This window comes from Lutra lutra, chromosome 10, assembly GCF_902655055.1.
Source record: "Lutra lutra chromosome 10, mLutLut1.2, whole genome shotgun sequence".
Lineage (NCBI taxonomy): Eukaryota > Metazoa > Chordata > Mammalia > Carnivora > Mustelidae > Lutra > Lutra lutra.
The window spans coordinates 1748560-2036917 of record NC_062287.1 but is presented as its reverse complement, the minus strand read 5'-3'; the positions used below and the strand labels follow the sequence as shown (position 1 = coordinate 2036917).

The following is a 288358-nucleotide window of genomic DNA, read 5'->3' as shown; positions in this document are numbered from 1 at the left end:
TGGACCTTGTGGAATCCCTAGGCTGTAGGTCTGTAACCAACATAAAACTGTGTGCCAACTATACTTTGCTAACAGAAGAGGAAACAAAGAATGCAGCGACAAGTGTGTGGGAATAATGTGCTGAAGAAGAAAAGAAAAAGGTCTATGGCAGGGCATTTTGATGAAGATGGCAGTATGATGATGATGGTGATGGCAACATGGTGGTGACGGTAATAATTACTATTATTATATTGTCCTGTTTTTCAGTATATTTTGCCCATAATTATACTCAGTGTCCTCATGACTTTCAAAAGTAAATTCAGCCTTTCAATGCCTCTTCTGCTTTTGTAATGCTGTGAAGTAGGGTCTTTTCAAACCAAACCAGCTAAGTAAAGGACAGAGAGAAATGTTGACATGAGCTCAGTACCGCACTCATAATGCATATTTAATATATAATTTGAATTAAGTTGAATTAATTTATTCTTAGTACTATCCTCTGGTTTTGCATTTTTCATTAATCATTCACTTGAAAGATATTAACTTTGAACAACTTATAGGTTTTTATCGAGCTAAATCATGTATATATTCTTATCCCTCCTGGAAGAACCTGTTTTGACAGCCTCATACTTTAGATGGGCCCATTTTGCATATATGTCTTTTGATCATTTTTTAAGGAACACCACTTAGAAATTAATTTTCTCCTGTTTAACCATAGGACAAAGATCGTCAGGCCTCACGATTCGAATATAAACAATGGCAGAGCCATGCAGATGTTTTATACTGGTTGCCCATTATTAATGAGTCACACGGCACTGAAACTAATTAGACGCAAAAGCAAAATAGCTCTGCATGCATTATCGGTATCTGGTACCTCTCATTACTATTATAAGCAACTTGCCTGGAACAAACAATAATGTGGCTTCCATGCTATTTATTTACATGCATGCATTTTCTGTTCAGCTTCCTTCTTCCTAAGACCAAGAAATAATTCTTAAGTAGAGAGTAGAGTGTATTTCTCTGACATATGGATGGGTTACTACATCTGATAATAACCAAACATATATAATTCTCATTTGTTAACAATTTCAAATGCACAGATACTGTTTCATGGGAAATATATGCAGAGAAAATATAGACCAATTCCGTGAAAAACAGTGGCTCACCAATGTTTATGTAACAGCTCTTGAGAGTTTCCACAACCCAGCTGTGCCCCATATCATTACTACAAAAATTCAAACTAGATAACAACCCAGAAGAAGAGCAGAGAAGAAGGAGCAGAAATGAGAAGTGGTGGGTCAGCCCTTCCTGTGCACCTGCAGCTCACCCCGGCTGCAAGCCCGGTGTTCCTTAGAGCAGAGCTTAATGCTCTCCTAAGGGCTAGCAAAGGCAGTCACTTGTTTTCACCTTCAAACTGGTGAGAGGCTGGTCAGAAAAATAAAGCCATTAAAAACCGACGAATAAATAAATTTCTCCTATTTAGCACACAGGTACCCAAATGGTAGCACATTTTTCTACCCAAACCATCCAAATTCTTAGCACATTGACCCTAAAATACCCTCGACAGCCAGGTCCACACCGTCCACTCTGAGGCAGAGAGCTCAGCCATGCTGGATGTCCAACACATGCGTTGATTTTCTTGTCCTTATCTCTCACTGTGCTGTAAACCTGGAGACTAAAATCTGTGTCTTGTTTGCTACTGTGCTGCTCCATCTCTAAGATCGCTCAAGTTCGAAATTATTGTACTTCCGGAATGAAGTTAATGCATTTAAAATAACTTATGTGTTTGTACAAAAAAAAAAAAAAAATGACAGAATTTTCCCTACATGAAGATCCCATCCTTATGAAGTCATACTAAAAGTTATTAAGATGCATTGAGGGATAATTACTTTATATTAAATATGATTGCAAAAATTGCAGTCATAGAAAAATATCAGATTGCTTCAAGAGTAGCGCAGGTCATTGCCTCCAAGTCTGTCCGCCCAAATGAGCTTCAATTTAAATCATTCTCCATGTATCCTCTTAGAAGGGAACAACCTTTTGTGGCAGCCCATTTATATTCTCAAACACATACAACATTTCTTTTATTTGGGCATTGCACATGAATGTGCCGGTATTAGGTAAGCACAGAGAAACATGTCCTCCATTTAGGTATTATGTATGAAGATGTCAGTGTTGCATATTCACTAATACTTTATGGCAAACAGTTTTGGGGTGCAAAATGTTATTTTCCAGGGACTTAGAAAAACGTTTTTACTAGGTCTTTACTTTTTCTCTGCCTGGATTTCACACAAATTCAGAGCTGACCTCACTGCACCCACAGTTATTAGCTCGGTTAAATAAAGTTTCAGTGCAGAAATGGGCCAGCATGTCCCTCATTAGCACTGTGTCTCTTTGACACGGAAATGCCGACGCCTTGATGACTGCTCTTCTGCCAAACTGACCTCAGACTCTAAAATATTTTCCTAAGGACAATTTTCACTTTTCTTAAAAACAACAAACTTTCTTCCCTTGATCGTGTTGTCTCTAAGGCCTTTCAAGCTTCTTTAGAAATGAATTAGAAGTGGGGGATCCCTGCCTGGGCTGTTTTGGCCTGGGTCGCCATACGGAGCCTCATGCCGGATGACGGCCAGGCGAGGGCAGGCTGAAGAAACGGCGCAGCAGAAATGCTCACCGAACGCCTGCCTGGGCCTGCGGGGCCAAGATGCCGTGACTCAGTAAGGCTGGGCATTTGGATGGGGGGACTGCCAGCCTCAGTCTCTCCGCCGTCCTTCCGGACCTTGTTCTGTTTGCAGCCACAGCTCTCCTTTCCCTGGGACCATGATGACTTGGCATCCTGCCCTCGGATGTCTCCTTCTCGGTGTTCTCTCACTCCGGCTCTACTGTTTGGACAACTGCCGCTTCCTGCCCCGAGAAACAGTGTGCCCGCAGGAAAGTCTCTCTCACAAGGCGCTCCGACTCTGTCCGGCACTGTTTGTCCGGCACTCCGCCCATGCCATGGTTCCCGGTACACACGCTGCAGCCTCTCCCCGGACCTCAGGTTTCGCCTCGCTGCGCGGCTCTGCTCTAGGCCTGCAGACCCCTGGCGTGGGGGATGCGGCTGGAATATTGTGCCAGGCAGGCACCCGGGCCATCGCTTTGCTGATTTACCAATGACTCCCTTTGTTGGAGGAGTTTGGGCTTCTTCCCAATGCCATGTTGCCCTAAAGACGGCCCATGTAAGTCTGTTCTCAAGAGATACTAAATTCAGACAGAAGGACAATGGAAGTTAAGAAAGTCTTGGGCCTCTAAGGGAAGCTGGCACTGTTATTACTGAAGCCTGAGGGTGAACTGAGGCAGATGAGTGGAGCTCTGCACAGGGTCTTCACTTTTATGGGAAACAGCAGAATGCTTTGGATATGAGCATTTGCTTTCGGTGGACCTAGCTTGAGCACAAGTTTAATCATATCCTAATATGATTATTAATATCCTAATAATAAAGACATCAGAGCTGCCTGAGCCTCAATATACTTCTTTGTAAAATGAGGTACGGGGCACCTGGGTGGCTCCATTGGTGAAGCGTCTGCTTTCGGCTCAGGTCATGATCCCAGAGTCCTGGGATGGAGTCCCGCACCCGGCTCCCTGCTCAGCGGGGACTCTGCTTCTCCCTCTCCCACAGCCCGTCCCCCTATACTCTCTCTCTCTCTCTCTCACTCTCTCCCTGTCAAATAAATACAATATTTTAAGAAAGGAAAATAAAATGAGATAGATAGTGGTATTTACCTCACCTAGCTGAGGTGACGATGACCATGTTCATGGACGTCAAGTCCTCTGGAGTGGGTCTGCACACAGAAAACACTACCAAAAGGTGGTCATTGTAATGATCTGGAGATGCTCCGTGTTCTAACCATCAGCTCTGCACTGAGCGCCCCTCAGTTCACAGCCGCACAGCCTCCGCTCAGTGATGCTGCTTGGACTGACAGGACAACGTCAAACAGGAGACGGCTCTGACACCAGGAATAAATGTGGTGCTTGAGCGTGCTCTGAAGGACGAGCATTCAGGGAAAGGGGGGAGCCCTCGCTACAGAAAGTTATTAGGCTTGGTCAGCAAATACCATTAAGCAAGCCCTTACCTGTCAATGAATAATTTAGGGGCAAAGGAGTTGCCTTTTATTAATTTTGAATGTACCTTGTGTGTTGGGGGGAAGGTTGTTTTGATATCAGAGTCTGTTTTCTTTCTTTTTTTTTTTTTTAAAGATTTTATTTATTTATCTGACAGAGAGAGATCACAAGCAGGCAGAGAGGCAGGCAGAGAGAGGAGGAAGCAGGCTCCCTGCCGAGCAGAGAGCCCGATGCGGGGCTCGATCCCAGGATCCTGAGATCATGACCTGAGCCGAAGGCAGCGGCTTAACCCACTGAGCCACCCAGGCGCCCCAGAGTCTGTTTTCCTAAAGTGCCAAACCTTCCAAGAAAACAGTCATTCACCCTAGACTTGTTTCTCAAGTGAAAGCACGGAACTTTTGAGGTAATAAGACTGCATTTGAGTCACACAAGTTTATTAGAATTATACCAGTTCCATTTAAATTCTGCTCTTCTCTGCCTCCCTGCCTTTGCTCGTGGGACTGTTTAGAAGACGCTGCCCTTCTGTCTGGGCATACAGTCCCGCACACCTTCCTGGTCCATACCCAATGCCTCGCCTTCTCAAAGTCCTTTCTGAACCCCCTCCCCGGACACACACACATCTCCAGCTGATGCCATCTCACTCTCCTCCACACTCTCACAGAGCTTGATACCTTTATGCCTAGACACAAACAACAATTTTGACTTCATGGGCCACTGATTCATATACTTGATTTTACTCCCTATCGTTTGTTATTTCTGAAGTGTTTATGTGTGTGGGTGTGGTAGGTTCGTTTCTAAGTTTCCACACTCATAGAAACAAACCTTGAATACTGCAGAAGTTCCATGCATATTCAATGAGCACCTGAATTTACCAGACCATCGATGCTCAGATTCCATTTTCCAGAACGGAAGAGAGTGTGCTAGTTTCCCCGATGACAGGACTTCCTATCGTGCAGCCACAAAGCAGGTGCTCCTAGACATTTAGCGGGTGAACAAACGGGGGGGACAGCCATGTCTCACTGGGATGTTTCAGTTAGAGGAGCCTCACTTGGATCTGGGGAGAAAGACAAGAAGCAGCTTCACCGCACTTCTTGGCAGGCTTTTAAGAACAGGAGAGTCAGCTACAAGCATCAGTGTACAGAAGCCACACTGAAACATAATGAAATGTGTAATAAAAATGTTTCTTCCTTAATTCAGCAGCATTTTATCTTGCCCCTTTGCTGATTAGGCATTTACCTTCTTAATAAACTTTTAATTTGTGTGCATATTAACCACCGAAATTTTAAATGAAAGTGATTATTCAAAATCATATTAAATTTTACATGCCTTAAAATGCACCATAAAAGTTTATAAGGCAGGGGCTGTCTCAGATTACACATATGAGATGTTTGCAAGTCAGACATAATTATGTAATGCTTAGTGTGCATGAGGTCCTTCAATAACTAAAAGAGAAATTATGGCAAGGCAAATGTGACATACATGCACAATAAAACAGCGATTTACTAGAATGCTCTCAAAATGTGTTCTCATTAACCGGATTACATGGGTAACTAAAAATTAAGCGGGAAACATTTGTTTTTCCCACTAGAATCATAGAGTGTTACGATAACTTCCTACATCAGCAGCCTCCTAACATGTCCACTTATCTTCTACCCCTCTGTCATCTACACTGATTGTTTTAAGATATAAGGTAGGTCATGCTACTTCCCATTGCATTACAGATAAAATTTAAGTTGTTACCATGGGAAATAACTAAGGGTGTGAAACGTAACTATAGGTCATAACCTAGGCTGCCTATTGTGATCACCAGTGAGAATCAAAGCATGCTGATTCTTGTGTGTCCACCTGAGATCTTGACTTAACTGCTCTGGATTGGGTCCAACACAAGCAACTGTCAATAGCTTCCCAAGTGATGCTCACGTGCCGCAATGTGCTAAAGAGTTCGGCCCTCATTTTGAGGGAGAATGAGCAATCACTGATAGGTTTTAACCAGCCAATCAAAAGTATCAGAATTAAATTAGAAAATGATAAAAACTTATAAATTTGCTCCTTATCATTTTTCTTTGTGAACATTTTTCTTTGTGGTGGCAAGTTCACCACCTCCTTTATTCATCCTTGAGTCATTTTAACAGCTCCTAATAAAGAATAGCAATTCATTGAGAATTCGTAAGATTAATGGAGTTTTTTTTAAAATAAGCATTTATCAATTATCACCGCATCCATGTCACTCGAACTCCACAGGACATTGCTGAGTACAGATAACCCTTTTATTTATCCAACAGCGTGCCTTGTATTTTTGCTATAACCCACACTATCCTTAACCTAAGAGACATGAAAATGAACAATCATAGTTCTACTTGTCAAGGTACTTTCTCTTCACTGGAAAGACAGACAAATGCACAACTAACTTAATGGTAGAGGAAGACATTCTCTAGGAGTAAATATAAGGCAGGAATAATCTACTGTTGAAATGGGAGGAGGGTCAGTCAGGGAAGCTTCAGAACAGCAGTAACTTTTGCCCTATGGCCTTAAAAGATGAATGGGGATTGGGGCACCTGGGTGGCTCAGTGGGTTAAGCCTCTGCCTTCGGCTCAGGTCATGATCTCAGGGTCCTGGGATCGAGTCCCACATCGGGCTCTCTGCTCCACAGGGAGCCTGCTTCCTCCTCTCTCTCTCTCTGCTTGCCTCTCTGCCCACTTGTGATCTCTCTCTGTCAAATTAAAAAAAAAAAAAAATCTTAAAAAAAAAAAAAAGATGAATGGGGATTGACCAAGCAGAGAGGAGAGCAGAGTCTTCAAATTTGAGGCAATGGCAATAGTGATGGGCTAGAGGAAGCAAAAGAAGACAAAGTCTGTTAAAGACTTACTCAGCAAACAAGGACATAGAGTGTACGATGTGCTAGAAGGGAAGGCACCCAATGAAAATAGAAAAGTACGTCCCATGAGCTCAATCTCTTAGGAGCTTTAGTTTTTTACAATAATTCCTTGATATTTCTAAAAAAGATTTTATTTATTGCGGGGGGGGGGGTAGCACAGAAGGAGAAGCAGAGCAGAGAGTCCAACATGGGGCTATATCCCAGGACCTTGGGTTCATGACCTGAAATGAAGGCAGACGCTTAACCAACTGAGGTACCCAGGTGTACCTAATTTCTTTATATTTAAAGAAGAAGACTTAACACGATTGGATTGAGAATGTTTCAAACCTAGAAACTGAGTCTAAAATTTCAGAGTTAAGATCTTTGGGTATAAAGTAGGGTGGCTCAGGGCTCAGGGCAACGGCTGTGGTGTGGGCTACAGCTCCTGTGTCCCTGGTCAGCAGTAAATCAAGATGGTAGATGCAGATAAAACATGTGGATAAAAGTTGTTATCATTCTTCATGAGGAGTGCCCCAAATACCAATGTGCCCTAACACATCCTGCATTGAACTAAAATTCCCATCTAATCTAGGCAATGGAAACTACTTCCTGGGAACCAAATTTGGCCCAGTCCCTGCTTTTGAAAATAAAGTTTTACTGAAACACAGTCATTGTCATTCATTTACGTATTGTTTATGGATCCTTTCACACAATAATGGTAGATTTGAGTCTTTGTGACAGAAGCCATACATCTGCAAACCTAAAATACTTACTTTGTGTCCTTTATAGAAAAAGAATTGCCAACCACTGATCTGACAGGTAAGACTTTTCCCCTATGAAGTCCCAATTAAAGAGAAAATCAGCTCAAGGGGCCAAAGCAAACTTGAGAAAGAAAAAGAAAGCTGGCGGCATTACACTTACTCGTCTCCAACAATACTACAAATTGACAGTAAATAAAACAGTATGGTATTGGCATAAAACAGACAAATAGACCTATGCAACAAAGTAGAGAGCCCAGAAATAAACCTACGCATATATGGCCAATTAATTTATGGTAATGAAGCAAGAATATACAATAAGGGAATGCACTGTTTCTTCAATAAATAGTGTTGGGAAAATTGGACAGCCATCTGCAAGAGAATGCAACTGGACCACTGACTTACACAATACACTAAAATCAACTCAAAATGAATTAAAGACTAAGCTATAAGACTTGAAACCACAGAACTCCCAGGAGAAAACATAGGCAGTAAGGCCCTTAACGGAGGTCTTGGTGATAATTTTTTGAATCAAAGGCAACAAAAGCAAAAGTGAGCAAATGGGACTACATAAAACTTTTAGCTTCTGAACAGTAAAGGAAACAACTGAAAAAATGGAAAGGCAACCTACTGAATGGGAAAATATATTTGCAAATTATATAGCTGATAAGTGGCTAAAATCCAAAATATGTAAAGAACTCATACAACTCAACAACAAAGAAACAAAAATAAAAACAAAATGATTGAAAATGGGCAGCATATCTGATTAGACATATTTCCAATAACAACATACAGATGGCCAACACCATTAATCATCGTGGAAAACGCAAATCAAAACCACAATGAGCCATCGCTGCACCTGTTAGGATGACTGGATCAAAAAGACAAGAACTAGCAAGTTTCTGAGGATTTGAGGAAAAAGAAGACTTGAGGACAATTAGTGGGAACGCAATCTGCTGCAGCCACTGTGGAAACTGTATGGAGGGTCTTCAAAAACTTAAAAATAAAACTGCCTTATGATCAAGAAATTCTACTTCTAGGTTTTTATCCCAAGAGAACAAAAATGTCAATTTGAAAAGATACATGCACCCCCATGTTCACTGCAACATTATTTGCAATAACCAAGATATGGAAACAACCCAGATATCCATTAGTAAATGAATGGATAAAGAAATCGTGGTGTCCATACAATGGAATATTATTTGGCCATAACAGTAATAAAATCTTGCCATGGGTGGACCTTGGGGGTGTTATGCTAAGTGAAATAAGCCAGACTGAAAAAGACAAGTAACAGGATCTTACATGCAGAATCTGAAAAACAACAACAACAACAACAACAACAACAAAAACCAAAACCACCAAACCAAGCTCACAGATAATGGGGAACAGACAGATGGTTGTAAAAGGCAGAGGTGGGAAGTGGAGGCATGGGTAAACTATCTTTTTTAGTCTGAATACATTTAATAAAAAATTTTTAAAAATATAGGAAGGAAATGTAAGTGGAATTAGCTGAATTCCAGCTCACCCTTGAATCAATGTGGTTTGAACTGTGTCAGCCCACTGGATACACTGAATTTATTCCATAAATACATTACAATACTGTAAATGTATATTTCTTATCCTTAGGATCTTCTTAACATTTTATTTTGTTTGGTTTACTTTACTTTCAGAATTATAATGCACATAATGGACAACAGTGATGTCGGGACACCTGGGTGTCGGTTGGTTAAGCATCTGACTCTTGGGTTTCAGCTCAGGTAGTGATCTCAGGATCATGAGATCCACATTTGGCAGGAAGTCAGCTTGAGATTCTCTCCCTCTACCCCTCCTCAGACTCTCTCTCTCTCTACAATAATGGATAAATCTTTAAAAAAATGTGTTAATTAACTGTTTGATGTTATTGGTAAGCCTCTTGGTCAACAGTAGCCAATTAGCAGTTTAGTTTGGGGGGAGTTGAAAGTTATACAAGGTTTTTACTGTTCAGGGCTGGTGCCCTAAACCCCACATTGTTCATGTTAACTACCATTGTGAATGGTAGTTAAAATAACGAATTTCAGTGTCAGTGTCAAATAAAGAGGTAGTGGAATAAATGAAGGTATGGTCTCTGCCAACATGGTGGCACATGGCTTGGCATGGTGAGTAAGAGCACAGACTGTGGAGCTGTCCCGGCCACAGTGGAATCCCAGCTCCACCACGTACTACCCATGCAAGTGACTTGAGAAGTTTGCTAACCTTTCCCAAGTCCTAGACGTGGCCATACAGCCCAGTTGTGAAGACCATTCATGACACAACTCCAGCACCCCCTTCCAGTCAATAGTCTATGTGATTGAAGGCCATGGAATTACACAGCGTGCAACCTATATGTCCCTGTGTGTTATACTCAACTTTTGGGTAGGCCAAATAGTCGCGGCTTTCTCACAGAAGAGTTGAGAAGAAGAGATTAGCTAACATAATAAGTCAGTTAAAACTTGGTTTAGCACAGAGTATGCATTCAATAAATAAGGTTACTGTGAAGATGGCTAGTTGCTTCACCAAATCCCCTTCTCACTTTTCTCCTTTCTAGTCAAGTTTTCCTTGGACACAGAACCATCTGATTAGGATCCATATTTCCTAAAATTCCTCGCAGACAGGTGTTTGTGGCTTTACGGTTAAATTTAGGAAAAGAAATATGAGTAGAAGGGATCAGTGCATCTTCCATATTACCTCAGATTTAAGATCACTCGCTCTCCCTGAAGCATGGCTTTTTCTCCCCATGAGGCATGTCAGAAGGCATAGCAGAAAACCAACTCTGAGCACACAGATGAGGGTAACATCCAAGGAAGATGAAGAAACAAAAAGATGGAGGGAATCTGGGTCCCTGAATGACCTGAGAAGTATAGAACTATGAATGACTACACAGAACAAACATACATACGAGAGAAATAAAGTGCCATCTTATTTAAGCCTCAATATTTGTAACAGATTTATTGACATATGACTGACATATAATAATCTGCACATATTTAAATTTTACAACCGGATATGCTTTGATTTATGGAAATGCCTGTGAAACCGTCACCACAATCACACTAACAAATAAATCCATCATCTCTCCATGTTTCCTGGTGCCCCTCCTCCCGGTCTCCCACCCATCACCAGTCAACCACTGTATTTTATAGCCTTTCTGTCAGAGCACCTTAACCTCTATCTAAACTAGTGCTGATATTATGACTTATTACCATGAGTTTTATGTCAGTTCCTGAAGAAGTTTTTGGCAAATGTTGTAGCTGATGGATACATTCTAATATTCTGGAGGAAGAGTGAGGTGAAGGGAGGGTGTGGTGAAGGGAAGAGTTAAAGCACAAAGCAGTGAAAACAACAACAACAACAAAAAAGCACAAAGCAGTGTTTTTGGGTGAGTGGTTTCCACCATCAGGGGCAACTGCTTGCTTGATTGTAAACTCATTTTAGGCAGAGCCTACATCTCATTTATCTCTAAATCCCCAGCATCTACCACAGTGTCCTAACTTCAGGACTCAACTCATGGTAAATTGGGGAGTGGATGAGGGTATGGTACCATGAAAGCAGAGAAAAACATGGCCAACAATTTAAATTATTTTATAATTACTCACTGAGCTTGGCATGGCCGTCAGAGCACAAGGAGGCCAAGATTAACAGCATATTTTTAGATAATTCTGCTTCAAAGCAAGCACAGAAGTAAAAAATATGTTTAGATATGGCAATTGTGGGAAAAATATCTTTGATCTTCTTCTAAAATATGTGGCAAAGGAGAACAAAAGTAAAAAAAAATATTCGATGTTATGAAAGCTCTTGTGAGAAGCATGTTTTTATTTGACATTTAAGAGCTATCTCTGTTTATATCTTTTTCAACTCCTGATCTCCAGCTTAAGAGCAAGTAACAAAAGCAGAATGATGAAGAATAAACAGAATGAGTAATGTGCCAGAGAAGAGGTGAGGGGCAAGAAGATGGTTGAACAGAAACCGAGAACCCCCACTCCACGCGCTGCCCAGTCTGATCCACAGGGTATCTGGACCCTGTGCTTTTTGCTCTTTGATGCTCTTTACAGACTCAAAGTGTAGTCATTCATTCACTCAGCCAACCACAGACTAGGTGCCAGGGTCTATGCTAGCAGTAAAAGATAAAAACAGCACTGTCGATGAGGATATTAATAGGAGAAAACAGTCACATAAAGAGATATATAAGTTAAAAATAGAAGGACCACACATTCCATTTTTTGCAGCACAGTCTTAATTTTAAACATATTGGATAATATAATTTTCCTAGCATCCTTTCACTTTCCAAGTGTCCCAGGTGGGACAATAAATGCAGTGTTATAATAGAAATCTGAATAGTGTCTCAAAGGATACAAGTGGTTAAGTCCATCTGAGGGAGTCTGGGAAGAGTTCACGCAGAAGAAACATTTGAAGGGAATATAATGGATAAGTAGCTATGAGCCAGGAAAGGGAGACTAGGGTTGGACACTTCAGGCAGATGGAGCACTGAGGGCCAAGCTTCAGGGTTACAAGCAAGCACAGCACTTCAGAAGAGAAGAGGATGGCAGAAAGGAGGAGGCTTAAAGAGGATGGAAATGCTTTTGTGTTAAAAGTGTATGGGTAATGGAATAGACTAGATTGAGGATGAATGAAACTGCTTCTGAGAATCCAGGTGGGTTGATGACCATGGCTCATTAGTGGGTTCCAGCTTCCCACCTGGCAATTTCTCTAACAACATCCGTGAGATCAGGTGTAAAAGCAAGATAAGGCAGGTGACATTGATTCAACATTTTATGAAAAGATAAAACAAAAGGACAAAACATTGAATGAATGCAGTGGCAAGAGAGTCTTTAGTACAATAAAATGCTTCTTCATAGCTGTGTAAATTGGGAAGTACAGTTAGACTGAATGGGGGAGAGGTAGGAAAAAAATAATGGAAGAAACTAAAAGACTAGATTAATGGATCTCAAATTACGGTGTATATAAGGTAGCTAAGTGTTTACTAAATTACATTCCCTGGTACTTTTCCACTCTCACTCCTAGATACAGAAAATCTGGTATGAGTCTCAAAAGTCATATCAAAGGGAAGAGTATGGTGGAAGTGAAGTGTAGTGAAGACTGAGTGTATGGAGAATTACTGAACTCCAGGCAAGAGATGCTCTGCTTCTCTCTAAGAATATGCTTACAGCAACTGCTGTGTTTAGTCCACTCCTTCATTCCTACAATTTCTCATTCATCCACTCATTCTAAAGCAGATTCCAGAGGTGCCTGGGTGGTTCAGTTGGTTAAGAGTCTGACTCTTGACCTCAGCTCAGGTCATGATCTCAGGGTCATGGGATCAAGCCTGGACTCTGCACTCAGTGTGGAGTCTGCTTGAGATTCTCTCTCTCTTTCTCTCTCTCCTCCTCTGCCTCTCTCCCTGCTTGCTCTCTCTTTCTCTTAAAATAAATCAAATAAAAGATTCAACTTAACCAAACAGGTGAAAGACCTGTACACTGAAAACTATAAAACACTGATGAAGGAAACTGAAGATGACACAAATTAATGGAAAGATATTCTACGCTTATGGAGTGGAAGAATTACTATTGCTAAAATGCACACACTACCCAAAGCAATCTATAGATTTAATGCAATCCCTATCAAAATTCTAATGGCATTTTTTGGTAGATTCCAGAAATAGAACAAACAACCTAAAATTTGTATGGGACCACAAAAGACCATGAATAGTCCAAGCAATCTTGAGAAAGAAGAACAAAGCTGGTAACATCAAATTTACTCATTTCAAACTGTATTACAAAGGCACAGTAATTAAAACAGTATAATATTGGCATAAAACAGACACATAGATCAGTGGAACAGTATGGAGAGCCTGGAAATAAACCCATACATATTATGGCCAATTAATTTATGATGAAGAAGTAAAAAATACACAACGGATAAAGGCCATGCTCTTCAACAAATGGTGCTGGAAACACTGGACAGCCACATATAAAAGAATGAAACTGGACCACTTTCTTAGACCACATGTGAAAATAAACTCAAAGTGAATTAAAGACTTGAAGGTAAGCCTTCAAGTGAGAAGGGTGAGTGAGAAGTGAGAAGAAAACAAAAGGTATGAACCCCTTGACTTCAATCTTGGCAATGATTTTTTTTGATTCTGACACCAAAAGCAAAGGCAACAAAAGCAAAACAATCAAATGAACTAATCAAACTTTTAGCTTCTGCTAAGGAAAAGACGCTATCAAAAATATGAAAAGACAGCCTACAGAATGGGAGAAGACACTTCCAAACCATATATCTAATAAGGTGATAACATCCAAAATACATAAAGAACACATACAACTCAATAGCAAAAACCGAAGACATCCAGGTGGCCAACAGACACATGAAAAGGTGCTCAACATCACTGATCATCAGGGAAATGCCAATCAGAACCACAAAGAGGTATCACTTCACCACTATTAGATGGCTATCTACTATCAAAAAGAGAAGAAATAACAAGGGTCAGCAAGGATGTGGACAAAAGGGAAACCTCATGCACTGTTGATGGGAATGTCTACCAGTGCAGCCACTGTGAAGAACAGTATGGAAAAAATTGCAAATAGAACTACCACATGATCCAACAATTCCACTTCTGGGAATATACGTAGAGGAAATAAAATCACTGTGTTGAAGAGATATCAGTATCCCCACATCCACTGTAGCATTATTTATAATTATCTCCACCCCCAAGTTCATTACAAATTTGCAATATCCAAGACCTGGAAACCATCTAAGTGTCCACCAATGGCTGGATGGATAAAGAAAATGTGGTGTGTGTGTATACATATATATATGTATACACACACACACAATGACATATTATTCATCCACCAAAAAGAAGGAAATTCTGGCATCTGTGAAATGGACAGACTTTGAGGGTATTATCCAAAGTGAAGTAAGTCAGACATTGAAAAACAAATACCATGAGCTCACTTACATGTAGAATCTAAAATAATAATGATGTAAAGCCTGGTAACTATAGTTAATAATACTGTATTATATATTTGAAAGTTTCTAAAAGAATAGACCAAAAAGTTCTCATCACAAGGAAAAGAATTTAGTAATAACTGGTGGTGATGGATATTAACTACAGTTACTGTGGTGATCATTTTACAATATACACATATAGGGAATCATGATGTGGTACACCTGAAACTAACAGAAGGCTATATGTCAATTATATTTCAATTTTAAAATAAAATAATTCGAAGGGTTTAATTCACCTTCCAGCATTGGCAAATGGGTTAATACATACCTCAGTTTCATCATCTGTAAAATGGGTATAAAATACCTATACCATAGGGATGGTGCATTAAATGGCAAAATATATGCAAGGGATCCTAGGTAGAGACTGAAATATCATAGTCACTTGAAAAGTACCAGTTCCTTTCGTTTGTTGAGTTCTGTGTTCTTATACATATCAACCCTTAGACAATTCCAGAAGACCACTCTTCAAGAGGACTTAGTCAGGTGCAGTTCTGTCTGTGTGCCTACAGTAGATTCCAGATGATCAGAAATCATTTAGAAACCCAGGAAGATCAGGGCAGAGTAGATGCTCTAAGTTTTTTTAGAGAATTCTTATATTCTAAGGAGAGCAAATTGTTCAACTCAGGGTCTATGTGACTGGTGTAGAATCACAAAATATTTAGAGGTCACCTAGTCTGAACATGTGATTTATTAATCAGGACATGGATGTGAAAGAAAGTCAAGTCATTAGCCAATTCATAGAAAACAGTGGTGGAAATGGACCTAGCACCCAGGAGCTCTGACTGCCACACCAGGGCTCGTGGGATTACTCCCTCATTGGTGCCTCAAACATTCACTAATTCATTTGTTCATTCACTTTACAAATTTTATTGAGTAGCTTGGATGTGCCAGGCCTTGTTCATGACACTGGATACTCACATAGCCAATAATCTGATACTATCAGCTGAAATTGGTTGAGGTCTTATGGTAGGTGAAATACTGTTTTTAATACTTTGCATATATTAATTCATTAATCTCTACCTTTTTACAGAATATTTTATGTTGGTATTTTTATGTGTTTCTGGTATTTGGAAAATAATTAGTCAATTCATATAGTCTAAATATTGAGAAATTAATATTCAAATAATGTGTTTGTCTGGGTTTTTAATAAACTGGGGGAAGTAGGTAAGTGGAAATTGTACTGGGCAAATGAGTAGTGAACTCCACATCGTTCTGCAACTCTTTTAACCTAAAACTGTCTATCTTAACACAATGTTGCTTTAACACAAGCAAGTGTTACTGCTTGTAAAGTTGCTGTTGCTTGAAAAAACCCAATTCTGTCACTTAAGTATGTTCTGTCCGTGTTGCTCACAGGTTTGAACATTAACTTATCCGTGCAAAAAATTATCTTCTTTGATTTTTAAAATGTTTGCAAAATGATGTATATGCAGATATCTTCCTCCTCTCTTGCTCATTTCAACCTTCATGCACATCACAGAATCATCCAAACTATTTCAATTTTAGTTTCAATTTTGATCCAAAATCTGAATCTTAAACAACGATAAACATTTAAACTTTGTTGGCACATCACACTAAAAGTATTTGTGTTATTTCATCATTTAATGACTAAATCTACTGTGTGAATTTGTAATTTCATGTCTTCATCGTAATGCTCTAATAAAAAAATGACCAAATTAGTACAGATTGTTAAAAAAAGATGGGGGGGATTTTTATTTTCCCCACTTTACAGGTGAAGGAACTGAAACCAGAAGAATTAAATATCTCTCCCCTAATTGTATGAGCAGTAGAAGTCATATTAGAACTGGACCTTGACCCCTACTCTTCACACTGTACTATCCCTTGGAGAGAAGGAACTGTAACAAAGTTGACCAATAATAAAACACACACCAGGAGTGACCGCACAGTAAAGAAAATAGAGTAAACCCAGAAGGTAGTAGTGAGGAGGAGGGTTGGAATCTGTCCAGACACTAGCAGGGAGATTTCCACATTGCAATAACACTAACATGGAAAAGACTGGAAACCACCTAAATAAAGAGTGGAGGGGACACCTGGGTGGCTCAGCAGGTTAAGCGTCTGCCTTCAGCATTCCTGCTTGGTGGGGAGCCTGCTTCTCCCTCTGTCTGCTGCTCCCATGCTTGTGCTCTCTCTTTCAGATAAATAAAATATTAAAAAAATAGTGAAGGAATAATTTCACACACAGGGATTATTAGCTTGTTAGAAGGCTCAGGTGTGTGAGGGGTGGTGGGACTCAAGTGTGGAGAGCAAGTGTGAGAATGAGAACAGCCACTATTGGAGAGCAAGGCAGGGTCCAGATGGTGGGTGCCTTGGGCCACATTAAGACATTCTGATGCCACTGTAAGTGCAAAAAGAAGGTTACTGAAGCATTTTAACCCGAGACCTTGATTTCTGGATCGTTTACACCTTCTCTTCCGTCTTACTCAACCAAGCGCGCTCTACATGTTGACTTGTGAATAAAGGTTCGAGTTAACTTGGCTGTCATTAAAATGACCAACAGAGAAGCCCCCCCACCATTTGATTGCTTCTTTATGGTTAAGAGGGGACACAAGCCACATAGAAATAATAAACAGTAATACAGAGCTAAATATATCTCAGAGCGTTCAGTTTTCATGCCAATAAAAATATTACCGTCCCACCCACACCACCATCCGCATATCTGAATAAGTAAGTAACAATGTGGCTATTTAAAATGAAAAGGTCAGCCATAGGTCCATATTTTTAGAAATCCCCAGCCTAAGTGAAATAAAGCATTCAGCTAGAATTTTTTCTCAGCCCACAGGTTCCCTGCTCATGTTTTACCAAAATGAATTACTTCTGCCATTAAAAGAAATATGCCCTTGAAAAAATATGTGTTGCTTCAGTGATCCATCCGAACCAGAAAATGGACACCAGAGCAAAAGCAAACATAGATTTGCCTCTGACATAGAAAACTGCCAAAAGCAGGAGAGGGATGGAATGGAGAGAAATATTTCCAGGAATTATTTTCATGACTCCATTAAATTAAAGTAGCTTAAAATAAACTTTGAAGAATACTTAAACTTATTAGAGCACACTGGTGTCTGGGTCCAGGATAAAGGAGGATAAAAATGACAATTTGGACCCAGTTCAAGGTTTACTTCCAAGGAGGCTAAGCTTTCCAGCAAAGGAAAACGAAGGGACCCCGATGAGGGAGGAAGAGTGTGCTCCCCGTGGCCTTCATCCATCTTGCAGAATAGCCCAGGCTCAGGGTTCGCGGCAGCCCTCACAGAGAGGATGTCCACCCCAGCAAAGGCAGGTGGAATCACACGCTTTCTGCCCTGTACACACCCAAGTCCCATTAGCACCGGACGCTATTTTTACTTAATGCATAAGACCCTAAATTTACACCTCAGCAACCTTGTCTCCAAAGGCAGAACATCCAAGTCATGGGTCTCAACCTTTTGCTGTGCAAGGACTGGGCAATCCCTCTTGGAAGTCTTCACTGCAGAATGTGGAAATCCCATGCAGGGGCTCTCACAGGCCAGCCAGGCACAGCCCACAAGAGCGACACGCACTAAGTTCCAAAAGGGATCGCACTAAGTTCCAAAAGGGATCGACTCCTCACGCCAGGCTCTGCGCGTTCTGTTGCTTGTGGAAGTGCATCTGGAACAAACTGATAAGAGCCTGAAGAATAGGTTACCATTTGTTTAGTCCCAAAGCCTGAATGAGATGCTAAAAAATGACGGAGGATGGTGTGTCACTGGTTGGGCTTCTGACTCTTGGTTTCATCTGGGTTGTGATCTCGGGGTTGTGGGATCAGCCCAACCCCATGTTGGGCTCCACAATTGGTACCGAGCTTGCTTGGGACTCTCTCCCCCACTCCTTCTGCCGCTCCCCCCCACCTGCACTCTCTCTCTCTGTCTCATAAATAAATATATCTTTTTAAAAAATAACCAACGATGGTTAACTCAACTCAATAAAATATGGAGAAAGAAACAGCATCAGGATAGAGATGTGATAGTCTCTAGAATTTAAGCGGGAAAGTGTTCTCCTCATCTTCTCATAATAATGTTTGACTTGTATGTAAGTATATTTCAGAAAAGCAGCAGTGTATTTGAATGCTGGAGGTTTCTGTGGAGACAAGATTAAATCTGGGCTGACCAAGCAAAGCCCTGTCTATTTAGCCATTCCCGGATCACACTGACCTAGTGAGGAACACTTTCACGTTTGAGAGCACAGTGGTAGACATCTTTTTTTTTCATTAATTGTTCTTTTTCTCACAAAACATTGTAGGAAGATTGCATCAGCTCTGAAAACTCCACCCAAATACATATTTTTAAATCCCTTCTGTCCAACAACACAAGATTCAATCCTGCAGTAAATGAGTAACACAAGTCGTAGGTGTAATTATACTATTCAATCCTTGAAGCGATCTTAACACAACACGGTGCCCATTTATAAATGGTCTCTACAAGAGCATGGAACTGAACGAGACGGTCCTTCTCATCACTGTCCCTTTACCTACATCTCGAAAGGCAATGAAGCGTTTTCTGTTTGGTAATGCTTTAGAGCTCACGAAGTGCTTAAACAGACACCAAATTATTTGATCCAACCTTTTAGAAACACAGAAACTGACACCCAGAACGGTCAACTGACTTGCTCAACACCATCCTGCTAACAAGTTAAAGAACAAAAGTTAAACCGAGGGGTTCTTTCCACAGCGTCCATATGAGTCCCCAGCGGCAAGCCTAAGACTCCGCACACAAGCACACCCGTATTTTAATCAGTATAGTCCTCTGACATTTTCTCAAAGCAACGTCGGTACATAATCTCAAATAAATAATGCACTCTCATACCTCGCGGGCTGACCTCATATGACCTATCCATCAACACGTATAAAATATACCACCATCCCATCTTTTCTTTCAAAACTAATGAGCACAGGAAGTAATCTCATCCTAGTTTTCAGACGGACACCTGTCAATCCTTGCGTTGTTTGTTTACATACTGGCAAATGCTAGGATGTCACGTGCCCAGCTCAGCATCCCACTCAATGAAAACTTTGGGAAAATGGTAATTTATCATTCCCTCTGAAAATGTGTTTATGGATATTGATTTGTCTTATAGCATCAATGACTATACCAAATAGAACATGAATTTAGATTTCTATTATGAAATGAAATACAAAGCAATGGCATAGTTGCAATGAGATGAAATGCTGAGTACATAATTTTGAAGTCTTTAAATTCAAAATGCCAGTTACTTCATCTGCCCTTATCTTCCTGAAATGACCCAGCCCACTGCCTCAGGTGAGATAACAACGGACTGACTGGATACAGTCACTCTCCCTGCCCCACACCCTCCTCCGGACCACACCCACCCTGAGTACTTCCCCCGCAGGGGATCAGACCAACCCAGGGCCTTTAGCAAATAAGGCTCCTCCCTACGGGCCCTGACCTATACCTTCAAGAGTTCCAGCTCCTGAAGTGCACCAAACACACTGTCCATCTGCTGTTGGAACCACAGATACCACAGGAAGACCTATGCAGTGATAAACACTTGCTCTGAAATGTTTATAGAACTGAGGCTATGGAGGCCATTCAAAGGCCCCAAACCTTTGAAAATTGTCCAAGAGGAGAATCTCAGGGGGAAGTGTTTTGGGGACAGATGAGGAGAAGCTGGATGCAGCAGGACCTTAGCAGCAGGAGGCGAGTGGCCTCTGTCGCCCACTTCCCAGGTCCCAGCCTCCACCTCAGGGAGGCCAAACGACACTTCACTCCCGAACTCGGATAGGTGTGGGACTCCCCACCAGCAAGCTTAAACGGGTCTCTATTACTTACACCTGGAAGAATATACCAACCAGGACATGAATATTACCTTGGCTTTGGGAATCTGGGTGTGTGGGCAGGCAAGGGAGTTTTCCTCTGGTTATCTTTTGCGTCCATGAACAAACACATAAGATAGGGAGAAAGGTTTTAATTTTTTCAAGTAAAAGTTCATCACTATTTCCAAAAGGGAGAAGGAAGAAGTGGAAGAGGCTCTTTACTGTCCTTTAAAATTTAAGGATCAGGAACAAATTTCCTACCAGAAAATCATGATCCTGCCAATCACGGAGAAACACAATACCCTAATATGTTAGCAGGAATGCTGCGGGCTAATCGCACGCACACACTCAGTTCGTATTTGGAATGATAAGTTAGGACGAGGTGTGCAGGAGAATGTGGGAGGGAGTTGCCCCAAGGTGGGCGTCTGCCTATATCTGGCCCCTCCCACCCTGGGACCACTGCATCATTACTGGCCTCTTGTTTGACACTCACTTCCAGGCAGCGGCGCCCCTCTTCAGCTGGGCAACATTCATGAGTGGAACTTGCTGCCCCACACGGGCCATACGGAAGCTTTTTCTTAGTTCTATCAGCATAGAATGAGATGAGGACATTTCTGAGAAAACAGCCACTTGTTAAGACACTGATTCTGGGGGCACCTGGGTGGCTCAGTCCGTTAAGCGTCCGCCTTTGGCTCAGAACATGATCCCAGTGTCCTGGGATGGAGCCCTATGCCAGGCTCCCTGCTTAGTGGGGAGTCTGCTTCTCCCTCTCCCTCTGCCCCTCCCCACACACCTTCTACCCCTGCATTCTGTCTCTAAAATAAATAAATCTTTTTAAAAAAAAAAGAGGAAGAAGTGTCTCTGACATGAATAGCAATTGCCAATCTTCATGCCTCACAACAGTAAATTCTGAGGACCACACGATCACCTCAGGGCAAAATGGTTGTGCTGCTTGTGTAAAGACATGGAAGTCTAGTAGAAAGCTCTGCAAGGTGCAAGGCTTTGAAGCCAATACACTTTCCCTCCACTAAGAAACTACCATTTTAAAGACAAAGCTCAAAGTTTGGAGACCCTGAAGTTAGGCATAAATAATTTATATTTATCTAGGTTGAATGCTTGCCTCTCTGGCATGCAAAGTGCTCCAATTATCTGGACCAGACAAGTACTTCATTTTCATTTTCTGGGGTGATATATTTATGGTCAAATATATCTGTGGATATTTCTGCATGATTACTTGCAATGGGCTTGTTCATTCCCCCACTTAAACTGGCTAGAAGTTGGTTTAATGTTTTGCTGTATTGAAATTTATATTAATCCTGAAGGGTCATACTGAATTATGTGAGTGTGTTTTATGATGGTTTTATCCTTAGTAGACTGTACAGAGGAGACTTGAGGTATTAAAGAAAGTCTATTTTCCATAATTAAGCACCTTCTGTTCCCTTTGTCCCTCTCACATTCAACTATAATTGTATTTATCTAACCACTAACACATTTCTTTTGAGAAGGAAAGATCTTAGCATAATGAAGTTGTTTTTGAAGGCAATAGCAAACCCATAGTTGCACAGGAAAAGGCAAGGATTCTAATTCTCAAGTGAGTTTTCTGGGACCTGAATGTTATTTTCTGCTGTTCCCCATTCAGAGCTATTTTCTTACTTTTACCAAATGGGGAACAGTATGGAAAATTTGCAGGAGGGAAAATCATGAGAACTGGTGGTTCTTTTTCCTCCTTTTGGTATTTCTTACTTATATATTCAGAAGAATTCTGTTTTTTCCTTCTCTGGCATGCAATTATCAAAAACAGGGTGGGTGGAGAACATTGTTTGCAGGTTTTGGATACTGTCAGAGGCATCATTTTGAAGATACTGAGAGCAAATCCAAGAATGCCTTCATTTTTACCTTCTTTATTTTTAACTTCAAAGAACTGATGGATTCCCACTCCACAGATCATGACACAGATGTCACTGTCTTTGGAAGTCCCTTCCTTTAGGGTTTATTTTTAAAACCTTCTTTATCCTCTGTAGCAACTTCACGATACCCCCAGTTCCCCACAGGAAGTAAAACGAGAAGAAAAATTAAACATTTGACCTCAGAAGCTTCCAAGCATCCTCAAAAGGTGAACGGAAAAATAAAGGGGGACAGAGAGAGGGCAATTATTCAGAAAGGAAAATGAATATTGAGTGAATCAGATCTTCATTTTTTGAAAAACGGCACTGATATGTAACTACCACTTAAAATTGACCTACAAACTCCAGCAGTCATCCTCAATTGATCTGCCCTTTCAGCTTTCATGTACACTCTAGGAGCAATGTCTCCACGATGCATACCTGTATCCTCTCAGTTAGCCCAGTCTCTAATGGCATCCTCCTGGTCCAGAACACCAAGGGCGTCTGACCTGGACCAGAGCCCAGTCCCATTCTGGTCTTCCTGCTCACACACATGCAAATACGTTTCTGCCACACTGGCCTTTTCCCTCCAATCTCAAGACCTGTGCATGGACTCTTTCCTCCGCCTGGAAAACCCCTCTTCCTAATTTAACTTCTTCTACTGTTTTACATCATTCAGTTTTCAGATCAACTATGGCCTCTGGAAAGATGATTTCTATGACCATCCTATGGAAAGTAGCCCTACTCAAGCCCAAGTTATTTTGCATTTTATCATTTGGTGTATTTTCTTTCTTTCTTTCTTTCTTTCTTTCTTTCTTTCTTTCTTTGCTAATTTCTATTGAAAAATTTCATGTCTGTTTATTTGCTTATTTTATATCTACCACTTCCCTTCTATAATTCCATAGAAGGTAAACTCCACAAAAAATACGGCTACTATCCTTCTTCGTGTTATAGAGAACAGGAGTCTGCCTGTGGGCAATTGATGAACGCTTCCTAAATGGGTGAAAGCACCAGGCATGCTACTGGGTGACACCATCCATCCATCCTAAGAGCGGATACACCATATTCTCATTATTGCTATTTTGTAGATGAGAAAACTGAAGTGTAGAGAGATTAGATAATCTGGCCAAGACTCCACGAATAAGAAATGGCATATCCGGAATCAACACCACTTGATTTGAAGTAATTTGTTCATGTTCCAAAGCCCTTGGTGTTCTTACTGAGCCTGTGATTTTTAAAGATGACTTCCTATGGGGTAGGTGTTTCCATCTCTGTTCTTATGGGTGAGGAAGTTGAGGCACAAGACAATCAATCCTTTTGCCCCAAATTGCGCAGGTGGAATCCGGTGGGGTCAGAATATGAATCACACTTTCTCTAGTGTAATCTCAGGCTTTTTCTATCCAGCATGCCACCTCATCTATCAAATCATAGTACTAACCTTAAGTTATTACAATAGAAGTTCTTAGGAACAAAAGAGGTTAAATATAAGCATACCATTTTTTTTTTTACATTAGACATCAAATTCTTGCCATCAGAGTACACCGTAAATGTGCATGAATAACCTCTCTAAGAACATGAGTCTTAACCTTACCACTATCTCTGTACAAAGCACTCGGTTCTGTAACCAACCCTGTAGGGACAGTCCATTTTTGCAGAGCAGCAAGTTCAATCATCTGGGAGAGGAGGAACCCAGATGTAGGCTTTGCAATAAAATCAGTTTCAGTTATAATTTTGTGGCAAAAAATATTGCCACTGGCCCCCAAATCCATGCTCTTCTCATCTTCTTGGGAACATGGCTGGAGGGCTGACCTCATTTCCGGCTCCATCTCATTATGTGTGCCCATGAGATTAAATTCCAGACAATGGAATGTGTGAGAGAAAGTAATAAGCAAGTCCTCAAAGGTTGGCCCAGGAAAACCTTTACAAAGGCTTCTCAGAGCGCTTTTTCTTCCTGACTGCTTGAAATGGAGATCACTCCAAGGTCACCTTGGAAGCATCCGTAAGTCTGGGTTCCTGAAAAACCAGATGGGGTAGGATATCTTGCCAATCTGTTCACTGGAAAAACACTGTGAAAGTTCTATTCAAGAACTTTCCAGTCTGTTCTACAACAGTTTCTACAGTAGATTAGCTCACATAAAATGTGTCACACGGGAAAATGGTTAGAATCTGACATGGGTGATGTGCCCTAATGTGTGATCTCCCCACGCATGCCCATGGTTTGTGCACACTGAAGCAACAGCTGAACAGGCTCAAAGCAGCACGGAGCTGCCGACTTCTGTACACTCCACGTTCACCCCACATTCCATCACTTGCTCTGTATCTCAGACTTCTCGTGGTCTCCTTGCCCTCGTCTCCACCACTCTGAAGCTCGAATATTCCTCATACTCTTCTGCCCTTATTCTCCCACTTTGTCAAAAGTACCTTCCGAGCATTCTCTTACTTATCAGAAGTTTAAGGCAAACATCAGAAATGAAGACCTGATTCACAGCAAAAGTGAGTGGAAAGAACCCGGATCAGATATGCGCCTGATCCCACCCTACCACTTACACAGACTCTGCCTGCTCTCAGTATCTCCATCAGAGTCATACTTTCGTCACCATCAATGAACAGACAATGGCACCTCATTATCGTTCCATAGTCCAGTTTACACAAGGGTTCACCCTTGCCATTCTGCCATTTTTGACGAAAGTATGATGATGTGTATCCACTACTGTGTTATCCTCCAAAACAGCTGAAAAGCTCTGTATTCCAACAGCTCATCTCTCCCTCCTCCCTACCTCAGGGAACCACCGATACCCCTACTCTTTCCATAGATTTGCCTTTTCAGGATGCCAGGTAGTTAGAAATATGTCTTCCTTAATATACTAGTATTTTTTTCTTGTTGTTTTTAGTGTTCTGTTTAGAACTTTAGAGTTACTAAGTTCCATAGGTTTCAAAGGGTCTTCCCCACCTCCATTTTTCCCAGAAGTGCTATTTTATAGAATGGGTGATCCTTTAGGAATGGACATATTAGGTTTTTACAGCACCTCACTTGAATTTGAGCCATTATAAACTTGGGGTCTCTGTGTTATAAGACTTAGCCGACTCTAGTCTATACAGGTCCTTCACTAAAGTCACTTTTACCCAAAGGAGTAGGGCATTTTGAGACAGTGCTGTTGGAAGCAGTGTAGTATGGTAGTTGCGTGGCCTCCAGCAAGTGTCCAAGTCTTAATCACCTTATCTATCGAATAGGTATTACAGGTTTTTGTGAGAATTCCACCAAAGAAGCTGTGGGATGGACTCCGTTCAGGAAGGTCTCTCATTCATGCGAACGTTTAGATTCCAAGTTTTATCACTGGCTTTGTTATCAGACATGCCGCAATTCTGCCACTTACTATCCGTACCATCTCAGGAATGTTTTTTAACCCCGTAAATCATCATTTTCTTCATCTGAAAAATCTGTGACAAGGAATGAATACTTTAACTCAGTAAGAGAGATCACGTACGCAAAACTAGTAGACATGTAAAGCACCACGTTCAAGCAGAAAAAATGACATTCAAATGCTTTCCCGGGAATAGCAGCCACATTTCAAAAAGCAGGTTTTCAGTGCTTTTCAAGTCATATCTTGTAGGTAATTGGCGTCCTTGCATACATATCAGAATGGCTCCAGGGGTCACCAGTGTGAGAAAGGAATATGCCTGTAATCAGCAGTGCACACACTAAGCTTAGGAAAAAGAAAATTTCTAACTGCAGCATTTTCATCTAATTCACCCAGGGACATATTCACAGAGGGAACTCTAGCTCAGTAAATAGTTTATTAAAATTCTTTCTGAGTTTCATTGTATCCAGTTTAAAAAAAGGAGATAAGACAAATGAGATACATCAAAATAAATCCCAGAATTTGAGAATTGAGCAACAAAAAAGAATAAAGAAACTGGAAGAAATAATATGTGAATATTTATCAGTTATTGGGCAACAGAGGGACTTTTTGAATATATTATAGAAGGGAACCATAAAATAAAAACTTAACCAATAAGACTTCCTAAAATTTTTTGTTTTTAACGTCTCAAGTTTTTATTTAAATTCTAGTTAGTTAAAACACAGGATATATTTTATGGTTCCCGTCTACAATATTATATTTAAAAAGTTCCTCTGCTGCCCAATAACTGATGGAACTCTTGATTTCAGCTCAGATCATGATCTCAGGGTCCTGGATAGAGCCCTCATGTTGTCAGGCTCCCTGCTCAGTGGGGAGTCTGCTTCTCCCTCTTCCTCTGCCCTTTCTCCCATGTGTTTTCTCTCTCAAATAAGTCTTCATATATATATAGATATAGATATAGATAGATAGATATATAGATATATATACACACACACACATATTCATATATAGATACATATATATGAATATATATATATATTTGGTAGAATTTACCCATGAAGCCATCTGGCCCTGGACTTTTGCTTATTAAAAGGTTTTGATTACTGATTCCATTTCTTTGCTGGTCATAGGTATGTTCAAATTCTCTATTTATTCCTGATTCAGTTTTGGTAGTTCGTACGTTTCTAGGAATTTATCCTTTTTTTCCAGGCTGCCCAAATTGTTGGTACATAATTTTGCATAACAGTCTCTTATAATTGTTTGCATTTCTGTGGTATCTATTGTGATTTCTTCTTTCTCATTCACAATTTCAGGTTTTTTAATTTATTTTCTTTCTTCTTTTTGGTAAGTATGGTTAGGTGTTCATCAGTTTTATTAATTCTTTCAAAGAACCATCTCCTAGTTTCATTGATCTGTTCTACTGAGGTTTTGGTTGCTGTTATTGTTGTTTCTATGTCATTTATTTCTGCTCTAATCTTTATTTCCCTTCCCCTGCCGACTTTAGGGTTCATTTGCTTTCCTTTTTCTAACTCATTTAGGTGTAAGGTTAGGTTGTGTAGTTGAGAGTTTTTTGCTTCTTGAGGCAGGCCTGTATTGCTAAAACTTCCCTCTTATGACTGCTTTTATTGCATCCCAAAGGTTTCAAACTGTCATATTTTCATTTTTATTTATGTGTATATATATTTTTTCTTTTCAGCATAACAGAATTCATTGTTTATGCACCACACCCAGTGCTCCAAGCAATATGTGCCCTCCATAATACCCACCACCTGGCTCCCCCAACCTCCCACCCCCCACCGCTTCAAACCCCTCAGATTGTTTTTCAGAGTCCATAGTCTCTCATGGTTCACCTCCCCTTCCAATTTCCCCCAACTCCCTTCTCCTAACTCCCCATGTCCTCCATGCTATTTGTGATGCTCCACAAATCAGTGAAACCATATAATTGACTCTCTCTGCTTGACTTATTTCACTCAGCATCATCTCTTCCAGTCCCGTCCATGTTGCTACAAAAGTTGGGTATTCATCCTTTCTGATGGAGGCATCATACTCCATAGTGTATATGGACCACATCTTCCTTATCCATTCGTCCGTTGAAGGGCATCTTGGTTCTTTCCACAGTTTGGCAACCGTGGCCACTGCCGCTATAAACATTGGGGTACAGATGGCCCTTCTTTTCACTACATCTGTATCTTTGGGGTAATAGTGTAATTGCACGGTCATAGGGAAGCTCTATTTTTAATTTCTTGAGGAATCTCCACACTGTTCTCCAAAGTGGCTGCACCAACTTGCATTCCCACCAACAGTGTAAGAGGGTTCCCCTTTCTCCACATCCTCTCCAACACACGTTGTTTCCTATCTTGCTAATTTTGGCCATTCTAACTGGTGTAAGGTGGTATGTTTTTTATTTCTTTTTTTAATCTCCTAATTAACCCATTCACTCTTTAGTAGGATGTTCTTTATCCTCCATACATTTGTGATCTTTCCAAATATTTTCTGGTGGTTGACTTCAAGTTTCATAGCATTGTGGGCTGAACATACACATTGTATGATCTCAGTCTTTTTGTATTTGAGGACTGATTTGTGACCCAGTATGTGATCTATTCTGGAGAATATCCCATGTGTATCTGACAATAATGTATATTCTGCTGCTTTAGGATGGAATGTTCTGAATAGGTCTGTGATGTCTACCTGGTCCAGTGTGTCATTCGAAGCCATTGTTTCCTTGTTGATTTTTTGCTTAGATGATCTGCCCCTTGATGTGAGTGGGATGTTAAAGCTCCTGGTCTCATTGTGTCATTATCAATGAATTTCTTTGTGTTTGTTATTAATTGTTTTACATATTTGGCTGCTCCCAAGTTGGGGGCATAGATATTTACAATTGTTAGATCTTGGTGGACAGATGCACGAATGAAGATATAGTGACCTTCTTCGTCTCTTGTTACAGTCTTTGGTTTAAAGTCTAGTTTGTCTTATATAAGTATGGCTACTCTAGCTCTCTTTTGATGTCCGTTAGCATAATAAATGGTTTTCCATCCTCCTGACTTTCAATCTGCAGGTGTCTTTAGGTCTCAGATGAGTCTCTCACAGGCAGCGCATAGATTGTTCTTGTATTTTTATCCATTCTGACACCCCGTGTCTTTAGATTGGAGTATTTGTCCATTTACATTCAGAGCGATTATTGGTATATAGGAACTTAGTGCCATTGTATGACCTGTTAAGTCATTGTTTCTGGAGATTTTGTCTGTTCCTTGTGTATCTGGTGTGCTCTGTGCACTCTGCTGCTGTGTTCTGGCTGCTCCTTCCCTCAGGTCAGTCCCCTGCACAGTGTCTCCTTGCCCGCAGTGGAATGTTTGGAGCTTGTTCAGAGTGTGGTGCGTTTTAAGTAGGTGTGCTCTGGTCTGCTTGTTTAAAAAGCCTTGATCCTATTTCCACCAGAGCTGAAGCTTTGCAGTACTCTCCAGTGAACAGACTTGGTGCATGCAGGGAATCTGTTCTGGGCTTCTGGGGGAGGGGGGCACTGCTCTGGTTTTCAGGCATACCTGCCCTAGTAAAGAAACACCTGCAGAGTGCAGGGGGTGGGGCTTGGAGGAAGGCTCAGGCCTCCACTGTTGGTGCTGTGTTCCTCACTGAAGTCAGTCCTTGCTGACGGGCAGGGGAGAAAAATGGCGCCAGTCCTCTCTCTCATCCCTGGAGAGGGGTGTTCACACCTGCCACTGTCTGGGAAGCCCTCACAGAAAAGCAAACAATCACCCCTTGTGTGTCCTAGGCACCCGTCAGATCCCTGCCTTCATCCAGTCTGTGTCCGGACGATCTGTCCACCCAGCAGCACAGTGCACCTGTGTTTTATCTCAGGCATGCCAGCTGAGTTTCCAACTCCAAACTTTAGGGATGTGGTGTGGTGAGGACCTACACAGATCGTCGAGGGGAGGGTCTCCTTGCACTGGGGCTAGTGCCAGCTCGTCCCAGAGGATCTGTCAAACCAATGCATAGGAGCTTGGAGGTCAGAGTAAAGTGCAGCAAAAAAGCCTGAGTCCAGGCTAACTGCCTTCAGTAGGTGGCTCTGTCCCCATGCTTAAGGGGCAGAGGAGTGCGAAGGTGCTGCAGGGTCTTTTGTCCCCTGAGAGGTAATGCCACCTCTTCCACATGCACTCTGAGAAGGGGGAAGCATCTCTCCCAGTGCAACCCAGGGGATCCTCAGATCATGCTGTCATCTCCTATGCCTCTGTCCTCCTTCTCCACGGAAGTGTGGCAGTGAACGCCAGGCTCCACACTGGCCATGGACCGCTAAAACTCCAGTCTTTGAGCTCCACTGGTTGTAATAACTCATAATAATCAGTCCTTCTTTTTTTCCCCCAGTTAATGGTTTTGAGGAAGTGTTTTTCTTGCGTGATCCCCTCTGCACTGCGCTCTCTCTCCCTCCCTGTCACTCTGTCTCCGCTCTCTCCATGATCAAGTCTCCCTCCCCTCTGCAGCATCTGTGATCCTTTTCTCCCCCAAATCACGTCCCCACACTTACTACCTTCCACAGCATGGGCTCTTCTCTCCCTCTAGCTGTACAGTTTGTCCTCTCAGCACTCAGATCGATTTCCTGGGTGTTCAGAATGATTTGATATTGATCTAGCTGTGTTCAAGAGACAAAGCGAGCATAGAGTTCCCCCTACACCACACCATCTTCTAATCCTCTGACTTCCTGAAAATTTTGAACTTCTGCACAAAAGTTTAATTCCCTCACTCATCACCCTAAAAAGGCAAACAACTAACCAGGAAAAAATATGGGTTATGGGATATATAAGATATATCTGGAGTAATGGGGAAACAGCATTTAAAGGATTAATAAGATTAGTGGTCTTATTCTATTGAAATACTCTCTATAAGGAAAAGATAAACATCCAAATAGAAAGATGGCACTTGGAACCGAATGTTTTTGTCTCCTAAAAATTCCTATGCTGAGATCCTAAGGCCCAATGTGATGGTATTAGGAGGCAGGGTCTCTGGGACATGCTCAGGGAGCCCTCACTAAGGCAGTATAACCCTTTTATAAAAGAGACCCCAGAATGCCCTCTCATCCCTCCTGTCATGATAGACAGGCTGAAGACAGCTGTATATGAACCAGGAAAGAACCTTCACCAGACACTGAATCTGCCAGTGCTTTGATCTGGGGCTTCCCAGACTCCAGAACTGTGAAAAATTAGTTTCTGTTATTTCCATTATAGCAGCCCAAACTGACTACAATAAATGGGTAAATGACAATTCCAAATAACTCACTGACAAAAGAATTTATTAAGTACCTGGTATATACTAGACAGAACTCTAGGTGGTGGGAATGAACACCAGAATGAAAAAGAGAGCCATGCTTCCTCTGCTCAGGAAGCTTGTCATCTAAGGGGAAGGTGGACAGTAAAAAAGTAAACAGGAGGCTGTGACATAAATAAACAGCATGATTTTAGGTGGCAAACAAATGTTTTACAAAAGCAGGGGAAGTAGATAAAGAACACAGGCAGAGAGGCTATTTTGGACTGCAGAGCCCTGGAGTGCTCCTATGAGAAGGTGACATTGAAGCAGAACTGAGTGGAGTCAAAGAGTGAGTCTAGTGAAGATCTGGAAGCAGGGACGTGCTGTGGCTAGAGAAAGCCCACAGCATGGTCAAGGTCTCTGAGAGAAACAAACTTGGCATAACACAACGGTAGTGAAAAGCATGTGGGGGCGCCTGGGTGGCTCAGTGGGTTAGGCCTCTGCCTTCGGCTCAGGTCATGATCTCAGGGAAATGGGATCAAACCCCGCATCAGGCTCTCTGCTCAGCGGGAAGCCTGCTTCCCCACCCATCTGCCTGCCTCTCTGCCTACTTGTGATCTCTCTGTCAAATAAATAAATAAAATCTTTAAAAAAAAGAAAGAAAGAAACAAACAAACAAAGAAACAAAAGCATGTGGCTACAGCAGAGTCAAACAGGAAAGGTGTCAAGAGAAAAGGAAGGTCCATCCCAGGTGGACAAATATTTATAATGCTTGACCAGTAATTCCCCTTCTAAAAATTTATGTCATTGATAAAGTCACTGCACACATACATGCACACAGATATTCATCCATTATAATTCAAAATAATGCAATATTGAAAATAAACCAATGTACAACCCTAGAGACTATGGCATTAGTATGGTATGACAAGAACTTCAACAGCTATGTAGAAATAAAATGATATTTTCAGACTACTTAGTAAGAGTAAATATTTGGGACAATACATTGAAGGGAAAAGAGCAGAATGCAAAAGAGAGAATGGCCTTAATTTTAGGGAGAAAACAAAAGAGAGAAGCAGGCAAGCAAGAACATTGAAATGTAAGCAGTGATTTTTACTGTGTTAAAAAATTATATGTGATTTCAATCTTCCTCTTTATATGCCCTGTGTTTTCCATTTTGTCCAGTGGCAATGTGTCACTCTTATACTTGGAAAGCCAGACAAAGGTTATTAAGAAAATTTAGTTCACACCCAAGAATGTCTTGCTTTTTATAAAGTGGCCTATGATGGGTTATTCCCACGGTGAATTGTTTGTCCACCTTGTTTGGCTATAGACAGAGCAAAGGCAAGGGAAACACACGGTTCTCTGGATGTATTTTTGAAAAGAATCATCACGGATTGATGGGACGTTAGACAGGGAAGGGATAGAAAGATAGTCAAAGCACTTTGCTTTGAAGATGAGGAAACCAGGACTCAGGAAAGGTTATGCAATCTGCCAAGGACCCAACAGCAGTTCACAGCAGGAATCAAACTAAAGCCTCCGTGTCCTGATCCTCAGTCCCTTATCCTATATCCCAGAACACCTTCTCTAGCCTAACACCAGCATTACTAATGTCGAGATCGGTCAGATCAGTCAGAACACGAGGGAACAGATGACTGGGGAAAAGCTCTAATGTGGAGAAAAAAATCTAGCCCTGGTGAAGGAGGGGTGAGGAGGACACTGAGACCTTCAGTTGGCCATGTAGCTGCTGGTGGACAGACTCAAGTACACAAAAGAAAGGAACAATTATTGACAGCTGAGGGACAGTGAACTGGCTAATAACCCTTCAGAGTCTCCATTTTCAGGAAAAAGGTTCAATCAGGAGAGATACTTGAAGCAGCAAACCAGTAAGCATCCATCCTTTGTAAGACCAAGTGACCTAGAGCCTGGAGGGAGGGGAGAGGTCAGATAGGATGCCTGGAGGCAGGAAGCTGGAGAATATCTCTCTGTAAGGATGCTGCTCTCAGTTCCCTGGGGTTTTGCATATTTGCACCCTAGACAATAGTAGGTAACTCCTGGACCTTAAGACTCTTTCAATTGATAGCTCACAGGGGTTATTCCTGCCATGACACACATCGTAGATACTCCCTGTGTGCTTGCCATGCAAGCGTCTGGATGCTATAACGCACCGTGATGCAGGATCTATAGGACCACTCAGCAATTCCAGGAGCAACGCTGAATTCCAGAAGAGCTCCAACGGCACAGTGGAACAAGAGAAGTCCCCATCTGACTGACCTTCCACAGAATCCTAATTTTGTTGCTTTTTAACTTTGGGTCAGTGAGCTTCAGCGTCTCCCATCTAGTCTACCTGAGAGTACCGCAAGGACGAGCTGAGACAATGGGTGTACATCACAGCGGACAGGGTGTGAAACAGAAAAAGCACAAGAGAAAGATCAGAGGCTCTTTCTACACTTCTGACTTTTGACCACACAAACTACCCCTTCACCTTCATCCCTTTCACGTTTTCCAAATACAATCAGAGTTCATGAACTAGAAATCTACATTTTTTTAAAGATTTTATTTATTCGTGAGAGAGAGAGAAGGAAAGAGAGAGAGGCAGAAAGAGAAGCAGGCTCCCCCCTAAGCAGGGAGCCTGATCCCAGGACCCCGGGATCATGACCCAAGCCGAAGGCAGATGCTTCACTGACCGAGTCACCCAGGCACCCCTCCATTATGGTGTTTAATGCTGCTTCTTCTCAAGTTAGAGCTGTACTTCTCACAGACACCCAATACTGGGTGATTGACGGTATTACCACTGAGGTCTCCCTAAAGATAAGGTAAAAGCCCACATGGGAGCAACTGAACTCACCCATGAAACGTGTTGGTTTTCCACACACCCGGCATGAGAATCTATCATGCTTTTTTGCAGATGCTTGTGGTGTATCCAGTGTGTGTGCATGCACACTATGTGTGTACACACGTGTTGTTCTTACGTAAAGCAAGGGGAATCCTTTCTGACATGCAAAATGACTGCATCGGTGGAACAATGAGCGACGCAGTGATGGTTCTACTGTACTCGCTGGCCTTAGAGGCAGAGGCCAGCCCCCAGGAGGCCTTGCAAATTTCAATTTCCAATTCCGCCCCCACAGAGCATGAAATGAAATGGAAAAAATAAATGTTGTCAATTTGAGTTTTCTAATATATTTGGTGGAAAAGGATATTAAGTTTGAAAGTAAAGCAGTCCATTTCTTCCCTGCCTGGCTGTGATCTAATCTTGTTCTTGGGTAAAAATAGAGAGCAGGAGTGTGGGAGCCAGAAACAGTGACCCCAGCTCCATACTCACCACCTACATTTGCGCACTTACATAGAACTCATTTCACTGTTCCTGGGAATCTACTTCCTGTCTTACATTTTCGTTAACCTTAGTCACCTGTGTAAGGGCCACCTGAAAAGACAAATTCTCGGTCTGCCATGAAAAACTAATTCAGGGACCTGCATGTGTGAATGAACATCTCAGGTGATGCTGGTGCGAACGGTCATCTCTACTCCACCTTGACAGACTGCTACTCTTCTGCTGCTCTTTCGGGTAAATTCCCTTCCAATGAGGCCTTCCCACTATTGTTCTCCACTGAGGAATATACTTCTTCCTTCAGTTTTTAAAAAACATTCTTACAGGTCTCAGATGTCTCTTTTTACTGGCTTTTTGCTTTTATAATCCATGTGCTAGTTAATACGAAACATCTTCACTTGGCTTCCAGAACACACATTTGTGTATTTTTCTCTCACCTTTTTGGCCACTTCTCAGTGCCCCTTATTGTTCCCTACTTATCTCCCCAACGTGTCCATGTTGGCGCTCCCAGGGCTTAGTCTTCAGCTATCTTCTGTTTCCCGTCAGAATCGCCCCCTAGGTCATCTTACCCATCTTGTGGCTTGTAGACCCAACTACTCAGCATCTCCACTTGGATGTCTACAAAGCATATCGACTTTGCGTGCCCCAACCTGGGGTCCTGATAATCCCTCCAAACCTCATTCTTCTGTGTCCTCCATCTTTCCAGTTCCCAATTCTTGGAATTATGTCTAACTCTTCCCTTTCTCTCATACCCTGCATGCCATCCATTAACAAGTCCCATTGGTTTTACCTAAAAATGTATTTATGATCTGAACAGCTCCAGTCACCCCCAACTCCACCCCCTTACCAACATTTCTCACTCACATTCACATTGACCTTCTTCCTCTCATGCCGACCTCCCTTTCTGAGCCATTCTTGCTTCAGCAGCTGGAATGAACTTATTAAAATATAAGTCAGAACATATCACTGCTCTAAACCCAAAGACTTCTCATCTCACTTGGAGTAAACACCTACTTTTGTACTGTGACCCCTGAAAGCCCTACAAACAATCTGGCCCCAGGGCTACTCTTGTCCCCTAACTCTCCCACTTAACTGCTTCTGCTCCAGCCCACTGGCCTCCTGACTGTTCTGGGAACATGGCGGTACCCTTCCGTCACAGGGTGTTTGCAACTGCTGTTTCCTCTCTAGAATGTGCTTCCCTCAGATATCTGCCAGCTTCGCTGTCTCACTTCCTCCAGCTTTTTACTTGAAAAGTCATTTTCTCAGAGAGACCTTTCCTGGGTAATGTGTCTAAAATTTCAACACTCCCATCCTCCGCCCTCAACCATTCTAAACTCTTGACACTTCATGAGTTTCCCATTTCCTGCTTCATTTTCTACTCTTAGCTCTTCTTCGAACCCAGTACGTGTTTTACCTCTACCAACTCTAGTTGACTAGTTCTGTGAGTGTTTAGTTTACTGCTGTGTCCCTAGCAACTAGAACATTGCCAGACACATAGCAGATACTCAATATATACTGGTTGAATGACTTAAAGAACAGACGTTTAATTCCTTGGGTCCAGCAATCCATTCGAGTTTACCTCTTATATTTTCTCTGGTTCTTTCCTTTGTATCTTCAATTTCTTTTTCCCATACGTAAACAAATGCCAACTACCTTTATGTGACCCCCGAAAAAGTGCTCTATTTTCTACCCTAATATTATCTGGACTGTTAACTTCTTTTCCTATAAAAATGGTAGCCTTTGCTTTTACACTTCTTCCCATGTGACAAGCACTAATATAATGCACCTCTAATATAATGCTGTTTTCCCATTTTACAGGTGAGGAAAATATCCACTGAGTGAGTAATCCGAACACGTTTGGTGAAGATCATTCTTTGATCCTCCTCATTCTGCCCCTAAACCTGGACTTTTTGCCATAAATCCCACTCAACTTTTTCATACCAAAGCCATATCATAGGGCTTCATATGTACTTGTCCCATCTTTGAAACATCCCCAGGTCTAATTATGATGCACTACCCTCCCATGATTTGCTTCATAGACATCCAACTATGTTCTTTCATTTGACATTTCTTAAAACTCATCCTCTCTCTCCATTTCTCCTAAAACTTTCCCGATCTATCTATGTAGTTTTATGTCACTTGTCTCTGAAAATCTCTCCCTCTTTCTCTCACCCTATATAGTCCCCTTCCTCAGGTCTCTCAACAGTTAAACCTCAGATTCCAACCCCACTTTTAAAATGTGTCATGCGAGGCAGTGTTAGTAGTGATAGCCAATGTCAGCAGAAAATTTGGAGAACTCACTGTTTCAAAATGGAATTACTGGCTCGTCAATCTGGCACAGTTATTTTATGTGTGAAAAAGTACCACTGTATGTGCCAAGCATCTCCCCTTAAATTTTTGTTGGGTAGATGCGTCCATAGGAATGATATAACAAAGACAAAATTTCAAGGCAATGCAGCTTTTGGAGGACAATGACATCTGCTTCACTATCATGATACCTTTGTCCTACTTTTAATCATAAAGACTAAAGATAAGCTATTTGACATTAATGGGAAAAACTGCCAGAAAAAAATGAAAAACTCAGGATAATTTAGTATTTTACAGATCCACCATGTTCTTCTTGCTGAGCGTAACTTAATTCAGACACTGCTCATGAACACAGCAGCACCTCCAGCAAGGTGAATATTTTAATGCTCTTGGTTCTCAAAATAAATGCCTTGCTTGCTTCATAATTCACCAAAAGTCTGGTGAGGTTATATTCCGTAAATCCCTATTTTCTTTAGAGCAGTCTTGAGCTTCTCAATGTTCTCTCTGCATTTTTATTAGAAAAATGGGGAGGGCAAAAGACTAGATTACGATGGCACTTACATGAATTCATTACCTTTCCTAGAGATGAAGACAGATTTTATAGTCCCATTGCACTGAAGCATAACTTTCTTAAAATAGGGTAGAATTTTCGTTTTTAATGACTCCCCGCTAAAAGGGAAAGGTTAAAGTAGCTGATTTACAAAAGAGGAAAATACATACAATAAATAAAATAGAATGTATGTATTTTTGAGATCGTAACTTTCCTACTACTGAATTTCGTATTTACTGAAGTGGAGGGAACGGCAGGCAGTGATGAGGAAGAACGACACAGTGAAAAGTCCGGAACGCAGCTTCAGTCGGTTAATGCTTCCGTGTAGACAAAAACCTCATCACAGGTTTCAGAAAGGAAACTCATGCATCAGATTTTCAGCCAAGAGCTTATCAGATAATTACAGGTTCCTATGGCTGTAATTCTTCAACTCCTTTTTTGTCAACTGTATTATTTTCACCATCATCCCTATCATGGGTCAACCAACACACTGGGAAAACAAAAATCAGCTGGACTGCAAATCATTCAGGCCAAGTATGGTCCTTGCAGCCACGTACAGACATCTTTCAATTTCTCTGATCACTTCTCTGCAATTGCTCAAAATGGTCAGTCTGAAAGCACATGTCTATCTGAAAATAAAACTAGTAAAAAAAGCATTGAATTCTTCTGAGAAATTTGATGGCAAGATAATTATTTTCAAATTCTAGCATCCTTTGGAGAATTAATACACTTAAACGTTGCCAAGATAAAGTCCAAAGATATGTCATTATTTTGTGTACCCTTGGGAAAGAAAAAAAAAACTGTCAATTAAACTCCTAATTTAACTAATCAAGGCTTTGTTCTCCTTAGAAATGTTATGCTTATTCAAAGAACTCCTTCATACATAATTTTCACATATAACTTATTCATACATAATTTTTTAAAATTGCTTCTGTGCATAAATAAAAATGAAAGTATTAGGAGAATACATTGGTTTAAGTATCCCTGAAACTTATTCCAATGCAGAATCCAACTCTGCTGAATAATTTTTTGGTTGAGAATTATTAAACTCTCTGTGTTTTTCCATATAGTGTTATTTTCTGGGTCATCAAGGATGTTCATGATCCAGCATTTGTTTACAACGTGCTCCACTACTGACTCTGAGCTTTTCTCCTACCCACTTACGCCATCCCACCAGATCTGATGCTCAGTGTTTCTTGATCTTACCAGAAGAGTCAGGTGATGTCAACCATGTTACCATGACTGCTGCTTGGCCAAGAGCGTCTGAGAGAAGCAAAGGGTTTATTCTGATTGTAGACCTGTTTAAAGGGAGAAAATGAAATGTATCTTAGAATTGATGATATACAGTACACTCTTTGCCAAATATGTCAAGGAGTTTTTGTCCTTCCTATCCAGGACAACAATTCTACGTATCAAAACTTATTTTTAAACAGATTCTACAGTGTCTTCTGTGTCAGTGACTCAGTATTCTCACCTTCCTCACTTTCCTGGTGGTCTTCTTAAATATCAAACTTAGTTTTTGATCAGTGTCCTCCAAATATTGACCATAAAATTCAATTGAAAGGTGAGTCCAAGTTGAGTTTTCTTGTAATTCAGTATTTCACAAATTTATGTCCAATATATTGGGGAAATGCCGGATTAAGCAAAAGTAAACAGGATGCTTCAATACAACTTTCTCAGAGCCTATAATATATTGATGTATATTGTGATAGTCTAAGAGTGGCAAATTATGGAACACTTTTGAAAATTATTTGATTATAGAATATTTTTAATAGAATATGTTATAAAATTTGTGCTTTGAGGAACAATATTATGGGTAGCTCATATTCTTTGTAGGGTTTCTTTGAAGTGTCTATTCTTTGCTATGTGGCATTCTAAATGACTAAAACTCTGGGCTTGCGTGTGATTTTAATACAGATAACTCCATATTTATCCAGTATTATCAAAGAATGAGATATAAATTTTAGGTGAGAGAATCGTATTTAGGCACAAAATTGTTTGCCTTCTATTGTACAGTGTGGTTACATAATTCTATAACATATGTTTGTTTTGTAAACTGACCTAATATGGACGTGAGGCAAATCCTAGGCTTTTGGGAAAATATGAACCATCTCTGGCAGCTAGAGTGGATGAAGGCTACATGTTCTCTCCCCCACAACTGTCCCAACAGTTACATCACAATAGAAGCCTACCTGCCAAACAGATAAATGCTCTTAGTAAACAAGTATAAAGCCAACGGCCGGTTCTTAAAGCTGCTCTGGGGACAGTCTAATTCTGCTCAGATACTCCAACCTTGCATGGCAGACTTACTCTGAGGTGAACACTGTGGTATGGTGGGCGCAGGACTAGCAGGCCTTGTAACTAGGTCAGGAGACAAGGAATTCTGTAAAGCAGGAAGATGTATGTCCAGTGGGGTCTGGTCAAGACTGTGCTGTGCACCAAACACATTCAGCTGCTAACCTTGCTGAATTCTTACACCTCATTCATTCAAGAAGAGAGTCTCACCAGTATTTCCTAACAAACCCAACCATGGGACACTGCTCACTTTACTAATGAAAAATCATTTCTAATATTGCTTATACAAATTAACAAAATCTGCATGTGTTTATGTGGATAAAGATATGTAGGCACTAAGCATTCAAATTCTGCAATGCTGATTTCTGACAAAGATTGTTTTTACAAATGCTAACCAATCACTGCTTTGGTTTAAAGTGGAGTTAACTTGTATACACATACCTATATGTTATAATATTAATATCTGATTTTTAAAAATAAATTTCCATTATATTGGTAATGTAAAAGCTTACCAGCTTAAACGGAATATAGCCAATGGAATTTATACGTATTTATGGTAACTAACCACCATTATTATATTTTTCAATTAATGGAACATCCCATTGATTTTTGTGAGCTCCAGAGAGCTGTATCAGATGTTGGCAAGCACAGTAAATAAAGAAAGGACTCCGTTCTGAATTTTACATTCTTCTTTTTGCACATTGTTTAGAAATCGTCTCTCATTCTCGATTGTACCATATTATTCTTGCAGTTCTGCCCTCCAGTCTGATACTTGATAGAGAAACCTCAGATTTGATCCAACTAAAATTACTTACAGAGGCGCCTGGGTGGCTTAGTCAGCTAAGCATCTGACTTCAGCTTAGGTCATGACCCCAGGGTCCTGGGACTGAGCCTCGTGTCGGGCTCCTTGCTCAGTGGGGAGTCTTCTTGGCCCTCTCCTTCTGTCCCTCATCCCTGCTCATGCTCTCTCTGTCTCAAACAATAACAATAAATAAACAATAAACGACTAAATAAAATCTTTAAAAAAATGTTTGAAATTATGCACAAAGTAGGACCAAGCCAGCTCTGTAGTAGGGCCTCAAGTTTTCCCAGAGAGAAGTACACAGACTTTCTAGAATGATCTTTGGAAGACCTAGCTTGGCTGTTCCGAGACTGCCCTTCAGTTTTATTATAATTTCTTCAAGTTGCTGAATAAGTTATTTTCAAAACAACGTGAAAATAAGTTATACCAGATTTTATTGGCCTTAATGTTTTCATATTTTCTGCAGTTATGTTTGGCTTCAAGAGTGAATTCAACAATGTTCCAAGCTTGGTAAAATTACTATTGTACTAGAAAAAACAATTACATCAACTTCAGTGCATTAGGGAAAAATATATTTGTGGTCATCGCACTCGTCAAGATGCTCATCAGATTGAGACAATCCATTTGCGTATTTTCTATTCTCAAAGTAATACCGTCCTGCCTGTGCCTTAGGACCATATTAAGAATGGAGCTGGGCTTCATGGGGGGTCTAGACAACACTCCTAATAACTGAAAATATTTTAAAATGACCTGAAATAGAACTATTAAAAATTCCCAGCTGTGCTGCATATAATAGGGTTATTGTTCAAAAACTAAATAATCTTGGGGGAGATATAACCATAAAAGTGCAATATCCTACAGGTGGGGAGAAAACTTTTAAGGCCTTTCAAAACTTCGTAGTGAAGTACCTTCATTTTTAATGCTCCTGTTGTCAACACAGTCCCCGCGATAATGTTTTTAGTAATTTAAACAACAACTTCTGTCCTAAGATACAACTCATTCTATTTTAAACAGGTCAAATTAGGGGGATTTTTTGTGTTTTTAAAATGGCATATTAATTGGAATGTCCCTAGTTCTACATGCTTTTTACAGCAGGAATGTTTTATTAACTCTTCCACATATTAATGGGTCTTCAAGTACATGCAGTTGATCTCTGTGTCTCTCTGCACCCCTCACCCCTACCTAGCTCTCCCTCCACTCCCACTCTCCTGCTTTTCACTTCACAATCATTAGGACAGGGTCCCTGCAGATAGACTCTACTGCTCTTGTGGCCTCATCAGTATGCATGTTAGTTTCTCTACACTGATACATGGCTCCCAGGCAGATTTTATTTTTTATTTATTTTTTTTTAAGATTTTATTTATTTATTTGACAGAGAGAAATCACAAGTAAGCAGAGAGGCAGGCAGAGAGAGAGGAGGAAGCAGGCTCCCCGCTGAGCAGAAAGCCCGATGTGGGGCTCGAACCCAGGACCTGGGATCATGACCTGAGCCGAAGGCAGCGGCTTAACCCACTGAGCCACCCAGGCGCCCCTCCCAGGCAGATTTTAAAGTCAAGCCACTGAAGTTAGAAATTTAAATTAGACAGATTTTTTTTTTTTTTTTTTTTTTGCCTTTGTTCCCTTGAAACAACCTGCTTCTTCCCTATGGTCTCCCACATCCTTTCTCAGTCAAGCTTTCATTGTGTTCCACTTCGTCCAGCCCATTCATGAGATGGCACCTCATGGGTTGTTCTACATTGAGTCAACAAGGTTGTGATTCCTTCAAACCTTCCTCAGAGGTTTGGAGGTTCAGCTCTGCCAACTCGAAAACAGAAATGGCCAACCAACAGCTTGAATGAGTGATGCCTTTTCATAGCTTTGAGAGCAGCCTAGGCTCCAACACTAAAAATATAATCATGAAAACATGCCACGACCTTGCAAACATACCACATTAGATTATACTTCAGGATTCTTTAATTACTTAATCAGAAGAAAATACTGAAAAAAATATTTGTAAAATTATGTTGATGACACTGACAGACAGTGGCTACCTCTTGTCAAACAGTCTCCACCTTGGTAGCAGTCTAAAATTTTCAAATGAGAGAGTCTCCCCATCTTCACTGGGGAAACAGATTCTTTATGGCCTCAAAAGAAAAAAAAAATCTAAGAGAAAAATCAGGGTCAGAGTCTAACGATGTGATTTATTTCTATGTCAGCTTATTAAAAGTAAACTGTGGGGTGCCTGGGTAGCTCAATTGGTTAAGCTTCTGAATCATGATTTTGGCTCAGGTCAGGATCTCAGGGTCCTGGGATCAAGCCCCCATGCTGGGCTCCATGCTCAGCGAGGAGTCTGCTTAAAATTCTCTCTCCCTCTGCCCCTTGCCCCACTCACGCGCTCTCTCTCTCTCTCAAAATTTAAAAAATAAATAAATAAATAAACTTTATTATACATTTTTTTGCAGAACTTTCAATATTTTTTTCTCTTCCATGGTGCCATTCTTCTCTTTTCTTTGGTAGAAAAGATGTAAGGGGGAAAGTCAGGAAGATAACCAAGACTTTAGAACACGAAAGATGGCCTCAGTCTCAAACCCTCAAAAGGCACTCCATGATGGAGAATTATACATCCAAATGGTGAACTTAGTTGGCTGAGAATAAAGAATCTGATCATTACTAAGGGTTAAATACTCAAGTTTTAAATACTGTCATTAATAAATTCAAAATGGGCCCCATGAAAAAGAATAAATGTGTAATATGGAATTCCAAGGGACATAAATATAGGGAAATATTTTCTTGATTGAATTAAAATCCTCACTCAAGGAAAGGGAACTGAATACCAATTTTTTGCTCAAGAAATGAGAACTCAAAGTGTGGCAGTTCACTGGATATAAGCCCATCTTATAAAGATAAAAGTGCAGCATTTTAAAGGAGGCTGGCAGACATCCCAGATCAATTAAGGAAGGAGTTCTGCAGTATCTGCAACATATTCATCTTTGAAACCTTAAATTTAGATAATGCAGCTTGAGAATGGATAAATGGAAATAAAACATATAACTAAGCTGAAGAAATATTACAGATACAGGGATTCTTTTCCATCAGAGACATATAACTCAATGACTCATTCTATTAAGGCGAATCACCGGTTTATTCTAGGGAGTAAAAGAAAACTAAAGGTTGACAGGACAGACTCCCTGACTGAGTGACTGGATCTGTTAGTAGTCAAAAAGTCAAGCTGAGGTCTCACCACAACCAGTTCTTAAAAATCAAATCTGGGAGTTCGTGCTCAAAATACGTCAGCACGTTAGCTCTCATATTTACATGTCAGATAATCTGACATTGCTGTAGAGGAATCCAGACAGTACGGAGTGATTGCATCTATGCATTACGTACAGAGGAAAGAGTGGGCCAAAACTTGCATACACCTGGACTTAGGTTTGTATAACCACACGTGTACAATAATTTTTTCCAAGTTAGGACCCAGGAAATAGAAATCGGTTTGCATTTGAGTTAATCAAATAGACCTAACAGTTGCATTTTTCTGCTATGCATTTAGTAGTGGCCATTGCAATTATAATTTTAAAGAAAAGTCCTTAACAAGAAGAAACTCGGAGCCATCGCCTCTTGAGGAAGGACCATGCTCAGAGCATGGGCCCCCTCACCAACAATTGAAAAGAGGAATAAATTAGTGCTATTTTGAAAGAAATTAAACAAATCAGTGAGTTTCAGTCCTCCTAAGAGCCATAATTTCAGTCATTTCCTCCCTTTTTAAACACAGAGAATGTGATACTTTTAAGAAAAGCTGCCTAAAAAAGTCTTTCTACATTATTTTACTGTTAATAATAATGGAGATAAAAGGACAGAGATGACACATGTAGCAAATGAATCCGTTAAAAATATGACAGAATGTAACAAAAGGAAAATTTAATTGTTAAAAGACAGTCATCGAATGGGTTAAAAGAATGATGTGCTTCTTGTCAATGACTCAACATAGTTTAATGGCATATTTTGCACATACTTGATATAAAATATTCTGTAACCATGTTGGTAATCTAGGTCTTTTGAATCATTTGGAACTACTTAGAAAATTTACCATGGTTCGTCATCTTGTGAATATTTAATTTCAGTTTTTGGCACCAACTATTCAAACATTATCTTTTATTCAATTACAAAAATCAACTGAGTTTAATCCAGTCTTTCTAAGCCAAATCATAGGTCAAAATCGTTTTGCTAACTGTCTTAAAGCACCAGAGTCCGTCTCTTTTCCGAATCTGTCACAATTTCAATCAACTGTCCTTAACCCCCTCAGTTATTCCCGCCACGAACCCACTCTCCCGCCCTCTCCATTTTCCTACACTAGCATCACTGACGTCTCTAAAGAAAACACAACTTTGAAAACAAAAGGAACTATTAGTAGTGGATGACAGGCCAACCTCTGAATCAGTTTGTCACAGCAGTGCCCAGTACCCCCCCACCCCCCGTTATCCACAAGGGATATGTTCCAAGACCCCAGGCAGTACCGAACCCTATAAATACTGTTTCTTCCTATACGTACGGACCTACCATAAAGTTCGGTTACCAAGGAGGCACAACGAGAGATTAACAACGACAATAATAACATAGAACTATGAGAACAGGAGACCGTAATAAAAGTTATGGGAACGTGGTCTCTCTCTCTGTCTCTTTCAAACCATCCCACTGGCCTCACCCGCCTCGGGAGCACAGGCGACGACACGGCGTCCGCACGCGGACTGACCGGAGGTGAGGGCAGAACGTCGCGCGGCGCGGGCGCAGTGACGTAGAGCTAGGCTACTATTGACCTTTGACAGATTCGTCAGAAGGACGAGCTCAGAGTCTCTGGACCTCGGTTAACCGCTGGGAATTGAAACGGCTGACGGGGAAACCACAGATAAGCAGGGGGAACTACCGTATATGTGTGTTACTGAAATTCCGAATGCCAGCTCATTCAAGTTTGTAGAAAACTTTCTTCTATGTTGCATTCTTGTATATACTTACAATTTCTAAAAACCACTTAAGTGCATTTGAACTTGATAAAGTTACATATGTGTAGACTGTGGTTTTAGAGGGAGAGAGAACGGGGTTTAACAAACTAAACAAAATAGATTTCCAAAAAGAAATCTTGAAGGCCATCTAGTGTAACACTCCCCTTTTACAGGAACAGATCTACGGCCCGTAGAAGAAGCTCAGTACTGCCCAAGATCAGTAGTCTATCTGGAGAGCAAAAATTAGGATTTATGTCAGTGTTCTGTTTCTTTCTGAGATCAGTGAGTGGAGCATGACTAACCCAGCGGTGTCCTCTTGGCAGAGAGCAGACTTCATAACATGATTACCATAGTCAAGAGAAAGGTCCTGCACTGAGTTATAAGTTAAAGGCTGGTAGATGTTTGGGGGGAAAAAAAAAGTTAAAAAAAAAAGTACCCGCTATGAGCCACATGCACAAACGAGACACGCCCCTTTTCATTCCTTTTCCACTGTGGCTTTTATGAATTCCTGAAAGAAGCCAAGCATATTTGAAAATGTAGTGGAAAACACCATTCTTGTGCTCTATTTATGTAAGGGAAAGAGTATATGATAAAAAATAACCTATCCTTTTAGCAAATCATTACTGCTAGAATATATGTGTTTGGGATAAATACCACTTTGCACAGACCTGTTATAAATTGCTCTCATATTTAAGAATGTTTTCTAAATAGTAGAAGTATCTTTTACAGTTATATGAATGTCATTGAACAATGTCTAAATATAGAATAGTTGACTTATCTTATTCTGAACAGTAATAAATATTTATACATCTGGTTTCCTTGTGTTGGCTCATGTTCCTCCAACTGGCCTATCAGCATTTTAAAAACATAGCGTCAAATTCAGTGTTTTGCTAAATTAGTTTAAGATACAGGTAAAAAAAAATTGAATCATCTTATCTTTACTCTTGATAGCAGACCTTCCTCAGTCTCTCAGTATATCTTTCTTAAGTGCCTATTCGGTGTAAAATGATACATTAGTTGGTGTAATCAACCTCATTTGTAAGAATTAATTATTAGGTAGTACTGAAAACCAGATTCAGAAGAGTTGATTAGGCACGGCTCCCTAGTTTTTTGGTTTTATCATTGGTTTGGGGTATTTACCTACGTTAAAGTTCAAGAAAATGCAGGTTCCGTGCAACATCCTTTACTGCTCTCAGCTAAAATATTTGACATTATGAATTACAAGGTCTTTACACAGCTCATAGTATTAGTATGTCGGACAACATGACTTTGAATACTTTAAATTCAGTATATTATATATTGTGATAAATTATCCTCTTTAGCATTTAATACTTTTACAACATAAGCCATTTGCACATTTTTTCATTGTTTCTATATTCTCATTTCAGAGGCTAGGTCTGAAATGTAATGAGCATTTTCAACCACTTTTTAAAAATGGTATAACATACTTTAATTAGTCCCAGTCCTATCTGATCTGTCTCTCACGCTTTTCTCTTATTAATATCTATCTACATAGATATTATCTATCTATCCATCTATCTCTACTTGTTTAGGATCACTTTCTTCCATTAGAAAGTAAGATTCAATGGATTAGAGACCTTATCTCTCATGATCAGTATTTTATTCCCTGGAGTTTTAAACTAGGGCATGGCAAAGGGAAAATCTATTGCTTTATTAATACTTGTTAAATGAGTAAATGATTGACTGAAAACCCAAATTTTATGTCTCTCCTTGGTGCCTCTTAAAGGGACTGATTATATTTTGAGACAATGTGATCAGCCTTCTTTCTGGTGATTTTCAATCTTTTTTGATCATGCCCCATAGAAATGCCTTTTATATTCTTATGGGTGTGTATTTGAACCAAAATATTCATAAAACAATGTTATTTTCTGCCATGAACTCTGATAATTAAATCTCAAAGCTATTGTAGTCCTTTCAATTTATGGAAAAAATAATGCTGAAGAACAGAGGATTTTTAGAGCAGTGAAAGCAGTCCATGCAACACCCTACGGATAAGTTACATGTCATCATATATTTGTCCAAAGCCACAGAATGTACAACACCAAGAATGAACCATAATGTAGCCTTCATATGTGCCCTATGTAATCAACTGTGTACCATACTTAAGCTTTGAGTGATTACAATGTGTCAATGTATGATCACAAGTTGTAACCAATACACCACTGTATTTGGCCCTGTTGATAATGGCAGAGGCTACCCCTGTGTCTGGGCAAAGTGTGTACAGGACAACTTTGTAGTTTCCATTCAGTTTTGCTGTGAACCTAAAAGTTCGCTGAAAAAATGAAGTCTTAATAGAAAAAAGTCATCATGCTGTTCTTGAAATTGACCTCACCGCCCACAAACCTGCAGTTTGTGAAACACTGTTCTAGACAAAAGGCCAGGAGATGAACCACATGAATCTTTGCACATATGGAAGGAACACCGGGAATCCTAGTCTGTGTTGGACTGAGTAATTGTCAAGTGTCTCTTTTCCTGAACTCCCTTCCCTTCTCAGTTGCTCCTGGCTCTGTTCATCTGGGTATCGCTGACTTCTCATACCCCATTCCTTCAGGGGCTGGAAGGCATAAAAGAGACTAGTAAATGTCTCTTCTAGGTCTCATCAGTGAGCAGCTGAGAAATTATGTAAATTGGGATCTTAATTCAGCTACAAAGCTAAATACTAAAATTATTTCACATAATTCTCGCCACAACCATACAGACTAAAAATCGCTACCCTTCTTTTCTAAGTAGAGACACTGGGGCTCAAGAGGTCCAGTGGTTTGCCCAAGGTGACAAGACTAGTAAGGTGCCCGGCCCAGACCCTCCTGTTCCGAATGTAGTTCCTTCCGGGGGAGAAAGAGGCGTGAAGCCAAAACTCCTAGAATCCAGAGTCCGTTCCTCTGGACCTCTGAGCTCCCAGATCCTGAGAAGAGGGAGGCCCAAAGGCCTGATGCTCCCTGCCTCTTGCTGTGGACCATGAAGAAAAAGAATGTGATGTTCTCATAACGTCACCTTGCCAGGGTGCCCCAGCTCGACCCCACCCTGACCTTTAGCCGCTTCTGTTGTGCAGGGGGTGGGGGTGGGCATTCAAGGGCACCCCTAACCATTTCTGATACCTTTCCTCACGTGGGGCCATCACAGCTAGAGCCCCATGAGATACGGAGCATCTCTGTTCCCCTCCCACCCTGGGCGAATCACCTTGACTCAGCTAAGTTCACGCCCGGAGCTCACAGGAAACTCAGCCAAGCTCCTCTACCTTGCGGTATCCCACTTTCTCACCGAGTGACACCCTGAGTAAGCAGAATCTGATTCTGGCCCAACTCCAGGCCTCATCCCCGACGCCCCCAGCACCAGGGCATGAGTTCTGCCTCCTGGGCAGGAACTAGCCGGCCACCCGGGGAGCAGGGCTGGGACTTGAACCCCTGCCCCTCCTCCCAGCCCCCTGGCTCCCGGTGTCCCGGCACTCGGGCGGGCGGACCCGGCCGGGCTGACCCCCGGCAGGTGGGGAGAGCCAGGTCCCCCCTCCCAGCACCGCACCGGGGCCTGCCGGGGGCGGGGCGCAGCGCGCGCCTCCGGGCTCGGGGGCCGCGGGGCCGGCGGAGGACGCGGCCGCCCTGCGCGCACGGGCGCCCGCCCGCCCGGGACGCCGCCCCCGCCGCCTGTGCTGCCGCCGCCGGCCGCCGGAGGGGGCGGACCAGCGTCAACCTGTTGTGGGTCCGGCCACCGTCCGTCGGCCTGCGGCTGCACAAGGAAGTGCGGCGCCCACACGCGCTCCGAAAGCTGGGCATGCAGGAAGTGCGCGCCCCGCGCGGCCACTAGCTCCGCGGCCCGGCCCTCGCGCGGGAGCGCAGGCGGCGACAGCGCGGCGTCCGGCCCGGCGGCCCCCGCTTTCTCCTGCGGCCACGCGGTCCCCGGCTCGCGGCTCCCAATGCGCCCGCTCGGCCTCGTCTACACTCTGGTCTGCGCCAACTTTTGCAGCTATCGGGACGCGTCTGCAGCCCCGCAGAGCGCATCCATCAAAGCTCTGCGCAACGCCAACCTCAGGCGAGATGGTGAGAGATTCACATTTCATTTTCTGTAGTTTTTGAAAAGAAATCCTGTTGTTGTTGTTGTCGTCGTCGTCACCGTTGCTTCTTTTAAGAAACTTTTTCCTCCGAAGCCTGCTGAAGGCGGCGCGGCGGCGGGGCGGGGCGGGGGGTGTCTCGTGCCTGCCCGCATTCCGGAGTGGGCCTGGGGGCTGCGGGACGCGGGCCGCCGGCGGGGGGACCACAAAGATCTGGCGGCTCCTTTGCTGCTCCCCGGAACACCCCTTCCTGCGCTGTAGTCCCTGACCCAGGGTCCCGGAGCTGCAGGAAGTTGCAGCCCGCGCCGCCCCTCGGGGGGACTCAGGGGTGGCTCTTTCTGGATGACCTATTTTATTTTTGTTGTATCAGTAGGAGGACAGGGAATGGTGTCCTTCAGTCCTGCAGCCCTATCTGGAACGGAGAATTTGTATCTTATTTATTTGGGGGAGATGGAGGAATGCAGCGTTCCCCCTTTAGTCCCCAAAGGGCATTTCCCACGAGGGTGCAGCTGGGGCTCAGAAGCTGAGTCTGGGAGACTGGGACAGCCGGGGTCTCTTCAGTACCACAGGGGGGTCCGGCTCCTGCCGCTAGTTTCCCCGCACGGAGGCTTTCCAACTGTTGCAAGGAGCAGGGCTGTTTAGTCCGTTAACCTCAGCAAGGTCCCAGGCAGGCTTGTTTGTTTTCCTTTGCTCTAGAGGACACCTGGGTCAGTGGGTCCCAGAGACTTGAAATGAGCTTATTTCGTTTCTGGGCTTCCACCAAGGTCCGAACTTGATTTATTCTTTTATTCTCAACTACAACTTTGACAGTAATTTGAAGCTGTTTCTAGCATCTACCTGAAGTGACCCATAGGTTTTTGTTTTTTTCCTTCATTGATACTATCTTCTTTCCATCTGCCTGCTGAGGGTTCTAACACATCCCCCAAAGAGCTCACCACTGCTCTGAATGGCTTCACTGAGTTGGCAAAATATGTCTTCTCGTATATTCATAGTAGCCATCTTATTCCCTTATCAGTTTCTCTCTTGGTGTGACCTTAATTTGGACTTTACTGCAAGGCTTTTGAACTTTGAAACAATCATAAAAGCCTACTATATTTTGTGATGACAAGTACGCTATGAATTTCAGTGTGCTCAGGTCCTGGGAGGTGGGGTAGGTGTGTGGAGAGGGCACAGGGAAGCCTCAGGGTCACTTCCGGGCCAAAAGATGTCCCTATGTTTCCAGAATTATTTTATCACAGTGTTTTTATGTAAAATATTCCAGCAGTGGCTTGCCCTCCGTCTTAGTTAAAGCACAGAATTTTCTTACTAAAACTTAAAAAAAGGTTCAGGCTCAAGACCAAAATTTTATAGTTTTGCTTTCCTCATTAATGTTTCCACCAGGGACGATCTTCTCCTAGTCGAGTTTTTAGATTTGTTAACGTTTGCACTCTGTATGCCCTCTTAGCTGTGTAGAATAAAATGCCATGTATAACTTGCATGACTTCATAGCCATAATTTTGTAATCCTCAGCCTCCCGAGTATCAGTTACAAGACATCAAGGACGGAAAGCAAAAAGTATGTAACCATTGCCTGGTAACCCAAGATTCCAACTAAAACCAAGTCATGCAGCTCATGTTTTTTTTTTGTTTTTTTTTTTTTTAAAGAATGCTCTCCTTTTAGTTTTCATTGTTAAAACTCTGTGCATCTATCTGGTCTATATGATAAAAGCTTTATTTTATCAGAATTTTGAAAACCACCCTGGATTGAATTATTCATATTTTAGTTAAAGCTGTTTTGCAGTTACTAATAGCACACACATGCACACACATTTTAATTAATTTGGATGACTCAACAATTTCCTCAATGTCACTCTAATTTTGCAAACAAAACTAGGAGTGGGGAAAGGTTAGATAAAGAAAGAATTGTCATGTACAGAAATGGAAAAAAATTGATACTCATAATGGGTTGTTCATTTGGGGAATTTTCAAAAGGCATCTTATTCTTAAGTGTTACAGAGCACGCATTCTTAAAGAGAGACAAAATTGCCCCAAAGTAGCAAAATCAGATCTTAGAGGGTGAAAAAAATCTTAAGTACTACAATGGGTTGTGATCCTCCAAAGGGCCAATATATTTAAAGAGGTAGACTGTATCTGTAGGGTGAACATCTCATAGGGAGGGGGCATGATTAGAAAAAAAGTCTAAACAGGCTCTTGAAGGGAGGATTGATGATAAAGAAAAAAAAAATTGAGAAACACTGCCGTAGGGTTTTGCTGAGAGAGTAAGAATAAAGGGTCTTTGGAAAAGTCTAGACATCATCTGGAAAATCTTCATCACAACAGTTGGGTTGTTGAGAGAAAGTACTAGTGTATTAAATTAAGACCCTTGTTCTGATTCCATACATTTTTAACTGGTTTCCCCAAAGTTCCTTTCTTAAGGAAGACAATAGTCTAGTTCTTTCGACTATCAGGTTAAGACAGGGTATAAGCCTGGAGAAGACATAGGCATAGACTGTAGTAAGGGGAAATTTAGAAGATAAAAGTTTCCAAACATTAACTTAGGGTCCTTAGAAGATCAGGCCCTTCAGTTACAAGTGGTAGGAAGTCACAATAAAAAATTAGCCATGACCCTTGGATGGAGTTTTAGGAACCAGTATCTAATGATGGAACTATCTTTATTCACAGTTAACTGCCATCAATTTGTTCCCACAGACCCTGTTAGCTGCCACCTAATGCTTGAGTCGAGATAAGGACTCACAGGACAGGCATCCTGTCATGGGCACGGGATGTGCTGGATCCTGTCCAGCCTGACACACGAAAAACTTGTTTTTATTCTCTCTTTACCTGAGAGCTCCCAGTAGCTGTAGTGCCTAGAAACCATACGAAAGTATTGGAGTGGATAGATGATAATCTCCTTACCCAGTATGGGGGGCTACTCTGCTGCTGTCTCCTGGCCTTCCAGAACTCTCTATCACAATATATTCCTATTGTAAAGGGGTATTTACAGACCCCTTCCCAGCACCTGCAGAAGGGCTCAAGGCGAGCCAATGGTGGGTGAATTTGGTCCCTGTCTCTAGGAGGAAACTAGGAAACTAAGAAGGATAAAAGCATTATATTTGCAAAAAAACCCAGAATATTTACACTTCCTTATATCATATTTACTTTTGATGCCCATTCCTGATCTGCCTCCCAGCACAGGAAAGTCTTACTTGAATAGTAGAATCCCCGTCTTCCCATTTCAGTGCCCGTGAAGTTGGTATTTTGTAATAACTAGCCGGAGCTGGTGTTGCTCAGAGTGTGGATCGAGAAATGTAAGGGTAGCAATTAACTGACAGTATTACTTACTTATTTTAAAATGGAACCAGACAGAACTTCCTGCTGTGGGGCGGGGGTTAAGGATACAGACACAGTCTCCATTTTCTTGGCCTTTTGTTGTGTTCTGTGTGGCTTTCTGGTGCTGTTGGGAAACGATTCTGAATTTAATGCTTCTTGGCCTCCTGTGCCAATACTTGAATTGTCTGTTACGTTATCATTACCTAGTGATAAGCCTGCAGGTTTACTAATGTGGTCTTAGATCTTTAAGGAGTCAAGCTTGTGTCTTAGATAATGTGGGTTTGTGTCATCAGTGATGACAAAGATTAGATCTTTTAGGGAAGGAGACAAAAGAGGACAATGGAAGCAAATAATGAGGGTTTGTTTTTTTGAAGTAGCCTTGACCTACATTATCTTCTCAAGACTCCCCTGCACATAGGATATGCATTCTGTCCACTGCAGCATTATTTGCAATAAACAAATTATCTTTAAAGTATCTGAAAGCTGAGAATCAGGTTAGTGTCAGATCTTGTGTTCTTCTGGGTTTATATTTTCTGTTCAACTCTAAGGGCATTAAAGTTTCATCATCTCATAGAGCATCCTGGGGATGGCATATTTTAAATGTAACGTGGCTTTGACGTGCTCCTGTGGCTTATGATATTTAATATAGGTTCTTCTCAAGATGGGAGTTTAAGCAAGTGGACGGACATACACACTGTAGGAGGAAATGCCACTAGGTTGTGAGTTACGGTAATGACATTGATTTTTGTCTATGGGATTTTCCCTTTCGGGGAATGAGAGCTAAACTTTTTTGTTTTGGAACAGTATGGCCAACCAATGGAACAATGTCCCCACAGTCATTGATCTCTGATGACCAGTGATAAGCAAGCTGTCACACGGGTCTCCTGAGCATGCCTGGTCTCATCCCCTTCATTCTGCGTCTGGAAGGGTGTGTGTGTATTCATGCCTCTGTCCTTGAGAGCTGAGTCATAACGCATATTGTCTCCCTTCTGGAACTACTCTTCAACTTTCCTTGCTGAATTGATCAGATTAGCTTAAAAAGGTGCTTCCTGGGCATCTTAATAAAATACTTCCTTGTATTAAAATAAGGATGTCTTCTAAGTGAGCCAGGTGTAGCTGCTCTTAGCTCATTTATGCCAAGTCCTTTAGGCAATGATTTGGTCCCTCACAAAGGAGTCGGATGACTTAAGGTGGAAGCCAAGCATGTTTGAGTTCTCTGTCCTTTCTTAAGGTTGTCTCTTTTTAGTTCGTTCCTTACTTGGTCTGGGCTGTCCTCTAAACATGAGAGGTTGACAATGAATGTGCAGATGGTTCTTTGTCCTAAGCTCTGCTGTTGGCCCCCACTGTAACTTACTCATCTCTACGCAATTATTTATTCTATCTCTAACCTTTGCCAGTTGCTATACTGGATGCATAGTTATCTAGCCCATTATGAATGAACCACATGCGTGGTTCCTGCCTCCTTCCAGCCTATGGCCTCCTGGACGATAGAGACAAATGCATACTTCGTGCCAGCGTATTACCATCGTGTTTCAGACGCATTTGGGCGAGTCCCAGGATTCTCCACCCTTCTTCAACAGAACTATCCCACACGCATCTCTGCCTTTCTGCTTCACATATTTGAATCCATCAGAAGATTTTTAGGTGAAAAGGATTTCTTTTGCAGTGAGAAAAGTGTGAAGGTGCAGTGGAGTGTGACAGTTGCTTTTATGGAGGAAATGCACAGGGGTATGGGAACTCACAAGGAGCACCTGATCTAGATTTGAGGCATTGGGGAAGGCTTCCTGGAGGAAGGAGTGACTGGGGAATGAAGGGTGAGTAGGAGTTAGAAGTTGGGGATGGTGAGGAAGGAGGGGAGAGTTTGCTAGTGGGAGAGAGCCCTTACCAAGGTTTGGAGATGAGAACACAGTCGTCATGTGTCCATTAAGCAAAGGTCTGGGAAGTAATGTTAGGGAGTCCGGCCATTATTCGTAAGGTGGTGAGAAGCCACTGAAGGAGTTAGTTTGGAGAAAGATAGGGCCGGTGCTAGTTTGAATACTGACTGCCCACATTCCTGAGAAGTCAACCAGGCCAGGGCTGTGATCGGGAACAGTCTCCCTATTCCTCCACTGCCTATGGGACATGAACACAGGACCACTTAATTTTCAGCATGGATCATGGTGGACGTGACTGGTTTTCCTAGCCCAAATTTTGTAGAGGTGAGGTGACAGTGTCCTGGGACATCACAGAAGTCCCCTCACCCTGGATGCCTCAGATTCTAGATTCTGCTCCCTGTACTTGAGGTCTCATTCTGTAGATAGGGAGAGCAGCCTGTCTGGTGTGTCTACATTTTAAGATATTCCATGCTTCTATATTTCAGAATTAATGCAATTTATTTTTTTAAGATTTTATTTATTTATTTGACAGAGAGAGATCACAAGTAGATGGAGAGGCAGGCAGAGAGAGAGAGAGAGAGGGAAGCAGGCTCCCTGCTGAGCAGAGAGCCCGATGTGGGACTCGATCCCAGGACCCTGAGATCATGACCTGAGCCGAAGGCAGCGGCTTAACCCACTAAGCCACCCAGGTGCCCAGAATTAATGCAATTTAAAAGAGAACATTTTTACCCTGACTTTTATGTGAAGGATGGTTTGGGCAGAAAGGTACAGGGGGATAATACATAATAGCCAAAAAGAAAGACTCTAAGACAGATACTGAGGCAAAAAAAAAAAAAAGTTCTCCCTCCCCACACAGTATTTCAGGACCAAGTATAAGTCATAAATAAAGGAATAAGCTCATGAGACACTAGAGTGCACGAGGACACATACAGGAAGAAATATTTTCTTCCAAGGATTTTTTTTTTTCAGAATAAGAATGAAGTATGCCTTGTTTTTACAAGCGTTGATGATGCAGATAATAATACATCTTTTCTCTGCTGTGTACCATGGTATGCTGACATCAGTAGATTAGCTTTGATGTTAATAGATTAGCAGTGTGCATTTGTGTGTGTGCCATGTGCAGGTTAGTGGGTATTTTGTGTAACTGGGAGACGGGGGTGTCTCTGGAAACACCCTGCTACAGGCATAGGAGTTGTCTTTGATAGGAGGAGGGATGCTTTCTGATTTTAGGTTTTTTTACTTGAGCACTTTTTTTGGTAGAGAGTTTACAATGATAGCTGTAGAGGCAGCACTTTGCCCACAAAAAGTGAGCCAGGTGTGATTTGGAGTCTTGGATCTTCAGATTCTTGACCTCTGGAATTTGGAGGCCAGCATGCCTTCTTGGGACTGAAGGAGCTCTGTGAAAGCCACCAGGTGTGCCGAATGATACACTGGGTGAATCTGGGACAAGTCATTTCAGACCCAACAGGTTCTGCCTTTCACTGAGACAGGCAATCAACACTGTAGCACCAGCCCACTTTCATTTTTTAAATATTTAATTTATTTACTTATTTAAGAGAGGGAGTACATTAGCAGGGGGAGGGGGGAGAGGGAGAGAGAGAGTCTTAAGATGGCTCCCTGCTGGGGCGCCTGGGTGGCTCAGTGGGTTAAAGCCTCTGCCTTCGGCTCAGGTCATGATCCCGGGGTCCTGGGATCGAGCCCCGCATCAGGCTCTCTGCTTGGCCGGGAGCCTGCTTCCCTTACTCTCTCTGTCTCTCTCTCTGCCTGTCTCTCTGCCTACTTGTGATCTCTGTCTGTCAAATAAATAAATAAAATTTAAAAAAAAAAAAAAAAGATGGCTCCCTGCTGACCTTGGAGCCTAACAAGGGGCTCAATCTTCTGACCCGAGATCATGACCCGAGTGGATTAGCATCCAATTCTAAACCAAATGAGCCCCCTCGCCCCAACCTGGCGCCCTGGCAATGGCCCACTTTTACAGACCTTAGCTATTCAGCATCCTCTGTATGTAAAATGCAGCCAATTGAGTTGGGTAAGTATGTAACAAATCCATTTAAAGCCAACATAGCATTGCAGAGAGTTTATAGTGAGTTTGCAAGTTCATGCAGTAGACACTAAAAGATGCTTTGCTTCTACTTTCCGCGTAATTCCAGCCCCCTTGTTTCGCTGGTTCTTACATCCACAGCAGAGAGAGCAGGTCTGGTTTGAGTCATGCACACTGTTGGTACAGAGAACTGACAGCTAGTAGTTTTTCTGCCCCTTTGTATTTCCACGCCTTGGAAAACAGTCATAAGATCTAATCAGGCATAGCTGGCTTTGGCTTCTATTGAACAAGGCCAAAAAAGTTCCAGCCTTCAAGGGACTGAATGTCTGTCCCCCCCAGAATTCGTTCATTGAAATTCTAGCTCCAATGTGATGACATTGGAGGTGGAGCCTTTGGGAGGTTATTAATGGCGTCAGCGCCCTTATACAAGGACTCTAGGGATGTGTCTCACCCTTTCTCCATGTGAGGGAACAGTAAAAGGATACAGGATCTGCCCAGGCCTCAGTCTTGGACTTCCTGGCCTCCAGAACTGTGAGAAATAAACTTCTATTGTTTAAAACCCGCTCGGTCTCTGGTATTTTGCTGCATAGTCTGAATAGGCCAAGAGGTGCCTCTCTTCACAGGAATTACTCTCCAGGGAATGACTGTATTACAGCCCAGGAATATTGCTGATTTTTAAAATCATGACCTTGGGGGCTCAGTCGGTTGAGCGTCTGACTGTCGGTTTTATGATCTCAGGGTCGTGAGATCAAGCCCCTTGTCTGGCTCTGCGCTTGGCAGGTCTGCTGGGCATTTTCTCTCTCTCCCTCTAGCCCTCCCCTCCCCACCCTCCTTATAAATGTTCTATCTCTCTCTCTTTTTCTCTTTAAAAAAATTAAGTAAATGAAATAAAATTATGTCCTTGAGTCATAAAGGAAAGTTTAGATGATGTGTTTCATGGGTTTACCGGGGTCCTAACAGGGGTATTAACATAGGTGTATATGGACCTCAACCAGAAAATGGGCATTTCTAGGACAACTTTGTGGAACAGAATGACTGTAACCTGCATGATACTAAATGCATTGTCATTCTTTTGGTAGTGACTAATAGATTTGTGTTGTCAAGAGGGAGATAAGGAGGGATTTTATTGGCACTTTGGATTAGACCATATTGGGGTCAGAATTCTTAATAACTTGAGTAAAGACATGGAAAACCCATCTGCTAAACTTGGGTATTTTAGCTGGAAACCATAGTTAGTGAGTTGGAGTAGTTGCAGAGTCAGGCTTTTGTTCATTCCAATCAAGCGTTATTTGCAGAAGCAGGCAGTGGGCCTACAGGCTGTCATTTGCTGAGGCTGAATGAGGAAATCCATGTGCTCTTTGGTGGAAATGATGGGATGATCCTATGAAATTCAACAGGAATAAGTGAAAAATCTCATTTTTTTGGCTAGAAAACAAGAACAGCTACATAATGACAGATCAGAACAACTTGGATTAACATCAGTTCATGCCTAGATGGATGATTGTATGGATAGATAGATAGATGGATAGATAGATGGATAGATAGATGGATAGATAGGTAGATGGCTGACTGGCTGGCTGTCTGGCTGGCTGGACAGATGGAAGGATGGATGGATAGGTGGATGGATGGATGGACAGGTAGATGGATGGATAGGTAGATGGATGTGTGGTTGGATAGATGGAAGGATGGGTTGGTAGGTGGATGGATGAATGGATGGATAGGTAGATGGATATACTTGTCTATATTTGTCTGTGTTGTCTAACTGGTTTAAATGAGTACAGCTTATGCTTCAACTAACAGCATAGTTGCTAACCAACAATCACTGTTTAAACCTGGTAACGGCATTAACACTATGTCAAGATCAGGGAGACAGCTGTGCTCTTTTAAGTAAGACTCTGTTCTGGTCCATCGTGTATGAGGGTTTGTGGTCAGGGTCTCTCTCCTGTGGGTGAATCTGCTGACTCCTTCAGTCCCATGACCTAAACCCACAGCTTACTACTCTTTCGTCTTTAAATATCCCCTTCTTACAGGCTCTGTCTCCTCAGCCACCATATGTGGTCAATTTTCCTTGCCCCCTCCCACAATGGACACAGGCTGTATTACCACTTTCCTGTTTTATCACCATATAAGCATCTTTGGTTTCACCATGACTCCCTGACTCCACCTCTTCTCCTCTTTGTCACTCACTGTGACCTGCAGTCACTCCCACGGCTGCCCTGAGCTGCTCTGGGTGACGTCACTATGATTTGTAGCCTCCTCTGTGATGGGCTGCTCTTATCTTGAAACATGGTCAGCCCTTGTCTTGACACTGCCTCTCCTTTGCCTTAACTGCTCCTAAGTGCCAGGTTTGAAATGGTGATAGATGTAAAGCCAGAACTAACACAGTACTTGTTTGAGGTTCCTTAGAGGAGCAAGCTTAGAGAAAGCCTCAAAAAGTGTATTTTCTGTGTTATTATCCCTGAAACCTTTATGAATAATGAAAGAAGTAGCAAAGACCTCTTAGAATGTAGTAGGGATTTTGTTAATATGGAAAGAGCACTCAAAGATTAAAAAAATATATATATTAAACCTAGTAAGCACTACAATTGCAATATTTTGGGGGAGAGAATGTATCTATGTGTATATATGTATTTGTATATATTTGTATATATATGTCTGTATATGTGTATGTATAAAAACTCAAAATGTTTTACACAGAAGAGTCTTTATGGAAATAATGACACTGGACACAGGCATAGATTTTGTATACTTATATCATTGAGCACTCTTTTATTTCTTTATTTTTTGTTTCCTCAGCTGGGTCTCCATCGGTCAGCCCTATAAACACTGGTATGTTTTTTTTTAAGGTTCTGACCTCAGCCTTATCGTCTCGCTTTTCTCACTGATAATCTCTGGAAGATCTTAGTTTTGTCCAAAGTGCCAATTGCTGCTTCTGTGTCAAAGACCTGTAAATATACATTTACTGCCTCTGCCTCTTTGCTGAGCTCTGAACTTAAGGGCTGCTCTGGGCGATCCCACTGGGGCTTCAAGTAAACTCTCCAATTTAGAGGCCTGAGAGTGAAATAATTAGTTTAGTTTTTTTTTTTTTTTTTTTAATGTTAGCTTATTCATCCAGTGGTGAGTGCCTTGGCAGTATTAACCCTTGCGGTTCTTTTGGACACAGCACAGCTCGGTTTGCGTGGACCGTGTGTGGGCGTATGGGCGGGGGACTGCGTCACTCTGTCACCTTTCTGGACCCCAGCACTCCCCAGGGAGACGGGCTGCTCCTTCATTTAGCCCACATTTCTGTCCTAAAGCCTCTAAGGGTACTTACTTATTTACATATCCGACAGTTTCTGATGTGAGCATGCTTGCTGTGTTTAGTACAGCCTCTTTTTCCGTTCCGTTGTCTCTCACAGGAGAAGCTCCGTGAGGTCAGGAATCAGTAAGTCATCCACAGCCAGTGTCTCCTTTTCGTGCCTGATCTTTGAACCACATGAGCCCTCCCACCAGCAGACTGTAAAGGAAAGGGAGAAGGGTGTTTAAACTTGAATCGAGGATGACAGGTTCCTGTTCCTTGTCTGGGGAGCTATTTATATCCTAGAACAGGCTAGGAGATGGGAGAGGAGGAGCAGGGAAGGGAAGGGCATGGACACAGGCAAGGTCAAGTTCCCGGAGATGGACCCTTCAGGCTTTGAGCGCATGTGCAGAGCCATGCAGATGGAATCTAGAGGCAGGGAGACTTGAGGAGAAACACTGTGTACATGAAATATGTGCACAGTGAACATGAGGAATCAACAGTGTGTTATGCTTTTCAAGTAAGCGATTGCACAGTTGTGGGCGTATGAGAATAAAACCTGGCATTTCTGGAGAACTTGCAACGTGGGGAAACTCTCCTAGCCTCATGGACAGCGATTGGTGTGAAGGGCTGAGTTATGTTTCCAGCAGACTTCGTGGATAATGCCCAGATGACACATATTTTTAGACTACTGCCTTAGATAGGCATAAGCATGACATTCGGGGGTTCACTTTGGACTAATAGCAATGAAGTGTGTGAAGAGTCCCCCCCCCCGAAAAAAAACACACATGTACTGAGTACAATGGCTCCCTTTGGGGATACCTTTCCTTTCCAGTATTAATATTTGAGTGCTTCTGCACGAAACTCCTGCTACTTAATAAAAGTTCAAAAGAAAGACATTAAGGGTCAGGAAACAAGTCTCCAGCTTCAATCTGGATGACCAAAGAACATCGAGAAAGATTAATGCATCTCGGTTCTATAGAGAACGCACGTTTAACCCATCTGTTATTTTGCTGAGGGTTAAACAAGAGAGTTGCCGCTGAATGGAATAAAAAATATACGTATTTCCTATAAAAACAAAAAGTTCATTGATGACACAGATATGGTATTGAAGGATTTTTGTAGAGTTGTTAATTAAAAAGCATGAAGTGAGAGCTAGTTGGAATCTCGTTTAAATATAGCACATTGGGAGGATTATTTAAATACCTCGAGAAGAACTGCTGTGGCTTTCTATTGTTTTCAGTCAATTCTGTAGATTAATGCTTTTCACCAAACCCCATTCCAGTAAACATGAGCGCTACTCATTCACTCTACAGATGTTTACTGAGGGCTGCCCACTCCCAGAACTCGGGATGACGCATTGAGGAAGGAACAGGGAAGCCCGAGGCACAGTCTCTATTAAAACTTATAAATATAAAAAATATAAAATAGATATAAAACGTCTCTGTAAATAAGCACAAGGGTTCTGCCATTCTGTGTCCTAGGCTTTGTGTCTGAAGAGTCCATCCTGTTGGCCTAATTGTAACCGTGCGTCGTCTCTCCTCATGCTTAGTTCGGGAGAGGAGGGTATCGGTCAAGATGCTTTTGAGCACAGGATTCTTCAAAGGTCGGGAAACGGTTCCCTCAAGGGTTATCACTATTCTATTCATTAAAATTCGAGCAGAAAAGAAACTTTTGATTGTAGAACGGGGAGTCGTTCTGTCTTGATTTTCTCTTTTGTGTGTTTAGATGTTAGCCTAAATATTCCTGAACCACAAGAGCAAAAGCCGTGGGCCCCCTTAGCAACCCACATTAACTTTTTAACGCTTATTTGCAGGCTATTCCACTGTGTAATGTGCAATACAATTATTTGACCACTGGATGGCAGTAGGGAAAAGACAGCTTTATGCCTCCTATTTTTTTTTTACTCCTCTCTTGGGAATGTGAGTTAAACTAGGGAAATTTCATACTTTTCAAATACATTGGGGAAAAAATGGACAATAATGGTCATCTGTCGTTCATATACAACCGCTCTCATGCATGTGATCTCAGTAAATTTTATATACTTTAAGAAGCTGAATCAGTTACAGGACTCTTATTTCTTGGCGCCATTCACACACCCAGTTTGCAGGCATCCCTAAAATTCGTGAAAGTAGAATTTGGAAACATTGATGAGTCGCACGTGATCTTCTGAACATCTGCACGTGCACAGCCCTCGGCTGACCAGGTTCCTCTGAGCACAGAACCAGCCAACCCACCACTCGAGACTCGCAGAAACTCCCTGGAGACTCCTCGTTGCCTGCTAGGCGTTGATCAGAAACGAGTTATTCAGGGGGACGAAAGCATGACGATCGTATTGGGAGTGAGAAGTCATCATCTCAGAATCCTAGCGAGCGTGAGATCCTGAGGAGACACGGGCAGCGCGGTGAGCACGTGAGAGCCCAGGAGTGTGAAACCTGCAGCTCCCTCCCACGGTGGGGACAGTAGGCATCATGGACGTGTAATAACTCGTCACTGCTGTATAAAGAAGTTTGGTTGCATCCATCCTGCTTTCATAGAGATTGCAAAGTGGTGTACAAAAATGACCACTTTTAGTGAATACCGTAGGGCCGATTGGGAAGCTACGTGTCGGAGTCTGTCTTCTGTGGACTCGTGGCCCTGAAAGGTTGCGTGCACTCATTCTGGCATCTCTAAATGATGCTTTGGGGCAAAGAATTTGCCAGTGTGATTTAGCTGAGGATCTTGGGATGCGGGGGATCAGCTGGGTTTTCCCAGTGGGCCTGATGCGATCACAAGTGTCCTTATAGGAGAGAGACTGAGGGAGCTCCGACCCAGAGAGGAGAGGACAGAGTGACCACAGAAGCAGAGACTGGAGCGATGTGGACACACACCACAGAATGCCAGCAATCAGCAGAAGATAGAAGAGGCAGGCAAGGGATTCTTCCCTAGAGCAACCAGAGGGAGCATGACCCTGTCAGCACCTTGATTTTGGATCATGGCACTGACCTCAGACGCCTGCCCTCTAGAATCGTAAGAGAATAAATGTGTGTTGTTTTAAGCGGGTCAGTCTGGGGCGATTTGTCACAGCACCTGTGGGAAACTGATAAAGGGTATGAAAGCTCTTTCGACATGAAGGATGAAGAGTTGAACTGCTTGTTGAGCTCGGTTATCTAATCATTTATACATTTCACTGGCCAGGAAATCTGTATTGACAGTTTAATGGTGCCTTTTGGACTCTGCCTTTGAGAATTCTCTAGGAAGACGAGCCTTACCGTAGTTCCATCTCAGAACGTCTTGAAAATCCTGGCTTCAACTCCTATCTGTTTTTCAGCTCAGATGAAATCCTGACACCATCAAAAGGGCCGGGCTCCTATTCCGTTATCGTTTCATTGATTCTTAAAAACTCTCCCTTAACCCGTCCTGTGTCATTTATGGCTTCATTGACTCACGTGTATTCGTTTGTTCATTCCACAGACTTTTGTTGTGGGGTCACTGCGTTAGTTTCTAGGCTGCATTCTGGGCAACGGTGTTGAAAGTGATACAATGATAACGACTTTGTTAATGAGCTGTGTGATATTGGCTACCATCCAGAGTACTTAACTCTTAGGGAGAGTACGCTGATGTGACGTACTATGTGTTAGGGCCATGGCGATATTGTATGCTAGGTGGTGGGACATTAAAGAGACGGAGCTCAATGAGATATTTGCAGGTGTTAGGGTGGATGGGCTTTTGGAGCTTAGGACAGAAGGAGAGAATTCTGGTTGAATATCTGAGCCCAGTTCCATTAGCTGGAATTACACCAACACTTACCGCTCTAGAGTATCATTGTCCAACAGAAGGATAATGCAATATACGCCATTTAAAAAATTGTAGCAGCCAGATAAAAAAATTAAAAAAGAAATGCATGAAATTAATTTTATTAATATATTTTATTTAAGCCAATCTATATCCAAATATTGTCATTTCAAGGGTCAATAAATCTTTTAAAATATTGAGATACCTCTTCATCTTCCTTTCATGACGCTGAGTGCTCAAAATGGGATATGCACTTTACGCTTACCACACACCCTATTTCAGACTAGACACATCACAGATACTCAGTATAAGATGTGGCTTGTCATTACCAACTGGAACAGCATGGTTCTGGGACAGTCACATCATTAATTTAGGCTAACCCACTTATCATCGGTCTTTTTTCAAAAATAAAAAGTAATTCATACACGCTATCTCTCTAGCTCTTTCCCTTCAGTGTGTGGAAGTTGACTGAGTCACTTGTTAGGGGCATTAATCATCTAACATCGGCACATTTTGTATGGCTTCTATTTTGCTTTCTTATTCTATCAACATGGATACATTTGATGTTTCTCTTTGCTTTCTTATATTCTCTTTTTTAAAAAAAAAGAACGTACAGTCAGCTAAAAGATATGCAGTCAGGCAGGCTCCTCATTTTTTTGTGGCAGGTGCAACATTTTTTGATACTTGAGAAGCTGCTTATGCAAACAGCAACTGGTACTTCATTTCTCAGTCACGGATGGAAAACCTGTGTTTAAGCAGCTTTGGTATCCTTTTTCATTTACAACTTAATTTGACTTCTGTAATGGTAATATTCTTTTTTTTTTTTTTAATCGCTTGGCTATTTTTAAAAATGACTCTTTCTGGCTGACCAGTGGAAGATTTGTGAAAAACACAGTCTTGCCATGTGCGGAGGGAGGCTTTAACCTATTGGAAATTTGATACGGCTTTTTATTAAATAACCCGTATCTCCCTGGATTTAGGGGCCTTGGGCAGCATCTGTTCGGAGGCTGCCTTTTTAAAGGAAAATGAAAGGTTATGAGCGCTGATGTTTCGCATTTTAAAGTCTCGGATCTACCAGTCACTCTCTGGTCCACAGTGAAAAGGTGATCGATGAAAGTGATCACAGAACTATAAATCATTCTTCCTTTTTGTTCAGTGAGTTATTTCTACCAAACGTTTGCTTGGCTGTGTGTCGGCATGGCATTTTAATTTGTTAATTATCTGGGCAAGCAAACACATTCTGTCGAGTGAATGCGGCTGGTAGGGGGGTCTTGGGTTACCGTAACTGACTTTGGAACCATCTCCTTGGATGCCATCCCTGCGAGAGGCTCATCTGTCGTGTATACCAGTGCCCTGTGCAACTTATGCTGTCGCCGAATGTGTTTCTTCTGGGGGTGGAGGGCTCCCGCCCCGCCGCCTGGGGTCTCAGGCGGAGGTCTCAGCCCGTGACGGACCTCAGTATGGTGCCCTTGGTGTTCGGGACCAACACCTGCGATGGAGAAGGTTCCAAGGAAGGAACGACTTCATAAGGCCTGAATTTCTTCACAGCCCTATGTATGTCAGGACACAGCATGACTACTTCTGCGAAAACATTTTGTTCACGAGGCACTTTTCATTTCCCGAGAAGTGGTTTTAAAAACAATGCCTGCTAAGCCTATCGCCACTCCCCTCTACCTGAAGTGATACTATTTATTGTTATTTGTGTATGTCTTATCTCCTTCCAGAGGAGGCTGTGAGGATGGACTCTTGGTCTCTTGTGTTCCCTGCTGTCCCCTTGGCTCTTGGCATAGCACCTGGTGTGGCGGGGCGCTCAGTAAATATTGGCTGGATGGTTGAGTGGATGTCTGCGGAGTGCAGGTCTGGGGAAGCTCACACTGGCAGCAAGAGGAAGGTCTCTGCGGGTGGCAGCGGGGGCCTGACTTGGGAGCTGAGAAGAGTTGAGCTGCAGGCCCCCTCCCTCACTGGGTCCCTGCCGAGGCCCTGTTACCTAAGTTGATATTTATAATCTGGTTTTCTTTCTCTTAAAGCGAGCATCTCAGATTGTAGAAGCATCATGTCCCACAAAATCTGGGTCCTTCCCGGGTATTCAGGCACGTTTCTCAGTCATGTGAGATTCGCTCTGCAGAAATAGGAAAGCATCCTCCAGCAGCTGGACAGACTAATGCCGCAGGAGCGCTTTTACCCCGAAAGGCGGACTGACCTCATGGTCTAGTGTTAATGGAAAACCTTTGACTGGTACCTGACGGAGGAGCGACAGCAGGGCTCGAAGCCAATCGCCAAGAAAGAATTCCTGAGCAGTCTTTGATGCAGAGATGTGGTTTTATTGAAGAACAGGGACAGGCCCTGTAGGCAGAAAAAGCGACTATGGCCCTTTCTGTACTTTCAAGTTGAGAGGGGGTTAGGGAGAGCTTAGTCCTAAGGAATTTTGGAAGCAAGGTTTTCAAAGCTTGAGGGGGCTGCATATTGTTAGGAATAGTCATTTATTACCGTCTAATAAAACCTTAGTCATGAGACCCTTCAGGTGTCTTTCGGAGGGTCCTATGCTTGCGGGGTGACTGCCAACACATATCTTGGGAGGGCGGGGGTACTTAGAGATAAAGGAGGAGTCCAAAAGAATTTTTATACGGTAAAGTAGGCTTATAGGATCCTGGGTTGTGGGGGAGGGTTGGGCTAGGGTTGCCTTTTGCCCTTAGCAAAGTGTCAACACCGAGGTAGTTGAGTTCCTAGAAGTTTGTCCCTCCACTGTTTCAAGGACTTGTCAGTGCGCTGCAGGGAATAAGGGAATTTAGTAATTTCTCTTCTGCCTTTGTTTCCCACATCAGTACCCGTGATTGTAGTGCTCGAGGTACTACCCTGAATGCATTTCAGCCTCACCGTTGAGATGAACACACCCCAAGGGTCCGTTATACTCATGAGCAAACATCTGTCTTCCAGTTGTACACACTGATACAATTACACAGTTCAGTTAAGTATTGTGTGGCACAACAAAACATGAGTGTAGTCAAGAGGGTTTATTTTTTGTTACAGTAAATATTTAATTGAAAATCCAAACTTTAATGGTGAGTTGCTTTAAAAAAAAATGTCATTGAGTTAGGTATCAGTGAGAAAACTCATCTGTTTCACAAAGAGTGTGAATAAATGAATCTGAAACGCCCGAAGGCTCCATGTATAAATGGCTTCGCATGTGTCTCTAGGTTTTTCTCTACTTTCAAGACAGAGAAATTAGAAATTATGGATATGTTATGGATGTGGCATATATAATAAAGATCAGAAAGAATTTTATCAGTATGAGACGTACTCGGAGAAAAGATCTTCGTACTTCACCAGAACCTGGTCACAGGAATGCACATTTATGTTTTAAGTTACAGTGTAAAACTCCCCACTTTAACAGGCATGTAAAACTCCCCACTTTAACAGGCATTTTATGTTGGTTAATCTAGGACTGTCTCAACTGTGTTGGGTAGGGTGGTTTCGAACATGTGTGTGTGGAAAAGAGTAATGTCTTAAAGGGACACGTGTACTATGTAATGGAGCATCCAGTTTATGCCAACAGAGGTCAATGAATTTATGTTAATGAAGGAAATCCAGAAATCTGGCTTATGGGAGGCTGTGTGGGAAATGATTAAGAGTAACAAGACCTCAGCTAAAATCCTGCCTCTACCGCTTGCTTAGCTAAGTATTTTGGGGAAAGTGCTCAATTCTCTCCCACCTGGGCACCTTGGATATTGAAAGCAAAAGACACACCAAAAAAAAAGAAAAACACTCTATAAGACAGTGATGTGAAGAGTCAGTAATTACCATATGTAAAGCTCTTAACATGATGTTGGGGAGACAACAGTTGATGAAAGATGGAGCATTTGGGTGTCTGCATTCAGTTGTTTGTCAGGTTTTTGGGTTTTTTTGTTTTAAGATTTTATTTATTTGGGAGGGAGAGGAAGAGAGACAGCAGCAGGGAACAGCAGAGGGGGAGGGAGAAGCAGGCTCCCCGCTGAACAAGGAGCCTGACGTGGGACTGGATTCCAGGACCCAGAAATCATGACCTGAGCTGAAGGCAGACACTTCACCCACGGAGGGCCCCCAGGTGCCCTCTATTTGTCAGGTTTTTATTTTTCTGGCTGGACATTTCCTTCAGAGGATACCTTCTGTGATAAAAGTCATAGCTCATACTGTGTCTATGGTGTGCTTCCGTGATGACTTTGTAGACTCGGGGAATTTTAGCCCTGGAACCTTTCTTCAGGGTAGTGCAGGCCATCTTCTCTGCTGTAGAGTTGATAAAACCATGACACAGAGAGGTAACCTGCCCAAAGTCACAGAGTGGATCACGCCAGGGTCAAGGTTCAAGGACACGTTGTCCAACTACTCATCTGTTGCTTTTTCTGCAGTAGTGCAGACGACTCCTGCCGGTAGGTCCGGCAAGTACCAGTCTCAGGGAAGGTGATGGCAGGAGGAGAGAGCGCCTTCATCAGGATCTCACCGGTCATCTCAGCAATATGCCTGCCTTTCTCTCCTCCCCGGCTGTGTTCCCTTTGGGCTTCATTATAGTAAATACAACGGCTGTATTGAACGTTTTGAACTAAAGAGTAATCATAACAATTGAGAACTTGTGGCTCTCTCTTTTTTGTTGTTGGTTTTATTTATAATCTAAACTTTCAGTGTTCAGTTTACTGCAGTGTGTCTGAGCCAAAGGCATAGATCAAGCCAGTCTCTTCAGGAGACACTGGGCTCCTCACAGTCTGCTTCGTGCGTGTAAAGACCTGAATCTCTATCAGGCTGGAAGTCAGGAAATCCATCTCTGAGTGCGTTTTCTTTAACGTCTTGAAGCGATACGTGTGCAAATACAAACTAATCTTGAGGAAAATGACAGAAGCCTAAGCTGCTTTTAAATAATCATCTCTAGATTTGACAAATCAGTTTTATAATGTAACCAAGGGAAATCGTATAAATCTAGCCCTCTGGGTGGGAGTTTTGTTTGATTCATCAGTCACTTGATGAGTCTTCTCTGTGCTGAGATCTTGGGCTGTTACAGGTCGTAAGAGACATGTGATTGTCCAACCGAGTAACCTGTTTGGTGGGGAGACCCTCGGGACCCATAGATTTCTGCCCCAGAGTGAAGGCTGTGAGTGAGCTCAACATGCCGAGGGCGTACCGAGGAGGGGCCTCTATCCTAGAACCACAGCGAGGCTGGGCCCCCAAGATCTCTTCTCTAGAGAACTTTGAGTGACCATAAAATGTAAATGATGCCTCCAAGGATAAAAGCAGAGTCAACCAAACCTTTACCATCTAATCAGTTGCCAGATTTTGTCTTTTCGTGGCAGCCAGAATCAAATAAGAATTCCAAGAATATGAGGATTTCTGCTTTTATTCAACAGCGTTAGTTTAAGAAGCCTTCTCACCCATGTTTGCTTCCCTCTAGCATATTCAGAAATGTGGACGCTACACATAGATATTTTAGTATTAATCTTACTATCAAACGAATAATTTTCTAAAATAGCCCCAGCAAACAATGCCTGATCTAGAGGAGTTCCTCATACCAAAGAGGAAGTTACAGGTTTCTATTAAAAAAAGGGGGGGGGGGGCTGGGTGGCTCAGTGGGTTAAGCCGCTGCCTTCGGCTCAGGTCATGATCTCAGGGTCCTGGGATCGAGTCCCACATCGGGCTCTCTGCTCAGCAAGAAGCCTGCTTCCCTCTCTCTCTCTGCCTGCCTCTCCGTCTACTTGTGATCTCTCTCTGTCAAATAAATAAAATCTTTAAAAAAAAAAAAAAGGGGGGGGTGCTGGGTGGCCCAGTGGTTTAAAGCTTCTGCCTTCGGCTCAAGTCATGATCTCAGGGTCCTGGGATCGAGCCCCACATCAGGCTCTCTGCTCAGCGGGGAGCCTGCTTCCCCCTCTCTTTCTGCCTGCCTCTCTGCTTGCTTGTGATCCCTGTCTCTCTGTCAAATAAATAAATAAAATCTTAAAAATCTTACAAATCTTAAAAAAAAAAAAGAATTACATGTAAAAATATAGCAGACATTTGGGGCACCTGGGCGGCTCAGTTGGTTAAGCGTCTGTCTTCTCTTACTAGGGAACCCACAGACAACTTGAAAACTCATTGATTTATTGGATGAATGTGTACTGGGCATCTGTTGTTATTAAAGAGCAATGCTGGGTAAATAAGATGGAGATTTGTATAAAACGACGGCATCGGCTAAGGATAGTTACATGACGTGTATACTGGTGCGTACCGACACATCCACGTGCGCGGTAACGGTTTACATACATATGTATATGCAATTACACAAGCTTGGGGGCGTCAAACAACAGAAATTTATTCTTCCGCAGTTCTGGAGGTCAGAAGTCTAAAATCAAGATGTTAGCAGGGCTGCATACCACAGCACCCACGGGCAAAGCTTTGGGCCCTCGCCATGTCTTAATACACAACACTCCCCGAACCAAGAAAGCAAAAGAAGTATCAGCATAGACAACTGCTCAGGCTGGTGTGAAAATTAAATCCTAATTAATCCATTTGAATATCAGAACAAATATAGCCCCAAATTGTAATGCCGATTAGCATTTTGTTTATCAGTCATTACCATAAAACAAAGAGCAGATATAACCACGTTATTTTAATAAGGTCATAATTAGGCTAAATTACGCTAGCAAAAAAAATGCAAAGACACAGCAAGATTCATAAACCAGTAGAGATGACATAAAGAGATTGAGCTCACTACAACCCATGAGTGCACCAAAAGTCCTGGAAATTCAATAATCCTCTGGCTTGAAACAGGGAAACACAGGAAGGTTAGTCCTCTTTTTCTTTCCTAACCTCCATGGAAGGAGTCTTCCAAGTCTGTAACACCTTGGACACGTTCTCTTCTTCACCATCTCTTTCTTCCCATTGGAGCCTCACCCTTCGGGGCGGAGAACTCCAACACCAGTGACTCTCTGCAGACCCAGTCGACACTCTAACTGGCTCCCCCTCTGCATATGGCAACTGAGACAACACAGCCAAACCCAAGCATTCCCACCCTCTAATCTCCCCAAGGTTGTTACTGTCCCAGCCCTTTCCCGGTTATCCAAGCATTTGGAATTCTTTTTTGTGGAACCGAACCCAGTGTGTTGCAAACTCTATTGACTGTATTGCTGAAATACCTCCTTTCCTGGGACACCTGGGTGGCTCAGTCGGTGAAGTCGGGGAGTGTTGTGTATTAAGACATGGCAAGGGCCCAAAGCTTTGCCCGTGGGTGCTGTGGTAATGCTTGCTTTTTAGGGAGGAGAGTTTGGAAAGGCACAGTTGATTCCAATTATGTGGTTGTATGAGAAGTTGTTTTAGGTGAAAACCACCGATTATCCTTTGTCCAAGCGAAAGGAGAGACTTTCACACTTAACGTTGCCTTTGGTCTTTAGTGTCTAGCGTTGGTGATTGGATGGTTGTCCTGGCAGCTGATTTCCGGTTCCGTTCGGACCCATACAAACTTGTTCTGTCAATACTTAACAGATAGTAATTTCTCCTGGGGCATCTGGGGCTCCCCTTCTCCTTGTTTTCGTCTGATTGGACTTCTCAGCCACGAGTGTTCCTAGTTACATTTCTTCTCTCCTCACTGTATGATGCGTGCTGAGGTCAGATCCCTGCAGGAGGAAGTAGCTGTCCTGTACTTGGTCACCAGCTCTCACTACTGGGTTATCTGCCAAGCTGGGAAGAGTACAATTCTCTAGTGGTGTTAGAGCAGGTCATGGAAAAATGGGTGGGGACCACGGGTATTTAAACGTATTCTGAAAAGATTCAAAGCAGGTTAAAAGACATGGCACAACTCTACAATGTGTTTCATACTATCACTATTTAGTTACTTTGTTTCCAAGTGACACACCCATACCACAGAGAAGGAAAGGCACATGAGCCCAAGTCCTGCTTCTTGGAGGGGGTTGTGGGTACGGACGGACACCGGTGGATCATGCTGAAAGGCAGGTGCTGCAGATTCAGGGTATCCCTAATCGAACAGAAGAATTTACAAGTATGTACATGTAAGTCTGTATCTCTTGTAGACCCAGATGCATTTTTTTAAAAGATTTTATTTATTTATTTGAGAGAGAGAGAGCAAGAAAGAGAGAGCACAAGCAGGGTGAAGAGCAGAGAGAGAAACAGACTCCCTCCTGAGCAGGAGCCCAACGCGGGGCTCGATCCCAGGACTCCAGGATCATGACCTGAGCGGAAGGCCGATGCTTCACCGACTGAGCCCCCCAGGGGCCTTGACCCAGACGCATTGTCAATAATACACATGGGGCTGGGAGGAAAACTAAAAACTTTTCTAACCCAATGAGAGACTCAAACCATCTGAAAAGCTGTAAGACCAAATTAGTTTAGGGATTTTGCTCTTTATTTACGATTTTTAGGATTTCGAGGTTTAGAAGAGCTTTATCGTGATGTCTCTTGTCACGCGAATCTCTATCTAAAATAACTGCTTTGTAAATGTGGGTTTCCTCATTGGGTTTTCCTAAAAGTAGATTTATTTTTTTAATTTAAAAAGTTAAGGTTTAAACTGGAATCTGTTGTCAATTTTTTCTCGATTCCATAAATACCATTTTAGGGGTAATGTGCCCCATTTCACTGTTTTCTTTAACACATTATCACAGGATTATCACAGTACATTAACTATCACGGGTATGGATTTGTACCCTTTGTTCTCAGTAAGATAAGGTTCATTTCCATAACACAGGCCAGCGTGTGGGCCTCCTGGGAGGGGAGGAATTGCAGACAGAGCTTCCCGATATCCTCCAGTAAGGGAGAAGGCCTGGTATGTGGAGGTATGTGGAAGATCACGGTCTACCATCAGGGAATTTGTGATGTGGAAGTCAGCCAGCATGTGTGGTCAAGGACCCTGTCAGCCAGGGACAGTTGGTGGTCTCCAGCAACTAAGTGACATCTTCCAAATCGGCTGGAACTTAATAAAAGATGGCATACTGAGGGGTTCAGTACTTCCGGGAGCATTCTAACTTTGTCTTGGACTAATGATAAAATTGACCAAGTAAGCCCTACTTGAACTCTCTAGAAAGAGTGCTGGAAACTTTGTATCTGGAGGCATATTTGTGATTTGAGGGCTTTGGAGAATCTTCCTGTTCCCGTGAAGTGTTGTAGCATCCATCACCATGCTTTCTTACACTTTTCCTCTGCTACAGAGCACGTGGACAGCTCAGCTTTCTTATTCACTGCTGTCATAAGGAAAGTTCTGAAGCATTGTGTGCATTTAGGATGGGATTCTGTATCAGTCCAGTGTTCAAAGATCCCTTTTTGTTACAGAAATCTTAACAACAGACAAATTTTTAAATGCTCTGAGTACTGACAATGGTGTCACTATTCTGAGCAGCCATTTGGTATAATGGACCTAATGTTCCATAGACCAGGGCTTGAGACATGTGGGATGAGTGGAACGAAGAATGGAAAGGTGGGACTCTGCATCCTTGTCTGACCTCTAGCAGGTCCTCTCATTCGAGGCTTCTTCTCCTGATCCCACATGAGGACGTTGGATTGTTTCCACTCAAAGCCCCTTCTTGTTCTACATTGTATGATGTGTCTAAGTGAAATACGAGTGTGAAGTCTTTTAGGGAGTTGGCCCAAATGTTTCTGAGTGTTTCTTAAAAGGACTTGGTCAGGAAGGCAGGATAATTCTCTCTATTTTATCCGCAATAAAGCATAAAAGTGGTGAAGGATAAGTGTTGGTGTGGGGTGAGCACGCCCGGCAGAGCACATATTGACATAGAGTTAGTAAGGCACGAGCGCACTTCTCGTGTTAGTTATTACCAGAAAAGGTGTATTTGTGAAAAGTTAAATGCAGCCTGAATCTCATTCTCATGGTGTTGATGTTGTAGTTCATAAAATGTGTATTTTTGCCCGAGTGATACGTGTCTGTAGTTGAAACCAGACAGATGTCTCTCTGGGTTTATAATAATGAACGGTGGTCCTTCCAGTCCTAAATCCCAGAGGACTCTGGTGTTTTGCTTTAATTGGCATTTGTTTTCTTTTATCTTTGCATCTCCTAGATCTGTCAGTTTTAGACATTGTTTTATTTTGACACTGGGAGGTGATTTTTGTGGGCTCTTTGAGGAAGGGAAGGTAAACATGCTTGCCCAATCCAACATCCTTCACTGGTGGCCTGTAAATGTGACTTTAGAGATGTTCTATTTTTGTTTCTACAGAATAGTAGCTCAGTCATTAAGTTACATATAACCTTGGCTCGCTTGGCTGTCCATTCTCTATAAAGACTGAATCATGAGACAATTCTAGGTCTTTCCCTGCGTACCGAAGAGCTCAGTGGTGCCAGTAACCTCCTTTCTCAGGTTCCAAAGACGAGGCTCACAGAGTTGCCTCTGCATTATGCTCCCCCTTTCATGGGGTGCCTCTCGTCCCTTCTGCACCCCATGGCACCGGTCTACTTGGAGACCTCCCTGCCTCCTGCTCCTTGCAACTCAAATCCAGTGTTACCTGACCTTCTGCCGAGAACCCTTCCCAGCCTTCCTTAGACCGATGCCTCCACGTCCGATTTCCCACAACTCTTGGGACATGTGGTTTATGTGTCTCCTCACTCTCCCTCCATCCATATCCCAGACCTCCCTCTTGAGCAAGATTCTTACCTTCATTTCCCTAAAGACACCTCATAGCTGTCTTGCAGGTGCCTCAAATTCATGGAGCACAGACCTAAACTCATCCCCCCCTTTTCTAAAGTAGCATTCTCTTGCAGTACTCTGGATGAATGGTGCCCGGAACACCTGTTGACTGAGATCCCCACTCCCATCCTGCTGTCAGTTAATCCTCAGTCGTCACAGTGCAAGGAGCAGGGGGATGTCACATGGGGTCCCTCCCTTTCTAACATTCTTTGGCACTGCCAAGCAGAGTGGCCTTCTGAGAGAGGTGCCGGTTCTGCCTTCAGCCTCCTCCCGCCTTCGCACACACATGCGCTCCAAGTTTCTGGTGCATTAAACCACTTGGAGTTTCTGGAAAGGCACGTTCTCTGTCTCTCCTCTGGGATTTTATACATGCTGTACCATATTGGAAAGCCTCTCCCCCGGCCTGCAACACACACTCTCTTCCTCACCTTGTAATTCCTCCTCCTCCCTCTTCTCCAGCTCAGCTCACAGGCCTTTCTGGGGCCCACACAGCCGAGGTGGGAGTTGCTGTACTGGGCTGCCCGTGGTCTCTGGGTTACCCTCCCCTAACACCTAATGCCATGGGATACAAAAAACAATGAAAAGTGTCACTGCTATTTATTTAGGACTTAATTGTTCAAGGGATTATACTGAGTGTTTTAGGGATATTATGCCACTTGAATGTGACTGTCTAGTTATTAATGGAAGAGACATTGTGGTTAGTTTTCCTCTTCACTCATGGCCCTTCCCTGGGAGATTAACCACAGTCCCTGCCAAGAGGCCCAGGCATCCCCTGTCTTGTCCCACTGGCCTCAGGACATTGGGCATGGACAGATGCTTGACTCAGCCTGGTCAACCAGACTCCTCCTTGCAGAAAGCTTGAATCTGGGCTCAAAGACTCTACTGAGATACGAGGTCATTGAATTCTCAACTGAGGAGTGATTGCTGCCTTTCCATGCATTCAGAAGTGCAGACAGCCAGTTGGGAAAGAGGATGGCGGCTGCAGCTGTGCAGCCCGTGGGGGCTGTGGACGCAGCGAGTGGACCTATTTCTGACGGTGAGTGACGGGTTTCATCCCCTCATGAGTTCTGAGTAAACATGCTGCTTTGGGTTTCAGGAGACTCTCTGTGTCTGCCGCAAGTTCCTCTTTTTACCAGAGCTACCTTGCCACTTAAAACCAAAGTATTCTTAATTAAGATATTGATCTTAACCAAAATAGTGACTGTGAGCTTCTTAAGGACACGGGAGGAGGGTTCTTGGAACTCAGCATGTGGCCTGGTACACTGGAGGGTCTTCAGAAATGGATGGAATCAGCCTGTCCTGGGGCCTGGGCGCCGTCAGACGGCCAAGGCCGTGGTGTGACTCCATAGCCAGTGTCCCTGGGGTTGGAGCCCTCAAATTAATTGGGCTTTTTATGAGGCTTTATTATCCCACTTTAGAATTGCATTTCAGATATGTGATAAATTCTCCAATCCAACACAATTATCCCTTTTAATAGTATACTTGGGATGTTCTAACTATGATAAATGGAATGTCTTTCCTTAGAGAGGCTTAGCATCTGAAAACAAAACCAAGGGGGCACCTGGGTGTCTCAGTCGGTTGAGTGTCTGACTTTGGCTCAAGTCGTGATCTTGGGGTTCTGGGGTCATGGGAAGTCCCATGTGGGGCTCCCTGCTTGACTCCGTCTGCTTGGGATTCTCTCATGCTCATTCTCTCTCTCTCTCTCTCTCAAATAAAAAAAATTAAAGAAAAAAAGAAAAAGAAAAACTAAGGCTAGTGTTTAATGTGTGTAAGCAGTGTGGATTTGACAGCAGTTGCCTGGTACCTAGTACTACAAAGATGAATTTGTGTGCGTATGAGCATATGCATGAGTGTTTGTGTGTGTGTGTGTAACCCCTGAACACACATTCATACACACACAGCTGGGTTCGTATTTGCAAAGGTCGGGAAAATGAAACTCTGAAAAAGTGTAATGGCTTCCTTGGTGCTTCCTATGTATTTCGCTCATGGGTGATGGGAGTGATGGGTGCTACATTGGTGCCTGTGGCCGTCAGATATCTATTAGGGGAACAGGAGTAAGCTCGGGAGCGATCTGGGCAGCTGTCTACCCTAACGCGGGGAATATTAGTATTTTAGCATATTAGCAAGAGACACCATTCTGGTGGCTGCTCGGTACCCTCAGTTTGACCCCATCATGTCCCTGGGGGATGATATGCGTAGACACTGGATGCTGGATGTACCAGGGCTCAGCTCTCTGTCGCACAAGAGGTCACACAGCCTCTTTGAGCCTCAGTTTTCCTGTTGTGGTTTCGGTTTATTTTTTAATCAGTAGAGCAGAACACATAACCCTGATCTTGCATTCATGCTTTATAGGACTTGTGTATATAGTCTCTTTTTTTTTTTTTTTTAAGATTTTATTTATTTATTTGACAGAGAGAAATCACAAGTAAGCAGAGAGGCAGGCAGAGAGAGAGGAGGAAGCAGGCTCCCTGCTGAGCAGAAAGCCCGATGTGGGGCTCGAACCCAGGACCTGGGATCATGACCTGAGCCGAAGGCAGCGGCTTAACCCACTGAGCCACCCAGGCGCCCCTAGTCTCTTAATCTAGTGCATTATATGACATAGTAGATCCCAGTAGATATTAGTGGTAATTATTGCTCTTTAAAACTCAAAGAGAAATAATTTTTTCCTGTGAATTAAAGGTAGGGCGCCCATGATGAAACGTGTTGGTAAGGTCCTAAATGAAGATGACATTTGCAGAGAGCTAGAGCACCTGTCCCAGATAACACTCCATGCCTGAATTGGCCAGAGCATCCCCACCATATCTGCTGGACAGCCCCAGCTGTGTACCTTGTTTGGGCATCCTTGTTGAAGTCTCTTCAGCATAGAAGCTGGAAGTGTAGTGAGAACTTTGAAACATCCTTTATCATTATGACTTTGAAGAAAGAGCCCCAAAGAAGTCCCACGACAGAAGTTTCTCCAGCTTTTAAAAAGTGCCCTAGCTTAGAAAGGGGAACCCTCCTACACTGTTGGTGGGAATGCCAGCTGGTGCAGCCACTCTGGAAAGCAGTATGGCGGTTCCTCAAAAAGTTGAAGATAGAGCTACCCTATGACCCAGCAATCACACTACTGGGTATTTACCCCAAAGATGCAAATGTAGTGATCCTAAAGGGCACATGCACCTGAATGTTTATGGCAGCAATGTCCACAGTAGCCAAACTATGGAAAGAACCTAGATATCCATCAACAGATATTTTATATATATATATATATATATAAAACACACACACACACACACACACACACACACACACACACAATGGAATACTATGCAGCCATCAGAGGAAATGAAATCTTGCCATTTGCAATGATATGGATGGAACTAGAGGGTATTATGCTGAGAGAAATAAGTCAATCAGAGAAAGACAATTCTCATATGATCTCCCTGATATGAGGAATTTGAGAGGCAGGGTGGAGGTCGTGGTGAGTAAGGAAGGAAAAAAATGAAACAAGATGGGACCAGGAGGGAGCCAAACCATAAGAGATTCTTAATCTCAGGAAACCAACTGGGGGTTGCTTGGGGGGGTGGTTTGTGGAGAGGGTGGTTGGTTTATGGACATTGGGGAGGGTGTGAGCTATGGTGAGTGCTGTGAATTGTGTAAGCCTAATGATTCACAGACCTGTACCCCTGAGGCAAATAATACATTATATGTTAATAAAAATAATTTTAAAAATTATCACAATTAATAATAAAATAAATAATAATTTATATTTATTAAATTAAAAAATGCCTTAGGTTGTAAAATCCTAATAAAATCTTGATGAAATCATTTAGAATTCCTATTTCATTCTTTATGATTTATAAAGACTCAGGATATTAGTCAAAACACCAAAAAAATTCCACCTTGGTGCCATTTTATTGGATTCTGGCCACCATTTAATCTTCCATCTGTTCAAAAAACAGCTGAGTCCTTATCACAGTGCTAGGCTGCGTTCAAGGTCCTGGGTATGTGGTAATGGCCAGGAAAGGCTAAGTCTCTATTATCGTGGAACCAGCTTCTTGGGAGGGGGGTTGGAGGGTAGAGAGGCAAAGGGCATGAATAAATAATCAGGACGGTCTCCAGAAGAGAGCTGTAACAGTGAGTCGGGTGGATAGGTGGTGGTATTAGGTGGGACTGTCGAGAAATAAACTCTCGGGACATTTGGAGTGAGACTGGCACGATGGCAAGGAATCGGCTTTGTGAAGGTTGGGAGAAGGAGCCTCCCAGGCAGTGGGAACAAAGCGCAAATACCCTGAGTCAGGAGAATAGGAAGATAAGCCAGTGTCCACCCAGAGCTAAGTCTTAATCTGGAAGATTTTCGAAGGTGTTGAGAGTCTTGAGCTAAGGGGGATTATTTTGAACCGTCAGAGTGGACTCTTACTGCCATCACAGGTGTTCTTGGAAGAGAGAGGCAGACAGAGATGAGACGCAGACAGAAGAGAAGCAGTGTGAAGAAGGAGGAAGAGATGGAGTGAGGCAACCATGAGCCAAAGAATGCTGGCAGCCCCAGAAGCTTCTAGAAGGAGCATGGCCCTGCCAACTCCTTGTTTTTGACTTTCTGGTCTCAGAAAAAACTGTGAGACAGAAATCCCTGTTGTTGTAAGCCCCAGAGTTTGAGGCCATGCATTACAGCAGCCTTGGTAAACCCATGCACATCGTGAGTGAGAACTAGATTAGAAGCAGAAGTGCAGATCTGGTTGGTTTTACAGGCGAAATTGGTTTTTTGTTTTGTTTTGTTTTGTTTTTTTCTAAATGCAGTGGGAAGGTCCTGTGTGACCTCTACTTTTAAGCAAATCAGTTTGGCTGTTCGGGAGGGAAATAGACTATGGTGGGGAGGGAAGAAGGATGGGGTAAGAGTGGAGAGAGGCTACTCATGGGTCAGTGGTAACCATCCAAGCAGGAAGTCATGGTGGCTTGGTTTCGGACAGAAGCCATAGAGATGGAGAGACATTGATAAATTCACATTATATTTTGGAGATTGAGCTGATAAAACTCACAAATAGATTGAACGTGAAATCTACCAACAAAGAGGTCTTGATCTGCATGTAAGTAAAATTATAAAACTAAGGGCAAAATATTTGTTTCTGCTCATCTTCTTGAAAAAAATACAATCTGACAAATTTTTACTATTTTTTTCTTACATTTTTCAATAAACTTAAATAAATTACCTTACTTCTAAGGGTGACTTTTAAGGGATTTTCCTAAGATACTTTAAGTATTTTCAGCTTACTTATAGTTATAAGGAGATGAGACTGTGTGTAAGACTGATGGGCAGAATAAACATCTCATCAAGGAGATTTATGGAAATGTTTTATAGAATGCTGCAAAATGTACCAATCTACATAGTCCTCCCTGGAAATTTTAGCACATCTCCTCATTTCGAGGTTCTTAGAAAGTCTGTGGTCACGTACAACTCCAAGTGTGTGCACTACAGACATTACAAGGACAGTTAAAGTAAAATTCCATTTTCACATTTTACCACTATTTGAGGGTAGCATGAGCATCATGATGAAAATGATAAAGAAAAGCGGTATTTATAAGCAGTTACTTTTTCCCTGTTGTAATTCACTGATAAATGGTAAAATCAGGCAACTTACATGTTTTGTTCATTTTTCAGTTAGGATGTGTTACCGATTTCAAGAAAATTCTTAGGCACCTGACTCCATTTTTACCACTTAGGAAAATATAAAATGACCAGAATTCAAAATTAACCCATGATGATTGTGGTAATGTTGGAGATGGTGGTAATAATAAATGCTAAAATTTAGATATTCTGTTACTGTAATAACAATGAATCAAAATGGTACTATTTAGATATAATACTAACATAGTAACTAAACCTCCTTGAATGTTACTACTAAAGGGAGACATAGGTTATGAGCTATTTCTTTATGGAGTCTTCATAACTAATTCTGGGTCATGGGCAGTCATTGAAGTGACCTTTCCCAATTCTGGGCAGAGGCAGGAGGCATCTGTATCTCTTGCACCTGCTTCTCCTACTACAGCAACCTTGGAGTTCCAGATGGCAAAGCTACCAGAGAGCCTCCCAGAGTGCTTTGGACTGTATGGGCATGAAAAACGGACTTGGAGTCGGGCAGCTGGGAGGTCAAGGTTGTTTTGTTACCGTGGCAACGATCTTACCCTGACTAGTAGCCTTACTGCATGATAGAGGATGCAGTCAGTTTGTTCACGTGGTTTATTTTGGGTCATCTTGGAAAGGTGGTGTTAGTATTTAAGGAAGTATGTTCGACTTGGACACATCAGTTCACTGTACTCTTATAAGTCTCCATGTAGGAATAATCATTGATTAGATGAGAAGACCATGGTCTCAACAAAAGCATCAATGCTTGACATAAAGAATTCTTTAAATTGATGTTGTGTGGGAGTGTATGATCCGTAGTAAGGAGTCACTAGACTCCTTTCCTTGTTGACTAGTTTATGAGCTGGCCATACTCATGTATGTATAGGAGAGCACCGGAGAACAGAAAAGATGACACAGCTAGTAGAGGCCAGGGAGAGATCACCAGCAGGGAGCGGCCCCTGTAAAAAGAGGTTTCAAAAGTGGCTCTGGGGAACCCAAATTGTAGACAGTGAGCATTTTCTGTCTAGCTGTAGGAAAGTAGCGAAGCATATTGTTTTCTCTTCATGCAAAGCAGAAGAAAAGAAACAAAACATTCTTAAAGTCATACCTTAGGTTCATTTGTTTATGCATGCCGAGATTGTGTTACTTGTGCAGCATTTCTGAAAAAAGGATATTTGTTTTTACTGAATTTTATTAGAACCCTGATCTGTTCAGTTTGAGCAAACTGCAGAGAGAGAACATCAAAGAAAACAAGAAGTTGCTGTAAGAATGAGTGATGTGAATTAAATCATGCAGGTGGATAAAAGGATGAGTTTTATTTAACCCTGCCTTGATGTCTGATACTTTCCTGTCCTTTGGCCTCCTTGCCATAGGCGGGGGATGTTCAGATCTCCAGATTTCTTGAACCTGAAGGTGATAATAGGTTTTTAAAGGAACCTTGGTGGTATGTTCATTGAAAGATTCATCCTGGTGCTGCTTGTCAATTTCTTCTTTGCTTTTCCTGGTTTCTGCAATGGAGAATTTCAGCCTGGAGGTTATCCCATCAGAAAGTAGATTTATGAGATGTTTTTACTGTTCATTGCAATCTCGGATACTTAGAGGAAAACACTAGGACAGTGTCCCTAAGTTTGGCATTTCTTCTCACTGGTGGCAGCAAATCTTTAAGGCACAGTTACTAAACCAGACCAGAAATGCCAGCTGCTGCAAAGTTGACAGAGAAACGGCTTTCATAGCTGTTACCCCCCATGCCATCATCACTCTGGATGGTAGTGTTAGCTCAGAGAGAGAATGCATCACATTCTTTGAATTAAACATGTTTGAAGTTACCTCCCATGTTCTAGACTATCAGGGTATATAGTCAAGGTTCTTGCTCTCCTAAATCTTATGCTTTCAAGATGGTATATGATCAATGAGCTTATTGTGCTGATTCTAATATACATGTTCTGTTTCACCTTTTAGCAGTTCTAAAGTCAGATGTAACTCACAGTTAAAGGTGTGTTTCCCACCGCAGACGAGTCAGCTGTCTGGTGTAGCAGTCATTTCCTGCTTCTGCCCAAACTTGTCAAAAGATGGCCATACTACGGCCAGTCGAGTTGCATTATGTGTCTATAGGTTGAGTTTAGTTGCCAATTAAAATCTTTTTGAGGCAATTACAGTATAATTTGACATTAAAGCAAAAAGTTATTGTTACTACAGGAAGACCAGGAACAGACCGAAGTTTGTGATAATGAAGGGAACATTCATTTTTGGCAGAATGACTGTGACATTGTATGTAACTGCAAAACAAGGAACAGCCTATCTCATTTATATCTTCCTGCTCATGTTTGTAAAATAGTGATATAAAATAAAAATCGGTGTCTCAGTAAATCTAAAAGAACATCTTTCCATTTAATATATAATAGGAATTCAAAATGTTAAGAAAAACATGTGTCGTGGTTTAATTGGAGGTACATTGCTTTGTTAGGAGCACAATAAATAATAGTATGTCTTGTACTTGGTGGCCCCTTGGATACAGGGCATACAGTTAATAAACCAAAAACCATCAGGCGATTGTAAGGTCTATGTAAGGTCTATGAAAATAACAAAATGGGATGAGGTGATTGACATTGGTTGGATCCAAGGCAGGGGAGGTCCTTTAAAGAGGTGGCCTGAGAAGGTCTCTCTGAGGTCGTTTGAACCCAGCTGAGATCTGATAACAAAAATGAGCCGTTCTCCAGGAAGAACGTTCCAAATGGGGGAGGGACAGCGCGGTCCGAGACCCTGATGGGGAACACGCCCAGCTTGTTCACCCAACACAGAAGGCCGGTGTAAGGTAAGTGCCTAGAAGGCCGGTGTAAGGTAAGTGCCTGGAAGGCCGGTGTAAGGATACTTGTATCTTCTGGTACTTGTTTCAGTGACCATTGATGTTAACTGGTGAAACTCAGACATTGCCTTTCCCCTAGAAGGTGAGGTCACCTCTCTGGACATTTGGAGCAAAGTGGGTTCATCTCATGCCCACCTTGAGTCCATTCTGCCGCTCCCCGGTGCTCCTCTGAGCCCAGCCACGGCCTTTGGGGCAGGTCAGCTCCCAGAGACACAGACAGCCGTGCGTCAGCAGCAGCTACAGTGTTGCTACGGTTTCTCCGTGATGCCCGGCCTTCCTTCCCAGCTCCAGCTTGCAAGGGTAGACGGTTGCCTTAGACCTCGCTCAGAGTTTCGGTGGAGAAAGGGGGAGCTGAGAAAGCACTTACAATATCGAGGGCCCTTCTGCCTCATCACATAGCCTTCATGAGCCTCCATGTCCCTGAATTTCTGCAGACTGCCTCCCATTGTGTTTTTTAGCCCCTCCCAGGCCCCCCATTCTCTGTCTTCCATGCTAGGGTACCACCTACAGGCCCCCCTTTAATTTTCTATGCTGAGTGGGTTAGCAGTTTCTTCCTTTTAGGGTCTCCTTTCAACTCTTGCCTCCATGCATCATTTTCTGCCTCCAAGAAGCTGATCGAGGTTAACTTGAAGTTTCTTCTTTAAGAGGAACTCCTGTACCCACTTCTAAGATGGTAAATTCCACACCTTAGGGCTTCAGGGAAGCATCTGAGGTTGGTGTGCAAGGCTCCCAGCAATCATGACGGCAACTTTATTCTACTCTTTTCTCCCCCTCTCCTCTTTATTATGAGAAAAAAGAAAAAGAGTGCGTTCCGAGAGACGTGACTGGGAAGAACTGTTTTCTTTCCATGCATCTGCTCACGGCTTGGGAGGATCATAGGAGGAAACGTTGCAGGTGAAGGGGAGAGTTGACAAGGAAAGCTGCATGGCTTTCAGGGTACAGAGGGAAGTGTGTCAGGCTTTCCTTCTCATTAAACCACTCCCCACGATGCCGGAATAGCAGCCACACAGTGCTACCTGGAAAGAGTAAAAAAAAAAAAAGTATTTTTTGAGGTTGCCAAAGGAGAAGGGAGAAACAAGAAAATGGTAGGCACAGGGTGAGCCCTTCGTTGCTGGGCAAATGGAGAGCTCAGACTGGAGGGGCTCTCTGCATGCGCTCCGCCGAGTCCCATGTGGTCTGCTGTGTCTCTTACATTTCTAAGACTCATGCAGGTTTCCAGTCTATTCCACAACTTTCAAGATGCCCCTGCAGAACGTTGGCGACGTGGACGACGAAACCAGTGGCCACGGCATTTATCAGCATTGATTTGGAGACTCCTCTGAATCGTGGGATGCTTGGACTTTGCATTTCTAGGTCGCCTTGAGGATAGTTTTGAATGCAGGATTGTAATTAAGAATTATGAGCAAGAGTGCTAGCAACAATAAAAGTAATCGGCATCCTTCATGGAGCATATCTCAGCGTGCTGGGACAATGCCAAGGGCTCCGTGCATGTTATCTGTGTGCGTTATCTCATTTAATCCTCCCTGGAAATCCTCCAAGCACATACGATCTTTGCTCTCGTTTTATAGTTCAATAAATTCGATTTCCCCAGAGAAGCCCAAATTGCAAAACATGTTTCTCTCATTGCAAAACAATTCTATATGGCCTCTCCTGAATCAGCACTTTCTTATAGTCAACGTCTCTCATTTATTGTTTATGGCAGGCTGACAAAACAAAAGAGAAATAGGTTCTCGGGCACAGAGTCAAGTGTATGTGCCAGCCTTTTCGTAGCTTGCAGGGATCAACGGGGGGTGACAGTGTTGTCCTGAAGGTGTTTAGAAACAGGAGGGGCATTTTGGTTGCCCTGGTGAGTGGAGAGACCGCTGGCATTTAGTGGACGTGCCAAGGAGAAGGGCATCTGCTCTTTGGGTTAGAGCTGTGTTTGGGCATTTGAGAATTCCTGGGATGGTGGGCCTTGAGGTAGGAAGGCTGTAGGAAGTCACTCAGAAATCCCACTGTCCCAAGACTGCTGGCCAACCTGGGGAGAAGCAAAATCATTCCCTTGAAAATGGGTCAGGCTTCGTTCATCCAAGAAGGGCTGGAGGACAGTGCAGAAGGACCATCCCATGATACTGGGGTGGGGGCACATTTTAAATTCCATTCTGCAGCACTTTTTCATAGATTAGTCCATTTCTTTGTAGACCATCGTTTATTGGTCTCCTCTCTTCTGTGTTCAGGATGTCATAGCCGTGGCTGAGGTGGGATCCCCCCACACAGTGTTTTCTCAGTGAGACATTCCTGTGTCTCTTAGACTCTCCTCCCCTTCTCAGGTGAGCAGGGTAGACTGCACGCCAAGCACGTGGTGGGGGATGAACTGGGGGTGGGGGTGTTGGAAGCCTGGAACCCACACAGATCAGCACTTCCCTGAGGACAGCTCCCGGCTGTGACCAGAGATCCACGGGTGTTCCTGTGCCCACACTCGGCGAGTAACCCTCTCCTCAGTGTTTGCAACCAGAGTGGAGTGAGGCCCAGGGACTACATGTATCAGAATACTAATACTAATACTAATGCTAAAACGGACTAAATGGCAGTGCTAGTGATGCGGAGAAAGTCTATGAGTTTTTGTGTTGAGGTTGTAAGAGCTTCTCTGGATCCTGTTCTTGGCACTGGTTCATTGTTCATATTCTTTTTCGTTTCTGAGCCACCTCTGATAAAGCTCTCTCTGATGTAGATAAAATCTACATGCATATAAATGTACACATACACACACATACATACACTTATATACATGAAATCTACATAGACACACAATCCATTTTTAACTGAGCCTTAATTATTTTCATTGCTTGGAAAACCAACCAACAAAACTTGGGTTGCTATACAAGAGTACCAGAGCTGGAATGTGACATTAAAATCTATTTTGGGTGGTCATCTCTGGATAAATTGTTTAGAATTTATATATATAAAAGATTTTATTTATTTGCTTTTGCAAGGGAGAGAGAGAGGGAGTGAGAAAAAGAGCACACAAGCCGGAGGAGGGGCAGAGGGAGAAGCAGGTTCCCCGCTGAGCAGGGAGCCCGATGTGGACTCAATCTCAGGGCCCTGGGATCATGACCTCAGCTAAAGGCAGATTCTTAACAGACTGAGCCCCTCAGGTACCCAGATAGTTTAGAATACACCACATACTTCATGTTAAATGCTTATTAGAACCATACCAGAATCTAGGCTTCCACACAACAAAATCTGACCTCTTTGAAAAATTAATCTGGTTTTGTCTCTTCCTTCCTATCTCATCTGTGTCATTGGCTGTGTCCCTTGCTGCATGTTGGAATCTCCTGGAAACTTGGAAAAAAATCTCCCAGTCCAGATCATAGTTGTACTAATTAAATCAGAAAGTCTGTGGGTGGGATCCGGGCATGACGTTTTCCGGAAGTGCCAGGGCAGTTCCGACGTGCAGCGGGATTGGGAGGCCATTGTGGGAAGGATGGTAGAACTCCTCGTCTGGTCTCCGTCTCCCCACCTCCTGCCTCTCTTCCTGCCTTAGCACTTGCAACCTCCCTTCTCCTGTGGAAATTCTTACATCATGTTCTTTTATCTTCTTCAACTGTCTTCATTTTCAGAACAACTAGTTTGTGGAATTACTGTGCGGAAAGTTGGAAAAAGCCGAGCTAGTGTGGTGGTGGGCATGGGTGCCTGCTGCTAGAGGGACCTGGGCTCCGGATGGTCTGTAAGAATCCCCCCGCCCCCAGCACCACCAACAACCCCCCAAAGACAGAGTTGAAGCTCTACCACCGTGGCACATTGACGTGCCATTGGCTTCCTGCACAGCTGGAGAACTCATAGGATTTGTTACTCCGAGTTTACAAATGATTTTCTTCAGAGTTCGAGTTCTTTCATAGTTATTCCTGCTCCCTTCACTGTACTGCAGGCTGCATTGCTGTGTGGGGGGAAGAGGGCTAGAGCTGTGCTGCCCGTATGTGAGCTGCCCTCACATGCGCTGTTGGCTGGGAACTGTGCATGTGATTGGCGTGAGCGTCACATGTAATGCACTTGCCACATTGCTGTGCTGTGTCTCTGGCCCACTCTTCCCAGAACTTAATATTCTAAAGAGCACACACTGCATTTCAGGTCTTTCTTCTGCTTTTGGCATAATGTCTGGCACATAGTAGGTGCTCAGCCAAAGTTGTTTTTCTCATTAGAAATCAAGTAAATAACACCAAACTGAGTTTAAAGAGACCTGATGAGTAGTATGTGCTTTCCGCACCTGGTGTCTGAAACCATTGTGAAGTAAGCCAAAAGATAAGGCAGATGATCCTAGTGCAGGTGGGACAGGGGGATGTCATTTCATGTGTGCATTTTCTTACTGCGGACGGAATCCCAGCCTCAGATCCCCGCACTGCCACGTGGAAGGGGGCCTTCCCATGTCCTCTGTTCAGGACAGTGAGGGTTACGCATGCCCCACTTTTCATTCCAAACTCACTGAGTGTCGACTCAGTTGCTCTTCTTGGAGTTTAAGCAAGGGAGTGGTGAGAGGCTGGGGATATGCTCATGGGCCTCTAACTACATGGGAGGAACCATCAGGAGTGGTGGGAAAGGATTCTTTCCCTGAACGCCCACCCCCACAGTGACCACACTCGGTCACTCAGTGGAGCTGTGCCCTGTGTGTTTGAGTTTGGGTCTTCATCGTATAATATGTATGAGATTAAGGATGTCTGCTCTCCATGATCATGTCATTGTTATTCTGGGCCCGAAATGAACACCCTGCACCTTGTCACTCTTTGTCGTAGTATGAACAACTTTACTCACTGCCTATGAGCATGAGGAGTACTCATGCCACCTGTTTGCTAATAGAAGGATAGGGAGTTTTATATTTTTGCAGGTAAAATTATTGGGATTTTTCATGCTTTCCTGAGAAGAGTCATTGATAAATATGCAATAGTGTAATAACATGCACTTGCATCCATAAGGTGCTCTTAAGAGTGAGATATTCTTGAGAACCTAGAAGCAGGAAGAGTTTTGGACTAATTTCATGTGGTTTTATTCAACTTGGGTCTGAAAATCTATCATCTGTAATTTCCATTTTAAAGTAAATATGTCCCTTATAACTTATACACGAACAAGTTTAAAATCTGAAACTGAGATCACTCAGAAAACATGTTAAGGTAGAAATCTCTCAGTATAAAGTAACAGTAATAATAATAAGAGCATGCTCGTGTTTTCTGTTATGTAAAGCCCTTTATATGTGTTATTTCACTTGATCCAGAAAACAACCCTGCGAGGTATATTTTTGTCCCTCTTATCAGATAAGGATATTTAGAGAGTTTGATTCACTTGGTTAAGGTCAAAGAGCTGCTAAGCAGGAAATTCAGACTCCAGGTCACATGCTTCTTGACATCATGCTGTGAAGGAGGCATGTTTCCTCACCATCCCTGAGACCTAACTGACCCTCTATGTTCATACCTATCCTTCTGTGCCATTACTACTTACAGGGTTCCAGTTCTTCCCCAAACTGAGCAGAACTGCCCTCAGATGAAGCTGGAATTCCTCAGGCAAGATCAAGAGTGTGATCACGAAGATGGGCACGATTGGAGAACGTCTTTGTCACAGCAGTTTTCATAGGACAGGCAGTTAGTCTAAAAATCAGCATTTCTGACTCATCTATTTAAAAGAAATGCCAGCTACATGATTGTTTAAATACACTCTTTGTTATTTGACAATGTCTAAAAAGATATTTTATAGACTCCTCTGGATTCTTTAAGATCCTTTATTTTAAATTCTTAAACAGTTTATGTGAACAGGAAAGTCCGAATGTAGAGTACAGCTTTTCTGGGGGAAGGGAGACCTCCTTTTGTAGGGTCTTTAGGAAAGGGGATGGTTTGGATCAGTACCAACACTGAGAAAGGTTCATTGCATTGTTAAAACACTCTACATTTGCCTTTCAAAACTTTGCTCCACTGTAAACTGGTAAAACAAAACAAAACTGAACTTCTTCTAGCCACTTTGATAAAATGAATCTTATGTGTCTGTTCTGAATGAATGAGAAACAAATGAACATAAGCATTTATAATAATTATCCGTAGCGAGGATGAGGGCCTTAAAGATGATCTGCTGGTCTTCTACTCAGAGACATATCCTCTGTGATGCAGTTATAGGATTTCTAGCAAGGGGGACTCACCACTGTACCGCATAGCCCTTTCGCGGCCACGGACTCAGTAGTAAGAAGGTTCTTTCATGCCTTGAAGTGGAGTCGGCCTCCTAGAAGAATCCCCACATGGCAATGACTTAACGGCTAAATGTACAGGATGACAGCAAGAGAGGGAACACAGCAGGGGGAGTGGGAAAGGAAGAAAAAGGCTTCCCACTGAGCAGGGAGCCCGAGGCGGGGCTCGATCCCAGGACCCGGGATCATGACCTGAGCCGAAGGCAAACATTTAATGACTGAGCCACCCAGGAACCCTGTCCTGAGAACTCTTAACATATATTGTATTTATTTTGCCCTTTACACTTGCTCTGTTTGTGCTGGAGGAGACGCACTAGCATGGAGGTTCTCTGGTGCTGAGACGGGAGGGGGGGAGCACGGGAAGGGCTTCGTTGGCTTGACCCCACAGACAACAGGGCTGGGCTGGAGCCGCATTTGGAGCCTGGTATGATACCCTTGTTGCACTGTTAGCAGAGCAGAGACAAAGGGTCGGTAAATGTAAGGTCACTGTCGTCCAGGGTTCCAAGTCCTGTTCTCTCCCCACTCTGCCTAGTTTCGCGGGGAGTGATCTCATCCGTGCTCCTTCCAGCAGCATGGCCGTGGTGGCTGCTGGTTCCTAAGTGCTCCTCCTCCGCCGGACTTCTGTATCTCACCACCTCCTGGGCGTCTCTTTTTGCATATTTTGCCGGTATTACAGAAATATCACCATGTGCCAATTCAACGTGACAAAAATCCAACCATTTTCCCTGCCAAATACATTCTTCCTCCCGTGGACCTTAATGAGCAGTGCTGCCATTTAGCTCCCCGCGCCCGGCGTGGAGAGCCGTCCTGCCGGCTTCCCTCTCTGGATCTTCTCTAGAAGCTGTTTCACCTCCTTCAGAGCGTGCACAGTTTTCTGTCCCCGTCCCCACGGCAGCCATCCCGTCTGTGCCCCGTGACCTGTAGCGTGCAGCCCCGTGAGTCCCGCAGCCTCCAGCCCCCGCCTCTGTTCTCCGGGACCGTCCCGCCGGCCGCCCGTGAGGCCTTCCACCCCTGCGGATACTCCCTGTTCATTTCCGACGTGGAGCTTTCATGCACACGTCCTTCGGCTGGAAGCCTCTGTCCTGTGTGTGCTTAGGAGACCCTTAACCCCGTTCCGCAACGGCAGCTGCTTCTTAGAAAAACAACCAAGCCATCCCAACTGTCAGTTCCGTGAGTTAAGGACAACCTTTTCACCGTTGTTTCCCCAGCAGGGAGGTTGAGATGGAGAAGACAGACAGTCAGTGACTCTCTGTGAATACAGAAGTGACCCTCCTCCAGACTAAGCCTTGCTACCCTGGTTTGGTCTTATCTGTGCAAAGAGGAGAGAAGACCACAGAGCTTAACGCAGAGACGAGCTGCAGAAGGGCTGTGCTAATTGGGGCTTTGCTAATTAGAAGCAAATTTTTAGTGGATTTTTATCGACTTTTCTTTATTACCTGCAGTCCATACCAATGACTACAGCAGTTACTAAAACAGGTAAAAGAGAAGGAAAAAGTCATATGAGAGAAATACCAATAGCCCCAGGAGGAAGAGAACACGAAGGAATACAGGTGTGTACAAAGCAAACGGCATTTGAAAAATCTTTCAAAGTCTGCATTAAAATTGCAAGCTTTGCTAACAAGTTATTTATTTTGCCTTTGAATTCATGAATTCCAAGTACAGACAAATGAATGCCACTTTAAACATATTTAATTAGTTGAATTCATGGCTTCCGGATGTTATTGACTCATAGTTTACTAGGCTTAAAAATTGATAGAAAGCTTATTAATAATAGATGTGTGTACTCCTTACTTAACAGTCATGAAGCAGCTCTAGTCTTCATCTTCATAGACAAATAAAGCAGTGGTTTGAGGCAATTAACTAGACATTTCAAGAACTTCTTACTTGAATTTTCTAGATAATTACCCTGGTGCCCTGTTTGCTTTTCATATACAGATAAAGAGGTAGAATATAAAGTTTTGTTTCTTAAAGGCCATTTGATAGAAGAAAAAGAGCTCCTTTTTCAAAATCAGCTCCTGGGCTGGTCATTAGGATCTGGGCATTACTTTTAATCACTTCTACGGTTAGAAGTTTTAAAAATGCAATGTAGCTAGTATTTTACTTATTTTGTGTTTGTATATGTTTATGTTTCTAGTTTTTTGGAAGATATAGTGAATTATTTGTCATATGGGATACCATATTTAATAGATAAGATATTTACTACCATGGGAGTTCCCAGGAAAACATTCTTTGGAAAAAAGAGAAAAATAGCAAAACTCCCCAAACTCCCCAGTGTTTTAATTTGTTGGGATTAATGTTAGTAGGGAAAAAATGTAAACACAGCTGTGTACAGTGTGCAGGAGACCCCAGCTCCTATCAACAACTGTTGTCATTACGTGCCCAGGCTTGGCTTCATAGTTTTTCGTTTTCCTATCAGGTTTTTCTCCATCTAATCTTACGTTCCATGTTCGTCTTATACACACACAATCAGCAAGATCAAGGTACAGTTCCAAGCTATACAAATTCCGAAACTAGTGCTCTGAAAATGGAAATGAAAGGCACATTTATGATCCCTTTCATGAGCCTTTTGATGAGCTGAAGAAAGGAACACACATTGATGGAAAGTTGTGTTTCAGGGGTCAGGTAGGACCAGAAGAAAGGTACTTGGATGTCTCTGGGCCTGTAACTATGTTCTCCGATGTGTCAGTTTATGGACATTAGTTTTTTCCAGCTGTTAAGTATAGTGTCTATCAAAAAGGATTTTCTGGAGACTAAAGAAATTATGGGAAGACTCTAGAGCAATTCTGGATATATAACCAATGCTCAAAAAAAATAGAAATTACTATGATTCTCACGTTGCTCTTCTGTAAAATAAGGAGACCTTATCAGTGCCACTCCAAGTGTGGTTTGGGAACTAGTAATGAGCAATGAATCAACTCACATATCCTGAATTATGTACAAAAATTGGAAGTATGCATTATACGTTTTACACAATTCGCTAGAATACTTTTATGTCTGCTGAATCTAATAATTAAACCACAGAACTTAAATACTCTATTTTTTATTATTTCATTTTTAAATAATTCATTTTTATTATGGTTTTCAAAATCACTAGTCAATGACAGATTGAACATTGGGAAAAAAAAAAAGCTGTCCTTCACCACAGGTGGTTTGAGCGCTGGACCAGGTGATCTCTGAGATATTCCTTCTAGCTCTCAATTTCTGTATTTCTGGATAAACTCTACAGTTTTCTTCAGGGAAGTGTGAAATGTACTTGCACCTGATACAGATGTTTTGAAAACATTTCATTTAGTGAGAATTGCCTCACTAAATTAAAATTCCAAATATGTGCCCCATAATATTTATTCATATTGTCACCTGTGTTAAAATGGGCGTTGTAAGTGCCTGAGGAAAAGAACGACAGGTCTGCATTGTTGACAGTCAAATTAAACTTCCTATTTGTTTTTTGAAACCAAATCGACTTGGATTTAGAGTTCTGTTTTTAATGAAAAGCAGCAGGGGGTACCCAAGACGGAGATGTGCATTGTCCCTCTGGGTCATCAGTTGCTTTCTTAGATTCAAAAAGGAAATTATTCACTTCTCACAAACACCGCTTCATAGAATTTAGGTTGGAATTAAGGTTGCTAATCTGCAGTCTTTGGGAGAGAGGGATATTTTTCCTGGAGGATCTGATGAGCCCAGTGTGGTCATCGGGTCCTCATAAGTGGGGAAAGGAGGCAGAAGTGAGAGTCCAAGCCACGAGCACGTGGAGGGAATCCAGGCAGACCTCGAAGGTGCTGGAAAGGGGCCAGGACCTCAGGGACGTAGGAGGGCCTCCAGGAGCTGGAAGAGGTTCCCCCATGATCACCCAAAGAACATCACACTGCGGCACCTTGATTTTAGCTCAGTGAGGCTCAGTTTGGACTTCGAACCTCAAGAACCGTGAGATGATGAATTTCTAGTCAGATACAAGGTTCAGGGCAACGCATAGAGCCATCGTGGAAAACTGATAGAGGCCGGCATGGACACAGCGGCTCTGTGGCTTCCCCCTCCCTGGCCTCCAGCCTGGCCACACGAGCCCCCCGGAGATGGACCCCCGACCCTGGGCTCAGGAATAATGCTCCCTTCCTAGAGTGGTCCTTAACTGATCTGTCATGGACGGAGAGCAGCAGGAAGGCACGGATCTCTCCCTGTCTCACACTGCTCTATGTCTGTGTATGAATTAACGATTGTTTTATAAATTACCTATCAGATTTTGTCATATGAAGTCATGGAGAGAGGTGACCCATAAATTGACCTGAGGGCAAGGAGTAATCCAAGTTTTATATGGGTGTAAGCATATACAATTTGGGGAAAAAGGACAAAATAGAAATTCAGGTATGACTGTGCCTATAGATTTAAGATGAGAGAATGAATAACAACAGATGACAGACAAAAATGTTAATAAGCACCACAGATATCCGAAAACTATAACTATGTATATTATGGCTCACATGTCTTTATAATGCTTTCTCTATATTTTTTGACTGCGTACTCTTGGATTGTTACCTCATAGGACCATGACGGCGTCATTTCATTTTCTGTAAAGAGAACAGAAAGCTCGTGCAAGCTTTCTGCTAGCTTGGCTAATCGATTTCTTTTCTTTTATTAATAGTTTGGAAAAGTTTCCAAACTGATTCCAGTATTTTCTTGAGATTGTTACCAGCCTCCATCGAGTGTCTTTCACATACGAGTGGGTAGATTTGGAAGGTTTTCCCCAGTCCGGCCACTGACTCCACACGTTTCAGACCTTGCTTCTCCTCCACTACCGTGTTCCTTGGTAACAGGCACCAGAGGACCCAGTCTTGTCTCTACAGAACCTCTGGCTTTGCAATCCCATGTCCTGGCAACAGGTGCGTGGGGAGTCAGCATGGTAGGAGGTAGGATATTTCTGGAAGACATTCCTGCCCCAGGACAGTAGTGAAGACTCGGCTTTACAAGGGCACGGCCAGGGCCTGAGAATGTTGCTCATTAAATGTGAACCGAGCTCAGAATCCGTTAGCAGGGCTCTCCATCACCATCTGATGCAAGGCTGGCCTGATGGAGCGTATAAAGAAGGAGACAGCGGTCTTTACTTGTGGCATTCAAAGTACCTTACTTTTGCAAAATTTACTAAACATATGATGTGGTAACCTCATTGCTGGGGTCTTTCCATGTACCTTGCAGGGAGCTCTTGGCAAGGGATGGACCCTAAAGCTTTGTCCGTTTCTCCAATAAAAACATCTCTGATAGGACATTATTTCATACACTGCAGGATTTTGTAATTCTTTTGTTTTTGAAGTTTTCCAACCCATGATTTTGAAATCCCAAATATGGAAGTAACCAAGAAACATGGATCATATGCTGTGGTCAAAACATTTATTCCCATAGGATGCCTTCCTTGACCTTGGAAGCCTTAGCTTTATAGAAGGATAAAATTTGCAGACCTGGTTGTTTGTTTGTTTGTTTTGTTTTCCCTGAAGAAGCTCTCTTGTATGCTTTCCTCTGGATTTAACCAACGTAGACATCCTCAAAACAGGTGTCTTTCTTCGCTTTGGGGGTGGTTTTTTTTGTTGTTGTTGTTGTTGTTGTTTGGGTTTTGTTTGGGTTTTTTTGGTCCATATTATTACAGCCATGGTTTGTTTAAAAAAGGTCATTTTGCACATTCGTACGCATCTGTCATTTAGCTAAACTGAAGCATCAGAACTTTCTTCCACTATGGAGGAAGAGTGGAGAACATTGTTACCTGGAATGAAAAGCAAAATCATGCAGCTGTATCGCTAATGAAAGCAGCAGGAATGAATCAGAGCTTTCGTGGAGCCATGGATGGAATGTTTCACAGCCCTGGTGACTCACTCGGCTGGGCGGTACCTTCAGGAACATCAGGAATGGTTCCTGCCTTTCCCTGCTAAGGGGGACAAGGCCCAGAGAAGAAAGTGCTCCATCATTTCTGAAGAGGTCTCCTTCCTCTGGGCTTACAGAGCTTTGTTCAGTATCTGAAAATGTTGTGTGTGTGTTTGTAGTATGTACAAGCCATCAACTAATTGGATTTTTAATTCCTGCAGATAGGATTTGCCAAATTTGGTGACAAGCTTTGGAAAGTTTTTTTTTTTTTTTTTTTAAAGATTTTATTTATTTATTTGACAGACGGAGATCACAAGTAGACAGAGAGGCAGGCAGAGAGAGAGGGAAGCAGGCTCCCTGCTGAGCAGAGAGCCCGATGCAGGACTCGATCCCAGGACCCTGAGATCATGACCTGAGCCGAAGGCAGTGGCTTAACCCACTGAGCCACCCAGGCGCCCCAAGGAAAGTTTTTTTTTTTTTTACTGGTGGATGGGTGATGTGGGGCAAGGGCACACCGCAGGAATATTTGGTAGTCTTTAGGGTACAGAATGTTGGGAGCCTCTAGATGAGAGCAAATGTGCAGTTATCACTTACACACAATTTCTCTAGACTCTGTTGCAGCTTCAGTGCAGAAACGGATTGGTTCTTGTCATGTCAAGAAGGCCCCTGGCCTCCTTCAGTAGGGCAAAGCAGCACGTGTTTGGAAATATGCTTAGTGAGAAACTGGTCTTAAGTGTGTATGTGGTGCCCGTTTGAGCTGAGAGCTTCCTCTGCTTTGGTAACGTCATGAGAGGACCCGGAGCAGCCCTGGGTTAGAATTCTCCTCGGCCCCCACATCGGCTGACCCAGGCAGCCTTGAAGGCTTGCTCGGCCCCTGTCCCTGTGCTCACCGACGACGTTCACTTCACTCAGAGCTCACTCCCGGCTCCTCCCGGGGTGGGACTTGCTCTTGGTTTTCTCTGGGCTTTTAAACTCCTGTTGTTTTGTGCATGATTCCTGTTAAAGACAAAATTGTTTGGTCAACCAGTGTCTTTGACTTAGCCTTTGTCATTCCTCCAAACTTTCCCAGTTCCACCGTCTGCGTGAATGTCACTTCCTTCTTAAGTCATTCCTGCTTTCCCCACTGGAATCCATACATAGCTCTGCTTTCCTCCCTTTCTCTTCCTCTCCCATTGTGCCTGCAGAGAACTCTCCTTGCTGTGTTCTGTCTGCCGTGTTTTATAAATGGCTCGGTTTCTCCTGACTGGCCTGTAACATATACAAGGATGGGAAGAATGATTTCCTGTACTTATTATTATTATTATTATTATTATTATTATTATTTTGCCTTATCCTTGGTGCTTGGCATAACTACAAGATATTAAGGGTTTTTTGTGTTGCATTCATTCTGCAAATACTGAGCCTGTTTTCCAGGCACTGTTCTAAGCATAGTGAACCAAACAGACAAAACTTTCTGCCCTAATAAAACATACACTAATCATGTTGAATTGTACTTCTATTTTATTCTTTAAAATGTATATATATTTTATTATATATATACACACACACATATATATATGTGTGTGTGTGTGTGTGCATATATATATATATATATATATATATATATATATATATATTAGAGGGGGGAGATGGGGAGGGGCAGAGGGAGAGACACTTAAACAGAATGTGTGCTGAATGCAGAGCCTGACTCTGGGTTTGACTTCACGACCCTGAGATCAGACCTGAGCCGGTTCCAAGTGTCAGATGCTCCGATGACGACAGCACCCAGGTGCCACACTCCTCTTTTATTCTTAAATCTCTGGTGTGCTTCTTGACTTATAAAAAATCAGTTTAAAAATCAGCGTTATTCATTAGTCTGACAACTCCTCACGTTAACGGTGATTCCTCCCAACTAACATTAGTAGGTATAGTGCTGCGAGCTTCATATGAACCAGTTTGGCCAAGATTTTTGTAGAATTGTTTTATTTTTTTTTTTTAAGATTTTATTTATTTATTTGTCAGAGAGAGAGAGGGAGAGAGAGCAAGCACAAGCAGACAGAATGGCAGGCAGAGGCAGAGGGAGAAGCAGGCTCCCTGATGAGCAAGGAGCCTGATGTGGGACTTGATCCCAGGACGCTGGGATCATAACCTGAGCCGAAGGCAGCTGCTTAACCAACTGAGCCACCCAGGCGTCCCTGTAGAATTGTTTTAAATTACACTCAAAGTTAAATCACTTAATGGTTTTGTTGACCAGTCTGTAGGAGTGCATGTAACTTAGTTACTTATGGGGTTTATTGTCTCCGCGGACGGGTCTTCCCCAATCCAGCTCCTTCCCAGTCACCCTGTGCTCCTCAAACTCATATCCTACGTCATTTTTCCATGTCCATATGTGTCACTTTATCTTAATCTCTTACCAGCTCTCCCTGTAAGGTGTAGGCTTTGTGTTGGCTTGGACATGGCTGCATTCCCAGGGCCCACTACAGTATCAAGTGAAAAAGAGGTGTTCGGTCAGTGTTCAGTCAGTGTTTTTGACGATTGCAAAGGAGCACTGGGTGTTGTGTAAGTCTGATGAGTCACAGACCTGTACTTTTGAAGCAAATAATACATTGTATGTTCATTAAAAAATAAATAAATAAAAAATTAAAGAGAAAAAAAAAAGAAAATGAGTTAGTAATACCTTCTTGATTTCTGAGGTACTTACAACCTTGGGTGTAAACAGTACCCCCTGACCCACAACCATGAAATTCGTTTTTAAAGTTGTTCTTACTTGTCCAACTGAATAGAGATCTCTTTCAGTTATGGGTCCTGTTCTTAATTTGTAAAAACACGCCATTGGGTTTCATCTTACTTATTCTGCTTTATAGTTTCTTTCATCCTTGAATTAATTAGAAAATGTAATAAACCACTTTGCATTTCTAGTTTTTGAAATGATGGCATCATGGAGATAACAAAAAATTTTAAAAATCTACATCGGTCTTACATTCTTATTTGGGACTGACATGTAATTAGGATATGAATGAAATCCTTAGCCCGAAGACCTGAAATTTATGGAAGCATATTTCTGTAGCAGGTTATACAGGTTACAGACTATCCTTTGGAGTAGGTTTAGATGTGGTGGTAATAGATGTTTAAACCTCTGAGTGTTTTACCATGACTTATAGCCGTACTTCCTTTTATAATTCCCAGTTAATTATGGATCTTATAGTTCCACATCTGTATTGAATCTGAATTTTTTTAGAAGTCACCATATTCTTTACTCTTCTTCCCCTGTGTCTCCTAAAAAGGGTAATTCGTTTACACTGTAGAATGAGCAGATGTCTAAAATTTGCCCTGTGCTCACCATCATCAGCGTTTCTTAGGTTTTCCCAGCCTGAGTTTCTTTCAAGAGAATATTGCTCAAAGATATCCAAAACCAAGAATGGTGCAGAATGGGAGTGAATCGTTCAAAAAGACATAACCAATAAACAGATCTTATTAAAGTATGGGTTTGTTAACAAATGCTGTTTGTGTATATGATTTTAGTTTTCCTGAATGGGAATTTTAAGAACTGGAGAAAAGTAGGAAATAAACATGCAGTCTATTAGGAATCCTGTTGTTTATGTGGTTATAGTCATTGTTTTTGTTGAGGCATTAATAAATACCTCAAATTCTTGTACTTTTAATAATAAATACCCTGGGAACATTTTCCTCCTGTAGAGTTTCACTCAATAAACAGAAGCTTTATTTTCCTTGAGTGAAAACTGTTTGCAGTAGGATAAAAAAGCATTTTGGGGGATGCAAAATGGCTTAGGAGGTTTCTTTTAGGTTTAGGAGAATTTCTTTTTTTTACAAAATTTTATACCTTCTTCCCTTCCAGTGGCTCTCAAAATGTTTTATCCTAAGATTTTAGTTATTCTTGGAATCTTTTCTAAAACTCTCCTAATCTTACCATTGAGAAGGGAGACAAAAATACAAATGCAATACTTAAGCTCCGAGATATTGCCGACACTCAGACGTGATCAGAGTTTTTTAACATCACCGCAGCGAATTCTGGTGTTGGTTTTTTTTTCAGCTTTTTTGAGATATATTTGACATTAAATCATTGTGTAAGTTTAAGGTGTACAGTGTGTCGATTTAAGAAACTGATCTATTGTAAAATGACTGCCACCACAGCGTTCACACATCACACATTTACTGTTTCTCTTTTGTGAGAACATTTAAGATTTACCATCTAAGCAAGTCTTATGTGAGTATATGATGCAGACTGTTCAGGTATATAATACAGTAGTACTAACTACAATCACCAGATATACATGGATCTTCAGAACTTACTCATCTGATCTCTAGAATTTTGTACTCTTGGACCAGCATCTCCTTATGCCCCCTCCACCCCATTCTACGTTCTGCGTTCCCTGTTTCAGATTCTAAATACAGATGACACGCAGCGTGGTCTTTCTCCGACTTATGGCTCTAAGGATGAATGCCCTCAAGGACCACATTGTTACAAATGCCAGGCTTTTCTTCTTTCTCACGGCTGAATATTTCACTCTATATACGTAAGTGTCCATAAACGGATAAATGGATAAAGAAAATGTTATACATATGTATATATACTTATTTTTTGCACGCACATATACATAAGTGCACATATATAAAACCACATACATACATACACATACCTATATATTATGTTATTTATACGCATGTATACTATATGTATATATGTATATTGTATATGTATATTATGTATTTTCTTTATCCATTCATTTATCCACTCATCTGTTGATGAACACTTTGGTTGTTTCCATATCTTGGCTGTTGCAAATAATGCTGCAGTGGATATGAAAAGGTAGGTATCTTTTTGTGATCCTGTTTTCATTCCCTTTGGTTAATATCCAGAAGTGGGATTGCTGGATCATAGGGTATTTCTATTTTTAATTTTTAGAGGCGCCTCCATACTGCTTTCCATAGTGACTCTACCAGTTTGCATCCCCAACAACAGTGCACAAGGATTCCCGTAGCTCCCCGTGCTGAACAGTCCTCGTTGTCTCTTCCCTTTTTTGACAAAGAAAGATCTGTGGATTATCTTATGGGGTGGGGGTTCCTTGTATGTAACAAGTTGGTTTTCTCTTGCTGCTTTTAACATTCTCTCCTTGTCTTTAACTTTCACTGATTTAATTATAATGTGTCTCATATGGGTCTCTTTGGGTCTGAATATATGTTTCTTTCCCCAGTTTAGGTAAGTTTTTAAACATTATTTCTTTGAATAATATTTCTGCCCCTTTCTCTGTCTCTTTTCCTTCTGGGACCTTATAATGTGTATAACGATGCACTTAATTGTGTCCCATACGTGGTCTCCACTCTTTTCCCCTCATATGAATTCCACTGCCTCATCTTTAACTTCACTCATCTTTTTTTCTGCTTGAGCTAGTCTGCTATTAAACCCTTATGCAAGGGGGCGCCTGGGTGGCTCAGTGGGTTGAGGCCTCTGCCTTCGGCTCAGGTCATGATCCCGGGGTCCTGGGATCGAGCCCCACATCGGGCTCTCTGCTCAGTGGGGAGCCTGCTTCCTCCTCTCTCTCTCTCTGCCTGCTTCTCTGCCTACTTGTGATCTCTGTCAGGTAAATGAATAAAATCTTTAAAAAAAAAAACACCCTTATGCAGATTTTTTTTTCAGTTTCATTATTATATTCTTTGGCCCCTGATTTCTGTTTGGTGCTTTGGGAATACTTTTTGTTGAAATTCTCACTTGGTTCCCGCGTTTTCTCCTGACCTCAGTGAATATCTTGAAGAGCATCCCTTGAACTCTCCGTCAGGTCCCTTACTCATCTCTGTTTCACTGGGCTCTTTGTCTGGACTTTTAACTCTTTCTCATGTTTGAAACCGATTTCTGTTTCTTCATTTTCCATGACTCTCAGCGTTGGCTTCTCTGTATTAGATCAAACCGCGCAGCCACCTCTCCCAGCCTTGACAGAGTGGGCTTGTGTGGAGGGTGGACCTTGTCACTCAACCCAGCCTGTGCTCCCGATCATCCTTTATGCTTCGTTGTATATTGTCCAACTGTCCAAACGTACTTCTTTGTTCTTAGTGGCTCCCAGTAGCTGGGGGTATGCCAAGACCCACTGGTGTTCCAAAGAGGGGGCTTGCATTTAGTACCTAGATGCAGCCGGGCTGAAGCCTGGACCCTCAGGCAGCAGCAGGGAAGTTTGCAGTTAGGACCCTTCCAGGGAGACGGTCATTTTTGCCTGCTCCTTCTTCCATGGGTCCCAGTGCATATCTGCGCAAGGGTGCTCCCTAGACTGTTTAGATCTTTTTTGTTTGCTGTGGTCCTCTGGGGCTCCTGAATGCCAGCCTTCGGGGGCTCCTCCCACAGGTAGCACCACAAAAGCTGGGGCCCCAGGCAGGTGTCCTCCCAAGGAAATCCTGGTGACTTGGAGAGGGCTAGAGTGAGGACAAGGGAGGTGTTGGCCAACCTCTCTGGTCTCAGTCACCCCTAGATTCATGCTAATGGAGAAGCCCGACCCTCAGACATCAGCTTCTCAAGTAAGGGTGTGAATGTTAGAGAGCAGCAGGTCAGGGCTTGGGGGAAAGACACAGCATGGGGCCTGTGGGTCATGCCATCCTGTGCCCACTAAAACGTGACGCATCTGTTGTAGAGTCCTTCCAAATGGTCACAAGCTTTCCTAAGCTTCTTGTCTCATGCCAGACTCCAGTTCCAGCACTGGATGTGTGTTTCTTCTCCAGCTCTGATGGTTCCCACTGAGGAGGCCCTGCCCTGGGCACGGTGAGGAAGATCATTCTGAAGGGCTCAGTAATTGTGTTTCCGTGAATAAATGATTAAAACATATTGCTGATGGTCAGATTCACAGTTGTCTGCAATTTCCATGAAGCCTTTCCCAATTCACTCACTCATTTCTTCATCCATTCATACCTTTCAGCCTGGGCTAGGCATCAGGTGCGCAGTGCATGACCCAGACATGTTTGCTGTCATGTCGTTAGCACTGCTGGGAAGAACAGCTATAGCAGTGGCCATAGCGGTCCCAGGATTTTATGGAGAGCTTCCTCTTTGGCAGGAGCCAGTTTCAGCATTAGACATGTTGTTCTCTCACTGAACCCGCACAAACTCTATGTATTATTCCCCATTTTGTAGGTGAGGAAACGGAGTTTGAGTCCCTTGCCAAAGGTCGCATAGCTATTAAGTAGCTCCAGACTGCCCTGCTATAAGTGCAGTGAATTTGGGGATTGGAAAAGAAAAACAAGATTTTATTCATTCTGGAATTCTGGAAATTTGCTTTTCAGGGCATATTTAATGCACACTGACTTACGTATTCATTTTGTTATTTCTGCAAAATAACCTCCAGTTTAGCTGATCAAAGGACACCCGTTCGTTGTCCAAAAGCATAGGCAGCTCAGGAGTCTGAATGTGGTCCGGCTGGGTCTTCTGCTCCAGCGCAGGTTAAGGTGTCAGCGAGGGCTGTGGTCTCATCTGGGGGCCAAGGTTCTCGTCCAAGCTCATGGTTAGTCAGCACAATTTGGCTCTTTCTGGTTGTCAGGTTGAGGTCTCCAGCAGCCAGGCCACCTGCCATTCCCAGCCGCATGACCTTCTCCCGAAAACAGCAGCTGGCTTTTTCAAGACCAACAAGAGAACACCCCTGCTGCTTCTCGTGTCGTAACTTCAAACCTTTTACAAAGGGCTCACCTGATGTAGTCTTTTAAGGGCTAATCTAAAGTGAGCTGATGAGGGACCTTCATACATCTGCAGAATTGTTTTAGCTTTATCCTCTTATCCCCGCATCTTCACTGGCCCTGCCCCCACTCATGGGAAGGGGGTCATACAAAGGCACGGGTCCTTGGAATTGTGGCTACCGTAAATTACAATAATGAGGAATTGTTTCATTTCTACCACTCTACCTTCAGCCTGAGAAAGGCCTAGAACTGTCTTTGTTGTTGTTTCTTTTAAAGTTTTGGTAATCTTTATGCCCTACGTGGGGCTCAAACTCATGACTCCAAGATCAAGAGTTGCATGCTCTGCCAGCTGACCTTTTTTTACCCTGCAGCGTGCAAGAGCTGGCCCTGCATGGAGTAGGTTATCAGTCTTAGCTGAATGGCCGACTGTGTGGGATTCTTATCTTCTATGAGTCAATCCTAGTATCTCACCCAGACTCCCCACTAGCACGTGATCTATAGTAATATAAATTATGCTTATTTTTAGAAACAAAAACAGTGGTCTCTGCTATCCCAGTGTGGACCGTATGCTAATGTGGAGGTAGTGATCTTGTCCTTGAAACAAACAAAAAGAGAAACAGTGTGTGCTGTGCTAGAGTATGGCTGTGCTCCCTGGTGTATGATAACATTCTTCAGGGATGAAAAATGAAAGCATATGCTATCAATTAGTGGGTTCATGAGGAACTTTGCGAATAAGCAGTGCCAAAGTGTTGAAAAATTGGAATTACTTCATCTTGTTTACAACTGGACTACTTGGAAATTTGAGATTACACAGTTTACTAAGGCATTCTGTCGGAAAGCTCTCAAGTCAGCTAGTTTTTTTTTCTGCTTCTCAGTGCAGAAATGTACATTTCTAATACATGTGTGATTTACTATACCCTCTGGTGCTGCCTTAGTTTTTTAAGTGGAGATTTAATAATACTTCCAAAGTTCTTCTGTTATAAATAGTATACTTTTTCCCGTGTGCAATCACTGTGTCGGGAATTTCAATGATCTATCCCATTCTGGACTTCCTTGTAGTCCCATCTCAAATTTAAGTTCTTTTCTGTAATTCCTAATGTTACAAACAGGTAACGAACTTAGAACCTCACTTTTCCTTTGAAGAAGAATGAAAGTTCTCCATCAAAGTTAAGCAAGAGTTTCCAGGAATACTTTCACGTGATAACTTTGTCCGTCATCCACTCTCCCTGTCCCTGTCCTTTATTTTCCTGTGACGTTCTTTTCCTGCTGTCATTTGGAAGCAGTGTTTGCGTGGCTGGATTCTATGAACCGTCACCTCTGTACAGACCATCACTGACTCCACGTAGAGAAAATGGCACGCAAAGCTGAATGAGCGCTTGGAAAATATGAGGACATTTACAACATGACAGCTTGAATAGTTGGAGCTACAAACACCACTTTTCTTTTACGAGAACAGTCTTCTGTGGGTTAGCTGGGTAACTGACCAAAGACTTTGGTTTACCCTGTAACCAGGGTGGATGTTTTCTTCTTCCTGTGGTGGGTTCTCAGCTCTGAACTCTTAGTCTATGTGGGTTGATTTCAACCAGATGTTTGATGTGTGCTGTGATTTGGTAGTTAGCTCAGGTAACTCGAGGAAACTAGTTGCTCACCAACAGAAGATGGTGGATAGGGGATCATAACGAGAACTGAGGTTTGTAAGCGTGATGTCTGCTTTTCCTTCTTGCTGTGGGTGCTTATGGGGGCTCAGACACCTGGGCTCCAACAGCAGCCCAGCCAAACTTGTGTAATGGCTGACGAATCATCGCATAGATGGTCTTCGTCTCTGCTTCCCTGTCTTGTAAAATGATCACCATGAAGTCCCCTTGTGGGGTTGCTGTATGGCTCAGATGAGTAATGCATGTGAAGTACTTCGCACATGACAGACACATAATACATTTCACTGACATCTTTACTCTTCTGGTAATTACATTTTATCTTGTATGCTACTGATATTTATGGCAAGCAGCAAAAAGGAGGTCCTTATTCGTGAAAAATAACAGTTTCCCTGTATAGTGTTGCTGTCTGTCTGTGTAGAGCTGTATATGGTGTAAGTGAGGGGACAAACAGCTGCTTCACATGGCCCTTATGAGTAAGACCACCTGTTCCTAGTGACGCACACGCTTAGAGACTTAGTGCCCTTCTTTGGGGAAGTGCTGCGTAGATGTGCGGTAAGTCGTTAGTGAGACGTTTTCATGATGTTAGATAGAGTCCTCCATATGCAAACACACAGTTTTCTATTTTTATTTGGATATTTTGGTTATTGAGAAAGGGAGAGAAATTGGTTCAGATGAAAGGTTTAAATACCAGTGGATGCTTACGAATGGGACTTGATCACCAGATTTACAGAGCAGACTAAAAAAATTAAACAAATAAACACACAGAAAAAAAAAAGAAAAAGAGATGGTTGTATTTATAAAGAAAAAGGGGTAATAATTTTACAGCCATGAAACTATGCCAGCGCTCATGCCAACACCTCCCATGTCCTTGTGAACTTCCTCTTCATCAAACAACCCTAGGAGGTGGACGATATTAATATCACCATTCTGCAAACAAGGAAACTAAGGCACAGAATAAAGTGACTTGTTTGTGGTCAAATGACTGATACGTGGGGAGCTGGGATTTGAAACCCTGCCGTGTGACTCTGGAACCTTTGCTTTTAGCCAACAGGCTAGTTCAAAATAAAAGTTCATTTCATAGATTTCAAAAAAGTACCACCTTAGATTGAAGCCAGAGAGACCCCCACCCTAGGACCTAGGACCCACATTTGGTTGGCCCTGCTAATCACACACACAGAAGCAAGGAGAAAACCAGGGGAACCCCTCCAGGAGCACGTGGTCCCTTGGGTGCTATCCTGGGTGCTGTCCAGGTGTGGCCTGCCGCCTGCTCAGCCCCAGGACCCCTCCGGGGCATTTCTTGTCCTGAGTCTCCAGCAAGGACGCTGCGTCTCCAGCATCAGAATGTCCCCAAGTGCATGGGCTGCCTGTGCTGGAGGGACTCGGCCTCTGAGGTTTAAGTGCCAGAAATGCTCAAGGATGGGAGGAGACTAATTCCCCTTTCAAACCCGTTTGCTCAAATGGCCGCGTGCGGCAGATTTTTGCATTGATAAAAGCTTTGTTCTCTGTCATTGGGAATATCCGTTTCCCTGATTCTCTTCATGCTCCCATCTTGTGGTTTGAAAGGTATTAAGCATCTAGAGTAATATTCAAAACATGCTAATTACCGGTTTGTAAAGTAATTCACGTTACTCTTAAAAATGTGCAGGTGAGTGCAGACCTAACATGCGGCAGACAAGACACCTACGTGGGCAGCTAGACAGACGTGAGGTACCAGATTTACAAATAGTCCTATTTTTATAATAATTATGGAAGATTTAATGATTTAATTAAAATTTCCAATATCCATAGAACAATTTAAGCTCTGTTTTCAAGGTAGAAAGATGAAATATGTCTCATTAAACAATGTGATTGCTCAATTTAGAAATTAAATATTTAGACATACTGTGTGTCAGCCCTCATTTATAGTCTTGCTGTGAGCAGAGGGTGGGGCTGGTTCAAATTTCTAAATATTTGACAGATGTGGAGCTTGAGCCACGGCATGATTTTCCCATTTTTTTGGTAATTTGTTTCTTTATGATAGAACTTGGAATGGAAAGAACACTCAGAAGGAAAATTTGACACCTTATAAAACCCACATTTCACTTTCTTTACCCCAGATGGTACCAAGAGTTATAATTTTTTTTGTCTGCATGTTTATTTATTCGTGTTTTTCAAGATTATGTATTTAAAGAAGCAAGGTGTGTCCCTCAGAAGTTGGTGGAGACCACAGGTCGGGGCAGCCCGGGTTCCCATGCTCTCACTGGCTGAGCGTCTGGGCTTGTTGGCGCGACACCCGTCCTCACACATCCACCTCCCACTCATTGTGAGAAATGGCTCTGAGAAGCCCCTATGGAAATTAGGTGTTATTATTTTACTCAACTTTCAGTGTCTTCAGCTGTTTTTATTAACATCATTTTAAGAAACCACTTGATAATTTATATGAGGGATTTCATCTGCTTTTTCAAAAATAAAACAAGGATCTCCAACAGATTTTATAATTTTTCATGGGGCTCACCCTTATCTGCGTCCCATACTCCTTTATCCTTTTTTTTCACATCTAGTCACTAGAATGAAGAAAAATAGAAGAAAAGTCTTTCCCCTGTAGATATACGCTTTGCAGCATTTTAGACTGCTTGGAATTGGCAAATGCTTCTCTAGGGGAAGGTCAAAGTGTAGATTAAAGGGAACAGCCTCCTCTACCAGACACACTCTGTTCTCTCTACACCACCCCCCTCTCTGGAAGGTCCAGATTCCTTCGCATCTCAGAGAGCTCCAGTCCAGCAGAGAGGCAGAGAATGGAGCAGGAATAGCCACCATGTTACTCTGCTTTTCTCTTGCCCGGCAAAACCTTTGCCCAAAGCCAACCGTGTAGCAGGACCAGGTGGGTATTTGTATCCTGACAAGTTCAAACCAATGATGTGTTTTCCAGTTGAAATTGGTGACCCATCTCAACGAGGATAAAAATACTTTCATGCAAAGTATTTTTGGGGCGTCGTTTTAAGGGGTAGATTCTCTTTTCTTACAGTCGACCTTGATCTTGATGTAGGAAGAAGGGCTTTTGGAGTGCAAGGTTGGAGTTCTCTAAGGCGACGGGCCCACCATGTTAATCATCTGAAACTTGCTGTACACGTGCCAGAGGCTCCACTTAGAAGTGGCTTGTGCTTGGGGGGAGGCACTGTGGTTAGGTTTAAAGTAAGAACTGGAGATTCAGGCCTGGTATGGGTGGAAGCCCCGTTGCTTACCTGTTGAGAGATTGCTGGTGTCCCAAGCCCCAGCCTCCTCGTATGTAAAATCAGGACAATGATAGAGTTGGCGTCGGCATTCTTAGAAAAATCTGCCTACAGCATTTAGCACAGTGGAAGGACACCATCACTGCTCTCCACGCGGTTATCCTTGTTCATGTTGTTACGAAAGCATCCAAGCAGTTTCTGTTTCGTGTAACACCAGGTCGTACAGGATCCCAGCCATTTGCTGACTCCCTCCTGCGTACCAGGCATTGTTCCAGAGGCTTCGTTCTTTCCCCGAGGACCCTGCCTGGTAGCTGCTGTTGTCTCCTCGTCACAGGTGAGCTGCAGGAGCAGGGAGGCAGCCTCTCCATTTTTGGTTCGTGTGAAAGTGTTCCTATCTGACCACTGAAGTTTAGAGGTTTGGAGATGCCTGTGTATGCGGCAGGTGATGATTCTCACAAGAATATGATACAATTTTCTTTGTAACTGCTGGGACATAAACAGTTCCATGTGCCAACACCGCGACAAAGCCCTTGATACACGCAGCGGGTTCGGTAGGGGTACTGGCCGGGTGTGCTCAACACGGGGAACCACATGAGTTTGTCATGTCAGCCTCGCGCAAAGGACCGGCAGCTCCGCTGAGCACGCTGCTCTTGCTGAGGTCTGGGGCAAACCTCTTGACCTCCCGGGCCCTCTCGTTTAAGAGCAGAGGAGTGATGACTTCCAGAAGCACTGTAAGGCCTGACATAATGAAGAACAAAACGATCAGTATGAAAAGCGGCGTTAAGATAAGAGGACATAAATAGTGCCTTCACTGAAGCCGGCTGGTGGCTATCCAAGACCTAACCGCCTCATTCATCTCCTCCTGAGCGGCCTGGTCACAGCCACCCCTTAGAGCAGTTAGAATTGTATGTGCTTCGGAGAAAGAGCTTCAGACCGCCGCACCTCATTGTACCCTGGCATCTCCTCTCATTTTACATCCTGTGCTGGTGCCATGTACACCATGTACACCTGGTGTACCCACGCTGGTTCGAATTGTTGTGCAAGATGTTAAATTTTGGCCTCACAAAGATGAGACCACTCAGTGAGCCCAGAAACCCTATGGAATGACACTTGTAGGACACTCACTTTCTCCCCCATCTCTCTTTTTAATTGCAGCAGAGTTGGCACGTAGGGTTCTGAGAGTCAGGTGTGCAGAACAGTGATTCACACCTGTGCCTCCAGTGCTGCGCTCACTGCAGGTGTCCTCCCGCCTGTCCCCATACGCTGCTGTCGCAGCCCCACTGACCGATGCCCTGTGCTGTACCTTTCCTCCCTGTGACGCACCCACCCATGGAAGCCTGGACCTTCTGGAGATGCTCTCTGAACAAGTGCTCAGCCAGTGAGCACATGGGAACCAGGCTGTCCCCACCTGTGGTCTTCACCAATTTCTGAAGGACATCTTGCTTCTTTATATACGTTCAGTGACACACATCGAATGAAGGGATCTGTGGATCTTCTGTTCCTCGTACTCTAAGCAGAGTCGAGTCCACAAAAATGTTCGCTGAGTGAAAAAACAGAGTTTGGGGACTATGGATGACCGTAATTTGTCCATTACTTCTTTTTTTCCTCCTTCTAGGATGAAATCGGGGGGTGAACAAATACACTATTCACATCTGTTGATCTTCACCAACATCTGGCTTTAAACTGCACAGTACATGCGGTGCTCTTCATGGCTGTTTTTCCACAATTCCTGATATTTTGACCAATACCTACATTCCACATTACGATAAGTATAAAGAAGAGACTTTTTTTTTTTTTGAAACCATGTAGCTATTTTTTTATCTTTGCAGGAAAGATGAGACAGTTATTGGACATTTGACTTCCTGAACAAGTGCTTAGAGAAATCTCAAATTGTGGCTTTTTTCATAAACTTCAATTCGTATTTTTAGATTGTAATTATTATCTTTTCAGGGAACACATTTCAGAAAATCCAGCTGTAATAACAGGAAACAGACCTGGTGTCCCACTCTCCGCGTGCCTCGGTGATTCTCTTGGGAATGTGTTTAGGCAGATCTGCAGATTACATTAATTCCTTCGTGCCAGTGGGGGGGCAGGGGGTTGAATGAGTTACTGTTTCAAAGTATGGGCTGTGGAATGAATACTCAGCTGCAGAACTAATAGAGCTAACCCACGTTTTTATTTCCTCGTATATCAGTAAGAGCGATTTCATTTCTGGTGTGAAAGAGACGAAGCGATAAATACGGTGCTAGAGTTTGTAGGATGCCCCCTTCTAAAGATGGAAGCTGTATATTTGGCCTTTGCAAACGTTAACAGTAATGGGGACCGCGTGTGTGAGTGTTCATTACAGAGATGATAGGCTTTTCTATGGAGCATGTTTTATAGACCAGATCTGAAAGGAGAATGGTGAGAATATTTCTTGCATATCCCGTGTGCTTCAGCTACAAATAGTAAATCTTTTTCTCCTTTCCCCCAGCTCTTTCTCCTGCTCCTCTCATTTTTCTGTCTTATGCAGTTAGGGATGCAGCAATGGAAAATAGATGTTATAATGGGGATTTTAGGCACGGACGGCAGAGTGTTCCTGTGGATGGAAATGGGAGCTTGTAACAACCCCTGCCCCCAGGCCCCCGACCTCCTATTTGCAGGGGCCATATCAGAGCTGAGAGGGCTGCTCTGTTCCATGGGAAGAGTGGTTTTTAATAGTCAAAATCTTTGCTGCTTATTAATGGACACATCATTCTTGAGTACCTCCTATGTGCACTGTTAGGAGAAATAAAGGTCTCGTTCCTGCCATCATGGGGATTATGATTTAGTTAGATTAGATGACATAAAACAAATCAAGACAGATCAATACATCGTGATAAGAGCACATTGTGTTCCTTTAGGTCCCGTGGGTGGTCAGAAAAGGCATCTGAGGAGGCACTACTTGAATGGGTACTTGAAGAATTAGTAGAGGTCCATGAGGCGAAGGGTGGAGGAAAGACATTTCCAGGCAGAGGAACCTGCGTAAAGGGAAATAGGGGGAAGAGAGGAGGGTTGGAAACTGAGGCAAGAGTCAGATCACACAAAGTTTTGTGGGCATGCTTAGGAGTTTTAATTTTATGTTCACTTTAGCAGAAAGCCATCGGAGAGCTTTGAAAAGGAGACTGCCATGACCTGATGTATATTTAGGAATATCTCTGGGCATGATAGGGAGGACGTGTGCGGGAGAGGCCAGCTAGGAGGTTATTGAGTTTGCCCATATAAGGGTTAATGTCCTGGCTAGAATTTTGGCAGTAGAGTTGGAGAAGAAAATCTGAAAGAAATGTGTGCACATAGTTTAGATAATAGAATGGACAGGGCTTGGCCGACGATTGGTTGAGGGTGGAGAGAGAGAGGATGATCTCAAGGCTGAACTGAGCAACTGGGCAGATGGTAATGTGGTAACGTGGACAGAAGGGTAAGCATTGAGGGGGGGAAGGTGAAGAGTTTAATTTAGGAAAAGTCAAGTCTGCGATGCTTGTTTCTCAAGGAGGTTTTGGATGTATGATTCTGGTCTTCAGATGTAAATGTTGGCATTCTTGGCACAGAAACGAGAGCGTACATAAGAGACGGCCTAAGGTGACTGTACGCAGAGAGAAAAGAAGAGAGGCCAGGACGGATTACCAAGGAATTCCAGCCTTTACCTTTGGTTAGAGGAGGAAGAGCCAGCAGATGCTGCTGAAGACAGTGGGGGAGAGTCCAGCAAGGCTGAACCAGATCAAGCTGGGCTGATCTAGAGACCAAGGAAGGATGGGATTGAGATGGAGGGGGTGGGAGACCGATGTCCCAAATGCCCAAATGCTGATGAGAGGCCTGGTCATTTAGGAATCAAAGCACACCTGATTTTTGTTTTTGTTTTTTTTTGTTGGGGTGGGGGGTTTGGAGAGAGAGCATGCAAGAAAGTATGCATGTGGTGGTGCTGGGGAGGGGCAGAGGGAGAGAGAGTATCTCAAGCAGGTGCCACACTCAGCATGGGGCTGGACTCGGGGCTCGATCTCATGACCTTGAGATCACAGCCCAACCTGGAATCAAGAGTCACATGCTCCACTGACTTGAGCCCCCCAGGCAGCCCTCACACCTGATTAACTCTAACCACAGACAGTCTGGGGTGTGTGAGAAGTGCTGGCCGGGGGTTGGGGGCTGATGCTGGACTGGAGTGAGGTGAAGGAGGGGCCGGGATGGCAGTGTCTCTGACAAAGAGGGGAGAAATTGGGCCATAGCTGGAAGAGATGGTGAGATTAAGAGGAATTTCTTTCTTTGGTGTGGGAGGTCCTGGCACTGGAAGAGCAGAGAACCAAAGTGGGAGGGCCTTGCCGGGAGCATTCGAGAGAGGGAGCACCATTGGTCTTTGCTGAAAAAAGAGCAGGAGGAGGTGGTAGAGCCCTGTCACATTCTGTAATTTACTGATGCAATTAGATGAGGGAGGAGAGCCCTCAAGGATTCCATCCTCTGGCCAAGAAGGAAGCAAAGTCACTGCTTAAGCAAGGAGGGGAGAGGGTTTGGGGCTTTGAGTGAGAGAAGATAGTCCATAGAACCTTCAGGTACAAATAGGTAGAAGAAGACCTGCTCTGTTGGAAGAAGAGAGAGGGACAGAGTTGTGTCTGGTCTGTTTTCTCCACACTCCTGGGCCAGGAGACCTTGGACCCCAAAGCACTTCATTTAAGAGCACCTGCACTGGGGAGAATGTCCCCAGTGTCCCATGGCTTTTCAGCAGGCGGAGCATCTAGGCTCTGACCATGTGGAGACGTGCACCTGGCCGCCAAGCCCTTCCAGGCCTGGCCCGTAAAGCACCAGTGAGGTGTCCCGTACCATCTCGCTTTTCCTGAAATCTTCAGCACTAAAACATATCTTTTCCTCTTGAAGGCATACTGAATTTCCAGTGAAAAATCACATTCTCCTTGAAGAGCTACTAGCTTGTGAAACTTGGAAGCATTTTGGTTTCAGCTGACCCAAGACAAGCCGAGTGTGTTTACCTGGGACTGGGGGGACCCCGCAGGGGAGCAGGGATGCTCCGAAAGCAGGAGGGGGAAAAGCCATAACAGCCTCCATTCGCTTTACAGATCTGTGCTTGATGGAACTTACTGTCCTAAGCTGCTGGTTAATGTCACAGGAAAATGTTGGATCTGGCGTGCTCTCAGCCCACCTGTGGAATGCCTCATTCTCTTCTGGGTCAGCCTTTAGAATATGAGGAGGAGTGAAAAATGCTGGACAAATTTTTAAAACCCCAAGATGAGCAGTTTCTGTTTTTTTTTTTTTTTTTTCCATATAATCACTATTGATTTTCTACTTTTCGCGTCATTTAGCACATTTTGCTCATGTCAGAAAAGCCAACAGCATTGGGTATACTTTTTTAGGAGGGGGTTTCTGTTTCTCAAAATTCTGATAATTACATGCTCATGTGTTGGTGATGTATCTGTATAATATGAAATTGTTTCCTTTAAGAAGATAAGAACTGCTCCATTTTTTTGGACGGAAGAGACATGTTTTAATCATAAAACAGGTCCTTTGGCAATGACATTTTCTTTTCTTTTTTTTTAGATTCATTTATTTATCTGAGAGAGAGTGAATGAGCTGTGGGGGGGCAGGCAGCGAGGGAGAGGGAACAAGAAACCCGTGGTGATTCTGCACTGAGCATGGTGCCTGACGTGGGGCTCGATCCCTTGACTCTGAGATCATGACCGAGCCAAAACCAAGGGCCGGATGCTTAACTGACTGAGTCACCCAGGTGCCCCTGGCAATGACATTTTCTAATCTTATTTGTTGGAATATCATTCTATTGACTCGAAAATGGTCGGAGTCCTGCATCAAATGCACAGGTGTTTTGTCCAGGACAGCATAGGGGCTGACGTAGGGCAATCTGCTGGACGTGATCATGGGCACCTCTCTTTACTCTTCTAGAAAATGTGCCCAATGAAATACCACCCTCCTGAGGTTGTTCCAGGGTTTTGGTAAGTAAAATTCTAAGAACACCACAACCTTTGCCTGGTTAGCAGGGGTCATAAACTCGTGTAAGCCTACGAAGAAGCTACAGACCTACTGGGGGCCATGTATTGTAGCCGAAAACGCATTGTCTCTGAGTCAGATTTATAGGGTTTCAAGTGCTGGCGCTGGCGTTTCCTGGGTGTGTGACCTTAGCAAGGCCACCTTGCTCTCTGAGTCTTGCGGGCTTGGAGAGGCCCCATTTTCTCCAGGCTTCACTTTCTTTGCCTTTGAGCTAGAAGTAGTCCTCTTTCCCCTGTAGGGCTGATATGAGTTACTTGGGATAATGTACAGAAAATACATGGAAGGTTCTGGGTAACAAGAGCTGGAGGCACTTACGCCACATCAGCCCGTCCTTCCCTGCCAGCCAGACTGGTTTCCAGTCCCGGCAGATAGGACTGAAGTTATTTCCATCAGCCTGGTGCGTTCTTATGGTCTGCTGCTCCTACAAGCCCCGAGGGTTAGATCCTTGTGGCAATGAGGAACGGATTTTGGAACCAGTCCCAAAATCAAGAGTGTGAAACCGTGGGTTATATAATGGCCATCGTTACTGTTTGTTACATAAACGGTGTAGGCTTTGCTCTGAGCACATCAAATCTGACTCCTAAGGAGTCAGCCTGAGCTCGCTTCTCCTCGAAACGCACCGTCGGGGAGCCCTGCGCGTCGTCGCACCGCGGTCCTGGCTCATCAGGGCAGCTGGTCAGCCCTTCCCCCGCCTGCGCACAATGCCGTCCCTCAGAGCACTGGTGCAGGAGGGAACAAACTGTGACTTGGTCTTCCGATAACCACTCCCGAGGCTGTGATCTGCATCAGAAGGGGTGACGTGTTTTCCTGGGACTAGCTCTGTCTGGGTCGCGCAAGAGCAGAGAGGGCTAAAATATGGAAATGTATGGAACAGAGGGAGCTTCTCCTCCTTAGACACCAACTAAGGACCGTAGGGTATCTCTCCCTTAAAATAAAAGGGTGTTTCCTGGTTGATTCTACAGTGCTAAGCAGTTCTCATCAAGAAAGGAAAAAATAAATAATCGCGATGATTTTGATGTTTAAATATGTTCAGCTTAGAAACTACTTATGAAACCATTTCTACTGCTCATATGCATATAAGCAAGCGTGGTTTTGGCTAAAGATGGTCAGAGACTCTAATTTGCAGTGCTCGGAAGGCATCAGCTCTAAATCTGCCAGTCATCGTGTCCGGTTGGCCTGGAGGCCCTGGGGCATGCATTAGGATTTCAGCGTTAGACCCGGTCTCTTGCCTGGGGGGCTTCTGTGAGAGGAGTTGCAGGCCACGTTCCTGCATCTGTCTGGTATCCACTGCGTCAGAGGCAGAGTGGCTGCTCCTGAGAGACACCGGGGAGATCAATAGTGCGGCAGGTTCCGGGCAGAGTTGGGGGAAGCACGTCCTTAGCTGCTGGGCTTGCCTGAGAAGCAGGACACAAACAGAAAAACAGAGTCATTATTCCATTTTGCTGTCTTTCTCCATTGTAGACCAAGGTTCCTTGAAACGCAGTCTTTGTGAAAATACTTCTGTGGCTGTTTCTTCTTTTCAGTGAATGCGGATTTTCCCACAGTGCCTTGCTCTGTAGGACCTCAAAGTTTCAGCATGGACTGAGGGCTAAGACTGATCTCCCCAATGCTGAATTTCAGGGGGAAATTCTGGGCAGATTGGGGAAGCCGCAAACCTCAATGTTAAAAATGGCGAATCGATTTCTGGAAGAGTCCTAGCTTTTTATTCTTGTTAATGTTATATATGGTTCCAAGGAAAGTGTTTTGAGGGAAAAAAAGAGAAGGAATATAATTAAAATTTCTTCTTTTCCTTCTGTCTTCCACTGCTGTCTTCGAAGGAAGAGATGACACTCCAGTCAGTGTTTTAAAACCCATTTTAGAGTCTTGATCGATAGGGACGTTCATAATTTTTCGTTGTTGATCTTAGTTAACTTGAGGGTGAGGAGCTGTATGTTCTGCTCTCTGCTGTCTGGGTCTGAGGCAAGTGAACCAAGTCTTCAACATCTGCGTCCACGGAGAGTGGGCAGCTGCAGTAGAAACTGGACAGTATGTGCTTCCTTTGCTGCCTTTGGCAGGCGTGTTACTGGTCAGTTATTAACTCTGTTATGACAGACGGGTTACGCTTCACACGGGAGACTTTTATTTAAAGCATTCTTGGTTTCACTTATTTGTGGAGCATAACAAATAGCATGGAGGACAAGGGGAGATGGAGAGGGAAATTGGAAGGGGAGGTGAACCATGAGAGACTATGGACTCTGAAAAACGATCTGAGGGTTTTGAAGGGGCAGGAGATGGGAGGTTGGGGGAACCAGGTGGTGGGTATTGGAGAGGGCACGGACTGCATGGAGCACTGGGTGTGGTGCAAAAACAATGAATACTGTTATGCTGAAAAAATAAAAAAAAATTAAAAAAAAATAAAGCATTCTTGGGTGAAGTCTTTCTTGAAGTCAAGAATTCTGCATCTTAGGACAGGATAGGACGACACACTCAAGTCCAGGAGCTCTCCTGGGCTGGCCAACCACAGACACACCTCTAACCTTGCCAAGACCCATGTCCTCGCCTGGAAAGTAGGGATGATAAGTTATCATGAGGGTTGGTGAAAATCAATTGATTTAATTCCTGCAGGAGGACTTAGTAATCTCAAACATCTAAGCTGATGTCCGTAAAGTTCTCTGTGATACTATTTTATTCTTACAGTTGAACTTCTACTTTGTATGAACTTGGGGTTTCTAATATTGAACACGTATAGAAAGGGCATAAACCTCTGTACCTAGGAAATAAAAAATGTTGGACCCATCTGTGAATTTTTGCTTTCCGGTGTTGCTTTGAACCATTCTGGCTTTGGTCGTGCGGTGACTGCCTCAATGGGCTTTGAGTTCTGTATGCCCCTTAGAGGAGAGAAGATACTCTGTAGACTCTTCGTTTTCCTAATTCCTGTGGTTTCAAATCCAGTGTAAACTAATTTTGTCTGACCCACAAGTGAGCCCTGATTTTGATCATCTGTTCAGTTGTCCTGATAGTGCAGGGTCATTTTCTGAACATAGCGTCTCCGTGAAATGTTCTCTGATGCTGCACAGTCATTTTCCCACCTCAAGTTGAAGACAGTCTTTGATTCATAACTTGCCAGTTGGCCATCTATGGACTCATACATTTATGGCCCTCAAATTAGCCGATTTGTTCTTTTCTTTGTGACTTGAGCTTTTGAAGTCCCTTAAAGACACAACTAGGATTTTATTGTTCTTTTCGTTCCCTTCCTCATGGATTTTTTTCTCTGTAGTTTTTTATCCCACTTTGAGGCTCACGCTTACGCAAAGGAGCTGATGCCCGGTCGCGTCTCTAGAGCTTTTCTGGTTGTAGAGGTGAGGATTTGGGATCAGTCCATTCTCAGAGCGCTTACCCAGCTGAGAGCCCTCTGGCCGCTGTGGGACAGGGCAGCCTCACGTGTCCTCTGCAGGTGGACGCGTCAGACCTGGCTGTCGGTCCGGGAAGGTCTCTTCTCTCTCCATCACTGTCTGCCTTTCTTTCTCCCAGAGAAAAATGTCTGATATGCAGCTTCTCCCAAGCTATAATACCCAGACACGGAGTCCAGACTCAAAAATTTTCATTTTTGAATGTTGTGTTTAGAAACTGCAGTATCCCTTTCAGAAGTCTTTTAGGTCGTGCTTCTGTGTGTGTATGCTTCTGCCCTTTGCATTGTTCTCGGTGATGAAGGTTCTCAGGGCTTAGAAGCAAATTATGAAACAGTTAGTAAATAAGTGATATATTGAGCCCCATGGGGTATGTGGTAGACCTGGTTTCTAGAATTCTCACCTCTGAAGACCTGTCTGTAAGGTGCAATAAATAGGTAAACTTGCAACTATGTATTTAACTGTCACTGTCACTCTGCAAAGTTTCCGGTGTGTGTTTTAGTAGAAAATGTTCTGAGCACCCACCACATAGAGGAGCTTGTCATAGCTGTAGGTGCCACAGAGATAAACTACACTTTGGGGACTGCCACAGAAAAGTCACTCTACTCACGTTACTCATTTGAATACAGTTGAAGGACAGTTATTAGTATGATGTCGTGAAAGCCCAGGAAAAAAAAATGGTTAATTCTACTGAGATGTCTTCACAGAAAACGTGAAGCTTCTGTCTCCTTTAGATGGACAAATACGATTTCATTGAGCAAGTGCAAGGGGTTGGTATTCAGCCACATCACGGACCCCTGTTCAAGTCCAGGCCTCTCCCCCCATTACTCCAAATGAAAATAGTGTAGGCTTTTTTCTTCCTTTTTTTTTTTTTAAAAAGATTTTATTTATTTATTTGACAGAGAGAAATCACAAGTAGGCAGAGAGGCAGGCAGAGAGAGAGGAGGAAGCAGGCTCCCTGTTGAGCAGAAAGCCCGATGTGGGGCCCGAACCCAGGACCTGGGATCATGACCTGAGCCGAAGGCAGCGGCTTAACCCACTGAGCCACCCAGGCGCCCCTTTTCTTCCTTTTTTTAAAAGATTTTATTTATTTATTTGACACAGAGAGAGCACAAGTAAGGAGAGCAGCAGGCAAAGGGAGAGAGAGAAGCAGGCTTTCTGCTAAACAGGGAGCCTGATGCGGGGCTCGATCCCAGGACCCTGGGATCATGACCTGAGCCAAAGGCAGAGGCTTTAACCCACTGAGCCACCCAGGCGCCCCTGCAGGCTTTTTTCTTAAGGGTCATTAATACCTACCTTTGTTCAGGAGGAAATAAGGAAGCCCCGAGGAACCAGGCATCTGTGTGGCTGGCCCTTGGAGTCTCTGCAGCTCTAAGGTAACAGGAAAAGATTTTGTTTTTTAATATTAGGTGTCAGTGACACTGACAAGATCAAGATGAGAAAGGAGGCCTAAGGGCTGAGAAAAAAAGAGGGTGTTCTCTCCCTCCGCGCCGTCTGAATCAACTCAGTGTGGGCACTGCGTTATAAACTGAAGACCACTAATTCTAGCCTTGTATCTCTGATTTATTCTTAAAGAACTTAGACACTGCGTCTCCTAAGACTTGGAATCTGTTACAAGAACATTACTTGGCACAAAGCGGACATTCTCATTATCTGTTCCCGATACTGAGGAATCTCTGTTTACATTTGGGCTAAACATGTGCCTTGTTCTTCACTCGAATACAGTAATTTTGTTTCTATAGTATCCTCTTAAAGAATAGAGCAAGATGAGTATCTGGGGAAAAAAGTGAATATTATTACAGTGTTTGGGTGATATGTTTACCTAAAGTTAATATTCTCTGGTCTGAACTCTGCTGTGTTTATTTCTAACTAAGATTCCAGCAACGTGGGGAGGCAAATGGAATCATTAAACATTTATGCATTCTTAGTTTTAAAAGTTGTTACAGAACTGTCTGTAAAAATCTATACTTCGGGGGCGCCTGGGTGGCTCAGTGGGTTAAGCCGCTGCCTTCAGCTCAGGTCATGATCCCAGGTCCTGGGTTCGAGCCCCACATCGGGCTTTCTGCTCAGCAGGGAGCCTGCTTCCTCCTCTCTCTCTGCCTGCCTCTCTGCCTACTTGTGATTTCTCTCTGTCAAATAAATAAATAAAATCTTTAAAAAAAAAAAAAAAAAAAAAATCTATACTTCGTTCTGGTCTGTGTTTGGACAGTAGTGGAAGCGAGAAGTGTAGCCCTTTAAATACAAGATGTCATTGGTTATAGGGGCAGTATCTGTATACAAACAGCTTGGGAAGAAGAAGAAAAAAGAACGGGAAAGAAAGGGAAGGAAGGAAGATTGGGAAGGGAGGAAGGGAGAAAGGGAGCGAGGGAGTGAGGAAGGAAGGAGGAAAGGAAGGGAGACGTCCCATTGCACACATACTTTTCTCTTTTGACAAATTCATCCTAAAATGTGCTGCTCCTCCCGACAGTATTCATACAGCAGTGCAGGTGTGGAATGTGTGAGAGACCCCTGCCTCCTTTCCTTCCCTCATTTCCCTGATCTGCTTCATCCCCAGGACCTGTAGACCCCCTCACCACAGGCACAGGCCAGTGTGTCTTCCTGCCGGCCCTCTGGTTCCAGCCTCCACAGTGTCCTCTCGGGGGAGCTCCTGGAGCCTCTGGGCAGTGTCTCCACTGCCACGTGGGCCTCCTGCCCCAATGTTGGCCATCACCAACCACCTTAGATGTTCATTAAGCTCATCAAAGCCAGAGGAGTGATGTTTCAGAAAGATAAAAATCAAATTATGTCACTCTCTTGGTTAAGACTCTATAGTGAACTCTCTTCTCTTAAAATCCAGTCCTTTATTGTCCAAAACACTCACTCCATGGTTCTTCAGGAGTTCAGGAAATCTTGGGAGCCCTGGAGATCTATTCAAGGGATCCACAAGGTCAAAAACATTTTTCCTCATCATGCTAAAATGTTCATTACTTTTCTCCCCTTATCTCCTCATGAATGTTTGGAGGAGGTTCTTGGAGGTCACATGACATGTGATATCACAGCTCAATGAAGGCAGAAGCAGGTGGGCGAATCCAGTCGTCTTCTGTTGAGATGGACTTTAAATATGTCTGCAAACATGCCACTCTTCTGATGTGCTTTTCTTTTGAAAAATACATTTTTTATCTATTTTTTTTTCAGTGTTCCAAGATTCATTGTTTATGCACCACACCCAGTGCTCCATGCAATACATGCCCTCCTTGATACCCACCACCAGGCTCACCCATCTCCCCACCCACCTTCCTTCAAAATCCTCAGTTTGTTTCTCAGAGTCCACAGTCTCTCATGGTTTGTCTCCCACTCCGATTTCCCCCATCTCACTTCTCCTATCCTTCTCCCCATGCCCTCCATGTTATTCTTTATGCTCCACAAGTAAGTGAAACCATATATTAATTGACTCTCTCTGCTTGACTTATTTCACTCAGCATAATCTCCTCCAGTCCCGTCCATGTTGATACAAAAGTTGGGGATTCATCCTTTCTGATGGAGGCATAATACTTCATTGTATACATGGACCACATCTTCTTTACCCATCCATCCATTGAAGGGCATCTTGGTTCTTTCCACAGTTTGGTGACCGTGGCCATTGCTGCTATGAACATTAGGGTACAGATGGCCCTTCTTTTCACTACATCTGTATCTTTGGGGTAAACACCCAGTAGTGCAATTGCAGGGTCATAGGGTAGCTCTATTTTTAATTTCTTATGGAATCTTCACACTGTTTTCCAGAGTGGCTGCACCAACTTGCATTCCCACCAACAGTGTAAGAGGGTTCCCCTTTCTCCATATCCTCTCCAACACTTGTTGTTTACGGTCTTGTTGATTTTGGCCATCCTAACTGGTACAAGGTGGTATCTCAATGTGAGATTTGAATCTCCCTGATGGCTAATGATGAACATTTTTTCATGTGTCTGTTAGCATTTTGCATGTCTTCTTTGGAGAAGTATCTGTTCATATCTTCTGCCCATTTTTGGACATAATTATCTGTTTGGTGTGTGTTGAGTTTGAGGAGTTCTTTATAGATCTTGGATATCAGCCCTTTGTCTATAGTGTCACTTGTGAATATCTTCTCCCATTCCATGGGTGGCCTCTTTGTTTTGTTGACTGTTTCCTTTGCTGTGCAGAAGCTTTGATCTTGATGAAGTCCCAAAAGTTCATTTTAGCTTTTGTTTCCTTTGCCTTTGCAGACATATCTTGAAAGAAGTTGCTGTGGCTGATGTCAAAGAGGTTACTGCCCATGTTCTCCTCTAGGATTCCGATAGATTCCTGCCTCACGTTGAGGTCTTTTATCCATTTCAAGTTTATCTTTTTCATAAAAGCAGGTTATTTCTGTGAACATACAATGGGTTTGTTATTGCTAGTTTTAAGTGATTTAACAAATAAATATTTTTAAATGCTTCCGATGGAATTCCCAATGTGGTACGTTTTCCACGTTTACAACACCTATAAACAAAAGCTGTTTGGAGTCTTCAGTAATTTTTAGGGATGTAAAGGTGACACAGACGGGCTCCAGTGAGCAAATGGGTAAAGAAACTGTGGTATATCCATTCATGGAGCACTGCTCAGCATTCAGAAGGGACACACTGTTGGAACATGGAGCCTTGTGAGTGGATCTCAGGGACATTGTGCTGAGTGAGATGAAACCCAATTTATATAAATTGATATAATATTCCCAGGGTGATAAATTATAGAAAACCTGTCAGTGGTTGCCCAGAGCTAAGGTTGCAGGAAGTATAATAATTAAGAGGTAAACGAGCAGTTTTCTTTGTGGTGATGGGACTTTTGTGGAATGGCAGTACTCATAGTTACACAAATTTACACACGTGATAAAGCTCAACAGAAATATATATCCCCAAAAGTGCAAACAGGTGGAATATGAATAAGTTCTGTATCCGAGTGAGTAGTATTCTACTAATATCAGCTTCCTTGTTTTGACATGTGCTCTGGTTATGTAAGTGATTGTCATCAATGAAAGCTGAGGGAAGGGGACCATATGTATATGAAATAGTGTATATATATGGAGATTATATATTAGTTATATATTATTATATTACTGTTATAGATTACATATATCTCATTTCTATATAATTAATGTATAATATAAAATATATTATTCACTTATTATATATAATATATTATATATATATATATAGTTTTTTTTTTTTTTAATGCACAGAGGAGCTTTAGAACAAAATGTTTGAGAAGGTTTGCCGTAAATGATCTGACCCCCAGCCTCCTTTCAGACCTTTCCCCCTCTGCTTGTTCCATCTCACCTGCACTCCTCTTCCTTCTCTTCCTTCATTATACGGAGCTCAGGGCTTGGGTACCAGCCCTTTCTCCTTCCTGGAAATCTTCCAGGATGGAGTGTTCTGTCCTTCATTCTCAGCTGAAGCCTCATTTTCTCAGAGCTTCCCTGACCATGCAGCATGAGGTAGTTTCCCGGTCACACTCTGTGTTCTCTACTCCTTGGTCTTTGCCCGAACAGCTCCCACCACATGACCTGTCTTGCTTGCAAATGTGTCTGCTGTCTGCGAGTTCCGTGTGGGCCCTGTGGGCATGGGCATCTCCTCTGAGCATCCGCCACTGCTCTTCCCCATGCGCACTTGGACTAGCGTGGGAACTCAGGCCACACTTGGTGAGTGGATGTGCTAAGACAGGTGTGTTCTTCTTCACTAGCATCTCAGAGTTCAAGGTCAGGCTTTCTCCACGTGGAGCTTTATGTCTGCCGGGGTCAGTAGATCAGCTCGAAGTGACCCGGCCCGGGGAATGAGATCTTGACCTCTTTCACGCCGTCAAAACTGACAGTGTCCTTTGGAAGCACATCGAAGAATTCTGAAGCCTTATTAGCATTTCTTCTCTTGTAAAACCAAGAACTACAAACCCAAATTCCTGTGGGACGCAGGCAGTCTGTGTTAACTGAGAGGACGTCAGGGTTGGGCGCAGAAGAGCCGGGTTAGAGCCCCATGTGGAAATGATTGTTAGTGCTCGCTTCAGCAGCACATGTACTAGTATTGGAAGTGACTGTCAATGGCCAGATCATACATTGGGCCCAATAATCTAGAATTCTGTTGAAGTCTATCAAGTTAAGTATATTGCCAATTAATTTATATTTTTGGAAAAGACTGTGCAGGGGAAGATAACATGTATCTGTGGGTCAGGTTCTGTAGGTGTCCAGATTAGGATCCCGGATTAGATGTGTGGGTTTTGTTGTCTGTATTGTAACTGTAATTAAATATGCCTGGCAGAAAACACAATTACTTTGAAAATAATCTGTAAAGTTTTGATTAAAAAAGAAGTCTGGGGGCACCTGGGTGGCTGAGTGGGTTAAGCCTCTGCCTTCAGCTCAGGTCATGATCTCAAGGTCCCAGGATCGAGCTCCACATCAGGGTTTCTGCTCAGCAGGGAGCCTGCTTCCCTCTCTCTCTCTCTGCCTGCCTCACTTCCTACCTGTGATCTCTGTCTGTCAAATAAATAAATAAAAATCTTAAAAAAAAAAAGAAGTCTGGTGGTTGAATAATACATCTTTTCTTTGATCTATAAATTATTCAGACCTATTCCTTCTAGTTTTCAGATTCCACTAATTCTGCAAGATTTGACATGTTCTGTTGCTTTTAATGGGCTTGTCTTTTATTTCTGTGCTAGATTAGAGAGTAATTTATTTGAATATATTATACAGTAATTAAAGATCTTAATTTAAGTTATGTGACACTCCAAGTGGAAATAATTTAGCAGTCTCTGTGCAGCAATAAATTCACCCAGCTAGGTTCACACCTGTCAGTCTCAGCCAGGTCACAACTCACCCTTATACCTGGTGTCACTTAAGTTTCTTTCAGGGTTGATTATGATAGACACCACGACATTGAAAACATTAAATTTTGAGACAAAGCATCTTTTAAAATGGTTCCAGTGTAGTCATTGTTAAATGAGTCATGCATACCGAGAGGTAAGTTTGCAAGATTTGGCAAATAAAAATACAGACCATGTTCTCCAGAGAAATAGATCCAACAGATTATCTATACATATATGGAGATTTATTTATTTACTTTTTTTAAAAGATTTTATTTATTTATTTGTCAGAGAGAGAGAGAGGGAGAGAGAGCAAGCACAGGCAGACAGAATGGCAGGCAGAGGCAGAGGGAGAAGCAGGCTCCCTGATGAGCAAGGAGCCCGATGTGGGACTCGATCCCAGGACGCTGGGATCATGACCTGAGCCGAAGGCAGCTGCTTAACCAGCTGAGCCACCCAGGCGCCCCATATATATGGAGATTTATTATAAGGATTGGCTCACGTGATTATGAAGGCTGAGTCCCAAGATCTGCAGTCAGGAAGCTTTAAGACCTAGGAGAGCCAGTGGTGTAATTCCTGTCTGAATCCAAAGGCCTGGGATCCAAGAAGAGTTTATGTTTCAGTTTGAGTCTGAAGGCAAGCAAACACCAGTGCCTTCAGCCAGAAGACTAGTGCCTTCTCCTGCGACACCAGTGGAGACCAGCACCTTCAGCTGGATGACCTGTGAAGACCAGTGCCTTCAGCTACATGACCAGTGCAGATCTGTGCCTTCAGCTACATGACCATTGCAGACCAGTGCAGACCAGTGCCTTCAGCTGGATGACCAGTGCCTTCAGCTACATGACCAATGAAGACCAGTGCCTTCAGCTGGATGACCAGTGAAGACCAGTGTCTTCAGCTGGAAGACAGTCAGACAGGAACATCTCCCTCTTACCAGCTGGAATGTCTGCCTTTTTATGTTCTATGACAGCCTTCTGCTGATTGGATGCGGGCCTCCTATGTTAGGAAGAACAATCTGCTTTGCTCAAGCAACAGATTCAGCTGTAATGTCACCCCAAAACACTCTCACAGACATACTTAAAATAAGTATGGGTCGAGCTGACACATAAAATCAACGATCACATGGACTAATTTAAATTTCACATCAACAGTAATTTTTAGTATAAATATGTCCCATGCAATATTTGGAACATACTTAAACATACTTAATTGCTTATTGCTTCTCTGAAGTTAAAATTTAACTGTCCTGTTTTGTATCTAACAGCACTACCCAGAGGACAGTTTACTTTATGCTCACTCTTCTCCAAGTGAGATGCACTGACGTGCGTGAGTGGCAGGCAGTATGAAACTCAAAACCATATGATGCTTCTTAGTGCACTCTAAATGCTTTATTAGAAGTTGAGGATATGTTTTTGTTTGTTTGTTTCAAGTTTTTCTTAAATTCTAGTTCATTAACATGTAGTGTAATATCAGTTTCAGGAGTAGCATTCAGTGGTTCATCACTTAACACACAGTGCCCTGCGCTCATCCCAACAAGCAGTCTCCCGAGAGTTTGTCATGTGCATTACATCAGTGTAATCCAATTTTTCTTTGTTGGAACAATGTCATATTTTATTTAATTTTAATTTTAATTTTTGTTTGAAAACCTAGAGAATAGACATATTTTCTGTGTAACTAAGAGATTGGAGAATTTGATACTTTTGTGTTGTCAGGTAATCTAGTGGTCTTAACACAAGCTATAGAGTAAAGGTGGTCAGAGCTCAGGAAAATAAAAGATAATGGGACTTGTGTTCATTATGGAATGCTCCATTTCTTACACTGCCCTCAAAAACCTCAAAGACAACTTTGAATTATGTTTGTTTCTTACATGCCAGGTACTTCAAAATTTCTGTTAAAAATACTGCTCTCACACATCATTTCAGCTTTTCCCCATCTTTGGCCAAAAGATGTATTTTGTATGAAAACCATCATCTATTTTTTTCCACTTTTCCCTGCAGTTGGTTAACAAATAACCAAGATACCAAGATATTTTTATAAATTTTATACCATTCTTTATTTAAATCTTAACAATTTAGTGGATTTCATTTTCTACTAGAATGCAAATATGAAGTCAATATATTATGAAACCATTACATCATATGGACAACTTATACCAACCTGAAATATACAGGGTCATGACCAACAAGAAGAGGACCCCAAAGAGGTTTGCAGTTGGACACCAATAGTGTATTTATATTAAGAGACAATGATAGGATGTTCTTAGAACTTAAATTTAATGTGTTTTAATTAGGTGTGATGGCACCTAATTAAACCTTAGTGATTTGAACTGATCTTTAAAATAGATGAACCAAAAATTTAAGCACATGAATTTTGAACAAGCATCACTAGTGTTTTTGGTAAGTAAAATGAAAAAAAAATCGTAAGTATAATCTATATGGTAAAAAATACAACCCAACCCAGAAAATAATATTTTTCTTGGAATTTCCTTTAAGACTAATTTTAGAAAGACCTTTGAAAGTGAGATTTACATAATGGAGGAATGTTGTGAAAGTTTGCCATGGATAAGACTGACAGTTTTCTGGGTCACTAAGAGGTAGCCACTTAGAAAAGCATCATTCTCTGACACCATCAGAGATTGTGTCCCTAAACAGCTGCTTGAGAGGTTGACTTCTCGCCCATATAATGATACAGTTTTAGAACTATTAAAATTAACCCTTATATGAACTTTTGTTCATATATGTAATGTCATCAGCAACAACACATTAAACTTTATATTGCCTGATCGGCCAGCTACTGGGACAAAGTTTAGCAATAATTGACATTTCTATGAAAAGCAAAACATTGGGAAGTCAATAAACTCTATCCAGGCCATTGTTACATTTATTAAGAATTGACTCATTGACTCATGACTTTGGCCCTTGGCTCTCTTTCTTTTTTCAATGGGATTATTAAAAAATACTATTTTAGAAAATCAAGTATCAAATAGCTATCATTTTAAATAAATTTATGGTGAATTGAAAGATGAATTCAAAATCTTATTCTCTGAATATATATTTCAAGATGAGCAAGGTTGTTAAAGTGCTCAAACTTGGCTCTGGAAAACAGTATGGAGGTTTTCAAAAAGTTGAAAATAGAGCTACCCTATGACCCAGCAATCACACTACTGGGTATTTACCCTAAAGATACAAATGTAGTGATCCGAAGGGGCACATGCACCTGAATGTTTATAGCAGCAATGTCTACAATAGTCAAACTATGGAAAGAGCCTAGATGTCCATCAACAGATGAATGGATAAAGAAGATGTGGTATATGTACACAATGGAATACTATGCAGCCATAAAAAGAAATGAAATCTTGCCATTTGCAATGACATGGATGGAACTAGAGGGTATTATGCTGAGTGAAATAAGTCAATCAGAGAAAGACAACTTTCATATGATCTCCCTGATATGAGGAATTTGAGAGGCAGGGCTGGGGTCGTGGGGGAAAGGAGGGAAAAAAATGAAACCGGGAGGGAGACAAACCATAAGCGACTCCTAGTCTCAGGAAACAAACTGAGGGTTGCTGCAGGGGAGAAGGATAAGTTGGCTGGGTGATGGACACTGGGGAAGGTATGTGATATGGTGAGTGCTGTGAAGTGTGTAATCCTGATGATTCACAGACTTGTACCCCTGGGGCAAATAATACATTATATGTTAATTTTAAAAATGAAAAAAAAAGTGCTCAAACTTGGGTTTGAATTGTGTGTTTTTTTTCCCCAAAGGGAAAATATGAGCATCATGACAAAAGGCAAAGAACTGAATCAGTGACTGATCTTGTTCTCATAAATTTGGTTTATTTTGCAAATTTTTGTAGCTGAATATTACTATCAACAACTGCAATTGCAAAACAGGTTTTTTTTTTTACTGTTTCTATCAACATTGGTATAATCAAAGTGAAATTTTATAGTTGGATGAAGAAATTTGATCATATGGACGACATGTTCTTTGTGGCTCTTGCTTTATTTGGATTTGACAGAAATTATAGGTTTTGTGGTGAAAGAAAAATAGCTTTTGATGATTTATTTTTCCAAGGCATTAAAAAAACAAAGTGAATAGTGATTCAGAGAATATTTCAATCTGTCACATAAAAGAAGCAAAGTTACCTCTTACCAAAAAGATTAACTCAATGACTTTTCTGTCAATAGAATCTTGAAATTAGACTGCATCAGCTTATTGCTAGGCTGCACGAACTTCTTTTCAGGTAATGCCTTGATATAGTGTCATGAAGAAGTAAAATAATTTGCCATCTGTATCCACTTGTGTATTATTTTTCTGTTGTGTATAACAAAATATCCCAAAACTCGGTGGCTTAAAAAAACAAGAAACACATATTATCTCCTGGAGTTTTTGTTAAGTCAAGAATTTGGAATGGCTTAGGGACACCTGAGTGGCTCGGTCGGTTACGCATCCGACTCTTGATGCTGGCTCAGGTCATGATCTCACAGTCATGGGATTGAGCCCTGCATTGGGCTCTGCACTGAGTTTGGAGCCTGCTTGGGGTTCTGTCTCTTCCTCTGCCCTCCCCTCCCCTCACACACACATGGGTGCTCTCTCTCTTATAAACATTTTCTTTTTGGAATGGTTTCTCTGGGCATTTCTAACTCTGATTCTTTTATGAAACCACAGTGAAAACACTACCCAGGCTGTAATCCTGGAAATCCACGGAAAGCCATGAGGCTGTCTTCACATCCACTGACTTGCGTAACTGGCAAGTTGGTGCTGGTTAGTGACTGGAGACCTCAGATTTTCCCCATGTGGGGGTTCTCCACAAGGTTGTGTCAGACGCCTCATGACATGGCAGCTGCCCTCCCCCCTGCCCCCAGAGTGAACAATCCCAGAGGCCCGTATAGGAGCTGGGGTGTCTTTGATGGCATCTCCTCAGAAGTCGCACACCATCACTTCCTCGACATGTGTGGGTCCTACAGGTCACCCTCATTCAGTGTGTGAGGGTACTAGCAAGAGGGGAGCAGAGATCATGGCCATATCAGAGGCTACTTTAACACACGTCACAGTATGTTCATGAAGTATTGTGATGCCACTGTGGCAACAAGAGATGGTCGAGGTGCTGAAAGTAGGAGGTAGTGAATGTGAGATCTCTTTAGTTCAGCCCAGTTCCCAGCTCAGTGTGAAGTTGTTATCTTGCATATTTTTTTTTTAAGATTTTATTTTTTTGTCAGAGAGAATGGAGAGCGAGCGAGCACAGGCAGACAGAATGGCAGGCAGAGGCAGAGGGAGAAGCAGGCTCCCCGCCAAGCAAGGAGCCCGATGTGGGACTCGATCCCAGGACGCTGGGATCATGACCTGAGCCGAAGGCAGCTGCTTAACTAACTGAGCCACCCAGGCGTCCCGTTATCTTGCATATTAACCAAAATGATGTCACAATGTCTATTTCTTTTCCAGGAGGTATTTAAGCCATGACTTTGATATTAGGACAGAATTGATGAGATTATGCTGAGTGAAATAAGTCAAGCAGAGAGAGTCAATTATCATATGGTTTCACTTATTTGTGGAGCATAACAAATAGCATGGAGGACAAGGGGAGTTGGGAGAAGGGAGTTGGGGGAAATTGGAAGGGGAGGTGAACCATGAGAGACTATGGACTCTGAAAAACAATCTGAAGGGTTTGAAAAGGTGGGGGGGGTGGGAGGTTGGGGGAACCAGGTGGTGGATATTGGAGAGGGCACAGATTGCATGGAGCACTGGGTGTGGTACAAAAACCATGAATACTGTTATGCTGAAAATAAATTTTAAAAATTATTAAAATAAATAAATAAATAAATAAAAACTAAAAAAAAAGTCATTTAAAATATTGTCAAAAATAAAAAATAATTTGCCATTAAAAAAAAAAAGAATTGATGTAGTATGGAGTCAAATTTAAATTTTAAATGAGATTTCCAGGAGACTTTGAAAAAGGGCCAGATTTAGGTCAGGCTTCCTGGACATCTTGCCTCTCCCTTCCATGGCTCTTGGTAGGAAGTTTGAGAAGTCTCTTCCTTCAGGAAACATCCCGTACACACCTCATCCTAAATATCAGAATTAAAAAGCTTCAGCATCAGACCTTTTCTTGTTATGTTTCAGTCCTACATATGCTCCCTCTGCATCTTGAGGTTTTGGGGTTTGGCGCTTCTATATGCCCAGTTTCTTAGCATTCACTTCCTGTCTACTCATGCGCAGCTACCTCCGTATTTCAAAACTATGATTAAAAGCTTTGTTTTCCACAAAGCCTTTCCATCTGGCCTCCATAACCCCTTTTTGCCTAGCAATTCCTGTCCCCTCTGCATGGTGTGGGGACCATAGGTTTGAATAGGGTTGGGAAAGAGAAGGAGGTTGATGATTAGTTAGAAATAACAGCGAGCTTGTCAGAGGCCTGTCCTGTAGCTTTTCTGTGGTCCCTTCCACATGCGTTCCTAATACCCACGTTACCGTGTTAGAGTCACGCACCAGATGGTCAGAGATGGGTTGTGGAATGAATGGGAAGACATAATTCTCTGCTCGGTCCATAAGGTAAGGTTGATTTTTACCTTACTGGTGAGCGATCTTGGTACGAAAGTCAGGCATTTCATGTCCCTGCTTCTGCGAGTTCTCTTTCCGGAAGAGAAAACTCACGAATTAAAAAGTTCAACTCTGCCGTTTGTCTTTCATTGATCTTAGTTTAGAGTGTAATGGGTTTTAATATGTTTCAGGTTTGCTGCCCAGTTCTTCATCCTCCAGGAATCCTGGGCATTATGGCTTTCATTGACAGAAGTGTGAGTCATGCTGTTGGACTTCGGAGAAAAGAACAGCAGTGATGACTCTCTGTTATTTGTTGTAGAACTTCATGCTTCAACCACCCGTCTAACAGTTACATTGAATATATGCCTTGAATAGTTCTTGGTTTCCTAATTAAACAATAAAATATTATGAGACAAAGTTATTCTTTAGACTTCCTGAAGCAACAAATACAGTACATTGTAGTTTTGAACTTCCAAAATAGTTTATTCCCCTTGCTAAAGGCTTGCTTCTGTTTTGCTTAAATGGCTTCATGCAGATCAGCTCCTCTCCCGGCTCTCTCTCCCCCTCCCTCCACCTCTGCCTCCCATCCTTATGTCAGGGGAATAATTTGGAGTCACAGCTGGCCCTCAGTGGTGTAGAACTTGCTTCAGTTTTGGAAACACACGAGTCTGTAAGTGTCTTCAGGACAAGTGCTAGACTTTTGTTCAGTATATACACTCTCATGATCTCTCATACAGTGTCTGAATAAAGCAAATATTTATAAGTATTTGTCCGATGAATGAACGAATGAGATAGCTCGTACACAATGGTTGAATTACCGAATGTCATGTGTGATTTCATTTTACTATTATCATTTTGCCATGTGTGATTTTCAAGTACTCGTATTTCTGACCCGCAGTTCAAATCTGGTGATGGTTGATATTACTTGAGGGGTCTTTTTTTTCTCTTTTTTTTGGCTTACGCATTAGTTACTTCCTGTTGAGAAGCACACGTGTCATAATTTATTCCCTTGTCGGTAACGGTAAAGGGTGATGGTGTTAAAAGATCAAAGATGTGGTGAATCTCAGTCTTTGGAAATCTCAGAAGAGGGTAGTGCTAAGGACAGATTTTAATGATTCAGACATAAAAAGTGCTTGCCTTTCTCTTGGTAGAGAACACACTGTACCAATCCTCTTTTCACTTCATTTAATCCCACATACGGTAGAATTAGTGGGGAAAATGAAGAGTAAATCATCGAGCTTCTCAGTCCACTTTTGTATGCATCGATGGTGATGTTGTCAGCGCCATTATTTTTTAATCCAAAGAGTGTGACATATACTTCAAAGTATGTACAAAATGTATAAATTTTTAGAGGTTCACTGCTCGGCTCAGGAATGTGCATATACTTTTTTATACTATGCATACATTCCATTAAATTATATTTTCAGCCTTTTTCTCTATATCCTTGCTATTTATAATTCATTCATGGATGTGGTAATATATGATATTTAGGTAAAGATGAACTTTTTAGATTACAGCTAGTCTGTTCCTGTACATGTGTTGGAAAACCTAGAGAAAGCACTCATAAAGGGAATTGTCAACAGTGTTTGAAAGTGGCCCTTTGTCTAGAATTAGCATATCCGTTCAAGAATTCATGGTATACCAACCTGATAATTTTAGCAAAAGAGTGAGGTGACAAATAGGGTTACTGCAATGCCATAGATCTTTCTTCAATAAATGCTATCACCTACACATTGTGCCAAGGTAATTAAAGATAGGAAGATCCTAGGGAAGACTGTTTATTCTCTTTGCTTGGATATGGAGTCTGACTTATTCAGCTAATGCATCTATGTTGTCTTTAATTCAGTAGGTGAGGTTTTTTTTCAGATTTTTGATCTGTGCTTGATATTGTCAGAACTGAGAAAAGTGAAATAATGCTATCTACTAAAGTAAAAATAGCAATTCAACCAATTATTTTAGAGTCTGCCACGTAAAACTTGAGAAGCATCACATGGAAAAAAAAAAAAAGCATTGCTTAGGGTTCCAATTGCTAAGTGAAAGCTTTCTTAAAGGACAAGCAAGCCCAGACAATGTTAAATCTCATGTTTATTTAGGAAACATAAAGTATATAAAGTGAATAAATGAAACGACTTTTTATAATATTTCTGTTCTTGTTGGTAAAGAGCTGATTGCCTAAATATTGAATATATTAAGGGCATAATTATTTTAAAGGTCTTTTTGGGGGTCAAAATATAATCATCTTACTAAAATGAAATAATATTTTGGTGGGCCACTTCCAAAGTCAACATGAATTATACTGATCAGTCCACATTAACGCACTGAAAAGCATTTTGGTTGAGATTTTATTGGACTTTCAGGTTGAGGAGCTACACCACATGGAATGTGTCATTAAGTGACCCAGCAGAAGAGAAATAAGAAAGATACTTCCAAAATAGAGAGTAGTGGTCCAGATTGAGAGCAGGTGCTCACAAAAATGCCAGGACCAGGAAGGCATGTTGCATCTCTCCCACATGTGAGCAACAGAGGGGCCTGGACGAAAGAAGCCCATGTGCCATGATCAAACCCTGTGGGAAGTGCCGTGTCCCCCTCTGCGTGCAGTCACGTGTGGAGCTCCAGCAGCCCAGTGAGTCATGTCCTCCTTCCCTGGCCCCCCAGACACCACGGGAGGCAGTAGAAATAAATCACCTTTGAAATCTACCACATCTTGTTTTATTTCTGAAACTTTTGCTCTGAAGAAGTGGAGACTTCCATAACCATGGCGCATCCCCCTTTGCATCCCCCTTTCTTCATCCATCAGTTGAAGATTCAAATGCTCGCCTTACGAAGTGGTTGTGGGACGATATGGGTATTTTAGATGTTTGCAATACCTCCCAGGCTCTCTCCCTCAATGGGCAAGTTACTTTGTGCACCTGTCCCCCATGCACAATGTGACCCTAGGGAGTGAGGAGGGAAAACACCACCTGGGGAAGGAGGAATATATGGGGAGCCCCTCCAAGACACAGGGGGAGGTCAAAGAAAGTCTGAGTCAGGGAGAGTGGGAGAAAGGGGTGGGGTGAGGGAGTGAGTGAGAGAGAAGAGGTGGGGGAGACTGTCCACTTAGAAACAGCCAGCCTAGGAAAGGAGGAATCTGGGAGTTGGGTACTTAGTGACTGGTTTCCTGGGCACAGTGTTGGGATGCATCAGTCTTTGGAGGGACCATAACATCTCAAAAGCCATAGTCAAGCCCTTAGCACGGGCTTCCGGAAAAGTACGCAGCGAAGTGTGCCGCAGAACCTTCATGGATTCCTGCCAGAAGGGGGCGAACTGAGTCTAATCGGGAAGAAACCATAGCCGACTCAGCTGATGGCGTCCAGCTAATTGGCCTTCCTCTTCGGAGATGTCACTGTCTTGCAAGAGAAGACTCGGGTACTGTTTCCCATCAGAAGGGCTGCAGGTGGTGGGTATTGGAGAGGGCATGGATTGCATGGAGCACTGGGTGTGGTGCAAAAATAATGAATACTGTTACGCTGAAAAAATAAAAAATTAAAAAAATAAAAAAGAAGGGCTGAAGAGGCAAGGCGGCAAAGCCCTGCATTATCTTGGGTTTTCATTTGCTCTTGACATTATTGGGGCGATTTAGAAATTGAATAAGGCCGTATCTGTAGATCAGATAACAGTGCTGGATCAGTGTCCGCTTCCGGATTCTGACAATTGCACAAAAATTCTTTGCTCTTAGGAAATACACATTGAAATAGTAGTTCATCGTGTCCGCAAAGTACTCTCACAGAGTTTGGGGGGAAATACACACATGCATGTAAGGTAAAAAGGGGAAAGAAAGAAAAAAGAGTAAATCGACTGTCATGAACATGTTAAAAATCTCTGCGAAGGATATTCATAAATTCTTTGTACTGTTGCCATTTTCAAGTTATGGCCAAAGATTTTAAAAAGTGACCCACGAATATCTCAAAAGATGATTTTCCATTTCTCATAAACGCATTTAGTGAATTAACCAGTGTTGATCAAGCCCCGTTTACACCTAATAACATGAGAAAACTGTATAACAGATGTGAAATCTATTTACTAATTGCCAGTGATATTAAACGAAAGAGTGGGATTTTGATTGGGCCAATCTCGGTAGTATTCTGGGTCTTGGCCTTTTTGAGTGAAGAGACTTTGTGTAAGTACGTAAGGTAGATCTTTCCCTAGATCCTGTATCTGCTGAAGCCATATGTTTTTGTTGGTTTTGTTTTGTTTTTTTTCTTTTGGGTGGGGGGGTTGGCCAGAAGCATCCAGTGGGATTAGCGGCCGTCTGCCTTTGTTAAGTCATCAATCACTAGACGATTTTTGCAGATCCTACACTTTAGTGAAGAATAATCTGAGTATAGTTAATGCCTTATCTGTAAATATCCTAAGATTTTTATTTTATTGTTGTACTGGGAACTTCAGAGGGATATTTAAAATTGTACTCTGGATCTATCCCCGCATTGGAAACAAGAGCAGAGCTATAGATGTTGGGGTCCGTTATCAAAGGAACGAGGCTGAGGCAAAGGGAAAGTTATATAGAGCTTTATTCTATGCCAAGCATTAGAAGTCAGACTGACCGGCCAGGGCCGCTTCCCAAGAAAGCGACCCCCTCCCGATCTCACAGGCTGGTTTTATAGGACATAACCGCAGACCCAAGGTACATGGCTTCTGTTGTTAAGGCGTTTACTCCCAGAATCGATACCCAGAGCCATACCAGGAACTACGGGGGCGTTTATTCCCGGAATGAAGTCCGTGGATATAAACAACAATATGGCTACCTGGGCAATATGGAGTCGCTCTGGCTAAGCAGGCCATAATAGTTAGACAGGTTTTAACATTAAATTGGCCCTAACACATACACAATGAAGTCCTGAGACTTTTTTTTTAATCCTCTGGAGCCAAACAGATCTGGGTTCAAATCCTCCTCCTGTACTTGGCTCTTAAACGCAGGCTTTGATCTCTAGCGCAGGGGGCGTGGGTGTGGTTCAGCAAGGCCACCTACCCACGCACAGCATTGCCATGATCGTCACCGGTCAGTTTTCTAGATGCAAAGTGATACAATCAAACCAGTTGCTTTCTGATCTCACATGTTAAAGACAATTACTTAGGAAAGAAGCATATTCTTTGACGTGTTAGCATTTACGTGTGTGATCGTACATGATTCTCCATCAACTGAAATTTTCTTGTCAGTTTCGCACATATAATTCACTCTCCCCTGTAATCTTATTAGCATTATTCCCATGGACCAACCACAGAAATAAAGCAAAAGCATTTTAATTAACTCGGGTTTAATATGTTTTCCTTATCTGCCATTGCTATAGATTCCAGATGAGCAGAACTGCTCTAGATATGCAGAATCTTTTCATTGATCAGAGAAAGGAGACCGCAGGAAATTCAAAGCTAGAAATTAATTTAGTTCTGTGTAGGCCACAGACATGAGTAAAGGCCATTTATCCTTCATCAGATCTTAAAATTTCTGTTTTTCTACTTGAATCTAATATTCTTTAGAATTGTCTTGGCTTGCTAATGGAGACAGTGCGCCTGGCTGACCTCCCTGTTCCCTCCATCTCCCATCCTACCAATGGGAAACAGGAGACATCGTACGATAGATCGCCAATACCTTGAATAGAATTGAAAAGTACATGCCTGTATGTGTGTGTATGTAATCTGGCTGAATTCCAGTAAAAAAAGATTTTAAATTTGGAAGTACCTTTGCTCCTTAATACATGTGAAACAAGGAAAATTGCTTGGTCCCCTTTTCAACTGGCTGTTTTAATATTGTGAGAGTAATTATTCAAGCCATGAAGACACAATGAGCAGGTATTTCCTATTTGAAAAGAAATGATTTTCAAAGTGTAATTGAGAGCACTATAAGTCTTTTTTGATCTTCCCTCAAAAAAAGAAAAAAAACAACAACTATTACACTTCCTGGAATGTCTACATGGAGAAATATCTCCCTTAATCGCAAGGAATTTTTTTTTTTTTAATTTCTGGAGGAATGTTTGAACGTGCGTATATAATCGCGGGAGCCGGCGTGACCCCAACACACACATTTCTTTCACAGTCTAGAGATATATTAGGCACATAGACTTGCCCACCAGAACTGAGCACAGTGCCTGGGCGTTATTTTGTCCTCAGCAACTATGCGAAGAATTAGAATATGCAGCTTCGGTGGAGAGCAAGCCTTCGGAGATGGGCAAGCAAACTCCCCTGGAATTCAGGAGTCCAGGTGCTTCCCCTTCCAGACTTCAAGAAAGGGGGATAGCGCAGCAAATCCTCCAAGACCGAGCGGGATTTGATCCTAGGAGTTATGTAAATACCATCTGGGATCAATCAGCAATGCGGGTGTATATTTTTAAATATTTTATAGTTTTACAGGGTGACAGCAGATGGTTTTATCTTACTTCCTTCTGAGATATGCTTAAAACTGTGCTCCCACTGGAAGAGATTATGCTGAGTGAAATAAGTCAAGCAGAGAGAGTCAATTATCATATGGTTTCACTTATTTGTGGAGCATAACAAATAGCATGGAGGACAAGAGGAGATGGAGAGGAGAAGGGAGTTGAGGGAAATTGGAAGGGGAGGTAAACCATGAGAGACTATCGACTCTGAAAAACGATCTGAGAATTTTGAAGGGGTGGGGGGTGGGAGGTTGGGGGCACCAGGTGGTGGGTATTATAGAGGGCACGGATTGCATGGAGCACTGGGTGTGGTGCAAAAATAATGAATACTGTTATGCTGAAAAAAATAAAAAAAAAAAAAAAAAAAAAAAAAAAAAAAAAAACCTGTGCTCCCAGTAGCCCCAACATTCCTCTCTAAACTCTGAAGCATCTAGCAGGTCTGACTGTATCCAGGTGTGCTCTTTATAGCATGTTAGCTCTGACTGTCGGTTCACAGAGTTTATTGGCTACGGTGGCTGGTGTGGTTCTCTCTCCTTGTCTGTGAGCTCTGACCCAGTATTTCCGTCACCTCCCTCAGAGGTTGGACTGAGTGCCTGTTCTTTAGGTTTTACAGGAATAAGACCTGACCCAGCACAGATTCCTGAAAGAAAAACGTTGTTAACGCTTTTTATTGACAGAAGTATCTGATCATTCATAAACTCTGAGATTGTATATGACAGAACATTTTATCCAATTCAGTCCAACTGGGTTCTTTTATTTTCAGTGGGTTGTTTTTTTTTAAAGATTTTATTTACTTATTTGATGGACAGAGATCACAAGTAGGCAGAGAGGCAGGCAGAGAGAAAGAGGGGGAAGCAGACTCCCTGCTGAGCAGATGTGGGGCTTGATCCCAGGACCCTGAGACCATGACCTGAGCCGAAGGCAGAGGCTTTAACCCACTGAGCCACCCAGGCGCCCTTATTTTCAGTGGTTTTAAAATGTATTTTATCGTTGTGGTAGAGAGCCCTGGAGAAAGGATTTTTGGTGATTTTTAACAAACATGTTTTCACATTCCTCGGGATATAGTAGATGGGGAGGGTACAGCATTCCTGTACAAATATCAGTCATTCCCCTCACCCACTTAAAATAGGCATGCTGCTACTGCTTTATGTTTCAATAACAAACACACTTTCAACTTTATATCTGTAAAAATGTATATATAGGGGCGCCTGGGTGGCTCAGCCAGTTAAGCATCTGCCTTCAGCTCAGCTGTTCTTGTTTTATTTCTATTTTTTTGCCAATTCTTAGACCAGTTCTTTATAAGAACGAAATGTTTATAAGTAATTTAAAATCCTCTCCACATGATGAGAATTGTTTAATGCTAAACACCTTCTAAAAATCTAAACCTTTACCAAGGCATGAGTCTGGAAGGATAGTTTGTTGAAGCTGAATAAGGTAAAGAAATGCACATTTGCGATCTAACCGCAGTGCCCCAGTGATTATATTTTATGTCAACTTCAGGTTCCATTCATCTGCAGCGTAAATAATTATATGTGGTAAATGTGTAATATGCCTCCGTTTGAAGTGAAAATCAGAATGTACAATGTACGGAGAGGCAGCATTGACAGGAGTGGCTGTGACACCGTGGGAGACAGGGTCATGGCCGTTGCTCTCAAGTGGCGGCCGTTGTCTTACTTCCTTCCCTTCCTCCATTCACTTCTCTTTTACCTGGTTCTTTTTTTCTTTGCATCTTTTATTTTATGAATACAGTATTCTAAGCTCATCAAAATCCAAAATACTTCCTTGGAGAAATTAAACCTCAGTTGTAGAAGGCTCCGTGCCTGTTTCATCCAGATACTGTGTGGACATTTTGATGGCATGTCCCTGTCTGTTAAGGTATTAAGAATGTGTCTATCCTCCTTGCGTGGCGACTAGTTCCACCCTGGTCCCCGTTTCCTGCTCAAGGGCATCGGGCGTCTGTCTGCAGAAGGCTCAGAAGTGTAATTCGTGCTGTATATTCAACAGCACTTCTGCTGGGTGGCCTCGAACCCCAGTCAAGGTGTTTATCACATGGTGATTTAATGAGTAAATCCACCACATCAGCACTAGGTCCGCACTAGGTGAGGGGTGCTCCACGGGAAGGCACACGTGGTAAAGTCGGCGCTGTTCTGTCTTCCAAACACGTGGCACACTCATCCAGGAAGGGCATATTTTGGTTGTTAAGAATGTACTTGTGCTCCCATTCACTGACGTTGTGTTGGGAATCCCAAAGTCATGGCGTGCATGGGGCAGGTCTGGATTGAAGGCTTTGAAACCCAGCGACCGATACCTCAAGTCCAGGCTCCACTGGTTCTGAACCGCTTCTTCCTCTGTCCCTCTCCTTCTCTGCATTGGTCCTCCCTGTCCTCCTCCTCTGCCCTTTGAGACAATGGAATCTGCCATGGGGCCAGGCTTAGCAATATATGTATTTATATCCCTCCTCCCTCTGTCTCTTCCCCCATCACCCCCATCACATGCGTGCACACACATATGCACACAAACACACCTGCACACACACATCTAAAACAGCACGACTTAAGGACACGTCATTAAAAGACCTGCTGAGAGGTGTCCTATCTTACGTAATGTTGTTGATGATGCTGGAGTCTCTGTCCTAGTCCATGCATTTATGGAAAGCCCTCACAATCTTTCACTGTAGGACAAACAGCCCGCCCCCCCACTGTTCATCTTTGTTCTCTAATATTTGGTGGCATAATTGATTGGATGTCTGTTAGTCCTTCTCAGAGTGTGGAGCCTGGGGCCACTGCCCTAGTTTGCTGGATCTCTGCAGAAGCTCCTCATACAGTATCTACATAACCCAGACACACAGAGGTTGGAAATTAGAGGGGTTTTGTCTTTTTTTGTTGTCATTGTTGTGCAAGGCTGTTGGATGTTCACAAAGTTTTGTGGGAATGGGGGGAGATCAATTTAATAGCACTTCTAGATACTCTCTATTTGTATCTCCAGAGAAGTACGCATATCAGATGAGCAAACTCATTAGCTATCTGTTGTGGATAATGGTAATTAATTGGATTGAAGACATTTTTGTTTTTTCCCCTTAATATGAATTTTCAAATATGCCCCTTTGTGCCCAGGAAGTAGGTTTGTATTTACTTTTTTTTTTTTTTTAATCGTACCATTTAGAGGATGTTTGTAGTAACATAATAACGCATTCTCTTTGTATGTCAATTCTCAGCTGGTTCGTGCTGCAGTAAATGGAAGACTTAAGTGGGTGGATAAGCGTATTTGATTAATCTCGGTAATTATTTCTAAGCTATTCCAAGGTGCTGAGCTGCCACCTGGTTATTTTTGCAATGGAACCAAAATAATAATGATGATGATGATAATGACAATAGTAATAGCTATTCTTATCATTATTATTCAAAATCCAAATGGGCCTTTTCATAGCAAGTGGATACATTGATTATGCATTTTGTCATACTTTACTTGAAGTTGGAAAAGTCTTTTTTATTGGATGGAGTCAGGGGGAAGGACATGCAGAGCCAGATCGGACGACAGATGAGGCCAGAAGAGATGGAGGAGTTTGCCTTTTCTGAGGCCAAGCAGAACGGGGATGAGGATCCCCGGGAGAACTGGCCAAGGTTCTAACTGGAGCGCTGGTGCAGGTGTCGGGTTTCCGGGTGACGGAGAGCAGCACCGGAGCTGCGGGGAGCGAGCAGGCCGTCCTGTCGAGGATGGAGCCAGCAGGTGCCAGCCCTCACTCCCCAGGTCCAGACAGAACGTCATGGGAAAGTTTCTTATTTCCCCTTCTCTCACTTAGCTTTGATGAAAGGGGATGGTGTCTCCGTCAGTAGTTATTCTGGGACACGTGACAAGGTATGAATGGAACCTAGAGGCATGCAGAACCCTAAGCCATGCGAAGATCGGAGACGTCTGGACCTGCCTGAACTCTGGTATGTCAACATTCAGGTTGTAACTACTTGAAGCAAGAAAAATACCAGAGAAACTTAATGTAAAACATACCAAAAATACATACCCAAGCATTCCATCTGGGATATGTGGTTCCTGAAACAGGCCTGGCGCATAGTAGGTTTGTTGATTCATCTAATAAATATGAAGCGTTTATTACTCTGTTAATAAGCAGAACTTGCAGGAATGTGTATAGAATTCTCTGCTGAGCAGCCGTCAGATTCCCCCTCAGCCGTGGACCTCTGCAGACGTGAAGCCTGAGCAGTGCACGCAGGTCAGAATCAGCGGCCCACAGGCAGTCCTTCCGCCCTTCCCAGCCCTGCACTGGGAGCGAGTGGTGATCCGACTTGATGCTCCTACTACCCACATGGTATCCAGACTCCATATGCATGAGACTGTCTTCTCCAGACTTGTGAGCCAGCCATCAGCTCAGAGAACCATGCCCACCTAGTCTACAAGAGGTGACGAGCTCCCACCCAGGCAGGAAGAAGCCCTGTGGGTCAGAATTCAGACCCCCCCCCCCACCTGGGGAGGATCTGAAACCTCCAGCTGCAGCCACACTCACGTGGACCCCTGGAGCCTCTCCGGGATGCTGATCTGGGCACAGCCCCACTGCAGGCGCGGAGACTGGTCCAAGACACAGTCAAATCTGAGCTTTAAAACACAGTGGATGTGTATAGTGTTTGCCCCTGGAACTCTGCACATTTCTGGAGTGACCCCATTAGTCTGTCATTGGGGATGACACAGTGCCTGGATGAAAATACCCAAGTGGAAGGCAAGCGAAACCAAACAAGGCTGAGTCTACTGTCCTTCAGAAATGCCATTTCACTCTAACGTCTCTCCTGGGGCTGCCCCCCACCCATTCAGACCCACCTGCCACAGGGGCGAAGTCTTGCATTCAGAGAAATGAGAGCTGATGTTGAAGATGATTTGTTTCCGTAGCCTTCTTGTATTTCATGCCGTGTAGATGTGAGGCACTTCGCCAAGAGTTGGGCCAGCAATGCTCCATAAGCTAAATTCCCTGTCCCCATTGTAGTTGGAGACAAATGTGAATCCGAGGGGCGCCATCCTAGAAATGAATTAGACGCTCCTGGGTACAGGGGAGAGATTGGTGCATCCACACAACACAGCAGCAGAGTCTCCAGGGAAGCAGCCTGCCGGCTGTTCCGAAGAATGAGTTGTATTTCCTTAGGCAGATGAGGTCTCAGAGGGGGAAAAAAAACACATATCATACAGGAAACTGTGCTGAAGTGGGAACTTTGATGATATAAATTGGAAAATCTCAGTCAATTAGAGAACTAGATTTGAGTTAACTGATCTTAGAATAATAACCACACAGCAACAATATAAAGACAAAGTTTATGGGCTCTTTTCACCTGTCCGGGAGAGGGGGGTTCACTTGTAAAGAAGTTCTTTGGTCCGTCGTTGTTCAAAACAATGGACAAGGAAGGATGTTTAAGAATCGTGTAGTAATGACAATGATACTGCTGACAGTTACATTTATGAAATGTTTTGGGGGAGGCACCTGGGTGGCCTGGTTGGTTAAGCGTCGGATCTCAGGGTTGTGGGATCAAGCCCCACGTCAGGCTCTTCGGGGGAGTCCTCTTGTGATTCTCTTTCCTGCTGCCCTCTGCACACATGCTCCTTCTCTCTCTCAAATAAATAAATCTTTTAAAAAGTGTTTCATTTTTAGCATGAGATACATACAAAAATTAGATTTGTTGAGGGGTGTTCAGGATCTATATTTGCTTGGCGATGTCAGGCTTTTGAAGAAGACATCTGGCTTAATCAAACTTCAGAAACACAAACGTGACTCTGAATCCCTCTACCTCCAAATCCTCCATTCTACCATTGAAATATTTTTTTAGGCGGGTGTGTTAAGGTATAACGTACACGGGGTAAAATTTTGACAGATGTCAGCAGTTATGTAACCATGAGGGCCATCATGGCCTCATGTAAACAGGAGGGCAATGTTTTCGTCGCCTGAAGACGTTCCCTGGAGTTTCTCTGGAGTTGGTCCCTCTTCCTCCTGCATGTTCTGGAGACCCTTGCCATGCCTCTGTCTTTGTACTTGTACCTTCTAACGAATATCCTATAGATGGGTTGATGCAGTGGGTAGCCTGTGGGTCTGGACTCTCTCATCTAGCAGGTGCTTTCCAGACCTCTCCCTGCTGTCACATGTGTCTATCATTTGTTCTTTCTTATTGCCGAGTGCTTTTCCATTGTATGGAAATTTTGTAATTTGCTTCTCCATTCAAGTGCTTGTGGACTCTTATGGGAAAAAACACTCTGAACTTTGAGGAGTTGCATACGTCTCTGTGGTGTCATCCCTTTGGTACGAATGCCTACAAGTGTGGTAAGTATCTGTTTATATGAAACTTCCAAACCATCATTTTCCAAGATGGCCTCTCCTTTGTGCACACCTGCCAGCAGTGTGTGAGTTCTAGGTGCCCCACATCTTTGCCAGCGCCCAGTGCTGTCGGTCGCTCATGGTGTAGAATTTAAGCCACTCTCATACATGTGTCTTGATATCTCACTGTGGTTTTATTTGCATTTCCCTAGTAACTAATAACGTTGACCATCTTTTCATACTTCCTCTTTAGGAAACTGTCTCCTCACATTTTGCCCATCTTGTATTGAGTTTCCTTATCATTCAATTATGAAAGTTATATATGTGTATATTTATATACACATATATGTCTATATGTAATAATACTATATATGTGTATATGTATCAGATACATTTTGAAAATAATTTCTCTCAGTCTGAGGTTTATCATTTCTGTTTCTTTTTTTTTTTAATTTTTTTTTTCAGCATAACAGTATTCCTTGTTTATTTCTGTTTCTTGAAGTGCTTTTCAGAGGGTTTTTAATTTTGGTGAGGTCCAAGTTGTCAGTTTTTTTTCTTTTATGGTTCATGCTTTTTGTGTTCTATCTAAGAAGCCTTTACTTAATCTCTATCATGAACATTTTCTCCTATGTTTTCTTCCAGAAGTTGTATAGGCTTTATATTTAGGTCTGTGATCTATTTTGAGTTCGTTTTGCTTTTGTGTTTTGTTTTGTTTTGTTTTTAATGTATGGATGCCTTTTGGTTCCAGTACCACTTGTTGAAAAGACACATCTCTTTTCATTGGATTATTTTGACCATATAGGGATAGGTTGAAAATCAACTGGCCATATATGTATGGGTCTATTTCCAGACTCTTTATTGCTGTCTATAGGTGTATAGGGCTGTTTATATGCTAATGCCAAATTATCTTGATTCCTGCGGCTTGGTCTTGAAATCCAGTATTATGGAACTTCCAGCTTTTTTTCCACAACGCAGAGTACTAACCACTATACGATCACGGCCCAGCTTTTTTTCCAAATTATTTTAGATTTTCTAGGCCCTTTATATAGAATCATATCGTCGGGTTTAAAAAATATATATTTATTTATTTGAGAGAGAGGGAGAACAGGGGGAGGGACAAAGGGAGAGAATCCTCAGGTAGACTCCCTGCTCAGCGCAGAGCCCAGAATGGGGCTCCAACTCACCACCCCAAGATTATGACCTGAGCCGAAATCAAGAGTCACACATTTAATGGAGTGAGCCCCCTAGGTGCCACCATATTGCATATTGTCAGTTTTAATTAAAAAAAAAAATGCTGCTGAGCTTTGATTGGAATTACATTGATTCTACCTATGGAATTATGAGGAACTGACCTTTTCACAGTATTGAGTTCCTTATTTTTGTTATCAGTGTTGTGTAGTTTTCTGTGTCCAAGTCTTATACATATTTCATTAGATTCAGTTTGTAAGAACTTTGTATTTTTTGATGATGTGGAAAGTTTTAAAATTTAATTTCCAGATGTTTATGCTAGTACATTAAAAATGCGGTTGTTTCTTGTATGAAATAATTGTTTTAAACTTACTAAAATATAAATACAGAAAGAAAATGTTGCCCTAAAATGCAGTTTTTGATGAGTCTACTTAGAAGCGACTGTCATGCTACCAAAGAGTGTTTACCCCTCAACAAAAATATTTTTCACTCGAATCCATAATGAATCAGAACTAGTGTTCTCTTGGGATCTGAGAGCCGTGATAATGTTAGAGAACATCCCTTCTCTTATCCTGACATTCTTCCCTGTCAAAGGGAGCATCTTCCCCCCAAGGTTAGTGAGATTAAATGTGATTAAACGCAGAGCAGTTAGTGCTTCGACAAGTTTCCTGTTCTTCACCCACTTTTCCTGTTCAGTGCTGAGTTGGCTTCCTGGGTCTGCTGGAACATATCCCCACAAACGTGGTAGTCTAAATCCACCATGAAACGTGTGCACACACACTTATGGAGGCCAGGGGTTCAAAGTCAGAATGTTGGCGAGGTTGGTTCCTTTCAGAAGCTCAGAGAGAATTCCTTTCCAGAACTGTCTCCCGGCTCCTGGTGGCTCCTGACCATCCCGGGCATTCCCCAGCTTGTAGCTGCTCTACTCCAGTGTCCGCCTGTCTTCCCTTGGCCTTCCTCTCTGCGTCTCTGTGTCCCAGATCTTTCTCTCCTTTCTCGTACACCCTGAATCCAGGAGGACCTAATCCCAAGACCCTTAACTTAATTACATCTGCTAAGACCCTCTCTTAAATAAAGTCACATTCATGGTTACAGAGAGTTAGGACGTGAAGGGACCTCTTCCAGGACACTCCACAACCCACCACGGATGTCCAGACAAAGACGTGTACAAATAAGGGCACGCTTCATAGTAAATACCCTGTCGTATACAACACGGGTAAAGAATAGAGAAGAGTCCCCACTGGGACGTTCGGTGGTTTTACGTCTGCAGATAATCTGGCACGTGTATGGATAACTCGCTGTATCCTATTCTACGTTTTTAGAACCTTTGTTGTTTAGCAGGTTTTATGTGGGTAAAACTTGGGATCAGCTTTAGGGTACCAGAGTTTTTTCCCATTTTATATCCATGTCATAGGTTCATCTTTCGGATTTGAGGTGGGGAGGAATATCGGCCTTTCACTTGTTGATTTTATGTTTTATGAGGCATGTTATTTTCAAAGGTAAAAAAAGAATAATTTAAGCAAGAAATAGAAATTGCTTTCAGCGTTTTATTTGCGTGAGTGTTTCTTCTTACTCTCACGCCCAAACGGAGAGTGCAAACTGGAGAAATACCGTTTCTATGGCAACGGTTCTAGCACGATGATGCTTCCGTAGTCACTTCTGTAGCACGTCGGACCAGCATAGCTGGCGCCTTCAGAGGACGCACACGGGCCAAATAACACATTGATATCTATCAGATCCCTTCAGGAAAAACTCTGCAAATGTTTCTCCAAGTGAAAACTGTTTTAAACTGATCACACTAAAGGTGAATTTCAGATTTTAAGAAAAATTAAGGTCTGATTTATTGGGCCTTCCTCTAAATTCTTCTAATAGTTATAGTTATCTTTGCTTTACTTTCACTGTGAATGGTTGGTATGTACCACATGGCTCCCACTGAGGGCCAGACACTGTATTGCCACATGAATCTGTTCTTTCTGTTCCTTCCAACACACTTGTGTTGGGAGGATTATTAGTTCCACCTACAGATAAGGGACCTGCATCTCAATAAACTTGACTCATTTATCCTTTCTGCAAATATTTATTAAGCCAGACACTATTCCAAATGTCAGATATGCAGCAGTGAATAAGAATGTGCTAGAAACTGTGGCGCCTGGGGGGCTCAGTCATTTAAGTGTCCCACTCTTGGTTTCAGCTCAGGTCATGGCCTCAGGTCCTGGGATCGAGTCCCATGTCAGGCTCTGTGCTCAGTGGAGAGTCTGCTTGAGATTCTCTCTTTCCCTCTCCCTTTGCCTCTCCCCCCAGCACCTGTGTTTGTGCACGCTCTCTCTCTCTCTCAAAAATAAATCCATTAAAACAAATGAAAACAAAACAAAAAGAATGAACGAGAAACAGGGAAGGGCTGGGATCCAAAGCCATGCGTCTGTTCATGCTAAAATCTGCATTCTTTCTGATAAAAACCTACCTCGGAAACCAACCCTACTTGCCAGACCCTTGCTGTGTGGCGTTAAACTTGAATGGATGTGTTATTTATATGTTAAACAGTATGTGATAGATATGTTAATTCCTTATTGTGAATTCTTTGAAATTAATCCCCGGGTTGTGTTACCGTGGAGTAGGGCACCCTCTTCCTGTCAGCAATTTGCTTTTGAACAGACATGACATAAGCATAAAAATTCAGAAGAAGTAGCAAGAGTGTTTGTATCAAAAATTGTAAATTACATAAACTTTTGGGGCACCTGGGTGACTCAGTAGGTTAAGCGTCTGCCTTCCACTCAGGTCATGGTCCCAGTGTCCTGGGAATCGAGCCCCGCGTCGGGCTCTCTGCTCTGCGGAAAGCCTGCTTCCCCCTCCCACTTCCCCTGCTTGTGTTGTTTCTCTCGCTGTTTCTCTCTCTGTCAAATAGATAAATATAATCTTTAAATACAAATAAACTTTTATAGTCTAGATGCTATTGGCATAACGTTTTCTAAGAGATTCCTGTTGTGGTTCTGAGTTTAAGAATGAGAAATGGGCTGTGGGCACGGTAAGGTCCTTGCTGCACCTGAGGCCCTGCCCTCCCCTTACCAGACCCACCTGCCGCCTCCTGGGCCTTCTCCAACACCTGCTCCTCTCCAGGATTCGTCCTCTGCTGCCACTTCCTTCCTGTGTGTCTCTAACGTCTGCTGGTGGCTTCCTTCACATTTGAATGTCTTCAGATATCTCCCAAGTGAAACCCTATGAGCTCCTGCTGTGCCTTTGCCCCCACCCCTGATAGCACCGTGTGTCTCTTCCTCTGAAACGTCTTCCTTGGAAGACATTCTCCACCCTCCCTGTCCTTGCTTTCCCCTCTCCTGTGTATCCGTCACCACCTGAACCCCCTTCTCTCCAATTCCACTCCAAGTGCTTTATCCAAGGACTTGGCCAGGCCCCTGTTTCCACTGATAATTCATTGCCCATGTGTTTATTTCATTTCTAATGCAACTGAACACTAGTTCACATTTCTGACTCCTTTCTCATCTGTCTTTGTGTTCCCTGCTCGAGACTTGGGCCTACTTTCTTGTTATGGTTAACCCATTTCTCTTAAATGCTTTAGTGGGGAAAGTAGATGATTTCCTCACTTTCTGACCAGCGTCCAGTAGAACTAAGAACTGGAAACACCACATTGCTAAAGGTCAACAGTGAATGTGAGGACAGCACTGAACCAGCAAAGGATAGAGGATGTTGTGCAAAAATGTAGCTGCCATTTCACCAGAACCATATTTCCCAGCAACAGGAGATTTTCTTCCTCCTTTCTGGTTATCACTGCCCAACAGTAAAACTCCACTGGTGAGGTAACATGCCATCTGTGTGTGGTGGTGTCTGTCATGAAGCCCCCTGAGGACAGCTGTCTGGCTCCCACTACTGGACCACCAGGGGCTGTGGTCTCCTAGCGAGTGGAGCTCATGAAAAGCATCTTGCGTCCTTTTTGGCTGGCCTCTTGCATCTTCCAGGATTCATGAGTCTTTTTCCTGCATAAATGTCTCTGTTCCTCCTCTCGCTGCTGTCAATCTGTTTTATCTCTGTCATGTGGCAGAGTGTCTTCACAACCGAGACTGCCCTGCCGTGCGGAGGCCTCCGGAATCGGGGCCATTGTGTCGCGCAGTTCTCCGGATTCGTGAGATTTTGCACTGAGCATGTGCCGTTTTGTGTCTCAGCACCGCAGCTTGCTTGATTGCTCTGGACTCTGCAAGTGTTTATAAAATCCCACCTTGTTCGACTGGACATGCTTCTTGTTCTGTACCTTCCATTGCAAACTAGAGAACTGATTTGGCACCAAAAAGAAAAAGTTTATTTTTATGTGGATGCAATTTAATTTTATAGATGACTACGATTCTGTTGAAAGGTATAAATAATCGATCTTCAATTTGTGGCTATTATGGCTCTTTAACACATTTTCATAGGAATGGTAGCCCAATCGGGAGTATTTTTGGAATAAGCTAATTGCCTTCTAAAAGCTCTTTGGGCAACGATTAGTTTCTGCAAGAATGAATTGCCATCTCATTTAAATTAACTGAGTAAATAAAATGACCCCAAACTTTAAGATACACATTTATGAAAAAAACAGACACAGCAAAAAGTTATATTTCAGTTATTTTGCATACTGTTGTTGTTGTTGTTTTTAGAGATTTTATTTATTTGTCAGAGAGAGAGAGAGAGAGAGAGCACAAATAGGCAGAGAGGCAGGCAGATGAAAGAGGGAGAAGCAGGCTCCCCACTGAGCAGAGAGCCGGATGCGGGATTAGATCCCAGGACCCTGAGATCATGACCGGAGCCGAAGGCAGATGCTTAACCCACTGAGCCACCCATGTGCCTCTTTGCGTAGTGTTTTTACCCAACTATCTAAAATACAAGAGAGAACAAAAAAATGTCTCCTTGGAGGAAAATGTATACCTTGTAAATGGGATCTCAGCTTCTTAGTATTCTTTCTGAAAACTCTTGCAGTATAAAAAGGGCCCGTTTTTTTCTCCTTGAGGGTATCATTAGGAAATCAAGGTAGACTGCTGTCCCACTTCAGTTCAACTAACTGAGGTCCGTAAGAGAAGCTTGCCATTCCCAGTTTCATAGTAAGAAAGTATCTGGTCAATTAAATCATAAGCCTATAAACCAACTAATAGAAGAAAGTAGGACTTAAAATCATAGCCTGGAAAATTACAGTTAAGAGCAGTGTTCTGTTTCATAAATTACGTCACTGTGTTTCTGCCAGTGAATAAAAACACAGAAATTCTGTGCCAGACATAGAATACAGCTCCCGCAGAATGGAGATGTCGATCAAAACAGCAGAAAGGAAGGTCTTTTCTTTTCCTTGACTTTTTTCTACAGACTACTGAGGACAGTTTGTAGAAGGCCCACCTGCTCCCCGATCCCTGATGTGGGGCAGTTACCAGTTTCAGAAGCAGATTCATGAAAATTCTGACAGTCCGCATGGTTGATCCCAGAAAGAGATACAACTCCACCTGCCATGCCGCCCATATTGCATTATCTCGAGATGGGACGAAAAATAAATAAATAAATAAATAAAATAAAATAAAATAAAATAAAATAAAATAAAATAAACAAAACCAAAGTTCCCTCTATTGCTACTGCAGTTCACTCTGCAGAAATTTACGAGCACCCTCGGTAGTCTGGCTAAGAATTCCGAAGTCTCCAGCTCAGCAGGGATTAGTGGAGATCTGGTGTCTCCTTAGAAAAGATCGAAATGTCACTTAAGTTAAGAAGAGGTTCTCCAGCAGTGGCGTGTGCAGTTTCATGAATGATTCCTTAGAGGACGATGACCAGAATAGCTCTTTCCCGCTCTTCTCCCGGTTAAGTGCCGTCGTTAATCTGAACAGGTGGGGCTTCGCTGGGTGTCTGCTGGGTTCTGCGAGCTGGTGTCCCTCGGAACTGGGAGGGAGGTCCGTGCCATGCTCGCAAGCTCATAGCATCGTTCAAAAGCACGTTGGCTTTGGGCACAGAAAGGAATGAGGTGCTGATCCGTGGTTCCGAACGTTATGCTAAGAGAACGAAGCCGGACATGCGCGGCCACATATTGTGTGATTCTGTTTAGGCGAACTATGCAGAATTCTTAGATCCATAAAGACAAAACACAGGTGGGGGTCGCCCGCAGCTGGGAGGATGATGGGGGGGTGGCGCACAGAGCACCTGCCTCGTGTGTACATGGTTTTCTTTTGGGGTGACAACGTTTTAAGGCTACGTACAAGTGGTGGTAGCACCACATTATAACTTTATTTATTTTCATTTTTTTTATTATGTTAGTCACCATACAGTACTTCATTAGTTTTTTTTTTTTTTTCAACATCATGTTCTTATTTCTTGATGTCAGAGATTGGCACATCATTATTACATAGTAACAAGAATATCAACAAAAGCACACAGATATAATACCAACCAAACATTTATGGAGGGTAATAATTAAATCATGCATTTATATGTATAATGCTTGTTTACCAATGTTTACATCTTTATGTAAAATGTATAAACAGTATTTAAAACGAATAAAAAGTTTATATTATGAAGTAGGTAGGAACAATTTATATGATTAGGTTACGAGGAGACAAAGAACTGGTTTTTAACAATTTCTAATTTGCTCCATTTTTCCTATGTAAATAATCAATGCCATATTTAGAACTGCCTGTCATCATTCGTTTCTGATGTCGTGTTCCATGATTCACTGTTTGCGTATAACCCCCAGTGCTCCGTGCAATCCATGCCCTCCTTAATACCCACCACCAGGCTCACCTATCCCCCCACACCCCTCCCCTCTAAAACCCTCAGTTTGTTTCTACACTACGGAGTCCATAGTCTCTCATGGTTCGTCTCCCACTCCAATTTCTTCCCCTTCATTTTTCCCTTCCTTCTCATGTCTAATGTCCTCCGTGTTATTTCTTATGCTCCACAAATAAGTGAAACCATATGATAATTGACTCTCTCTGCTCGACTTATCTCACTCAGCATAATCTCCTCCAGTCCCATCCATGTTGATGCAAAAGTTGGGTATTCACCCTTTCTGATGGCTGAGTAATACTCTATTATGTCTATGAACCACATCTTCTTTATCCCTTCATCTGTCAAAGGGCATCTGAGCTCCTTCCACAGTTTGGCTATTGTGGATATTTCAGTTATGAACATTGGGGACTTTATTAATGTCCACTGAATTGTTCACTTCAAAATAGTTAATTTTATGTTACATGAATTTTACCCCAATTGAAAATGTACACCAGAAAATGTTGTTTAAATTTTTTGAGAAAAAAAAAAAGCATATGGCTCTTTGTATACTTGTTCTATACTTGGATACATGCTGCAGACACAACAGTAGTGTTCATAATATCTGGCAGGTATTTTTATTCAATAAATATCTGTAATAAAACTGTCTGGGAATTGGGTAATCATTGAGGTTCCCCCCACCCACAAATCACCATTGTAGGGGAGGAATTTTTTTCCCATTTCCCCTTCTAGGTTCTTTGACTGATCTAATAATTAGATATAAGACAGATTAATGAGAAAAGCTAATTAATTTGCTGTGTATGGAAGCCCATAAAAATATGAGACTCAAAGAAGTGACCAAAGCAGGCAGCTTTGATACCTTTTTGATAAGAAAATAATAAATTTGTGAAGATTTGGCAAGACAAAGAAGTTTGGGCATGGGGTAGCAAATTAATAAAGAAGTAACAAGGCTTATTTATACTTAGTTCTCAGCCCTGAGTTCCCGGTCTCCAGCGGTAGGGATGCCTTCTACCCTGCCTGCAGAAGGAGGGTGCCTTTAATGTGGGAGATTTTGTTCCTGCTTTCAGAACAGGAGGGTGAAGTAGGGTCAGAGCGTTTTCCTCACCTTTGGTCTTTTGTAAGTAATAATCAGTGTGTCAAAGTGACAGATTTGGGGGTGCCATAGTCTGCTACTGTCCCCATCCTACGACTGAAGATTTTCCACCGAGAACTTTACCATCTCTCTGGGTTATCTTCCTGTATAATTTGCCTGTCTGGAATTTTGCATCTTCCCAAGAGCCTTTGTATTCTTTTCTACTCCGGTTATTACTGTGATGTTGGAAGCTTGCATTCGGAATTAACTCCTATGGTAGAATCATTTCTGAAAATCCATTCCCATGTTGGCTCTGCTCTTAGACACCGTTAATGAAGGTGTCAACTAGAAAGGTCACCAATAGCAGCACCCACGGCCCCCCACGGGTCACCTGAATCGAATTTGATATATGGCCTTTAATAATTGCCCTGTCCTTGTCAACGAATTCTCAGTTCATGTTGGAGGCCTTATGGTCAATAGAATTAACATTAATTTTTCTCATTTTATGGCCCTGAGAGGCTCTTCTGTACCATACTGGCTGCCTAGACACGAAATTTTTTTTTTTTTTTTTTTTTTTTTGCTACAACTGGGCATGCACTTCTGTGTAATGACTATGGGAGTTAACGACTGTGGTTCCGTAATAATGGAGAACTGGTCCTTCACTTCTGGATCTCGCTGGGTTAGATTTTCCTTTTCCTGGCTTGAATCTGCACCCTGTTCAGCTGCTTGTTTGTAGCTCTAAGGCCCGAGGAGATAGCGAGGACGGCTTCTGCTCACTTGGCCTGGCTCGCGGCCTGATTTCAGCCTGGAAACTGCATGGCGGGGGGTGGTGGCAGGGGATTCCGTGGATGCGTGCTGGGTCCATCCGTGAGAGCGTCCCCTGAGAGAGTGACACCTGAAGCTACAGGGACAGTCTCAGAGTCAGGGACCCTCTGGTGCGACCCTCAGCCCCGTTTTTCCCATCGAAGCAGAGCTAGTTTTATTTAAAACACTGAAGCTGGACTCTTCAGTAGACCATCAGGACTGGTCTGTGGTTCAGTCCCTCCCGGACTCAGCCCTGTCTTTCTGGCTCCAGAATGATCTCTCATTCTCAGTCATCGGGCCCTCCCTCGGCTCGTGGGGCGCTGTCCCCCGCGCTGCCCCCGTGGGACCGGGACGAAGAGCCCACCGGCTGTCTTCCCGCCGTCCGCTCCGCAGCCCGCCTGCGTTTGCCTCCGTGTGCGGCCCGACTTCCAGCCCCGGGCCGTGAGGTCTTGCTCCCGAGACCCCGTGATCCCTCATGCAGGGCTGTGTTTCCGGAGTTACCTTCTCTCTAGTTTCTTCGCTTTCTTCCTCCCACGCGATGATGTCCATCAACACACACACACTCGGTGGCTTCCCCATAAGTCAGACGCACTCTCGGCCCCTCCACCGATGAAGGTGCTTTCCCCTTCCCTGGCAGCTTTCTGTCCTGCGAGAGCTGTGAGTCCTACTTCTCCTCGTCTTCCCTCCAGCAGAGCCCTTGACCTCCTCAGACTAACCTCACTGTCTCTACCCGACCCTCAACGTTGTTCTGCCAGTGACCACCGCCGTCTTGCCAAATCGAGCCACAAATTCTTAACCGTCTTCCTGACCTCTCCGCAGTGTGGGCCCCACTGTTCTTCAGGAACATCTGATTCAGTTGGCTTCTAAAACGAAACACGATTTCTTTGTTTGTCTCCCCACAGTACCCATCGGTTTTCATCGAACGGTCCTCTACACACGAGTCCAGGAGGCGGTAGTCGACTCACAAATGTGTACAGTGTGATTCGTTTGTATCACGGGAGATTGAAAGAAGTCAGTGCTTCTCAGTCGCTGTCAAAGATAATAGCGGGGGCGCCCGGGTGGCTCCGTGGGTTAAAGCCTCTGCTTTCTGCTCAGGTCATGATCCCAGGGTCCGGGCTCTCTGCTCAGCAGGGAGCCTGCTTCCTCCCCCTCTCTCTCCGCCTGCCTCTCTGCCTGCTTGTGATCTCTGTCTGTCAAATAAAAAAATTAAAAAAAAAAAAGATAATAGCAGATTTCCTGTAGCTACGGACTAGCAAGTCATGCTGGCCACCGGTTCACAAACATAATACATTGCATCTGACTGGTCACCCTCACTTAGTCTTCGTGACGTTTCCACGAAAGGATGCTGAACCGTTCACCTCTTCTCTGAACTTCCCACTGGACTGCTTAGGTGGTTACCTGATTTTTTAGACCTTCACAAAACCATCGAAAGTGACCGTGCAAATGGGAATTTGGAACTTCCCCGTGCACCTTTCTAGTATCAGGGATAACCTGAAAGATGCTTAGAATGTTTCTAGAAAACTAAAGCATCTAACAGTACAGCCTCACTCTTCTTTCAGGGTTTTTGCAAAATGGCTTTTGAAAGGCAGTTTCCCTGGAATCACTGCGAAGCGTGGGGTGCCTGGAAATGCTTTTGCATTTTTCATAAAGCTTTGTTACTGAACACTTAGAGGAAAAGAGCAGGAACTGTTTCAGTTTCTTTGAATTAATGAAGAGACTCTGAGGCCAGACACCTAAGAGTCGTTATACAACGAGGCTCTGACTGTGGAGACCTTGCCATATGGGACAGAAACTCCGAGAGCTTCTGGAATAGCAGTGAGATGGGTCTCTGTCGATTACAGCTCGGGATACAAGTGATGGCAGTTGGCGGTGTTTGAACAGAGAATGTCTTTGTTTCTGTTCTACTCCGACGGCCCATCTGGTGCTTTAACGTCAGGCCGTTGTTTCTGATGGAATAATGCTGGAAGCACTGGCTCCAGTATATTTCTATACAATTTTTCTTAATATCAGTTCCTTCTACATTTTTGAGGAGATGAGCTCGAAGGGAAGTTACAAGCCAGCGGACTGAAGAACTGGCTGGCTGGGTAGGAAAAGTTGGCTTGTGTACGTGTTTCTGGTTCCACCGACGCCCTCCATGTCCCTCCTTCAATCCTCTGAAAGCCACTCTGGTCTCAGGCTTTCTTGTCCTTCTGGGGGCGAAGGTGAAATTCTCACTTGGCCATTCGGTACTCTGGAGGTTAGTGGCTGACCTGTTTTCCTTAGAACCTTCCCAGACCTCAGCTTCCACGGCAATGTTATTGTCAGGCCTTACGCCCGCTCCTGGCCTCGCAGCCCCCAACCCTGTACAGCTTTCTTCCGCATCGGGGGTCCTCCCTGCCTCTTCCCCTCCTCAACCACATACTCAGTCGAGCCGCTGCTTGTTGGCAACACTGCCGTCCGTGAGCTCCTCTTCTCAGAAACCCACTTGTCTCCTGCTTCCCGGCGGGCAGACCTGCCTTCAGCTCTCGTCCTTGCGCCTTGCGCTTTCTCAGAGCCCCACAGCAACTCCCAATAAATGCAAGGGGGACGTCATTCTTCTTCTTTCTTCCTTTCTGACGTCTCTGCTCCTCTGTCCAGAAGAGCCCCTTCAAGTGCCAAACCTGGGATTCACTTTGAGACTTCAATCCAGTCCATCCCGAGTGTAAACACGGGCGTGATTTTGTCTTGTTGCTGCTTCTTCGGGATGATCCGAGTTCATCGGTATTTGACCTGTTTGTTTTGAGCACCCCATGCTCCCGTTTTCAGACATCAGTTCCCACTCTTCATTTTCATATTGTATAGTCTCAGTGTATACCTGCTTCTAAGAAGCCTTCACAATTAAAGCAGCTTTGTCAATTTCAGAGATATTGTGGATTTTCTTGAAAAAAAGAAAATGTACAGGGCACTTCGACTAAATTCTTCTAGTACTTCTTTCAGGATGTGGCTTTGTTACGACTTTTAAAACGATCAACTCTCCAGTGCACACATGTGGGAGGAATGCGTGTCAATGAGGTTGTGTCTCCCGTGCTACTAGGCAAGGACGTTCTTCATCCAGCAAGTGTTAGGACGTCTGCTGGCAACACGGGTCATCGATCCTTCCGTCCTGTGAATCCTGCAGCTCGTTTGGAGGTTCCCACGGCATGTTTGTGTGCCTTAAACTAAAGACCCCTTCCAGCATTTGTAGGGCGATGGACTGCTCCAGTCTGCCCAGGACTGGCGGAATTTCTAGGAGGCTAGATGGTTGGTTTTCAAACCAGAGTGATTTGGCCCCGGCAAATACTAGCTAAATTGTCCTTAGAGTAGAGCAGTTGGCAACTTGACCAGATAAAAAGCACTTGAGGATTGATTTCTTGGATCACTTACGTTGAAATCTGTGCATGTAAATACCAACCATGTTATTAACCCAACACATGTTTATTCTAATGATACAAAGATGATCTGTCTCTATATATAATTTAGTTATACCTTCCATACTTTTACATCAAAAAAATTAAATAAAAAGTCACACTTTCTCTACATCAGCTTGTTAATAAATGTGGGGCTTCTCCGTGTATTCGTTCTTTGAATCTAGATTTGTTAAGCGGGTACTGTTGGCCTCATACAAAATGCCAAGGACGAGAGACATAGTTATGAACCAGGTTATTGTCACTTTAGGAAGTTCCAATGCTTACTAGATTTTTCTTGGTAATTTGGGCCCCATCCCAGGCTTTCAAAATCCCCAAACATTTAGATAAGGTGCCATCTGGTTGGTTTCTCATTGGCCGTGAGAACCCCAGTTCTGGTTCCCTGGAGTTCGAGTGTGTGACAAATGTTCCCTTAAATTGACTCATCTCGGTAGTTAATTTCTCCTGCCTGTGTTGCTGGTTGTTCAGGCATTGTGTGAGCCCTAAGCCTTTCCATTAGCTCGGGAGAAAAGTATTTGTTTGCAATTGTCAAACCTTGCTCCAAGACGAAGCCCGTCACAGGAAGGAGGTTGAGCACAGTGTCACTGTGGATCAAGGCAGGAATAGACCACAGACTTCACCTTGAAACTTGCCCTGAGACTCTGCCACAGGCTAGCTGGCTCAGTTGGCTGGGTCACCTCAAAGCAGCCCTGAATGACCCATCTTTGAGGAAGGGCAGATTCTCCCATTTGCCTGGCCATAGCTTAAAAGCACCAGATGGACACCCGAAAATTGTTGCTGCAAGCCCAGCACCTGAATAGTGCCTGGTATACAGTAGGTGCTCAATAAGATCTCACCCAAAAGATCCTGCCATATGCAGTTAGCACCCCAGGATACAGGAGATCATCCACTGAACTCATCCAGTATTTCATGATTCAGCACTGAATGCAATATTATTTTGCAACCCTTTACTTGGCATTTTTTTTCTAGTTCCTCTAATTTCTAACTTTTAAAAGCGAAGACTGTAACTTATTTTTACTTGTCTCTCAGCATGACACAGGACAGTGATTGGGCTCTTAAAAAGGTATATTGAATTTTTAGTAGTGTCGATGAATGTAAAACTTTGATACTTTCTGACAGATAGACTAATTAAATCCCTAGACATGACATGGGTTTGAAGGGAGACTATGTGAATTAATGTAATTTTAAATTAATTTTCCTCTTCATGTCAACTTCCTTGTATTGAGGTGCTAGTAGAAGAAGATTTTAGAATAGTGATTGATGTTGTAGGGTGAGGATTTGATGGTGTTAAGTGATTATTTTACCTGGGATATACTTGTGTTGGTAATCAGTGTCTATTCTATTGGGACACAGCATCAATATGTCCATTAACAGTAGGAAACTAGACACTTGTCTCCCACCTGGAGGACAGCCCATGTTGTCTCACCCAGACTTTAACACAGGAGCAAATTATCTTGTGATTTTTCTGATGATGTCCTTAAAATAAGCCTTACTGAAATAGAAAAGCTGGATTTACCATAAAAATCTTTCCTTGGGGGGGAACAAAAAAGGAAGAAGAAAGAAACCATTAGAAAACATTCAGGGCAGTCATAAAAGACAAAATCGCACAGGTGCACTCATCTCCACAGCCTGTTAAACGGATCCTTGAAGAAACCCACAGCAGGACCACAGACCCCGTTTATCTGATCCCAGACTCCTAGAAATTCTGAGATTCAAACCTGTGCATCCAGACACGCAAACAAGGCAGGGTTCAAAACATGTTGGACTCAGGCTGGAGTGTGAAACCATGTTCATTTTGGGTAACTGGCCAAGGACGGGTGAGTCTTATGGCTTTAAGAGCTAACCCTTAATCTCAGCTCAGTCCCCACCCCCCCTTATGAGACTGCAGTTAAACCAAGAGAGAATTTGTTTGAAGAGCAGCATGGATTTTTCGGGGTTTTTAAAATCTCCTCTTCCTTCTCTACTTTACCATTGTTACTTTACCAATGTTACTTCACCATTGTTCCCCTCTGGTTCTCGAGGCTCTTGTTAACCTCAAAGAACCTCTATGAATGTTAGCATTGATTACTATCTTCCCCAGCCGTCTCCCCCTGGTGTGAATCCCAGATTACTCTCCCACCATTCACTCCCATTTTTCTTCATGGAATGTTGGAGGTCAGCAATGGCCTCTGAAACAAAGGCAGTGTTCAGGAGTGCCCGAGTTTCTCAGTTGGCTAAGGGTCTGCCTTCGGCTCAGGTCATTGATCTCAGGGTCCTGGGAAGGAGTTCCGCTCAGCAGGGAGTCTCCTTTCCCCGCTCCCCCTGCCCCACCCCCACCCCACTAGTGCTCTCTCTCTTGATTCTCTCTCTCAATTTTTTTTTAAAGATTTTTATTTATTTATTTGAGAGAGAGACAGTGAGAGAGAGCATGAGTGAGAAGGTCAGAGGGAGAAGCAAACTCCCCATGGAGCTGGGAGCCCGATGCGGGACTCGATCCCGGAACTCCGGGATCATGACCTGAGCCGAAGGCAGTCGTCCAACCAACTGAGCCACCCAGGCGTCCCTCAATTTTTTTTTTTAAAGGCAACATTTAGTGCCTGCAGTGAAGGTGAATTCATATATGGAGACATCCATTTCTTTCTCTTTGTGGGGGAAATGGGTTCCCCCTAGGAACAGGAGAGACTTTATGGCCTGCTATTATTGTAAGAAGTTGAGTCTACATGTTCTACAAATCTCGAACATTGGTCTCCTGGTTTAACGGTGGCACAATGGGTTACTGCAGTCTTGGAATGCATGCTTATCTACAGTCTGATTTCCTTTTAGGTGAGATGGGCATTTAAATGGACATCAGAAGAAACCAAGAGATTAATGGGTGTTTTTTTTTTTGTTTTTTTTTTTTAAACTTTTTTTTTTTTTTTTTAAGATTTTATTTCTTTATTTGACAGAGAGATCACAAGCAGACAGAGAGGCAGGCAGAGAGAGAGGAGGAAGCAGGCTCCCTGCTGAGCAGAGAGCCCGATGCGGGGCTCGATCCCAGGACTCCGAGATCATGACCTGAGCCGAAGGCAGCGGCTTAACCCACTGAGCCACCCAGGCGCCCCTAATGGGTGTTTTTTAAAGGGCTTGCAGTCTTTATCAGGGTTAGGTTGGTTTCGTGTGGTGCGCTTTATCCTGATTTCTCACGGAAGACGGAAAACGAAGATTTGTTCATCATTGTAAAGGTAGTGAACTCCCAGGAGTAGATAGTCCCCCACAATGTTGCAAGTTGGATATTAGCAACCTGAACTTTAGGAGGAGAGCATGTTTGTCTTGTGGTCCAGCATTAGCGACGGTCGTTCTGCTTCCTTCACAGGAGTTCAACAAATAATTGTCACAAGAGCCCCGTGGGCTGCTTCTCTGGAGTCGTCTTCGCTGGTGGTGTTTGGTCAATTTCCACAGGTGTTTGTTGTTTCACTTAGAGAGCAGCGGGTGTGTACCGGCGTCCGTCTCAGCGGAGGAGGGCCCCTGAACACTGGAGTCTTGCCCCTTTTATGAAAATTTCTGTACACAGTCTCATCGCATACAGTTGCGAGAATCCGCGTTAGTGATGTTTTCTAACATTTTTTGCTGGTAGCTAAGACTCAAATGTGACAGATAAAGAAGGTTGAGTAGTGGAGAGAACATGGCGTTTCTCAAACCAGAAAACCCGAAACTCAGTAATGCGGTGAGTCCAGTTTTTTTCCAAATTGTGGGTCAGGATACATTGGTGGGATACAATGAGTGGGACGCGCCTAATATGTTTTCTTAATAGAAATATAGTTGTTCAGAGTAGTAGACTGGGGAAGGATAAAACATGTTTTTTCAAGAATCTTTTTGTTTCAGAGATATAGACTGGTTTGTGTATGTGTGTACATGCATGTGCAAATGTGTGTTCATGTGTGCACATCCACATGTGTGCACGTGCGTGTTTGTGTGTGCATGTGCCCATGTGCATATGTGTGCACCCACATGTATGCATGTGCGTGTTTGTGCATGTGTCCACGTGTCTGCATGTGTGTTCGTGTGCAGAAGTGTGTGCGTGTGCACGTGCTCCTGTGCATGTGCATGTATGTCCACATGTGCATTGCGCTCGTGTCTACACATGTGTGCATGCGTGCTCATGTGTACATGTGTGTGCTCCTGTGCATGTGCACCTATGCCCATGTGTGTCCATGTGTATGCACCTGTTCGTGTGCACATGTGTGCATATGTGTGTTAACATGTCTGTGCATGTGAATATGTGCCCGTGTGTGTGAGCATGTGTGTGCATGTGTGCATGTGCCCACATGTGCATTTCTACTTGTCTGCATGTGTGTGCATTCTGTGTGCATGTGCGTATATGCATCTGTGTCCATTTGTACGCGTGTGTGTGGGTGTGTGTGTGAGAGAGAGATGTGAAACTGGGTCACAATCTAAAATCTATATTGTCACCAACAAAGCTTTGGGTATTTCAGTGTTTCATCATTCTGAGTTCTGAGTTTCTCATCTGTTAAATGAGATTAATAGTGATTATTTTGAGGGTTTATTCTGAGGATCGATGGCAGCAACACATGCAAAGTACCTTGCATGGCACCTAATTTACATGAAAGACATACAAAAGATGTTACCTTTTACTAAAACTAATCCATTTAAAATTTAATTGATTAGAATCTATTCAAGTGTACACAGGATTGAGTCAAGATTTAAATCCATAAAACTAATTTTTAAAATATTTTCTGATTTGAAAGACAATGATGTTAAAAATTAATCAGGAAGGACATTGCTTAATTCACTCTGTTTATTGATTTTTTTCTTTGAGATCATTGCTTTTCAGTTCAATAAAGTATTTTTAATTTAACAACCCATTTACTCGAGTAATATTTCCAGAAGCTGGAATATGTCCAAAGCAACATGACAGAAATTCTTATGTGACTCCAAACTTATGCTATGAGAAATAGTTACATAATCTGGTGACAGCTTACAAAAGAGAATACTCAAATGACATTGATTTCATATACTAAAAGGATTATTTCATGCCAGAGAAATTATATTAATTAAATAAGCCTTGGAAGAAGAAGAGTGAAGACAAATTTATTCGAACTTATGGAAAAATAGAGTTCAGCTCAAAACCAGAACCAGAGACTGGTTCTGAGCCACCAGAGCTACCTCTGAGAAGGGAGGATGGGCATGTTTGGATTTGATGGGGTGCAAATCATCTTTTAGCTTAAAGACCTGATGATTGTTTCGATCGGCTTTTATGGGTTAGATATCCTGATGGGCTCTATATCAAACTGTTTTTTTTTTTAAGATTTTATTTGACAGACAGAGAGAGCACGACAGGGTGCAGCAGGCAGAGGGAGAGGGAGAGGCAGGCTCCCCAATGAATAGGGAGTCCAACGCGGGGCTCTGTCCCCAGACCCCGGGATCATGACCTGAGCTGAAGGTAGCTGCTTAACCGACTGAGCCACCCAGGCGCCCCATATCAAACTTTCATGTTGAACAGTTCCACAGGGCATATGCATGTGGGACGTGCATTTTCCATAAATGGGCCTGGATACACAGTCTGGTGGAAACTGCTGGGGAACATGCACGCTTTCATTTGTGAAGGAATCCTTGTGTTTATCGGGTCTGTTTTCATATAGTGACAGGCATTAGGTGCTCACCCCTGGCTTTACTCTGGATTTCTTCCTTCATTTAGTTAGTTACATTTGCTGACTACTTAGAAGCAAAAGTAGAAAAGAAGCGTGTCCATTCCTCGTTTTTAGCAGTTTAGTGGGCATAATAAGCCTTGGTATGAATGCAGACAAGGTTGGGGCTCATGAGCATGGTAGCATCTGTACTGAGGAAGAACACGAGGGGTAAACTAATGTCAGCTGGAGGGGGAGAGGGGACGCTAGAGAAATACGATGGTTCGTCTCTCCAAGAAGCAGACCAAGAAAGGCATGATAGGGAAAGGTGATTGTCGGGAAAGGTGATAGTAGGGAAGGACTCTTTTTTTTTTTTTTCCCTATAGCCTTTAAGGAGTGCTTTGAGTGGCTTTTGATTTTGTTGGGAAAAGAGAATAACTTAAAAGATGCCCGCGATCATAACGTAGTCTTGGTACCTGACAATGACTCTCTCCTCCAAAGTAATTTACAGAAGAGAAATCAGGAGTTGTGTAAAAAGGGACCTGACTTGCCCAAGTACTCCAGAGCTAGAATCAGAACATGTGTTTCTTGACTTCGCACCGTTCTGATACCAGTCTTGATGGGTTCCTGCCCTGAAGTGTCCTCCAAATCTTGCGGGCCTCAGGCAGCTGGACCTGCGTGTCAGGGGTTTTAGCTACGGATGTAACGGGTCCGGGATCTTCCAGGAGTAACGCGGGGTGGGTTGTTTGAATGGATCACGCAGCTGAGTGAGGGTTCATGCGTCTTCTCATTCAAGGTTTTCAGATGTTACTTTAACAGGAAAACCCTCTATTCACATTATATTTCTGTAGCAGCTTAATGTGTAAGCAGAGCTTTGTTTTTTGTTTTGTTTTGTTTTGTTTTGTTTTTAAACAAAGATGATTTAGTTGAAATGAGTATTAGGGATCTGGACCGCTGCCTGCTCCTACTTCCCACTGGCCCACCGTGACAACCACGAGGCTTCCAAGATGTATCATAATTAAAAAAAAAAAAAAGTCTACTTGCTGGCCTTCATTTTATGACCAGGCTTTCTTTGAATGCAGGGGAAAGAGGACATTATTTCAGACTTCCTGGAGAAAAATCCGTTTTCTCCAGGGGCAGATTTCAAGGGAGAGTGACTCTGGGGGAGTCCAGTGGAAGGGAAGACATGAAAATTGGAAAAAACAGGAAATTGACCTCTGGACTGTCCAAAACAGGCGTTGTGGGAGGACTAATCAGCTCATGTGTAACTGACTCACCGTGTCTAAGCTCTTTCCCAAAGAAAACGAAATTTGGGGAAATAGGCATATTTCTCTAACTATAAATGGTGGTTCATGCTGATTTGAAGTCGTTTTGTGCAGATGTCTGGTAGGGTCTGCAGTGATGGCTCTTTCTAGGGAATCTGCAGAATAGTATCTGGTTTGGACCACCCTGTAACCTGGTGGGACAGAGACCTGTGTCCTTCCGTGGGTTCTCGGGGAATCACGCGGAGCCTCCAGAGCCTTCCCAGGATGAGGCCCCGAGATCTCTGGATAAGGGAAAGGAGGAGAGGCCAAGATCCCGCAATCATGAGTCACATAGGGGCAGATCGCACAAGGTAGTCCCCGAGCCAGGTTCGGTTGTTACTGATGTGTTTAATGATTACACTGCCAGGGAGCCCGTGTCTTAGAATCTCCTGGGACCTGGGGCTCCCTCAAGACGGTGGCATATTCATAACCCATTTCAACGCGTTTTCCGTCCTAAGTCCTTGACTGAATGCTTAACAGTACCCGCAGCTTCCCTGTCCGGAGGCTCTTCTTCCCCAGCCGCGCACGCCAGCTTGGCGCACGGCGGCAGCTCCCCCTCGGGAAGGAAGTGCGTCTGTGTGCCCGTCGTGCCAATCACCAGCACGTTTTTCTTCAGGTCGAGGGAACACTGGTGTCTCCTGAGCATGTCTAGGCCTAGCAGCATGTCCATGGGCTGGTCCTCCAGGATGGAGAATGAGCACTGGAGGAAGTCGCCTTCGATCTGGATCTGGGCGAGGTGCACCCGGCCCATGATTCTCTGCGTGCCCACGCCCTTGGCGATGCCAGCCCAGCGGCGGTCCACCAGCCGGATGATGTTGCACCTCTCGGCGCACGCCTGGCTCATGATGGTCATCTGGGCCCCGGAGTCCACGAAGGCCTTCAGAGGGTGTCCGTTCACCTTGCAGTTGATGTAGAGCATGGTCACTTGCCCGAAGCTCTCCGGAGCCTCCTCCATCGCGATGCTCATGTTCTCCTCGATGTTGCGCTGCCGGATTTCTTCCTCGATTTTGGCCTGAGCCTCCGGGTCGAACGGGTCGGCCGTGAAGAGGCGCAGCCGCTCCTGCTCCCGCAGGGCCCGCTCCCTCTGCTGCTCCAGGAGGACGCGGGAGAAGGCGTCCAGGTTCCCGCTGAGCAGGGCTTCGGCCAGGGCCGGGTTGCGCTCCTTGAGCAGCGACAGGTCGTGCGGGTTGGACAGCAGCAGGCTGCGGATCAGGGCGGGGCTGTCCAGACCCTGCGCGCGCGTCATCTTCTCCCCGGAGCCCAGGCCGTGGGACGGCTGCCGGGCGCGGGGCGGCTGCGGGGCGCGGGGCGGCTGCGGAGCGCGGGGCGGCGGGGGCGGCACGGGCGGCGGGCGGCAGCTGGACGTGCCGGGCACCGCTACGCCGGCGGGGTCGGGTCGCTCCAGGCTGGACGTGCGTCCGGGCGGCCGCGGGCCCGCGCCCTCCTTCTGCAGCAGCACCACCACGTCACCGTCCCGGAGGCCGTAGGAGCCCAGGGAGCGCTGGTCGTCAGCCAGGAGCCGCTCCAGGAAGACGATCTGGGTCTCGGCGGCGGGGATGCCGGACTCGAGCTCGCAGAGCAGGCGGAAGTTGTAGAGCTCGAAGTCAGGGCTGACCTGGAGGGAGAAGGTCGCCTCGGACAGGTCCCTCCGCACGCAGTACACGGTGACCAGCATGGCATGGGCCCGGATGGGCCCGGCGGGCACCGGGCATCGGGGTGTCCTCCGGCTGGCTGGGGCGGTCCCGCCGGTGGTGCGGCTGCTCCCCACTCGCGCGGCCTGGGCTCGGGGCCACCCACTTCTGCGCGAGGCCCAGCCGCTCCCCAGCCTCCCTGCCGGCTGTTCGGCCGCTCCGAACGCGGAGGAGGCCGCGTGCGTTCCACACTCATTTGTGTGCAGCCGCGTGGAACTCGGAACCCCGTTCCCTCGGAGGAGCCCGACGCCCGGCCGCGGCCCCGGCCCCCCTGCCAACCCTGCTGCATCCCGGACCGCAAAGAGACGATTCAGCTCTTCCTAGAGCTGGGCCCATTCCAGCGTGCTCACTGGAGAGCGGAGTTCCCTGGGCTCTTCCGTGGGCCCCGGGCAGGGAGGGAGTGCGGGTTTCCCAGGGGCCGGCAGCATACCGGGCGCTGGGCAAGAAAGAGGGGTCGGCCCTGGCCCCTGATCGCGGGGACCTCACCCTCTGGGGGAACTGGTGGTCAGCGGTGACTCAGAATACCCAGGCTGAGAGAGTGGCACTCCAGGCAAGAATAACAGGAGCCCGAATTCATGACCAGGCCTGCGTTCTCCAGAGAAAAGGGTTTGTGTCCGTGATTTTAAAGGGCAGGGTATGAAGCTGAAAAGAAAATGATCAGCAGGGGTTTATAGAGTTCTACGTGAATCCGAGGCCTGTAAGCAGTATCCATAAGCAAAAAAACTCCCCCAAAAATATAAAACGGGAGGGAGGGAAAAGAGAAAAATGAGAAGGGGAATGGGAAGGATTCAAAGCAGGTGTTTGTGATGGTTTCTTGTTTGTTTCTTGTGTGTGTGTGTGTTTTCATTTAATTTAAGGAAGTGGTTTCTCACGACCCGCGAAGGACACTTGGTGGCAGGACTGCCAGGTAGACGCTTCCTTGTTGGCTCAGAGAGGACACTGTTGCTAGGAGCTGAAAATATGAGGACCAAAACCAATGACCATGAGTGTGGTCCTTGAGTAGAACAGACGGGCCCCTGTCAGCCACTGGATGTGGGGAGCATAAAGGAACACATGGTGTGGGTAACATAGAGGGTCTCTGAAATGCAAGCCCCTTCTCAGCGGGCATGTGAGATGAACTTGTGAGGAGACTGGTTTGACTTGGATTCTGGAGTAAGATGGGTCACGGATGCCTCTCCGGGGACTGTCTGTGGCTCTGGCTCGGACGCAGGGCTCACTGCCCCCCCAGAACCGAATGGAGGCTCACAGGGCTCAGTGGAGAGGTCCTTCCGGCCAGGTGGCGGCGGGTAGAAACCTTTGAGCACCACTTGTCTTTCTCTGTATTTCTCTAAGTGTTTATGAGGAACTCCTCTTCCCTGGCTTGGCCTTCCCACAGGTGTCAGTCAACACCCTCGGCTCTGCCCCACCCCCTCTTTATTTCTGGTTTTGTCAGAAGACTGGCACTGTGAGAGGTTGCATCAGCTGTGAGGACTGTCTTAGCTTCTCATTCTCGTGTGCTTGTCTCAGAGAAAAGATAGCATCTCACTCCGTGCTCTCATTATCATTATATTTCCATACTCGTATTCATTCACATTGGAAACGTTGGCTAAATGCCCAGTGTGTGTGGAGCGTGTGCTACATTCCAGGGATGCACGCACAAATTGTGTTAAGTGCAGGCTGTGCTCGTAGAAAAGCCACAATCTGAAAGAGGACACGTGCACGTGTGCACATATGCACACACACACAGACACACACACAAATACATGTACCCGCACACACATGCACACATGCAGACACAAAGGCCTATATCTGCACGTGCACACACGCACACATGCACACACATGTACACACACATGCATCACATACACAAATGCATATGCCCACATATACACATATATGCGTACACCGAGACACACGTGCACACACATACCCATACACGTATACACGTGCACATGTACATGCATATGGACACACATACACACACACTTTGGGTGGTTAAAAAAAATACCAGAAAAGTCAGTACACCACAGGAGAAATGGATAATATCTGGAAAACTAATGCAGACTATGGAAGGGGGTCAGGCAGGGAAGGCTTCCTGAAAGTGCTGGGCTTGGAGAGAGGGTGAGAAGTCAGCCAGGGTGGGTAGACACAGCAGGCCGAGAAGCGCCGTCCCCAGCTCCACATAACCAGTAAGGCAGCAGCACTGCAGGAGAAGGAGGATTTTTTAACATTTAAGGGGGGGGGATCTAGCATAATTTTCCTGGAGAAAATTATGAATTATTTAGAGCAGGTTTTTGCTATTTGCGGAGATGGATGGTGCTTTGACTCAAAATATTAAGTTAATAAATTTCCTCTGTAATTCTTGGCATCCCGGTGAGACCCTCAGAGACCAGCCGTGGTGCCTCTGAGCTTGAGAGCAGCTGCGCGCTGAGACCTGTCGCGTCCAGACGACTCTGCCAGAAGCCAGCAAGGCTTCCAGTCCCCGTCCCTTTTCCCTTCCTGACAACCAGCTTTGCACAGTTCACTTTTAAAATCTTAGTAAGTTAGAGAGATAATGCAGGGTTTTTTTTTTTCTTAAACAGTGGATGCAATTATTTTTGTAGAGTAAGATTTTCCTCTTTTTAGGGGACAAAGCAAGAATCTGGGGTTCGCATCAAAAGAAGCTAACATCTTTTTTTTTCCATATTACCATGGCTTTGATACGGAACGTAATTAAGCTTTATGCAGTCTGTTTTATTATCTTGCTGTAATTCTGTTGTTGGCATTTTGCATTTATGCGCCTTTTATTGTTTTCACCATTTTCTGAGAACACACAGTGGAAAGCAAGAAGCCTGACGGTCTGGCCAATAAGTGCCCTCCCTCCCTGGAAGGATCACACAGGCCCTCAGGATTAGTGGGGAGCTGAGTGTTCTCTAGTCCACCCACCACGCAGGCCTTACATCTCTGTAGCGTTCCGGAATCCGAAACGCTAACCACAGCCTCTGGGGCTCTCTATATTGTAGGATTCCTTCATTCTCCTCAGCACTGTGGGTGATTCAGATACCAGATGTGTAATTATCTTACCTCACAATTGTAATTAAAAACTTGCTCTGATTATGTAATAAACTCAGGGATCGTTGGGAGCATGTATAAATACTCCTAAAAGTGAAACGTCCGAACACCATAAGTTCCCGCTGCACAGGCTCTTGGGAAACGGGCTGTCTGACTTACCTAGACGTGCAGACCCAGGCAGCTGGAGGTTGTTATAACTTCTGAGGGGTCGCAGTGAAGTATGTTCTCCTGCTTTTTCTTCCTTGGTAAGTGTAATATGGGAACATAATCAATCCTTTCTTTGGTAAGTGAGACCCCTGCAAGGTCTCGTGGCTATCGCTCAGAAAATCAATTCTCATTGTTCAGCTTAAATACCCAGAAAATAGAAAAGATGACACTGATTTCATGCCAGCCAAGTAAACAGCCCTGAAGTTATTTTTTGGAATAAATAATGCCCTTTATAATTTGCCTCTTTATAAAACCTTAATGCCACACAAAATCCAGATAATTGATGGTTTCACTTAGCACAGTCAGCTGACAGTTTAAAGTTCCATGTCTTGCTTTGCAAAACAAATAGATGTCTTTTCCGTGAAAAAGGAGTGGTGGCATAAATGTCTGTATGTAGCATCTATAATGATCAGATTACATTAAGTGAATGTATTAACTTGCTGTGTTTGAAAGATTGCTTGAATCTTTCAAGGACGATTCCTTCCTTGAAATGTGTGGCTGCTCTTTAAAAATAAAGCGTAATCGAGACATTCAGACAGAGTAATCTTCACCTGAAATTCTCAAAGCAACTTGGGAAAGATGCAGTATTTTCAAAGCTGATCTAGAGGTTAAACTATGAATTCTTCCTCCTGTTCTCCCATTTGCTTTATAATAATACAATAATTGTGCCTCCTCTGTTGCAAATGAGCAACATTTATTTCCTTGGATAATTATTTAATAGACCATTGACGATACTCTGATGAAAGTTCAAGCTTTTATTTGTATGTTTGAGGGTTTCCCATTGGAGAGGTTTAATGTTGCCCATCTTTGAGACTTTTTTTTTTTAAAGATTTTATTTATTTGACAGAGAGAAATCACAAGTAAGCAGAGAGGCAGGCAGAGAGAGAGGAGGGAAGCAGGCTCCCTGCTGAGCAGAAAGCCCGATGTGGGGCTCGAACCCAGGACCTGGGATCATGACCTGAGCCGAAGGCAGCGGCTTAACCCACCTAGCCACCCCAGGCGCCCCTCCATCTTTGAGACTTAAACACCATAATAAAACCTGTTACATAAATGTATAAACAGTCATGTAATTGAAGAAACTCATGAGACCTGACAATTTAGTCTGTGACAACCCGTGGGCAACCCAGCTAGTGAGTTTTTCTCTATTATAAGGAGACAGAATATGGACAGAAGACACACACACACACATGCACACACAAATATACATGTGTTGGGGGAGAAAAGGTCAGAAAATGCACACTCAGTCTGGGCATGTTTTCAATCACTTTAAATGTGCAGTTGAAAGATGATGTCATTTTCCAGCAGGGAGCACTTTTAGGAAACATTGTATTTATTATTTTATTTTACAGATTACTGTTTTAACATTTTATCATGAAAAGGGATGCATTTTAAGTTATATATTGTGTGTTGAAAATAATATCTCTTGGGGTGCCTGGGTGACTCAGTGGGTTAAAGCCTCTGCCTTCGGCTCAGGTCATGATCCCAGGGTCCTGGGATTGAGCCCCGCATCGGGCTCTCTGCTCAGTGGGGAGCCTGCTTCCTCCTCTCTCTCTGCCTGCCTCTCTGCCTACTTGTGATCTCTGTCAAATAAAAGTAAATAAATAAATAATTAATTAAAAAAAAAAAGAATATCTCTTGATAGCTTTTGGCTTTATAGAATTTTGGCTTTGGCTTTACTTTCCAAGTCTAGATATACATGTGTGTGTATTTACTTATTTTTAGGAAAATTTGCTGCTACAGTTTTGTGCCTTATGGCCTCTTCCAGTGTCTATATCATATAAGAATTACTCGGGTGTAGGACACACACCTTATTACTGAAGATTTGTAGATTACTTATAATTTGTGAAAGAAATACTTAGATTAGATAACCTTAATGTAATAAAGACACGCTAAAAACAATTTATGGGGACATCTGGGTGGCTCAGTTGGTTAAGCAATCTGACACTTGGTTTCGGCTCAGGTCATGATCTCGGGGTCCTGGGATCAAGCCTCACATCTGGCTCCATGCTCAGTGGGGAGTCTGCTTCTCCATCTCTCTCTGCCCCTCCCCTCCACTTGTTCTCTCCCTCTCTCTCTCAAATAAATAAATATAATCTTTCCAAAAATATGATTTCCTGGGCTTATTGTTTTTTCTTCACTTCCAATGTGCCTTAACAAAAGAATGTTTCCATTTTTAAAAATTTTTGCTCTTTGGAGAATAACCATGTAACAAAATAGTAAAAGTAATGATAATGGGGACTTAAGATGTTTTGAATTCAGCTGTGATTGAGGAAAGCCATTCAAACCATTTTTTTAAAGATTTTATTTGAGAGAGAGAGAGAACATGAGAAGGGAGAGGGTCAGAGGGAGAAACAGACTCCCCGCCAAGCAGGGAGCCCGATGCGGGACTTGATCCCGGGACTCCAGGATCATGACCTGAGCCGAAGGCAGTCGCTCAACCAACTGAGCTACCCAGGCGCCCCAAACCATTTTTTTAATGTTTACTCTTTTGTAGGAAACTTATAATCAACACATTTCAAAGACATTGTCACTATAGTTTAGAAATATCAGTGTGACCTCTCCATAAGTTCAAATACACTTTAATAACTTCAACATAAACTTTCTTTGTCAGAATATTAACACTAATATCATTAATTCCTCATTACATTTAGGTAATTATGTGTTATCCTGAAAATGAGAAAATTATCTGGTTCCCTCTTGTGAGGTATTAATATTCAATCAGCAAAGTATTCCTTTACTTCTAAGAACAATGATGTATATTTGAGTAAAGCATCAAACTAGAAGATAATGGAAATGGTTTTGCAAGTTAGCAGCTTTCTATTTATTATATTTTTATTTTAAAAATTACAGTTTTATCTCATTAAAACTACGGTGTGATGTGTTTCCTACCTTAGGTTTTTAGGGGTTTTTCTGATATAAGATATATTATTCAAACTTGAAGCCTACAAAGTTCCTAACAAAGGGCGTTGATCATGATGTACAAGCAGAAGTGTTGGCATGACTGGGAAAGTAGCCACAGCCTTATAGAGGACAGAAGTCCCCGTCAAAGTGTCACTAACATCCTAGATCTTAATGAGTCCTTTCTTACTGCTGCTAAGGTCTGAAGCCACTGTTCGTGTTTGTTTTTTATTTTATTCTAACTTACTTGTGATTTCTCTGCTCTTCCTCTTCTTCGTACACAGTCGTTCTTGGTGGGACATCGGGGGAGGACAGTGCTGTTCTTTGGAAGTGCCTTGAATTGACCCCAATAATTGTCCAGAAGAATATGTATTTGGAAAATCATAGACGCGTTTGCCATTTACAGACTTAGTTAAGCTTTGCCCCATGTGGAGAAGAGCTGAGAAACATGTTAATAATTTCTCTTAGTGAAGATTTAATGACAGCACCGTATAAGCAAGTCACTGGACTAGTAGATTCCAGGACAGAAGAAGGAGGACTCGGACACGCTTTCCTCTTCCAAAGAACAAAATACCTATGAGGAGAGCTAAGACTCACATACTTTGAATTATTGTTCATAAGAGAAGTTAATAAGAGTCATGATAGGTGTGTAAGTAAAACGCCATGTTTGCAGAAGAGATAAAGTTCCTTGTTGGGGTCATTCAGGGCATGGTCAGGACGCTGCGGATGGCTCACTGCTTGTGGCACTGTTGCGTTGGGCCCAGAAGGATTTTGTCATGGTGCAGTCTTACCTGCCTGGGTTTGAGGAGTAGCTCTTTCCTTTATCATACCACGCACTTGACTCCTTTCTCCTCACACACACATACGTCTTACTGTTCACTGTCCTTGTAAACGCTGGAGCCGAACGGGTGCTGTAGGATGGTAGGACGGGTGCAGTCTCCCTGACCCCAGCAATCACACGGGCACCCACACAGGCACACACAGAAGAGACGCCCATGTTTCCTTTGGGTCAAAGCCTCACTGGTGGAGGGTCAGTCTTAGCTCCATGAGGAGCCCTATGTGGTGCCCGGATGGAACTCTGCACGGTCTTTTCCTCAGTTCGCCTTCTCCTGCTTTATGAGTGGAAGATTCCTTCAAGACGTTGGCATCACGTCGCCTGACTTAGCTTGGGTTCCTCTCTGGTCTGTGCAGAGAATATTCATCAGAGAATGGGTGGAAGCTACCTCAGGAATATCCACAAGTCCTTGTGGTTGCTTTTAGTATAACTGTGCATTATTAGTGGCTGTCGCGCTTTAAAAGTGTTGACGGGACAACGCACGTATCTATGAGATGATGCAAGACTTCATGAAATTAACCACGAACGCCTTCACCCCTGACCCATGAGACCTCCAGCTACAGAGCACAGAATAATAGCGTGCGGTCCCCTCGGATGTGAAGGATCAGAGACCTCTAGCCCCCGGCCGTGCCACCTCCAAAGCTAGTGACGAGGCAAGTCACTGTGTTTAAGCTGACACCTGGGGTCCACCTATCTCTGCAGCATGGAGCTCTGCTAGTTTCCTGGCAGGACAAAGATAGAGTGAGAAGGGCTCCAGTCAATACAAAAGCCCCTCGTGCCATGGTCTCCTGGATAGTTCATGAATTATATGCACGATAGGTGATGTTTCTACAATGGTCCCAGGAAAAACAGAATTTCCAGATTGTTGTGTATGTAGCTTTCTCTCTTCTAAACAGGCAGCCGACTTAATTGATTGCCATGGTAATTAGCACGGCTAAAGCCATCTGTCAGTAGGATTTCATTGTATTCCAGCCATGAAAATGAAAAACAAAGCCTGATAAACAAATCTTCATTTAAAAAAAAAAAAAAAAGAGCCAGAGAAGAGAAATCCACTCACCTTCTGTTTCTCTCAGAAAAATTAAATTCAGCAGCCCAGGTACAAGGATTCTTTCTTAGACCATCTTTTTTTTTTTTTTTTAAAGATTTTATTTATTTATTTGTCAGAGAGAGAGAGGGAGAGAGAGCAAGCACAGGCAGACAGAATGGCAGGCAGAGGCAGAGGGAGAAGCAGGCTCCCTGATGAGCAAGGAGCCCGATGCGGGACTCGATCCCAGGACGCTGGGATCATGACCTGAGCGGAAGGCAGCTGCTTAACCAACTGAGCCAGCCAGGCGTCCCTTTCTTAGACCATCTTAATGGCATCCCACACAGAGCATTTTCCTGCCTGTTATTAGAAAGGTCTGGAGGTGTGAGTGTCTCTGTGGGCTGTCTCTGTTCTGAGACGTGAATCTCCCACGCCAGTCCTGCGCCATTATCATTCCCATTCAACTGACGAATATTCTGTTTCCTTCAGCTCATAAAGTGTGCTTAACGGCTGATAGGCTCTTGTTTCCTCATGCATTGGTGAAGTATCCCAGTGCCGCTTATGCACAGAACGGAAGTCGTCCCTCCTGGAGACCTTTTCCTGGAGAACTAATCAGAGACCCAATTTCTGATGTTGAAGAGAAAGAAGGTAGGATCAATTTATTGTTTTATTTACAAACTGTAAAGGAAATGCAACATCGAGGTCTCAGGCAACCCTAACAAAACTCTTTTTGAGTCTTTCATTTTTCCGCATTTCCTTATTTTTCTTCAAGAAAACTTAAGACACTATGAATTTTGCCCAAAGCCTTGGTTTCGTCTTAGGTTCTTACTGCAGTGTTTTTCATCTCAAAGGGCAAGTCGTGCTGGACCCTTCGTGCCTGTGGCTGAGACCCGGGACCAGATGTTCTGAGGATAACTTGTAAATTACCACTTATGCAACATGAAATAAACTGGCGTTCCATTAAAATAACGATGTGGAGTCCTGCTGTAGCCGTCGTCTCTGATATTCAAGTTGGGCTCTTCAGACTATTTCGTTACAGAAAAGTTTAGAGCAAATAGGATCATCCGTTCTTGAATTTGCAGCAGAACAGCTTAAAAACAAAGCGCCACAGCCACAAAGAAAACCAGTGGCCACTTCCTGCTTGAGGTGAAATGTGTGTGGTTGGATGTGAGGCCCACCTGTCCTGCAAATGGCCTCAGGTCTTCCAAACTTCTCCTTCGCAGTCCTAGGTGAGACCATTCCTTTATGGTCTGGAACTGTTCACCTACAATAACGAGGACCATCCTAGATACAAGACAACTCAATTAGGGGGAAAAAAGTCATGCTACGCTTTTCATAGGCTCTAAGTGAATCACTTCTTAAAAAGAAAGCTGTGTGTTCTGTTCCTTGAAAACCGTTGACTTCTGCTGTCTCTTTGACCAACAGGGAGGTCAGCAAACACGGGCATCTTCAGAAACTAGAATCGAAAAATGAATCAAGATGTGTTATTCTATCCTTACATGAAACAACAGTGTTCTGTAACTGCAGTTCTGGAAAAACAGTCTCTCTCTCCTCTCTCCATCTCTCTCTCTCTCTGTCCCCTTGTCTCTCTGTCTCACTCTCACTCTCTCACTTTCTCACACATGCACACATATGAACTGGTTAAGATATACAGACCAGTGAGATAGAAAGCCTCTTGTTGCTTTAAAGTCATAAAAATAGGGTTTAAGTTCCCTGAATTTGTCACTTATTATCTGAATGCCCTTGGACAAAGCACTAATTTCTCTGAGCTTCATTATCCTCTTATGTAAAATGGGGATGAGGACAATAATCTCTTTTCCATGGGATTTCCATGTAGACTTAACGGATCATTTAAATTTCACTTGTAAATAGAAAAACACCCTACCGAAGTCCGTTCCTGTTTCCTCATATGAGTAGACACAGTAATTAGCAACCTGGGAAGTAGGAAGAGAGGATGGGATTTACAAATCCTGAAGGAAATCTGCAGGTTGATTTTTTAACCACCTCTAGACTTGGATTGAGTGTTCTTGCGTCTTTAGAGCTGTCCCTGCCCCCTTCCACCTTGTACTCTGCACTGCCCAAAACAGGAGCAAGACCTATCACCAAAACTGTCTCAAAACCAAGAAGTAGTCTTCAAGGGTTGACTAAGCAGATCCTTTCATAAGACATTATGTCAACAGCTTATTCAAGGTCATTTTTTTTTAAAGATTTTATTTATTTATTTGACAGAGAGAGATCACAAGTAGACAGAGAGGCAGGCAGAGAGAGAGGGGGCAAAGCAGGCTCCCCGCTGAGCAGAGAGCCCGGTGCGGGGCTCGATCCCAGGACCCTGGGATCATGACCTGAGCTAAGACAGAGGCTTAACTCACTGAGCCACCCAGGTGCCCCTCAAGGTCGTTTTTAACCATCACAACCTGCAAGGTGTTCTTGTAGGTCCCAGAAAGGAAACAGCGAGGCCCGTGCTCGTAAGGTGCTTCTAGGGTGGTTAAGCAGACAGAACACAGTGTAAAGACTGTCCATTCACCATAAGTAAGTGTGGAAAAGTGTTGCAGAGTGAATCAGGTTAGTAATGCTTGCATTGTATGCGGCCAGACCGTCGAGGTGGATACCAAGAATGTAAGAATCATCCTTCCCATAAACTATAATTTAGAATCCCTGGGACCATTAAGTATTAGATGGGACAGTGAGAGGGCCTCATTCCATAGGGCACTTTCCTTAAAGGCCTTTTGAAAGAAAAAACAAAAAGCAAATAACAGAGCTGAGGAAAGCAGACCCTCACAGTGGATACCCAGAGGCATTCGGATGGTGAGTGTGACCGTGAGACCCCGAGGTTGCAAGCATGGAGGACTTCCCGGCGCCGTGGAGAGCAGCCATCTAAGAGTTCCCCGCAAGAACTGGTCTGTTAACAGAGGTCAGTGGTCCTGGGGCTACGGACAACAGATCTGACCTCTTTCCTGGCAGGGCCTTCAAACCTTTTTAGTGATGCATCTCATTACTTAAAAAAAAGTCCACTCACGCACTCTATGATTATATTTATAAACCTCTTTAATGGGGCACCTGGGGGGTTCTGTTGGTTAAACGTCTGACTCTTGATTTTGGCTCAGGTGTGATCTCAGGGTCATGAGATCAAGCTCCGTGTCGAGCTCTGTGCTCAGCAGGGAGTCTGCTCAAGATTCTCTCTCTCTCTTGCCCTCTGCCCCTCACCCCCCCCAAATAAATAAGTAAATCTTTCAACAAAATAAACTAAATGGAGCAGTTACAGTACATACAAATAGAATTTCTGTTCTTTCCCACCCTCACTGATGGGTGTGGAGGTGTGAGCACGGCGCTCTGATCCTGCTAGAAGACGACTCCGTGTCGGACGCTCTGGCTGAGTGGCTGGGGCAGCTTCCTCTAGGACAGCATAGTTAGGATCAGAGTAGGAGGACGGGGTCCAGGGAAAGGCCGGCCTTGCGCGCCTTGCGGAGAAGCTCGGGGGAAGGCCACGCTTGCGGCCGAGGCCTTTCCTAACACAGCATGTCCAGCGGGGGCGTGTCCAGCGTGTCCAGCCCTGGAGAGCAGGGCAGCTCCAGGCACAGAGTGGGGAGCCACGGCGGTGAGGGCAGGCCAGCGGGAGCGCCCCCTCGCCACTCCCCCCCCCCGCCAAGGTACTGGCCTATGGGGCAGGCAAGCCCAGGATGTCGCCGACCTCATCAGGGGTCTCAGGGAGACCTGATGGGCGGTGGTAAGGATGGTAAGGATGGCTGCAAGGGAAGATGGGCAAAGAAGCCAGCACATTCTGAAAGTCCCCCGTGCTTCCTAGTGGCTGGGAATGTCGCTCCAGGCCTCACAGCTCTGCTGGATGAACGCAGCTGGGATGCTGGGGTGCTCGTGCTTGGGGAGCCGACACCGTTGCTTGCCCCACCACTCCTCCCACGTTTGTGTTCCTGCACGTGCCAGCGCTCCTGTGACTCGGTTTCCCCACACCAGGGAGCTTGCTCAGTGCTCCTCAACCCGGAAGTACAGAGACAACTCCTACACAGCGAAGGATGAGATTCGGGGATGAACACCCCGGCGTCTCCCTCTTTCTGTGGCGGCTCTCAAGTCTCTTCTCTGTGGCTCCCCAGAGGGGTTGAACTGGAGGTGCTCCCAGCGACACTGGGCTCCGCCCTCTTGCTCTGCCTCAGTTTACCCACCTCCTCACCGGTGCTCCCTGGAACGAGCTCCCGATAACGACGGCCCACACCCTCATCAGGGTCTCCGTGTCAGCGCCTGAAGAGAAACCATAAGTGAATTCACGGGTGGGGGGGGGGGAACCATGTTCGTTATTGTGTTATGAATATTCTTCCTCAAATGATTTCTTGTGGAGTCTCAAATAATTCCTGTTGATGTTACAAAAAGCTGATGAACTCAGACTTCACACCGTCCGGTCAAAATCTTGGTACTGGCTCGGGGTTCAGGGTGAGCAGCGTTTGTATTAACCCTACACATTCTGTAACAGGATTCTCACCTGTTGCTCGAAACTGGCTCATTCAGATCCCCGAGGGCCCTGTGAGTAAATCTCACCATTGTATGTATTTGGTAATTACCACATGTAATAAAATGTATCCGACAGATGGTTTGGCGTAAGTCTTTTTTTTTTTTTTAAACATTTTATTTATTTATTTGACAGAGAGATCACAAGCAGGCAGAGAGGCAGGCAGAGAGAGAGGAGGAAGCAGGCTCCCTGCTGAGCAGAGAGCCCGATGCGGGGCTCGATCCCAGGACTCTGAGATCATGACCCGAGCCGAAGGCAGCAGCTTAACCCACTGAGCCACCCAGGCGCCCCTTGGCATAAGTCTTAAGGCATGGAACTTCTGAGTTCAGTTCTCTACTTTGAAACTGTTCGTGCTGTGTATCCATTTCTTTCTTTGTAAAGGAGGCTCTGGACGGTAATATCCTGCGGCCCGAGCAATCCCCCTGGCATTGATCTGGGGCTTACTTTAGAGCAGCCCTCACGTTACCGTCCTCAGAAAAAGATCTGATGCACATTCTGCCCACAACTTCTTGATCCATTCTTCAGGAGCGATGATACGGATTTGACACTTACACGTGCAAATAGGTAATTTGTATGCACACTGTTTGACAGGGGCCTTCTGTGTATCTCTCATTGTTTTGACAATATTAGCAAAACATTAGACACTGACTTTAGGATCAGTTATTTGTATGCAATTCAGTCAGCTTATTGTGGTTCTTTGAAGAAAATGTGTATTCTGTGGCCAATTTGTTCTACATGTGATGTATGAATAGAGAAACAGCATGAAAAGTCAGTGTTCCATTTTTCCTTGCATGATACCGCCATGTGGAACTGTATTTTTAGGAGCATAGCTGGAGATTTTAATCCTCTCAATTCACCTCTGTTTATCCTCCAAAGGTATAGCACAAGGTGAAAGGTACTTCTTGACCCTAATTGCCAAACTCTGTGTTTTGTGAGACTTTCTCGTTCACTAGGGTCCCAAAGGAAAGCCCCTCTTCATGCGTATGTGATAACGTTTTCCCTCACAGCCTGAGTTAATATGGGGTATGTTTAAGTTTCTAAGAGCTGGTAGAAAGCAAAGATACTGAAGACGCCCTTGAGATCATATTAACACCAGCCAAAGTGACCCAGCTTTGTAAAGCACCGTTTTTCCTTAGCTTAGCGATCGATGTTTGCGTATTAAAATCTGGCTAATGTTAGAGACTCAGGTTGTGGGAATTTCACTGTGAATTTGACTTGTAGATGTAACAGGGAAATAGTTTGTAAGAGAATGTCTGCGGCAAATGTGAAAGTTGTAATAGGCGTTTTGCCAACCTATGAAATTCCACTTGCGAGTTCACACCGGCTGCTATACCAGCTCCGTGTTGGAAGAGACAGGCTGAGCGTCTGTGTGGCCAGCCTCAGGCTACATTTACTTAACCTATTCTGCGGCTGCATAATTTGTCTCATGGAACACTTAGGTGACATTTCTTAACAGTGAATTGCTTTTACATGATAATAAGATGAGACGTTAGGAGAAATTACAAACAATTTCTAAGAAATTCTAAATTACTAAGAATGGATCAAATGGCGTCCTTTTTTCATGAAAAGGCAAGAACTATTGATAAGAAAATAGTCAATACCATCTTTTTTTCCCCTTGTACTTAAAATCAACACTTCTGAAACGTCGCTCAGTAGGTAGGAGCATTTCTAGAACGATTATGAGTCTGTCTTTGGTGAATTGAGTGAGATGAAAGGAACTTTGCCTTAATTGCAGAAGGAAGCTTGAATCTTCTGAGACCAAGAGCTTCCTGAAACAAAACAAAACAAAACAAAACAAAACAAAACAAAACAAAACAAAACACAGAATGGTCGGCGTTCTATCCGACACGCACCGGAGCAGAGAAGTTTGCAGTTCAGAAAGATGTGAATAAGACGCTGCTCAGAAGACGTATTTTTGTCGCTCGTCATGCAGCTGTTACTTGCTAGAGAGGCTGGTTATCTAATTATACCTCATTCCAGAAGACATTCAAGGTCCCACTTGTGGCAGATTTCTGATTATATACGAAGCTGTCCAAAGTGGAACATTTCACCCTGGGGAGCCCCCCAGAATGGCTGTAGCCAGTTTATTAAGGAAGCTGCCACAGAGCTTGGCTCTGGTTGTTAAATCAAAGGTCTGTGTGTATGTGTTGTTACTTCAGGCTGCAACTGTTCTGTAGTTTTCATTTTTGACCAACCGGAAGTGCGAACCAGTGGACCTTGGAAAAAATAAAAGCAGTTTTTGCATTTTTATATGGTTATTACCCAAAGAGTATCCAGGAAACTTTAACAGAACAACAGTCCTGTAAAGTTAGGGTGTGTGCACATACCTAAATTTAACTACCAGTTTCTTAAGGTTCAACTACGTACACTGCATTTTACCTTTCTGCCCTGTGAAAGCAGAAACCAGCGTAAAATATTGTATCACTTTCAATGTTATAAATTTTAAGGTCAGATTTTTTTTTTCCTTCTTCATTGTGTGGTTGGCACTGGAACTGGAGAAAAGCATTTTGGAAGTTGACATAGGAAGTTGGAGGGGTAAGAGGCGTTCTTCGTTAGTGCTGTAGAAAGTGTGTGTTATTGTAAAGTCACACTGTAAATATTAATTATGAAAGCATTATTCTGTTACAACAGTTAACTGCAGCAATCTGTCTGAGGTGGCGAGTCCAAATATCCAGTCTTGAACACTCTCCTGATGGGATCTGTTAAGTCCTAACTTGATGGGAAAATACAAAGGAGAGCAGGAAATCAGTTGGGTCCACACTGTGGAGTGAGAACTCTACTCTGACGGGGCTCTGACTCTTTTAAGGAGAAAAACTGAGCAGTGCGGTGTTATTCCTGCCAGCCTCCATGTACTCTCCGATCAGCAGAAGGTTCCTTCTCTTTTGTAAATGGTGAAAATCTATTCTATCTCAGCTTAAAACTTTCCTCTTTCACTAACAAGTTCTGGTCTCTGTGTAATCCATTCTGGTTTTGTCTTTTGCTTCACTAACTGGGGAAGAAAATAAGGAAGGATGGTCTTTGCCTCGTATCAGAGCCCTGGCTGAGACTCTCTGTACTCTGTCCTCAGACTACTCACAGACCTAGTTACAGACTCCTGGTCCACCACGCCCAGAGCCAGCATGTGAGTATAGCTTCTCCCACACCATCCCTCTCAGCAGCCCTCCTCTCCTTGACTCTTGCAAGGTTCCCTGCTATGTGTGTTAGTTAGCTATTTGAAGAAAAAGCTGTGTAACAACCATCCCCTATCTAAAGTGTCTTAAAGCAAGAATTACTTATTCTCATTCATGTGTCTGAGGTCAAATGGAGTGTGATAGACCTAGACCAGGCTTGTATGGTGTAGCCTTCTACATTTGGTTGGATCCACATCTGATGATGCCTGTGTCTCTCCTCTTTGTTTTAACAGGCTACCCAATCCATGTGCTTCTCATGGCAACTGCAGAAGCACAGGAAGTTTGAATAGAAACATAGGATGACTTCTAAGGTCTAGGCTCAGAATTGGTCATCAGTTCTTCCTCCTTTCTGTTGTCTCCATCAAATCTGATTCCCAAGCCCAGCATCAGTAGAGCAGGAAAATGAAGGGATTGACTCTAGAGGGACTCCAAGAAAGTCATATGGCAAATCATGATGACATTGTGGGAGAATGAGTAAGTGGGATGATATGAGCAGTAATGAAACCAACTGTAGTATGACCTCAAGACTTGATCCCAGTGCCTTTTCTCTCTCAAAGCGATGCTGTGCAAGGATTTTGTAGAGTATTCTAGTATTGATAAGTATTGTGATTCAGTAGGTCAGACTGAGGAGAATCAGTCCATTTCTAGTTTTCCCTCGACCACCGCCATTCATATGTAATCCATGGACTGCCGTCAGTCCCAGAAATCCTTCGGTATTAGTCCAGAGTAAGATAAGGAACTTGTACCAAATGTAGATTAACTATGACCCTGAGTGCACTATTTACTAAAATTGTATATTGTAGCAAGAAATTTTTGGTGATGGAAGCTGTATTTTAATTTTCAAACTGGCCCCAGCTCTTCATTTCATGGCCAACAGGCACTTTAAGAAGCATTACCCTGGAACTGGTCAAGAAAAATGGAACCCTTAATCCAATATTTCAACCCTTTCCCTAATTCTAGATGATACATCAATCCTCGGAACTAAGTTAAAATATAATGAATTCAGTACCTTTATATTACATTACCAGTCCTGTCTGTTGAAATGGTTCCATTAGTAGGACAGGTTCGTGCAGGGAATAATGTAATGTTAGGATGGATAGGAAACTTGGCACTTGTGTTAAGGCCTAGGAAGAAAGAAGTACAAAATTGGACCATATCCTGCCCCATACTCTTAAAATATAGTCATTTCCTTAGATTTAAATAGAAAAATGTGTTTTCCGTTGCCTTTTCAGCATACTTTAGAAATAATTTATTGTGTTCCCTGATGTGTACAAGGTACCTATCAAATTACAGCTGTGATAGAATAGAATAATTATTTCTGTTATTAATACCTGCTTTGGTCTTCATATTATCTCATTCTTGTTAGATTGGAACATTTTCCATTTTTTATTTTCACTTAGGAGCTATCAATAAATTATCTGTAATGTCTTTGGCACATTGAGTGGATAAAATCAGGTCACACATTATGGGGTTTATGTTTTCAGTGTTTTATGTCGACAGTCACAGTCATGTCAAACTTATTAGGAAAAAAATTAATGAAATAGCTCCGGGGCCTAACATTTCTAGAACTAGTCCAGGAAAGCCAAATATAAAACATTAAGTGTATGTCTACGTCTCTACATTTTATTACATAGGTTACTTCTACTCTCTGAAGCAATAAATCGGGCTAAGAAATTGCCCCGCATTCTCTGAACTCCTAAAATGTTTGCCGTGAGAATGCATTGTTAATTTACTCCTTTGTGTTATTTTTCTGCATGTCTGCCTAATTAAGTGACATTCCTCTTATTTCTGCTTTAGATTTTGTAAAGAATTTCCCCTTTTTCTGAGGCGGGGGCCCTTTTCACCATCCCACAGGGAAGTCAATCTTATCACTGTTTTGCAGATTAAGAAAATGCCTCCTACATTACCTGATTTTCCTCAAAGACACATAGGAAGTAACACCAACCATTCCATTCAAATGCACCTTTTTTTAAAAAAAGCTCATGCCTCTTAGTCCTGTTCCAGTGGGGGTGGCAGATGGGTATATTGCTGTCTATCCCTGCTCCGTGCTCAGGGCTGGTATTAATTACACCTGGAGCTCTTTCCCCAGAGCACCTGTGCAGTCTCAGAAACGGTCCCAGGGCACTGCTCCGGGGAACGTCACATGTGTTTGGAGCTGGCATTCACGATTAAATGGGTTTGATTTTCCATCTCTGTACCTTGCTTTATTAGGATTTATGTTTTGTTTTGTTTTGATTTTTGTAATTATGCCCCATAGCATCTATCGCTGTACAAAATAATAAATGCTAAGTAAGTTTTCATGGTTTACGGTTAAATAGGTACAAGTCATAATGTGGTAGAATTTGGTTGATGACAAGGAAGAGTTTTTCTTTCATTATCATTGAATCCTTTATTTCTTATGGATTTCTGGGTCTCATCTTGTGCTACACATTGGAGGCCCAAGTTCAAATTCATTCACCAGGCAGAAAAGGGAGGCAGAGAAGGGTACAGCTGAACAGACAGATGCACGAGGGCTGGGGGCCCCCAGGATCTGGTATAGACGTTGCTGTCTGTATGTCACCGCTGAGGAACAGGAGCCACCTGGGCACCCCCTGGATTGCTGTTCAGGGAGAACAGGGTGTCATGAGAGTTGGGCAGAAACCGCCCCCCCCACACACAGCCCAGCAGGGGCACATGTCAGGGGTTGCCTGCAGGGTTTGTGAATGCTGGTTTCCAAACCGCACATGAGGGGTGCCTGGGTGGCTCAGTCCGTTCAGCATCCAACTCTTGATCTAAGCTCGGGTCTTGATCCAGGGTCATGAGTTCAAGCCCCATGTTGGGTTCCATTCTGGGTATGGAACCTACTTAAAAAGAAAAAAAGAAAAGAAAAAACTGCAAGTGAACTAACTTAGTCAACAAACGGACTAATTGCTTGACCTCTCCTGTGCTGCCTGCTTCTGTGACTGTCCATAGAATTAGCTTGTGCTGAGAATATTCTGAATTTCATTCCTTTGTCCCATGTATACTGAAAGCCTTTTAGTATCTCCCACTGGGTTCTGCAACAGCAGTGAATGAGACCCAGTCTTTATTTTCCAGAATCTTCTGGTCTGGAAAATGGAGGACAGGAAGAGAGTGAGTGTTTCAGGCAAAGTCAATAAAAAGACATGTGTTAAGTTTTCTGTCACAATATCTGACCCAAGAAGTGTTACCCCCCCCCACTTACTATATACCATCATAAGGTACTCTTGATTGTTTTTTAATTACAAAACCCTTCTGTACCACAGTTATTCACCAGGGAGAACAGCAGTCATCACTGTGCTAGTTTTTAAGTCTTTCTAGAGGTATAAATGTCAGTGACACACAAAAGGGCCTGTCGAGCCAACCCCAATGATCCTACCCATAACACTTACACCAAATATGGTACACTTCCCTTCTGGGAGGCACTCACGGGTACAGCCATAGTAGCCAGCTCTTCCTCACAGAAATTAGTGTCCTGGTCTACGTACGAAGGTAAAGATGGAGGTAGTATCTGCTGAGTCAGTGTTTGTGAGGCACACGTCAGGAACCCACAGAGAACCCCACGGATGAGAGAAAATACCAAGACTTCCACACTTTATTTTTTTATTAAATCAGTGTTAGTCCACACGTAGAGGTCAGATCTTCCTATCTGAGTCTCCGGCATTTGTCTGTGTCTGCTGGAAGCTTGACAGGAAGAAGCCCAAAGAGATGATAACAAGTACTTCTAATGACACAGAGACATCTGGGGGTTGAAAAAGAGAACTTCCCCTCACCAAATTCTAATATGACCGATAGTTCCTAAGTGCCACTGCATGCCAACTGTGGAAGGAGAGATTTTCCTGCCAACCTCCCTTCACCCCAGACAGCTGACAACACCCTTTCCAGAGGAAGAACGATGCCATGTCCATCCTTTCAATCCAGCAGAGGTCATGGGGCCCTATCCGTGTTGAGGTAGTGTGTACTCAGGAGACGTTGGCTGGGTATGTATCTCACGCAGCCTTTTAAACCTCGGTAAAAACACAAGCACACTTGTGAACTCACTGCCTGTGGTGGCCACTCTGCTTTCCTCCCTGCATGTTTTTTCTTCCTCACAGAACCCTGGTAGGTGGACATGAGGTTGGGGAGAGGCCCAGCCTCCCCCGGCCCAGCAGTGTGTGGTGTGTGTCTGAGGGAGAGCCTGCCTGCTGGAGGGTGTGAGGTTCCAGAGCAGTTTCTCTCTCTTAGGATGAGATTCGTGTAGAAGAAGGCTGTTTCTTGGCCTCTGCATCCGACCTATGAGGAGGAAATGGCTGGAGCTTTGGAGAACCTCTGTCAGATTTTGAGACAAGCCCGCATGCCCGGGCTGGCAGAGGGGAAAGGTGGGCGCCCGTGATGACATCTCAGTGTCTTGAGTGAACCCACCCTTCCAATCCAAGATGACACATTGTCTTTATGGTCCAGCCGTTTGCTCGCTCATCTGTTACGCGCGGCCTGCGTGAGCTTCTGAGGTCCATGACTTGATCACAACTCGTGACGCCTGCAAATAAAACAAAGGGTCTCTCCCGTGGGCAGAATTTCAGAAGGGTTCTGTCAGCAGATATTTCTTGAGAGCTCTCTGCTCTTCAAAATTTGATGAGTTGGGAGAGAATGTATTTCTGTAGAGATTTCTGGACTCTGCAGGACACACATGGAATGGATAGAAAGAACCAGCCGGCATTCAGTGTAGTTTCCGTGTGAGCGCTCTGCGTGCATGACGGCATGGCCTTTGGGTCTCTGCGATGAATCAAACGTGAAAATAGAGACAGAAGATCACATGCAAAACATACGTGGTCTCATAAGTTGGTGAAACATGACATTTGGAGTAGTCTAACATATTAATACACTGGTGCTTTTTTAAAGGACTTTATTTATTTATTTTAGGGAGAGTGTGTATTTGTGGCTGGGAGGGGCAGAGGGAGAGGGAGAGAGGGAATCTCAAGCAGACTCCCTGCTGAGTGCAGAGCTGGACTCGGGGCTCAATCTCACGACCCTGAGATCATGACCTGAGCTGAAATCAGGAGTCTTAATCTCCTGAACCACCCAGGTGCCCCAATGCACTGGTAATTTTTCCATTTATTTGGATGTCTCACTTCCTAAAACCCTATTTTGTTCTCTCTCTCTCTCTCTCTCTCTCCCCATGTGTGTGTATATATCTATATATCTTTAGGTCTAATGTAGAGACAGTATGATACTAGTTAGAAAACTGTCTTATTTAAGGAAAATGCTAAATATATAATTTTCCTTTGTGCACAGGTGCTTTAAAATGCTTTTTTTTTTTTTAGATTTCATTTATTTGTTTGACAGAGAGAGTGAGAGAGAGAGAGATCACAAGTAGGCAGAGAGGCAGGCAGAGAGAGAGGAAGGGAAGCAGGCTCCCTGCTGAGCAGAGAGCCCGATGCGGGGCTCAATTCCAGGACCCTGGGACCATGACCTGAGCTGAAGGCAGGGGCTTAACCCACTGAGCCACACAGTCATCCCTTAAAATGCTTTTTAAAAAAATATTCCAGATGCAAAGGCAGTGCCATCTTTTCTTTTTTATTTGAAGTACCAAAAGAAATTGCCTGTAGTAGTTCTTCCCTCTGAAACTGCTATTTTTCTAAGATTAACCTTAAAAAATGCAGCTTCGTTCACACCTGAGACCCCCTGAGAATAAACAAAATCCTCATTTCTTTTTCAGGCAGTAGCCTGTCAATCCAAGAAGCAAACAGAGCTGTGTTTTAGCGGCCGGCTTCTCCTGCCATCTGGTTTCTGCGGCAGTCAGTCTCACAGAGGATTAGTCACTGTAGCTCAATTTGAAAGTTATAATTTTATTATGTTTCAGAAGGAAATCTAGTAAAGTTTAAAAGCAATTATGCATGGTTTATGAATGACATAAAAAATATCATTATAAGAGTTCAGAGCAACAGATCCATGGCAATATTCTTGAAGCCTTAAGCTGATGGGAATAGAAAGTTCTATTTTTCTTCTCCTTTGCAAAAACAATTGTAATGGAGGAACCTGGAACTGGCAGCTTCTACCACATTGTCTTGGACTTGGAGTGAGCACATAAAGCCCACACGCTGTCTGAAGGTGACCCCTGATTCCTACCAGGCGCTCCTGGAGATCTGAGTAAACGCTTAAGGAGTGATGGCCCACTTTGGATCTTGTCCCAGAAAATAGCTTCAGATTCTTTCCTGCTAGTCGTGTATGAGATTCTATTATTAATATATGCGATCCCAAGGAAGCCAGACAGATTGCCGGGATGTATCTATCACTCTTCATCTTTTCCAAGTCGTCTTCCAGTTTTCTAGGGTGAAGCATGCCTCTTTGAGTTCCTAGGTAGGTTCCTTTTAACTGTGTATAGACACACCATTAGCATTCTCGGTACTCCGTAAATGCTGGTATGAATTGTCCTTTACGAAAGGCCACCCCCTTTTCTCTATGTCATCAGAAAAAGTGATTCTAGATGACCGCAGGAGTGGTCCAGCACGAGAGCGAGCTTGCCTTCCGGTGACACACGTTTCATATACCCACGCTGTGTTCCAAGTGCCTTCATAATCATGAAGGACACTATGGGTTGGGGTATGTACAGGTTTCTAGTTTGGCAGTCCGACTCTATCACAGTCCGACTCTGTCACAGTCCGACTCTGTCACAGTCCGACTCTGTCACAGATACATAGATAGACAGTCTCCAGATACATGACCGTATCTCAGTTATTTCCCTTAGTTTTTCCTATCAAAAATACTGTTGTTTGCTATAAAATTTTTGTGTTAAAATGAAAGTTACAGAGAGTAAGCAGGATAATCTTATTTGAGATGAAAAACGGTCTCTTCCATCATCTGTCACTCATGAAATTCTCTTATTTGTTCATTCATTTACTCTTGTAATGGACGCTCAGTTACTATCCGCCAGGTCCTGGTACTGTGCCTGGTGCTAAGCTCCGTGGGGGAGCTTGTGGGTATGTGGTGAGCGGCACTAGACTGACGGGGTGTGTAATCGCTTCTCGGCCTTTTGGCTAAGATCAAGTGTAGACTGACGGGGTGTGTAAAGCGTGGAGATGAGGAGCGGAATAAAACCCAAAGTATTAGCTCATCTGTCCAGGTCTCCCCTCTCCGTCTGCAGAACTGGTTACAGAAATCTGAGGTCTACTGTTTAGAAATGGTTGATGCGGGGCGCCTGGGTGGCTCAGTGGGTTAAAGCCTCTGCCTTCTGCTCAGGTCGTGGTCTCAGGGTCCTGGGATCGAGCCCCACATCGGGCTGTCTGCTCAGCAGGGAGCCTGCTTCCTCCTCTCTCTCTCTCTCTGCCTACTTGTGATCTCTCTCTCTGTGTCAAATAAATAAATAAAAATCTTTAGAAATGGTTGATGCAACAAAAATGAGTCAACAAAGAACAGAGCAAAATTTTCTGTCCTGCGTTTAAGGGATTTTCTGCTTTTGAATGTGTAGTAATAATGAAGACCAATGAACTAGGTTCCTTCGTGTTCTAAACAGACCATAGGCACTAAGCACCTTGTAGTACTTGAGACATATCTAGCAGAATATTAGCTTTTTGTGAAAATTACTCTTTAATCTAACATTTACAGATATCCTGAAGAACATGTAAATAAGGTTCTACACAGATTTAATTTGCCCAGAGATTTCTTTGTCCTAAATAGGAAAACCACCCAATCTTTCTGTTACTTCCAAGCAAAGATTCATCAAGCAAGTTATCGGTTGGGTACCCACTGTGAATAACACACCTACCTAGCAGTTTGTAATCTTGTCGAACAGGTAAGAGGAAACCTATATGTGGAATAATGAGGAGACCTAGAGTATGAGTCAGTGGGAAAGTGAGTGATGCAAACAGGGGTTGTTTCTGGGCCCACAACAGACCTAGATGCTCATTTCCACTTCCCCCACTTAAAACAGATGTAGGCTCAGAATCCTAAGTTAATATCACAGGAGGTCATCACCACTCACGTTCACCCACTCGGTAAATAAAACCCATTTGCTGTCTCTAACAAGACAAGTCTGAAGACGGTCAAGCTCCCTTACTCAAATGTATTTTTCTGGCAACTCACCAACATCTTTCTTCCTCCGTGGTCCTCAGGGGTTCATCTATGAATTCTCTGCCCCTATCGGTTTCTCTCCCCAACATCTCTCCCACCACCTCTGCAAAGATTTATTGCAAAAGAACAGTGGATGCTATCCAGAGCGTGGATAGTTTCTGCTACTGATCGCAAAACAAAGACACGAGTCAAGCCCTCACTTCAGTGTGGGGGACGCAAGCAGAGCCCTGTGGTCATCACTAGAGCTGCTTGTCACTTCCAGGAGGCTGCCCTGCTGGAAATTGGATCTAGCCACACGATGAGCTTTGGCCAGGGCTCTGCAAACAGAAGCATTTAGAAAACCGGTGGGTCCCTGAGTGGGAAAGCAGGAAGCAGAGCCCCCCCGACCCAAGTAGATGGACATGCAGTGTGAGCAACAATGAAAACTTTGTTGTGAAAAGAAGTGAGATTTAGGCCGGTACCATCCAGCCCCTCCTGTGTGACCACAACAGGACAAGGTGGAGAGGGCTCACCAGGTCAGGCCACCATGCTGGAGAGACCTGTTGGCAGGAGACCGGTGAGCAGACATGAGTTTGGCTCCATTCTGAAGCACTGTCCACTACAAAACCCAACATGGCCCCAGCATAGCTTTGGAATAGTTTATGTGGGGAAACGCATCTGTTTTGAGAACACACAAAACTCTTTTTTTATAACATGGTAATAACATGAATTCATCCATAAAAATTTAACTCTTCTATTTCATTATCCCAGTGGAAGTCCAAGTTCAAGCCTTTTTTGAGTTGAGCCTCAAAAGCCTTATTTATTTCTGTCCTTCAGTGTGGAGACATAGTGCCAAGGTAACATGACCTTTTTCATGACCTCTGTGTGTGTGTGTGCATGCACGTGTGTTCTTGGTTTGCTGAGCTTAGCACTTTTGGGCCTCAAAATATTTTTAAGAAAGATTGAGGAGTACTGGGAATCCATCTGCATTTTCTGTTTAATTAATTGCAGTATAATTCTTGGCTTATGGGAGTTAGAATCAGTGCATCGGACAGCGGATTCTCCCAGAAGCTACCAGCTATTGACAGATAGAAGTTTATCACACCACACTGTGTGAATTATTTGCATTAATATCTCTGAGCTTTGATAGTTCTTTGACCTGTTCTGAGATATATAGTAATTTCTTCTGCCTTTATTTTAATGTCTGAGGTAAGAAGGGAATTTGTTTACTTAAAGCTCAACGACAAGTCAAAATTCAGCTTTCTGTGCTTGTATGTCTCTTCTCAGCTTCAGTCCTGTAAAGCACTGGATAATTTCTTCACAAGAGAACATGGAAAGGATATCATTTCTCCGGGGTGCTTTTTTTTGGTCTATTTATATTTTTCATTTGTTTGCACACTCATTTATATGCCTAGAGACATTTTCATTTTTGTGCTCCATTTTAATGCAGACTTGGAAAGGCACTTTACATTACAGTTAGATATCCAAATATAAATTATAATTCATCCATGTATAATGCTACCCGTGAACATACCCGAGTTTGAAGTTTGAGATGAATTGTTATCTCTTAAGCATGACTAAATTTGGACAGACAAAACTCTGCCCTCACTTGCTCTATTTCCTGACAGCTGGACCCTTACCTTTAACAGTAATCATACAATATTTCCCTATTTTGAAATCTGAATATGCGAAAAATTCTGGAATTCACGGACATTCAGTATTGAAAAACGACTCACTCTACAAAGAGCACCGAGGCCGTGTAGCTTAATAAACATGTGAGTGTAATTATAGGTACCCGTGATGTGCTCATGTCTATTACACGAGAGATAATTAATGTACATAGCAAATAGGGATACACAGATCACAAATTAGAAAGCCGATATGAACCCCCAGTTAGTTTTCTCTTGCATTTGATGAATCTTTAGTCAAACGTGATTGGGAAAATATTCTGTCTTCATCACGTGAATCAAGTTCTTAATCAGGGGATAGTTCAGAATCGTCTTCTTCGTTCCACACTGTCCTGATCCCATAGCAGTTTTGCTGGGCTGATGACTGCTTCCTGAAACTTACTCCACAAACTAACTTGAGAAAATTCTCACCCTCCGTGAAGACTCAAAGTTCATACTTTTTCGTCTTCCTTGACGTTGTTTGTAAGAATATTAATTTTCATATAATCAGTGCTTCCTAGGGAGAAGGGAAGATCTCATTTTTCTTGGACATGACTTTTCCTGCTATTTTGCCTCTTATCTTTCTGTATCTCTGAGCTGTGTTCGCAGTGATTAAAGTAGATCTTTTTGTCATTATAATTGTCTTGTTTTCTAGGTGTTAAGTTAGTATAATTGAAAAGGTCTCTCTCTTTGATTCTGTAATATTTCCTGTCATCCCACTCAGCACTGCCCCTCCCCGTCTGCCACAGTTCTGCATATGATTGATTCACTCTTTTCCTGTCTTCCTCATGTAAGCAACAGCACAACACAGAAAGATTACAGTAAAAGAAAAGAGGCTTATTAGAGAGTTAATGAATAGGAATTATCCTAATGAGATAAAATTCAGCGTAGATTCTTGGGGCTATTTTTATTTTCACCCCTCTTAAATCTTCTAAATATAGGCCAAAGCTAATTTTCATTTTAATAGAATTTTGCAATCATTTTAGAGTATACCTATAAAATAGAAGCTATTTTGAAGGAAAGCATATGTATTAGTCTCCTACCCCCTGTTTGTGATTTTACTTTCCCCGATGTCATTTGCCCTGGGTCATCGATGGTCTGGAAGCAGGTGATCTTCCTTCTGATGTATAGTCGAAGGGTCAGGATTGGCCTCCTGCCACGTCACCACGCCCATGTGGTTTGTCACCTCCCATCATCCCCAGAGGGACGAGTACAGTTGGGAGAGCCCACAGTCACAGGACTGTCATCACCGTATATTGTCACAGTTGCTGTGGGTCAGTCTTAGCTACTATTGCTGATCCCTCACTGTGCCTAAATTAAGCTCTCTCGGAGGTGTGCGTGTTCCCAGAAAACATAGCGTATACAGCAGTCAGTGGTGCAGGCATGCACAGGGGTCTTGGAGCGATCATCCCGTGGGTGGGAGCAGCTCCTATAATTCCTAAGTGTTGTGCCATAACACAACAAAACCTTGTGCATTAAGAGATCCGCTGAGGGAAGGAGTAGAAACTATCAGTCCAGTGCTTTGGGCATCACGGCATTCCTGGTGACTGTTTCTGGCCAACATCCAAAAAGAATTGAGGGTACTTTTTTCTTTTTCTATTTTGATAGACTCAAATTCTTAAAGAAGAATCATTTTTGAGCTCAGGGAATGATCAAGTGATTATCCTCCAAAAACACACTCCAAATGGTTACTCTGAGGAAGTTTGTTTATAAAACAGTAACACTTTGGTTTGTGCCAAAAGGAACTGTAATTTAAAATAATAATAATAATAATAATAATACATAACTGGCAGGCAACCATTTCCCTCCTCCCTGAATCTTCATGAAGGGAAAGGTTCTTGTATGACGACTGGAGTCCTTAGAAAAATCTCTGCTGGAGAATTCTAAATAAATGTCTGATGTTTAATCAGCTTTGCTCTCAAGGTGCTTAGAAGCGGAATGAGCACAGGTGACTTGTTTGAGAGCTGACAGGGGATTTGGGAAGAACCAGTGTTCACTAGGAAAACATGCCAGGTGTTAACCAAAATTTCTTTAATGAAGATGTCCCCACCAACAGTCCCGGGAAGAATTTAGTTCATTGATTGCAAGCTTTGGTGCCTTGGGAAACACGGAGGGGGGAAAATGTCGAAAATGCTCTCACACTGATTTTTAAACGAACATTTTTAACGAGGTCTAATTTTCACCTTTAGCAGTTCACATGGTGAGACTCCAACCCTGTGCTTTTTAAGTTAGATAATTTCCCATAAATTATCTCCTAATTAAATTCAATTTCATCCCAGTTGTGTGTTTTAGGATCTGTTCTACAAATTGACCTATTCGTTTTAAAATTAGAGACTCCCTGCCCTACCCTCTTTTATATTCTCCACATCTCCCTGCTTCTTGTTTGTCTCTTCAACAAGGCGCCGAGCTGTGGAGCTGTGGAGCTGCGTCTTACTAATGAGGCGCTATTCTGTAGCCTAGGAAGGTTTTCTACACTGTGTTGTTAGCCACGGACGAAGGGTGCAAAGATAATCTGCCTTCACTTTGTAGCAATACTGAGGATGACACGTTAGGCAAGGCACAGACCTGACCCCTGATTAGTCTTGCTAAGCTTACTATTCTAAACTAGAGCCTTGCACCCGGTGGGAACCTCCACTCAGTCCCCTGACTCTGTATGGTGCTCGACAGATCTGAGCATGGCCCCACTCACAATGGCAACCCTCCCTCCCCCCGCTTTTATGTCAGGGTTCTTCTTGTCTTTCTTGGTCCCAGGTTTTCCAAGTGTGGTACAGACTGGCTGTCGTGAACTTGGTGGTAACAGAGTTGGATGGAAATAGCACAGAAGAGGAGGTGGGATCATTCCGGTGGAATTCTCCCCCAAATAATCCTTTAATGTTGATGCCAAATGTATCCCCCACGATGTCAGGCCCACTGGCTACATCAGAATCACATTTCTTAGAAATAAAACATTTGGGGGACACCTGGGTGGCTCATTTGGTTGAGCATCTGACTCTTGGTTTCAGCTCAGGTCGTGATCTCAGGGTCCTGAGATCGAGCCCCGTGTCAGGCTCTGTGCTCAGCGGGGATTCTGCTTGAGGTTCTCTCTCTCCCTCTGCTTTCTGCTCTTTCCCCCCACCCCCGGCTTTCTCTCCCTCTCAAAATAAATAAATAGATAAATCTTTAAAAAAAAAAAAAAGAAAATATTTTGGTGCTGGAGTTACAAGGCATAGTCCTTTCCCTGAAGAATGTAATACTCTGCATATTTTCTTTTTACTTTCCTGTGAGACTTTCAACGAAATAATGAAGCACCTTTGAGTATCTTCAGTTCTTATTTCCTGTCCCTAACCAGCCCCGCTTAGCTTTAAAACCTGCTAAACAGAGAATATATTGTTCCCACATTAGATTTATTTAAATTCTTCTACAATGTGTTCAGCACAAATCTGTGGGCAAAGCAGTGAGCTGTGAGCCCGGGATACTTTTCTAGTTTATAAGAAGTGAAGATTTTCCTAAGTGTGTGTTTGAACAACTTGTTGAAATTGTCCATTCACACTCTTCTTTTAGACGACAGAGTATGACTCTGTATAACTTCTTTGTTAGACGGAAGAGTGTCTGTCCCATTGGAGATTGGGCATTTCAGATTCTGTTGTCCCATCTTTGCCTCACTCTTGACCACTTAGTCTTGGTCAACCCACTGGCACCCCCATCCCCTTGCAAGAAAATTGGGTGAGGTGTCATGTCCCTTGGACCTGAACAGAATCTTGAGTGTCACGTGATGTGGCCCCCTTAAGTATCAGTTTAAGAAACAGAAGCCAAAAGGATGACATGGTGGGTCCAGTGCTCTTGTGTGTGGTCATGAGGGAAAGCCATCGGGACCAGAACTTGGCAAAGCTGGATTCAAGACTCTTACACACACCAGCCTACATTCCTGTGGCTTGCAACACATCCCTTTAACTTCTCGGGGCTGGTTTCATTACCTGTTCAAGGAACAAAACAATTTAATTTCAAAGAAAAAAAACAGGGAGCCTGGGTGGCTCAGTAGGTTAAGCCTCTTCCTTCAGCTCAGGTCATGATCTCAGGGTCCTGGGATCGAGCCCCCGATCGGGCTCTCTGCTCAGCAGGGAGTCTGCTTCCCCCTCTCTCTCCCTGCCTGCCTCTCTGCCTACTTGTGATCTCTCTCTCTGTGTCAAATAAATAAATAAAATAAAATAAAATAAAAGAGAAGGAGAGCAATGATATTTACTACCTCCTTGTTTGTTACATAAACTTGTATTGACGATGGACTTACAGAATTGGATTCTTATCAACTGCATTGCTCCCTTCCCAGATTAAGTAGTCTTGCTGTGGTGGGTTAGCAGCAGAAGCGGGGCTCCTTGGTTTATATATCATTCAGGTGTAGTCCTGGCAAATGTTGTTTCTGTGATATATATGGTGCAGCCATTTTGCAAATTATATTTTGTAATATATCCCTTTGCACGTTAGGAATTTTCTGAGTCCAGTGACCATTCTTTGGTTCTCTTTCAGTCATGCTGCTGGCTCCCAGATGTCTTATGGAGACAGTGGGGCAAATGCGTATGCCTGTCCTGTCCCACTGCATTTGTGCGGTGGCACAGTCTGTAATGGGATCATCGTTTGCTCCTGTGGGCCAAGTATTTCAATCCTATTTAACTGTTCAGCGTCTGGGCTTTGCCTTTTATGTTGTCATAGGTAATATCATGATCTGAGAATAAATAAGAATATTGCCATTATCCGTGATTCCATTCCCTCTTAAGCATCGTGTTATGTGACAGAGGATTACCACAGGTATCTGTCGGGACCAGGAACTATTCTGTTCCATGACACAGAGGAAGCTAGATGGGGGCGGGGGACACCCAGGTGCTCTGTGTCAAAGTCAGTAAGACAGGTAGCCTCTCGCCTTAGGGTCACTGGGCACCAGAAAGGATGACTTGGAGGAGGTTCCAAGGTCAAAGACAGGAAAGTGAGCCCAAGACAGGTCATCAGCTGGAGAGGTAAGATGAAATATTGAACTTGAGGTGTAGAGTCCCAATAAGGACATGGAAGAACCAGGTCAGTCGGGAAGAGCAAGGAAGATGACGGGACCTGTGAGGTGGTCAGCCGGGTGGGCAGTTCTCCCCCAGGCAGCAGAGTAATCCCCGGGAGGGCTCTCTTAAAACAAGCAGCGCTCTTCTCCACCCCCAGCTCTCTTGCCTCAGTGGGTCTCGGGTGGGTCCCGGTCATCTGCATTTCTGACAAGCTCTGCGGTGATGTTAATGAGTCTGATCTGGGGAACACACCTGGAGAGCCGCGGTTCTAGGTGAATCCCCGAGATGAGTGCTGGGGCCTGAGGTGCTGTTCCTCGAGCTCCTTGGATACTTGGGTGGATGAGCTGAGTTTGTTTAAAGGTTTGGGGACAGAACAGACAAATACAACATGTGGCTTTGTTTTTTTCTTTTCATTTTAATTGGCTTTAAAGAAAAGATCAAATGCATAACTCAGAGTTTATGAGGATGTAAACTTCCTTCTGAATTTGATTGTGCAATAAAGAACTTACATTCTTGCCATATAAGCGTACTTGGGGTATGCTGCTGAGCGAAGTAAGTCCATCAGAGAAAGACAGTTATCACATGACTTCATTCCTATGCGGAATTTAGGAAACAAAACAGAGGATCATAGGGGAAGGGAGGAAAAACTGAGAAGAAATCAGAGAGGGAGACAAGCCATAAGAGACTCTTAACCCTAGGAAACAAACTGAGGGTTGCTGGAGGGGGAGGTGGGGGGATGGGATCACTGGGGGATGGGCATGACGGAGGGCACGTGATGTGATGAGCACTGGGTGTGACACGTGCAGCTGATGAATCACTGACCTCCACCTCTGAAGCCAATAATACACACTATGTTAAGTAATTGAATTTAAATTTTAGAAAAGGAAAAAAAGAAATTATTCTCTATGAACAATGACGTATTTCATAGTTCTATAGTTTAGCAACTAGAACAGCACTCTGGTTACAGGCACGTGCTCCGAGGACAGACTGTCTCGGGTCAGACCGCGATCCCGCCACCAGCTCTGTGTCATGAGGTCCCAGGTCCCCTAGATTCGCTGAGCTCCCTGTGTTCTGTGTCCACTTCTGCGGAGGGCAGGGACCTCTGCCTGGCTGTCATCAGTGTCTGTCGGTTACCTGTAAAGCCCACAGGTGCCCCCACCTGCCCTGGGTCCCACCGGGGCCCGTTTGGACTCTGCTCCAGATCCGGTTGTTTGCAGACGTCTTCGAGCGACCCGGTATACACACCTCGTATTCCGCCCAGCCCCGTAGCTCTCTGGGCTCCGAGCAACCACGGCCCTGGCCTCAGCGCTTCCCCTCTCCACACGTGGCTCACGGAGGTGTGCAAGGTGTGCCTGGGCTTTGCTTCTCAGGTGCAAGACACTTGACTGTTCTCTAAGCATTCTGAAACTAGAGCCAAACGTCACCTAGCGTCTGGAATGTTAAAAGCGCCCAAACACTGATGACGACCCCCGAAAGAGACCAGACGGAAATGTGCCGCTCAGACTCCTTATTCGACAAATAAGCGATGTGAACACCTCAGTGCCTGTTTTTAAATGCAATCGCTGTATCTTTAGGGTTACGGGTACCTTCTGTTCATGGCCAGTGGTTATCTAGTTGTTATTTACACTGATACAAAGTTTCGTTTTACAATAGATTTGCTTTTGATTAAAAATACTCACTTAGAGGGGCACCTGGGTGGCTCAGTCAGTTAAGCCTCCAACTCTTGATTTCGGCTCCTGATTTCTTGATCTCGGGGCTTGAGATCGAGCCCTACATCAGGTTCCACTCAGCGGGGTTCTGCTGGGGATTCTCTCCCTCCCTTTCCCTCTGTCCCTTCCTCCCACCCACTTGTGCATGCATGTTCTCTCTCTCTCTAAAAAAAATTAATTTAGAGAAATCTTAAGCAAATGATAGTACTCAAGGTAAGGAAATAGGGCAGCAATTGTAAAGGTAAAAACTCCGGTGATAAAAGGGTTAACAACACTGCAAAACATTATGTTTTATAGTCTGCACCTAATAAAGGATTGTTGATTGACTGGCTGATAGTTCATTCTCTCTTCCTGGCAAACAGCTCTCCCTCATTTCCTGTAAGCCCCTTATAACAAAGCGAGCAGACAGGCAATTCTCATGGCTCCGTTTCAGCATAAGGTCCAGGAAGAGAGGAGGGAAGGGTCAGTTAGGAGAGACGTTCGCTGGCACCTGGGAGGCTAGAGGAAGCCGCAGAGCCAGAGCTGTCCCTCCTGTCCTGGTTTCCAGAGACCAGCTCCTGTCAGCCCCTGGGCTCCTCGAGCACTCTCTCTCCCACACAGAGTCAAACTGGGCAAGTGCAACACGTTGAACACTGAACAAGTTAAAAACTCCATAATATGGAGTTTTTATGTTCCTGTGTGCAGGAACATTTGTGAAAAGGAGAGAAGCTTTTGAGTGTCACGTGCTTTCCCCCTCTTCCTTCCTCCGCTGTTTGGGAAGCTTTGCCTGCCACCCCGGGCAGCCCCACCTCCCGGTGGTTTCCACCAGCAATTTAAGCCTCCCTGACCAGGCTCACTGAATTATAGGGCCTCAGAGTAAACGGTCTGTGGGAGAACGCAAGGAGACGGGGGCAGGAGGCCCACTAATGGCAGGGTCTGAGCAGCCAAAGTCTAGAATGCAAAGAGCTCTGGATATTGGGGAAGATGTAAAGGCAGACCTACAGAGAGGAGGTCAGAGTCCACAGGCGAAGGGCACGGCACCCACGAGACTACACTTCAGACACCAACTGGAGATGGGGGAACCCGTCAGCCCACACTTCTTACTAGCGGGCTGCAGATTCAGGACCCCATAAACCCATCGGGTTTGATTAATTTGTGAGAACGACGTGCAGAACTCAAGAAAGCACTGTCATTATAATCACAGTTTTACTATTAAGTTTCATGGTGCAGACTACAAATCGGGGCCGGCCAGATGAAGACACATATGGGACGAGGTCTGGGAAGGTCCCAGGCAGGAAGCTTTCATGTCCCCAGGACACGTCCCTCCTAGCCCCTCTGTGTGTACGCTGCCCAGGAGGTTGACCCAAGCCCCTGGGACCGGAGAGCCTCTCGGGCTTTCATTCTGCAGGTGTGATGGGTAGGATCACTAACTGTGTGACTGGACCCAGTCCCTGGTGCCCATTTCCTCCAGGGAGGGTGGGAGGTCAGGCTGATGTCAGGGCTCCAAGCCCTAGCCCTCTAACCACAGGGCTGGTCTTATGGCCCAGCCAGCCACCATCCTGAAACTGTTTAGGGACCCACGGTTGGCTAATGACCTCATTTGTGTAAACTCTGGTGTGGTCCCCAGGGTCCACCATGAATAACAAAGACCCTTCTGTCACCTGGGAAATTCTAAGGGGTTAGGAGTTCCCTCTCAGGAACCCTGGACAAGGACCAGACAAGTTCTTTATGATAAAACAGAAACTAGAATAACGATCAGGCCTTTAAGAGCTCCTGGGTGGCTCAGTCATTGAAGCATCTGCCTTCGGCTCAGGTCATGATCCCGGGGTCCTGGGATCGAGGCCCGCATGGGGCTCCCTGCTCCGTGGGGAGCCTGCTTCTCCCTCTCCCCCTCCCTTCGCTCGTGCTCACTCTCTGTCTCAAATAAATAAAATCTTAAAAAAAAAAAATCAGATCTTTAAGTCACCAAAAACTAAGGCAAAGAAATAATGATTTTTATGATGGAGACACCACTGGAAAGTGTTGTTTGAATTACAAATAAGTGGTCACTAAGCCCCATGAAATTCTTTTCTGTATTTCGCTCTCTTGTTTGTTCATGTGACAATGTTTATTGAGTCTGACCTGTGCTCCTCACTGAAGCTATGTCGTCGCACTGCCAGCATATAGGGAAAAAGAAAAAAAAAATTTAATGACATGGAAGAAGGGAAAGAAACACTATTTGAAATCATTTACTTATTTTCCTATTGATCTAAATGAACCCGCATTCTAAGATAATTCTTCATTTTTCTTTTCCCAAATTATGCTAAAGGAGCTCCCAAAGTACAAAATATTTCATGTGGGCCTGCGGGAGCCTGGGAGGTGGGGGTCGGAGAAGGAGTGCGGGTGTCACTTGTTTAACCCGAGGGCTGCCGTCTGGCCTTCTGCTCTTCCATAAAACCAGGACACGCTTTAACATGTGATGTTTTTAAACTGTCTTTGTTTGCTTTCCTGTAATTGGAGCAACATACTAATTTCTACCAGTTGTGACTACTAACAGACAGCAATCACCTCACAGACTTGTACCGAAGAGACGAGACCATCCAGGTGATGGGAAACGGCCACGTGCAGAGTCCTCGCTTCCCCAACAGCTACCCCAGGAACCTGCTGCTGACGTGGCGGCTCCGGTCGCGGGACAAGACGAGGATACAGCTCGCCTTTGACCAGCAGTTTGGGCTCGAGGAAGCCGAAAATGAGATCTGCAGGTGAGCGGGGAGGAAACCCTTTCAGGGGCACACTTCCAAGGTGAAGGCAAGGCAGTTCAAGGTGTCCCACCAGACTTCCCTCAGGGGCCCTGGGGACCTGCTCGAGGTGTGTCGTCCCCCTTCCTTTCCGAAGAGCCGTAGGGTCCATCCTGGCAGATGGAACATGGGAGCGCGGACCGCCTGTGCAAAGGGCCTGCTTACCTGGGGCCTCACAGAGAAACACGGGCCCACGACGGCCCGTGAAGGCCGGGCCCCGAGCCGCCTTTGTGAGCAGGTAGACGCATCGGGTGTCCACGACAGCCCCCTTCCCAGGGTGGTTCTGGGACCCACCTGCCATGGGCTTACGGAGGATCCTGCCCTGCTGGGCTCCAGGACCTCAGCCAGGCTGCTGTGACCAATGCATGGCCTGATCTCCCCCCGCCTGGGAGAGGGTGGTGGCCAGGACCGTGTCAGGGCCCTACCCTGAAATCACAGGCCTCAGATCCGTGTGAGAAAGAACCGTGAGCCCCCGGGTCTGGAAGCAACTCAGACGGGCTGTCTCGTGTCCTTCCTGCACCAGTAGTCGACGAAAACCATGCTCCATAATCTCCCTTCCAAGCGAATTTATCAGAGAAAGCCCCGGCTATTCCTTGAATTGTCTGCTCCCAGCATCAGAGTCATTTAATTAGCATGTATGAGGCGGGGAAGGGTTTTGTTTCCCTCCCGCACCTAACCCCACGCGCTCCTTCTCCATTGCCGTTGAGCCGCCGAAGAAATCCTTTCAGCAGCTTTATTTCCCTCCGACGCATGAAAAGAGGCTGCCTCAAATCTGGCTGTCCTTTGTGGCATGTTTATGAGGCCGACAGCTTTTATCACGTGGCTGTTGTTTTCTTTCAAGAATAGCAGCAGTGATGATATCTTTCTAGGACCACAGAGGGTAATGTAAGCCAAAAGCAGAGACAAATACAGTCCAAAGAGCCGGTTAATATTTATTTATTTTTTGTTTTAAGATTTTATTTATTTATTTGACAGAGATCACAAGTAGGCAGAGAGGCAGGCAGACAGAGAGGAAGGGAAGCAGGCTCCCTGCTGAGCAGAGAGCCCGATGTGGGGCTCGATCCCAGGACCCTGAGATCATGACCTGAGCCGAAGGCAGCGGCTTAACCCACTGAGCCACCCAGGCGCCCCCGGTTAATATTTATTTACAGAGAGAACTCACTCCAGCAGATCTCGGGTCTGTGCAACCTGGAAAGGGAGAACTCATTTTCTGGGCTGGAAAAAGAGATGGTGGGAGACACTTTTTTTTTTTTTGGAGACTCTAGAGGGTGGTGATGACCCGGACAGGAAAGCAGGTCCCGACAGCTGAGCTGGGATTTCGACCCTGGCCTTGAAAATAGAAGATGCCAGGGTGCTTTCCTTTCTGGACCCCTCATCAAAATCAGGTTGCGTCTCCAAATTTATGGAGGCAGGTAGAGGAGTAGGTGTGGAAAGGGGAAAGGAAGATGGGAGAGAGACAGGTCAGAGCCTCAGAGCCTCAGACCCTCCCAAAGAATTGAAGTGAAGCTCTCTTGACTTCATCCACAGTAAAAATCACACTGCTGTTGTTTTCACACACACACACACACACAAAAAAAAGGAAAGTGACCTATGGTGTTATTAACAAAGTTTCAAGTATACTCATGCTTTGTGCAGTAACTATGATTTACATATATTGTATATAAAATGTAATGCAATTGATTTCCTACCATCTGTTCCAAAGCCTCCTTGATGTTTACACTGTAATATTTTATTGCTTGAATAATGATTCTTTGTGAGTGCTTTTCACCTTCCAAGCACTGTATAAACATTAAGTAATTAATTTACACAGCACCCAAGAGATATCCAGCCAGGAAATTTGTATAAACTCTTATTTGGCTCATAAGGAAACTGAGGCAAAGGACTTAAGGACCTTGCAAGTCACTTCAATGAAAAGTAGTCATGATGCCAATATTGGATAAGTGGGATGGGTGACAAGTTGGGTAAGTGGGTGATAAGTTACCCCGCTCCTGTGATTATCCTGCCGGATCCAGGATTTTCTTCACATTCACCTGTGATGTTTCTCACGCTGATTCCTTTTGGCAGTCGGAATGGAAAAACCACAGTGTGTTGAGACAGCGGCCACTGCTCACCCTGAGTGCTCGTCCTCTGCCTTGTGACGTTAGCAGCCCATGTCATCCGGGGGGAGGGAGAGACGGATGCCCAGATGAAAGTCAGGTAGTTCAGCTCACCAAGTAGACTGTCCCAAGATTTGCAGTGTCTGAAAATCAGGGAGATGATCACTAGAAGATGTACACTCTGTCCCTAAAGACATTTTACCACGTGATGGAAAGGTTATATGGAACATTCAGAGGGGACTGCCCTCTGTTCTTAACCTTGGCATTCGGTGACTCTCTGCCCAGCGTCAGAGTTGAAACTGTGATCTTCTGCTCATTCACACGCTGGTTTAACCAGGCCAGTTAGTTCCAGTAGTGGCTAGGACAGCTCCCTCCCCGAAGTCTTAATGCTTTTCACTATGGTAACTGTCCTGTTTTATTATATGATCCTTCCAAAAGACAGCTTCCAAAAAGAGTAAATAGAGGTTTATTTTATTTCACCAGGTATCTTCTATAATGGGATGATGTAATGTAATGCTAATTCTATATGCTTTATAGATACAGGTCATTTCTTAAGGAAGCCCTGAATGTGGTGAATTAATTCAAAGTGGGAATTTGTTTGAAAACTTCATATAGTAAATATTTGGACATAGAATTAGAGCTATATCTAAAAAATAGGACAAAAGATGACAATAGATTATAGTTACTGGTTTTCCTAGGAAACACTTATGAGCCCCTTGCTCAAACAGTGGCCCATTTTCATTACTGATGATTTGGGCATACTCATGGCTAAACGTCCATGAGGGTTCTTTTGGATTATTGAAGTTTGAATTTAGAAAATTTCACCCAAAAAACTAGGTTTCCCTTCAAAATTTCAATGGGCTTTAGTTTTCATTTTAGCACATAGGTCATGAGAAGGCACATATGTAATTTTCATTTCCGAGTGGAAGTACAAATTTCGTAGTCTACTCTAACCAAAATATGTTTATTTGTCAAATTGAAACCAGGTATGATTTTGTGGAAGTCGAAGATGTATCTGAAACCAGTACCATAATTAGAGGACGGTGGTGTGGACACAAGGAAGTTCCTCCAAGGATAACATCAAGAACAAACCAAATAAAAATAACATTCAAGTCCGATGACTACTTCGTGGCTAAACCTGGATTCAAGATTTATTATTCCATTGTGGTAAGTAGCCAAAACCACTCTGTGATTAAAAGCAGACACTGGTTTCATAAAGTATAGAGATATTTTCTGTGATTAAATGCAGCGGTATGAGGGTGAACTTTTGTTAATTCTCAGTGGTATGCTGTGTGCCTACTTCATGGCCAACACGGTAAAGCTCTCTTCGGTAAGGAACACTATTCGGGATCGATTAAGTCAACCCTTGGGTCTACACCTTTTGAACGGAATCCTGGTAATTAGAAAAAGTAAAATAGTTGAGAAGAAAGCAGTATTACCTTTGATCCAGCTGATGTGGGATAAATGTATAGCCCAAAAAAAGGCATTTGGAAAGTTGACCATCTTCCATTCAAAAAGTTGTCTGTGTCCTTCCAGCCACAGAGAAGTGTGTGAATGATTTTAGTTTAAATTCTGATCCAAACTGGGGAAAGGTCTATGTCATGATCATAGAGCTTCAGAGTTAGCAAGCCTCTTGAGGATCATAAAGCCTGAGCCCGGACCCCGGAGTTGCATACTGTTTGCTACAGTCACGCTTCTCTGTGTCCTCACCTCTCCTTCCACACACCAGCCGCCATTCCCAACTCTACGTCGTTCTGACCAGTGGAAATTGCTCAGCCTCTTACTGAGTCAAAATCTCTATCATCATTAATTCTGGCTCTTGGGTCACATGCCGCCATGTGTCTGCTTTACTCACGCGGTCATTCATAGGACACTGGAAGGTTCCTGCTCATTGTCAGACGTTCTGCTAGGTGTCATGGCCACAGAGGTGGGCAGGACAGATGGGTTTCTTGAGCCCCTGAAGTTTGTAATCTGGTAGGGATGACAATCAGTTACAAAGCCATGGGGAGTGGGAACAATGAGTAATGACACAGAAGTGCTAGGCTCTATGGGTTAAGCTCAGAGAGACACCGGGATGGCTTTACCTGTTCGCTCTATTAGACTACCCGTGACCCCTTCGTGTTCGTAGCATGATGCCTTTTGTTTTCCCACAAACACCGTTTATTCCCATTCAGCTTGACTCTGTCCCTTTTCAAAGGCCGGATACCAAAATAGAACACGGCACTATGAATGGAGTCAATTTGTGGTCTTGCTCCCCTCTTGTGTTAAATTGAGAATGGGGGAAAAAAACTTGCTTTTTATATCTGATGTGGGTGGTTTTTTGTTTTGTTTTTTTTTATTTTTGCATTATCGTGAGTTATTAAACACTAAGTGAATTCTACACCAGAATAAATGGGAAAAGAGCGTGAGGTGTGTCTGGTTCCAGTTTTGATTTGAAAATAATCCATCAAGCAAGATTTACATTTTTGCAAACAACCGTGCTGCTCAGCATGCAAACTGAAGTGTGAACCTTTGGTTTCCACCTTTCTTTCTTTCCACGTGTCCACTGGTGCATCCATTCTCTGCTGTTCATGGATGAGCAGGCTTGGCATGTTGGAATGCAGGTGGATAGGCTTAGGGAAGGACTTTTTTTCCCTTAAAATACCAAGCACTATCCCGGATGATGGAGATACTTTTTGTAGAACTTTGGTCATGACTAAATTGAACGGTCCACAGTCAGTTAGAAATACCCCTAACCCTCATACAGGGACACTCTAAGGCGAAATAATGCCTTTTTGTTTTTGTAGAACAGAGAGTACAGATATGGATTTAGGGAAGAGCTACTTCTCCTGTTGGAGGTTTTTGGGGTTTTGGTTCAGGCTCATCACTCCCTCACTAGCCGGTGGCAAGTGGCATATGGGACAGCCTCTAGAGGGGCACAGAGACTGGCGTCCCCCCACTCCCTTACTCATTCACCTGCACCAGGACTCCACTGTGGGTTTGGGGGATGATGACAGTTATCACTTCTCTGTGTACTTCCCTGCCAACCCCTTGGTCTGCATTCATTGGGAATAGCTCCAGGCTCCCTTTTCTGCTCCTAAAGTCTTCTGGCACTAAGTGTGATCCCTGGGAGACAAAGTGCTTTGGTGGCTGAATCCCAACAGGTGGGAGGAGCTTCCCCTCCAGGTGTGTACAGACTGTAGATCTGTGTGGCTGCGGATAAAACGTCCATTTGATTCTTGCTCAACGGGGATAGAAGATCGCTATGGCTCGAGCCGTGTATTGGGAAGACCATGTCATTTGTGTTTAAGTTGTACCTGCAGAGACTTCAAAGCAGCATTTATAAAGTCAGACTCCACCGAGACCAGGCTTAAAGCCTACAGTTGGCCAACTATGAGCTAATATGGAGACAGGGGATTAAAATTGGCAACCCCACTTAAGTGTTATCTAAATTATTATTTTTACAGTGTTACGCAGTCCCGCAAAACTTCTAAGGGTTGGAGGCAGCTATTCTGCAAACCCTACCTTCAGGCGTGTTAGGTTCTAGGGACGTTTGAGCCTGAGAATATTTTCTGAGGAGTCAGAGTGCTCTGGGAAGATGGCAAGTAGCCATCTTGATAGGATATGACCACCTTCCTTCCGTCTCTCCCTTTTTACGTTTCTGCTTCCCATGAAACATCTCTCTTCCTCATACCTCAGTGACTCTCCAGGTGTACAGGGATGTTCTCTGGGGCTGGAAGTAACAGGTGCCCAGGACCATCAGAGCCCCATGCTCGGGAATCAGATCTGCATGGTCTCGGCTCATAACGTGTGCGGGATACCAAGTCCAGTACACATCTTGGGCAATTTTTCATTCCAGCTAAGTGTGGGAGGTGAATGGTTTAACATCAGGGCCACTTATTTTTGGTTAGGACTGGTTCATGTATTACAATCTTGTTTGCTATGCTTGGAATTTGATCCACCTTTTTCTACAGCACCTGTCCCAATCTCTCTTAGAGCAAGGCAGTGCAGTCTCATGGGGCCAGTTTTGCTGTAAAGCTCCCTTTGTGTTGAATAATGTTTCCTTCCTTACTAATGGTCTGATATTTAACAAGTCTCTTACCCTTTGCTCTTACATCTATAAAAGGAGGGTAGTAATTGGATTCAGCATGTGGATTTTAGATGATAACACACACTTAGGGGTCAATCATCATGGCACCAATGATCCTACCTTTACCATCACTAATTGTGTGTATATCTGTCTCTTCCAGATTAATGGTGTTAAAAATAATTCAACTGAGTAAATTTTACAGATTTTGTTGGCTTTATTTAATGATTCACTCATCAGGCAAGATCCAATCTATCAGACAGGACGTGGCTCCAAGGAGCTGTGCAAATAGAAAGACGTTTATAGGCAGAAGAGAGCATGAACAAGGAGGTTATACTAGGCAAAAAAAAAAACCGAGTTCATTACCGCAAAGTTATGTTTCCTTGGAAGACAGCAGGAGTCCATCAGGCAGATTGTATAACTAGTGTTAATCAGGAGATTCCTGATTGACTGCTTTAAGATTCTGTTCTGGGGAAAACCAACACTATAATTAAGTCTCTGTTTGGTAACGTGGCCTTAGCATGAGTGACTCCATTTTAAGCCTATTGTCTTAATTTCCACAATGGTATTGAACTATTCAAGGGTAGGACAATTGTATTTCTGTGTGTATGCTGCATGTGCCTTCTACATGGCTAGCGAGTGAATTTGTTGAGTTGACTCTGTCCTGATAAAATATGATTCAACAGAACTTCCTAGTTTCATTTTTTGCTTTCTGCTCAGTCTTCTTTCCCTAATTTTTACTCTGTGGAGGAGAATAGGTAGATTTCAGAGGGCATCATTGTTTTCAGATACTTGTTAGCAAGATGGGATTGTGTAAATAAATGAGGATCTCCCACCTCAATTCCAGTTTGTGGGGGAATGGATGGATGGGTTGTCAGGAATCTGCTTTTGAAGACCATTAAGTAGGTTATTGGAAAGTTATCTAAATACAAGGCTGCCAGTGGATGGTTTTCAGAGAAGTCAGCAACCATGGGTGTGAATTTCAGCTCTGTGGCTCACTGTAGTTTTTCATCTGTCAAATGAAGGTAATACTGCCCAACATTAAGTAGTTGCAGGCATTAAACTAGAGAATTTTGTAAACTCCCTAGAACTTAATAACTATTTATGTATCTGCTGTTCTTATTATCATTGGTATTATTATTAATAAAACAGGTGACAGGTGCACTCCTCAGCCCTCTTCAAACAGCCCAGGTGTCAGTAAGGGCCATACACCTGTATAGACACCTCTAACCATCATCCTTTCCCTCCATCCAAGGTAGAAACATTTTACTGCACATCGTAACAAACATAAAAACTTCTATTTGTGTGTGTGTGTGCACTTGTGTTTAACGTAAGGTACATTTTTTTTAAATTCATAAAAACAGTAAGTCATTTTTAAGCTATTCAAAAACTTTCTTTTTTATTAACAAATTGCAAGTCATTTCAAAACTTGAAATTTGCTAGTACCTCTTATAAACAATTAAAAAGCAATTTTATCAGACCAGTTGCTTAACTACGTATCTCTATAGTTTGAATTAATTTCAAGTGGTGTAGTTAAGATTTCCATTGAAATTGAAGCTGCATGAATCGTGGTTTCTTATTATAAATAATGTAATTATATTATAAATAATATAATTATAAATAATTATTTCGAGAAGAAAAGGGAGAAGGGAAAGAAGAAGAGGAGGAGGAGGAGAAGAAAAAGGAGGAATAAAATGAAGGAATTGAATAAGATGGGATTCTCAGTTACAACTTTTGCAGATTCCACTTTCATTCAACTAAAACCTTCCAGCTGGTTGAACAAAAACAAATGAACGGTGTGGGTAGTTCATGCTTATTCCCTGAAGTGGAATTCTCAGACAAAGCTGGAGAGTGAAGAACCCCATTTACTTTCTTCGTAAAATGTGTAGCATGTCTTCATTTGCACAGTCAGATGAAAATCGTGGGACATTGTGAACACATCCTGGGGCCCCGGCCACACGGCCAGACCGTGTGTAGAGCCAGGAACAGTCGAGGTCAGGAGGGTGATCACACTGTCACTGTCTCCATCAGTTTCATCCTTACAGATAGATCCTACTGGAGCTTTGGGAGCCGTAAAGCCTGCGCAAGAGAGCTCGCTCTTTCTGTCTCCCAGATAAATAAACAGGAGGGGAGCAGAGCAGGAGGGATGGGTGCAGGCTCTGAAAGCCACAGGCAACTGTCCCTGCAGTAGGCTGCCAGGCTGGGAAGCCCCCCAGCCGCTTCAGCGCCTGTGGGTTGAAACTCAGCATCTTATGGACAGAGTCTCGTTGTGGCGCCATTTTACAGGCACGGGTAGACAAATGTTCTCATCTAAGTGTTCCAAATGTCCTAGAATCCCACTAACTCCATAGCCTATTTTGAAGTGAATTCATTATTTTAATCAGATCGCTTTCCTAAAACCTGAGCACATAGTGAAAACCTTAATAGAATTCATGAGAGACTGAAGAGCAAAGTTTCATATCATCTTGGAGCAGAGGATACTTTCTCAAAGGTATGGTGAGGTTCACCAGCAAACTGCAGGTGTCAAGGGTTAGGGTGGGGGTGGGGAGCAGAAGAGGAGCAGGTAGATAAATTAAAAAAAAAAAAGACTAAGGAAACAGGAGGAGACAAAAAGGGAGGTGAATGCGGCCCCATGATAACACGGTCCGGCCCTGCCGAATTCCGGGCATTTGTGCTGGTCATGCCTGGGCCTCAGTGCATCACTCAGCAAGCTTTTCGCAAGCTTTTCGCTGAGCACTTACAATGTGCCTAGCACTATGGCACGTCTGGACTGAGTTCCTGCCCCCCTGGGACTGATAATTGGGCACAGATGAGGAGGAGGAGGAGAAGGAGAGCACCCATCCCCTCCCGTTACTGTGATGATTAAATGCATGAGATATTTAATTCAGGAAGTGACTACCCTGCTGCTACCAACCCACGCACTGCAGGAAGACTGGTTTCAGGAAGAATGTAGAATAGAGTTGCAGAACCTTCGAGATCCAGTGCCTAGGACAACCCTCATTTTACAAATGAGGCAGGGAACAGAGAGAGGTTACGAGTTGGCCTGCGGTCACAGAGCTCACCCATAGGTGCTCTCCACAAGATGGGGAAACTGTGGGCCCTCCAGGGAAAAAGGCATACATCTAACACCGTCCGTAAAATCTCGGGGAACATCCACGTTCCCACCACGCGGTCCTGTGGGTCCGTCGATGCAGCTCAGAGCCCCACATGTACTGTCTGCGGGTGCTACCCAACTTTGGGAGTGTTTTTGTCCATGTTGACTTGTCAGTTCCAACACAGTATTCGAAATAATATTTTACGCCTGTAATTAATTTTTCTCCTAAGCCCCATATACTAACCACATGAGCAGACGACTCCCCACGTGTTGAGTAAACACATCTCCAGCTTCAAGGGGGAGCGAGTTTAATGACACTCGGGCAGTCCAGCATCCTGTTTATCTAGGGCGTAAATTCACAGCCATACTACAAGTAAACTTTCGTCCTTGAGATCCGGGAAGTTGTAGTGACTCTAGGTGACTGTGTCTCTTTATAGACCCATAACTTTCTCTCTATAACCATGCTCTTTGATGCACTAATACTTGGTAGCTGGAGAAAAAGAGAAAAATGAAGGAGAAACCATTCAACTATATTAGAAAAGGCTTGCATACTTAAGATATGCCTCAAACAGAGCACTGTTTCTTTCTTAGAAAGCCAAGATGTGAACCTCAGTAAAAATACCTCTACCTAGTATTCGCTTGTAAATTCCACAAATATTTCTGAGAACTTACGGTGGATCATAAGAAGAAAATGATGGTCCTGAGTGGAAGAAAGGACATGATTATAAACCACTGGGCATCGCAGGGACAGAATGTGTGGGACCTCTGGGGGCCCACGGGGAGGGCGGCACTGACCTTCATGCAGGCAGCGACGGCTGGTGTAGGAGAAGGAAGGCTGTTTTCCCCCCTGTGCTCCCAGGCCCTCTGTCTGGGGCCCTGCAGACGAGACCAACAAAAGACGGACAAGAGAAACACGAGTGTATGAACACAAACATCTCACACGCACAGGAGGGCACTCAGTGGTGAGTCACTCCAGGAGGGCGGTTAGAACTGGAGTTCACAGTCCGTCTTAACAAAAGAACAGAATCTTCGGGGAAGGGACAAGACAAAGGAAAGGGACTTGGAGTTTGCCGGCAGCACACTCTGGGATGGTAAATATGGGGTGGGGGGAGCTAATAGAAGCCAAGGGCCAGTGAGTCAGGTGTGTTCTGTAGGTTCCTCTGGTGCCTCCAGGCTGGTAAGGGTCTAGCGTTTTCTCTGATTAACTTCTGCCCTTCCTGGTGGAGAGGGGAGTGGGGACCCGTTTATAAATTTATATCCTGCTTCTAGGCAGATGGGGAGGGCAGAGAGCTTGCCCCGTGTCTCTTCTTTTCAATTGCTTTTAGCTCAAAAGACTCTTTATGCCAAAGTGACATACCCTGGGGTCCCATAGTCTGTCCCCTCCACTGGACTGATGAGAGGGAAACACCCCGGGAAGAGGGGATTGCCTAAGTAAAGGCCCAAAAGGCAACGCATTTCAGAATATCCCGAGCGGTTCAGTCAGAGCCGTAGAGATGGAGGTTATTAACTGCATTCCACACTTTCTTCGTTCTAGCCAGCAGAAGAGAGAGACACGAAGCCAAAAAGTCAGCAGAATAGCAGCTTCCTTCATGGTGTTCTGAGAAATGCCAAAGCTCGGGACCCTTCTGTAAAACTAGGGAACCGTCAGGGGCCCAACCTGAGGGGAGCGTGCCTCTCCTGAGATGCAAATTCACACCCAGAGGTTCTTTTGAGGAGTCTGGGGTCCAGAGAAGAGGCTGGGGTGCACTTACATGCCCCTCGTTGTGCATGGAAGATTGTAGGTCTGGGCCCAAATAGTCACAAACAGGCAGGACAGCCGATAAGGTCGGCAGACTGTGCACCGCAGATGGGCCAGGAAATGGAGGGGAGCCGAGACCCTTCCCGGTGGTTGGCGTCCAACGCAGGCGGCCCAAGGGAGACATGGAGAAAAGGGATGTGGTGGAGGAAGCATAGCAAGATAGACGTGATGAAGGGAAGGCGTTTGTGATGAAAGAGACCAGAAATGTTTGTTGATGTCTCCGTATCTGTGAACAGTGGCAGGAACACAGACAGAAGCGTTTCCCCCTCCGGAAGCGCCAACAGAGAGCTCCGCGAAGGGTCTGAGCCCACAGTGACTTACGCTTGTGCTTTTCAACCAGTCGTCTTGGTCACAGTCCTTGGGAACTCAACCCCACCCAGCTCTGGTTCCAAGGAGAGCTGGTTGACCTGCTCCCTCTCGGTAGGCATCGGCTACCCAGGGAAGTTGAAAGTCCTTGGAACTTCAGGGCAGTGCCGGTCTCCTCTCCCAGCTGAACAAAGGAATTAGAAATTAATCATATAGATAGGACTCATCTAGTCTTGAAAACACCTGCCCTTAATGTCCCCTTGATCAGTGGGAAGGTGACCCATTAAGGCTGACCTCCATTCAGCATTGCTTCTGACTCCTGTGAAAATACTGAGCTACAGATTCAAAGTGAATCTTTCTTTATTTTGCAATTGAAAATTGGAGTCAGGCAGGCAAAAAAAAAAAAAAATCAAAAAGAGATTAAAAAGGTATGGAGCCATCTCTGGAAGAGAGGAACACATGAATAAGTAATCAAGTAATCATTGCTGTTGGGCTGGGTCCTGCTGATGGCTTCCTGATTGGTCTCTCTACCTCCTGTCTCCCTTCCCTTCCGTCTGTCCAGAACACAACTGCCTGCTAAAGGAAAGCTGTGATCACATCATTTTCCAGCTGAAAACTTGTGAATGACTTCCAATTTCCTGTGAATCTCATGTCCAAACACCTCACTCTGGTCCTGAGAGTCTTCCGCATCCTGATCCCAAGCTCACATTCTAGCCAGTTCTCTCTTCTCCGTACGCATTCTTCATTCCAGACAAACAGCGTTATTCCCTGATGACCCAGCTATCTCAGGATTTTCCGCCTCTCATCCCTGCTATTTTATTTTCGTATCTGTGTCTATACCTCTCCTCAAAAACCCAAGCCCTCCGCAGTCAAAGCATATTCAATGTCAAAGCTACTACCCGTCCTTAGCTCATTTCCCTCCATTAGGCACTCAGATTGTCAGTCTTTATCAACACTGTGGTTGAAATTTTCAAGGAAAAAGTAATGAACACACATCCCAGATACTTTGTGAACTATATAGAATAGTAATGAAGAAAAAAGAAAAGAAAAATACCAGTAGTTCCCATCACCAAATATAACCTCTATGAATATTTTGATGTCTTTCTTTCCAGTCTTTTTTTTTAATTGATAAAAATCTTTGCACACATGTCACTGTCTCTCCTGGAGGGTAGGGAGCAGCTTATTCCTGAAGGTCTATCAAAGGTATTGTTGTAAGTATGTCTGTCTCAAGAGGTTTAATGGAGCTGAGCCAACACATATTCACTGAGTTCCCATGATGCATCTCAGTTTGGAGTAAAAACAGTAAAAAGCAATCCCCAGAGATGCACAAAGACAAGATGTACTAACAGCCCATTGCCTGGGTGTTTCCAGACTTAGGGTCTGAGAGAGCTGCAGTCATACCAATGGGCCTGAGCTGTTTTGGTCCAGGACTGAATGGGCGTTGGAGGAGCGGTCGTGAGGATGGAATGGTGGGAGCCGTTGTTGGGGTCAGAGGTCAGGGGACTGTGGACTGGAAGCCGGCATTTTCATTGTGAAGTCTGTCTTTTCAGCCTCAAGGAGCATAGGGTTGCCTCAGTAACAGCCCGAACTTAACAGTTCTTCTGTTGAACCAGGTAACTGTGACATGGTTTGGATCCTCCATTTCTCGTGAGGAAAGTTTGCAGCTTGGAAAGCCTCGGGGCTTCCTCCTAAGAGCAAAAAGGTCTTTGGGGTCCTGACATTCTAACACTCTCAGGATCTTTCCCAAGTCTCTAGAGCTTTCCAGGTTTTGAAGACACTCCAAAGCCATACCTTTGATTGTTTGAGGTTTTCTGTACAGGACAGAAGAGCTATGAATGAGAAACACTCAAGTTCACATCTGTGAGACTAGGACGCACATTTAAACCGCCCAAGCTGCTGTTTCTTCATGTGCAAAGTGGGAAAGACCCACCTGTATCCCAGAGCTGCTCAAGGATTACCTGTAGGGTGTCTGGGTTTGAGGACCAGTTTGCATACGGCAGACGGAACTGTTATGAGGACTGTTAGCATTACAGTGTCTTTGGAGGGTTAGGATGAAATTAAGTGGTCCAAGGTTGAGAGGTGTTGTGCCTTAGTCCATCTGCACTGCTATAACAGAATACCATAGCCTGGATGACTTTTTAAAAAGTGATTTTTCAGTCTCGGAAGTTAGGAAGCCCTCTGAGAGGACTCATTTCCTGGTTCATGGCTGCTGTCTTTTGCTATAACCTCACATGGCAGAAGGGGTGAGGGAGCTCTTAGGAAGCCTTTGATAAGGCATGAAACCTGTACGTGACCGAATCGTCTCCCAGAGGCCCCAGGACCATCACATTGATGCGCTAATAGTAAGGTCAGGCCTAGGAGCAGTTCTGTAACTTGACTCCGCTACCTCCCTGGAAACCTACACACACACTGATGCAGATTTGGGACAGTAACCCAAAAACCCTTAATGACTCTTTTTCATTATGCAACTTAGGCCCATGCCTTAGTCCCTTTGAACTGTCCATGAAAATATCTTGAAATATACCTTCAGGATAATAATTCTAATTTTAGTAGTATGTTTGGATTTGAAAAGTTCCTGATGGCACTGCTGTAAGAAGACATTCATTCCTCACGTAGTTCTACAAAACACTGCAAATTGCCCCTAGTATATTCCTTTGGCTCAAAGATAAGTTGTATCTCCAGAGCTATAGCCGTTCGAGGCCACAAGGACAAGTGTGAGCTTCCTGCATTTTTTCCCCCTGAAATGCTCAAACTGGCTATTTTTATGAAGAGAAAAAGTCTGTAAGCCTCTTAGTATTTTCATCTCTACAATAAATATCTCTAGAACAGACAAGAAAGATATGAATTCGTAAGAGAAACTTACTTCATTTAATCATGAAGATAACCTCAATAGGAAAGCTTTTTTTTTAAATTGTTACAAAATATTTATAAATGCAAAGTCTTGACCAAAAAAATCATTTCTGAAGGAAAATCACGGTCATAAAGGCAGAGCTCTAAATTCAAATTTCAGGCCAGTACCTAATTTTTTATTGAATGAGTTACAAAAAACAACTATAAAAGATCCATTTTCTTCTGTGCCTTTTATAAGAGCCTCCCTGTGTAACAAAAACATACGCTATCATCAATATGAAAATAAAATGGTTATTTCAAAACCCACGTTGCAGGCAGAATGACAAAGATGTTGTTTCCTGTGCCCCCCGGTGTCCTTTTGGAATCATCCACTACCCTGACTCCCACCTGTCTCACCGCTGCCCAGAAGGTTCCTTCCTCACAAACGAAAACCACTAGCGGATCTCTCATGCAGGCCAGGCTTAAATTCTCTGATTAATTCGGTCACTCATTTATTCTACATGCATTCTTGCTGCTCTCCATCTCTGTATCAGGTTCCAAGCAAGGTCCTGGGGGTGCAAATAAGCTGGGAACCCTGCCCTCACGACTGCAAAGTTGAGTAGACACGATGAGATAAGCAATGACTGAAATGCAGAACCAGAGGCCCTGGGAGGGGAGAACAGGGAAAGTAACTGTGTGTTTGGGGAGAGGAAGGGATCAGGAAATGAGTCACACGGGACCTGTAGGAACTCAAGGAAGAGGTGGGGAATCCTTCAATCCAAGCAGAGGGAACAAAATGAGTCACTGACTGATAACAGCTTAAAGCCTTACCCTTAGCAAGTTATTTGCATTTAAAAGAGATAAATCCTAAAGCTAAAAGAAAGAAAGTCAACCAAAGGCATTTTATTTATTTATTTTTTTAACATTTACGAACCACTTTTTTTTTTAATTTTTTAAACTTATTTTCAGCGTAACAGTATTCATTGTTTTTGCACCACACCCAGTGCTCCATGCAGTCCGTGCCCTCTCCACTACCCACCACCTGGTTCCCCCAACCTCCCACCCCCGCCCCTTCAAAACCCTCAGGTTGTTTTTAAGAGTCCATAGTCTTTCATGGTTCACCTTCCCGTCCAATTTCCCTCAACTCCCTTCTCCTCTCCATCTCCCCATGTCCTCCATGCTATTTGTTATGCTCCACAAATAAGTGAAACCATATGATAATTGACTCTCTCTGCTTCACTTATTTCACTCAGCATAATCTCCTCCAGTCCCGTCCATGTTGCTACAAAAGTTGGGGATTCATCCTTTCTGATGGAGGCATCATACTCCATAGTGTATATGGACCACATCTTCCTTATCCATTCGTCAGTTGAAGGGCATCTTGGTTCTTTCCACAGTTTGGCGACCGTGGCCATTGCTGCTATAAACATTGGGGTACAGATGGCCCTTCTTTTCACTACATCTGTATCTTTGCGGTAAATACCCAGTAGTGCAATGGCAGGGTCATAGGGAAGCTCTATTTTTAATTTCTTGAGGAATCTCCACACTGTTCTCTAAAGTGGCTGCACCAACTTGCATTCCCACCAACAGTGTAAGAGGGTTCCCCTTTCTCCACATCCTCTCCAACACATGTTGTTTCCTGTCTTGCTAATTTTGGCCATTCTAAGTGGTGTAAGGTGGTATCTCAATGTGGTTTTAATTTGAATCTCCCTGATGGCTAGTGATGATGAACATTTTTTCATGTGTCTGATAGCCATTTGTATGGCTTCATTGGAGAAGTATCTGTTCATATCTTCTGCCCATTTTTTGATATGATTGTCTGTTTTGTGTGTGTTGAGTTTGAGGAGTTTTTTATAGATCCTGGATATCAACCTTTTGTCTGTACTGTCATTTGCAAATACCTTCTCCCATTCCGTGGGTTGCCTCTTTGTTTTATTGACTGTTTCCTTTGCTGCGCAGAAGCTTTTGATTTTGATGAAGTCCCAAAAGTTCATTTTCGCTTTGTTTCCTTTGCCTTTGGAGACATATCTTGAAAGAAGTTGCTGTGGCTGATATCGAAGAGGTTACTGCCTATATTCTCCTCTAGGATTCTGATGGATTCCTGTCTCACGTTGAGGTCTTTTATCCATTTCGAGTTTATTTTTGTGTACGGTGTAAGAGAATGGTCGAGTTTCATTCTTCTACATATAGCTGTCCAGTTTTCCCAGCACCATTTATTGAAGAGACTGTCTTTTTTCCACTGTATGTTTTTTCCTGTTTTGTTGAAGATTATTTGACCATAGAGTTGAGGGTCCATATCTGGGCTCTCTACTATGTTCCACTGGTCTATGTGTCTGTTTTTATGCCAGTACCATGCTGTCTTGGTGATCACAGCTTTGTAGTAAAGCTTGAAATCAGGTAACGTGATGCCGCCAGTTTTATTTTTGTTTTTCAACATTTCCTTAATGATTCGGGGTCTCTTCTGATTCCATACAAATTTTAGGATTATTTGCTCCAGCTCTTTGAGAAATACCGGTGGAATTTTGATCGGAATGGCATTAAAAGTATAGATTGCTCTAGGCAGTATAGACATTTTAACAATGTTTATTCTTCCGATCCAAGAGCATGGAATGGTCTTCCATCTTTTTGTGTCTTCTTCAATTTCTTTCATGAGTGTTCTGTAGTTCCTTGAGTACAGATCCTTTACCTCTTTGGTTAGGTTTATTCCCAGGTATCTTATGGTTCTTGGTGCTATAGTAAATGGAATCAATTCTCTAATTTCCCTTTCTGCATTTTCATTGTTAGTGTATAAGAAAGCCACTGATTTCTGTACATTGACTTTGTATCCTGCCACATTGCTGAATTGTTGTATGAGTTCTAGTAGTTTTGGGGTGGAGTCTTTTGGGTTTTCCATATAAAGAATCATGTCATCTGTGAAGAGAGAGAGTTTGACTTCCTCATTGCCAATTTGGATACCTTTTATTTCTCTTTGTTGTCTGATTGCTGTTGCTAGGACTTCTAATACTATGTTGAACAAGAGTGGTGAGAGTGGGCATCCTTGTCGTGTTCCTCATCTCAACGGGAAGGCTGCAAGCTTTTTCCCATTGAGGATGATATTTGCTGTGGGTCTTTCATAGATAGATTTTATGAAGTTCAGGAATGTTCCCTCTATCCCTATACTTTGAAGCATTTTAATCAGGAACGGATGCTGGATTTTGTCAAATGCTTTCTCAGCATCAATTGAGAGGACCATGTGGTTCTTCTCTCTTTTCTTATTAATTTGTTCTATCACATTGATTGATTTGTGAATGTTGAACCATCCTTGTAGCCCAGGAATGAATCCCACCTGGTCATGGTGGATAATCTTTTTAATGTGCTGTTGGATCCTGTTTGCTAGGATCTTGTTGAGAATCTTAGCATCCATATTCACCAGTGATATTGGTCTGAAATTCTCCTTTTTGGTAGGGTCTTTGCCTGGTTTGGCGATCAAGGTAATGCTGGCTTCATAGAAAGAGTCTGGAAATTTTCCTTCTGCTTCAATTTTTTGAAACAGCTTCAGGAGAATAGGTGTTATTTCTTCTTTGAAAGTTTGGTAGAATTCCCCAGGGAATCCGTCAGGTCCTGGGCTCTTGTTTTTTGGGAGGTTTTTGATCACTGCTTCAATCTCATTACTAGATATTGGTCTATTCAGGTTGTCAGTTTCTTCCTGGTTCAATTTTGGGAGTTTATAGTTTTCCAGGAATGCATCCATTTCATCTAGGTTGCTTAGCTTATTGGCATCTAACTGTTGACAATAACTTCTGATGATTGTTTCTACTTCCTTGGTGTTAGTTGTGATCTCTCCCTTTTCATTCATAATTTTATGAATTTGGGCTTTCTCTCTTTTCTTTTGGATTAGTGTAGCCAATGGTTTATCGATCTTATTGATTCTTTCAAAAAACCAGCTTCTAGTTTCATTGATACGTTCTACTGTATCTCTGGTTTCTACCTCATTGATCTCAGCTCTAATCTTGGTTATTTCCCTTCTTATGTGTGGAGTTGGTTTGATTTGTTGTTGATTCTCCAGTTCTTTAAGGTGTAGAGACAGCTGCTGTGCTCTGGATTTTTCAGTTTTTTGAGGGAGGCTTGGATGGCTATGTATTTCCCCCTTAGGACCACCTTAACCAAAGGCATTTTAGACTTAAACCCACAGAGCATCATCTAGACCTCATGAAGCCTCCCAGTTCGAAGAAAATGATTCTTAATCAAGCATTTGTGTTAGAAACACCTAAGGAATTTTTTTTTTTTTTTAAATATAGGTGCTCAGAACTTCCCCTAGACTTGCCGAATCAGAGTCTCAGGGAAAGGGTGGGCAAAACTCTTATTTATAAAAGCTCCTCAGCGGATGTGGATGTGCTGCCCTGTGAAGAACTATTTCCTTTGATAAGAATGCTTAATCTCTCAGCCGCACGGCAGAATGTGCACTGTTGTCTGAGATGCCTCCCTAACTTCACGTGGGCTGCTCGTCGCACCCTCCGTAGCACTGATTCTCCAGAGCTGCTCTTCACAGCACTCATGTCGGGGGCTGACGGTTCTTGTTAGCGGGAGACAGAAACGCTCAAAGACAATGACAAGCCTTCATCGTATTCTGTCTGCTATCCTGCATCACTTATGGGAACAGCATGCGTTCGTGAACGTCCCAGAATGAATTAATGTTCAGGAAGTTCCTGGAACAGCCTAGGGACACCTGCTGTGCACATAGTCGGATGAGCTGAGGTGAGGTGTGGCAGGGCACTTTGTAAAATGTGATACACCAGGAAGTTTCACGACATCGTATCAAACCACGGAGCCTGCTTCTTAATTCTGTTAAGCAGCTCAGTAGGCTCTGGTGTTCCTACCCTTGAAGTCACACTTTGCATGAAGGTCAATATATTTAAGCCCCATGAAAAGAGACCTCTTGATTAATTAGTTTTCTTAATTCCACACTACCTACTAATCAAACAGCCCCCGAGTTCGTATCTTCCATTAGTTAATGTTCTGTGTGGAGGCCTTAGGAGAGGGGCCCCTTTAAAAGACAGTATTCAAGTTGTGACACGTTCATGAGAAGGAGAACAAAGCCAGCTCCCTTGCCTCACAGACACCATCCCCACTCACTGCCCCTCTCCTCCGTCAGTAAACCAGATTTCCTTCTGAAGACACCACTGTTCTGAACTTCAGTTAAGGGAACATTTCTTCTGTTTTGCTGTTTAAAACCGTTGTTGTTATGACAGAGAAAACAGACTTCACAGTGCCTTGTTTGCTCAGGTGTTAGCAATGAGAATGAGACATTTTATGATAATATTTTGGGAAGGCACCTGCAGCAGCCCACCCCCCCCCGGGGGGAGTGCTGGCAGTTTGCTGTTGTTCATGTATGTAGTACTGGCTCTCTTTCTCCCTGTTCTCATGGTTATATAACGTCTGTTGTAATTTCTGTAAATCTGGCTTCTTGACACATTTCAGGTGTGAACGGCTCCTTCCTCCTGTCATTTAGATGGTGGTCCCACCTGTTTAAAGGAAAAGGAGAATCTCTGTACAGAATAGATCTCATTATCAGATACGGAGTAAGTGACCATTGGTCCTCCCGGGCCTGCTCTGATCGTCTAGGTGTTGGAGGCCTGCCCCCGAGCTTCGTTTCGAGATGTGGGGTATTGGATGGAAGTGTCAGAACGCAGGGAGGTGATGCCACGCTGCCGGTGCGGCTCTGTGTGCTCAGATACTCCAGCTGCTAAGGGGGTTTGCAGGGGCCGATGCCACGGATAATCGTGGACGACCCGCCGTGCGCTGGGGACGTCGGAGGGTGCCGGGGACCGGGTCCAGCTTCCACAGAGAAACTGAAACCACGGGAGAGTGTCATCGGTGAGGGCGGAAGGCAGATTGTGAGGGACATGCTGACAAGTGCTGTGCGGTCCCCCCAGGGTGGATGGCACCCCCTCTGCCGCTAGAGGCGGCCGCACCCCAGGGGAGGGGAGCACCTCTCCCAGAACTCTCGTGTCCCGCCGTTTGGAGTCCCCCTTCCATCCTGGTGAGGTCAGCCAGCAGAAGAAAACACTGGGAATGAGAGAACAGGCATTGTCTTTTCTCTTCATATTTGGAAAAGTGCTACTCCCTTTTTAACTTCCTCACTCCTTAATCTCTTCCTCTATAAGCTCCCTCCCCCGCCCACCTTTTTCTTCTCTTTCCCTATCACTCGGCCTGCAGCTACCACAATCTCTTCCCCAGGCAACACCCAAGAATCTCTTCCCTTCCTTGTTTCTCAGCCTGTGGGACTGTCACTGAGCCCCTCCTTTCTTCCCCACATAAGAGAGCTTTCTGGGTCTCATATCCAAATCAATGAGCCTCTTCTCTTCTTCAAACCTTTCCATGGTTTCCCGGGATCTGTGACCGCATCCAGACAGACAACAGAGCGTTTCCCGTTTCCTAGCTTTAGCCGGGCAGCTCTCTCCCTGGCTCTCCGGCCGTTCTGATGCTCCAGTATTTCCAAGAACCGCTCTGGTGTGCGCCCAGCCTCTGCAGGTTAATGGAGGCTTCTTCTGCTTCAAGAAGGCTCTGGAGTGTGAATGCAGAGTCTGCGGCTGCTCAGGGTAGGGCTGGCCGCGAGAGTTCCTGCTCTCCAAGCCTGAACTTGTCATGGAGGGCACAGAGTGAGGGTCAGAGCCCTTGTCCACACTGTAGCTGGTGTGTGCTGGCGCGGAGGCTGACCCACGTCGGGTGTGCAGGATTCTCACGGCTTTGGATCTTTCAAAACTCCCTCCGAGAGCCACATCTTTGGCTGGGCCTCCTGTACCTCCCCCGCCGGCTGCGACCCCTTCCTCCTGCCTACCCAAGACTTCCCTTCCGTATTCTTCCAAAGACTCTCCCAAGACTATATTCTTCCAATGAGCAGCGACAGCCATTCCCAACACTTGTTGAGGGGTTCATCTAACCCTGTAACTTCACAAAGGCCAGGGTCCCCTTTTATTGATGTCTGTATGCCAGCCCCTTGGCTAAGCCCCGTGCACATTGTTGACACTCATGGTGTAGATTCCAGTGAACGGATTGTTCCTGCCAGACTTTGGCGATCGTTTCTTTTGTCGTTGGCCAGTTTGTTGAAGCCACACAGACAGGAACTGGAAGCAGTCGTTCGAAGTCTCCGTACAGCGTCCCCGTGTCACGTGTGGCCCATGAAATAAGTGAGATAGGCCCACATTTACACTGCTAGGTCGTGGACTTTTCCCTCTAAATGTGTGTGTCTTAACCTGTTGGAACATTTGCTCCATCTCGTTTCACCTGCTGTCACTGGTTCAGAGAATCAGATGAACCTGTCACGAGGACGTTCTCAGAAATGGGGGTGTAGAGTGCCTCTCCCTGGGGAGGCTGTGCACGAGCCTATCTATACCTGCTGTTGAGTTTTCACAAAACTGAGCCTCACAGTCTCATTCCCTAAGCCCAGGCGGTCTGGATATGGACAGCTCGTGTTTGGGATAACCAGTCCCAGCCCAGTCTTCTGGCAGTGGTCTTCTCCACCGAACCCTGCAGGTGTCAAGGAGAAGAACCAAAAGATGAGTTCATCCAGAGGTTCCTCCCAACCTTGCCCACCTTGCTTTAGCAGTGGTTCTCAACCAAGGATGATCTCTCCTTCCTCCCCAACCCCAAGACAATATCTTCTTGGTTGTCAGAACTGCCAGGGCAGTGGGGGGAATCCACTGGCATCTAGTAGGTGGAGACCAGGAACGCTGGTCAATATTCTGCAATGTACAGGTCACCTCCTTTCCAGACCCCAGCCAAAAATTATCCAGCTCAAAGTGTCAATAGTGCTGAGTTTAAGGAATTCTACTTTAAGCCTTTTCTACACATTTTCCTGCCCAAAGTTACCCTTGTGATTTCCTGGAGTATTTTAGAGACAAGACTGTGAGGAAAAAGGGAACAGCAGGGGACCTGTTATGACTTAAACAAAAAGGCAGGAAGAGGGGGTGTGTGATGTGAGAGGAAGTCAAGGAGATTTTCACAAACCACAACCTCCTTTCACCATTTCTTCATTTATATGACCCTCTTGAGTGTGAGCATGCTTTATGCCCTGTTTTCACACCATGAATATCCCCAAAGTGGACAGTACACCTGAAACTGATGTAGCTAAGAACCCAGATGTGTGGTAAGCATTACAACTCGTGTTCTTTATTGCTCTAATATTTATGAAGTAAGAAACAGTTTTACTGTGGGAGAATGCCTTAATAGAGTTAAATGGATCTTACACTTGAGATGGAATATTGACACAAAGATAATGTGCTAGGTTCTCATTCCTTTGGCAAATATTTGAAATTTACAATAAATTTTTACCTAGCCAAGGATCTTTTGAGAGGTAAATATGTATGTAATATAACTGAGATTAGCGTAAACGATTAAGTAGCTATTTTCAATGTGTCAAAGGTACCAGATACCTCTTCTTTCTAATCCATTGCCTATCCATTCCCCATAAATTTTCATGTAAGAGAAGATTAGATAATAAAAGCCCATAAGCAAAAGGATTAGGGTTTAATAAAACATGGAAAAGTGTCATATTCGTAAATGGCTAAAGGAGAAGATACTACTACCAGATTGACATCAATAAATAAAATAAGAATATTCCTTTCTGCTCTCTCATCGGCTTTCAGAGGCAATGAGTTTATGACTAGATGTATGCACGTCCAAGTGCATTGTAAAGTGGATTAAAATTCCATCTGGTTTATTGCTTTTTCCTCCGAGCGGTTTCCTTATAGAGAGCTCAGGATATTAAGGTATAAGTGTAATTTTCATAAAATACAATCCAAGCAAACCAAAGGGTTTACAAACTAGAGGCCTTTTAGAAAAATAAAATCAAAGGCAATTGAAATCATAAACATAAAATGAAAGCTGGGACAGAAATATATTCACAACAGAAGACAGATGCTCGGCGCAAGACACATAACACTTCTAGAAGCACAAACAGGAAGCCCGAGTGGGTCATTCCTTGTACCGTCTGTCACGGCGGTCGGGGGATTTCTTTCCAAAGGTGTATCTTTGAATACTTTGTCCACTCTGGTGTGAAATGACTTACAGGGTGGCTTTTCCACTATTTCCACTGTGAGGCCATTCCACAATTTAATAGATATCACTACTGGGAAAACTTTGTAGATAGGGAGCCTACATTTTCTGTTATTCGATTTCATGCCCTGGCTTCTAGTTATTGCCCCCAGGGAACACTGTAAACACTCTTTCCCTTCATGGTGATGCATTTTGAGTTCTTGGGAATTTGTATCGTATCCCCCTAAGTGACACTCTGAAAAATTTTATACATAGTGTACATCAAGTACTTAATTCCTTTGTCGATGAAAAATATATTTAGTTTTTATAATCTTGTCTCACAAATCATTTTCCTCAGTCTGTTAATCAATCTGCTCTTCCCTGAATTCCCACGTTTGTCAGCATCTTATATTAAACTACTCACAAAATGATCTGGTAACCCGATTCCTGTCTTATCAATGCACTGCGCACATCCAGCCATTGATTCCTAGTTTCAAACAGCAACGCTCCTGTGTTTTGGCCCCTTTGAAATAGCTCAACGGTTCCCTCCATAGCTTTGTCTCACTTGCTGTTTTTCACAGTGGAAGTCTCTCCTTTGAAATTTCAGAGAAAGTAGTTACAATTCTAGATTCAGTGATACCAAAAAAGTCTTAACTACTTTTTATAAAGACTCATTTATTCCGTATTCCATACAATAGTGACATGGCATCCGGGATCGATATCTACAGGTGATTTCACTAGTGTCTGTGTTCTTCCAAGTTTTAGATGTTCTATATTGAATGTAATAGTAACATTTCTGTATCAAAATGTCTGAAGGACGCTGTTAACTCTTCCCCCTACGAGGAACCTGTCCATGTACATGATACAAGTTAACAAAGTTACTGAAGGACTTTTGTCAGGTAAACAGACATTTTTATTCTGTTTCTTTCAAATTGATTAAGCATGATCATCTATGATAGGGAAACTCCCCTTTTAAATTCTTAAGACTTTTTTACTTTTTAACACCAATGTTTCCTCTTTTGTGAGATGATCTTGCCTTTTGGCAATATTTCAATTTTAGAGTTCTCAAGTTCCAGAATTAACATTGTTTTGAGAAGCAGTCGTTGTTTTTCCTCTCTATTTTATTGCTACCTGAATCTATATATTTTTTTGCCCTAAAAGAAACCAATGATGTGTAGTGAATAAATTTTCAAAAAGACCTTGCCCCAGAGTTAAATCTGTGAAAACCTTTGCAATATCTTGAATTTCAATCCTAAAAGCTCCTGAAGGAGTAGCTCTAATATCCAAGGACAGAAATAGAGAGAAAATATTTTCACATGGCCTTAAAGTAATTGAATTAGTCACCTGCTACCCCGCCTTCAGAGTGTTCATGTTAAGGGCAATACCTCAATAGTGTACTAAGAAGAAAAACATTTTTGGAGATAAACTAAATGCCAACAGTTGTCTCCCTGCCAGGAAAGTGACTTTGGAGAACCTTTACTTGTCTCACATTTAGAAATGCTTATGAACAGAAATAATTATTAACCCATAAGCCAACATCTAACTTTAAACCACCTTTATGAATAAAAATAGCTTGAAAGTGAGTTGGCCACTTGCAAATATGATCTTTAAACTTACTAACCAAATTCCCATCTCATTGATAATGGATCTTCATGAAGGATTTGTAGAAGGACAAGTGTCGTATCATGCCTTTGGAACTCAGGTATTTTTCAAGTCTTTATGGAGAGCCTGATATGTTCCAGGAACTGTATTAGCTCCTGTGGATGCGTGAAAGTTCATGAAAAGCACACTGTAGGTCTTTGTATACTCTGGGAACACAGAGGAGGCATCCTCTACGAATCAGACCCAATAGGGCTTCTCAAAAGAAGTGATTTCATTTGTGTTCTAAACAGTAAGGCAGAGTTTACTAAAGGGAAAGGGTTGGGAGAACTTTCCAAGCAAAGAGAGTGGCCTCTGCAGTTTTACAAGGGTGGAAAAAGCATGAGATAATTCTGAGAGCCCAGAGAAATATGAGTGACTCCCTGGAAATCATGGAGGAGAGTAAGAGGGAACCAGAGACTGAGGTTTGGATGTCCTCATCAAAGGACGTTCGACGAGCTACTGAGAACCTCTGAGGGATTTGGGGCTTGGAGCTTGCGTGGGTGGAGGAGCGCTTTTTGTTTTGATTTTGCTTTTGGAGACCAATATGACAGACCAGTGGAGGTTAGATTATAGTCAGACACAAATAGACAAGAGCTATTTAGGGAGATACCACAGAAATCCACATGAGATTTGATGAAATTCTGGCTTAAAATTTAGGGTGGAAGACATGGTTTTGAAGGATTAAGAAATTACAATCTGAGGAATTTAGTGACTAACTGGAGCATGTCTCAGCGGACACTGCAGTATATAGTGTACAACAGGTGAAGGTGATTGTGGTTTTCTAGGAAAGGGGGCACAGGACAATGAACAGGTTTTGTGGGAACGTTGATGAGTGCCATTTTGGACATGATGAGTTTGAAGAGCATATGGGACATCTGCTGGAGTGGTGGCTAGAGAGAATGTGGCAGAATGATCTAATTCTCAGCAAAGATTTCTTGGCCTGATATAGGGAGTTAGGCAAATTCATGTATATATTAGTGCTGATGCCAGGAAATTCAGTGAGTTTACCCAGGTACCAAGCATCAAGTATCAGAATCCTGGAAAACACTGAAATTTAAAAAGACATTAAAAGACAGGGATCCAGAGAAGTACTACATGGAGAAGTAAAAGGAGAGCACCAGAACGTCATACCACGAATGCCAAGGGCAGCGATGATTACAGAGGGCAGCTTCAACAACGCTGAATGTTAGAAAGGTTTCAGGTAAAACAAAGGCTGTAGAAAGGGTTCATTGGTTTTGGAAACTCAAAAACTATTAAAACTATTAACAAGACTGTTTTCATTGGAACAAGAACCAGGCTGGCATGGGATGAAGGGCGGACCGAAACTGCAGGCACACCCAGTGCAAACTATTATTTCAAAAAGCTTGAGTGTGAAGGGATGTGAATTTCAACAAATGATACCTAGAGAGGAGGTTTGAATCAGGAAGATACTTTTAAGATAGTAAAGCAACTTGAGCATTTTTTATAGGTTAGAGGGACAGATAACTAGAGGAAAGAGGTGTGGAGATATAAGAAAGAAAGGCAACCCAGGGTGCTGGGTGTGTAATTGTCCTCCAGCAGAAATCCAGATCAAAGTGTCCGGATGTTGAGGAATGGTGGGATTGTTCCAGAGGAGGCCTTGGCAGCGTGGGGCCCTGGGACAGTTCAGTGGTGGGGGGTGTACTGATAAGAGAGGATGGGAAGTGATGGACCATGTGGCTTCTAAGATCACAGAAGGCTGATAACTTGGGTGGATGTGGAGGTACTGAGTGTCTAGAGGGCTCACTGAGGTTAAAGACAGAGGGACAGCAGCAAGAACTCAAGAGCGTATGAGATTACGGAGCTCATGGCGAGAGTGCACGGTGCCTTTAAGATTTTGGATGTAGAAGGGGCTGCTGGAGTGGAGGCACCAAAGACATGAGTCAAAGGACTGCAGATCAAGGGTATTTGCCATGCTGTCCGCATGGACTCTGGCATCATCCTGGTGATGGCAGCAAGAGGTGAGGACAAATACTGAAATGCAGATGCCACCATACTTGGCGAATGTGGGGAAGTGCCCACGACTTCAGGAGAAGGAACGTCATAGCAAAAGCTGAGAAGAAGATTAATATATTATTATTTTTTAAGATTCTATTTATTTATATGACACAGAGAGAGATCACAAGTAGGCAGAGAGGCCGCAGAGAGAGGGGGAAGCAGGCTCCCCGCTGAGCAGAGAGCTCGATGCGGGGCTCAATCCCAGGACCCTGAGATCATGACCTGAGCCGAAGGCAGAGGCTTAACCCACTGAGCCACCCAGGTGCCCCGAAGATTAGTATATTATTAACAATAGCTGTGTGTCCTGAGTCTCAGAGGAGGTGACTGTGTACGTGTCCTTGTATGTGCCCTCAGTGTCTTTTGAAGAATGTGGTAGAACCAGTAGTGTGGATGGCCTCCGATGGGCATTCTCTAACGGAGATGTGGGGCCTTGGGAATATGTTGTATGAAAAATATCAACGATTTGGAAGTATCAGAATGGAGGCCAACGAAAGGTGGCCACATTTCCCAGCCTGGCAGGCATTTCAGAGCCGCCGCTCTCCTGTCAGCCCAGAGGGAACGCAGTCTTCAGAGGGAAGCAAGAGAGCGATCCGTGAAGACGGCTGGGGCACTGGGGTGTTGGTCCACACATGCTGCCCATAGCCTCTCAGAAGTCATCTCCTGCCGACGGGCGCCATTTTGAAATTAATCTACTCAGTAGTTTCTAGACCGAAAACACTCCGCCAGTGTCAGAAATCCAATTTAAAGCTTCCTTTTTATTTGGGAAGAGAAGGTGAAGCCCAGGTTAAAACAGCTCCCAGAAGCGATGTTCTGTCCTGGGTACCATAAGTCATCAGCTTTCCGTGCCATCCGTACACTTGGTAAGAAGTTGGTAGAGGACTACATGGTGCTCTCTTGAGGGCAAAGGTTCTTGTTAACTTGTATTCCTATTTTCTACAAAAGTTACAGCTTTTGGGTTGTTGCTCCTACTGCTCTTAAAAGAATAGTGTCTTCCACTTCACGGGAGGGTGAAGGGTGTTGTCGTTGCTGTTTATTCTGATGAAATCTAAGATACAGCTCGGCTGAGCAGCGAGGGGCTGAGGGAGAAGGACGGGAGCAGTGGAAGGCCGCAGAGCAAACAGGCAGCTTCCTGCCCGCAGCTGTGTCTGGCGCTGTGCTTAAAGAGGCTGTTATGGTGCCTCGAACAGTCTGTCTTGCCTCCTCTCTCCCTCCCCCGTCTGTCCCCCAGACCGCAGTAGGAAACATCCTACACAGACCTGAGAATACAGTGATTCTCACTGCATGCCTTTCGCCCGACCCAAATCGTTTTTGGCTTCTGCATATCACCTACTGTCACATAGTTCTTTCTCCGCATCATAAGGAAATAGGTGGCATCTCCCCTCACTATCCTGTTCTGAGAAGAGCCAAGTGCTAAAGGCAGGAGCTGGCATCACTGCCCGCACTGCCCGCACTGCCCGCACTGTCCGCATGCCCGCACTGCCCACACTGTCCGCACTGTCCACACTGCCCTCACTGTCCGCACTGTCCACACTGTCCGCACTGTCCGCACTGTCCACACTGTCCACACTGCCCTCACTGTCCGCACTGTCCACACTGTCCTCACTGTCCACACTGCCCACACTGTCCGCACTGTCCACACTGTCCTCACTGCCCACACTGTCCGCATGCCCACACTGCCCACACTGTCCGCACTGTCCACACTGTCCGCACTGTCCACACTGCCCACACTGTCCGCACTGTCCACACTGTCCTCACTGTCCACACTGCCCACACTGTCCGCACTGTCCACACTGTCCTCACTGCCCACACTGTCCGCATGCCCACACTGCCCACACTGTCCGCACTGTCCGCACTGTCCACACTGTCCGCACTGCCCGCACTGTCCGCATGCCCACACTGCCCGCACTGTCCGCATGCCCGCACTGCCCGCACTGTCCGCACTGTCCGCACTGTCCACACTGTCCGCACTGCCCGCACTGTCCGCATGCCCACACTGCCCGCACTGTCCGCATGCCCGCACTCCCCACACTGTCCGCACTGTCCGCACTGTCCACACTGTCCGCACTGCCCGCACTGTCCGCATGCCCACACTGCCCGCACTGTCCGCATGCCCGCACTGCCCACACTGTCCGCACTGTCCGCACTGTCCACACTGTCCGCACTGTCCACACTGTCCGCACTGTCCGCACTGTCCACACTGTCCTCACTGTCCGCACTGTCCACACTGCCCACACTGTCCGCACTGTCCACACTGTCCTCACTGCCCGCACTGTCCGTATGCCCGCACTGTCCGCACTATCCACACTGTCCGCACTGCCCGCACTGTCCGCATGCCCGCACTGCCCGCACTGCCCGCACTGCCCACACTGTCCGCACTGTCCACACTGTCCTCACTGTCCGCACTGTCCACACTGTCCTCACTGCCCGCACTGTCCGCATGCCCGCACTGCCCGCACTGTCCGCACTGTCCGCATGCCCACACTGCCCGCACTGTCCGCATGCCCGCACTGCCCGCACTGTCCGCACTGTCCGCACTGTCCACACTGTCCGCACTGCCCGCACTGTCCGCATGCCCACACTGCCCGCACTGTCCGCATGCCCGCATTGCCCACACTGTCCGCACTGTCCGCACTGTCCACACTGTCCGCACTGCCCGCACTGTCCGCATGCCCACACTGCCCGCACTGTCCGCATGCCCGCACTGCCCACACTGTCCGCACTGTCCGCACTGTCCACACTGTCCGCACTGTCCACACTGTCCGCACTGTCCGCACTGTCCACACTGTCCTCACTGTCCGCACTGTCCACACTGCCCACACTGTCCGCACTGTCCACACTGTCCTCACTGCCCGCACTGTCCGTATGCCCGCACTGTCCGCACTATCCACACTGTCCGCACTGCCCGCACTGTCCGCATGCCCGCACTGCCCGCACTGCCCGCACTGCCCACACTGTCCGCACTGTCCACACTGTCCTCACTGTCCGCACTGTCCACACTGCCCACACTGTCCGCACTGTCCACACTGTCCTCACTGCCCGCACTGTCCGCATGCCCGCACTGCCCGCACTGTCCGCACTGTCCGCATGCCCGCACTGCCCGCACTGTCCGCATGCCCGCACTGTCCGCATGCCCGCACTGCCCGCACTGTCCGCATGCCCGCACTGTCCGCATGCCCGCACTGCCCACACTGTCCGCACTGTCCACACTGTCCTCACTGTCCGCACTGTCCGCATGCCCGCACTGTCCGCATGCCCACACTGCCCGCACTGCCCGCACTGTCCGCATGCCCGCACTGCCCGCACTGTCCGCATGCCCGCACTGCCCGCACTGCCCGCACTGTCCGCACTGTCCGCATGCCCGCACTGTCCTCACTGTCCACACTGTCCTCACTGTCCGCACTGTCCACATGCCCGCACTGTCCGCACTGCCCTCACTGTCCGCACTGCCCGCACTGCCCGATCAGGGCCTGGGGGAGATTCCCGGCGGGGGGGGGGGGTGGAAGAGTGTCGGGGCCACAGTGGGGGGGATGCTTTCTCTCCTCCAGCCAGAGTATCAAGAAGCTGTGAAATGTCAGGATTCTCGTGTTCTTCCCTAGGGTGAGGAGGACTCCTTTAAACCTGTCTGTCAGGATGACAGGAGGTCACCAAAGACTTCTTGAAAGGGCAGTGAATTTCACATTAGGGTTGAGACTACTATGGTCAGCATTTGGATACGGTAGATGGTGTGAGCGGGATCATGAGCTCAACCCAGCTCCCCTTCTACCGCCCCCCATCCTGCCATGGGTACCAGGCTCTTCTCCGCCCAAAGACAGGGGCTTTGGGTTTCAGTGACATTATTTCTACCCATAAGCATTCCATTAACGTAGCAGGTGTACACAACAGCTGTGCAAAACTTTGCATCCAATTCGAATAAAATCTGAGGGGGATTTTGCAAGTATTGGATTTTGTTTTTGTTTTTGTTTTGTTTTTTGGATTTTTGTTTTGTTTTTTTGGGGATTTGTTTTTTGTTTTTTTGTTTTTTTTTTTGTTTTTTTTTTAAGATTTTATTTATTTATTTGACAGAGGGAAATCACAAGTAGGCAGAGAGGCAGGCAGAGAGAGAGGAGGAAGCAGGCTCCCTGCTGAGCAGAAAGCCCAATGTGGGGCTTGAACCCAGGACCTGGGATCATGACCTGAGCCGAAGGCAGCGGCTTAACCCACTGAGCCACCCAGGCGCCCATTTTTTGATTTGTTTTAAAGTAGTGCTTCCATAGCCAGAAATAAAGGCTGTCATTTTTGATGATTAAAAAATAGTTGTTGCATTTTGCAGGACTATGAACTATGACCCCTGATGTCCTTCCTAACTTGATGCTTTACATGAAAGGAGAGCTAATGCGCTTACATAGTATGTGTCTCCTGTGTATTCAAAAGCTGGCTTTTATACACAGTTGTTAGAGTCATCCTAAATGACAAAAAGTTTCTTCTGGCTTCTTCCACGTCAGCTGCAGAGAGAGCAGAGTAAATGCAGTTCCGTGTCTGTGTATCAAGACTTGTGTATCATTTCATATAAAATAGGTTTTCTTTTACAGATGATTTATTTTAAATGCCAGTGATTTTTCCTGGAGGGAACTGATATTGGGACAAGAAATAGTGTTTTGCAAACACATCTAGTATGAGATTACTTCTCTCTTCATTCCTCTGCTCTGTGGACTATTTCTACCTTTTTGAAATATAAATATAAATATTACTGAGATAATACCAGGGGACGTGTTACGAGAAGTGAACACTGGACTGCACTATCTTTTGGAGCAGAACACAGGCTGGGATGAACTTGGAGGTAGCACCCAGATTCAGGGTGAACACACACCTCACTCCCGCCCTGGACCAGGAGTACCGCTGCGTCCGGCTGTCTTCCGAGTGGGGTCCACCGACTCCCTATGTGCATCACAGGGGACAACCACTGACCCTTCCAGGGCGGCCAGTTGCCTCTGAAAGCAAGATGATTTTCCTTCGCTTCTCCAGCACTGACAGAATTGGGCCAGACTTCAGCGGCTATTGGAAGGGTACCCTAGAGGAGGGCCACTGGTGAATTTGGGGAAGAAGACAATGAGAGACCAGAAATCACTCCGGATGTCTGCGGAGCTATTTAGAGAAGGTGTCTCATTTCTAAAAGCTTGTGCTAGACTGGGAAACAGCTTTGACGAGGCACCAGGAGACGCTGGCTCTTGTTCTGGCTTTCTCAGGAGTTTGGGGTGCCCCCATGAGAAAACAATTGCTTTGGACACTTACTCCTGAGATAGTCAGGGTTTGCCGAGTTACACCGCACTAACAACAAATGACTAACACTGAAATGGCAGTGGCTTACAAAAACAAAGGTTGGCTTCCCAGTCACGTTTCGTGTAAGTTCCTAATCCCCAGCCACAGGCTCCTTGCAGCCTCCCCATCTGGGAGACGTCCCCGTCAGGGACGCACGGCAGAGGGAAAAGAGCGATGGCAGAACCACACAATGTGTTTCAAAGCTTCTCCTCCCCTTCAGCTGGCGAAAGCAAGCCGCATGGCCAAGCCGGCCTTCAAGGGAGCAGGAAATATGCCGTCCCCATGAGGAGGGTAACGGCAGAAGCCCTGAGAAGATGAACCCGGTAGACGGGGCACCTCCGTGCCTAGAAGCCGAAGGCATTGGGCGGTGGTTTGCAAAGTTATGAGTTACAAGTTATTAATTTGTAAGTTACAAATAGCAATAATCAGTTTGGACATAGAGGGGGTTTTTACCTTTTTATTTATTTGAGAGAAAGAAAGAGAGAGCATGAGCAGGGGGAGCAGCAAAGGGAGAAGCAGGCTCCCACTGAGCAGGGAGCTGGACAAGGGGCCCAATCCCAGGACCTTGATATCGATCGTGACCTGAGCTGAAGGCAGACGCCTAACCAGCTAAGCCATCCAGGCACCCCGTGGACCTAGAGAGGTTTCACCAGAAGATAGGAGATGGTATGAATTAGTGGTCTGCATATGCATGTCTAGTTTTTGTCTTTAAATTCCTTCAACTGTTTTAAAACAAGTTCTTGCCCTTTTGAAATGTTTTGTTTGCTAATGTGCAGAATGCATGAATAACAGTCCTTTGCATGTGGGTAGTGACTTAGAGTGGGGAAAATACTTATGCATACCTGTGTTCCTGGGTCCTCTGGTCTCACGTGACCAAACTGACCATGTTTGGTTTGTTGGCTCTGTTTTTCCAGTGCCTAGAACAGTCTAGCACTCAGTAATTTCCTGGAGGGTGGGGTAGAACTCCTTTTGTAGGGAGACTATTGGAGTTAGTTAAGGGGCCAGGAGGAGTGTTCCATCCTGTAGGAAAAAGTCCAAGAAGACACAGCCCCCTGCCCAGTGGTTGCAGAAAAGCCCGATCAGGAAATCTCCCCTGAGAAGATGCAAACTGTTACTTTATCGAACGTATCGCGCCCATACCCAGCCCACCGGGTGGTGGAAAGAGATTGAAATGAGATGAGGAATGTTAAGTCTTCCTGAAAATTTCAAAATCTCTGTGCCCACCTTAGGTGAAGAAAGGCCAGGCCGCTGTAGTCTGGATGGATCAACGTTTTTTCAGTGTTTTTCCAAGAAAAGGAATATGCAAATGTGTGATGTCTTAGCCTTTCTAGAACAGCATTCCATATGATGATCTCTTAAATATCCAGAACATTCCTTTAAGATAGAAATTACTGGTACGTCCATGCTTGGATAAGAATATTGAGGCACAGAGAACCTAAGTCCTTGGTTTTCTCCAGCGGGTCCGTGGTGGCGTTCACAAGGGAGCCCGACAGCCCCTCTCGGAACTTGGAACATCTTTGCAGAAGGGTTAAAGGAACGTAGCCATTTTTTCAGCAGAAAGGTAACACATTGGAAAGACCATACTAGTTTTGGAAGGAATGCAGTGAATGTCTGCGTGGGCTAGTTAGTTTCACATGAGTTATCTGATTTAATGCTCAGCTACCCCTGTGGGGAATAAAAAGGGTATTTTGTCCCCATTTTACAAATCAGGACTCTCAAGTGTGGAGCATTTACCTTGCCCAAGGTCACACAGCCGGTGTTCCATGTGGAATTCGATTCTGAGTGCTCGGTCTCCAAAGCCACTGTGTATGAATCTCCTCTAACCAGCCAAAAATGTTGCCATCCTTTTCCGGCAAGGGGAATAGCAAAGGAAGCTCAGAGCTCCCCAGGTTTCATTTAAAGGCACGGGGTCTGCTTTTATTTTGTTTGCTCTTAGAGATCCTCTGATGGGAACCCTCGAGGGCTATTTGTATCCTAGATCTTTACGGTCCCTGCTGGGTGGAGAGATAGCTTTCAGTAATCCCACCAAATCAGTCCCCCACTGACCGACCTCGGGGGTCATCATAAAGTGCTTAAGGATTTCTCATCTGTCGAATCTTCTCATCAGGCAAACATTCAAACTTTTCTTCGAAGAAGAAAGGTAATTTTGTACCCTGCTGAGAAATGAGATAGAACTCAATTGTATTTGAGGATGCTATAATCATTTTAGGGATTTAATTACCAGAATAAAGGAAGGACTCTTAATTCTAAGGTTGCCTTAGAAGATTATGGACATTCCAGAAAGGGTTCCAAACCAACAGCACTGAATTTCTTGGTTTCAGTTTTTTCAACTGCTCTCATCTCTCAGAAGAGTGAAGCGTTGTTTACTGTGTGTTTTCTAGGGACTCTGTGATGCTGCTTAAGACCACAGAATGCACGCGGATGAGACACTTTCTCTTTTTCCTTGCATTTGCACACACAGAAAGGGAGGTGTGGGAGGGCAAGAGAGAGGCGGCTCCCTGTGGGGTAGCACACACTGTGTCCAGAGACCTGGACCCCAGACACAAGCTGGGCCAGTGATACTGACGCTTGACCTTTCGGGAGCTCGGTTTCCTTGTGCTGCAGACAAAGTGTGGTCAGAATGGAAGCCCCCTGAGAGCAGCAACCTTAGTGTTCTTTTCTGTATCTCCAGCACTATGAACTGTTAGAAATAGTGGAGTTCTTGGAATGCCTGGTGAACGAATGATTAAATACCACAGTCTCCTCCCGCCAAATGCTCAGTGTGTCATCCACAACTCTCTGATCTGTCCTGCTCCTTCCTTTTCAGCTTCCTTTCTGTCCAGTGCTTTGGGTGCTGTGCTTAGTAGGTCCCAGCTCATGCCACTCTCTGCCTTTGAGCGCGCTGTCCCCTGACCTGTCCTCTCTCCCAACTGTCTAAAGCCCTGATTCTCAGTGAGGGCCAACTCCAGGGCCTCTTCTTCTGAGACCTTTCCCCAGCCCCCAGATGGACTTCAGGCATCCCTCCCTGTGGAGACCTGCGGGACTTTGTGAATGGCACTGGTGGAGCGTTCGCTCCTGAAGGTCTTGTACCCCTGTTGACTTATCCCACAGACGTCGATTCACACTCAGACGCACACCGGCCAGTAGGCTCAGGTTTATGGCCAGTCTCGTCACTCGTGGCTCACACAACCCCGTGGCTGTTCGTGCTTTCATTTCACTAGTACTTACCCGATGCCTGTTCATTAACAGATGCTGTCGCAGGTACAGGGGCTGAGCTCTGTCAAAGCTACAAGTCCATGAGACCAGTTCACCTGATGGGGAGCCCCTAAGAAAAAGTAAATAATGTTCATGTAAGTTGCTGACATGAAAGGGAGAGAAGAGAGTAGGGAATTAGAACTGATCTGGACGAGGGAGCCCCTCGGGGCTGTTGGACATGTTGCCTGTCTGTGCCTTGCCCGGGGCTTAACACAGTGAGCTCTACCCTGTGGTCATTCAAAAGTCTTGGTCACAGCATGACCAGAACTTTGAACCTAGAGATCTGTTAGCGCTCTTCTGTCTCCAAACTGTGCTGCTGAGATTTAAATGGATATAAGGTGCGTAAGATATCAGGCGTGCTAAAATAAATCCAGACGCAGCGAATGCCTGGGCCAGTCCTCGGGCCTGAGCAGCAAGGCGGTCGGCTCTGATGTCTCCCAGTCCTGTGGAGCAGAGCACCCAGTCACCCAACCCCTCGAGTATTTTCCCTTTGACTGTGGAATGCGTTCTTCTTTTAATTTTTCTGGCCGTGAAAATTACCTTTATAATTATATTTGGCTTAGATGACTGCAGCCACGAATTTGCATTCTCTCAGTACACAGCATAGGATAATACAAAAAAAAAAAAAAAAAAAGACAGCAAGAAGCTGAGGAGAGCCAACTAGGATTAAAATTTTGCTGTTGCAAAGCCTCGGGCTCTCACGAACGCTGCTGGTGAATATTGCTAATGTAATCACAGGCAAAAGTAGAAGATGCTGCTAACGGATGATAACCACACGTCCAGAGGAACTGTAAAGGCCCATAAACATGAACGGCAAGGACTCAGATTGCGGGGTCTCTCACTTAAACCCCCCTTGCCCTTTTCGGAAGCGATTTTCCCAGCCACGAGGAACACGAGGAAAAAACTGTGTGGATTGTTGACTCCGGGGTCTGGATGAAGTTAAGTGGACAGAGGAGAGCATCAGTTCCCCGGAGGTCTCTTTCCCTGGTTTCACCACGGAGCCTGGTCACCGGATCGAGTTTTTCTTTGTGCAAAGCTTTCCCAGCTGACCAGAATGAATCCCACGACCTGGGGACCTGGGATTCAGCGCCAGCACGCTCCGCTGATGGGCTCGGACAGCAAGCCTGCTTTGGGGATCTGAACCCAGCGACCTGCTTTGATGAGCTGCTAGAGGCACAAGGAGTGGCAGGAGGAACTGTGAGGTCAAGAATGTGCTCGCCTCACCTTCTGTCAAGAGCGATGTGCAGGGAGAGGGGTGCACTCTTGTTTCAGACTTTACATTCACCAACCTGCGGGTTCCACCCCGGAACTGTGCCCAGAAATCCTTACAGTTAGGCCAAGAGAAAGGCTGGGTTTTGAATTAACAGTTAGTTCATGTCCACAGCCCCACGATATTCATGTGGCTATTGAATATGCATAGGGACAAAAGGTAATTACGATGGGCGGTCACTCTGTTCCAGCGTAGGGCTGAGGATGTCTAGGGAAAATGTGTTACCAATACACAAAGCCACCTCCCTAGGCAATATGCATAGTTATTTTCGTTTTTCAGTTTCTCATTTTTCATTTCATTCATTTTTAAAAGAAGGAACAGCTTTCTCAATGCTTTTGACTGACTTGTCCCTGATTCTCCCCTAAGATGTCCCTCTTTACCTAATAACCCTGTCATTTGCTGGATAACATTTCATGAGCCTTTTCTCCTGGCAGAGTGACAAGTTGTGTTAACTTTGGCTTTGTCTCTTAGACTTCAAATGGCATTTTCTCCTTAAAGTTAGGTCTTACTTAGAAGTTTTAATTATTAGTGGAATCATTTGAGTTCATAAAGGGAATGACTTTAGCATAGGGATTTTGGGGATATGGCCTTCATCTTCATAGTGTTCATAATTTCCAGATTTTCTAATATTTGTCATAATATAACTAGCTTTTAGCCAGGATGGAGGTAACCCATTTATATAACACCATCCGAATACAGAGAAACTCAGCAGTTTCTAGGAGTGTGCCTTTCAGCTCCATCATCCAATCAAAATGAAGTGATCTGTTGAATTTGGAGGGTGAGATAGTATTTCCTCCCTCAGCAATAGGAAGCAAACAGAAAGCAAAGAGAGTGATCACTCTGTACCAGGAAGTATGCTAAGTGTAAGGAAATGAAAATATGAATAATTCAGGTCAACCCTTCTTCTTTTCATTTCAAACTTGTAATTTTTCTAAGGTAGCAAACTCATCTCCTCAGCCATCCATTTTGTCTGGAGAGTGCAAATATCTTGAAGATTAGCTTAGCAGTATCTAAAGTACCATCTTTAATAATATTCAGGCTGCTGGTGAACCAAACCAAGTGTTCTTTTTTGAAACGCTCTTAAGAAATGTCTGAAAACCTTGTACTTAGCACAAATCAAGGGTGTGTGTTTGGCTTATCTAAGGACTCTTGGTGAATGAAAGGATGAGTCATTGTAGCAGCCAGGAAAGCGTGTGCAGATTCAGCCTCAAGTTCAGGTACCTGCAGAACGTCTTGATGACCGGCTCGCTTCCATGGGCAGGTTCCTCCCATATCCTCCAAGCTGCAGAAATGGATAAGAGCTGGAAGGCTTTCATGCAGTGCCTGGCAAGTCCTCTGTGCTCCCTGAAAGGCAGCTCTTGCTACAAAGTAATTAATCATAGAGTTTTCTTAATCCTAAACAATGTTATTGTGTTTATAAGAGCTCTTAACAACATTTAAACCTCCACCTAGGTTTCCAGCAACTCGATGAATAAAGACCACTGGCAATACTTTCTAGTTGAAAATTAAATGTTCATTTATCATTTGGTCCTTATGGAGCACAGCAGAAGCTACTAGCACAGTTGTATTTGTCAATTTGTAAATTTCTGTGCAGCCCCTCACTAAGATGTCCTTGTTTGGCTAACACAGAGTTAATTTAATCAGACTTCATGACCGTCTGTCTCTCCTCTCCAGGATCATTGCAGTTTCCTCAGGCTGTCGTCCGCAAATAATAATGGCAGTGGATCATCCTTTTCCTAACTAGACTCACTCTGTCTACAAACACACCTTGAACTCTAGCTCTGGGCTATGGCCCTCATGACGCCCTCTTTGAGTCGATGACCTCTTCTCTGCCTGCTGAAGGAACTTTCTTCCTTACCTGTTGGACTGGTATTTGCACTAATCTTTGCTTATCTTTTCTAACAACTTCCCAGACTAAGTTGGGTCTAAAGAAATTAGAAACTAACAAGTACAAGAAGTTCCTTATCTTATAACTTAAGAGGAAAAATGAACTTTCAAAAAAAAAAAAAACCAACTTTGCTTTAGCTTCAAGATTTCATGGGTGATTAGTGGATGAATCCTAGAAGATCTAAATTAAAACATTGTACTTTATAGTCAGTGATGGCTTAAAAAGTTGTGAAACGACCTCTTAAATCAGTGGAAATCTGCAAGTAGGTCTTACCTGTGGGGGCTATTTACAGTTAAAGGTATATTTATTTTATTAATATTTTATTTCCAGTCATAGTTGACTCATGTTCAGGGCTTCTTAGAGCTCTCAGAATATATGTTACTAATTTCGCAGGCAAATTCTCTGCCTTTGAAAGATGCTCTTTGAAAAAAAAAGAAAAGGAAAGAAAGAGGCTCTTTGATTCTTGTTCATTATCGATTTTGGAACTCTTGATATCCTTGTACTAAACATTGTTGCCAATAAAAGCTGACCTCCAGCCATGGCCTGTCCCATATTCCTTGTTATAGATCTGATTGGATGATGAGCATGTAATGAAATATACTTGTAAAGGCTTGGTTGGATCACAGAGTTTGATGGAACCAAAGGGTTTTCAATTTTGGCATTATTCCGTAGACACCGAGCCATCGGTGTATCATTATTTGCATGTGCATTGGTTGGACTGCATGTCAGAAGTGCAGGTACTAGAGTACCAGGAGTCTTTGCTCTGAAGGATCTCCCCCATAGAGTGATCTCAGGGCCCAGGTCTACAAGGTCAGCATCATCTGAGTTTTCCTCTGTGGGTCATGAACGGAGTGTCTGGACAAACGAAGACTCACTTAGGGGACGAACGTTGACACGGCATTTGTTTGTTATCGTTTTACGAATCTGGACAAACCCCTCTGTGTCTTTCACATTTCTGTTTTTTTTTTTTTTTTATTTTACATTTAATTTTTTTATTTTTTCAGCATAACAGTATTCATTATTTTTGCACCACACCCAGTGCTCCATGCAATCCGTGCCCTCTACAATACCCACCACCTGGTGCCCCCAACCTCCCACCCCCCACCCCTTCAAAATTCTCAGATCGTTTTTCAGAGTCCATAGTCTCTCATGGTTCACCTCCCCTTCCAATTTCCCTCAACTCCCTTCTCCTCTCCATCTCCCCTTGTCCTCCATGCTATTTGTTATGCTCCACAAATAAGTGAAACCATATGATAATTGACTCTCTCTGCTTGACTTATTTCACTCAGCATAATCTCTTCCAGTCCCGTCCATGTTGCTACAAAACTTGGTCTTTCACATTTCTGAAGGAACACCTCGAAGCCTTCACTTAATCAAGAAGCCCAGCTCGACGTAGGAGCGGACTTCATTATTTTATTACCTGCCTCTGAAGAATGGACAAAAAACATCAAACAGAAGCAGAGTTTTCAAAGTGAAGGAAAATGCTCTGATAAAAGTCCCTCCAAACGTCACCCCACTAAGTCATTCTTGGTCAGTTAGACATTGTGTTGGGCAAAGCTTTTTAAAAATCTGTAAGTAAGTGCATACATTTTGTTTGAAGAGATGGACGGGCACATCCCTCTGAGCAAGAAGACTTTAAGGCTCATCTCCTCACATACCGCACAGTCACCTCGGATGGAGATGAACAGCCCTCCTCCGGGAGATCAGGGAACAATGATCCTAAATGTTGGGAACGGCGGCCTGGACAGCTGTCTCCAAGACTCCAAAGACAGTTGCTCCCAGCTCCACTGACGGGGCTCGGAGAGGGATTCACGCAGACACCCAGCGCCAGCACCCGGTGACTGACCGCCAATCAGCTTGCCGTGGCAGGGGCGTGAGTGGCTCATTGACCTGTTAGCGTGTTGTGTACTACCTCCCTCCGCAGTGGCCCCCAGGCGACTGACGACCAGGAAGGGTTATCTGGCCACAGCCTGTCTGCACGTGAAATCCCCAGTCAAGTCTGTCTTTCATAGTGAAGATTATTATGGAGAATTTTCATGAGCGATAGCGGCATCGTATCCGCAGCTCGATTTTCTTTCAGACTGTGAGTCTGTCCTCACATGAGGCAGGCACATGCCTATCGGATGCCGAGCTGATGGGTAACGGCATGTTTTCTTTTAAGACATCAGAAGTTGGTGTTGCCTTAACCGTGTTTTCGGTGGAGCCTAATGTGATGATTCTAGAACAATTCTTCATTGTCCCATCTTTGAACAATTCTCTCTAGTAATTCGTGAGAATTATTTCTACAAAAATGCTTTTATTTTCCATGGAATTTCCAGGGAATACATGGGTGACAACATGTCAGTCTAAGGATATAATGTAAGTCTTTAGGGGTAGGTGCTCCACACACTCCAGTCCATTTCTCTTTTCCATTTTTGTTTTAGAAATCATATGGTTTCACTCCTATGAAGGAATAGCGCAGGGGATCATAGGGGAAGAGGGAAAACTGGGAAGAATTCAGAGACGGAGACAAACCGTGAGAGACTCTGGACCAGGAAACAAACTGAGGGCTACAGGAGGAAGGGGGGTTGGGAGGGATGGGGTACAGGGTGATGGACATGAAGGAGGGCACGTGATGTGAGGGCACATGAGCCCTGCGCATTATACGCAACTATTGAATCATTAAACACTACATCAAAAACTGATGATGTACTATATGTCTAACTAAATAGAATTAAAAAAAGAAATTTATCAATTTCTTATTAACACTCGGTATGTATTATAAAAAGTCAAGGCCCTGTGAATAGACAAAGGGAAGAGAATGAAAGTGTGCGTCGTTCCATGTAGCAATGTGGTAAACGTAGTTTCAGTCTTGCTTCAGTCAGACATATGTACATTTTTCTAGTAGAATTAGGTGATTGAAACATACTCGTATAACCTTTTCGTGTGTAAGGTTTTATTTTAAGGATATTAACTGTTTATTATGTCTGTTACAAGTATAATTGTGCACTTATCTTTATGCTTTTAATTTTGTCTTAGTATTTGTTTTGGAATCATGCAACACTTAGTGTATATGAGGGGTGTCCATGTTGGTGCTCCCTGACTTGGCTAGCATGACTGACATAGCTAGCATGAGTGACGTAGCTAGCATGAGCACTGATGGTACTCTTTCTCCCGCACTTCAGTTACACAGGTACCATGTGTGTTTTCAGATGCTCTTAAGATGCTCTTTTTCCAGCTCCCCAACCTCCTAGTGAATAACTTTCCTCTCCCACAGATCAGACTTCCAGAACTAAGCTATTTAAAAAGCACAGATCTCAGAATCACATTTGTGTTTTCAAAATTAATTCAGATAGAGTGTAAGGGAGTGGGTTTTATTTCAAAATGCCAAATAATGAGTTTCACCACCAAAATATGATTATGGAGTGTTATAACATGAGGACATAAACTAAGAATAAAGTATTTTTAATGATGGAAATGAATTCTTACTAGACTAAGGCAGTGCTGACGATGATGCCTGTAATTAAAGGGTGACGTGTGCCATGGCTCCGTAGGCTGGAAACCATGCAACCAAGAGAGAACACTAGCTTCTTGGACTCCAGTCCTGACTCCAGTCATAATTAGTTCAGAGATGCTGGGCAGTCTCTCTGGCTCTCAGCCCCAGAGCATGCTCTCCTCTCAAGGGATGGCTTGGACCCTGAGATACGGTCCTAGTAATTCACCCACAGCTCCAAAGTGCAGCCCCTGCAGGAAGTGAGGGAATAGCAGCCTCTTTCCTTCAGGATGAAACAGGCTGCTGGGTAGACACAGGAGGTAAGGAAACAAAGCACGGATTGGTACCCGCTTCTTGGAGCTCACACATACTTCTCTCTCCTCGGAAGAATGGGACATAGCTCTTAAAGCACTTGATGGAGTTTGTTGTAATGAAACACAGAAATGTGTTTTTGTTAGATGGACTGTTTCAGTTTATGTTAAATGATTATTCAACGTTCTGTTTTAGCATTTAAGTCATGCTAAGGGCACTGCTCTGTGAAAAACACCCACAGTAACAGAGTCTGACTTTGAAAAAGCAAGTTGTCTACCCAGGATGATTCTAAAACTGTGCAGCGAGCTGTCTGACACCGGCCCCAACTGATCAGAACGAGCTCTGACTCTAGGGGGATGTGGATGAACGTCATCCCCGATAGTGCTCACTGAACCAGTGAGATCAGAGTGTGTACTCAAAACTCCAATGAGAATTTGGGGTAAAACATGTAAGAAATAAACAAGCACCCTGTATTCTAGGGCAAGCATTCTAAATGGGGAAGGAGATCATGAACAGTAGAACAAAAAGATCAATTCAGATCATCATAAATGTTTAAAGAAAATTAAGCAAATTAAGTGGCCAGGGTGGCAAAGAGTGCGGGTATTTTAAATAAAGTGTTTGAGGAGGGGTTCCCCACTGATGTGGTGTTTGAGCATAGAACTAAATGATGAGGAGCCAGTCACGTTTGGGGAAAGTGCATCACGGGCAGAGGGAATAGTAGCAGACTTAGATGGAAGGGGAGAGGCCAGGAGTGTTATTTGCTGTAAGAAGGCCAGTGTTAGTGGGAGTGCAGTTTTTGAGGAAGATAGAACATAACTCAGAGAGAGACGCTGGGGAGGAAACAAGGTGAGGTCAGATCATATAAGACCAGATCCTAAGTGTGATGGACAGCTATCAGAAGGATTTAAGCAGAAGAATGAAGTGATTTGATTTATACTTTAAAAGATACCAGTAGAAAAAAGTAGCCCCAAAATACACCCATGTATATACAGTTAATGAAGATTTGACAAAAAATCCAAGAATACTTCATGGGGAAAGATGCTCCATTCAATAAGTTGTGTTGGAAAAATTAGATATTCACATGTGAAAGAATGAAATTGGACCTGTATCTTTTTTTTATATATATTTATTTGTTTATTTGACAGAGAGCTAGAGAGAGAGCACAAGTAAGCAGAGCGGCAGGGAGAGGGTGAGAGAGAGAAGCAGGCTCTCTACTGAGCAGGGAGCCTGATGCAGGGCTCGATCCCAGGACCCTGGAATCATGACCCAAGCCGAAGGCAGCTGCCTAACCAACTGAGCCACCCGGGCACCCCTGGACCTGTATCTTAATACCACTCATGAACACCGACTCGATACAGAGTCGACTTCAATGTAAGACTTGAAACTGTAAAACTCCTACAAGAAAACAGAGGCAGAAAGCTCCTATACATTCGTTTTGGCAGTGACTTTTTTGGATATGGCATCAAAAGCAAAGGCAATAAATGAGCAGTGGGACTATGTCAAAGTATAAAATCTTTGACACAACAAAAGAGACAGCAGAATGGAAAGGCACCCGAGGGAATGGGAGAAAACATTTGCAAACCACACAACTGAAAAGAGATTAACATCTAAAATATATAAGGAACTCATACAATGCAATAGCAAAAAAACCCAAATAATCTGATTTAAAAATTGGCAGAGGACCTGGGTAGATTATTTTTTTAAAAGAAGACATATAAATGCTCAATGGGTGCATGAAAAGATGCTCAACATTACTAATCAGCAGGGAAACCCAAATCATAAACACAATGAGCTATCACCTTACACCTATTACAGTGACCAGTATCGAAAAGACAGAGATAACAAGTGTTGAAAAGGGAGTGGAGAAGAGGGAGCATTAATGCACTGTTGATGGGAATGCAGATAGATGAGTACAGGCCCTGGAGAAAACAGCACAGAGGTTCCTCAAGAAATTTAAAAAAAAAAAAAAATACAATCCAGCAATCCCACTTCTGGTTATGTAACCAAAAGAAACTCAGTCATGTAGTGGGGAGACTTTTACACCCGCACGTTCACAGTGTCATTCACCACAGCCAAGACACGGAAACAACCTAAGTGTTCATTGAACGGATGAAGAAAACGTGAGAGATGTAATTCCGCCTGAGAAAGAAGGAAATCCTGCATTTGTGACAACATGGATGGACCTTGAGGACCTTGAGGACATTAGACATTATACTAAGTAAAACAAGTCAGAAAAAGACAAAACCTGTATCTCACCTATATGTGTGCTCTTACAAAGAAGGGGGGAAAAGGTCAAACTCACAGGAACACACGAGTAGGGTACCTGTCAGGGGCAAGAAAGTAAGAAACTGGGAAGTGGTTGGTCAAAGGGTACAAACTTCCAGTGATAAGATCAAGAAGTTCTGGGCGTCTAATGCTGAGTACAGTGACTATAATTAACGATCTTGTTTATACACTTGAGAGTTGCTGAGAAAGAGTCGTTCTCAAATATTCTCACCACACACACGTGCACACAGTTGTAATTACGTGAAGTGATAGATGTGTTAACCAGCCTCATTTGGTAACCACTTAGCAAGTTACACGTATATCAGATTATTGTGTTGTTCACCTTCAATTTACCCAGTGTTGTCTGTCGGCGTCTTTTGTAAAGCCAGAAAAGACAAGAGCATGGTGGCTGCCATGTGGAGTGTGGACTCTGGAGACAATAGCAGCATTTAGAAGCTGGAGTCTGGGAGCCCCGCCAGTATCTCCAACGAGATTATGGTAGAGGAGATGCGAAATGCACGTGAAGGATAGATTTAGAAAGCAAATGGCTATGTTCCTTCCGATGCCAAGTTTGTCCTTTCGGGTCTAAATTCTGCAGTTCCGTCTTAGAAGGGGTATTTTTCCCTTTTTTAAAGCTCATTTTAAATGTGTCATTTATAAATAATGGCAAATTTTGAAATAACCTCAAAGAATGTTGGTTTATTTGAAAAGTCTATTAGTCATGTTGCCAAGAGAAGATAAATTTACTTTTTATCTGGACTTAACGAAATCCTCTGGCATTGGTGCCTATTAAAGTTTCTAAGCAGACAGTGAAGAAACGAAAAGTTCTTTGTGTAACATTTGTCTGGGTGCATGTGCACAAAGGCCCTTTATGCTTAAAAATGCTTAACAAAGGGGCGCCTGGGTGGCTCAGTGGGTTAAAGCCTCTGCCTTCGGCTCGGGTCATGGTCCCGGGGTCCTGGGATCGAGCCCCGCGTCGGGCTCTCTGCTCAGTGGGGAGCCTGCTTCCTCCTCTCTCTCTCTCTGCCTGCCTCTCTGCCTACTTGTGATCTCTGTCTGTAAAATGAATAAATAAAATCTTTAAAAAAAATGCTTAACAAAACACTTTAACCCTATATCTGTGCAAGAAAACGAAGTAAATCGTAGTCACGGAATTTAGTAAGTGTAGATGTAAAATCTAAATCGCTAAGAGTACTTCAGGTGATATCCTCATAGAACCTTCCACCGATACTCTGCTGTACGTCTTTCCTGCTTTTCTTTTACCTTCCCTCTGGACCCTGTTTCATCCAAGCCAGCTGCGAGGATGTGAAAGACCAGCACACAGTGCGTACTGAGAAGTGTGCTCAGGTGGCCCTGAAAATTGGTTTTCTAATCATTAAAATGAAGAGTTTGCATGAGATAATACTACAGTTGTTTCCAGGTCCACGATTTTGAGATCGTCCCTCTTCTGATTTCACACATGACCAACATGATCCATCACTTGCCTCCTTGCCATCACTGTGCTGGAGGTTCTCAGACCTGCATCCCGTGTGCTGCTCTCCCTCACGGGGTCCTCTCCTAGAGCAGACGGCGTCCTGAGCATCAGTAGCTGGATAAAGCACGGGCACCTCAGATGCGCCGTACCCAGCATGACTCATTGATTTTCCCCAATAGCTTCCTTTCCTTACATGTTCCTCACATTTGTCTAGACGTCTGTCTCTCTTGGAGTCTTCTATCCCACCTCTCTCGCAAGCAGCCATCTACTTACTCCTCTCCTTACCTGAGTGTACAAGACTCAGCTCCAGGGTCACAGTCTTCATGAAATTTTCCCATGCCCATTTCCTCCCGGGTAAATTTCCTACTGCCTTCGTTGTTGTCTCCAGCAAACCAGAATGATAGCACACGCATGAGTTCACTGCAGGAGCTCTTTACCTGGGTATGGATATGTTGACATTTTGAACTCCTCGAGGGGGAGGTAGAGTTTCTCAGTTCCTTGTGATTCTAGTATCAGCTTAGAATGCATCATGCAGTTGGTGACGAGCCAGTATGAAACTGAATGAGTGAAATGAAAATTCTAGGATGTGAGGACTGCTCATGGGGTTGTCCTACCGGCATAGGCCCTCCCGCCATCAGTTCCTTCACAACATGGAAAGCTGGTGGCTCTATGGCCCAGTGTCACCTGTTCTCCTGCTTATGAAGATTTCTGTCAATGCCAGTCTTCATTTGTGTTCACCCATCCTTTTGCTGGGGGAATTCACCATTCGGTGTGTGGAGACCAATGTTCTCTTTCTTTCTTATCTTTCCTGAGGTAGAGATGAGAAAAATGATGTCTTGCCAGTTTTTAACAGATCATTTTTCGAACCCCACATTTGACTTAGTTCTATCTCAGTAAACAACGAAATTTTTTTAACACAGACATTTATATATAAAGCAGTCTCATCATGAGCAATTAACAAATGCACTTGCAGCTCCTCAAAATGTTAATGAAATTAAGACCTGATACTTAGCTTCATTCGGTAAGTATACTTGGGTAAATAAGGGGCCAGATTTGAAAATCTGAATTTTTCTCAGCATCGTCTTAAAACACATCCTACTCCCTGGCTTGGCTGGAAGGCTTTAACCAAGTTGAGTGGTTTTAGCAGGGTCAAGAAGCCATCTGTGACATGTGAAAATGGTAGAAATCAGCTTTTTCTTCCCATTATGTTTTTTTTTTAGATTTTATTTATTTGACAGAGAGAGATCACAAGTAGGCAGAGAGGTTGAGAGAGAGGGAGAGAGAGAGAGAGAAGAGAAAGAAGGCTCCCCACCCAGCAGAGCGCCCAATGCGGGGCTCGATCCCAGGACCCTGAGATCCTGACCTGAGCTGAAGGCAGAGGCTTAACCCACTGAGCCACCCAGGCGGCCCCCCCCCCATTATGTTTTAAAGCTACTGGTGCTGGAGTAATTAACAAGAAACACACACAAAATGGAGAAAAATTCACCTTTTAAGAGAAGTTCTTCTTCTGAGATCCATTGCTACCACAGATCCTTCAAGGCTTCCCTGAGATAACTTTCTCGGGTCTGCCCTTTTTCCTTCTTTCTTTGAGTGGGTAGTACTTTCCCATTCCATGGCCATCGTCTTCCCACTGCCACTCTTCCTGGTGTGTCCTCACAGAGTCAAGAATAACTCTTTGCTGCTGAATTTGTCTTTGAAAAGATCACTGATATTAGAGACCAGCTCAGGAAGCAGGACTGAACCTGATGCAGAACTAGTTCAAGCCAAATAAATATCAATATGGATAATGGCCATTATTACTCTTTATTAAGGACCTAATTAAGTGCTAGTTATAATTACATAATTAGTGCATTTAGTTAGTTCTCAAAACTACTCTCTAATTTAAGCATTCCATACCAGCCTTTTACAGATGGATTGCAGAGGCTGGGTAGAGTACCTGAGGTCACCCAGTGGGCAGATGGCCGACTTAAAATGTGAACTCCGGTCTGCACATTTTCCATTTCACCAGGACTTAGGAGTAAATGTGATCGTACCCATTATGTCCATAAATGTGCATGTCTTGAATGTGAAGGGTTCTTGAGGAGATAGGCTGAAGACAAATGGTGAACTGTCCAGCAAGAATGTAGCCTTATTTCTGTTGTCACTTAGTGGGAAGAAGATTCCGATGGCTGAGATATAGAAACTGTGCACGTAATGAATTGCACAGAGGTTTGACTGACTCACACGGATGTTTCTTGCCTTCTAGGAAGATTTCCAACCCGCAGCAGCCTCAGAGACCAACTGGGAGTCAGTCACAAGCTCTATCTCAGTAAGTAATTTGCTTTTCTGTTGCCAGAGAAAAAAAGCTGATGGAGAAGCTGAGCTCAACCCCAGCATCAGCTGCATGAAGGACTTAGGGCTTTACTCGCAATCATGATGTGTCCTTCCATTTCTTTGACGGTTACAGCAGGCTTTGTCACATGCCCTTTCCCCCTCTCTTCAAAAAGGTTCTCAGGAAATGCCAGCACCCATTGTAGGAACACAGGCTAGACAATGACTTCAGTATCTATCAGTTTCAAAGTAGAATGTTCCAACTAGACAACTGTCCAGACATATCAAACATAGCAAACTGGTCCATGAACCCAAGTTCCAGTGGGGAATTTTGAAATAGTGTTTTAAATATTTCAGGGGAAGCTATTAACCTTTGTGTTTTTAAGGATCTTTGCAGATGTGAAAAATCCCGGTGTTTACAGTAAGATAACTTAAGTGCAAACCAGGCATGTGTTCTGTTGGACCTCGAAGTAAAACATAACTTACCCCAAAACTATAAAATGGTTCGTGCTCTCCATTTTTTCTTCCACGTTTAGTCATTTCTCAGTATTCTACTTCTCTTTGTTCAGAAAGATGAGACCTTGTTTTCACCAGTCCTCCTATAGGTAGCACGTAGATAGCAAGGAGATACAAGATGATAAACGTAGGTGTTCACTAGAAGGTCAAGAGCATGGAGAAAGCTTGCCCATGGGTCTGACAGCATCCATGTGGCTGAGTTAGAATGGAATTTTTTTTCAAGTAATATTCCATCCTTTGCTCTCTGGGGGATTTTTAAAGAAATTCCTTCAGAGGGCAGGGTTTCCTTAGTGATGGATTCTGTGACTAATTCACCTGGTGTGTCCGCTGGACTAGAACAACATGGCCTGATCAAGAGGTCAGTGATGTTTCTAATGGTGATATGAAGAGACTCTTATTTGTTCTCAACAGCCCCAAACCTCTACATAAAGCATATTTTGTTTTTGTGGAAAGTGGCTTCTAGTTTTCTGAGCATTTTTTTTTTCTTTTACAAATTGTTATTTTAAAGCCATTCAGTTAGCTTTAGAATGGATTTTTATAGATAACGAAAGCTGAATGAGATCAGGTCTACAGGACTGTGAAAAGAGGCATGCCCAGTTAGTTCTTTCTCACAAAAATAGTTTTTAAATAATTACAATAAATAATAATTTATAGTAATAATAAAAATGATTTTTAATAATAATAATAATAAAAGCCCTTCCCCATTCCCTTTCCCTACCAGGCATATTTGAAAACTGCTTTTAAGGCACATGCAGGTGGGTTAATGCTTTTGCCACAGAAGGACCACCTGAAAGCAGGCTGGCATCCATCTCTGGCTTCTGGACCTTTGGACCTCAAATGGTTAACCAGAGAGAAACCCTGAGCTGAAAGTGAGGGTGCGAAATGTGGGCTTTGCCATCTGAAACGCTGTGGCACGTAGTGGTTCTTGTTAGGGCTCTGCCTGAAGTCCCAGGAACGCAAGTGCGTTAATTCCCCTTTCCCGGAGCAGGAGGAGATATTTGCCCGTGAGGGATCCTATTTGTTTGGCAGTTTCTTGAAAGACCTTTTGAAACCCTTTGTGGCTCTGTGCTTTCTATTTCCTTGTTATGGGTCATGAATTTGTACAGAGATGTTTGAATCATGGCTCATTGGCCTCTAGATTATCCAAGGGGTAGTGAAGTAAGGGCTTGGGAACTTACGTGGGGACGTAGTGCACGGAATCCCTCCCAAACTTTCAGTGTGTTGCATGCCCCATTTAAAGAATATTTCTGAGAGAATTTTAAGGACAGCTGGGATCGTGAGCAAGCATCAGCCCTTTTAAAAATACATATATGTATGCTTCCCATGAGGATCTCCCAGTCTTGGTTGAGAGCAGGTTTCATGACTAATTGTCCTTGTTGATACCCAGTAAATAAGCTGGTGAACGTGACAGATTTTATCAGATTTTCTCCAGAGGAGATTCGAGCCCTGCTCACATGACCCCTGCGATGTGAGGTGACCCGTAAAGAGGAGACACGGAGGCCAAACATGGTGGGAGAGAGTGGATTATGGAAGCAGTTCACAATTTAGATTCTAATGATTTTTTGTGAACGCAGATATGGATGCTTTGGGAGCTTGACCCAGGACATGGGATGATGTAATTTGGATATTGCCACTGAGTCGATATCTTCTTTAATGATTATATTTCAGATGTACTGGAGGTTTTGTGATCTGCCTGGTTTTGATTTGCAAAAATGTGAATGACTATCCTTTACCAATTAATTGCTCTTATTTAAGAACATGGCAGAACTATGGTAGCTTGAGCATGATATCTATACGTAGACTGTCTCATGATCAGAAGCCTGTTTATGTTCCTTCCGTACAGTTGTATGACTATTGTATTTCGTAGCGATGGACCTTCTCTGAGTACACTGAGCTGTATGTCACCCTTAGGGGGTATCCTATCACTCTCCATCAGTAACGGACCCCACCCTCACGGCGGATGCCCTGGACAAGACAGTCGCAGAGTTTGATACTGTGGAAGACCTACTCAAGCACTTCAATCCAGAGTCATGGCAGGAAGACCTTGAGAATCTCTATTTGGACACTCCCCATTATCGGGGCAGGTCCTACCACGACAGGAAGTCAAAAGGTAAGAGACAGACCCTTGGCGGTTCTTCCTGAGCACATAAGACCACTGATAGTAACTCTCAGTGAGGACTAAACTTGCAATATATGTAACTCACTAAAATCAGAGGATTACTGCCAGTCTTGTCCCATATCTCTCCGACAGCACCTTCAGATGAGGTTCTGGGTTTATCACAAACTGTTTTGTTTGTACGGGACTAAGAAAGAGCGAGAAGAAACCTTGTAAAATCATCTGGACCAGCTTCTTACATCTTGGCAAGTAAGGTATTATTAGCCTCGCTGTCTTTGGAAGGAAGCGTGTTGGTACAAGCTGTGTGGCCTGTGGGCAGTAGAGAGGAGATGAGCATCATGGTCTCTCGCCTCTAGGGCCAGTGTCCATGTGGTGGTCTGCTGGGCCTCTCCAACAGATGTGAATGTTGATTTAGCTCAGGACTCAATGATGGTAGGATAGGCTCCTGGGAAAGCAGTGGTCAGAACTCTTTGGAAGCTTTCACGTTTTCCCATTCAGCGTCTATATTCTTGAACGGTTTTACGAAGGTCTACTGTATGCTTGGTGCCCTGGAGGCTTCTTAGGACGTATATGTCCGAGAGAAGACAGAAGGAAGGCATGGGATGACTTGGAGGGGGGTGTGTGGGCATGCGTTCCACTGGAAGTTTCAGGCAAATATCATGAGGGGAGGAGAGAGGAGCACTCACAAGAAAACATCTTGAGTTAAAACAATAATACTGAAAGTTGCAAAAAATGAATATTTTACTCATACGTCTGAGCAATAGGATCTGAGATGAGGGTGTTTCTTTGCATGTTTAAATTAATAGTGAAATATCTTGTAATGAATGAATGTAGAAACTATAATTTCTAGCCCTTTTCATTCTTGCTTTATTTGCTAAAATATAACATTGAAATTTTCACTAAAAGTCTCGTGAGGCTCGTTTGCACCACAGCTGTGAAGGTGTTTTGCTAACATAGAGCTTGTTTCCTACATTTTATAATGTCAGGGGCGCTTTGAGGAACAGTGAACTTGGCCTGCTCTGGTAGAAAATGCTTGTGTCCGTAAGCGTGAGCTGTTAGAGCATTTGTCCTGGAATGACTAATTAGTTAGCTCCTGCTTGGGTCTGCAGCTTATGACTCAGGTCTGGAACTTTATCTACTTAAAACGCACAGTGAAGGGGTGGACAGGGAGTCCCTGGTGTCCTTGACATCCTGGAGATACGCCGTAGGCAGATCACCGGAGCTCTCAAACAGAGTCTCCCCGGGTCTCAGGCTGGATTCAACTCAGACAAGAAATTGCTTTTCTGTAGTGTTGCTGTCTTTAGGTCTCTACTTACATCAACTTGAAGGAAAGTAAAAGATTCACAGTGTTTTGAAAACCCCAGAAAAACAGGAAAAGATGGTAATGGACAAAGAAATGAAATACTCTGACTCTTTCATATCTTCCGTACGATAGCTACTTGAGGAGAAATTCTGCTTGGCATCTATCATTTGGATTTTTAAAATGAAAAAAATCACCTAAATCCATTACTTTCTTTCCCCCAGAACTTATGTTGAGTTGGAGGCAGAGCATTCGGGTTCGAATCCTAACTCTGCCGTTTACAGGTGTTGTGAAGGTCCAGCAAGTCGCTGGTCTTCCTGTGCCTCCGTTTCTTCTGGCAACGTGTGTGATTACATCTACCTCGGATGGTCATTAGTAGGGCCATCGAGAGCCCCTGCATGTAGTACTTGTGCAAGAAACACCAGCTAGCTCTGGCTACTGAGAATTCCGGAATATGTTTGCATTGCTGTACTGGCGAAGCCTTCCTTGTCCTTCATCCTCTCCCCCTGAAACCCGCCACTTCAGACAGAGTCTGGAGTCCTCGGGGTGCCACGGCCTTCCTATGCCTAGTACTGCAGTTAACTTTATCTTGGTGTCTTCTGTAAGGCAGTGTGAGATCCTAGGACCTCCAGGTCCGAGTAGTAAGTCAGCTGGGGAACGGCAGGAAGCCGCGGGCGCCTGGTCCCAGCCACACTGACTCCCGGCCTCTGAGGGCGGGCTGAGCTGTCGGTGCTGTTTTACAGCCCGTGGGAGACTGAGATCCATCCTGAGTGCAGCCAACGCTGAGGGCCATGGTGTTAGACATTGTTCATCTGTATCTCGGGCTCTCGGCACGGCCTCCGTGAATGTGTGTGGAATTAAAGATATTAATAATCCAGCAGGAGCATTTATCCAAAGTTTGCAGAAACCTGCCCCATAAGACTGTAGCTTATTAAGAATGCCTTTGGTCCTGACAGAGCCTCACAAGAACACTCAAGGTGACATTCCACGTAGTCCTGACGGAGTCAACACTTCTTTCTCTGGTTGGCTTGGGTTCCATTTCTTAATCTCTTGTTTAGAATGGCCCTAAGGCGGGTCTGTACTGTTTCTGGAAGCCCGGGCCAGTGTCCACGGTCCCTGCGCTTGTATAAACGTGCTGACTTCATTGTTTATCATTCCGCGCCTGCCATACCACCTGCATGCCTGTCTCACACACGAGGACAAGTCCAGTTTAATGTCTCAGCTGTCACCGTCAGCTTTTCAAACTCAAGAAGTACAAACTCATGGTTTCTGATCTGTTGTATAAGGAAGGGAGCAGTGAATGCAGAGTGGGGACAGAAACATAGTTACAGATAATGGAGGTCTGTTGGATGGCTAATAAAAGAGTGAACTTTGTAGGATCCTAAAAAAATTTCCTCTTGTCAGTATGATAATTCTTTAATGTTGTAAAAAGCAAATATTGGTTATGGATAGCTGTTGAATATCCATTCCTCTGATTTGTCCAGATGGATCAAAGGGACATTTTTCATGATATCAAAGACCAGGATTCTAAGATGACCCTCCAATGTGAACGTACAAACACAGAGTCTTATAAATGCTAAAATATAACACAAACACACTGGGTGCGGAATGTTTGTAACGAGGTAGGGATAGTACCTATTTCAAATTAAATTGTATGCTTCGATTTTAGTTTTTGTTTGAAAGCGGATTTGGTGACAGGGAGATTCAAGGTCTTTCTAGGAAGAGTCTTGTACATGGAGAGCAAGAGGTCAATGATGTTTGGGGAAAAGAGGGAGAGAAAAGGGACGATAACCTCGCCACATATTGGAGCCAGAACTTCAGCACATAAGGTCGACTTTTTAAAAATTTGCAAATAAAAGATAAGCTCAGACTTGTGTATCACAGCTTCTGGACTGAAGATAACACTACAAGCCCATGTATCCCATGTTCAGTTTCTTAAGGGATATGGAGAAAGGGGTGACAAGGATTATCAAAATTTGTCCATAAGTATAGTTCCAAAACTCAGTTTTTACCAATAATTTCAACGTCATACTTTCACTGAAAGTTGCCAAAAAGTTAAAAAAAAATCAAGTTCAAGTTGCATTTACTTTTTCTGATGACTCTGCTAATGATAAAAAACACTTGCACATAATTAGGTAAAAAGATACATGGCTCTTCTGGAAACGATAATCATCCCAAGAGCATGGCGGCCTAAACGAAACCACACTGTGATTTCTTTACAGCACAGTCCTGTGAATTTAGGGGCAGCACAACTTTATTCACCTTCATAACTGATCTTGGATATCTTTAACTTAAGAAATGATCAGCCTTTCACTCTACTAGAGTGGGGGACTCATTGAGATGCCGTTTATGGTCATTAACAATGTAAATGAGATCTGTTGGGTTTTGTTTTTGTTTTTGTTTTATTTTTAACTTATTCCAGAAGAACTTGACTTTCCCCAAACATTTTGTGTCATAGGAAAAAAATCCCACAAATTAGAACAAGGGAGAAGCCTGTTTTCACAGCATCGGTGTTGGCCTTCAACTATGGATACAGTTTTTTGAGCATTCCAACCTAATAGTTTTGAACGACAATTTTACTTACCACAAGTAAATGCTTCCCCAAAGGGTTGCTTTTTTTTAATGCGTGTGCCAGAATACATGTGCACTCCTCTTTTAAAAAAAATCAGCATTTCTACATTAAGTGGAATAAACATATTGATATTAAATTGATTCTAAATGATAGGGTTTGAAATATGTTAATTTTTTCAAGATTATGTCTATTTACGAGACAGAGAGAGACAGCGAGTGAGGGAACACAAGCAGGGGCAGAAGGAGAGGGAAAAGCAGTCTTTCCACTGAGCAGGGAGCACAAAATGGGGCTCAATCCTGGGACTCCAGAATCATCACCCCAGCCGAAGGCAGACACTTAACCAGCTAAGCCCCCCAAGTGTCCCTGAAATATGTGATTTTTACAGACTCTAAATGGTTGGGGGTTCTAACCCTGGGACAGTTAGTAACCCATTTGAGAGGCTCTGATACCAATTCTGTGATTTCTCACATGACATTATTTTGCTCTAAGATCTAAGCCACTTCTTAATTTGAAGATGATCTGTGGGTGAGCAGCTAGCCTAGAATCTGAGGGTTCAGTGACATAAATATGTTTAAGATCAAAATGTTTGACTTGGTTCTGAATTCTCCCAGGTCAAAATACTTCTGATTTTTAAGTTTGTCATTTATTGCCATTTCTTTGTCATGCCCTTTTCTACAAACTAGGACAATCAAGTTTTGTTCTTTCAAACATGATTTCGAATGAGGGAAATAATTTCATAACATATTAAGTCGTGAACGTAGTCTAGAACGGGTTGAAGCCATCACGAGACGAACATCCTCACTTCGCCTATTTGCTATCTGGTAGCAACTTGCCTTTGGCTAACACTAGTGATGAATCCTGTCAGTCTGGAGATAACATCCCCTGTAACTATCTCTGTGTCAATTAAATGAGGTACAGGGGACAATAAATCAAAACGGATTTATTTTTCTAATTTCTGAGGTTGAAAGAGGGTCGGTTTCCTTGAACTTGCTGAACCATGTCTATGCCCCAAGTAAAAGCCGTCGTTATCTGTATGAAAATTGTCTTCCACAAATTTGATGGAATGAGAGCAGGATGGAATGAGGATGCGGCAGCAGGAAAAGCATGGACTCTTGTCGTCAAGTACACTTGCAATAAAATTCTAACTCACATCTGAAGAACAGTGGCCTCGGGGAGTCACTTGTAGGCCCCTGGGTGGCCGCGTTCTGCCCTTTGCTGGACGACTCTAGTTACAACCACTTTGCAAAGCTGTGCTAGGATGAACAAGAGAGACTCTCTAACACGGGCCCCCGGCAAGTTACAGCTACTACTGTTACTTAGGTAAAACGGCACAGAACCAAGATATTTCTGTGAACTCTTCCGCTTTCTTCCCTGGAGGGCAGTCAGATAACATCGCTAATCTGGAGAGCCTCCTACCGAGCATCCAAATATTGTCAGGTTTAAGGATCTGTAAAATCAGTACACTCCTTACAAGTTTACAAACTAATTGGCAAGTACTAAACTTTTCTAGGATACTGTTTACCCAGAAACTTTTCTGTCTTGTTAGATGTTTCCTTTGAAAAGCACTTTTTTTTTAGAGTGCAGCCACTGTTGATGACCCGTAGGACTTGTAAGTATCTGGATTCCCCACTCCGTTTGCCAGAAAGCCTTAAGGAAAGCCGCATTTTTGTTGATCACGTTGTGTGTATCTGTTTGGGCTCACGTAAAAGCTTTGAAGGAAATCTCCGTGCGGGGACAAGGATTTTGGTCCTTTTCCTCCTGGCGCCTCGCTTTCCTCCTACATGATGAGGTTGTCCACCTTTGTGTGTACCCTGACCCCCTTTCATCACCTGTTACCCCCTCCCATGAGAGCACATTGACTGGAAAACATTTAATGGTGGAGAACAGTAGGTAACTTTGGTGTCTGGGGTGACATGTGTGCCTTTCCCCCAATGGTCACTCTGGCTAATGATGGATGTCTTTGCCTCCTGGGTCCCTTATCCACTTTTTCTGGGAAGCATTGGGACGCCCCCCCTCCCCACAGCATCCTTTTGTCCTGTGCCCCTGTGGATGCAGGGAGAGCGCACACCCTTCCTACAGCACACGCTCCTTTCAGAACCACCCGTGCTTGGAAAACCAGCCCATTGAGTCTTGACTTACAAAGGACCATGTTAAGCCCCAGGGAATTAAACTGAACACCCATGCCTTCTGACATGGGGATCGAGGTGAACGTGATGCTCCTTCCCTTAGTGACCCCGACTGCAGCATCTCTGCTGTTTGGGGCATTCTGGGCTTAACCTTACTCATTTATCTCTTTTATTCATTGTGACAGTGCTGTGGGGGATACCTACTGAGAGCTAGGATTTGGATCTGTGCTTCAAACACCCTTCACTCATTCAATTTTTAGATTTTTTAAAGATTTTATTTAGAGAGAGAGAGAGAGAGAACATGAGAAGAAGGGGTAGAGGGAGAGAAAGAGAGAGAAAATCTCAAGTAGACGCCACACTGAGCATGGAGCCTGACATGGGGCTCGATTCCACGACCCTGAGATCAAGACCTGAGCCGAAACCAAGAGTCGGGCGTTTAACTGACTGCATGACCCAAGCGCCCCTCAACTCATTCAATCTTTCTAAGTTTCTTGGCAGGAAAGTACCGTTATTGCCAATTTATATACTAAAAGAAAATCAGAAATGTCTGATGATCGTTGCGAAGGAGAGAGTCGTGCCTCGAACTGGGGTTTGTTCGCTGCCCAGGCCAGGCTCGGGGAAACTCAGCAGTATTTCAGGCTCCGAGACTCGGTCTCGTAGGTGAGAGAAAGACATTTCAAGACCAGCTTGATTCTCATTCAGCTCCTAGCTTGTTTTCCTGTTTTCCGTTGCATGGATGGACTTCACACGTCCTACCACGTCACAGTTCTTAAAGTTCCGAGAATTGCCTTCTGATGGTATCAGCTGCCGTCTTGCCTCATTCAGCACCTTGCAGACGGCCGTGCACTCATCCGCTTTGTTGCACGTGTTTGTCAAATGCCTACTCTGTGTCCAGCAACCTTAGGCAGGTCACTTAAGTCCTCTGCCTCTCGGTCCCCACGTCTATCAGATGGGGACAGTTGTGTCTACCATGAGGGTTTGTTACCAGAAGTCACTGAGAGTCGCACATATGAGAGCATCTCACAGAGAACCAGGCACACAATAGGTGCTCACTACATTTCTATTTACGCATCCCTTGGCAATGTTTTTAAACCCCGAAAATTCACTGTTGTCTGATTGGGAACCTGGTGACATAGGTTAATCACTATAAATACATGTGGTAAATATGTCCGTTCTTGAGAAACTAAACCAGCAAACGGAGTCGTGAAATTCATGATTTTAAGTTTAAGATATCCTGATATTTTCTCATTAAAAGTTATAAAGTCATTGCTCTCTCCAGATTTATTTGTGCTTCCAAATTGGAGTTGAGGTATGGAAACAGTTTTCACAATTATGGGCTGATTTATGGAAGAGGGAGTCTGAAAATCACAATGAGGTTGTAATGTCCGTAAAAATGAACAGACTCCTCCTGGAGAATTTATGAACCTTGAAAGGGGCTGAGAAACCCTAGTTACTTGGTGTAAAATACTACAATTACTCATATATCCCTCTTCCCTCCCACCCTCACCCAAAGCCTCATAAATCTAGGGTTGTAGAATCAAAGGCTCATTTTTAGTGTCTTCCGTAACACATTGTGGCCCTTTTCCCCATGGGACAGAGGGTGCATTTCTGGGGGCATCGAGCCATGTATCCAGGAGCAAGCCTTCCTGATGCCATCTTCTCCCGGTGGCACTGCTTCTAGATTCTGTTGGTCTCAGAGCCAGTCATTGCCATACGTCATGGTTCCTCCTTGGTAGAGCCGGTCCTCGAAGGCTAGTTTCTCTGTCCTGCACCAGCAGCAGTCTGATTTCTTCAGAGAGTCCAGACAGAAATCTGGATTGAGGAGTAGGGCTATCAGTGTCCAAAACTCTCTCTGACCTTGACTTTAAGTTTATGGGTTTCCATTCAGAGTCAGGGAAGATTTAAGGAAAATCAGAAACACCTGTCTGGGGTGCCGTAGGGACTTCAGTTGTTTTTATTGGACTTAGTTATTCCAGACATCCTGAAATGGCATGCGTGCTCTGTCCTCAGAGATGCCGTACGTATTTTAGCAGGACTTGGTTGAAACCAAATGGTTTTAGGAGAGCAGGACTTAAATGATCTCCATTCGGGCTAGTCCCTAGGAGGGGAGGAATCAAAAGGTGATTAACTCTCTGCTTTCAAGAACCTTATATTTTATTGTTTTTTCCAAGGTTTTATTTATTTATTTGACAGAGATCACAAGTAGGCAGAGAGGAGGCAGAGAGAGAGGAGGAAGCAGGCTCCCCGCTGAGCAGAGAGCCCGACGCGGGGCTCGATCCCAGGACCCTGAGATCATGACCTGACCCGAAGGCAGAGGCTTTAACCCACTGAGCCACTCAGGCGCCCCAGAACCTTATATTTTAATGGAAGAGAAACACCTAAATAAAAGAAAGGGGCAAAGTAAGGTCTTTGAAGTAAGGGCTGTGGCAGAAGGCAGAGAAAGTGTGGTGAGCCTGTAGCAGGGGATCAGAGGAGATGGAGACTGAATACGGCTTTTGACTTGAGCCCTAGAAGATTAAAATGACATAGTACACTTGAGTGCTAGGGAAAGTGAACTAGAATGACAAAAGCATGGTATTAAAAAGTTACATATATATATTTTATATATAAATATATATATTTTATATTTTAAATTTGTTTTTATATATTATATATATAATTTATATACATATAATATGTATATATACACACATATAGAGCCCTACTTCAAGCACACAGACTTCCCACGCCTTCAGCACATGCTATATATATATGTGTGTGTGTGTGTGTGTGTGTGTGTGTGGTAATATATTGGTGGTGTGTGGCTGCTAAAAGCGTTTATAAAGAATTTGAGCACTGTGAAGTCTTGGTCTGGTTGTTAGAAAATGCTTCCTGGCTCTAAGAACTTGGGGAAGTCTAATTGGAGACCCAGGGGACTCCGGGAGATCAAGCGAAGGCTGGTGACACACACAGCCGAGTGTTAACGGATGGAAGACCAGCATGGCGACAGCCGCCAATCAACTTGACACCCAGGGGCTGACACAAGGGGATCATCTTCCTGTTAAGCAACACAAGCAGCAAATCCAACCTGCGTAGAGAGAAAAAAATCAAAAACAAAACCAAAAAAAACAGCGCTTTCCTGCATTCAGAAGGAGGACATTATTTTGTTTCGCAGCGAATTTTTGTATTCACCAAAAAAACTTGAAATAAGATCGACTTACGAAAGGACTGTTAGAAGGTTATCGTGAGCTGTTGGCGCCCATGCCGTGTGCCAAGCCCGTGGGTCCTCCCGCAGGCACACATCGGAGACACTTTGCGCTCGGTTCCAGCCCGGGGGGTCCACGGGAAGAAAGCGGATACTGCAAGGGAGCAGGTCAGAGGAACGCTGTGGTTTCCTGGTGCGTAGAAAAGTTGTTACGCCGTGCTGTCGTCCGCCAGGTGTGCAATCGCATTATGTCGGAAGAAACCATGTTCATAGCTTGGTTAAAAAAGGTTTTAGTACTAAAAATGCTTACCCATCACCTGAGCTTTGAGTGAGCCCCAATCGCTGATCACAGATCACCGTAACAGATACCATAATAATGGAAAAGTCTGAAATATTGTGAGATTTATCAAAATGCGACAAAGGGGACAAATGCTGATTTGTACAACTTGTGTTGCCCACACACCTCCACTTTGTGAAAAAGGGCAGCGTCTACAAGTATCTGCAAGTGTGGTGAACTGAGACGCGACACAGTGAGGGAGGTGTGCCTATCCCGGCTGTATCTGTCCTGTAAAAACGGTTGTTAGGACCCCAGCACGGGTTCCCTCTGAAGACAGATTTTTGTTATCAATCCATTCAGCTCTCTGCATGGGCTTGCGACCGGTTTTCATGGCTAAGGCCACAGGCCAGCGAGGGCAAGAAGGTGCTTGTCTTCATTTCTTCTTCAGATACAGATTGTGCATAGACGTGGGCTCCTTCAGTTTGGGGGCGATGGAGAAACACATTATGTTGGTCGATGCCAAAGAAGAAAGTAGGCTCTAGGCGGTCAGCCAGAACCTGGCGTACTTCTCCAGCGGAACCCAATAAATGAGTGTGTGCGCTCGGGGCGCACAGGCTTGGGGATACGTCACTGGCAACATCTTGAAAATGGCAGGTCACGGTCTGTCACAGACCTGGGAAACCTGGTCCTTGGGACGGCGAGTGGTCCTCCAGTGGGGAGACCCCAGGGTGGTTCATGGAAGCTGCTCTTTGCCCCCGCAACCCCCCGCCCGCCCGCCTTCAGATCTTCAGACCACAGTCAGAAGCGTGCGGAGGCAGGAGAAAGCCTGGATTCAGACTCTAGCCTGGGTGGCTGGGATCAACCAGACCAGGCTGACTCTCCATCCTGTCCTTCCACACCTGAGCCTCAGTGGGTCGGAGACTGAATGCTATCTCCTACTTGACACATCCCCACCCCGTGCTCAGACCCCAGAACTCATCACAGCACAAGGATCTCCTGCAAAGGACCTGTGCTTTGAGGCCAGGGCTACAAGAAGAGGGGCTCTCCCACTGCCCTGTGCAGGGCCCCACATTGGACTAATATGTCCAGGGAAAGCCTCTGAGGATGGTGGCCCCTTCTCGGCCCTTTGAACAGATTGTCAGTGTCCAGCCCGGAAAACTGATGTTGAAGATCCGTGGAAAGACAAGACTCAAACTCGAAAGGACAGCAAACGAGGGATTATAACAGTACGTACACCAGGGTGAAATAAGGGAAAATCGATGAAATTCCGGGGCCCTTGAATTACATTGGGGACTTCCTTGCTGCCCTGTCCTGTTCCTGTCTGGAGACCAAAGCAGGAATGGAAAGCAAAGCCCTCTCCCTGGATCTCCCTCCAGAGGCTCAAGCCAAGCCCCCATCCGGGGAGGCCCCGATGTTTGCTCACCACTCCGCCTGCTGCCCGGCGTCCTGCTCCGGGCACTGCCTCACCCGTCCCCTTTGACGGGGAGCTCAGTGTCCCCTGCAGAACGCCCACAGTCACACCTGCAGCTGTTTGCATCTGCTCAGAAGCACATTTTATGCCAAGTTCTATATCAGGTGCCTTGGTGGTTTCCATCCCCGGAGACGCAGGGCAGCTGGATGCTAGGGAGTCAGCCCCGGCCACAACCGGAGCGGTCACATCGGCGACCTGATGCTAGAATGGACGGCGTCGTACATCTCTTCCCGGTGGGCAGGGAAGGGAGGCGACCAGTGCTGGTCAGTAAAGCACTTACGGGATGTGAAGGGTTCTGCTTCCAGACGAGGCAGGAGGACGTGCCTCTCCCTGGTTTGTGGAGGGCGCCTTGAGGCTTAGCTAAAGGGAGAGGCAGTCTTGGGGCTCTGGCTATCCCGGGGAGAAGGCTGCACCTGTTCCCGCCCCAGACGTCCTACGGCACCAGGGAGCTCTTCTTCCTTTGGCTTTCGGAGACAGCCATGCCCCCGTTCTCCTAGATGTGCCAGAAGCTGGGGCCAAAGGGGGAAGAGCTCCGAAGCTCAGTGTCCCATTTCCCGTTCGCCTTAACAGTGTGTGGTGGATGGTGAAGTGCAGTGATGGGTAGAAGGTGCCTTGTGGTGGGCTGACCTGGAGACCCTCAGCACACGGCCTCCTGCCTGTCCCCCTCTGCCCTCCTGCACCCCAACCCCTTCTCCTCGCTAACAGCACCTGTTGACTGCTCGGTGGTCGACCAGATAGACCCCCGTTAGCATACTCAGCAGCTGCAGCCACTGGCACGAGCCCCATCCACGGCGTGGCACTGCGCCAGCCAGCGTCACTGTTTGTCTCAAGGTGACACTTGGAATGGATGACGCGGCGCTTCCTAATGCATTTACGTAATCCTTCCTGCTTTGCTGGCAGTTACTTCCAAGGCTTTAGCAGCAATAAAACGGTTCCTTTCCCAAGACACAGTTCAGTTGATTTAAATCTGGATTGATTATAGCTAAACTTAGGACACGTCTTTACAAAGGAAGGGAAAAACAGCAATACGTGATACACAGAAGTTATTCAGCATTTCTTCAGCTGCCCCCTTCCCGCCCTCCCCCGGTGTCGCAGGCTCAGCATAGGGAAGCTGGTGGGGGCGGGGGGACTTCCCTGCCCTTGAGAATCAAAACCCAGTCTCGCTCCTATGGAAAGGCTCTCAGGGCAGGGCATCAACCCAACTGCTGTTAATTCCTCAGTCAGGGGGTCGTCTGCCCATATCGCCAGACCTTCCGCTGACTTCGTGGTGTGAAGGGGACCCCTCATCCCCGTGAGCCTCCCTTGTTTTGGGTTTCCCTCCCCTGCGTTCTCCAGACAGCATCCCTAGCCTCTGGCTTCGACCCCAAAAGATTGCACGCTCGCCGCTCCTCAGCCAGTTTGGGTTTAAGACTAAGACGCTCGCAGGGGCTGGAGTGCAGAGGCAGCCTGGTGCTTGCTGTCTGCCTCGCCTTTGCGGGATTCCTCCCGGGCCCTCGAGGGCATGGTCGGGAGGATGTACCCCAAGTGCATAGAGGATTAGCTGGCTTTTGCAGAACACTGAATGGAAACTGTGAAAACACAGTAATATAAATTTAACTCAAGGACATACTGTGACTAGAATTTGAAAATTGGGGGTGTTGGTCTTAATTCACAGAAGTCCCAGTAACCATACCCCCTTGGCTATCACTGACCCAGAGTCACGACCAACAGAGAGAACCAGAGAAAGGCCTGGATTTTTTTTTTTTTTTAACCATTTGACTTGAAAGGGAAAGATGGAGGAAAGATCAAAATGAATCACGAAGAATAATCCTAATCAGCATTGACTGCGTGCCAGGCACGCTTGAATCAGCCTTCAGTATTGCTGTGGAACAGGTAAAGTTCTGCTGTGGAACAGGTAAAGTTCTGCTGTTGACATTTCCTAGATGAGGAAACAGAGGTTGGAAGCAGCTGGGTGCCTTTCCAGCTCTCCGGAGGGAGGCAGCCACGGCTTTGGGGCAGAGCCCAGCCCTTGCCCTCTCTGCTGCCACCATCTAGGACCCAGGGCACAAATACCCCTCAATACCCACTCCCCAAAATGCCAGCTTCGTGGACATTTTGGTTGACTTTGGAGTCAAAATGAAGTTAAAACCTTTTCTTCTTCATACTTCCCTGTAAAAATGCATCACCAGGCAAGCAATAGAGTAGCTGTCCCTAATGCATCCTTGATAGATTCAAATTATATTTAAATCATGGTTTAGAGTTCAGGTTTTATTGAGAATTGAGAGGCCATGTATTTTGTTGTTGTTGTTATTTTTAAGATAAAGGTAGTTATTTTAAATTGCTGAACATTTTATTTTCTTTCCTCGGAATTCTTTTTTTATATAAAAAAAACTATAAGGAAATTGAACCAAGATAAAGGTTTAGCCATGTTTTTGAGTCTTTTGTTTTTTCTTTGCTGTTGTTATTTTTTCTTTTCAAGCAAATGGATACTTTTATTAACATGGTCATTTTTTTTCTAATACACATGGTATTAATATTTATTATATATAATTTATTAAATTATGATTTATTTATTTATTTATTTATTTATTTGAAGAGCAGATGGGATCAAAAGAGAATCAGATTTTCCATCTTGCATGTGAGGTTAATAAATGGGATCCCAAGGACAGGTTCAATGCCCTCATTAAGGTCATTCTCACAGCATCTTCCCACGTGCTTCCCAAAAACCCATGCTGGGAGCTTTTGCTTCGGGTCGGGTGCCGGCTCACACCTGTGTGTGTTCCTTACAGTCGACCTGGACAGGCTCAATGACGACGTCAAGCGCTACAGCTGTACTCCCAGGAATTATTCCGTCAACTTAAGAGAGGAGCTGAAGCTGACGCATGTGGTCTTCTTTCCCCGCTGCCTCCTCGTGCAGCGCTGTGGGGGCAATTGTGGCTGTGGGACCGCGAACTGGAAATCCTGCACGTGCAGTTCTGGGAAGACTGTGAAAAAGTATCATGAGGTATGTCCTTCTCAAACACTCATGAGCTCTTTCCAGCTGGAAATGTTAGGGTAGGGTGCTGGACAACCAGGCCATGGGTTACAGTTGTTCTAGTTGTTCACTGCACAAAGGCAGCCAGCTGGAAGGATGATTGGGAGCTGAAATTACACATGAGATAAACTTACCAAGCCAAATGCCCTAGAGGGACTAAGTACATCCTGAAAGATGGACTCTTTTCTCTATTCTTTTTTTTTGTTTTAAAGATTTCATTTATTTATTCATTTCAGAGAAAGCAACAGCAGAGAGGTGGGGGGGAGGATCAAAGGGAGAGGTAGAAGCAGACTCCCTGCTGAGCGGGGTACCCCATGCCAGGCTTGATCCCAGGACCCCAAGATCATGAATGAGCCGAAGGCAGACACCTTACCGACCAAGCCACCCAGGTGCCCTTGGACTCTGTTTTCTAATCATCATAAAGCAACCTGTGGGACAACATCCTTGTTTGTTTATATGATCAAATGCGTGATGTGGTGATTCAGAGCTCACGTGACCTCTTTGTAGTAATATGGTGGCATTTGTAAAGGCTGTCATGGCAAAATTTAGGTCACTTTAAGAAAATTCTAAGGGCCAAACTTGAATGCAGTCAAGTCCTTAAGAAATTTAGGAGAGTGAAGACAGCAAAATGTAAATTGACAGAAGATGTTTAGAGAGAGTTTTTAATTCTCTAAATAGGATATTATTTTTCTTCTAAAAGTACCATTTTTTCCTAAAGACTGCTGAGTGCTACCTGGAAAATCAGCTGTGAAAGTAGGCAAAACTAAGCAAAAGTAAATATGAAGATAAAAGAGGAACTAAAATTTAGGGAGAAGAGAGTTCTGCAGAACCCCGTGTTCCTGACTCTATGTTCCTATCACTAGTAACACTGCTTTTCCTTTTTGAACACATAGCACTTTATTGAGCATTAACGGATTCAAGGGGAGCTCAGAGCTGTCCCTGACCTTGGCAACAGCTGCTACTTCCCAATCGTGGGGGCATTTCCAAGTCACAAATATGGAGACTCAGTTTTCACATATGTGAAAAGGGACTAAGACATTATAACACATAATCACTTATAGAGTGGTTCTGGGGCTCAAGTAAAATAGTGCATATGGAATGCCTTTTTTTTTTTTTTTAAAGATTTTATTTATTTGACAGAGAGAGATCACAAGTAGGCACTCAAGAGGCCCGCAGAGAGAGAGGAGGAAGCAGGCTCCCTGCCTAGCAGAGAGCCCGATGCGGGACCCGATCCCAGGACCCTGAGATCATGACCTGAGCTGAAGGCAGAGGCTTAACCCACTGAGCCACCCAGGCAGCCCTGGAATGCCTTTTGTAAGATGTGAAACATCATACCGAAATGTGTTTAAGAACATAATCTAAACAATGAAGCAGACGTTACCATTAGAAATGATTGTTTGCGTTGCTTTTCCTCTTGTATCCACCAAAACAAAGGAGCAAAGTGTGCCCACTAAATAAAACCTCCAGCTTTTAAAAGGTTTTTGTTTTTCTTTTTTTAGTCCTGAAAACAGTAAGACAATACAAACAAGTTTAAGGAGGTGACAGGAGCTAAATGAGAACGGAGACGTCATAACTGGTATTTCCAACTTGGGAAGTGTAGGAAATTAAATGCCACAGGGACCAGGCTTACCTCACATGGGAGAAACACATTATTTTAGACTTCCATAGAGCTTATTTTCTTAGTCATAAGAATTCCTTACTCCACCCTGCAGTTTTCAAGGGGAACAAAAAAAAAATTCTCCTGTGTTCATTGTGTTTTATTTTTGTATGACCTGATGAACTCTAGATAGGGTGTTGTCCTTTGCATCTAAGAACCTGCATTTTGTGATGTGTAGTCAGACCCTGAGGATCAGTGCCGGATGCAGTAATCAGGCTAGAATTAAAATAATCTAGCAAGTGACAAGATCACTACCTAGGCATAAATGCGGAGGAAAAACAGTTAAGTACAGGCCTTTGATCTATCTGTAGAGTGCTTTATTTTTCTCTGGACTCCACTCAGTTTGAAGTTCCAGCTTCATTTTTTATATTGTTTATTGCAGAAATGGCAGAGTTGAACGTGCACACCACCCCTTTTAAAACAAAACAAAACAAAACAAAAAAACCCTCACATTCCAGACAGTGAATGCTAAAGAACTCTGAAGGGTCCTTTTCTTGCTTCTTTTCTTGTCTCTGTCTGCCCACCCGAGCGGTTACCTGTAAATTCCTGTTCACAATTAATATCTAGAAAGGGAAGCCCTTGATCTCTGCTCATCACAGGAGCAGGTCTGAGATGCCAGCATCTTTTTGAAGCTGCTCTCTGAAGCAGCTCTTTGAAACACTTTAGCGTAGTATTTTTACTTCTGGGGTCTGCAGAGCTCTGCACAAAGCCACTCTGCCAGGCTCTGGACAAAGGGACAAAACAACATCGATCACTCTCTCAGCCGCCGCATACCTGACACAAACATGTCTGGCTCCTTGACCCCCGACTCCTAAAATACCCTGCAACATGTCACAGTGACCCCTCTGCTGAGTGCCCCAGGGAAAGAGTAGAGGCTTGTTCCCTTTCCAGCAGTGCGGGTGGCTTGAGCCTGGCTCGTTAGGGAAAAATCCTGATTCTTTTTTCTATTCTGTATCTGTGCTTTAACCCAGAGACACGAAAAATCAGTTTCCCCAGCTGCTGCTTGTAACTGATGAGATGTGAAATGAGTTTCCATGGGCCGTGAGCACCCTTAAGGGGTAACTGGAACTTGTCACATAAGCAGGCCTGTGTGACTCTGCACAAGTATTTCAGCACTAGGCGTTTAAGGCATAAAATGGGAAAAATTATAAAGCTCCTAATGAAGCTTAGATAATTGTTCTTTTCTTGGGTCATGCTGTTTCCCAAGCAGGGGGTTGAGCGGGTCCCCCCACCACCACCGGTAAGATATAGTGTTACCTTCTTTATGATTTCCTGTTCTCCAAAGCTTGTAGGTATCCTTTAAGGCATTTTCCCTGTTTGCTAATAATAGTTCTTTGCAGCCTCTTGGAATGCATAGGATACAAAAATTACTTTGGGGTAGTGAGTTTTCAGAAGGAAGTTTCCAGAGAACATACCGTGTAGATGCTGTTATTTCAGGTCCCATCTTGCCTTGATAATGTGCCATGAAGGAGCAGGATCTTCCCCAGAAATAAGGTTACCTTAGCGGTTTGTCATCCTCTGGTTCCCAATCTATGGACATTCAGGCAACAGCCAAAAATTCACGAAGCAGCAGAGAGAGAGAGTGATCAGAGTTAATTTCCCTGTCCCTCCTCTCGTGATTTTGTCGCAATGCTGCTGTTCCCTGGCCATCGTGTCGAGTAGAACTTTCTACAGTGAAGGGAGCCTTCCCTACCTGCCCCTCCCAGTACGGCAGTCGCCGGTGACGTGTGGCTAGCTGGCACTTGATGAGGACCCAACACAAACAGGAGATCGGACTTTGAATTCTATGTGATTTTAACTTATGTAAATGTAGATAGCTACACATGGCTGGGGGTTGCCATATTGAAAAACACAGCCTAGACCCATCTCTGTTTCTGGACCAAGTGGAAAAAAATAATGACTTAAAAGATTCTTTTTATTTTGCTCTAGAATTTTATATTAAAAATCTGCTTCCTATTTACAGCTTAAGAGTCAGGACGTGTAAGCACATGTTTATATATGAAAAAAGATTAATTAGAGGTTTTAAACTATTGAGCTTCAGACTTGGGATAAAATAATCATACTTTTAGGTTTTTACATGTTTTAAGCATCTGGTATAGAAACAAATTTAGCTAAAATGGGAAATTGAGATCAAGGAGACAGGAAACAAAATGAGTTTGTGAAGAGTTTCTACCCTGTGGCAAAAGCAATGAGATTTGGGGTTATGATTCTAACCAACCGTAACAAAAGTCAAGAAAACTTGGTTCCTTTCTCTGGAAATAGCATTTCTAGAGTAAGGAGAGTCTCCCTGCTTCATCCTCTTTCTGTCTCTTTGGGTGAGACTGTGAGACCACGCTCCCGGGGGTTTTTCCTGTGTTTAAAATGAGACGGGGCAATAGAGCACAACACTGTCTGACCGGAAGGAAGATGTGGCCCCTGGTTCCAGCTTTGCCGTGTGGAAGGCAGCCTAGGGGCCTAGGAGTTCTTCAGTTCATCCCCACAGTAACCCCCAATTTGGGGTTCCCAGGCAGACTTGAAATGACATGGCATTCATTAACCATTACACCATCCTACCCCCCAAATCCTACCTTTCTTACACAAGGAATAGAAGCAAATTGGAGGTGGCAGTGCTAGGTCAACGTAAAGGAGTAAAGATAGGATCGGACAATCAGCAGTTAATATTGATGGAAAAATTCACTCACGTATCAGTGATAACAGTGACACTTGGCTCACGGGGCTACCGGACAGATGTGAGGGTAGAAGACTGGAAAGTCCAGAAGAGATGTGGGTGGAGTTTTCTGAGAGGTCTGGCTTCCCTGCAGCCTCGATGGCTCCCCGAGTGAATGGACCCTGCATTTCAGTACAGCTGAATGTGCACGTTCCTTCCCTTGTAGATCTAGCTTCCTGCCATCGCTTTGCACACCTGCCTTGGGCCGTGCTCCCCCTCAGGTAGACAAGACCATCTGTGACATGGATAGTCATCCATGCCAATTCTGCACTCTGAATGTGGTGCCCAGTCAGCCGTCCATTACATTTTCCGCAGTGGGTAGACATGAGCCCTGTAAGGTGCTGTCGAAATTAGAGAACTGCTTCGCTCTTTCAAGGCTGGACTGCAGCTGAGTGCACCCTCACAGTAGCCCCCGTGTGCTCCCAGAAAACGTAACGTCTACAGAGAGCAAGATTGGATTTTCAGTATTCATGAGCGTTTTATGGACCCTGACGACAACCCCGGCCTTTGGTCACCTGCAGACTTCATCAGCCAGGGAATCGTTCCTAAACTCTGTCGTCGGTGTCTTTCTTACTGAGTACCCTATCTTACCACATGCAATCAGTCCTTCTGCTGCGAGGCTCCGGGTCTGCTGGGACTGCTGCCTGCAAGCTCCATAATTATCCGGCAGAAAATAATGTGTTATCCCTTCTCGAGATGTTTTAGTTCATAATCACTTAGGTTTCAGAAAAATGGTCTAGCAGCCCTTAAAAATCTAAACTCTCTGGACATTTTTCATGAAGTCTAGAAGCATGGAAAAGCTCAAAAGGGAAGCAAAAATAGGAAGCTTTTTTTTTTAAAGATCAGAAGCTATGTATATGGAGTACAGCCTGCTTTAGAAGTTGGGAAGAATCTTAAATAAACTCTTAATGGTTCCAGCTCATACAATGCATTTGTCCTGAAATATGTGTTTGTGTTCCTATGTCAGCCATTAATCTGAGAACTATTAAAGGCATTAACCTTTTTTTTTTTTTTATATTCCCAATAAAGAAGAACCCAACTCAGCAGATAGCTTTTCTGCCTGGTCTTGTTTTATTAGTGGAATAGCTTTATGGCAATGATTCATTCGGTGGTTTATTGGCAACGAGGCGAGTAAATGAAGCAAAAAATCTTTCGTGATGTGGTAATTTGCAGATTGAGCATCTTTGACTTTGTGTAGCGTTGCGCAAGCCACCACCCGGCTTAGTCCTTCTCCAGTTAGTCCAAGTCAACTTTGTCTGGACTCGTGTGGTTCTCTGGGTGGTGGAGAGGGCTCAGGGTTTCCACCCACAGGTAGTAATAAATGGCTCACGGGTCGTCAGTAGGTTTTTATTTTGGGGTGCGCTCACAGCTGTGAGCCCTAGCTCAGAAAATAGGAAAGCATTTTGGGATAGTCTTATTAGTATGTGTCCTTCGGTGGCTGAAATTAATTCAGTGGTTCCTTCCTTCCCTTTAAAAGTGAGCAGATAACCTATAACCAGCCAGTTTGCCTTCCCAGATAAAAGCTTTTCATTTCTCTTTTAACTTTCCATGCTCTCTCAAGTCAGTTTTGCTTTCTTCCTCCTCTCAGTGCGGCGTACCTGAACCTCAGACTATTACATGGTCTGAGAGCTTTGAACATCAGCGCTGTGGTCAGCCGGGAAAGCAGTCCGATTTCCGCTTCGTTCAAACAGTGCTTTCCGGTCTTGTCTGGGAGAATGTCTGCCAATTCGTTTTTTTCTCTTCTTATCAGCAAAACACAAACATACCATGCTCACGTTGCTTAATATAAAATACAGGGAAAATCCCTGAACCATCAGGAGACCGGTTAGAAGAACCACCTGGGCTCTGTGCTCACGCCATCGCCAGGCTCTTCTGTTGGCCGTCAAATGAGAACGCAAAGAGCCCCGGGAGGCCAGGGGCCGGTCATCACTGCTCATTAGGCTCTCGTGACAGTCATGCTCTTCAGACACTCACATCTTGGGACTCATTTCCCTCCCCTCCATCTGCAGACCCCCCGTCTGGTTAACGTAGAGTCTTGGACAATAGCGACTAATGCACATCAGACGGAGAAGTTCTCGGCAGAGCTGTGGGGCTCAAGCCTGTAACGCCTTCCAAGCGCGCCACCTGGGCAGAGCTCAGCTGCACTTCTGGGCCATCACGAGCGGGGCTGTTCGGTGTCCAAAATGTCAGACATTCTGCAACCACTGTTGCTGGGTGGGTATTTTTTGGGGGGTGGGGTCTTTTTGTTTTTTTTTTGTTTGTTCGTTTGTTTGTTTTTTAAATGAAGAAGCAACATCTCTTTGTTTCCCCTCGAGTTCCCAGCAGGCGAGCACCTGGCGGCCACACACGGAAGGCACATACCACTGTGGTTCTGCTCTTGGTACTTCAAATTTTCCAAAACTGTGGAAGCATTACAAGCCGCCCAAAGCGTGGGACCCTGTTTTGGGCCCCTGCTTTATCTCCTGGCTTGTGCGTCTGTCTCCCGGGTTTGTTGGAGGTGCAGGGAGGGAGGTGACGAGAGGAGATGCGGGGGTGGGGTGGTGAACAGAGAGAGCAGGAGCGTTCACGGCTCCGATGGCACCGTCCCCAGCCCGGGGGTGCTGCTTCAGCCGCTGCTGTGTGCGCAGCATGCTCGCGAGCCGTCCACACGTAAGTTCCCGTGGCATAGGCGAGCTCAGCCACGTGGCGTCAAGTCCCAGTGCCAGCTCCGTAACGGTGGGCAAGTAGCTTAACCTCTCTCTTTCCTCACATATGAAAATTAGAAAAGTACTAATATGTTGCAGGGAAATCCAAATAATATTTGCAAAAAAGCCCCTTAGGACAGCGTGTGGCATCAGTACCGTGAGTCGTTGTTTCCGCTGTCCTCAAAGCGCTTTGATCCAAACTAGGACACAAAATAAATCGGGTGGAATTGGTGACACAGACCGTCAGAGTAGTCGAGTCGCAGGAGGGAAAGAGAACAACAGAATTAGCTCGGAGAACGGCCATTTGGACTAAGTTTACCAACAGCAGATAGTTTGGAGTGTCTGTGCCTCTGGCAGGGCTCTTGTCGGGTACCCCCACCCCCGTGCGCTCATGAGCATCCGTCGGGAGCTCTGCTGCAGGTGGGAATCCGTGTCCCGCTCTGTATTCGCCGAGTGCAGACGCCGTAGCTTGATCGAACATGGAAGAAACGAGCTGATCTGTTCTCCTCCTCCCTGGGGCCCCCATGGCCCAGCCTGGCTTTGTACGGGGGGATAAGCGATGAGGACTCTGCACCCGCATTTCCTAGTCGAGGGTTTGGGTCTGTTCATGGCTCCAAGCCAAACGGCTGGGAAGGAATTCCTGGTTAAGAAGCAGAGGAGTACCATGAAATGTCCCACAGAGTCCAAAGCAAGATTTTGCCACACGTAGCCTTCACCTGGGATCAGCATATGCCAGGTGCATCCCCGCTCTGGCTCCCATGTGGAGCCCGACAGCCCTTGGAAACACAAGGAAATCACAGGCACATCAAAGGGCATGGGTGCCAGGGTGCTAGGACCCTAGCGGACAGCCCAGGGCACAAGCCGCAGTGGCCGGAAGACCCCGCACAAGGCACGTGGCCTCCTTGAGGATCTCGGTCCCCCCCATCTATAAAACGGGGATAAGGACCTGTCCACTACTACGTGACAAGGTTTGTCGGAGGGGAGAAGAAATAATGTGTCTGTGATCATCCTTGGAAAACTATAACATACAATATCGTTGTATGGTAGCACCTGCTGGAGTTCAGAGTCTGAAAGGAAAATGGGAAAAAAAATCTGAACTGACGGTGGACAGGAGTCTGAGAGCATATAGAGGAGAAGCGGACTGACGAGATCGTGTTGGTGGGAGCGCGTGTATGGTTTCCACGGCATCGTGTCTGAGACGAGTAACATTTGATTTCGGCAAAGGCCTTTGCAGAGAAGAAGTTAGCTTCCATGTAAATATACTAAAAGTATGTTTCAACTTAGATTTTTTAAAGTTTTTATTTAAATTCCAGTGTGTTAACATACCACGTGATACTAGTTTCTGGTGTACAACACAGTGATTCAACACTTCCTTCCCCACCCAGAGCTCATCACGGCAGGTGCCCTCCTTCAGCCCCGTCCTGTTCCCCTATCCCCCACCTGCCTCCCCTCTGGTGTCCAGCAGTGTCATCTCTGTAGCTCAGTCTGTTTCTTGGTTTACCTCTTTCTCTCTTTTCCCCCACTTTGCTCATCTACTTTGTTTCTTATATTCCACATTTGAGTGCAATCATTTGGTATTTGTCTTTCTCTAACTTACTTCCCTTAGCATCATGCTCTCCAGCCCCATGTCATTCCAATCAACTTATGAACTTAAAAGATTAAGGATATACTTTATGAAGAAACACTGTATCAATACAGTATTGAGGTAGAAAAATTCTAGTGGAGCCTGGTCTGTTTTAAATTGCAAAAGATATTGCATTTTGACAAATGGATAAGGACATATACCCATTTTCAAGTAATTATGGCCACTACGCACCTTCATCAGGCATTATTGTCAGGGCATTACATCAAACATTTAGCCACACTGGCGTATTCACGTTCATGACACTATCCGTTGTTCTGTTTCCAGAAATAATCAATACTCGGTATTGTATTTATCCGTAACATATGCTCTATTCAAAGAATATTTATAACAGTGTTTGGAGCAGCACTTGGCACAAAACGGGCCCTTGGAAAGCTGTCGTAAGTGCCCACCGGGACCCCGGAGCTCATCCTGGCACTGCCCGCGGGTGATGCTGGTGGCGTTACCCTGTGATCCGGTGACCAGGCTGCCCGCGTCGGGAAGTTGACAGTTGTAAAAATATTAACGTGAGGGCATCATCATCGCAAGCCCATAGTTCTTACTGGCTTCTCAAAGGGTTGGGAGCCACTTGTCATAAAGAGCAGAAGGGGCATCTCGTTGTGCTAAACCCTCCGGGCTTTCTAACAGGCACTGTGCTTCTGGTCCTAGGTGTTGAAGTTTGAGCCGGGCCATTTCAAGAGGAGGGGCAGAGCAAAGCACATGGCTCTCGTCGACATCCAGCTGGACCATCACGAGCGCTGCGACTGTGTCTGCAGCTCAAGACCGCCTCGATAAAGGGGTGTGCACACACTTACACTGAGCACGAATGAATCCTTAGTTTGAGGAGGGTGTGGCGAGAGACCCTTTTCCTCCCAGCAGCCGAACTTAACTACTAGCCTGCAAAGCAATGAATACAAGTGGTTGCTGAGTTTCAACCCAGCTTGGTTAGCCGTGGCAAGTAGCAAGGTATATTGTCAACGTCTATAGCCCAGAATATAGGATTGCAGCCAATAATAGTGTCAGAGAATCCGTACACGTACATACACATACGGTCATACTCTTCACATCTCTGTGTCAATACATCAAACGGTTTATTCCGTGTCTACAATGAGGTACACCAGAGCTGATGCATGGTGGCATCATTTAGACCCTTAAAAATCTTATGACAAATTCAGGGACATATTAAATACAGGAAACATGACCTTGGAAGATTCAGAAGATTATTTAGGTTATTTTAAAATTTGAATCACAAAACAATCTTGGAGCTTGCTCTTTTAAAGAAAGCACCTTGTATATTAAAAACCAATAAATGAGCTTTTCTTATATATACACATCTTAACTATAAAGAAAAAAAAGGAAAACTGTGGATTCTGGGACAAAGGCATAGACCTAACCATGTTTCCCATGGGACACACTACGTGCTTCCTAGGTAGACAATACTTGCCCATCTGCAGAAGCATGCCATAATAATATAGATGCTTTAGAAAGTGAGTCATTGAGTCTTTTTGTGCATCTTGCTGAGGCATGCAAATTCATTGAACACCTGTCTCCAAAAAATTTCTCAGAAGGTTTATTATTATAATCCTCCCAGAGACAGTTTATTAACTGTAGCAGAAATCTGAATTGTTTCCTTCTGGAAAACACCTCCACAGAAAACGGCATGGGGACTCTGTATGACCTTTTCCAACTAGTGTTCGTTGAAAGACTTGGGTAATTGAAAGTAAGAACAGTGAACATAGAGACAGTAATGGAACTGGAAATCGGATGGAGTATTTGATTGGGTCCTTAATAATAATGGATCCAAACCTCTCCAAACTATGCCAGTCCATTTTATGTCTCTTGCATTCGTGCTCCCGTCTCTCTGATACACAAACGTGGATTTATAATGGCATTTAAATTTGGCAAACATCCTGAATTATTTATAGCCTAAAAGCTTTCCTGTATTAAAACCACCCGGTTTTATTGATGTAACTTCCTAATCGTACCCTCACTCACCATTCTGAATTCCTTTTTCTGAACTAAGTGGAATCAGGTCTGGAGTCTGTGGTTCTCTCCAGATCTGTGGAGCTCATTCTTAGAAGGCTGTCCTGCAAGTTACAGGGGCACAAATTTGGCCTTGCTCCACCGCTAGAAACCTTGAGTCCGGATCGGCGGTCTTCTCATTTTTCCCTCCCAGGCTCCCCAGTGTCTATTAGAAAGGAGACTGAGTCCTGGAGTAGGAAGCAATTCATCATTCTCCAGGCTCAAGACAGAGAGAAACACTGAAATCCGGATAGCCCCAGGGCCACTCGGAGAGAGTCCCACTTTTCTTGCTGCCTGGAAACAAAAAAAGGAGAGCCGACTTCTCCCGCGAGTCTAGGGCCCTAGTGACCAGGACCGGTTTGAGTGAGGGGTGTGTGACGTGGGCTGCGCCAGCCCAGGGCTCAGGTGCGGGGTGGAAATACACCTGGACTTCAAAGCATGGACCACCTTCCCCACCGTCCTCACTCGTAGCCTCCTTCCCTCTCAGCTCTAGGAGACGAAGGCCATTGCTTATTGACGATGTGAAAGTGCTCTAGAAGCACCCAGTGTTCTCGCCGCGGAGGGGTGAGGGCGGGAATCCCTGCCTTGCTTAGTTGCCCAGGACCCCAGAGCACAGTCAGAAATATCCCAAGCAGACACCCTCCCGGTCAGGGACCTGCTGGTCCCCTTCACGGCCACGTGCAAGTTCACCGTGAAAACATCAGCTTGGGTGCCCAGATCAAATGTGTGTCCCCGACTGTGGCCTGTGCCGCTCACGCCGTCGTGGAAGTGTGAAAGATGAGAGTGTTCTCCCCGGTTTTCAATAAACCTTCCAGGCTGCAATAACTGGGATGGTTTTCGGTTAAAGCCCTATCTGTGCTCTTTATTTATTAGCTGAAATGCAAGCAGGCATATTCGCTCACTTTCCTTTCTTCTTTCCTGAGTGTTTTATTAAAACGTCTCCCTTGGTTATATGTTATCTGTTGCACTTGCAACGTGTAGCCAATAAATCTGTTCCATTGCCATCCGAGGAATAGAAAAGCTCGCCATACAAATTACATTTCAAAACAAACCCTAATAAATCCGCATTTCTGCATGGCTCGCTCACCTGGAATAATGCCTTTCATTCACTACGTTCTTATGGGGCAGAACACTTTCATAAGCAGAATTGGTTGTGTTTTGTCATATCGACAACACGCGCTTTTTTCCTCTTGCCGCATTCTTCTATAGCAAATGTAATATGGCTCTTATCTCCGTGAAAAATGTATGTTGCTTTTGAACAAAACTACTCCGTTATTTAGTCCCCAACAGCACTTTTGAAAGGAGCACAGTGTTACGACCTTATTTTCACCAACGCACGCAAGTCTCCGGGTGACGGGACGGGGTGACATCTGTGGGCTTCATTTTGGGAAGTAGGAAGGGCGCGAACCTTGTCCCCTAACGGCAGGTTTTGGCTCCATCCCTGTGCCGAGGCTGGGCAACCGGACGGGGTTTGAGTTTTGCTGTTCTGCTGTGCCGTTGTGCCTCTTGGACTGTTTGTTTCCTCACTGGCCTTTTAATAAAACAGAGTCGCATCTGACATCCCTCCCTGAAGACAGTTCACAGCCTGTCTCTTCCTTGGGGGCCTGACATCAGTACCTTTGGGACTCATTTCCCTTTTGTCTGCCCTGGAAGCTTTTCCCCTCTGGAGGGGCAACCCAGCCGGGGAGGGGTGCTCCTGGCTCAGGGAGACCAGTGAGGGGTTGTGAGCCTAAGGACTTTGATGATGATCAGGGGGCGGGGAAGCGGGGACAAAGGGCAAAGCCAGCTCTGCTCAGACGAGAACTTGAGCCTCTCCTCGCAGCTTAGTCCTGTGGAGGCAGCCGCTGCTCCGAGCTGGGTGAAACTCGGCCACTTCATTTAGCTGAGTGGCTTCAGTTTGCTCGGGGAAAGGCAGTGGAGATGTGTTTTCTGTGCCAAGAATCAATTTTCCCTTCGGAAATACCAGCTAATGTGTGAGACAAAGTGTGGGGAGGGCCAGGAAGGAATCCAATAATGCTGTGCATAGTAGTTAATTTAGAGAACTTGGATTTTTATATAAAAATCATGCTAGCTGTAGATCATGATTCTTACATAAAAATCCAAGTTATCAGACTATATATACACATGCATGGTTATCTGAAATGCTTATACATATATATATGCAGTATCTTAATGCAGAAACCTGAATCATCTTATGTTGTTTCCTGAAGTATACATGTGTCCAGTTTTACTCTAAGAATAACTTAACAGACGTCCAAATTGTTCATATCCTCCCGGGGTCCTCCGGTAGAATATTAAATCAAAATTCATAGATTAGTGTTCATGCCTGAACTCCCAGGAAATACGGTTTTGTTTATTGACAGCTCTGATCAAATATGCTGGAAGAGAGAATATTTATAATTCACTGGTTTTTATTGACATCCACTTAAATTGTGTTGTTTTTAAAGATCAAGTTAAGACATGCAGCCCTGGGTGGGGGTGGGGGGTGTCTCCTCAGTGGCAGGGGAGGCATCACCAGTGGGAATGGAGGAGACACTAACTGCTTCATTTAAGACCTCATGCTTGCCGTCCAGGTTATCGTCCTCAATTATAAGTTAACTTGTATTTTTTTTTATATAAAGCTCATTTCTATAGAGATCTGTAAAAATTCTTTAGCAGACCACATTAGAAGAGAGTGGGGCTGAATCGGGCCAAGAAATCTTCATTTTCCAATAAGACCATTTGAATTTCTAATTATTTTAAACTGTTGGATATGGGCTGCTGGGTTCAGTGGCCAGGAACCAAACGTTAAAATTACTCTTGGATTCAAATTCTATTTTACATAATTCCTATAATACAGATTCTCTTTTAAGAACACATTCTGGGTCATGTTCTCTTACCTCCACATCTCTGGTTGAGGTCATATTACAAATTCATTCTCTTCTGATAGCTTCTGGCCTTTCCTTTCTCCCTCTGAGCCCTACCTTCCTTCCCTTTCTCATCGGGCTCTACCCACCAATCTTTGGGTCAGGGAGAATCAGGATCAGTGTCTGCTTTGGGAAGGCACAGGAGGTGGGGGCCATTCAAGGAGACCAGGAGAGCAAATGGTTTCCCAAGTGAGTATGTCACAGGCTTAGAACGCCAACTGTTAAAAAAAAATCCCTACTTTTTGAGAGTTGAACACAAGCGAATGTTTGCTGTTATTGTCCATTTTGGTACAAACTTCAGAATGTGGTGGTGGATGTTTCCTGACTTCTATCAAAGGATATCTAGCCACCATCAATATGGGGAAAACTGACTAAATTAAATGTTTCATTAGTTCATTGAACAACAAAATGTATTAAAACACACTATGTATCAGGATTGCTTTGGGGTCAACACACAAGGTCCACAAGAGAGGACAAAAGTAGGGATAGATAGTCTAGGGGCATAAACAAGAAGAACAAAGATCTTCCGGCAAAAACGCAAAAGGTAAATGTAGGCCTTTCAAAGAATGAAAAGTAACATGGCAGGAAAGAACCACGATGGGTGGTAACTTTGATAAGGCAGAAAAGCAGCTGGTCACACAAAGTCTTGGGTGGATGGCTAGCAAAGTTTTGTCCTTTATTTGGAGCTCTTAAGCCCAGTGGGGCTGCAAGTGTCACACTGTGTTGGAACATTAGAAGGTCTTGGGTTCAGTGAACCAGCCGGCCACTTTCTGGACCTGTTTCCTCGTTTACAAAATCAGAAGGCTGAGATACAGCCTTTCCAGCAGAACAGTTCTGCATTTTGGAAAATGGCAGCCTGCAGGAAGGATGGGGCTAGGAATACGAAATATAAAGCTCCTCGGAGTTCTCCAGATGAGGCGTCAGAGACAGGAGGGGTGCAGGCCCCCTCTGGTTGTGTGGGCTCTGCACTGCAAGTTCTGGAAGAAGGTGCTGTCTGCATGGACTGGGGCTGCGAGGAAAGTTCACAGGGGGATTCAGGGGTCTTACTGACTCAGTGTGGAGAGCAGTGCAGGCTCAGGGCATGTCCTAGAGGAAGAAGTCCTGTGAGTTGGACTGTTGAGAATGTTCTCCCCAGAACACTAGGCAGGCAGGAAGGAGAGGCTGATTTTGAGAGAGGAGATCACAACTGTCTTAAGAGCCAGGCCTGTGACATTGACCGGAGTCACGCTTAGAGCCGCGAAGCAGAACCCAAGAGAAGGACAGTAAATAACAGAAGCTAAAGGACCACAGAGAAGAGGGGAAGGAGGACTTCACAGGCTCACAAGTAAGGGTTCCGAGGTGGGGTGAATACATGGCTGGTTACGTGTCCGGAACTCTGACAGACGCAACAGATTTGAAGAACAAAAAAATAACCTTGCTTTCTGCCCTTATCAAACTAGGGAAGGGATGGTACATATTACATAAATAATTCATTGTATTTGTGAGAAGGAAAAGGATGAGTTGAGAAGACATTAAAAAGTAGAATTTCCCTCAGCAGCAGAAAGGGATTCCTGAAGCATTGGTCATTTCCTGGAGACCCTGGAGCAGGAACAGAGATTTGAATAAATGTTAGGCAGCAGGAAAGCCAAAGGAGACTGTGGTATTAGAAATGAAAATAAAATTGTGACTCAATTAGAAAAGTATTTTGAATTTTTAATTGACGACAGATGATATATGGATTGGGTGTCGAGAAGCAAGTGGAGGAGGGTGTCAAGGGTTTTTCTAAGGTTTCTGGCAAAACAAACTGGGCAGACAGAGATGCCATTTGTTGAGACGGGGGCCCGGGAAGAAGAGGAGATTTGTGGTAAATCAAGAGCTTGGTATGAGACATTTGTGCCCAATGGTCTTTGACACACCCACTCGGAGATACTAGGTGGACAGGTCTGGTCTGGCACTCAGGAAGGGTCTAGGAGTGAGATGTAAGCTTGGGAGCCATCATCACACAGTGACTGAAAGTCACAGGAATGGTCGAGTCCCTTGGAGGAGGGGGAAGACCAAGGAGGAAAAGGATGACAGGACAATCGCAAGGGTGCCGGAGGAAGCAGTGGGTCCATGGGGGCTGGGCCTGTCTTATCAAGTTTGGCAAAGAAGATGGAGCAGACGTGCCCAGAAACACCCTTCCCAACCGCCCCCTCACAGACCTTTTCAGGGAAAAGCGGCTTGATCGATGGTGGCACCGTGCACGGGAACTTGGCACCATGATGCCCAGCTCTCTCCTGGAGCCACGAGCTGTGTGTGCCTGTTGAGCCCCCGGAATGCGGCTTCAGGCTGAAGACGTCTTCCTTGCACTACCTTAAACTGACTCACATTCAAGTGTGAATGGCCACACGGGAGTACTGGCTGCTCCTCAGAGCAGCTCTGGATGTGAGGCGTTTCCCACAGACTTGTGGCCACAGTCACACTTCACAGAACCACACACACACGCGCGCGCGCGTCTCGGCTGGATATCCAGGGTAGCGGCACCTGACCCAGCCCAGGACCTACCTTTCTCACGACATATGGAGCTGGGAAGAGATTCAGGTGGTCTCTCTGGTTATTGGCATGGTAAGACGTAAACATCGATGGCTGTGGCACCACACTCCTTCCACATGGACCAGAAAGCCCAGGGAAGGCCCAGCCACAAAGGAAGGGGAGGAATGACACCTGTGTGGGGAAGTAGTGGGGAGTCCAGAGGGAGTCCCCCAACTCCGTGCCCCTGGGTCCTGAGGTCTGGCCACATTCCACTCCTGGTTCTCCCGGAATGTCGCTGATGAGGTGTGAATCAGAGGGTCACATGCTGTGTACGGAAGAACTGTGCTGAAATCGAGGTTTTGAGTGAAAACCACTTGCTGGAGAAGCTGATCAGGGAGCGGAAAGAGAGACGGTCGATCCCTATTCCTCGTGGTGGTGAGGTGCTCTAATGGTGCCCCAGACACCGAGTTAGTGAGCCCTGAGTCACCCTTCCAGCGGGAGGAGACACGTGGTTAGGTTTTGGAAGCATCTGGTCACAATACTTTCATCAAGTGATAGACACATGACCTTGTCTCCTGTGTGTCTCTGCTTCAGGGGGTCTTATTTAATACGTGCTATTGATTAACATTGAACTCACTGACAAAGCACTATAACCCTTGCCTTACCTAATGCACACATGTTCACCATAAGGCACATCCCAGCCTTCTCGCCCTTAGGAGAACCACACAGCACAATAGTGCCAGGCCTGGGAGCCATTTCAAATGGCTCAGGCACCAACAAAAAACCACAAGAATGTAAAAAACCTGGCACTAAAAAGACCATGAAAAAGACCCTTGTTTACCATCTGAGCACTGAAAAAAGAAGGCAGAGTGGCACCTCGTTCGACCCCAGCTGGGTGTATGTGTGTTGGACACGTCCAGTGGTTCAATGCACTGACCACGTCTGTAAAAACACACAAGGTGGACAGATTGTAGAGGCACGTATGAATTGTAGGGAACAGGCAAATTTGCAAATACAGAAGCTGCACGTAATAAACATTGACTGTGTCCATTTATTGAGTGCCCACAGGATCCCCCAAATTTTCTGAAGCTCGGGACTATTTACCTAATTTTCAAACTTACCCAATGATAAATGAGTTTTCTGAAATTAAAAAACGAATCTGTATAAAGCGTTTATTCTACAATGTCATTGTATTTATTAAGTTTCCTGAAGATGAGAGGTGAAGCATAGAGACTTCGAGTAAGGTCTTCAAGGTCAGCAGGTGCTAGACTCCAGGCAGTTCTGTAACCCACATCCATCATCGCACAGTCTCACCACCTGTCCTGGTCATTGGATGGGGGTGGAACTAAAGAATTTCTTCATCAAGTCTTCTCACCTAGAATCCCAGGCAAGTGTCCTGAAATCATCAGTGAGTATTCTGGTTCACTTTCACTTATTTAATTAACTAACTAATTAATTAATTAGGACAGGCACAGTTTTGGGCACCAGGGCCAATGAACAAGATAAGGAACAACACAATGTTCTAGCTTTTGTGGACTTGGTAGCAAGGTAGAAACAGAAAATAATCACGTATATAATTTTATAGAATGATCAGTGCTATTTTTTAAAAAAGAAAAAGCTAATTAGGTAAAAGGTCTCTCCTAAGGAAGTGACACTTTTGCTGAGATCTAAAGGAAGTGAAAAGTAACGGGGGAAGCATCTTGGGGAGGAGCATTCTAGGCAAAGGGAACAGGAAGTGCAAAGGTCCTGAGGCAGAAACAAGTAAAGGATGGTGTGAGGAGAAGCTAGAGGGCCAGGGTAATGTGGACAAGGAACAGCAGCAAATAAACAGAAGTTTAAAAAGTAGGGAGGGCTCATTCATAGGGGTCTTCTTGGTCATAGCAAAGACTTTAGATTTTTAGTGTGTTGGGAGGTCCTCGGGGAGTTTTGACCAGGAGAGAAAAATATTAGGACAAGTGGCTAAAAGGTCCATCACTGGGTAGAGAGTTGACTGTGGGAAAGCAGAGTAGAAGCTGATAGACCATCGGGGCCACAGGCTCGGGAGCGATGAGCGACAGAGGCTCATTGAAGGAGGTGAAAGCAGGCAGTTTTCTGATGTCTGAAAAGCAAAGCTTTAGAGCACGAGGGAGGGAGTAGGGTCAAGAATGCCTCCACGAGCGTGGCCCTGACTCCCCAGTGGATGCCAGAATGTTTTACCCCCTGGGGAATGTCCTAATACAAGAGGACTGGGGGTGGAGGGTTCAGTTTTCTTCAGACATGCACAGTCTTCTCATAAATCCTAGATTCTGGAGTCGGGTTTTTTCTTTTTTCTTTCTCTCTTTTTTTTTTTTTTTTTGAAAGAAAAAGTTGATTTCTGGGTCTCCTGGGAAAGTATGTTCTCAGTACATAGGAGTCAAACAGCTTTGCTGATTCACTTAAATCCCCATTTTGTTAAAAAAAAAAAAAACCCTGATATTTTTCAGGTTAAACCTTATCTCAATACCAAATTCGATCTTGGTTATTACATAAATGAAAAGTAGAGTTTTCTGTGACAGATTACTTGTCCCTGCGTGTCATGGGAAGTGAAGACTCTTGGGCTGGATAGAAACTCTGACGAGAACCCACAAACAGCTTTGCTGAGAAGACGGCTTGCGCTCATCCTAAAGGAGAGAAAAGCCCAGAATGGGAAGTATATTCGTTGCGGGGGGGGAAGGAAAACAAGGAAACACTTTGGTCTACTATTTACCCAAAAATGCACTCAGAAAGAAACCAGATATAATTGTCTGAATTCTGGGACCTCCCGCTAGCTCACCCTGCCTTGCTCGCATGGGAACAAAAATCATTTGCTGTTTTAGCCGTCGGAGGAGGTGCGCCCCTTCAGCAAACATTTTCAAGCAACGTATGAACGTCTGCACAAGATCGGAGCAAATATGACTTTCCTTTTTCTTCTCATACAAATTAAAATAGACTAAAAGCCCCAGAGCTGTGAATGGTAGAGCTCTCAATCTGACATCAAGGAGATGAGCCAGAGTTTAACCATAATCGTGTTTTGTGTCTAGAATATAATGTGCCTAGAGGAGACCTACCGTTTTACTATTGTACTTTTCTCAGTGATTCAGTCCACGATTATTTCTGAGGACCTACTACGTATCAGGCACTGGAGGAGGTATGGGCAAAGGACCTGTGAATAACACCAATTCGGCTCCTGCCCATATAGTTCTAACCATATCACATGGACAGGTAGTAAAGCGGAGATTACCCGAAGCAATTTCCGGAACTCCTGTGACCAGGGCCTCTCCATTCCCCCGGAGCAGCATTTCTCCAGCTCAGATCTGTTGACACGTGGGGTGGACGATTCTTTACTGGTGCCTTGCAGACTGCGTGGCGGCATTCCTAGACTCCATGCACGAGATGCTAGGAACATGCTTCCCCCCTTAGTGATAACTAGATGTGCCTTTCAATAATTCCAGGTGACCTTGGGGGAAACCATTAGTCCTCATGTGACAACACTAACCTGAGAGCATGATCTTAGCAGTGAGAGTCTTGCTTCCTCTAGGGTCTCCCGTTCATTCTGCAAAGTTGCCTTTTCCAAATGATACTGCCAGGAGAGGAGATCGAGGATGAGGATAACGTGAAGAGGCTTGCCGGTACCCCTGGACTGGACCCCGCTGAGGATACAGCAGAACCCCTCCATTGGCTTTTGAACTAGAAAAACAATCACTGTTTCTTAGGACAAAACTACTAACTTCCAGGATATTCATTTGTTTATTCAGCAACAACAAAAAATAATTAAATGGCTACTCTCATATATGCCCGGCACAGTTATAGGGATTGGAAAGAGGGGACAAAACTGACCAAAATCGGGGCACCTGGGTGGCTCAGTGGGTTGGGCCTCTGCCTTCGGCTCAGGTCGTGATCTCAGGGTCCTGGGATCGAGCCCCACATTGGGCTCTCTGCTCAGCAGGGAGCCTGCTTCCCCCCTCCCCCCTGCCTGCCTCTCTGCCTACTTGTGATCTCTCTCTCTCTCTCCGTCAAATAAATAAAATTAAAAATCTTTAAAAAAAAAAAACTGACCAAAATCCCTGTCCCTGAGCATCTAGAATGATGAGAGGTAGATAAATAAGTAAAATGCACATACCATGTGAGACAAATAATTGTTATGCCTACAGAAATATAAAATCAGGAAAAGAAGATCAGTGGTGGAGGGGAATTCAATTTTAGATAAGGCATTCATCTGAAGGAAAGGCCCAAAGGATGTAAGGGAGAAAGCCATGGAAATACCTGATCAGATCATTCCCTGCAGAATGGATAGTAAGTGCAAAGGCCCTGAGGTAGAAGCTTGCCTGTGTACCTTCAGCTCCTTTCTTCCAGTTCTCGCCCTGGACCTCTGTCCCCGGAAGCTTGTCTGTTTTTTTCTCTGTTATTTTTTTATCTTACACTTGAAATATTTTTATCTGTGCAGGAGGTCTCAGTAGTAAATGGTTTCACTTGTTTCCAATTAGATTCAAAACTGTTATCTTACTAACAAATATTCTTCAAAGTAAAGATGATACGGTATACCCTGGTGAATTAGAGTGAGGAGCACAAGAAGAAAGGGAAAGAAAATTCCATAAAAGTAAGCGACTGCCACAAGTAGTACGCTCCTTTGCTCCGCCCTCCTGGAAGCGCCAGGGCAGATTCCTCTGTTTACTCGCTTATTCATGATTGAAGCAGAGTCGACACATGACGTTCCCTTACGGGCATGTGGAGGACGTGGAGCTCAGACAAGGGTCTGCCTCATGTGGCGACCACCCATCCTGGCACAGCGCTGTCACACCACCGCAGACTCTGTTCCCTAAGCTGTGCCTTCTCTCCCCAGGACTTACTCAGCTCCAGGAGGCGGATCTGAATGGAATGACGCCTGCGTCCTCCAGAGGGTGGTCGGGTTTGGCTCCTGGGAAGGAGCCCTCATGGGAGATGAGGAAGATGAGACTAGAATTACGTCAGTGGCTCTCTGCTTTAAAAATGTGAATCTTTGGGGCGCCTGAGTGGCTCAGTAGGTTAAGTCTCTGCCTTCAGCTCAGGTCATGATCTCAGGGTCCTTGGATCCAGTCCCGCATCGGGCTCTCTGCTCAGCAGGGAGCCTGCTTCCTGCTTCCCCCTCTCTCTCTGCCTGCCTCTCTGCCTACTTGTGATCTTTCTTTCTCTGTCTGCGTGTGTCAAGTAAATAAAAAGTCTTTTTAAAAAAAAAATGTGAATCTTTGAATCACTCCCAAGGATTATTAGGCAGAGTGCTGGACCCCATCCTCAGAAGGGCTGACTCTTCTCTGATCCGTGGGTGAGAAACGGTTTTGCATTTGTAAGTTCCCAGGAGCTGCCGATGCTGTTTGGCTGGGGACCAGGCTTGGAGAAGCTCAGGGCTGGGGTACGTGTCCCTTGCTTTCCTCCCTGTGAGACGGCTTAAGCCCGCTGTGACTGGAGGGTCACTGTTCTGCTGGAGCTGGTCCATGGTACATGACTCAGTTTCCCCTGGTGTTCCCGTAACAGCCTCCTATCCTCCTGCCCTCAGGGTCTCAAAGGCAGTAGCACTTCCCTCCCGAGGTCCCAAGCTCCTGTGCATGGCCCGTCCTTCCCCCACGCCCTACTCTTAGCTTGGTCATTAGTTTCTTTGGAAATACAGCCTCCCTGAATTGCCCTAATTTGGGTGAGCCAGATTTGAAGACAGAAGAGTCTTCAAAAAACAGAAATTCATCGATTGTGGATATCGTCAACCACATGATATCCACAAAGGAGTCCAGTCCTCTTTAAGATCCTCAGTCACAGGAGGCCAAGGGTGAGGAGGTCTCCTGCTATCGGTGGGCCAGCGCACCAACCACTGAACCAGACACTCAGAGCCGGGCTCTCCCAAAAGCAAGACAAGCCCACATGCTGGAAATCGAGCTGAAGGCTGGGCCTCCCATGTCAGCAAGCATCGGAATCACCTGCAGGGCCTGCTAGACCAGCACGATGGGCCCTGCCCCAGAGCTGGATTCCACTGATCAGCCCGGAAGGCCAATCACCAGCCATTTATCCGGTTCCCAGGTGCCGCTGACGTCACTGGTCATGGGGCCACGCTTTAGAAATCACAGCTCTGGGGGCACCTGGGTGGCTCAGTGGGTTAAAGCCTCTGCCTTCGGCTCAGGTCGTGATCCCAGGGTCCTGGGATCGAGCCCCATGTAGGGCTTTCTGCTCAGTGGGGAGCCTGCTTCCTCCCCTCTCTCTCTCTATCTCTGCCTGCCTCTCTGCCTACTTGTGATCTCTGTCTGTCAAATAAATAAATAAAATCTTAGAAATCACGGCTCTGTCAGCCCTTTCTCCTACCCCACTTCCCTTTCCACACTGGGCCAGTCCAGGCTCTCACGATGTCCACAAGAATGACCGCCCCAGCTTCTGAAACATCTGGTCACAAGCAGGTGAGTCTAAAAAGCCAGGTTGTGGGGATCTGGGGGGCTTTTGTGCTGTGGTTCTTTGGCTTTCTTTTAAGTGGGTGCGTGTGTGATTTCTGACTTCACAGGCTGAGGTGAGTGAGGCTCATCGCCTACTTGGGGAAGGGAGTCAGGGAAATGTTCAGTCGCCTGTAGAGAAAGCAAGAGAAACACTGAACTCTGAGGTTCTTTATTTGTCTCACAAACATGGTTCTCTCTCGAGAACCGACAGGCTTATGGAGTTTTTAAAATTATTTTAATAATCATTTTTCTTACCAGTTACGTGATATCATCCCTGTTTCAGAGTTGTTCCTTCAAAACCCGTCTTGCACCAACAGTTGTGTTTTCTTGTGAGATAGTGCTTAGCATGTGCAAGGAAACAGACCGGCCAGCTTGCCGTAAGCACCCGCGAGGCTCTCGCTCCAGACAAACCCCATGGGATTACCATGCATTTCTGCGTCACTGGTGGAAGACAGTTGTGTTATTTTCAGAGTCAACCAATCTCTTATAAACATGGCTTAAATATTCAATCCTCCGAACATCAGATATGGATTTAGAATTATTTCCACAAATGGCTGAGACCAAGCATCGGATCTGTGGAGAATAATGGTCCTGTGAGAAGTCATCTGAGAAGAGCCAGGGGCCAGGGACCAATGGTGTGGGGGGAGCTCGCAACACGTCGAGGGAAGTAGGTGATCAGGTTGTCCGGTGTCCTGCCCAGAGAAGGACATTATCATTGATAAACAGTAGATTTTATTTCCTTTAGAATAATTTGTATTCCTTTTGTTAGAGATGGACTAAAGAAAAACTTAAAAATTGAGGACAAGTAGGGACACCTGGGTGTCTCAGCATCCAGCATTTCAGCTCAGGTCACTGTCTCAGGGTCGTGAGATCAAGCCTCATGTCAGGCTCTGCACTCAGTGGGAAGTCTGCTTGGGATTCTGTCTCTCCCTCCGCCCCTCCTGCTCATACTTTCTCTCTCTCTCTCTCTCTAAAACAAATAAATCTTCAAAAAAACTAAGGACAAATAGCTCCATCTCATGTAAATGATGAGATACAGGGAGATTATGGTCAGAATCATTTTTGTAAAATGTGCTTTTGGTCAGGGGATGGTGTGGGTCAGTACCCTGGATGGTGATGCTGGGAAGGAAGGAGAGAAGGAGCCCTGAGGAAGGGGGACTGAATGGGGGGGGCGCTGTGTGAGGAGCTCTGTGCTGGTCCAGGGCGGGGGGGACACGGGGTAGGCTTTGGGTGGCCACCAATGTCTACAATTTTGTTCTCCAGCCAAGGAGGAGTCCAGAGCTCTGACAAACTGACAGAAAGCATCTTAGTCTTTATAGACCAAAATCAGTAGGAGCTGGGATAAGAAGGCCACAGACCAAACCGAAAAAACTCAGGAGGGGCTGGAATGGACCTGGAGCATGGGGAGGTCCTTTTCACCTCCTCCAACAGAGAGGAGCTGAGGACACTTGTCATTTACCAAAAGTCCTTCCGGGGGTGCCGGGCTGCCGGCACATCTGAGATGTTATGTA

At 44.1% G+C, this 288358-nt stretch overlaps 2 protein-coding genes across 3 annotated transcripts; one reads left to right on the top strand and one right to left on the bottom strand.

The window, feature by feature from the left end:
* Positions 1-48858: 48858 nt before the first annotated feature.
* On the top strand, positions 48859-276547 carry PDGFD (platelet derived growth factor D). Of its 2 annotated transcripts, none has more exons than XM_047692878.1 (7): positions 48859-49296; positions 199142-199328; positions 202447-202627; positions 247678-247740; positions 250170-250368; positions 264073-264287; positions 273656-276547. In XM_047692878.1, the coding sequence occupies exons 1-7, from the start codon at positions 49173-49175 to the stop codon at positions 273779-273781; spliced, it is 1095 nt and encodes a 364-aa protein (XP_047548834.1). In that variant the 5' UTR covers positions 48859-49172; the 3' UTR covers positions 273782-276547. The 2 variants fall into 2 exon arrangements, with proteins under 2 accessions (XP_047548834.1, XP_047548833.1); XM_047692877.1 differs by having other exon boundaries at positions 48912-49296; positions 199124-199328; positions 273656-276545.
* On the bottom strand, positions 163132-164686 carry DDI1 (DNA damage inducible 1 homolog 1). Its single transcript, XM_047692876.1, has one exon. The coding sequence runs from the start codon at positions 164494-164496 to the stop codon at positions 163258-163260; it is 1239 nt and encodes a 412-aa protein (XP_047548832.1). The 5' UTR covers positions 164497-164686; the 3' UTR covers positions 163132-163257.
* Positions 276548-288358: the final 11811 nt, after the last annotated feature.

Excerpts from the sequence above, each read along its gene's own strand:
- PDGFD (XM_047692877.1), top strand. The coding sequence starts at position 49,173 with ATGCGCCCGCTCGGCCTCGTCTACACTCTGGTCTGCGCCAACTTTTGC. Across the intron at positions 199,329-202,446 it reads GCCGAAAATGAGATCTGCAG|GTATGATTTTGTGGAAGTCG; the intron begins GTGAGCGGGGAG and ends AATTGAAACCAG. Across the intron at positions 247,741-250,169 it reads CAGTCACAAGCTCTATCTCA|GGGGTATCCTATCACTCTCC; the intron begins GTAAGTAATTTG and ends TGTCACCCTTAG.
- DDI1 (XM_047692876.1), bottom strand. The coding sequence starts at position 164,496 with ATGCTGGTCACCGTGTACTGCGTGCGGAGGGACCTGTCCGAGGCGACC.